This window comes from Tachypleus tridentatus, chromosome 10, assembly GCF_004210375.1.
Source record: "Tachypleus tridentatus isolate NWPU-2018 chromosome 10, ASM421037v1, whole genome shotgun sequence".
NCBI lineage: Eukaryota > Metazoa > Arthropoda > Merostomata > Xiphosura > Limulidae > Tachypleus > Tachypleus tridentatus.
Genome location: NC_134834.1, coordinates 105,657,549 through 105,945,906, shown reverse-complemented (window position 1 = coordinate 105,945,906; position 288,358 = coordinate 105,657,549). Strand labels below are relative to the sequence as shown.

Below are 288,358 nucleotides of genomic sequence, written 5' to 3'. Positions count from 1 at the left end.
GAGAGAGAATTCTTCTGATTTCTCTTATTCTAGTCCTTTGCAATTCATTTTATAGGCTTGTAAAAGGTGTATATACCATAACAGTTTTTAGAGTATCAAATAGCCTCAGTAAAGTTCTCCGACTACGACTGTATTTGTTATATCCAGGCCAGTCCGAGCTCTTGATGGAGAGAAACATGGCATCGGCGTTGAATATGACAAGTACAGAGTAGTTTAAATTATATTACTATATACGTATAACACATCCGCCCAATTGTTGAAAACCCATAACGGACTAGAATAACATCGTAGTGTTTCAAAGGGAAATAGGCCTAACTCTAATTCTTATGCAATAAATATTGTAATCATCCTTCGCTGACATGTAAAAGGCGTGAGCACACCATAACAGTAGTTTGTCTTAGGCCTAGGTGACTCATCAAGTTCTTTACGTTAAAATAACACTGCAAAAACCACGCCTATCCTTTATAATAGGCCTGGCATGGCCTAGCGCGTTAAGGCGTGCGCTTCGTAATCTGAGGGTCGCGGGTTCGCGCCCGAGTCGCGCCAAACATGCTTACCCTCTCAGCCGTGGGGGCGTTATAATGTGACGGTCAATCCCACTTTTCGTTGGCAAAGATCGGTGGGTGGTGATGACTAGCTGCCTTCCCTCTAGTCTTACACTGCTAAATTAGGGACGGCTAGCACAGATAGCCCTCGAGTAGCTTTGTGCGAAATTCCAAAAACAAACAAACAAACCTTTTATAATTCCTCTCAATTAAATAATAATTCTGATTTACGTGATTGCGTTTCCAAGACCAGAGGTCAGATGAGGCTTCTCATAGATACAAGGTAATAATTATGGACTTCATGTTTAAGAAAGAAATTACGAAGTTGAAAGGCAACACCGAGTCAATTTCATTTATTTATTTTTACTTTTTCAGCGTCAATTTAGTCAGATCATTTAAACGGCAAGACTCTAATGAAAAGCAAACACAAGTTTGCCAAGCTTTACAAGCGTCATCTACTTCTAACAAGGGCAAATTTCAAACGCCTAATTATTCAATATATAATCCTCTATACTAAACTTAATCAGTGACAGTTAGTACTCGTGCGAATGAATTATTCATATCTTACTCGGTATGCGTTTAGGATATAATACCTTTGGGAGGTATTGTTGCATTAACGTCATTCGTTGCCCCGCAATGGCAAATTGGTTAGCTGCAGTCTTATAACGCTAGAATTCGTCTTTTCGATATTGGTGGTTGATACTACGCATATAGCTTATTGTGTAGCTTTGTGCTACAAACAAACAAAACTCCATACAACCACCTGTAGTAATGAAAATAAAAACTAGCTAAGTAAATAAATAGACTTTTATTTACAGTACACAATTTAATATACCCCCTCACATACACACACCTCCCCACCAAAAAATAGGTCCTGGGTTTAAATCCTCATAACACCAAACATACTTGCCCTTTCAGCGGTGGGAGCATTATAATGTGATGGTCAGTTTTACTATTCGTTGGTAAAAGAGAATCCCGAGAATTGGCGATGGGTGGTGATGACTAGTTGCCTTCCTGCTAAATTGGGGACGCCTAGAGTAAATAGCCGTTGTGTAACTTTGTGTGAAATAAAACACAAACAAACCAATAACAGTCTTCAGTAAAAACGACTATATTACTCTAACTTCTTATTTCATTGGACGAATTATTTAAGATTAACTGGTAAAGAAAATGTGAAATCCTGTGCATAAGGAAAGGAGATCAGTTTTTTTTATTCCTTAACGCAGCTACAGGCTACTTTCAGTTGTAGTTGTAGGCTCAGGAGCACGTATAACAGAAATTCTCCAACTCGCAGTTGTACGCCTACCTGACAAATAAACTTACTTTTAAAGAAGTGTCCAATTCTCAGTGGCTCATCGGTAAGTCTTTAAGTTTGTAACGCTAAAATTCGGGTTTCAATACATGCGGTGGGTACAGCGTAAATAGTCGTTTAGGTAGCTTTGCACTGAAAAACAACCAAACAAAACTTAGAGAATTTAGTCACTTTTAGCGGTTCCCCACTGAAACAGCGGTAAGTCTTCAGACTTACAACTCTAAAATCAGGAATTCGTTTCACCTAGGTGGACATAGTAGATAGCCCGATTTGGCTTTGCTGTAAGAAAACATACACACGATTTTCGCGATAAATCTCAATGATCTGTGAACAACTTTTGTGGCTCTTAACCTCATTGAATACTCATTAAATCCACTAATGAATTAGTCGTATTGATAACTAACGCACTCTCTTTAGAGATTACACGAATTTTTTTTTGGTTATTTTACTATTATGGTTGGCATTTTCTTCTAATAAGTAACTAAATTATAACATTGAAAATATAGCTTACACCAATATCATACAATAATGGGACTCTTGCTTATATGATAATGGAAAACATTTTTTTATTACGCGATGTGTAACTCCAATTTTGCGAAATGTTTATCATGTGTGCATGCAAATTTGCAATAGGAGTCATGATTTTCCCATTTTGCCTTCTTTTCCTATCATGGATCTAATGCACTGGCGCCACCTATATAAATATAATATTACTGTCTACTTGACTTCTATGTGAAAATACTTCGCTAGTTGTGGATGCATCTTTACCAAATTTAATACAGAGGTTCCTAAGGTCCATGGTGAAATGTTTGTGTGTGTTTTTCCTATAGTAAAGCCACATTGGGCTATCTGTTGAGTCCAGCCACTGTGAAATACAAACAAACATTCAATTTTGCATTTTGTGTTTTTTAGTTTTATTTTACCACCTCTTCTCCTCTACTGATGGATCATCACCAAATCTGAAATTTGGCGTGAAGGTCTATAGGGTCCATAAGGAGATACACGTAAACTTACGGTTTCACATTTTGTGTTTTGCCGATCTTATGGACGTTTTTAGTTTTTTTACAATTATATACAAAGGAAACAACTTTTCATATCCTAAGATAACCTTTAATTAATCATAAATTTACACAACTTCTGTCGAGGTACAGGTACCTCAGCTTGTAATAATATATATTTTTACTTCACCATTTTTGCTCCTACAGCTCTTTGGCCCGGCATGTCCAGGTGTTTAGGGCGCTCGAATTGTAATTCGAGGGTTGCGGGTTCAAATCCTCGTCACACCAAACATGCTCGCCCTTTCAGCCTTGGGGACGTTATAATGTGACAGTCAATCCCACTGTTCGTTGATAAAAGAGTACCTCAAAAGTTGGCAATGGGTGGTGATAACTAGATGCCTTCTCTCTAGCATTGCACTACAAAATTATAGACGGCTAGCGCAAATAGCCTTCGAGTAGGTTTGCGCGAAATTCAAAAACACAGAATTTCAAGTGTGAAAGAGGTACCCCTATTAGCACAGCGGAATGTCTAAGGAATTATAATGCGATAAACTTGGTTTCGATACCCGCGGTGGGCAGGGAACAGCTAGTAAGTACATTGTGTAGCTTTGTTCTTAATTATAAACAAAGTGAAAACGCAAACTAACGTGGCAGGGGTTTAGTTTAGAGAGAGAGAAATCTGAAGAATTCTCTCTCCAACTGGGGTGATCAGAAACGTTGTGGTTCCTCTTCGTCCCTTTTCGTGAAAGATTATTGAAATTATCAGGAGTTTTTGTTTTTCTTTTATTTTGACTCTTTTTAGGTGAAGGAGTGAGGTTGGTCATAATACTGATGAGCGAGACAAAGGTAGCACCGGAGAAACCAGTCAGACCAGATTCCGAAAAGCAGATGTTAAAGTAAATATGAACATGAACATAAACGCAAAACGATCAGATTCAGGGGATGGCAATAATGTTGCCTTAGCTGGGATCTAAAGATCCAATGCCTAAGATTTGGCTGTGGGGAGAAATGGGAGTGCCCCGAGAAAACCCACTTTCACTGGACAGGCGCCGAAAACAAAGTGAAAGTGGCATCAATACATTTTATACTGTAATGTGTCGCCATCTAGTAATACTTTTATTCAATTTTTTGTAACTTATTTTTCCAGAGCGAGAAGCTCAACTGTGTCACAGGTATTCTGGGAAACAATAACAACAGTGATACTAATTGAGTTGAATATTCTTAAATCAAGTCATAATTTAAGCCCGATCTTAGATTTGTAACTTATATTTTCCTTCTAAGTTAAAGAGTACTATAGAATAACACGAAAATGCAAAACAAAAAATACAAACGCGAAGAAAAACCTATATATTTTTTAAATCTAACTAAAAATCTTAACAGTTCGTTTATTTGAACTTAAGCATAAAGCTACACAAGGGACTATCTGAGTTCTGCCTACCAACAAGTATCAAAACTCGCTTTTAAGGAGTGTGAGCCTGTCGACATACTGCTGTGTTATTGTGGTAGAAGGCCCGGTAAGGTGTGAACCTGTCGACATACTGCTGTGCCATTGTGGTAGAGTCTGAGAGTGCCTAGCTTCCTTCCTTCTAGTACACTGCTAAATTAGCCAGGTGGGTTAAGGCATTCGACTCGTAATCTGATGATCGAGGGTTCGAATCCCCATCGCACCAAACGTGCTCGCCCTTTCAGCCGTGGGGGGCGTATAATGTGACGGTCAATCCCCCTATTCGTTGGTAAAAGAGTAGCCCAAGAGTTGGTGGTGGGTGGTGATGACTAGCTGCCTTCCCTCTAGTCTTACACTGCTAAATTAGGGACGGCTAGCGCCGATAGCCCTCGAGTAGCTTTGTGCGAAATTCAAAAACAAATTTATCCTATTGCTTTACACAGTGCACTAAACCCTGTTTTCATGTTTATCAATATGGAATCAGAGGTGTAGGTAACAAATAAAGGTGAGGGGGCAGATAAGGTTTATTTCACCGCTTGAAGCGAGGGAATATGTGCCACACACTCAATCATAACCGAGCGCCCTTAAAGCTCATGAGTTCTGGATTAAATTTCATGCATTCTCCTGCTTATTTTCCCAATTTGTAATCATGTTTTACTGGGTTAGAATTAAAATATCGCGGAGAGGGGCACGCTCCGCTTCTTGTGCAACTGAAGATTGCTCCAAGCATACTGTATCGCTTCCAACAAGTCAGTCAAGCTCAAACAGCCCAAAGACGTATTCATATCTGACTTTGTGCAAATCGTGCACCCACTGTTATTAATGTTCCTTCGGTCTTTGTATCACCAATACGTCGTTTCACCACATTTGCTGTTTGCACTGGATCATTATCTTAATGGAAGGTAATCCAGAGAAGTCGTGTTTCTAAGGGAGTGGCATTATGGATCAGAATAACTGTGTACAGTCAGTTCGGGTGTAGACCACCAACGTCGTCGGTTGAAATTCGCCTCCACATTTGTACCGATTTCTTATCACTTATTTGTTATACCTTAATCAAGATACCGCACTTCTTCTGGAACAAACTGTCATTTGCTGTTACTTAGTAATACGAAACGTATCTCCGACACTCTGTTCAGCTGCACGTTCTTCTAGAGAATTTTTACGCTAATGTGTATCTTATTGTTTTTGCAGTAACATTCGTAGCTGTATTTATAGCATTTAAAGTTGTTTATAAGATCTGTTCTTGATTGTCATTTGTCTGTAAATAATATACGCCAAGATATTTAAGATCACTTTTGAAGAGCTCGGGTTTTCTATTTCGACCACTTCTATTATCAACAGTGTTAGTATCGCTTTCAACTAGAACAAGAAACGTTTTCATCTAGTATACTTTACCAGTTAAAATTCTGATTTCTGTGTACTTATTATGATGAATTTAAGTTCTGGGAACCATAACTGAAGTGATACTGATTTTCTGTATTTTTATGCGTTTTATGCTGATGTGGAACTTTCTGATTAGTTAGATGACAACCAATCACGCTGTACACTGTTGGCACGTGTCTGTACTATTGTGCAGTTAATTTTCATACGATAAAAGGGTGACGTTCTTGTATACTATTTTTCATTACCATAATGATTTCTAATACTTTATATATAACTTCACTGAACTGACTCAGGTGTAAATGTGAAACATTAGGTGTTGAACATATATATTCGTTTTTCAGTTGGTTGTTTTTAATGCAGACATTCTATACCAAATTATAAGCTACGAAACACGAGTTATGACTTGAGAAAGATATTACAAACTATCATCGATGAGCAACGTTAAATAACATATTGTTTACACTGGCACCAGGGTTGGTATCAAAGTGTTTAGTGTTTGTTTAGGAATCATTAATTAAAAAAACTTTAATGTGGCAAAATAAAATCATGAAACTTAATAAGATTGATTCTAATCTGATGTAAAATATTAGAGGATTACTGAGATTAATTAATAATGTAAAACTATATTTGAAGTAACGTTTTAAATACACATTTTGAAGTTTGGATGTCTTAGAATTTTTTTTATCTCTATCCGTTAGTCCGATTTCATAAAAGTTCTGTGTACTATTTCAAAACCAGTAGCATATTCTGACTTAATACAAACGCTCACTCTGCTTTGTAACATACGTATTTATCAACGTTCAGAAGTTTACTAATACTGAGAGCATTATAGGTAGTAAATGGATACCCTCTGGCTAATGAAGAATTTTTGTTATTTCCTATTGAAATTTAAAGCAATGACATCAGATTCTTAAGAAGAGATTTTTAAGTTTATCATAGGGTTTGGAAGGTGAGTAAATCTTCAGTTGATCGTTTAGTCTTAATTAAAGCTGCACAATGGGCTACCTATGATGTGCTTATTACAGGAATAGAACCTTGAATATTAGCTTTATAATTCCTCAAACTTTCGGCTAAGTCATAAGGGATAATAGTGGTGTTTTATCTTCCCGAATTACAAAACATACCTTGATATAACAATGCTTATATTGAGCAATAATGTTACTGTTATAAGCTATATTTTATACGTTTCTAGTTTAGACGTCAACTGGAAGGCACGTTACGTGAGGATCACAGTAGTTCTAAGGTCTGGCATGGCTTCATGATGAGGGCGCGTGGCTCGCAATCTGCGGATCGTGGATTCGAATCCCCGTCATCGAACACGCTAACCCTTTCGGTCGTGGAGGCATTACAGTTTTACGGTCAATCTCACTATTCTTGATAAAATGGTAGCCCAAGAATTTGCGATAGGTGGTATTAACTAGCTGCCTTCCTTCTAGTCCATATATTGGTAAATTAGGGGCAAATAGTGGTGCGGATAGCCCTCATGTAGCTTCGCGCGAAATTCAAAGCATACGAAACTAAAACAAACATTACTTCTAGAATATTCAGGAATATTGCTTAAATAAAGGCTTTACAAAATAAAAATGATATTACAAATAAGAGCGAATTATTAAATTAACTAATTGAGCTTACAGTGAAACAATGAAATATCGAGGAAATATAAAGTTCAATCGGTCAGTGTGTTTATGTTTTTATAACTGTGTCAGCTATCGCATATAATGTTCTAGTATATTGATGTGTACGTAAGCATTGGGCGGATAGCGTGACTGTTAACGTAGGCTTATAACAAGTTACGAAATGTGCAAGCTTGTAGAGAAACGTCAATTGATGAAGAAATAAAATGAATTTATTATTGCTACTTTAGTTGGACGTTGAACTATTTTCACCTAATAATTTAAAAGAACCCGCTAGCGAAACAATAACGTTACAAACATTATTGTTAGAATAATAACAGCACCCTGTCTCCGAACAGTAAACCACCATTGTCCCATACCATCAAGATGCATTATTTTTATTTAACTTTGCCTTTTTAAGATAAAGACTGACCTAATTTATATATTACTATCACTCTGTGTATAGACTTTAAAGCGTGTCATGCGTGTGCGCATATTTATTTGCACGAAATTCAAAACTAAGTCAGTCATACGAAAGCTGCTGGAGAGGCCGAGCTCTCCATTAAGGGCTTGTCCCCCTCTGCATGCCGCTGGACACGACCCTGCCACTATCTCCTATGTGAGAGAAGTCACTACAATCGAAATTAATTTTGTAGGTGATAACGGAATTTTCCTTCTCCGATATCTTTACTTTAATTTCATAAAAAAAAACAAAACAACAACATATATAACCATCGTACACCGTAGCAACCAATACATTGTACGGGGAATATTCAGAAGGAAACCAGTTTTATTTCCTTTAGACCTACAGCACCAGGATTTAAACAGACAGATATCGTTCTTTCACATAGTCAACTTTAAATGTGTTTTACTTCAATCTTTAGGTGAGTTTCATCAAACTGGTTTGGTGATGCAAATTGTACAAAGTCACAAGTTTAAGGATACTACTATCCTTGAGATGTCATTCGTTTAAGCACGTACAACGTGAGATAAAAAATTATAATGTAAGATATTTCAAAATATTTCTGTTACCACACATTCTTAGAAATTTGAACACCAAGGCCCGTTGATTTAAGTGCAAAATCTTTAATGGTACATTTGATGTGTGAAATCTGCTACATGAGAGAGCACGTGTACAATCTCCAACACTAACAATGATTCTGTGAGCAATATACGTTTTTGTATAAACTGATACATACGTCTTTGTTTCTTTAACACAGTTCTCCTTGAAATTATTGATCTATTGAAAGATTTCCTTATCTCGAATAAACTTTTCGTAAAGTCAAGTATGTTTGACTTATAAGTTTGTTTTTGTTGCCGCAAAATTGCCTTCTTACCAGACTTCGAGCTACAGAACTCAGCCTCTCTCCCTAAGCCTGCAAGAAAAGCAAAAACCAAACTTTTCACATACATCCCTGAGACTAAACTTACTTGAAAGTGAATGAATAACAAGATAAGCCTATCTGTTACCTTTTATTTTCCATGTGGACTTGCACGACCGCCACGTCGGATGCACTCGCGGTACACGTACATATTGGTTTGTTTGTTTGTAATTAGAAACAAAGCTACACATTGAGCTATCTGTGCTCTGCTCATTAGAAGTATCGAAACCCGATTTTTAGTGTTGTAAGTAGAAGATAAATAATAATTAACCTCAAGGACGTTCTACAGGCTCATAACAAACAAACAGATACTGTTCCACGCATGGACGGTAGACTTGTTAACTAAGATACCTACAGACAGTGTAAGATTGAGTCAAGTGGAATCATAATGGTTATGCTTTACTTTAGGACCTGAAATACCCCCATTAACCCTGACATTTTTTTTTTATAAAAGTAGGAGAACAAAATATTTTAGCTACTTTATAGACACATCACTAGCAGGAAAACTGAATATAATAGAAATAAGAGTTTGCAAACTGTAGAAAATCTTAGTGTGTCCCAGAAGTCTGAATCAATAAACAAAATCATATACTCGTTTTGTGTACCCCGCTGGGACAGTTGAAAACCTTCGGATTTACAGTGCTAAAACTCAGGGGTTACGAAGTTAAAAATCGGGTTTCGATATCCGTGTTGGGTATAACACAAATAGCCCATTGTGTAGTTTAGCATGAAATTCAACAAACAAACAAAGCAGGGCCGGTATGGCCAGGTGGGTTAAGGCGTTCGACTCGTAATCCGAGGGTCGCGGGTTCGAATCCCCTTCGCACCAAACATGCTCGCCCTCTCAGCCGTGAGGGCGTTATAATTTGACGGTCAATCCCACTATTCGTTAGTAAATGAGTAGCCCAAGAGTCGGAGTAGGTGGTGATGACTAGCTGCCTTCCCTCTAGTCTTACACTGCTAAATTAGGGACGGCTAGCTCAGATAGCCCTCAAAATAAACCAAAACAAACACAGCGTTAACAACACTGCTTGTGGTCCTACAAGTTTCGAAGTCCAGTTAACTTTGACAATCTGACGTATATACAACATGCCACTTTACTAATGGACCAAACAAATACCTGTTCAATGTTGTTGGTGACACCAAACATTTTCATTTGTGTTTCAGCGAAATAAGCAGCTGGTGAAACTTTATTTGATCACATGAAAAGAGCGTTTATTCTTAAAGATTGATTTCTGTAATGAATGAGTGATTAATTCTATGAAATGTTCCATAAGGCGTATAGAAAAAAAATATTGATCTAACTGCTATGTTGGCTTATTCTATGAATTAACTGACGAATATGTGTGTTAAAAAAGAAATGACAAACTGCGTATTTGCGAAAATAAAATATTATGCATACACCAGTATAAATAATACAATGTTTACAGAACACACACGTTCAATACGTTTATCACATACTGAACACATTCTCTTTCGAACATGCTTTGAGTTTTGATCTCAATCATCGTCAATGTTAAAAGCATTCTATCAAAAATCAGTTGAGAAAAAATTATTAGTTACATCCAGAGAATTGAACATATATTCAGCTCAAACATTATCGTTTAAACAAATCGTCACTATCGTATAAACATGCGCTTATAGACTTATTCTTCAAGAGACATCTAACAACTTTGTAAATACGCCAAGGTTCACTAATAAAACAAGTAATCACACACTTCCTATGATTTTAACTTCTTTCTTGAGTGACCATTTCCACACAAATCCAAAACATATAGAAATTAGGTAGAAGTGACCATTGTTGTCTTCTATTAGAGACTTGTCGACCCCTGATCTACACTGCCTCCTTTTAAAAACTACTCAGAAATGACTGTTGTTTTTTAATTACTCACAACTGATCGTTGTTTCTTCTTTATAAAAAGTATTTAGAAGTGAGCATTGTTGCCTTTTTAAAAATTATTCACAACTGATATTGTTGTTTTCTTTTTAAAAATTACTCACAACTGATATTGTTGTTTTCTTTTTATAACTGTTCAGAAGTAATAAATGTTTTCTTTAAAAAGCTATTCAGAAGAGTGATCATTGTTGTCTTCTTTTAAAAACTAGTTAGCAGTAATAATCATTGTCTTTTTAAAAATTATTCACAACTGATATTGTTGTTTTCTTTTTAAAAATTACTCATAACTGATATTGTTGTTTTCTTTTTAAAAATTATTCACAACTGATATTGTTGTTTTCTTTTTAAAAATTACTCACAACTGATATTGTTGTTTTCTTTTTAAAAATTATTCACAACTGATATTGTTGTTTTCTTTTTAAAAATTACTCACAACTGATATTGTTGTTTTCTTTTTAAAAATTACTCATAACTGATATTATTGTTTTCTTTTTAAAAATTACTCATAACTGATATTGTTGTTTTCTTTTTAAAAATTACTCACAACTGATATTGTTGTTTTCTTTTTATAACTGTTCAGAAGTAATAAATGTTTTCTTTAAAAAGCTATTCAGAAGAGTGATCATTGTTGTCTTCTTTTAAAAACTAGTCAGAAGTAATAATCATTGTCTTTTTAAAAATATTACTCACAACTGATATTGTTGTCTTCTTTTAAAAACTAGTCAGAAGTAATCACAACTGATATTGTTTTCTTCTTTTAAAAACATTCAAAGTGACCATTGTTGTCTTTTTTTAAAAAATAGTCACCACTGATATTGTTGTCATTTTAAAAACATAGTCTGAATTGACCATTGCTCATTATTTTTTGTTTATTTAAACGTTACTTGTTAAAATGAACTGTAGGAAAACCTAACTAGTTTTATTTTCTGCTTTTAAGTTATTTGATAAATAAAGTATAAAAATTAATGATAAAATAACTGATTTTTCTTATAGATCTTAATGCTCTTAAAATCGTGTATGTTTTAAATAAATATTTTTTTTTATTCAGAAGTTTTATTGAACCTGTGATGAGTGACCAATAAACCCTTTGTTTTCTGATATCGATTTAGCTCGGTTGCATTATAACGGAGCATCTTTGCATGCATACACACAAAAAACAAAACAAAAACGTAGGTTTGGAATATCGAAAAAGATATCAGTTTTTATGTTATATTTTCTTTATAATCTTTCAATTATTTTGCAAGTGTACAGATATTTTCTTAAAAAAAAGTTAAGTTAAACATTTAACAGGATGAACTTCAATATGATTTTTTAATATATATTAAGAAGGTCACTTGGCACATCCCCCCAGCGGCTCAGCGGTGTGTCTGGACTTACAACGTTAAAAACCGGGTTTCGATACCCGTGGTGGGCAGAACATAGATAGCCCATTGTGTAGCTTTTTGCTTAATTCAAAACAACAACACAACAACACATGGCAAAAACGTAAACCAAATTGTTTTTATTCTATATTTTGGCTATAACATAACCCCGTTTAGATTGAAAATTATCTTGCAGGAAACACCATTCCTTGTAAGATTAGTTTCAAGGCATTTCTTTGACATCAATTTAAGATTTACTCTGTTTAGGAAGTAATTACAGTTTTTGAAGTGTATGTTTTCATTTTGACTCAAAAGGGAGTGATCGATTGAGGAAGGTATAGCACTCGAAGATATTAACAGATACTTGAAACTGTCTGTACTTGTTGAAACTCCATGAACTGAGGTAAAACTAACACAAGTGTCCGTTTCACAGATATTTCTCACTTCATTAACGACTCTGGTTTCGCCAGTAAAGACATAATCAGGAACAGACTGAAACGATTTATAAACAGGTGTGGTTAAATATATATAAATCTGTTTATAAACCATTTCAGTCTGTATCTCATGATGCCTCTGCTGGCAAAACCAAGGTCGTTAATGAGAAACGTTTTGTGAAACGTATGAGTTAATTTTTTTTATCCAAAACAAATTTTTGAGATGATCTCTTACGTACACTGCTACCATCTGAATGTTTGCTCACCTCCGTTACTCAACCTATCACCACTTCTATTATTCAACCGCTAAACCAACGTATTGGAATAAATTTCCAATGTTTGTAGCACTTGAAGAGACCAAGAACAAAGCTTTCACAGATTTGAGCTGATGGTTATGGAAATACTTTTAAGGTGGTTTCATATGTTGAAACGTCAGGGAGTTTTACTGTTACTCTTGTATTCCTTATTAGGTTGATTTTCTGTCGCGTGAGGCTACTCCACCCTATGACATCACTAATATTTATAGTAGGTGTAAGAAGAAACTTGGAAACAGGTGTAGCAGACAAAAACTCTTCGAAAATGTTCACGCGTACCAGTTTCATTCAGACACTAAAAATTCCTTCAGTCAAGTACAAAGATAGGCCTTAAACTACACACCTTTAAAAATAACTTTTGTTTATGAAAACATTAGTAAAGGATTTACTTATAATGATGTATTCTCAGGTGAAACTGAAATCAACAGGTATTTATTAAGTCTACAGAAGTAGGAAGTTCTAAAAGCGTGAATAAATGAAGGGAGATTGGTCATTGTTTAAAGACAACGATAATAACACATACATGCACACATATTACAACTCTCACGTGTTAGAACTGCAGTGAATGACCGCCAGCGTAGTCCTGATCAAGCAGTAATTTCGCTTGCAGCTTTAATCAAATTCAATCTGTGCTAGAACATATCTGCATAATCCACGTCAAAAGTCCGTCTCAGTAATGAATAAAAGGGGAAACCAGAGTTTCTGGTGTCTCTACAAATATCTAGTAGGCTAGATATCATGCAAAAGTAGTTAATAACGTATCTAGTGTTCGAGATACTTGTAGAAACAGACACATCTGCACTGATCCTGACTGCGAGTAACTGCTTAAAGGTAGGAATGAACGTATTTTATAGCTAGGTAGGTTATCTCCGTATAGAACTTTAACTAAGCACAGGTAACCTGTACGATAAATTTGACAAAATTACCTGAATGCATCTGAATAACTGACGTTCAATTTCCATTATAAAACTGTTATAACTACAGCATTTACAGGAACATGGTAATAAAATTTCAAGTGAATATATGAAACATTAGACCACAAGATGTTTTTTTTTCTTATATAGATGAAAACCAGGATGTTGAAAGATTCCACTGTACATTTTCACCTCCCATAAGGAAGGTTTAATGTGGCGAAAACAGAACAACTGTGCTGAAGCGTAATACGGGAAAAACTGATAAAAATGAAGAAACTGGGAAATAGATAACAGAACATAATAACAAATGGTAGAAAGACTGACAAAAACACACAAAAATCTGTGGTAAATCAATAATAATAATTAGGATGGAAATTCAAAAATATTGAGATGTTTATTTTAAAAAAAAGTACTACCTTTATGTTGAAATTATAATAGAAAAATAACATATATATTATAGTTCAGAGGGTACAATAACGAGACGACGTGGGTTTAGCATGTGGGCAGAGTGACTTGAAGAACAAGAAATATACACATGTACATTTAAAATAACCCACATAAGATGAAGGAGATAAAACAGTCAAGAGTTTAGGTTTAGGCAGCCCCAGAAACTGAGGAAAAAGACACTAGGAAGTGTCTGTGAAAGGACTACTTCATAGAAGAATGTAGTAAAATCAGGAGAATAGATGTCTGAATATTAACATCTGTATATGTAGAACAGACCGGAGTTACTACATCGCTAAGATAACATAATGGAGTTGGAAGTAATGGGAACAGGGTAATCTAGCGATGACTTAAATGTAACGTTTCTGTAAAGGAACCTGAATTTTATGAATAGTGTTGAATCAGTAAAGGTTTAGACAGAGGTATCAGATAATTAGAAACAATTATTAAAAGAAGAAGCAAAACCGAAAGAATAGCAACGACATAAGGCTGATCGACGTGCAGTGCTGACACTGTAACTTAAGAACAGCAACGACATAAGGCTGATCGACGTGCAGTGCTGACACTGTAACTTAAGAACAGCAACGACATAAGGCTGATCGACGTGTAGTGCTGACGCTGTAACTTAAGAACAGCAACGACATAAGGCTGATCGACGTGTAGTGCTGACGCTGTAACTTAAGAACAGCAACAACATAAGGCTGATCGATGTGCAGTGCTGACACTGTAACTTAAAAACAGCAACGATATAAGGCTGATCGACGTGCAGTGCTGACGCTGTAACTTAAGAACAGCAACGACATAAGGCTGATCGACGTGCAGTGCTGACACTGTAACTTAAGAACAGCAACGATATAAGGCTGATCGACGTGCAGTGCTGACGCTGTAACTTAAGAACAGCAACGACATAAGGCTGATCGACGTGTAGTGCTGACACTGTAACTTAAGAACAGCAACGACATAAGGCTGATCGACGTGTAGTGCTGACGCTGTAACTTAAGAACAGCAACGACATAAGGCTGATCGACGTGTAGTGCTGACGCTGTAACTTAAGAACAGCAACAACATAAGGCTGATCGATGTGCAGTGCTGACACTGTAACTTAAGTGCTGACGCTGTAACAAGAACAACGATATAAGGCTGATCGACGTGCAGTGCTGACGCTGTAACTTAAGAACAGCAACGACATAAGGCTGATCGACGTGCAGTGCTGACACTGTAACTTAAGAACAGCAACGATATAAGGCTGATCGACGTGCAGTGCTGACGCTGTAACTTAAGAACAGCAACGACATAAGGCTGATCGACGTGTAGTGCTGACACTGTAACTTAAGAACAGCAACGACACAAGACTGATCGACTTGCAGTGCTGACACTGTAACTTAAGAACAGCAACGATATAAGGCTGATCGACGTGCAGTGCTGACACTGTAACTTAAGAACAGCAACGACATAAGGTTGATCGACGTGTAGTGCTGACACTGTAACTTACGAACCACTGACTTTTCACGTGAAACAAATTGACAGAAATTGTTTACAAACAAATTGTAGAGTGACCGATTTTATTTTAATTGACCACTACTACAGAATAGCTTCTAAGCAAGTCTTCAGAAAGCATAATTACATGAATATATGGCATTCCATTGAAACTGGATTTAATGCATTACAGGAGCGTCATTTAAAGGGGGGGGGCAGAAGAGTCACGCCTCAAACTGGGATGGATATCACAAATGGCAGTTTCGAAGATACATTTCTGTTCAATCCGGGTTAACAAATATTACATTATATCATAGGACCCACGCGAGGTCTGTCTACTTAGCTCCCCACCCTTCAAGCCTTTTAAGGAATAACGCTTATGATCTGTTATAGACTTTAGAGAAGATACTCACAAAGAAAATTACTTCCTAATCAGTAAACCACTAGATATTTATCCTACTATTCTTAAGAAAACGCTGTGAAACACGATAGTTGGTAATGCATGAGTGTCTCGGGGAACTTCTAACTCTTCAGAGGGTACCCCACCTGTCTCAAGGTACCAGAGTTTACTTTCTGGCTTCGCTTAACAGTGAAGTTTTGTACTTTTATTGTTGAAAACAAAAGTTACGAAATAATTATTGATAAAAAAATATAGTAATGAAAAATAAAACGTTCTGAATTTGACTGTATAGATAATTATTGAAAAATTAAATTCTAAGTGGCGAGGAAGTAGCCGAGGTGGGAAAATCGAAAGAGACAGTTGTAAGAAGAAGAAAGGTCTGGGAAAAGCGAAATGAAAAACAGAGATAAAAACAATAGTCAATAAAATGTATTAAAGGTTACCCTCCCAATAAATGTCTACAAATCAACTATTATATCAACACCAATTGACCTTCTAATGTGTGATATCGACTTTACACATCACAGTTAAATAAGCAATGCTCCCTAACACAAACGATGTGGAAATGTCGGAGTACGCAGGCAGTATGTAATACTTCCAGAAGGCATAAATGGATGATACGTTCTGATGTGTTGTGAAGTGTTCCAATTGCTATTTTTAATGTTGCTGTTTGTTTAGCTTTTTTAATAAATTGTATTTAAATCGGCGTTAACTGGTTTACTCTAGCGCGAAGCTTACTGTACAAATGCAGTTACTGTATTCGTAATGGCAAGTCATTAAAAACAAAATTTTTCATTTGAATATTTGTGTGCAGACTCATGAATAATTATTAAACATTTAAAATGTTATAGTAACTACCGTCCAAAAGAACTTTTACTTCACAGCGAGCTAAGCCTACATTTGTATGTTCATATCCACAATTTGTTTCCCTCCTTCCACCAATCCCAGATTTTGGAGCGTACCTCAAGTTCCTTAAATCTGTTCCATCTCTGTATAAGCATCAGAAATTCGATAAACATTAATTATTTAATGTCTTTTTTTTCTTCGTGATGTGTGTATTTTCTTATAGTAAAGCCATGTCAGGCTATCTGCTGAGACCACCGAGACGAATCGAATCCCTGATTTTAGCGTTGTAACTCCGTAGACTTACCGCTGAACCAGCGTGGGACTCTCTGACTGATGGCCAGGTGGTTAAGTTTGTTTGTTTTTAGAATTTCACGAAAAGCTACATGAGGGCTATATACGCTAGCCGTCCCTAATTAAGCAGTGTAAGACTAGAGGGAAGGCAACTAGTCATCACCACCCACCGCCAACTCTTGGGTCGCTCTTTTACCAACAAATAGTGAGATTGACCGTCACATTATAACGTCCCCAAGGATGAGAGGGCGAGCATGTTTGGTGTGACGGAGATTCGAACCCACGACATTAAGATTACGAGTCGAGCTCCTTAACTATCTGGTCAGGTGGATAGGGCGCTAGATTCGTAATCCGAGGGTCGCAGATTCAAGCGCTCTAACCATCTGGCCATTTCGGCCCAACTTAAATTGATAAATCTGAATATCTTCCATAATAAATTATAATACGTAACAAACATTAATTAGGTTTTAAGTCTTTTTTCAATCACCAATAAAGCATCTTAAAATAATTTTAGTATTGAAATTCTTTTACTTTTCACCATTGGTGTGTTTGTGTTTTTCTTATAGCAAAGCCACATCGGGCTATCTGCTCAGCCCACCGAGGGGAATCGAATCACCATTGGTGAAATTCAACATACATACGTAATTTATGTGTACTTTTTCTGATATATAACGCGAAATAATGATTGAGGTTCGAGTTCTAACATTATTCAAATACTTAAATTATTTTTCAGTTTCTTTATTGGTCGTTAAAAAGGACTTTAAAACCCCATTAATATGATATACAAATCACTGTATTTCTTTGATTTTCCAGCTCAAGCTGTGCTGTTGTGCCTTCAACAGGTGAAGGTAAAGTCCGCAGCAGAGGGCACAACCAATCAGGCAATACATTAGGCCCCTACGTCACGGATTCTCCCAATTTTACTTTGGCGAAAGAAATATGTAACATAGATTTGATTAATCAACAACAAAGTTTTGATAAATCGTTGAAAACCATTCTACACTACTCTTTACTTCGACAACGTATTAACATTTTGTTTTAACTTGCACGATAAATGTCATATTTTTAATTATATAATCAATAAAAAAGTTTTTGAACTCTTTAATTTTTGTTCTATATTTCATAGATTTTATATATATATTTAACATTTATATATTACATCTTTATGCAATTGAACTTAAAATATTATTACCCCATTATAATACAAAGACGGGCTGAGATAATCTAGATGTAGGTTTATAACTACCCACCTCAAGCTCTGTTTAGTACTTTCTACAACCTAAGTAACTCGAATAAGCCAGTTATATTTTTGCCACACTATTATTGCTTCATTAACGCCTAAACTCGTTGTTATCAGATTTATTGTCTCGCTGTCACGCCATCCAATCAGAATTTTAGGTAAAGTTGACATTGCGCGAACCTTTCTTTCCACCGGATGTTTACAAAATGGAGTACCACATTGTTAAGACTGTAAAATTTATCACAAGAAAAGCGTTGCCAAACGTGTGTTATGTGAAGTGTAAACATTACCTGTTTTAAATAACATACAGTGGAATCTTTAAAATCATTTGATAACACCACCTTCGTAATTTCGGAGAAATCCACCTACAATTCACAGGCGCGCCTAGCGTTTCCGGATTAAATCGTTTGCATGTACAGAATATTCAGAAAGTATCCGAATAGATTAATTAAGTTATTACTAAGCTCCCATAGATCGATACTGGTCAACCTCTGGTGGTCAAGAGGTCACAGAAGTTGAACGAGAAACCCACTTTTCAGAAAATGATGACATAAATTTCTCGAAACGTTGTACATCTATGTAAGTATAATTGCGCTGTCTGTTGTATTTTCTATGTGACTACGTCATAGGATGTTGATGGTTATTTACCACAACTGGTGAGAATGTTCAATAAGTTCTTACGGGAATACGTATGATCTTTCAATGCTGCATTTTACGTTTTATATGGGATTTTTTGTGTTTCTTACCACTACCCCTCCCCCTATGGATGGATATTCACCGAATTTGGTATGTAGGTTTGATGGTTCCGTGGGGAGATACACACGAAGTTCCGGCTTCACATTTTCTGTCTTGCGGTTTTTGTGGGCGTTTTTTTTTTTTCATTTACACCTAAGGGAAGCAACTTTTCATGTCCTACGATAACCCTTCATTAATCAAAATTCACACAACTTCCATTCAGGGGACGGGTACTTCAGATGATTTGTAGCAGTTTCTTCCCGCAGTCATTCAAGCATTTTCCAAACTTAGAACACAATTGTTTGTTATGTAACTGTGCTTTCATTGCTACATATCACAGTTCTAGAACTTCTTTCATTGCTACATATCACAGTTTTAGAGCTTCTTTCATTGCTACATATCACAGTTCTGAGCTTCTTTCATTGCTACATATCACAGTTCTAAAGCTTCTTTTATTGCTACATATCACAGTTCTAGCGCTTCTTTTATTGCTACATATCACAGTTCTAGAGCTTCTTTCATTGCTACATATCACAGTTCTGAGCTTCTTTCATTGCTACATATCACAGTTCTAGAGCTTCTTTCATTGCTACATATCACAGTTCTAGAGCTTCTTTCATTGCTACATATCACAGTTCTTGAGCTTCTTTTATTGCTACATATCACAGTTTTAGAGCTTCTTTTATTGCTACATATTACAGTTCTAGAGCTTCTTTCATTGCTACATATCACAGTTCTGAGCTTCTTTCATTGCTACATATCACAGTTCTAGAGCTTCTTTCATTACTACATATCACAGTTCTGAGCTTCTTTCATTGCTACATATCACAGTTCTAGAGCTTCTTTCATTGCTACATATCACAGTTCTAGAGCTTCTTTTATTGCTACATATCACAGTTCTAGAGCTTCTTTCATTGCTACATATCACAGTTCTAGCGCTTCTTTCTCGTTTGTTTGTTTGTTTCAGGATGAAGACGATTCGTTCATTAAAAGACGTTAAAAGTCAATGTTTTAAAAATAAAACAAAAAATGTAACAGCATTCCATCCAAACAAGTTTTAAACTGAATAACAATTTTTAATTAACTATTCATGAGCTTCTGACTACAGGGATTTCTGTATTGTACTGTCTATAATGGTTTTTTTCAGTAAGGAGACTTGAATATTTTACTACATCTTGAGCATAGTGTTATTCCAACCAAGCATTATAATAAAATGCTTACGTTTTAAATTACACTACAGACTCCTGATATTTTCTTCTAAATTTGAACAAAAGTGTTCAATTGACACTCTGTTATATTACAACAACATCAACAATTATATTTATAAATGTTTAATGTATGTTGGTTGGCCACATTTTTTTTTCACTCCATGTGACAGTGCTATTCCCTTATTTGGAATTATCCCTCAATATTTTTCTTGATAGTAGTTGACTTTACAAGGTATAATAACGGTATCGTGTATCACTAATCATACGGTTTGTTTATTTGTTGCTAAGCCTAAAGCTACACAATGGGATATCTATGCTCTGCCCACCCCAGATGTATTGAAATCCAATATTTAATCTTATATTCTCTTAGACTTTCAGCTGAGCCACCGGGGACAAGGAGGGACAACAATACTAAAGTGACGAGATTAATTACTTTATAAAACATTATTTAATTCATGGTGTGTCCCCTCCCTCCACACCTCATGTTCTGTACCGCACATTCTTCCGTTTGGTAGATGGTACATAACACCCACTGTCAAACAGCATGAGAAGAATTGGTTCGAGGATGGCTTAACCCTATTTCTAAAGTCATCGACGTATATAGCACCAGCTCTTTAGCTGGCAGTATGTGAAAATTTTGTATGTTACACATAGAGAGAATATATTCAAATTGGACAATTGTTGAAACTTTGAAGAATGGACGACAAGTGCCTGTTGTGGAGACACAAGTGTAGAGGACGACGTTTCGAAAGTCTTCCGCCTTTCGTCTTAAGGATAAATGTTAACTCTAGTTAATGTTCTCTTTCAAAACAGCATTAGATAAATAAGGAGAAGTGAATTATGGACTTTATGTATATATATATACATACATATATACTTATGTGTGAAGGTTTATTTACTTGTTTCGTTCCCCCAGCTGCACAGTGCACTAAGTGCACTGGGTCTCCCATAGGGATCTAATCTCGAAGTCTAGTGTTATATAATCTGAAAACACTTAGCTACTGGAAGAAAAGGGAACACAACCCGTATAATGACCGGTGCTACTTATGAATGTGCCTACAACGGATCCAACCTGTAGAGATATTTATATAAACATAAATATGCTTATAACACATTTTGAATTGATATTTACGAACAGAAGCTACGCCTATGTACAATTGTGTATTCAAATGTGGAATATATTTATTTTGGAGGCTTGAAGGCGGGGTTATTGTTTTCTCTCTTGTGTATTTGTCTATGTGAGCATGAAGAGTACAATTCAAAACATTTTCAACTGAGTTAAGCTGCTGACTTACATCAGAAAAATACAGTTGGAGTTTCTCAGACACTTTATGATAGAAGAATAAAGAATAAACTTGAAGGCTGGTTGTATCTGGAAATACTAAAAGAAGAAAAAAGAGACGCGGAAGACAGGTTGACTTCTGGATTAATTTTGTCGTCAATGGAAGCTCTTTGTGCCTCGTAGATTGATGGATTGATTGTTTGGATTTAAACACAAAGCTACACAGTTGACTATCTGTACTTTGCCATACACGGGTATCGAAACCCGATTTCTAGCGGTGTGAGTCCGTATTCACACGTATCGCTGCGCCACTGAGGAGTGGGGAGCATGCCTCATGGAAAAGAGGTCTGAGAAAGACTGTGGACATCAACACTCTGTTTTGATGTGGTGCATAGAAGGAGAGAGAGAAAAAGTTATCACAGATTCACGCAGTTGTTTCTAGGTTTGTGTTGTTGTTTTCAAAGTGAGGGTAGGTCAGATGGAAAAGGTTAATAAAAAAAAAGCAAAAGAATTAACATTTTAAGTCAGTGGGAATCCCAGTATAGTGAGAATTTAAATATCTTACAAGAGTATATTCTGATACCTTAGAATGGAGCAAGGTCTTCCATAGATGGTCGTTCTCTCTATCTTACAAGAGTAAATTCTGATACCTTAGAATGGAGCAAGGCCTTCCATAGATGGTCGTCCTCTCTATCTTACAAGAGTATATTTTGATACCTTAGAATGGAGCAAGGCCTTCCATAGATGGTTGTTCTCTCTATCTTACAAGAGTAAATTCTGATACCTTAGAATGGAGCAAGGTCTTCCATAGATGGTCGTTCTCTCTATCTTACAAGAGTAAATTCTGATACCTTAGAATGGAGCAAGGCCTTCCATAGATGGTCGTCCTCTCAATTCTGGTAGACACAACCCTGATTTCGTGATAAACCTGTATAAACTTATAACCAGCTATGGTTTAATCTGCGAGAATGCTATGGTAGATGTTATGCCACAAAACGCGATCTCCTGCAGGGAAATCACTTTGGTAAAAATTATATAAGGGTTAATTTATTTATCTCTGTATTAATTTGTATTAATAAACTTCGTATAACAAGTCTAAAATATATTTATTTTTATAAAAAGATGCAGTTTTTGTGGTTTAAAAAACACAATATAAGAGTATCAGATAATACCTATACGCTATGAGCTCCATTTTCACCATCGTACCACTAGTGTTTTCACGCGTGTTCTGGGTATTTAAGTAAATACGTGTGTGTTTTGTCATAGCAAAGCCATATTGGGCTATTTACTGAGTCCACCGAGGGAAATCGAAACCCTGATTTTAGCGTTGTAAATCCGAAGACTTCCCGCTGTACCAGCGGGGAACATTATGCAAATATCATAAGAATTATCTTCATATGTTTCGCTTTATGTCATAAAGAAGTCGTAAAACCTAGAATTAAGCATAAATGACTTAATAACGCCTGTAGTAAGTGCACAAATCTATCTTTTTATAACTTAATCAACGAGATACATAAACATAAATGTGCAGAACTCGTTTGTTTTAATCAATCAAATAACTGAAAATAAAAACTAGTACAAGGTATATATTCTCTCTCCAAACTTTCTTTATAATGAAGGTACGTAAAACTGACCCTATTCTGAGTAAATGTTCAGTATATTAAGGAATAAACACTGCCTTAAACGTAGTTAATGAATTATGATATATGCAAATCACATTCAAACATAGTTAGTGAAGTAATAAATGATATAAAGAAAAGTCAAACTACTATTTGTACATTAAGTGTATAAATATATATATATATTTATATATATGTATAAAAGACGGGCAAGTCTTCAACAGACGGAGTTTTAGTGTTAATTAAAGTGACAGAGAACTAGTTCTGTAGAACATCAAAAAACGTGTTTAATTCGCCCCTCACTAGCACAGCGGTATATTTGCGGACTAATAACGCTAGAAACTGGGTTTCGATACCCGTGGAGGGATGTGAACGTATAGCTCATTGTGTAGTCCTGTGCTTCGTTACAAACAGTCGGTTTTAGTAAAGTATTTTCTGTTGTTTCTTTTGAGCTATCTGTGCTCTGCCCACCACGGGTATCGAAACCCGGTTTTTAGTGTTGTAAGTCCGCAGGCAAACCGCTGTGCCACTGCAAGTGTTTTTTTGCTCCATCAGCTTGCTCATACACGTGTCTTACTTTGTTGATACGTACCAGGAAGTGAAAGTGTGGTTATTATTAAGCTCTAAGTCACACACTGAGATCTCCGTGCCCACCACTGGTATCAAAACCAGGTTATTTTACGTTACCTTCAGACTTACCTTTAAACCACTAGGGGAAATAAAAAGAAACAACAGAAACTCCAGCACTTAACACGTTAAAAGAATATTCATTCTTATTTTTCACTCTCTCTTATTGAGAATTTATGCGTCGACTACTAAGCGGAAGAAATATGTACAAATGTTCACGTTATATGAAGGACAAATCATAAATGGCGGCTTTTATATGCTGAGAGAAGCAATTCATGTAATATACGGGGGGGGGTTTAGTTCCAATTTTCGGAGAAGTGAACACAATAAAAACCATGAATATGTGAAATAAGTATTTACATAACAACAATGAAATAAACGGTTGATAGGAATTGTATGTCATTACACTTTAGTAAAAATTTGATGACCAGCAATACTACTTTAAATATAATATACATTTTCACGGAAAAATGGACTTTCAAGCAATATACACGTGTTTGTTAAACTTCGCGCAAAGCTATTCAAGGGCTATCTACGCTAGCCGTCCCTTATTTGTAAGTGGTAGACTAGATAGAACGCAATTAGTCAACAATACCTATCGCCAAATATTGGGCTATTCTTTATTAATGGCTAGTGGGATTGATTATAACACTATAACTCCCACACGACCGAAAGGGTGAGAATGTTTGGTGATGGGATTCGAACTGGTGACTCACAGATGGCGAGTCCAATTCCCTAATCACTAGGCCCAGAGTAATTCTGAGGTTTCGAAGCTCACAAATATTACGTTGTCCTTAACAAATACGTTTTTATTTCTATCATTCATTACTCCATAGAAACTAAATCCACCAGTGTAAACTTCTTAACTTTGTAAACCAGATGTATTCTTGTAGTCTGTTTGTGCAACCTTTCTTAACAAATCAGTATTCTTTTCGTGGAGAACTGCACTCTATACTTCAAATAAGGCCACGTCAATGTTTTACAGAAAGTAATAATATCAGTAGTTTTTCAGATTTAGATCCTGAATTCTCTGAACTCTTTACCACAGCTGAAGACTCAGTAGACATCTTTATTAATAATTACTTCTAAGTCCTTCTGTTTTTCCAAACTGTTTCTCCAATTCATGACGTAAGTACTTTTCTAACGTCAATACCTTTCATATACCTGAGTCCTTTGGAATTAAAGAAACATTTTTTTTTAACAGACTCATCTTTTCTAAATATTTTAGACTCATCACAATATCTGGAACTATCATTGGGCAAGTAGTTAATGATGTCATTGATTGACACGTGCAAAGAATAACAAAAGATTGAAAACAAATAAGCCTGAGAGATTGTGGTAGTTAAGTTGTCCAAATTTTAAAAGGTTCGTGTATCACCCAACAACATTCAATGTACTATGTTTTTTATGTCATTGTCCCTTGACATTTTGTTCCACCTTCACTGGACCGGCATGGCCAGGTGGGTTAGGGCGCTCGACTCGTAAACTGAGGGTCGCGGATTAAATCTCCATTACAACAAGCATGCTTGTCCTTTCAGCCGTGGGGACATTATAATGTGACAGTCAATCCCACTATTCGTTGGTAAAAGAGTAGCCCAAGAGTTGGCGGTGGGTGGTGATGACTAGCTGCCTTCCTTCTAGTCTTACAGTGCTAAATTAGGAACGGCTAGCGCAGATAGCCCTCGTTTAGTTTTGCGCGAAATTTAAAACAAGCAAATAAACCACCTTTGCTTTATAACTTCATAACATAATCAATCTTCATTATATTTACGAAATAAATTTCTGTTTAGTTATTCACTGCACTTGATGTTTAAAAATTATTGTATATATCACAATTCTTACCAAATTCGTCATTAGAATTCCTAGCTAAAGATACGCTATTGGATAGTTGTAATGATAATATTGCTATGTATGTATTTTTAATAAAAGTTTTGTTTTCATTCAAATTTTAATTTACGTTGATGATAAATTGGATTGAATTATTTTAGTTGCACATTTCTTTAAGTACAAAGAGTATTAAACACTTGTACATACGAAAAATTTGTCAATCAAAAAACACAATAACTCGGGAAACTAAAATTATATTACAGTTGTGAACTACACGTTTTGTTACTAAAATATCAAATGTAAATTTGCCCAATTTTTATGTGTTTTTGTCTAAAGTATAGTGGAATAGGCCTATCGTAAGTTTTCAGTTCTTGAGTTTCTTCGCCCTGATATCTCCACTTTCCAATTTCCATCACCAGTCTGATTTATATATCCATACTTTAATTTTCCACCAATTTTAAAACTATTTAATTCAACCCTTAACCTCTTGTGTGGGACTGTTTGACAAAGTTCATCACGACCACAACTTACACTGAGAATTAGCACAAGCAAGGAAGCGCTATTTTAACAGCCAAAGCGGACATTCTTTATAAAGTCCAATTATCAGAATGTTTTCTGAAACATGACGTTGTAATAAATTCTGATATTTACCAAAATCAGATGTCAAATTTACAACTTGTCATTTTTCCGACTTAGTGTTTTTTTTTTTATAACAAAGATTTAATAATGATTTATTCGCTTGTTTTATACAATGTGAAACATCAGACGCTTTGTTAGCATGCTATAGATATGGTTTCGTACTCTATGTTATGTATGTATCATTATTAAGATATGACTACTAATAGGCCGGTGGTAGAATAAAACCCTACTCAGAGGGACGTGCACGTTAATCTGAATGGACGGAAACACCGGAAACATATGGCTTTGTAAACCCGTTTATAAACATTAAACATACGCATAAGTTACTCAGTTTTTGTGACGACTTAAAAATATTTGTCAATCGCATTATCTGTTTACATTTTAAATATATATATATATATATATATATATAACAAAACTTGGATCTACTTTTCTTATCGAAAGTCACTTAAGGGCAAATAACTGAATTTGTCTCACGTGCACACAGTTTTAAATAAATAGGTAATGAACCAATCAAAAGGTTAGTTTTCGTGGAGAAAGTCATATTTACTACTTTGAGGACGTTTTCATAGAATCATAAGATCGGTGTACAAATTAGTTTAAAATACGAGGTAACTAACGATACACCTGGCGAATACACCTGAAACTATGAACATTGCTACATATATAAGTATACAGCATATGTATTCGTTACACTTAAGTTCCATTCCCACCTAAGGCAAAAGGTGAGACACATATCTTATGTAAAGTAACTGAGCACATGGGCAGTTTTTCAGCAATTCTACGAAAATCTGGAAATGCACTCACCTTCACTGATAGCATAAATGTTATGTACCAAGCAAATTCCAAGATAGAACAAGTACGTAAGTAATTCCGAGCTTTGTTTCGCTGCTACAGCCATCGTTCAGGTACCGCGTTACGTGGGCTTACAGCTACCTGTCAGCATGTCTCTGCCCCCTCACAATGACCTAATATACGCGCGCACCAGCTTGGACCCTCTTAGAAGTACAAACTTAAAATTACTAGCGTTTAGGTAGAGAGTGTTAAATAAAGTAGAACACGTCCACAGAAGGCGCCTCTGTACACTTAACCTCAGATTAATGCAGTTCACTATCACTGTTTACACACGAAATCAAAGCATTATAATTCCACCTGAAGAGAAATTCGTACTGTTTACATTGTCATACCATGCCTTATCAAGATACCAAAGGGCACGAAAATCGCAAGATAACATTTGGTTTCTAAATCTCGGCAGTGAAGCCTTTCATTACGTTTGTTTGTTTGTTTGTTTTGAATTTCGCACAAAGCTACTCGAGGGCTATCTGTGCTAGCCGTCCCTAATTTTGCAGTGTAAGACTAGAGGGAAGGCAGCTAGTCATCACCACCCACCGCCAACTCTTGGGCTACTCTTTTACCAACGAATAATTGACCGTCACATATAACGCCCCCACGGCTGAAAGGGCGAGCATGTTTGGCGTGACGGGGATGCAAAGCCGCGACCTTCGGATTACGAGTCGTATGCCTTAACAGGCTTGGCCATGCCGGGCCCTTTCATTACGTGATATATATCCACAGAAGTACATACAGAATACACTTCTTATACAGAACAAAGAGCTTCAAGTATTAGAAATTCGATGTTTCTTTAGTATCGTAGCAAGTTTACGTTGTTAATCTAATAGTTATTAGACGTGTTATTACATTGTTGGTGTAGTACTTTCTGTTCTTTAACTGTTTTCGTGTTCGTCTCTTTCAATCGTATATTTTACAGTGTTGGTGTAATATTTTATGTCGTACGCTTTACGTTGTGGTTATTGCACTTTCTCTTGTTTACATTACGTGAATGGGTGGAACACTTTCTGTTTATATTTTGGGCTGTTGGTGTTAAGCTTTCTGTCAAATGTGCTTTATATTACTGGGTTTTCAGTAGTTACATGTCATTAAATTTATAGCAGTCTAAACTTTCCTGATACAAACATCGGCAGCACTATTTTGGACTTAAATATTTCAAATAAATCCATTTATTCTCGCAAACGGAAAGATGAAAGTATTAGAAACTTATCTGAAAAATGCTTATGAGCTTAACATGCATAGTAAAACTCCCACACAGTGACGCCTAGCGGTGCATTAAAGATTGGTTTTAAGTGGAAACAGTAATTTGAGAAATTGTGAAAGGAGAAAAAAAAAAATCGTTTCCAATAATCTGAATTACATTTTGTGTAAACAAGTTAAATATTACGGAAATACCGAGTTTCAAAATGTTGGTTTGCTGTGTGTCTGTTTTAAAGACGATGCTTGAAATCACGTGAGATTTCAAAAGTAAAAAACTCAAAAACCTGACAATTTTGGAAAGAATGGTTTCCCCTTTTCAGGAGCACGAAATGGGAATGAAAAAATAAAAAAGGAGTAAAGAGAAAGGGTTTGTTTTTCATATGACCCTTTATAATAAAAGTATCTGACAAGAGCTTCTGCAGTGAAAATCACTTGAATATTGTTCGAGTTTTGTTATTATTATAACTCAAGTTCTGCCAAAGTTTTAACTCAGATCATGTTTTGTCATAGAACTCACTATTTCAAGATAAGGACCTCTCAGAAGACTTTCGGTGTCTGCTTCTAGACATTCTTTAGTGTCTAGGGTCTACACCTTCTTCAGTATCATAGAACTGGACATTTTTCAGTGTTCAGGAGCGAGACACTCTGCAATGTCCTGGATCTAACAAATCCTTAATGTTCAGGATCCAAACTCTTTTCACTGTCCGAGATCTTTCCACTCTTCAAAGTTTTAGATTTAAACATTCTTAAATATCCTACTTGGACTACTCTTTTACCAACGAATAGTGGGATTGACCGTCGAATTATAACGCCTCCACATCTGAAAGGGCGAGACATGTTTGGTGCGATTCGAACCCGCGACCCTCGGATTAGGAGTCGAACGCCTTAACACGGTTGGCCATGCCGGGCCTGCTTTTTTATTGTTACATAACAGTACTTATTTATTTATTTTATTATTGTCTTAGCTTGAATTAATTAGCTGTAATTCAGAATAACTGGAGAACCACAAAGCTAGTTTCTCTGTGACAAGTATTCCATCAAATGATAGATTGGATTTCATGTTTAATTTTGACATTTTAAACAGCTTGTTTGTTAAATAGTAGATAAGTTTGTAATACCAATGCTACATCCTCTTTAAAACCTGTGTAAGTATAGATTGAATGTGGTGAGTAAAATATGACTAAGAAATACAAAAGGGGGACTTATCTTGGGAAAACTGAAGGTGAGAGTATATTCTGGCCACACGCATTCGTATGAAAATGTATCCACTCGAGAAACATTCTGGTTCGAACTGGTCAGCCTGTTTTTCTTGTTATTATTAATAACGATATTCACGCAAATCATCGTAACATTCTCACCAAATTCGGGCAAGAAAGAAAGAAAGTGGCACGTGATAAAATTGCAACTGGTAATTTTTAATTTGAATAATAGTTTTACTTGTATTTTTTTCAGACGATTGCTTGGAAGTAAGCACAGAGCTACAGAATGGGCCATCAGTGCTCTGCCCATCATGGGTGTAGAAACCCGATTTGTAGCAGTGTGAGTCCGCAGACATGTAGATGTGCCACTGGGGGGGGGGCGTTTTTCATAAGACCTGATTCTCCGTCGATGAACAGAACGCAAGTAATAGGAGCATTACGATAGAATGACTGGAAAATAAATGTAACCAATGACAAACTACAGCATGCGTTTATTGCTCAGTAATATCTTTCCAACCTTCCTAACCTACAGAAAAGGTGATCAGCTCTAGTTAGTGCTTCACTTATTTGATGAGTACGTTCAATGTTGGTTAGGACTGCTGTCATGGGCCGAAAATAGGGACAACGCAAGCTAACAGAGTAGAGTGGAGCATGTTCCCTTCTAGTAGTCATAAAGGAGTCCCAAATTCCAGTCAAAATCGCACAAAGAAATCGTACAAAAGTCCAATTTTGTTGAGCCTAGAAGGGATGGGTACACCTTCACCCTCACAGTGTATTTTTATATTTTTGTTACAGTATCCGATGTTTTTTATCTTTGTCAGTATTTAGATTAATTTTATTTTGGTAGACCTAACGGGGTCAGGTTCAGCTGGACTTCTTCTTCCCCCTCTGCAATTGTTAGTTTACAATTGTAGAATATTGTTTTAAAAAATTGCAACATGTTAAACAGTAGAAAATGTGTTTATATATTCCCGCCTGCCGAGTCATTTCAACATCTTACACGTGAGTGTGATGCGTAGAGTATCACTGTATTCAGGATATCTTTCTGTATTTCTAGAACCTGAGTAGTAAAAACACATCACTCAGTCCGCTGACGTAAACTTGACCCTTAATTAGACATTTGATAGACCTCAAACTTTATCCATGTATTATATTACTATTAATATTATTATCATAAACTATTTACAGGTAGAGCATGATTGGTTTTCGAGAAGCATGACATAATCATGCTATTTCGGGCTATTAAATAATATTTCTGGATAGCCATGCCAGTGTGCTATTGCAGGCAATTAAAATACAGCAATAAACATCTCACGAAGCGATGTGCACCTAATGCTGAATATTTACACTTCTCCTCAATTACGCACCATGCGGTTATTGGTGTGCAGGAAAATAGCAATATTGGGTATGCCTGCTGAACACGTGATAAATAGTTCATTATGAAGTTACCAAATAATATGCAACAGATATGAAAAAGACAGATCTCATTGACAAAGAAAACTCCTGGTGATTAGGGCGCTCCCATCGCAATCTGGGGGTAACATGTTGGAATCCCTGTAGCCAAACATGCTCACCCTTTCAGCCAAGATGGCTTTATAATGTGATTGTTAATCCCATAATTCGTTAGTAAAAGGGTAGCCCAAGAGTTGGCAATGGATGATAATGACTAGCTACCTTTCCTCGTGTAACCTTGTGCGGAGTTCAAATCAAACAACAAGAAAGGTAACACTTTTTAAGGACCGTAAGGCTAACCTTTTCTAATAGGTCAGAGTGAGGTATTATGGGAGACTATGGAGGCTGTGAATTGCCTTTGGTACACATAGGGTAAAAATCCGTAAAATGTAAACATATCTTTCAGCCCTTGACAACTGGTGTTATAAATACATAAAATCTAAAACTAAACAATGATTTTGGGGATGTGTAAGTACTTAATGGCATATCACACTTATGTTTTTACTGCAAAACCTACAAGTCTGTATGTGCCATTCATTTTAAAACTGAAGTATTTTTGTTTCATAATAATTAGCAGCAAGTAAGTTGTGGAATAAGGTCTATCGTTCAGTAATATAAGGGCAGGAAGGTGAGGGCTTGATGCCACCCAGCCAGCCAGCCCTCTCTGCATTTCGCTGCAGTTACCTTACAAAAACAAAAGGAAAATAACGTTTGTCAGACATGTATTTTAGAGTACTAGTGCGCAGGGCCCAGCATGGCCAACCGTGTTAAGGCGTGCGACTCGTCATCTGAGGGTCGCGGGTTCGCATCCCCGTCGCGCCAAACATGCTCGCCCTATCAGCCGTGGGGGCGTTATAATGTGACGGGCAATCCCACTATTCGTTGGTAAAAGAGTAGCCCAAGAGTTGGCGGTGGGTGGTGATGACTAGCTGCTTTCCCTTTAGTCTTACACTGCTAAATTAGGGACGGCTAGCACAGATAGCCCTCGAGTAGCTTTGTGCGAAATTCCAAAACAAACAAACTAGTGCACAGGTAAATGTATCGATACCGATACGCTAAAATGGGGCTAGGTAAAAACCTTGTACTGTGTAGCTAGAAATGAAAAAGAGATAAGAAAGTGCGTGTATTTTCTTATAGCAAAGCCACATTGGGTTGTCTGCTGTGTTTACCGACGGGAACAGAACCCCTGATTTTGGCATTGTAAATCCGTAGACTTACCGCTATCCCAGCGGGTGACGATAAGAAAGACATAAGGAATATACCTGGATAATTAGCATAAGAACTAGCATAATAGAGATTTCTGTTTTATTAATTGGCTTAGTCTGATGCGATTAAAGATATAAATTTTGTGAGAAAGTAAGGCAGAGCTATGAGAATTTATATTTTCCAATGACTTAGTTAGTGTCATATGGAACATCCTTCATCAATATTTAATAGAAAATGGTTTGAAAGGTACCATGACAAGGCTAAAGAATTGGTAGAAAAATGATCATTTGTTCCAGAATTATTGGAATTAATGATAGTTGGAAATGTTTATGTATTAAGATGACTAGAAATTTGTTACTAACGTCATAAAGTCAGTGGTGAAAAACCAACTGTTACTAACATTATAAAGTCAGTGGTGAAAAACCAACTGTTACTAACGTTATAAAGTCAGTGGTGAAAAACCAACTGTTACTAACGTTATAAAGTCAGTGGTGAAAAACCAACTGTTACTAACATTATAAAGTCAGTGGTGAAAAACCAACTGTTACTAACGTTATAATGTCAGTGGTGAAAAACCAACTGTTACTAACGTCATAAAGTCAGTGGTGAAAAACCAACTGTTACTAACGTTATAAAGTCAGTGGTGAAAAACCAACTGTTACTAACATTATAAAGTCAGTGGTGAAAAACCAACTGCTACTAACGTTATAAAGTCAGTGGTGAAAAACCAACTGTTACTAACGTTATAAAGTCAGTGGTGAAAAACCAACTGCTACTAACGTTATAAAGTCAGTGGTGAAAAACCAAGTGTTACTAACGTTATAAAGTCAGTGGTGAAAAACCAACTGTTACTAACGTTATAAAGTCAGTGGTGAAAAACCAACTGTTACTAACGTCATAAAGTCAGTGGTGAAAAACCAACTGTTACTAACGTTATAAAGTCAGTGATGAAAAACCAACTGTTACTAACGTTATAAAGTCAGTGGTGAAAAACCAAGTGTTACTAACATTATAAAGTCAGTGGTGAAAAACCAACTGTTACTAACGTTATAAAGTCAGTGGTGAAAAACCAACTGTTACTAACGTTATAAAGTCAGTGGTGAAAAACCAACTGTTACTAACGTTATAAAGTCAGTGGTGAAAAACCAAGTGTTACTAACATTATAAAGTCAGTGGTGAAAACCAACTGTTACTAACGTTATAAAGTCAGTGGTGAAAACCAACTGTTACTAACGTTATAAAGTCAGTGGTGAAAACCAACTGTTACTAACGTTATAAAGTCAGTGGTGAAAAACCAACTGTTACTAACGTTATAAAGTCAGTGGTGAAAAACCAACTGTTACTAACGTTATAAAGTCAGTGGTGAAAAACCAAGTGTTACTAACATTATAAAGTCAGTGGTGAAAAACCAACTGTTACTAACGTTATAAAGTCAGTGGTGAAAAACCAACTGTTACTAACGTTATAAAGTCAGTGGTGAAAAACCAACTGTTACTAACGTTATAAAGTCAGTGGTGAAAAACCAACTGTTACTAACGTTATAAAGTCAGTGGTGAAAAACCAACTGCTACTAACGTTATAAAGTCAGTGATGAAAAACCAACTGTTACTAACGTTATAAAGTCAGTGGTGAAATCTAACTGTTACTAACGTTATAAAGTCAGTGGTGAAAAACCAACTGTTACTAACGTCATAAAGTCAGTGGTGAAAAACCAACTGTTACTAACGTCATAAAGTCAGTGGTGAAAAACCAACTGTTACTAACGTTATAAAGTCAGTGGTGAAAAACCAACTGTTACTAACGTTATAAAGTTAGTGGTGAAAAACCAACTGTTACTAACATTATAAATTCAGTGGTGAAAAACCAACTGCTACTAACGTTATAAAGTCAGTGGTGAAAAACCAAGTGTTACTAACGTTATAAAGTCAGTGGTGAAAAACCAACTGTTACTAACGTTATAAAGTCAGTGGTGAAAAACCAACTGTTACTAACGTCATAAAGTCAGTGGTGAAAAACCAACTGTTACTAACGTTATAAAGTCAGTGGTGAAAAACCAACTGTTACTGACGTTATAAAGTCAGTGGTGAAAAACCAACTGTTACTAACGTTATAAAGTCAGTGGTGAAAAACCAACTGTTACTAACATTATAAATTCAGTGGTGAAAAACCAACTCCTACTAACGTTATAAAGTCAGTGGTGAAAAACCAAGTGTTACTAACGTTATAAAGTCAGTGGTGAAAAACCAACTGTTACTAACGTTATAAAGTCAGTGGTGAAAAACAAACTGTTACTAACGTCATAAAGTCAGTGGTGAAAAACCAACTGTTACTAACGTCATAAAGTCAGTGGTGAAAAACCAACTGTTACTAACGTTATAAAGTCAGTGGTGAAAAACCAACTGTTACTGACATTATAAAGTCAGTGGTGAAAAACCAACTGCTACTAACGTTATAAAGTCAGTGGTGAAAAACCAACTGTTGCTAACGTTATAAAGTCAGTGGTGAAAAACCAACTGTTACTAACGTCATAAAGTCAGTGGTGAAAAACCAACTGTTACTAACGTCATAAAGTCAGTGGTGAAAAACCAACTGTTACTAACGTCATAAAGTCAGTGGTGAAAAACCAACTGTTACTAACATTATAAATTCAGTGGTGAAAAACCAACTGCTACTATCGTTATAAAGTCAGTGGTGAAAAACCAAGTGTTACTAACGTTATAAAGTCAGTGGTGAAAAACCAACTGTTACTAACGTTATAAAGTCAGTGGTGAAAAACCAACTGTTACTAACGTCATAAAGTCAGTGGTGAAAAACCAACTGTTACTAACGTTATAAAGTCAGTGGTGAAAAACCAACTGTTACTAACGTTATAAAGTCAGTGGTGAAAAACCAACTGTTACTAACGTTATAAAGTCAGTGATGAAAAACCAACTGTTACTAACGTTATAAAGTCAGTGATGAAAAACCAACTGTTACTAACGTTATAAAGTCAGTGATGAAAAACCAACTGTTACTAACGTCATAAAGTCAGTGGTGAAAAACCAACTGTTACTAACGTTATAAAGTCAGTGATGTAAAACCAACTGTTACTAACGTTATAAAGTCAGTGATGAAAAACCAACTGTTACTAACGTCATAAAGTCAGTGGTGAAAAACCAACTGTTACTAACGTTATAAAGTCAGTGATGAAAAACCAACTGTTACTAACGTTATAAAGTCAGTGATGAAAAACCAACTGTTACTAACGTCATAAAGTCAGTGGTGAAAAACCAACTGTTACTAACGTTATAAAGTCAGTGATGTAAAACCAATTGTTACTAACGTTATAAAGTCAGTGGTGAAAAACCAACTGTTACTAACGTTATAAAGTCAGTGGTGAAAAACCAACTGTTACTAACGTTATAAAGTCAGTGGTGAAAAACCAACTGTTACTAACGTTATAAAGTCAGTGGTGAAAAACAAACTGTTACTAACATTATAAAGTCAGTGGTGAAAAATGTTGTCAATAAATGTTAATTATTAATTTTTCTTTTGGTATTTTAAATTATTTATCATCTATCTGGCCATAAAACAAACATTTATCAGTAACAAGTATCTTTTATCCTTTGTTTGTAGTTAAGCACAAAGCTACACAATAGGCTATCTATCTATGCTCTGCCCACCACGGGTATCGAAACTCGGTTTTTAGTGGTGGGAGTCCGCAGACATGCCGCTGCTAAGCCACTGGGGAGGGGCTTTAACCTTTGTACAGTCGAAAAAGTCGAATATGCTATTTACTTCCTGACCTAGAATACAGCCGAAACACTCAAGAGTGCTATTCAGAGTGCGTACGTAGTTTGTTCACAATAACATTTCATTTTTCTGCGAACGTTTTACTAAAATTGTGGTGATTAAAGAAACACTTCGAAACTGATGAAATAAGTGAAGAGTACGTGGATTTTGGAAGGAAAGATAAATTTGTTTTAGCTAAATTGTATAATTTTCGTTAATCATTCAACAATGGTTTCTTGTCATTTTTGACAGCTTTTATACTAATAATTATGTGAATCACGTGGATGAGAAAATTTATCCTTTCGAACCTGATAAGACAGATTTCTCGAATTTGTGCTAAATTTACCTATAAAAAACGCCTTGCAATCATTAAGATAATACCTCGCAGTGGCCCAGAATTCTGTCGTGACACCCCTAAGAATGGCTGCCTCAGGACAGTATTTAATCAGCCAAGTTTATTTATGGTAATAGAGCTTATGCTGACCTAGTAAAAAACCCCACTAGGACTGGTTTGAACCACGTGAACCATTCTTCCACGTGAACGCTCTCTTGTAACTACGAATTACCTAACGTATAACAACTAATTAGAGTAATGATAATATATTAGGAATTATATTATGACCCAGTAAATAACTAGGTTCGTACATTTGTTGGGTCCTGATGTATACCGTGTCTGTTTCTTGAATAGTTTCAGTAACATCAGATACTTCGATGACGGGCATGACCCGGTGGTTAGGGCATTCGACTCGTAATCCGAGGGTCGCGGGTTGTAATCTCCGTTATACCAAACATGCTTGCCCTTTCAGCCGTGGAAGCGTTGTAATATTACTGTCAATCCCACTATTCGCTTGTAAAAGAGTAGCCCAAACGTTGGCGGTGGGTGGTGATGACCAGCTATCTTCCCTCTAGTCTTACACTGCTAAATTAGGGACGGCTGGCGCAAAAAGCTCTCGTGTAGCTTTGATAGAAATTCAAAAACAAACAATACTTTTTGATCTTTGAGTGAAACTGTAATATATTTCACTATAAAATTGAGAAGATAATTAAATTGATATAGTTTGTTACTGTTATTAGTGTAGGTTATTCATGGATACCAATGTAGATATAGATACAATTAGAATACGTCACAAATAAGTTTCTTGGTAACACATAAACACATGATGAAATAACTCACACTGGTATATCTTTACAAATTGAAACCTTCTACCAGATCAGTGAATCAATCACTAACGGTTTTTGTCTCTCAGAGTATCTTTCTGATGACTGAATTTAGGGGACATTCAGAGGAAAACACGTATTTTAATGCATTTTTGTTGTTACTCCTAACTATATATTTTCCAAGTGTGTAATTTTAAAAAAATGTTTATAAAGTTGTTTATTACGTTTTTATTTATTTCCTTTTTCCTGAGGACGTTTTTTGTAACAAAAGTAATCAAGAAAATAAATTATTTTGATTTCTTCCTCCAGGTTTTCTATGACAGGAACGCTTGATGTTATTTTTTCGGCTGTGATTTTTGATAAGAATCTCATGATCTTCTGTTGAGACTACAACAGAGAACAGGAGGATATGGCCATTATATAAAAAGCTTTTAGAAGCTTGGAACAGTAACCTTGGTTGGGATTTAATGTGAAGAAAAAGATTTTTATGCTTCGCTAATTTAAACATCTTATTTTCACTTTTGTTCTTAGCTGGCCGGATTTACAATGCTAATATAAGGGGGTTCGATTCCCCTCGGTGGACACAGCAGATAACCCGATGTGGCTTTGCTATAATAAAACACACACACAAACACACAGTACTCAGCTGGTTTGTGTAGCAGCTAAAATGCTGACTCATACTTATATAAAGCACTATGTTTTTTGGTGACTCATACTTGTATAAAGCACTATGTTTTTTGGTGACTCATACTTGTATAAAGCACTATGTTTTTGGTGACTCATACTTGTATAAAGCACTATGTTTTTGGTGACTCATACTTGTATAAAGCACTATGTTTTTGGTGACTCATACTTGTATAAAGCACTATGTTTTTTGGTGACTCATACTTGTATAAAGCACTATGTTTTTTGGTGACTCATACTTGTATAAAGCACTATGTTTTTGGTGACTCATACTTGTATAAAGCACTATGTTTTTTGGTGACTCATACTTATATAAAGCACTATGTTTTTTGGTGACTCATACTTGTATAAAGCACTATGTTTTTGGTGACTCATACTTATATAAAGCACTATGTTTTTTGGTGACTCATACTTGTATAAAGCACTATGTTTTTGGTGACTCATACTTGTATAAAGCACTATGTTTTTTGGTGACTCATACTTATATAAAGCACTATGTTTTTTGGTGACTCATACTTGTATAAAGCACTATGTTTTTTCTCTTCTCAGTGTTTCTGTTTTCAGTTTCCTTGGAACAACTTGAACTGTTCAGTTAAGGTCAAAGAAGGAAGTTCTGAAAATGTTACATGACAAGTATCTTAAATATTGCATTTCAAGTTTTTAAGTTACATAGTTGGTTTACAATGGTTTCCTTTCGTTCGCCAAGTTCTTTTTTATTATTCAGTGAAAATAATAATGGAAAGATCCATCAACTTAACACCAACAGGTACGTTATATTTTTTATGTTACACATTTACTGTAACCAACGTTCACTGATAAACTCAGTAATCCGTTGACGCTGTTGTAACTTGAATCGTTCAAGAAGCAATAATAAGACTAGCTTGCTGGTTGGTAGTTCTTTTGAATAGAGTAAAATTAGGTTAAATACAAATGAATAAATAATAAGTAGTTAAAATAAATGAATAGTGCTGTGTTATTAATCCTTGTACTAATTTTATTTGTGACTTGTATTCTAAGATGAAACTGACTTCTGCACAAGTATTTGGTAAATTAACCTTTTATCGGAATATCCACGAGGATAATTACAATGTAAATCTAAATTTAAACAAGTATCTTCTGCTCGTTGACTGACTTTTAAGACCAAGTATAACTGTGTTAATCCCACACTTCTGTCTTCACAGGAAAGATCATATGTATTTATAACGGGCCCGGCATGGCCAGGTGGTTAAGGCATCCGACTCGTAATCCGAGGGTCGCGGTTTTGAATCCCTGTCACACCAAACATGTTCGCCCTTTCAGCCGTGAGGGCATTATAATGTTACGGTCAATCCCACTATTCGTTGGTAAAAAATTAACCCAAGAGTTGACGATTGGTTGTGATGACTAGCTGCCTCCCCTCTAGTCTTACACTGCTAAATTTGGGACAGCTAGCGCAAATAGCCCTCGTGTAACTTTGCAAGAAATTAAAAAAAACAAACAAGTCAATTATATATAATGAATGCTATTGTCACGTGATTTCTCATTCCCATACAAGACAATTGAGGCTGTAATCCTTAATTGTAATCTCCATGGCTGTTATTAATTTCTTTGCACAATACTTGAAGTTGCAGCATAATACCTGGGGTTGAAGCAGGTATTGTCTACAAGAGAGCAACTAATGAATGGGTGATTAGAATGAAACTAATTCAGCGATTTTTGGATCACGTGTTTATGTGAGTCTGTATGAAATCAGACTACATAAAATTTTTAAATTCCTACTTTTATATAAAAAGGTAGAAAATGCATAAAATACCCATAGTACACCAGCATACCACACTTTTCCTTTCTGTTTTGCATCGAACTTGTCCACAAGCCAACGATTGAATTTAGCTTTAAAACCAATTACCTTTAAACTTGTGACATGGTCAAGTAACTCGTTAACTTTCTATCGTTTCTAAAAACAAATAATAACACGCGACATGGTCGCCATAACCTTCAAACAGGAAACTACACTAAAATACGACAAAAGAAAACCCTATAACTATAATTTTATGTTATACGTGTCACACACAATGAAATATTTTTAACCATTATCACATTAGTGACTATTAATTTATTGTCAAAAATATGAAAAGATACAAGACAACGAGAATATAATTTTTATTTAGATTGTAACTTTACATACAATGAAGAAATAAGTAAACCCTCGATCATACATTAACGGAAAATAAAACTGTTTGTTTTTTTTGTTTTTTTTAGAATTTCGCACAAAGCTATTCGAGGGCTTATGTTGTGATGGCTAGAATTGTTCACTATTCACCAACATGGTATGTTAAATATCTTCTCAATAGGTCACCAGAGCTTTACAATACGGCCCGGCATGGCCAGGTGGTTAAGGCACTCGACTCGTAATCCGAAGGTCGGAGGTTCGAATTCTCCTCACACGAAACATGCTCGCCTTTTCAGCCGTGGGAGGAGGGGTTATAATGTGACGGTCAATCCAGCTATTCGTTGGTAAAAGAGTAGCCCAAGAGTTGGCGGTGGGTGGTGACGAATAGCTACTTTCCCTCTGGTATTACACTGCTAAATTAAGGACAGCTAGCGTAGATAGTTCTCGTGTAGCTTAGCGCGAAATTCAAAAACAAACGAACTTTACAATACTATACAGTGTTTGCTTCTATAACAATATCTATGTAATGACCGAGTACAAGTGTTGGGAATGTCTGTAAATATCATAGAAAAATGTTTGAATTTCTTGTTCTTTTTTCATAAATGATAACTCAAAAACTAAAACAATGGTGTCAACCAATTACACTGAGGTGACAGTTTTAAACGAAGTATCCGCTTTTATAACTATTGTTAACAACTAGAAGTAATTTAGAAAGTAAATAGTGTTATCATTAGCTGTTGAAGTTGGCCTTATTTAAGAAATCAAGTGTTCCTTTAAAAAACTTAAATACTGAATGAAACAGAAATAACTAGCCAATAATAGATAAACAATAAATATTACAGTTGGAACTTCATTTTATTTAAAATTTTGTAACAAATTCACCCTTTCTATGTCTATTAAAACACTGCACTATAGAACAAGTAAAGAGAAACTTTTTCAAAAAAAGGAAGCAAATGTTGGGATGGCAAAAACAATGATAACAGTATAGCAGGGATGGCATTTAAACCATCCCTACGTAATAGCGGGCACACAGTATAGCAGAAGGTTAACAGACAAGAATAGGATAAGCTAAAGTGTCATTGAATGGTTTTATATGCATATATATACTGCTATATGTTAATTCTTATCTGTCTTATTGTGTAGCGAATACACTCTTTAATGGTGAATTAAGAAAGAAAAATAGTGGGCAGGAACCAGAGGCTGATGTAACTCCTTTTCTCAAAGGAAGTAATAAACTATGCACCCACTATTCTTACATTAGTTGTGGAAAAAGGTATGGAAAGTGTGTTGAAAGATTCTTTGCAAAGTCATTCAAGAAAGTTTAAAGCTTTATTGGATAGTTAACATGGTTTCATTGAGAGAAGTCTTGCTTTAGAGGACAGTTAACATGGTTTCACTGGGAGAAGTCTTGCTTTAGAGGACAGTTAACATGGTTTCACTGAGAGAAGTCTTGCTTTACAGGACAGTTAACATGGTTTCACTGGGAGAAGTCTTGCTTTACAGGACAGTTAACATGGTTTCACTGAGAGAAGTCTTGCTTTACAGGACAGTTAACATGGTTTCACTGAGAGAAGTCTTGCTTTACAGGATAATTAACATGGTTTCACTGGGAGAAGTCTTGCTTTAGAGGACAGTTAACATGGTTTTACTGAGAGAAGTCTTGCTTTACAGGACAGTTAACATGGTTTCACTGGGAGAAGTCTTGCTTTACAGGATAGTTAACATGGTTTCACTGAGAGAAGTCTTGCTTTACAGGATAATTAACATGGTTTTACTGAGAGAAGTCTTGCTTTAGAGGACAGTTAACATGGTTTCACTGAGAGAAGTCTTGCTTTACAGGACAGTTAACATGGTTTCACTGAGAGAAGTCTTGCTTTACAGGACAGTTAACATGGTTTTACTGAGAGAAGTCTTGCTTTACAGGATAGTTAACATGGTTTTACTGAGAGAAGTCTTGCTTTACAGGACAGTTAACATGGTTTCACTGAGAGAAGTCTTGCTTTACAGGATAGTTAACATGGTTTTACTGAGAGAAGTCTTGCTTTACAGGACAGTTAACATGGTTTCACTGAGAGAAGTCTTGCTTTACAGGACAGTTAACATGGTTTCACTGAGAGAAGTCTTGCTTTAGAGGATAGTTAACATGGTTTCACTGAGAGAAGTCTTGCTTTACAGGATAGTTAACATGGTTTCACTGAGAGAAGTCTTGCTTTACAGGACAGTTAACATGGTTTCACTGAGAGAAGTCTTGCTTTAGAGGACAGTTAACATGGTTTCACTGAGAGAAGTCTTGCTTTACAGGACAGTTAACATGGTTTCACTGAGAGAAGTCTTGCTTTACAGGACAGTTAACATGGTTTTACTGAGAGAAGTCTTGCTTTACAGGACAGTTAACATGGTTTCACTGAGAGAAGTCTTGCTTTAGAGGACAGTTAACATGGTTTCACTGAGAGAAGTCTTGCTTTACAGGACAGTTAACATGGTTTCACTGAGAGAAGTCTTGCTTTACAGGATAGTTAACATGGTTTCACTGAGAGAAGTCTTGCTTTACAGGACAGTTAACATGGTTTCACTGAGAGAAGTCTTGCTTTACAGGACAGTTAACATGGTTTCACTGAGAGAAGTCTTGCTTCACAAATCTTTTGACATTCTTCGAAAAGGTTACTACTTATGCTGATGAAAATAAGGGTGTATATTTGGTGTATCTGAATTTGCAGAAAGCATTTGACAGGGTGCTACATAGGAGGCTTGTGAAAAGAATTATTTCTGTAGGTATGGGGAATAAGTTATCAAATTGAATATAAGAGTGGCTGGATGGAAGGAAGCAGAGGGTTGTTACAAATGATGTTTAGTCAAACTGGATTAATGTCACAAGTGGGGTACCTAAGGGTTCAGTCTTAGAACTTTTGATGTTTTTGATTTACATCAATCACATAGATGAAGATATGGGCAGTGAATTACTTAAATATGCAGATGATATTAAAGAATTATGTATTGGTAGCTTTGAATAGGATGCTGCTGATTTACACTCAAATGAAAATTGGTTACATTGATAAAAACAAAGCATAATAAAAACTATGTATATATATATATATATATATAAAGGAAGGAAAGAACAAAACTAAACAAATAAACAAACGTAATTTACAAGGCATTTTTATACAGTTTAAACTGAGAAACAGCATAAAAATTTTGTGACGATCGATGCCCCGATTGGTTACCTACTATGACCCTACTGATACCAGTGGACTTTAAGTTTGGGGTGTGGTTTCTGTTTCAAATAAGAGAGATGCTGGCCATAAGTTGACCTACTTCAGCTGATATTTGTTTGTTTTTCCTCACTATGGTCTAAACATTGTGCTGGTGGTTTATTATGCATCATCCCGCCGCTGGTACAGCGGTAAGTCTACGGAATTACAACGCTAAAATCAGGGGTTCAATTTCTCTCGGTGGACTCACCATATAACACAATATAGCTTTGCTATAAGAAAACACACACACACATTATGTAGTAGAAAGTGTTTTGGGAAAATATTCAGCAACAAAGAAAGTGAAATCATTGGATAGTTGAAAAACGAGATAGCTTGAAGCGTCCAGGATTTTATCGTATGTGGCAAAAGCCCATGCTGAATACGTAAGAGTCATAGTGCATCGTTATGACCATTCGTGATGCCGAAAAATCCATTAGAAGTAAAAGACGGCTGGTGTGGGTATTAAAACTTTAATAAAACTACAGAACAACGTTTTGACCTTCTTAGGTCATCTTCAGGCTAACAAAGACAGTTTATAACTGTTTGCAAATTCAGGTTACGACCATGAATTTGGACTTCAGATATTTGTCAAATTACATTACTGTGGGTTTTGCATGTTCTGTAAAACATCCATATATCGAACCTCAAGCTTCATCAGTTCTATAACTGACCAACATCTGTAGCTATGCTGCCATCTGTTACTCCTGTAGGAGAAGTAAAAATCGCGTTTTACTCTCTAACCCGCCATCATTACTATCATCTACTAGTTACTACATTACAAACCATCTTTATAATGGTTTGTCTGAAGAAGGATTGAGTGACTACATTATAAAGATGGGTTGTCTGAAGAAGGATTTAGTTACTATTTTATAAAGATGGTTTGTCTGAAGAAGGATTTAGTTACTACATTATAAAGATGGGTTGTCTGAAGAAGGATTTAGTTACTACTTTATAAAGATGGTTTGTCTGAAGAAGGATTTAGTTACTACTTTATAAAGATGGTTTGTCTGAAGAAGGATTTAGTTACTACATTATAAAGATGGTCACATAGACAGCACTCAGTTCCAGTATAAAGAAATGATACTGCAACAGGTTCTTAAATACATAATGTGACACTGGGATGGCAACCATTACTTTTTATGGTTAATTCTTCACCTAAGCTGTTATTGTATTTTTAGGGACTATTTTTTTCAGTTACGAGTTTAGTACTGGTTTTAGCACAATCTACAAAGTTTTCATGACATGGATGTTATTTTCCATCTTCTTCTAGTACAATTACTCTCTTCATTTTCATGCATTAGTAATTTTCAAGTCTTTATTTATTTATTAGCCATATTCTTAACAGTAGGTGCCTGTGATTTATTAGCGATAAAATTCAACAATAAATAAACAGCACATAATCCATTTGTTTTAAAATAATATATTAAAACAAGTCAAATTCATGTACAAATGTTTATTACACAGTTGCATCGAGAGCTTTAAATAATTGTTTATTTTTCATGAAAATACATACAGATTGGTTCAGTTACTTTAAAATACAATTTATCTCGTCAAATTATTATTCTTGCTCTGTTCTTTTAATACAATCTGTGATAATTTCACTTTAAAATCACCACTGCAACTTTTGGTTACCAGAATTGTATCCACAGGTTTTAAATAATTGTCTCTTTTTCTGTTTTATCGAAGTCCGCACAAGCTCGTTCAATGACTTTAGGGCACAACTAACATGACAAATTATTTTGTTTAATGTGTTATTACCATACAATCTGTGATACTTTCACTTAAAAAAAATCACCACTTTATGGATAAACTCACAATCACGCAGTCTAGAGCTATCTATCTATCAAACTAAACTACATTTTTGGAAGTGTATTTATAACCTGACCGAAGCCTAGATCAGTCATTGCACTACAATTTATTATGATGAAATTAAAAAACGACGAGCAAAGCTTAGAAAGCCTTCGTAACATTGCGCAGCATTACGACAATCGTCAATTCACAACAGTTGAACTAAACAACATATGATTCCAAACAATTTTAAAAACAAACTTATGATAAACTATCGCTTTTAAAAATAAGTAGATTTTAGGCCAGTACTATATTTAAACCGTCTAAATCATAACACTCGCATTAACTTAACTAGTCATATATATATATATAAAACAATAAGCATCTGTTCAATAAAAATTTACAATATTTACAATATTTTTATACTAATTACAAAGACTGTTTTCAATTCATACACAAAATCTACTCGTATAGTTCACACCAACATTTGCAATCCCCTTCATGGCTTGAATGTGAACACGACAGTTCTGAAAGTACAACGCTCAGCTCATGATCCTTGCTCTGTCTGTTTTGCGCCTCTGGATGTTGTTGGGAGCTGATGGTCAGTTTGGGTGATAAGCTCCTTTTGTAGAGGTAGTTCTAAAATTTTCAGGTGACACATATGGTGGCCAGATACTCGCGTTCAATCACAGAATATATCTTACCACTCTCCTATAACATTTTACTGACGTGTATTATGGAAAATAGCAAGTCTTCGCGTTCTACCAGAAGTACTGCCTCATTTCCAATATCTGATGCATCGACCTGAATGATGATATGTTTGTTAAAGTCTGGAATTTTAAGGATTGACGAGCTTCCTAACATGTACTTCAACTTCTGGAATACCATTACGATCCACTGTAGTTGTTCACCTTGTATAATTGTCCGTTCTTGGTCTGGTCAGTGAGTGATCCAGCGACTTCAGCGTAGTTTGGTATGAACTCTCCATACCACTGAAACGGTGTTAAAAAAATTTCCTGTAAATTGTGTGCTTATGAAAAATAACTTAATCTAGGTAACCGAAAATACGCAAACACAATAAATGATACACTAGGTGTACAAATTTATACTGTTTATCATACCTATGTTATTAATATACTATCATAACAAATGATACACTGGGTGCACACATTTATGCTGTTTATCATACCTATGTTATTAATATACTATCATAACAAATGATACACCAGGTGCACACATTTATACTGTTTATCATACCTATGTTATTAATATACTATCATAACAAATGATACACCGGGTGCACACATTTATACTGTTTATCATACCTATGTTATTAATATACTATCATAACAAATGATACACCGGGTGTACAAATTTATACTGTTTATCATACCTATGTTATTAATATACTATCGCAACAAATGATACACCGGGTGTACAAATTTATACTGTTTATCATACCTATGTTATTAATATACTATCGCAACAAATGATACACTGGGTGTACAAATTTATACTGTTTATCATACCTATGTTATTAATGTACTATCATAACAAATGATACACTGGGTGTACAAATTTATACTGTTTATCATACCTATGTTATTAATGTACTATCGCAACAAATGATACACTGGGTGTACAAATTTATACTGTTTATCATACCTATGTTATTAATGTACTATCGCAACAAATGATACACTGGGTGTACAAATTTATACTGTTTATCATACCTATGTTATTAATGTAAATATCGCAACAAATGATACACTGAGGGTACAAATTTATACTGTTTATCATACCTCTGTTAAATGTACTATCGCAACAAATGACACTGTATACAAATTTATACTGTTTATCATACCTATGTTATTAATGTACTATCGCAACAAATGATACACTGGGTGTACAAATTTATACTGTTTATCATACCTCTGTTATTAATGTACTATCGCAACAAATGATACACTGGGTCCAAATTTATACTGTTTATCATACCTATGTTATTAATGTACTATCGCAACAAATGATACACTGGGTACAAATTTACATCTTCTCATACTGTGTTATTAAAATACCATATCGCATCAAATGATACACTGTGTTACAAATTTATACCGTTTATCATACCTATCTATCTGAAATTTCATTTTATTAATAATTTATTTCAACCGCTTATGTATATTTCTGTGATCTAATAAGTAAATTTTGCATATCCATCTTTTGAAACTGGGTTATAAGAAATACCATATCCATCTTCTGAAACTGTGTTATAAGAAATACCATATTCATCTTCTGAAACTGTGTTATTTCTCAGATGTCAAGCTCTTTCCTGCTGTATCTCTCTTATTAATATTCACGACCTGCTAAACACTTCAACTTCAAAACTGAAACGTTTTCTTTGATTTATGAAAATAACAGATGCACGTATTTTCAAATACCATCTTCCATACCATTTGTCAGAGTTAAAATCATACCACAAATTTTTTATCAAGATCAAACCTGTTGACTTCATGCACGTGTTGTCTACTGTTATGTTATATGTATTAGGTATTCGTTTGTGTTACATACATTCATAAATGACTTTACATAATATTCATATACATATATAAGAACACACAAATTTATACTCCATATAATTATTATCACCATAACAAATTACCAACTATTCTAGTTCTTTGCTACAGAATACCTCTGGTTCCTGAGTGAATCACTCAGGTTACCTTCCTAAACTACTTCTTATTTACAATGATTTCGTCATCGATGACTCATCAAATTCAACTTTAATTCCAGTTTCATGAAATAAACAATCGCCGGTAAAATTCAGCTTGACTAAACTTTTTAACTAAAAACCTAATCATTCAAAATTAATATTCATGTTTTCACTATTGTATCTCATTCAACACTCAGAGGAAACACAGCTCTCTTGCTGCGTGTAGTATTGACATAATTATCAGGTATATAGATGAGAATCTAGTAAGTACAGGCAGTATGCTCATAAGAACTCTTATCACTCAGATAGATGGCGGAAATGGTTTTTTTTTTTTTCCAAATAGCAGATAACATTTTGAATAAGAAATTTATTTAAATGGCTCAGAAAACACTTGACCATCATAACTTCTGAAGTTCATTAAATATGTGTCATTTCATATCCAGTGGATTTTTTTTTTGTTATAGTTTCTAATTAAGCACAAAGCTACACCACGGATATGAAAACCTGGATTCTAGCGTTGTAATTCCGCAAACATATCGCTGTGCCGCTGAAGGGCTATCCAGTGAATATTCTATTTAAATAAACTGCTTGATAGATCAGAAACCAGAGATGATTAAATCCTTTTCATGCCATTAAACGTATGATTATCAAACCATCCTCACTATATCGATTGAATGGTAACTTTACAATTTAGTTTATATATCATACTAAGAATTTAATGATAGCAAAACCCTTTCAGCCACAGATTTCTCAATCAAACGACTGTCCTAACTGTGGCAGTTGATCGTTTCCACATAAACTAAGATTGCTTTCAACACTCAAGATAATTTATACAATTTTTGTATTGTTCCATTTTTCCTGCAAGATTTCTGCGCCATTATCTGCTCTCCCAAACTGATGCACATTTTAAATGGACAAAGATTGTGGCCAGGTACTTTAGTGAAAGCTTTTACGTTGATATATCTATGAACGAACTTTGAGCTCTCATCAAATACTGATGCCAGTAATAGTATAATTGGGACATTGGTATTACACTTCCATGAGGGAATGTGTGATAGTATACTCTGGTCATGTACTCATGGCTTAAGAATTTCAATACTGCATTATAAAGAGAGAAAAGCTTTCAACTGTGGCATTCATTAAACACTACTGGTGCTATCTGTACGAAAGAAAGATTACACTTTAGGTGAGCCACAAATCACTGAAGTGGTTTATAAACTTTACAATATTGAAGAGATGATTGCACATCACATAACAATGTTGCAGTATTTCTTTGTTGTCACGCATCATTTAAATCAGTAAAAAGAACAGCCAGATTGTCTCACCACAAGGTAAGATTCTATCTAAATCTATATCCTAATCCTGGACACAGAGTAGGCACTAAAGCCGTTTCTGTCATAACAGTATTAAGCCATATGATAGTATATTATACTGGTGACTGGGTATTACATTCAAACCCTTAGGAGCGAGCTCTAGAAAGAGAAACAGAAGTATTCAAAGCTAGTATGGATACTTCTTTTCTTGTAGCAAGGTAAAACCTGGTCAGCACAGACCAAGGATAACAGCGCAGATGCTTGTATTCTGTGGAACTTATATGAACATTTATGAGTACAGGAAAGCATTTTGTAACATTGTTATCCACCACTAAGATAAAGCAGGAATCTCTTCAGACTTTTCACAGTTCAAGGGTTACCAAAGTGTTACATGCAAGTACGATAATGTGCAACAGAGGTTTTGCAATCATAAATTTTCTAAGCCCTGCTACTAGCAATAACGCATTGCTTGGATGTTTCAATAGATTGATCCACTGGAACACCACGATCCTTTTCTTCCATAACACTGTTGAAGTTATTCCTATCCAACTTATAATCCTCTGTCATTTATTTGAATAATCCATGAAATAATCCGTTCAATTAACTTATTTCTTTTTGTCAGCTTCTAACTAAAATGAGTGGATTGGCTCTTGAATGATAAACAATGTTTTGCTACTTGGGCTACTACTATTGGAAGCTCCATAGTATAGTAAATACATTTTTAGCGCAGAGTATTGTGTTTAGACTAGGCTGTATGAGTGTGTATTGACATATATCATATTGATAGCAATAGTACCAATTCTGGCTGAGAGGATCTTAGCTGAACAGTTTTAATTTAGTCGAATTCTGAAAATGATATTTATTTCGTGATATTGAGAGAACAAGTTGAGTTTAACAGCTTATACATGTAGATGATAGTACCTTATGGTACCTGTTACGTGTTATACATTTAATTCAGAGAAGTCTTCGATTTATTACGTTATGTATGTTACATATTACTGTCTCAAATACCGGGATTTTAAATTTGAGCTTAGTAGTTAATTAAATATTAATATGCATTAAATTTATGTTACTTGCCAACAAGACTGATACATAACATTTCCTTTTTTAACACAAACATTTTTTAAAATACAAATATAAAAATAATGTAATTTATAATAACAGGTTTTACTACACGGTGTTCGGAAAGTCACTGTGCACTTATATATTTATTAACAGACAAAACTGCACAGTGACTTTCCGAACACCCTCTGGTAGTTATTAATAAATGATGGTTTCTATACAATAGTTTTACAAACTTAAAAACTATACTGTGTCTTATATCCGATCTAAAAATGAATATTTTATGAATGGTCCAGGTCCACGACAAACAAATTAGTTAAGAGTTGATATTGTTACACCTCGACTAAGCTAACGCTGTCTTTTTCTTGGCTGTCTTCACACGGGATACAAGCAGACTTCTTCCAGCAGAAATATTTAACATCCTCGTAGAAATGCTAACGTCTGGAGTTATTCACTGAAGTTGAACGGTTTGTAATTTTTGAAATCTGTAACGTTTGTGGTCCACTTCTGTAGTTTTCCGAAGAACAGACGTTAATCACAATTATAGCTTCCAATGTCTATAGAACATTGACCGTAGCTGTCTCTTAGCTAACCGGATTTTATAGGAATCACGCTATTTGCTCTACACTTCAGTAATATTCTAGCGCTTCTTCGTAAACAAATATTGTTGATTCTCACTTTCACGAACGTTTCACAAGTTTGAACAGCAGGTGGGACTTGTGCAATACAAAGCTAAGAACATAAGTCACATGCAAAAAACATGGAAACTATACAAAACCAAGCGTGAGCACGAAAATAGATGTACAACAGTAAATCTGTTACACACCGTATCTGTCGAATCATGTCTGGTTGATATTTCCCATGTAGGCTACCGTGGTTCGATTTCTCAAGCCAGAGGCAGTCAATCAACTGCTACTAGTGTTTGTGATATGTGTAATTTTTGAGATATAGGTATAAGGCTCTTTGTGTGTGCAAAAAATAGAAGCATGAATGCATGTTACTCAAACCAATAATGGCTGTCATGTAACATACGAATAAAAATACAGGATTTGGTCCGGATACTAAGACACTGAGATATAAAGTTAACTATGTTTACTGGTCTGTAAGGCATTATTCAAAAACAGAGTGTATCTAACATTCTCAGTAATGCCTGTGTGAGAGTGTTTCGGTTTTGGTAATAATGGATTAAAAATAATAATAAGAGAAATGGCTAGGTGTACACAATGATACGAAGTAAACGCAGTTTGGCCTGTTGTTTCCCTAGTGGCTCATAGAGAACATGAATGGTGATAGTTTGATGATTAGTGATGATTGTCTAGTTTCTGAATGTCTTCTCACACGATGTACCACATGATTCAGTTTAACAGTTTAACCAGTTACTGCTTCTTCTGTGAAGTATGCCTGTCGTGTACAGAGGTTTAGAATGGTAACTTTGACAGAATGCAACTTTACTGTTCCTGTACAAGACTCATTTTGTGAGGAATGTTGTGCAACAACACATAATGCAAAATCCAAGTCCATTAACGTTATTTTAAGTTCTTTCTTATTTAACCTTCTCTCATCAACTGATGTATTCTTCTTGCGACTTCTTACAGTGAATTAAGTATCTAAAATACAGGGTATTCGCTCACATGTTTATTAGCACACTGGCATGTGAAGTAAAGGCTTATGGTTCACGTCTTGTTTACACAAAATTGCAGTTAATATTTGGAAATGTGGGTGCATTTCAAATGCGACAGACAAATCCTACTATCGGATTTGAATAGCCCAAGGATTGGCGGTGGGTGTATTTTATGAGTAGCGATGGGTATAGTTAACATGCTGCATTCTCCCTGATCTGTAATTCCAAACTAAACATGACTAGCACAGCCCTTGCGTAGCTTTGCATGAATATCTTGTACAAACACACATTCGATTTCTGACGTGAATGGCTCGCATCTATCTTCAGTTTGACCTACGAGCAACGTGAATCACAGCACAGAAAAGCATTCAAAATAACGCACGTATAAACTCTTTGTACATAGTAATATTGTATTCTTGTTAAGCACTATGATAACTACTACATGTAAGTACAACACATTTCACTCTCCTATAACATGTATATTTAATAGCCACAAACGCTATGAATAACTTTTCCTAGGCTCTAGTCTGGAGCATCCCAAATCTTATGCCAAATTCAAACCGATGTGTCATTTCTATAGCCTGTCTAGTCAAGAAATTTACGTTATTTCAGGAAATACTGAAATCGTATCCTACTTTACTTTTTCTATTGAGATTGTTTTTTTTTTTTTGCGACGGTCATATGGATTAGAAATACTTCCACATCCCAGTGCAGTTTTCTGACTTACAAGGAGAAGATGCTTTTTGGTTGTAATATTAACATTTTCAAGTATATTCTTTCCGAGCTCCGTAAAGAGAACATTTGCTTTTGTTTTGTACAAGTCAAAACCTGTTATAAACGTTTCGTCTACAACTTTGAGGTTTTTAATCAACTGATTGTTTTGGTTTTTCTTTCTTTTACCAGTTTTATTTGAACACTGCTTTGATTCATTAAACTATTACAGTTGAACATATTTATCCGCTTATTTTACTCGATATTATTTTACAAAGAAATAGTCATATCGCTATAGATTATCAGCGTTTCATAATTAATTAATCTTGTGGGCCGGCATCGCCAGGTGGGTTAAGAGTTCAAGTCGTAATCCGAGAGTCGTGGGTTCGAATCCCCGTCGCACCAAACATGTTCGCTCTTTCAGCCGTGTGGGGGTTATAATTGACGGTCAATCCCGGAATTGCACCACAAATACCATAATTAGCGTCCCCTTTACAATTTGTATCGGCCACGGGGACATTACTTATGGGCAATAGGATAAGTCACAGAATGTTAATATATTGATAATGCCAATGTAATATATGAATACTGCATTATTAAAAATACTTAACTGCATCACCAGCAAAAACTTTTCTTGTAAAGTATATTTTTGACAGAGTTTCACATTCCTTTTCTATTTATATATGATAGTACATGGTGAATATTATATTCATGAAATACAATTTAAAGAAGTTCAAGTTGAGTTTAGTTCATTATAAAGGTCTTAAGAGTAACAAGTTTCTTTTACTCTCTTAATTATCAAGTTCAGAAACACAAACGAAATAAAGAAAAAGTTCGGACTGCGGGCTTATTTTCCTTCCTGAATCTAACTTCTTCAAGTCCTGAAATGTCACTACTACTCCCTCTTTTATGTTTTGTTTTATTATGCATAGTACCCTTCCTCCGTAGTCTTTCACACCACATTTCGTAAGATATATCCCTCTTTGATTTTTCAATATTTCACCTCAGGGCCTTAACTCGTACTTTTAATTTTCTGTTCGTTTGTTCTAATGTTTCAGACAAAGCTAATCGAGGGATATCTAGCGCCAGCCGTCCATAATTTAGCAGTGTAAAACTAGAGAGAAGACAGCCGGTCATCACCATCCACCGTCAACTCTTGGGTTACTCCTCTTTTACCAACAAATAGTGGGATTGACCGTCACATTGTATCGTACCCAAGGCTTAAAGGGCGAGCATGTTTGGTGTGACGAGGATTCGAATCCATGACTCTCAGATTGTGAGTCGAGTGCCCTGACCACCTGGTCACACCCAGCCCTTTTTCTATTCGTAAAATCTTATTAGTGATGCCGAGAAAACCTATGTTTTTTGTCTTATTAAAGAGTTTTGATGTTTATTCCATAACATTTGGGGAAAGCTTTGGAATTTCTTTTGTCCTTCCTCGTGCATCTCCTTCACTTTCTCTTTAATCTTTAGATGTTTTCATATTTTTAAGAGTTACGTGATGGACTGTTGTTTCGTGGCGTGATCGTACCAAGAAGTTTAACATACGCTAAAATCTGGAAGAAAATGAAGACAAATTTGGTTTGTATTTAGTAAACTACTAGAGGGCACTGGAGGAGAGAACTGTAGATAGTTAATGTTTAAATGTGTTGAATGTTTTGACTTTATGTAAAAGTTAATGGTATGTACCGCACTTTTTTCAGAACAAAAATGCAGTTAGAAGAGCTTATGAATATTTATTTGTAAAAGCTTGTATCAGGTGAATATACTTATATTATGTTACAATTTTAGAAGTTGGTACCGAAAGCTCTTTCGTTACACGTAACCATACAGTTTAAATGTACATTTATCCACGTTTCCAGAATCGTCCTAATAATTCTCCTCTGAATTCTTTTGAATAAGTCAATATCCTCTCATTCCCGTAGTTAAAGAGATCAAATTGTATACGATTTCAGGCAAAGCCTAGTTAATTATTTGTGTAAAGAGATAGTAACTCTTCGTTAAGTTGTAGCCACTGCCTTTAAATACACCTAGAAATTATGTTAGCATTCCTATTAGAATCAGAGTTCAGTTTCAGTGTCGTGAATGGATCTGAGATTTTGTTTTTGGATTGAATAGCCTCAAAGGACCAAGAGACTCTTGACCTTATTGTACATTGAAATTTAAATGTTATCAACATAACATGAAATCTAAAGATCCAGTGGTTTATCTAGGTTGTGCCATTCACTAAACTAAACGTTAGAAAAACAAAACATTAAAAATCTCTGAAGACACTGAACTAGTATTAAGTTCTTAAGTGTATTTATAGATACTGACTACAAGTCGAGAGAAATAATTAAATATTTTTTCAAGCCTTCTATTAAATTAACTTCATCCACCTTATATGTAGCCAACCCATTTTGAAGGTAAACTACCCCATTACAAAATAAAAAATTCTTAGCTGAAGATGACTCCTACCCTAACATAATTTGTATTTCCTAGTTTTAACATTCCTGTTATTAAGTATGAAAAATGATTATTCATCAACACTCAGTTTCCTTAATAATCTTGCACACTTCACTGAAATCTGCTCTAACTTACTAATGTTAATTATTTATTAATGAAAATAAAATAGACTGAAACATTGACCTCTGAGGAATTGCAATACTCCTTAGGATCCACTTTTAATGGATTGCTTTCTCCCTTCCATCCATGCTATAATCCAGTTAACTAGTCTCTCTGTAATCCCTACTGATGTGATTTTCTAACCTAATCTTTTGTGTGTCACCTTATCCTAAATTTTGTAAAACTTGAGTACATCAAGTCCACGTATGTTTCATTGTCCAGATAACAAGCAACATCCTTAAAGAAGTTTTAATTCTAAAATAGCAGGTTAGTAATTCAAAACTTTGTTTTCATGAATCCATGCTGACTTAAAATGTATCTTAGAACTGCTGTTATGGGTATTAAGACTTTTATTGATAAGTAGAGAATGACGTTTCGACCTTCCTTGTTCTCTGCTTATCAGTAAAAGTGTTAATACTCATACAAGCAGTTCTGAGATACATTTTTATTTATTTCAAGAAGGCTTCTCTTTATCAAGAATTACTTCACTGTGTTGACTTACTTTTATGCTATCATATTTCACTGTAAGGCTTCTTTAGTTTTTGAGACCTTTAAGAATTTTTTGCACCACAGAAGTAAGACAAGCTGGTTTCTTAATTTCAAGTGCAAGTCTTATTTCCCCATTTATAAGTAAGGGTAATAATAGTAGTACTTGACCATTGTTATTTGTTGGTCAAACAAAATTGGAAGAAAGAAGCTTGTATATTAAATCTGTGGCTGTTTTTTAAACACTAGGAAAACAAATCTCATCTGGTTTTGATAATTTATCTATTTTCAATCTACCAGTCCTTATTTTTACCACCAAGGGATTAATGTACACATGGGTTGGACCATTCCCAATGTTTTCCATAGAGTGGCTTAGATTTGGGAATATTCTTTTTATCCTCTTATAAAAACAGAAGAAAACATATGAAAGGTCATCACAATTCATATTTACAACTTAAACATGAAGCAGGTTTTAGACGTTGAACTTGGCTTGTATGAGAAACCAATCTTGTATCATTTCTTCTTTTAGATGCAGGTACTAGTTGGCAAATAATGAGATGTATACACAACACATCATATATTATCATTTTTGCATACAGTACATGAGTTAAATTACATTGAGCACATTAGAGAATAATTTACTTACTAAGGTCACTCGTATTAGTAAAATTGTGATGTCACAACTTAATATGTGATGATTAACATACATTGAGTGTAAACTTGTACAATGCATAATATGTTCATTATTGTTATTTCTTTCCTAAGAGTTATGTAAATTATTGTAAACATGTGACATTATTTATGCTAATATGCAACATATAAACAGTAAACTAACAGAACAAATGACTAGTGAAAGTCAGACATCTGTCCACAGTACTTGTAAACTATAGTTTGTAAATCTCGGGTACAAGTTCTTAATAATGGAGTAATTGGTTTGTTATAATAATCCATAAAATGGAGTAATATTGTAAATTGTTATGTTCATTATTCAGCACAGAATTGATATTTGTGTAGTCCATATGAAATTTGTCTTTGTATGATGTGTATGTTAACAGTTTTCTAGAATCTACAAGTCTCTTTATTCTGCTGAGCTAATCCAAGCCAATGTTGATGTTCTACAGCTAATAAGACTCTGCAAATTACAAATCTTTTAAAATCAAATCATCCATAAATGTTCAAATTTAATCGGCCATGTGCATTATAGGGTATATAGGCTGAATTAAATTTTAACTCAAATAGAATATAGTTTATTTATGTGCAGTGCTTCTACACAGAATTAATAATAAATATGTAAGTAGATCTTTCTTAGAACAAAAGATATAATGTAGTTAAACATCTGGAAGAAGGATGGTATAAAAGTGTTAACAAAAGTGTTTTTACAAGAAAATAGGTTCCAGTATAGACTGAATTAAAGGCTAAAGTTTACCAGAAGTGATGTAGATTAGAAAATATTGAATGAGAGCTGCAGCTAACAAACTTCGTTGTCAGTCACTGTTCAAGATTGAACTGAATCTTGAAGTGTCACAGGGTCCTAACTGTTAACTATTGATTGTCATACTGGACATGCATTTTAGATTTTAATGGTGTTAAATAAATGAAGGTAGACTGCCAGTATTCTGGTTTCAAAGATATTTTGGTGTACATTGGAATTCCAAGCATAAACCTTATGGACAAGAGGAGCAGTTGAGGATCTCATGAAAACCAATAGCTAATATAACAATAATTTGTATTTTAATAATGTCTCTATATGTGCCACAAAATTTATATGATGGAAATATAGTATCCTAGAATAAGATGTGTTTTTGGGGTGAATTTATGCCACGGTTCAAACTATTAAGTGTAGATGTTGCTTCTGAAATAGATTAAGAAATAAGTTTATTCCTAAAGTACAATAATTCAACTGTTAGAGTTTAAAATAGAAAATCCATCAAAGTTTGTTTCATGATGATAAGTGATATAATTTATAGGTTAAAAATATTCATTAAAAATTATAATTTAGGTTGAATATCTAACATTTTTGGACGCAGTTTCAGTTATTACATTTGGTATATAAAACTTGTATATTTAAAAAATAAAGTGAAATGAGCCTCGTAGGAAACACATTCAGCTCTGTATTTGTATTAAGATGAATATTAAAGTTTTTGAAATGTAGAGCAGTTTAGATATGCCCAATTTGGAATACGCCTATCAATAGATCCTATAATCTCTACTAGTCTTGACAGTGCTTCGTAACAAGTACCGATTAGTATATTGCATTTATCTTGCTTGATTCAACAGTATATAAACCAGCCTGCTAATTTTTTAGCCATCATTTGTTTAACATTATAAACCAGTCATTAAAGTTTAGGGTTTTTCTTTTTAGTATCAACAGTATTTCTAACAATATGATCTGTTAGTGCTCGTATCAAATTTTTACAATAAAACAGTTTATTGTGTAGAGTTTGATAGTGTCAAGCCTTATTTCAACAGAATACTGCTGTTATTAAGGGTTACCTGTCTGATACTTATATAGCTGTTTAAGTTAGCAACTACAGAATACTTCCATTACTTATTGATTGAATCTGCTGTTATTAAGGGTTACCTGTCTGATACTTATATAGCTGTTTAAGTTAGCAACTACAGAATATTTCCATTACTTATTGATTGAATCTGCTGTTATTAAGGGTTACCTGTCTGATACTTATATAGCTGTTTAAGTTAGCAACTACAGAATACTTCCATTACTTATTGATTGAATCTGCTGTTATTAAGGGTTACCTGTCTGATACTTATATAGCTGTTTAAGTTAGCAACTACAGAATACTTCCATTACTTATTGATTCAGTCTGCTGTTATTAAGGGTTACCTCTCTGATACTTATATAGCTGTTTAAGTTAGCAACTACAGAATACTTCCACTACTTATTGATTCAGTCTGCTGTTATTAAGGGTTACCTCTTTGATACTTCTCAGGAAATTATTTTTGAACCAAGATATTCTACACTGCTGTGAACTCACCAATAGTTTCTGGGATTTCTGTTAGTGGTAGCAGGATTCATAATGTTTTAAATTAGTTGTTTCAACTGTCTCTTGTATTAAAATGCCTTTATAGTGTGAATGTTCATAAAACATAAATTTGTGTGGGTTTGTGTTTTAAATGTTCAACATTTATTTTAGCTTGTATATAGTCTTTTAGGAGTGTCAGATCTAAGAATGTATGCTAAAATATGTGTCATAGAATTAGCCTATTTTGTGTTTATTTTCTAGATCATAAAATGGGTAAAACAAGACACAAAAAGAAGAAACATTCTAGTCATAAAGTCATATTAAGTGATACAGAAACAAAAGTTAGAAGCAAATCTAAACATGGCTCAAGTCTTTATAAGACAGAAACACAGGATATGGAAGGTTCTGGAAGGTGTATTCAAGATAAAAACAAGGCTAAAGAAGAAGCTAATTCTTCAAGAACTAGTAATATGGAGGCTGGTGAATGTAGGAAGAGAAGTTCAGAAAATCACAGTGAAGATTTGGAGATGAGAAAAAAGAAAATCCATAGAGATGGCTACACCAGCAGTAAATATTTAGAGCAGAATGAGCCAGTAGATTTTGAGAAGCATCGTGCTGTATTAAATAAAATGTTTTTTGGGGATAAAGACACCATCAAAAGGTATATAAAAATCATTTGTTTTTCTCAAAACAAGTTTGATATATGTGATAACATCTTGTATGTTAATGACTCAGAACAAATTTTGTGGTATGTATTCTTGATGTTAATGTTAGATTGTGTTAAAAACTAGTTGATATTAGATTAAATCAGAGATATTTATTACATATAATCAGCCTTCAAAGTTCCTTTTATTTTAACCCTCTGGCTGTGGTCAGTGGTCATAGAGCATGTCATCATGTTTTTAAGACTTAAATTCAAAATTTTATGGATCTGTTATTTTATGAATGTGTGCTAATTACTTTAGCATCACATTTTAGATTATAATTCCAATTTTAGTAATATACATTTGTTAATTTCTTATTTTAAATCAAAATTCCTAAATATAAATTTTAAATGCAGCTTTGGTTCAAATTGTATGTTTGTGATGTCCAAATACAAAGTCTGTAGTTTCTCACGAACTAGAAACTCAATGTGATATTGACAAGATAGAATATAAAATGAGGACATCCTATTATTTTTATTTGTTGAGATATTGCTACCTTGAGTGAATCAAACAGAGGCCTTGCCCTTTTCTTACCATTTTTGGAAATGCTTGCATACACGTACTTCTGTCTATAATGTAAATAATCATTCAAAAGCTCAAAAAGTCACCATGGTGATTTCTCAGTCTTTAGAAGGTGGGACAATTGTTTTTTTTTTTAATTGTCAAAGGAAGTTGTCAGTGAAAATGTTGTCTGAAAACCTATTTTTTTTTTAGTCAAGTATGGTTTAGTTGGTAAGCCTGATAAATTACAGTAGAATTCTGCAATGTTAATGGAGCAACTTGTAATATTTGGTTATTTCAAGATGCATATCTAAAACCTGAAAAAGATATTTTTTTGTATCCTGTATGTGTGAAATTTGACAAGGGTTAGCAAATTAGGGTAAGTGGGCATATGAGTCTAAAGTTTTTAAGTAGAAAGAATCATTGTTTTCTATATTTCTTTATTAACTGTTTCTATATTTTAAGAAAAATAACTGAAATTTAAGTGCTTGTAAATATTTTACAAAATATTGGTTCACCAGAACAAGTCAAAGACAGGTCACCGTCAAAAGGTTGGTTTCATACTATTGTACTAGTTTAGTAAAGTTAGTTTGACAGCTGAAAGACCAATAAAATAAATATATGCAGTTCTATAATGCTATGAGATTTAAAAGTATTTAGACTAAACATTTGTGGTATATTGTTACAATTTGTAGTCATTCTGGGATTAAAAAGTGTACCTTGTATCTATTTCTTAATTTTTTAAGTTGTGTACAAGGTTTGTCAAATACATACAGTAATGAAAATAAAAGATCAAATATAATTTTTTTTTTATAAGTTTGGTAACTGGAGATTATTATGATGTTACAATGATTTTGCATGTGAAATTTTTAATTGTCTGGTACATAAAAGTAATTTAATCTTAAAGTTAAGATTACTTTGCATGTTGGATAGTCAATATTAAAAAATAAAATAATGCAGAGACAAATAATTATTTAGAACTTACTAAAAAATCTGATATTTTGTATATTATAACCTTGTAATGTTTGCTGATAATCTGTAAATTTTTGTGAAGATATACTTCCTGTATTAAAAGTTATAGCTTGAAACCTATAGCAAGCACAAAAAGGTTATGAGTTTGGTCCTTTGGACTGAGCCCATTCTAAGAGAATTAATCTCCAGGGTTAAAGTTTTCAAACTGCAACTAAAGCCTTGTGTTTCAGTGTTGAATCCAGACATTTTCACTGGGAAGGGAGGATGAATTAATATTAAAATTTGACAAAATTGAAAATACTGTACTCCAGGGAGGAGATTGGCTAAGGAGAATCCCCCTTGTACATCACCTGAATTCAACACTGCTTATGTTTTCACGTGGTATATAATGTAAAATTCTAGTCACAAATCATTCATATAAACAGAGGGTCCTGGGTTTGAGTTTGAATCATTTTAACATCTTCATTTGTTAAAGATACACAATATGATTTATTAATAGAAATGAAAAAAGATATGTACCTAGTTATCTAATTGTTTCATTGAGAACTTTGTCTATTGTATTGTGGTTGTTAGAATGTCAGTGTTATTTTGAAGGCTAGTTGTATGTTTAACTTATTTTAAGTAATTAAAATCTATAATATATTTATTTGTATTATTTTGATACTAGAGGCTCCACGACATATGATGATTTTTGGATTTTTCTTCGAAAATATCAAGCTATGCAAATAAAGGGTAAAACTGCAAAAAGTAGTTCAGTTTTAGTGGGTGAGTTTGACCTCAAATAGGTGATCCTAGACTTCATTATATTTTATTAAAGAAAATTAGTGCAAAAGGTAATTTTGGAATAACTAACTAAGCAAGTTGTTTGTAATGGAATAACTAACTAAGCAAGTTGTTTGTAATGGAATAACTAACTAAGCAAGTTGTTTGTAATGCTAGTGTAAAGCGTGAACTAAATCTTAAAAATCTAAGTTTGATATGTGAATGTTTTTAAGCAATTTACATTTGTATTTCTGTTGTCTATGAATTGAAAAATGTGGTATCAAAGTTAAAATTTACCTTTGTACATGGTTAAGGTAAATTAGAAACTTCTGTATGTATTACTAGTGAATGAGTTTTAATTAACAGGACTTAATACCTAGGAAGAGTGCTTGTGTGATTAACAGCATATTTTACCTCATGTTTTCCTGGTCATCTTGTCAGATCTAATCTGATGATTTCTCTATTGCATATCATTCAACTTCTTTTTAGGATATTCATTGTTATGAAATTCTTATTTTTGTTTCATTATTATTCCCTTTTTTGGCATGTTTTTCTTGTGTTAACATCTTCTATATTTGACTTGTTCATGAATGAAGCTTATTAGCTACAATGTAAAATACCTTAAGTTCTGAAAGTATCAATAAATACTATTGATAAAAATACTTCATAAAAAATTAATATATTTGAATGGATATTAGAGTGAATGAATTTAAGGCTCAGGAAAAAAAATACTTATAGATTTTTCTCATATTCTAAAAACACTGATTGTGTGTAATTTATAAGACATAAGAAATCTCTGATTATATGTACCTGATTGTGTGTACCGAAATCAATTATATTTGAGCATCTTCAATTTTCATGTGATGTTTGGAAAATATTATTAAAGATAATATTGACATGCAGATACTTTGTATACCATCAAGATGCATTAAAATGGGTGCTGTCATTAAAGCAGTTCAACAGGTGAATTATTTTTAAAAATTGTTTTAAGTGCCACCTTCTCAACCATTAAAAAGAAATCTGCATGCATTTTCTGGAGGGACTTGTCATAAACAGACTGAATTCTCAGATTGAATTACTGTGTCTGAATAGATCGCTCCACAAACATCAAAGAAAAGAGAAGCAGATATAATGTGGTTTTTGATGTTTCTGTGTATTGATAAATATTAGAATCTTGAAACTTTATATTGACATTCTTTTAGTTTCAGTAAAAAGTTAACTGAGTTGATATACTTACTGGAAATCTGTTGTTTTTTGAAAAGTTTGAAAAACAACTGCTTTTTCACAGTTTACTGTTACTGTTATTTATATTGGTGAAAACGTTTCTGTTTTAATTTGATAGTGTAACTTAAATATTTAGAATTATCTTTATTTTGTTATCACCATTAATTTGATTTGACAGTTACTAGCTTGATGCTTAAAATTTTAAACATTGTTTTGAAGTATGAACAAATTACTCATAAATGTACTTAGTATTATTTAAACTTATTTTAATAGATTAAATATTTCTTTTGCCATTTATAGAAAAAATGATAAATTATGGTATAACAATTAAGTGTTCTAATTTTTCATTAAAAATCTAATATTTATACCTTTGTCATTATTTAGTTTCTAAACAATCAGGTGAGAGTTCAATTGGGGTTCCAAACTTCCACAGTAAGCACCACAAGATAAATTTTAGTTTGAAAACAGATGATGTAAGAGAGCTGATGTGTCGAGGACATATTTTTAAGGAAGAGGATGAAACAGACAGGTTAACAGAAACTGATGTAATTGAATTCCAACAAATACTCCTTCTTTATATTAATTTCCTGCAAAAACAGAAATTTTTAAAGCTGAGAAAACTCAGAGAAGCACAAGCCAACTTACCAATTTCCAAATATGCTCAAGATATTGTTGATGGTGTAAAATCTCATCAGATTATAGTTGTGGCAGGAGATACTGGTTGTGGGAAGTCTACTCAAGTTCCTCAGTACCTATTAGCTGCTGGTTTCCAAAAGATAGTTTGCACACAACCACGAAGGATTGCCTGTATTTCTCTCTGCAAACGAGTTGCTTATGAAACACTTAATGAATATGGCTCTGAGGTTGCTTATCAAATTCGGTTTGAAAAAAGCAAGACACAACACACTAGAATTCTGTTTTTAACTGAAGGGTTGCTCCTCCGACAAGTTGCCTCAGATCCTTTGTTATCATCCTATGATGTTATTATTTTAGATGAAGTACATGAGCGGCACTTATCTTGTGACTTCCTTCTGGGAGTAGTGAAGTGTCTGATGATTCAACGTCCCAACTTAAAGGTTATACTGATGTCAGCAACAATCAATATCCAACTTTACACTGAATATTTTGGTAACTGTCCAGTGATACAGGTAGGTGTATGCAATATTTTATTATGTACTGTTATTAAGAATACTGTATGTATGAAATTAATGTGTTTTGTAGATTTTCAGTGTTTCTTTTCTTGCTCTTTGATTCTTTTGGAATTTGGTAGTGTCTACCTTGATAAAATATTTATATATTGAATATAATATAATAACAATCCTTTATAGCAAACAGTAACTCTCTGGCACCTCATTATGTTGTTAAAATACATCTGTAGTGACTATAAAAAATTGGAAAGTTACCCTTTTTTCTCCTTGAACACACAGCCAAGTTTAGTATGTCCTTTAAGAAATATTTCTTGTGTGGAAATTAAAATAGACGTTACATAACTTGGTCACACCCTATTGATCTGAGTGTACTTTATTCGGGATTTTTATATGCATGTATAGGGACTGTAAAAAGCAAGAACCCTCTGTCCCACTAGCTGTAAAAAGAAGTAACTCATAATGACAGAGAAAATGAATTTTTAGAGCATTGTATCCATAACATCAAGAAGATTTCCAACAAGAACACTGGAGAAGAAATAAAAATTAACAGAAGTATCTGACTTTTAATTTATGAGATTTCTCTTAATTTGTGCTATGCATAATGTTGTTATTATGCAGCAAAAGCCTTCCACCAATAGGAGGGTGACCCAACCTCCCTTTCCACTGACTCCCTCTATGTTTTTGCCCTTGTCACCTTCATTCTATTCCTTAGCACTAAACTCATCAGGCATATTTTCTTTGTCAGTGATACTTGTGATGTTGAGGGAACTTTATTTCTTTCTTTTATTCTTCAAACTATGAACACAACTTCGTGTGCTTTCTGCTAGTATGAGTGACCGATTTACCCACACAGGTTTTGTAATGATAGCTTATGAGGCACATGCCCCGGGGATGATGTGATGTACATTGTGGATGCGAGAGTGAATTCCCTTAGGCTGTCAGGTACTTCAGCTACATTCCTTCATCTGTTAATATTTTAGAAATATCTTTCCCTGTCGAGAAGAGCCTTAAACTTTCTTGCATTCTTCAATCTTTATTTATCAAGCCCCTCGGTGTGGATTCCTGTACGTGGTGAGGGGACCTCCCACGAAGGTTCTGTTCTGTCTGGTTACCTTCTCTAGGATTTAAACATCCACCCACGTGCTTGCTGTGCGTGCCGACCCATGAAGGGGAGGAGACGATTCTGGTGGTTGAGGGGTCCAACCCTAACACACCACTTTGACCTTGTATTCCTGTAGACGGGCAGCCTTTGGGTGACCCCCCCTTGGGTTAATCGGCTGGTCCACTTGGGCTAGGGTCAACCAAGTACCAGTGTTGTGGACATTGTGCCTGATGCTGGTGTTTGGGTATAGTGCTCACAAAACCCTGGCGTTGCTGCATTGTCCTTGCATGACATTGTAGTGCGTCCCCTCGTAGGGCTCCATGGTGGGTGGAGTCAGTGGGTACCGAAATTTTTCTTTTTTTCTATAGATCCTCCTTCAAAAAATTTAAATAAAATAGTGAAAAAAACAGTCAATAGGCAAACGACCACGTCTTGAAGACTCTGAGCAGCAATCTTCAACATCTGTAACACACGTATCTCATTTTATTATATTACACTCTCTTTCAGAAAAACCTTTAGGGCAAATGTCCCTTTTGTTTATTCAGAAGGGACTAGAGGGTCTTGCTGGCTCTCCAAAGTCAGTAAAGAAGCTTTGATTTGGAGACATATTAGTTGAAACATCTACAACCCAACGCAGTGAACTCCTCTTGAATTCAACAGCAATTGGGGACATATCTATTGAGGTTACCCCTCATGCTACCTTGAATTTATCACGAGGAGTTATTGTTGAGAGGGATTTGAAGAACGTCTCCGTGTCAGAGATTATCGCTGGTCTCTCCACTCAAGGAGTTTCTGCAGTGAGGCGCATCTCCACTCGCAAAGATGGAGTTACACTGCCAACAAATACCCTCATTTTGACATTTACATCATCATGTGCACCTGCCACCATCAAGGCAGGTTATCTAATTTGCAGGGTATGGCTATGCTTCCAATGTCAGAGGTTTGGCCACTCAAAGACATCATGTCGTGGTTCCCTGACATGTGCTCGTTGTGGTGGCAAGGACCACGATGCCTATGCATGTGACATGGACCCACATTGCATCAACTGCAATGGTTCTTGCCCAAAATGGTTGGAGGAAAAAGAGGTGCAGCATTTGAAAACGACTCATAACATTAGTTATTCTGAGGCTTGGAAATTGCTGCTCGCCATTCCATCCCAGACATATGTTGCTGCACTTTGTTCTATAATTACAGTGGGAGCGCAGACAGATCTCTCTGTGCCTTCAAGAGAATCGTTTTCAAAACAAATGAAAAGCCTTTTGACCTCCATGGTAAAAAAGTTGATGAATCAACTTCCTCACCCATCTCTGTTCCTCCCATACATTCCAACAAACCTCAAGTTCCACGTCCTTCAGTTCCAAATACAGGCATTTCTTCTGATACATCTTTTTTTCTCCCACCCTAAGAGGCAAAACAATCATTTGTTTGCATCCTCAGTCACTGGAACCCCCTTCCAATAACAAAGACCTGCCCAATCGGTTGATAGACCTCCTCTGACAAAGGACAGAAAGGAAAAAAAGACGTGGTCGTAAACCAAAGGGTTCTCCAGCCACTTCACCTACCCGTTCTTAAAAATGGCCACCTTGATACAATGGAACTGTCGAGGTTTACGTTCTAATCTGGATGATATCAAAACGCTGATTGCTTCCTACCATCCTGTTTGCCTTTCTTTACAAGAAACATTTCTCAAAACTGCTGATACTGTCTCCATTCGGCAGTTTTCTCTGTACAGAAATGACAGGTTGTGTGATGGTTGAGTACATGGAGGGGTGGCACTGTCGGTTGATCAACACGTGCCCACCCTGTCTTTGTCACTCAACACACCCTTGGAGGCTGTAGCCATCCGTGTTTCCTTGGGTCATACCATCACTGTTTGTTCTCTCTACCTGTCCCCTGGAGAAACATATGATCAATCAGACCTTGATGCTCTCGTTGAACAGTTGTTGTCTCCCTTTCTACACCTTTCTACTTTAATGGACATCATCCCCTCTGGGGAAGTGCTGTTATTGATGGGAAGGGTCGCTCTGTAGAGCGTATGCTCTCTGATCACAATCTTTCTCTTTTCAATACTGGTTCTTCCACTTATTTTCATGCACCTAGTCAGTCCTTTATCACTATTGATCTCTCAGTTTGCTCCCCTTCATTATTCTCCCATTTTTCATGGAGGGTTGACAGTAATCCACCTGGTAGTGATCATTTTCCTATACTTTTGAGAGAGACTGTCAGTGGTCAATGCCACCTTACCCGCGTGACCCGGTGGAAGCTGGATCAGGCAGACTGGTCCACTTTCACTGCTCTCGCAGAACTTGATCCTGCCATCGTGAATCAGCCATCAATAGACGACTGTGTGGCAGCAGAACTGGCTGTAGAATAAAAACAGCTGCTCAGTGTATTCCTAAAACCTCGACATGTTTTCCACGATATCCTCGTCCGTGGTGGAATCCTGCTTGCCACTTAGCACAGAAGGCTTAAAAATGGGCCTGGGATATTTTTCGTGGATATCTCACACTTTCTAACCACGTCGCTTTCCAATGGGCCTGTGCACATGCAAGGTAGGTAAGATGTCAAAACCAGAAGGAATCTTGGATTCAGTTCACAACTAGCATATCTTCTACCACCAGTTTCAAGGTCACATGGGATAGGATTCGAAAGGTCAGTGGGCACTACAATTCTGCCCCCTCTCAATCTTACTCTCTGATGGTCAGGAGGTGGCTGATGTCCAGGGCATCGCTGATACTTCAGGTGAAAGCTTTTGCCGGGTATCTAGCACTTCTGCTTGTTCCTCTACCTTCTTGGCCATCAAGACTCGGGCAGAGTGTTCACGTTTTTCCTTTCGAACTGACTGTCTCTTTGACTATAATTGTCCCTTTACACTGATGGAACTGAAAATGGTCCTTCATCAGTCTGTCAGTACATCTGTTGGACCTGATGATGTATACTATGACATGCTGCACCATCTATCTCCTGCTTCTCTTGATGTCCTTCTAATTGTTTTCAGCTGGATCTGGCAGGAGAATGTTTTTCCTGATGCCTGGTTCCAGGCGATTATTTTACCTTTCTCTAAGCCAGGGAAAGATCCCAAGATTCCTTCAAAGTACCTTTGACGAGCTGTCTCTGTAAGACCTTAGAAAGGATTAACCTTGGTTAATGCTCGTCTTGTTTGGTTCCTCAAATCAAACAACCTCCTCTCACCCACCCAGTGTGGGTTCCGACGATAGCACTCTACCACAGACCACTTAATTCGACTTGAAACATCAATCAGAGAAGCTTTTCTCAAACGCCAACATCTTGTATCAATATTCTTTGACATTGAGAAGGCTTATGACACAACATGGAGGTTTGGCGTTTTGCGAGACCTCCATACATATGGGTTACGTGGCCATCTACCCATTTTTTATTAACAATTGTTTACTGGGCAGGAGATTTCAAGTTCTTGTGTGTTCGACACTTTCCAGTTCTTTTGTACAGGAACTTGGAGTCCCTCAGGGCTGTGTTTTGAGTGTCACACTTTTCAGTATAAAGATAAATGCCATCACTGAACAACTCCCTCTCACTGTTGCGAATGGGCTGTATGTCGACGACTTTCACATCTTGTGTCACTCATCGAACATGAGATATATTGAGCGGCAACTAGAAACTGCCCTCAATCGTGTACTGAAGTGGACTATGGCAAATGGCTTTAATTTTTCTCTTTCTAAAACCATTTGCATGCATTTTTGCCACCAACGGGGGTATTCACTCTGATCCTGAACTTCATATCAGTGATGTTTCGCTGCCAGTGGTCCCTGAGACCAAGTTTTTGGGGCTTATCTCTGACCGCAAGCTGACCTTTATACCACACTTAAAACAGCTACGGGTCAAATGCACAAGAGCACTGAACATCCTCCATGTCTTCTCTACTGCCAGTTGGGGAGCAGATCGCTGTTCTATGTTAAAGGTATATGGTGCTCTTATTCGATCAAAACTCAACTATGGATCAATGGGTCTATGGCTCTGCCAGACTCTCAGCCTTAAAGATGCTGGACCCCATTCAACACCAAGGACTTTGACTCTGCACTGGGGCTTTCTGCACCTCTCCAGTTCAAAGCTTATACGCTGAATCTTATGAACCTCCTCTGCACCTTTGGCGTTTGCAACTATCTTTACTATTTTCTTCGAAACTTTATTCTTTACCAAAGCATTCCACCTGGGGATGTGTTTTCCTTCCTCATTGGGCTGTACTTTTTAGAACAGATGATCTGCCATTGCTCGTTTTGGCCTTGCATCCAGGCTCAATTGGATGAATTGGGTCTGTCCTTGGATAACATTGCAGAATCCACAGGTCAGCCCATCCCACCATGGCTTATTACAGCCCCCTAATGTGACCTTTCTTTCAGTCATCTGAAAGAGGCAGATACTCCAGATTGGAAGTACCGTCTTTTATTTCATGAACATCTTTCAAACAATCATTCCATTCCAATTTATACAGATGGTTCCAAATCAGGTAATTCAGTGGGTTCTGCCATGGTTTGCTGTGGTTCGGCGGTTGTGCGCAGAATCCCCTCTACAGCTTCTGTGTTCACTGCTGAACTATACGCCATATCTCTTGCCCTGGGTCATATTGCAGCTGAGCAGTACTCCAACTGCACTATTTATGCTGACTCGCTTAGTTCTATACTGGTCCTAGAATCACTACATGTTGGCTCACACCCTGTTCTCGCTGATATTCAAAACCGACTGGCCCATTTCTCATTAACTGCTACTTCTATCCAGTTTTTCTGGATACCAGGCCATGTTGGTATTCGCGGGAATGAGCTTGCAGACACGGCAGCTAAATCTATCTGCTCTGGCACTATCACCACTGTGCCTATTCTGTACATGGACTATGGTCCTGTATTCAAGGCTCTGCTCCATGCCAGCTGGCAGTCCACTTGGAGTGAGCAACGCGACAACAAGCTTTTTCAAATAAATCCCTCTATTGGGCTTTGGCCATCTAGCTTCCGTAAGGTTCGGAAGGAGGAAGTTGTTCTAACTAGACTACGCATTGGTCACAGTTTTTTAACTCATCGTTTTCTTTTATCTGGAACTGTTGCACCAGTGTGTAGTTTGTTTAACACTCAAATCACTATAAGCCACATTTTACTTTCTTGCCATCGTTACAACTCTCAACGACGGCACTATTTTAAACATGTTCTGTCCCAGGGTTTGTCTGTAACATTAGAGAGTGTTATTGGTGATGGTGACACTGTCCACCTTGATAACATTTTTAGTTTTTTAATGGACATTAATCTTTTTAATCTCATTTAAGTGTTGGATATTTATTCATTACACCTTTTTAATCGTGGTTCCCTTTTCAAAGTTTCAATCTCTCGTTCAATTTGCAATTGGAAAATGGCCAGAACATTACATAACTCGACACCAGGACTGGAAAGGCCAACTTCAGCTGACTAACTCTGCTGTTTGAACTATCCATTTGAACTACCCATTAGTCGTCCTGGCGAGTTGTGATTCCAATTTTGCTGCATGTCTTTTAAACTTTTATTACTTTACCCTTTGGTACTGACAATAATAATGACACATAACCTGTCAAGTAGAGGTAGTCTATGTATAGCTGTATCATTACTGTATTATTGTTTATATTTATTTTGGCACTGGCATCTCTACATCACTTTGCACTTACAAAATGTTTTTAGTTACTTTTACTGCTAAAAAAATGGATTTTGAAATCTATGGTAGATAGAGCGTAAATAATTCATTGTGTATCCATGTGTTTAACAATAAAACAAGCAGTCAAAGTTTATTGCTTCTATGTTCCTGTCTTCAGCTATTCTGAATGTCCAGCATTCAAAATTACAATTAACCATAGTGGTGGGGGTCAAAGTGCATAAGGCATGACCTTTAACAAGATATAGTTCAGTACTGTAGTATGTATTTGATATTAAAGTTATCAGCTATTCATTTTACCTTACACTGCTCATTCAGAAATAGTTTGTGGAAGAAGAGAATAAATGTCAGATACAGTATACAGGAATACTGAAAAATATTTGTGGATATACATTTCAGAGGTTTTAGAGGTTATTCAAATATAATATGCTAATTATATGATGGAAAAGGGTAACTTTATTCTATACATGAACATCAACTTACATAGTGACTGATGTCATTTCGTAGATGTATCTTGATTATAGATACTTTTGTTATTCATTTGATATCTTTGTACAAGAAACTTGTATATGTTACTAAGGCTTTTCTTGTTTCTTACACATACAGGTAGTACATTTGAAGTTATAGTCAATATTCCTTTCACAATACTTAGTTCAGAAGATTTAACTGGGCACATGGGGTTGAATTGATTAATGTCACAAAAATAACAAAGTAATTGGAATTAAGGCTTTTGTTAAGTACCATTTTTGATTCTTACAATGATCAAAATTATTGGAATTATGCTATTATAGGTATTTGTTGTCAAGTGCAATGCTACAAAATTGCCTGTATGTACTTTGTCCACTTCAGTTATTGATACTGGGTTTGTAGCACTATATATGTTTTAATTTGCCAACTTACTTTAGAGAAATTTATTAGTCACACTTGTTTAGTTGAATGTTGTCAGTTATTGAGCCAGATTATTAATTAATAAAGAAATTTCATTAATCGTTCAAATCTTCACACGAATGTTAACTTTATTTTGAAGTAGACTGCTGTAATGTTAATGTTTTTTGTGAAGCAACAACGTAAAGTACACATACACACGTACATATGTGTGTGTGGATAGATGAAACACAACCATGGCACTTTGCCATTTTTTACCTTGATATTCTTGAAAAATATTACTTTGTTTTGTCTTTTTTTTGCTCCAGTATGTGGATAATGCATAACTGTTACATATTGTAAGTCTTTATGAACTTAGATTTTTAAATTACGTAATTCTTTTGTAGGACTTTTCTCTGTCCATATGATATTTCTTGATATATTGGTTGGAATTGAAGCTGTTTCATGTCAGAAGTTGATTTCTATTTAATTGTACTTGTGGAAGCAGCACATTTCCCATGTCACTAATACACACACAATTATGTATGCCTTATGAAATTCTGAATTGACACTAGTCTACATTATTTTGATTTGTACTGATTTACGTTACTTGATTTTAGGTTCCTGGTCGTTTGTTTCCAATTGAAGTGGTTTATCGTCCAATACCAACAGAAGAACGTCGTACTCAGACTGGTCGGATGAACCCTAATCCTTATATTCGGATAATGCAACTAATTGACAGCAAGTACCCGTCTGAAGAGAGAGGTGATCTTCTAATATTTCTAAGTGGAATGTCTGAGATCTCAACTGTTGTAGAAGCAGCTAATGTTTATGCAGAGCAAACACAGAAATGGATAATTCTTCCTTTGCACAGTACTTTATCACTGGCTGAACAAGATAAGGTAAAGAGCATATATCTTGTATATGATGACATTATTAAATTCTGTAATTTTCTGGCAGAACAGATTTGGGAAACAAAAGTTCTTTTTTTTTTGATAAAATTAAAATTACTGAGTCTTATGTGTATACACAGTAAGAAATTATTTGTATCTAAGCTTGATGTAAAGTTATCTATGTAAAGGAAGTAATTTAAATGAATTAATTAATTTTCAAGTATTTTTGGCCATATATTGAAAACTTGATAAAAAGAACTGTTTTTGGATGCAAAAAAAAAACTAACTTGATAAAAAAATTAAATTTTATGCTACATATGGGCCTTTACATTTGCAGTAAAAACCTTTTTTGCAGAGGAAGCAGCTGTTACTTTGACACTTTCAGCTGTTCCTTAGACTTTAACAGTCATCTTCTATAGGTACCAAGCCTTATCTATTATTCTTAACAGGATACCAAATTTTATCTGTTATTCTGAACAGGATATCATGCTTAATGTTTATCCCCATCAGAATACCAAACTTTATCTCTCGTTTCAAACAGACTACCAGGCTTTACTTTTCATTCACTATGGACTATCCAATTTTACTTGTCAATTCCAACAGGATGTCAAGCTTAACGTGTTATTCTCAACAAGATGAAAAGCTTTAGCTCTCATTCTGTGCAGGTTGCCAAGCTTTCCTGTGCCATTATTTTTATTAAACTGCATGAAGTAACTTAAATTACATCAGTCACTTTACTAATAATTACAGCAAAGGAAGAAGTTGATCATACCTTGACCATATAGCTAATCTACAAGATACACACAGATATTTAAAGAGTTTCATAACTTTAATCTCAATTACACAATGTATGTTCATGGTTAAAACTTTAATCTCTTAAAAGTTATTACCAGCTTAAAAGTATTTTATATTATTAATATGTCTTTGTACACTTTGAAAACTTGTATAAACAGTTAGTAGTTATAGAAAAAATACAGTTGAGTATAAACTTAGTGTAGGCATTTCAAATAGATTAATGTATGTTTTTAGCTTCTCAGTAGAGATGATGAAAAACTCCAAATATTACCTTTATAAAAATGTTTAATTATTAGCTTCCTATAATGAAAGTTGTAGATGGATAGTTCAGAAGCATCTGTTAAATAATATCTGTAGTTTGTTACAGAACTTATAATTAACTAATCAAAGCAAATAAATTAATTATTCTGGCTTTCACTGAAATTAATTTTTATAGATTTCCATCATGAATATTTAAAAAAACCCACATAAAATCAAAGTATTTTTAACCTCAGTTTATAATTGCAAACTTTATTCAGTTTCTCTTGCAATTATCCTTTATTTTTATTTTTTAGGTATTTGATTATCCTCCTGAGGGTGTACGTAAGTGTATAATATCCACAAACATAGCTGAAACTTCAGTCACTATAGACGGAGTCAGGTTTGTGGTTGATTCTGGGAAAGTAAAAGAGATGAGTTATGATGCCACCTATCGCATGCAGAGACTTCAGGAGTTCTGTATTAGTCGAGCCAGTGCAGAACAACGGAAAGGACGTGCAGGTAAAAACTAAAAATATCAAGATGGAAGTTTGCATTTAGTGATAATTGGCTTATCTAAATAAGGATTACATTGAAACTGTAGAGCTTTATATACAACTTTTGAAACAGCTTTGTATTATTGTGTGTGAGATTTTAATGGTGAATGTAACATTATAGCTTTCTAATCACTTATGGAGGATAAATGGTTCTGTTTGTTTTTTCTTCAGTTAAATAAATTTTTAGCTGCAAGCTGCTCTATCTATCAGGCGTGACAGTAAAAAAACTCGCTATTTCTTGGAGTTATATGTTACTTTATAAAATTACATTACTCTGTCATGCACTATTCAAACTGAACTGCCAACAAATAAAATTAAAGTTGTTATTTGTTTCTGAAGACCAAATTTGAAATTTCTAAAATGTAAATGCTTAGTTCCTCTGAATACCAGTAGAATTTCACCCTGGGTGAGACTGAAATAAAGAACAAACAAAGGTTCAAAGGTCGTAAATGAAAAGAGATAATTGTTTCCTTTATTTCTTGATTTATTGTGCTATGTTTTAAGAAAAACAGATTTAATAATTTATATCTCTAATAGTAATAATCTATATACATATATATTGTATAATAATTGAAATGTGACTGTATATTAGAAAATACTAGTCCACTAAAATACAGCCAAGATGGGGAAGACTAAAGGTCAGTTTTATATTACTGGATATGTAACATGAGTGCATGTGCACCCGATAAAGGTAAGTTATGTAATGTTAGGTAGGCATGATTGGAAGATGAATATAATAAATTTTAATGTAAATATATAACGTTATGAGACTTAAGCTAATTGGACTAAACATTTGTATTTTTGTGTAATGATATTTAGTTATTCTTGCACAATAAAGTATAATTTATATTTATTTTCTAATTTTTTTTATGATGGTCATGAGATTGTTCAAGTGACAAGACCCCACATAGTTAGAGTAGAGATAATAACATAAATATAGTCTTACTAAAAACAAATGTTTGTAATGTAATTTGGAAGTTTTATGGATTACACAAATAACATTTGATATTTTTGGGATGAAGAATAGTTGTTTTTTTTAATCATAACATGAAATCATTTTGTTTTCAGACTCATAAAGAAACAAACTCAATATTTCCACAAACAAATCTTTAGTAAAAATATTTTGTTAAAAATCTGCTTTTTTGCACACAAAATACGTTAACCTTTACTAAAAGTCTACTCAATTTTGTGAAGGGACACGTACTGTATCAAAATGTACAGTGTAAATAATAGTGTGTAAAATGTGTAGAAAAAACTAGTGTGTATTATACCAACCCCTTCCCAAAAGGGTTAACATTATAAGACTTTCATATACAAAAAACTGTTGAACTATTTTTAATAAACTAAAATAAAGAATTGTCCTTGAATAGTCTGTTTGCAGTGATTGTCGTTTTAATTTTAAAAATACTTTTCTTTGTTTCAGAAATCTCAAATTTCATTTGTGTAATCCCAGAAACCTCATAATTACATTTAAAATGTTTGTTTAATATTTTATTTGTTATTTTTCTGGTCTATCTCTATACAGGATTGATCAATTGAACAGAAGACCTCATAACCACCCAAAAAAGAAAATCAAATTAAATCTAAGTTACATTGTTTATTCTTTTAAGAATGACTTTATATTGTAATATCAAACTGTTTATCCTAAGTAGCTTTAAGCTGGTAGCAATATTCATCTAGTTATAATTAAATGTTATTGTTTTATTGCCCTTTGATCCATGTCTAACTGCTATTTATGCTATTTAATCACTTGGGAAAAGTGGAGTTCACATTAAGCCATCAAATTACATTACCCATAAGCTGCTTGCAAAGGGTGCCTCATGAAACACTTTTATTATATTATTATTTATTTTATCTAATCTTATAGTAACTAATCCAGAAAGGTCTTTTTTTTACATTTCAGTTACTTTTATAATAATAAATAAAGTTACTCACCCAGTCTTCTTTTTTCTTGTTGTTGATAGTTGATAACACTTAACCCTACTTTTCTATTCTAATGGTAGTAATGCACTATTATAATTTTTACTTAATAATGTTCAAAAGGACATGGACTAATAACATGCAAAAAATAGACAATTTCCCAAACTCTCAAAATTTGTCTGACTTTCTAACTATGTGGCAAGAGCTGTTACAAATTCATCCAAATTAGTCGTTAGCTTTCCCATGGGAATGGAGCATGTACTCTGAGAGAAATTAATGAATTAATTAATTCAGAACACAGTATTGTGCAATACATCATTTGATAGATGAAAATATAATTAAACATATAAGAGAACTATTAACAAATCTTGTAAGAGAGGATGTTGTGGGTGGATGTGGCAGGAAGGATCTGATTTTTTATTTTATAGCTCTGTAACCAAATAAAATTGAAGGCTATAAAAATTATGGTGTGTCTAAACAGTGAAGATTTTAAGTTTTGGAGGGGCAAAAAGGAAGAGAAGTTGTCTGGAGGAAATGTGTTACATGTTTCACACTAGGGGGAGTTCAGGATGTTTTAAAATATTGCCATGTAGCATTAAGATCTTAAACCTTGTATGCTTTTAATATAACTATTATCAGGCAAGATTTTATGGTATAATTAATTACTATAACATAAACAGAAAATAGTTTAGTAAACTTTGGAATGTAAGATATATAAACTTTGTGTCATGCTCAGTCAAGTTGAGTGTGCGCATTTTACAAAGTTTGACTGTCAGTCATGTAAAAATGTAGTAAAATGCTTTTTTCCTACCTACAGAAGCAAAGTTAAAACAAGTTTCACAAAAATATGTTTAAAAATGCTGTTAAGTTAAAATTAGGAATTTGTATTTCATATTGTGGTTGATTGGATTAATATATCAATTTTTTTTTCTTGTCATTAATTGCAGGTTTAGTCGTTGTCAGTAACATCATTACCTACATACAATACATCAAGTGTATTTAGCATCTGATGGTTTTCTTTTTTGTGAAAATTGATATAATTTGAATCAAAATTGAAGTAAAAAGCAGTAATATTAAAAATTGTTTTTCTGATATATTTTTCTCCACTAACAAGATTAGCTGATCTCATCCAGTGCTGCTCTCTATGTGGACTGTTTTTTTTCTGGACCAGCAATTGTTATGTTTCATTTTGCCTGTTTGTGGTGCAGTCCCTGAATCTTTCTAAGTCTGACATTGGCCAATTTTCTTGCCTTTGTCTTATTCTCACAACTTCTTTATGATATCTCCTCTGTTGTGCTCTTCACAGAAATCCTGAGATGTTTTCTGGAGACATCCTTTCCCTTTTTTCATCTGTGTTGGCTTGTTTGTTGTCTTTGGTTCTGGCCTTATGTATGTAGTTTCTCTGCTGTTGGGACTTTAACTTGCATCCATTTACCATCATCTTACCTTCATGATTTACCTATAGCCTCATTTCTGTGGCAGTATGGCTTTGACATGAACCCCAAGTCTTTGGTATCCCAAATTGCATCAGTACAACAATAATCTACTCTTTACAACCTTGTTGCATGTTTATTTCAGTCAGAGCCCAATATGGCATCTATTACCACTTCCTGTACCACCTCTTCCAAACCCTTACCTGTCCCTTCTTCTTCAGTGATGCATGCCATACTACCAGAAAGATTCATGATTCCATTTTTTTCCCATTACCTGTGTCTTCTACACCCATTTCCTTCCCTATTCAGTTAGCATCTGCCAGAGAAGGTCCAGGAACTACTATCTCAGAAAGCCATCAAATCTATCCTACATCATTTAATAGGTTTTTATTCCAGACTCTTATTTTGTTTCCAAAAGCAGGGGGCTGGAGGCCTTTCATCGATTTGTCCTGCTTCAGTTGTTTTGTTCACCTGCTCCATTTTACCATGGAGTCATTTTTTTCCTACAGTGGGCATTTTCTCTGAGCTTTTGGATGACCAAGATGAACATCATCAATGCTTATCCCCACATCCCTATATCACCACAATTTTATCTGTATTTTTGGCTCATCCATCACAGAGTATTTTATCAATTTCACATCCCTTCAGGGATGTGGTGTATGGGTCAGTCACCAGGAGGCTTTGGGTTGTGGCCTGTAAATGAAAGGTCTTTACATATCAATATCCTCAAGGTTTTCATTGTTAGTCTTTTGGGTTTTGAATTACTTCCTGCATTGCCCCAGATGTTGTCTGATGATGATTCACTCTGACAGTTCTCAAGTGATAGCACATACCAATCACCTAGGAGGAACCTGGTTGAGATATCTGTTTTCGAACACTGAATCTATTATATTGGTCTGCATGCACCACATTGATCTCATTGAATGTCACATCTTGTGTGCTTTCAGTCTTGTAGAAGATTATTTTATTCCCACCCAGACCAAGTATATCCAATGGAATGGTCTTTAGATCACCTTGTTTCCCAGTGGCTTTGCAGTCAATGGGATTTTCCCCACATAGATGCATTTGCCACATACTTCAATCACAAGTTACCTTTCGTTTGGTCTATGACACCTCATCCTTGCTCTTTGGCTGTCAATGCCTTCAAGCGGGATCGGTCTCACAAACTCCTTTATGTTTATCTTCCTATCTGATTATTCCTTTGACTAATATCTCTTATTTATACCACTATGTATTGAGCTCTTCTGATTGCTCTTTATTGGCCAAGTCAAGCATGGTTTCCTTAGGTGTCAGAGTGGTTCTAGGTTTTTCCTGGTATCTTGAGCTTGAGATGAAGATGGTATGATTTTTATCCTACTCCCACATGGATGTCAATTCCTAACAGCATGGGTTTTGGATGTAGTTGACTTGCCTAGTATGGCCCATCATGTCCTAGCCACTTTACACTTCAGAGCATGTACATTGTTCTTCCCTCTTTATACTCTATGGGAGTGAGTTAATATGTATTTACATAGTTAAGACCACTATCCTGACTCTGCTGTCTCTCACTCAGATGTGCTCCCCCTGCTCTATACTACATATTTCAATTATAGGTGAGGAGTGAGTTTCATAGAGGAGTATAGAGGGAGTCACACGAGTATCTCATGCTCCTATTGGTGGAGTAGATATGAATGATGATTTATATGAGATACATGTTGGAATCATTTGAACCCGTTTGGGGGAAGTAGAAGACTTGTAGCTTGAGTAAGAAATAATTTGTATATAGAGGGCAGCACTGGATGAGAATAGTGAGCAGAAGGAAGTAGATATCAGAAATACATTTTCAGTATAGGAAAATTATATCTTCTCATAAAGGAGTATATAAATAAACATATTAACAGCTGACTTTTGGCAACTCACTGAAATTTGTATGTTATTATTTATACACGAAAGCATTGAAACTATACTACTACAAACATTTGAATATTGAAGTACCATTTTTGAAGGATTAGCATGGCCTGGTGGGTTAAGGCGTTTGACTCGTAATTCAAGGGTTGTGGGTTTGAATCCCTGTCACATCAAATGTGTTCACCTTTTCAGCTGTGGGGGTATTATAATATGACGGTCAATCCCACTATTCATTGGTAAAAGAGTAGCCCAAGAGTTGGTGGTGGGTGATGATGTCTAGCTGCCTTTCCTCTAGTCTTACACTGCTAAATTAGGGACGGCTAGTGCAGATAGCCCTCGTGTAGCTTTGCACGAAATTGAAAAACAAAATAAACCATTTTTGATACAAGAATGATAGCACATAATGTAAATGTAGGAAAAAGAAGTATGAATTCATAATTCCTTTTTATCAGTGCAGATGAATATTACATATATTCATGAATAAATAACAGCAAGTATTCCAAAATTTCTATTTATTACATAATATTAAAGTATTTAAGTTTTCCAAGTATCGTCACAAGTTATGCTCATTTGCAGATTTACTTTTCTAGTTAAATAGACATCTTATATCCTACAATTATACTTTATTACTGAAGGTATGTAGAACTTCAGATTGTGTGACATGTTCACTTGTAGAATAATAAAATGTGTATTTTTGCTTGATAGGACATTCTCATCTCTTGACATTTTTAATTTACCTTACCATGCAGGTGAGACATTGTTTTCAGAGTAAAATATTTTCTGTGCTTGTGGTTTTTTAAATGTAAACAAAAATTCGATTGCAGATTCTTTACTGAAGAATGCATTAGTTTATTTAGGCTTTTTAAGTACCAACCATTTTTACAAGACTGTAAATATGATTTTACTACTGTGATGGATTTCCATGACTTGTGTGGTTGTTCTTTAAAGTTATGTTTTTTTTGTTAAAAATTTTAATCAAATGTAACATTTGGAAATGAAAATGTCAGTTTTTCATCATTGTAAGTAGTATATATTAACTATGATAAATCCAAATAAGCATGATGGATTTTAAATATTTTCTGAGTAAAATTAAACATCATTTGGAAGGAAGTATGAACATATATTTTTTTTTATCTTGCTTACACCAAATTCATAAACTTGTCTCCATTGTAATGTTTATGGCAATTTGAAAAATGTCATTAGATATCATCTCATAGGTCTGATTAACACTCTGTTAAAATGTTTGAGTACTTTCCTTTCTATAGTTTAAATTGGAAAGTTTTACTGTTCAAGTGTTTAAACAGTGTATTCATTAACTAATCATTTCCATGTCTATGGAAGTTTCTTTACACTTTGTAAATGATGAATAAGTTTGTCATACTATTATTGAATTTTGTATTTTTCCTGACACTTTTGTATCATCTGTGTAAGAAAGGCCTTGAAGAAGTGTTTCAATGAGACCGTATTTCTTTGAAGAACACCAATTTTAGTGTTATTGCATGATTTTTTGTGAAACTTTTCTTAAACTAACTGATGCCTTTGACCTTTAAGAAGTCCAAAGACACACATTCACGTAAGCAGAAAAAGACATGCATGAGTCTATTTCAGCTACATCAGGGAATTTGAAAAGTACAGTCAAATAAAATTTCTATTTCTTAATGATCTTCCTTGTGATAATGGCTGTTGTTTTTGGGTTATGGTAGGCAGCACGTGAGCCTTTATCAGCTGAAATGTTTTTATCTTGCTAGAAGTGCATAAAAATATGGTGACATTTGTTGCAGTAGGTTATTTCTTACGTGACCATAGCTTTCACTTTCAAGGTGAGTTTGTTGATGCAGATTTGTTTAAAGTTTGATTTCAGAGTTTATTGCTTTCCTAAATGTGATTCTTTTCGAGTTCTTAGACTTTCGAAGGATAATAATGAAGACATCTTTTTGAAAAGTTCCTAAGCCTTACATTGTTGAACGTGCATGAGTATTTCTGTTTAGAAAAAGATTTTACATATCCTTCCAGTCTCTCACACAGACAGACAGACCACTTTCATACAAGACCACAGTTGCAGAGCCAATGCAACAGTATCTGGGAACTAATAGCTAATGTATATGGAGTTCCATAATATATACAGTAATCCTTTCCACATAGTATGATATACTATTTTCATATTCCAAAATATGTCTCATTAGCTTGTGTTGGCTGATAGCTTGCTAAGACTTTAACTAGGAATGTTATTCATTAAGAAATGCTCATTGTTATTAGCATCTTGCTTTGTCTTACTGTTGTATAGAGAATAAAGAATTTGTTTCTTTTCTTAACTTTATTCCCACAGTGTCAAATTTCCCCCACTATGCACTACAGACACTGAAAAACAACAAAATATATCAATATAGCTTTAAACTTTTAAACACTTTGTTGTCATATATTTCCAGGCTCTAGCATTTTAGTTTCTAAACCAACCCTAGCTGTTTTGATTTTTTTGATTCAGCATAACTCTTTGTAGGTTTTTATGTTATAAATTACACTGCACAACAATTTTTTTGAAAAGTTTTCTGCTGATTGTGACAGGTACCTGGTGGGTATGCACAAATATAATTTTGGTTTTGCTTCATCACGTAGGAACTCTGAGAAATAGACAGTTAACTGTTTACCGACAATAACGTATTTAATTGCATTTATGTTTCTAATACGCTATTAAGTTCAACAAAATTAAAAGTGTTTTGCTCCTGATCTTTGTTTGTATTCAATGTCCAATGCATCACCTTGCAGTGCCCAACAGTAGTCAGCAAGCATTGACGGATTCCTGATATTGTTTTTCCATTATAGCAATATCCTGGTGAAACTGAAGATTTCAATGAAATGGTACATGATGGGCAATTTTGGATATGATTTTTGTGATCAGCAGCCAAAAATCTATAAGGAACACCCAACAGTGTTCAAGAAGTAAAAACTTTGTTGTGCAGTGTTATTAATCCAAACTTTATGTCAATCGCTTTTTATGTATTAATAGCTTTTAGATACAGTTTAAAGTAATTTTTTTGCAGATTGGAATTTTTAAGATGTGTTAAACTTTTGTATTAGTTGTTTACTTCTTTTCCTCTTTGTGTTTTTCGAAGGAAAATAGTGTCTTTTATAAAGAAAGAAAAATGTAAAATAACAAGTCTTAATTAATCCAAGCTGATTAATTATAGTGTCCATGTTTTATCTTAATTGACCGGCTCATTCTGATTATGCTTTAATCACCTGACTATAATTTAAGAGACAGTTTTATAATGCCATGTTTTTTGCTGTAGGTCGTACTGGCCCAGGAGTTTGTTATCGTCTTTTCTCAGAGAAAGAATATGAAGCTATGTCACTGTACTCCACACCAGAAATTCAGCGAGTACCCTTAGATTCATTAATTCTACAAATGATTTCTATGGGTTTACCAGATGCTCGGAAATTCCCATTTTTGGAGGCTCCCCCTGCTGATAGCTTAGAGGAGTCAATTCAGAGCTTGAAAGACCAGGGAAGTATTTAAATCTGTTTAGCTCAAATATTTATATGTAAACTTATTGATCTACAGGGTTAACCTGTTTAGTGCCGTAGACGAGATAACTTGTTCAAGCTGAACGGTTACACAGTGCCACGTGAACGAGTTAATTCGTTCTCAATAATACCTAACTTTAACACTAGATGTCAGCATCATACATGCATTTGACCTACTTACAAATTGTTTCACTTTCGATCCAAAATGGCGTCATGAAAAAAGTTGCAAAATGAATAAGCATTAGAGTTGTATTGTAGCAGCTGAAATACTTGGCAGTCACCAGGTTAAAGGTGAAGAAAAAGACAAAAAAAAAACTAGATTATATGTACTATATACTTATACCCTGAATCAATCTAATTTTAAGGTACTGTATATGTACCATATGCTTATTAGGTGACATTTGATTGTCCATTATGACCTTGTGGAAGTACTGTATACACTCTGTGTTTATTAGTTGACACTTTTTATTCATCATGAACTGAGCCTTACATTTCTTGTGTAATATGCATGATCTTTAATATCAAAATGTTGATTGGTTTGGTTTGTTTTGAATTTTGCACAAAGCTCCCTGAGGGCTATCTGTACAACAAAACATTGAAACATTTAGTGTGTAGAACTTTATATGGCATGTGTTTTTCATTGTACTGTGAAATGTTTTATAGGTATTCAGTTTTACTGATGATTTTGACCTTCAAATTATTTTAAGTTTTATTATTAAATGTTCCTTTAAGTGGAATAACTCAATTATTAGACACAGAATATTTTACAAATAATGTGATAACTTTGTTGTCTTCAGCAGGTATAAAAGGAAAAACGTTTATATGTATTTAGAGCAAAAATATTCCTGAGTAATTAGCACTGGCCAATGAGATAAATTAAACCAATACAGTTCTACAGTTCTTTGTATTTCTTCAGATTGTACTGTTCTATAGTGTTTGTTTGCAAGATATGTCATTGCATGGTTAAGTTAGCCATCTGTTGAAAAAGCCAAACATACCAATTGCTATTTTAAATATAGAAGGGATCAGATCAATATACCATTTTTTTGTTTTAATGGTTTAAGAGACGATTCCTCAATAATGTTGCATTGAACTTATAGTTAGCAGTGTTAACTACTTATTAATAGAACCATTGTAGTGATGTGTCAGTATAAAGTATTTGGTGAATTTTTTCAGTATTTTTTAAAGATGAACATCTGCAACTACTGTTTTGTTAAAATGTAAGTAAAAAATATCACTGGAAAAAAATTGCAAATCCATCATACATTTAACATATGAAACCTATGTTCTAGACCATATATGTGTTTTTATACTGATGAGATGAATATTTCAAGTTGATTATTAAATGTATGATGCATTTGCAATTTTTTTTCCAGTGATATTTGTTACTTTTTATGCTGGTAAACTTTCTGTAATTGTTCGTACATGAAGAGCATCAGCAGTTTTTCAGATTTTGTTTGGATAACTGAACCATGGTTTTCTCAAAACCAGAGAATAACATTGGAAATCAGTTGAAACTTTACTCCCAGTAAAGTTATCACAAAGTCGGGAAGTATCTCCCTTTCTATTTGTAATTTTATTATCATAATCTTTCAAGGAAATTTTTATTAGTGTATTTGGTTAAAACATCATTGCATGTTTAAGCTCAACATTAAGAAGAGAAGTTTGAGTACAACTTAAAGTAGACAATAGTGTTGATAATATTTAAAGTAGACAATAGTGTTGATAATATTTAAAGTAGACAATAGTGTTGATAGTATTTAAAGTAGACAATAGTGTTGATAATATTTAAAGTAGACAATAGTGTTGATAATATTTAAAGTAGACAATAGTGTTGATAATATTTAAAGTAGACAATAGTGTTGATAATATTTAAAGTAGACAATAGTGTTGATAATATTTAAAGTAGACAATAGTGTTGATAATATTTAAAGTAGACAATAGTGTTGATAATATTTAAAGTAGACAATAGTGTTGATAATATTTAAAGTAGACAATAGTGTTGATAATATTTAAAGTAGACAATAGTGTTGATAATATTTAAAGTAGACAATAGTGTTGATAATATTTAAAGTAGACAATAGTGTTGATAATATTTAAAGTAGACAATAGTGTTGATAATATTTAAAGTAGACAATAGTGTTGATAATATTTAAAGTAGACAATAGTGTTGATAATATTTAAAGTAGACAATAGTGTTGATAATATTTAAAGTAGACAATAGTGTTGATAATATTTAAAGTAGACAATAGTGTTGATAATATTTAAAGTAGACAATAGTGTTGATAATATTTAAAGTAGACAATAGTGTTGATAATATTTAAAGTAGACAATAGTGTTGATAATATTTTAATGCTAGGAAACATAGAATAGAAACTAGTCATGCTCAATATAGTTAAAGTATACTAAGTTTGGGATAAGTGTTGGGAGAATTTTGTCTTTATTACCAAGCATATTATGGAAAAACTACTTAAAACCTTTGCTTGAAGTGAGTATGCAGGAAGTATATACGTAACAAGTGCTATTATGTGCTTAAATATAAAAGTGTATATACTGAATCATTTCAGTTTGATTCACTTTTCTAAAGCCTATTGGAAATCTGTATTGTAATGTTTAAGATTTTATTGTTTAAATTTTTGCAGTACATCAGTTGTGTATTTTACAGGATTTGTGCTGGGTATTCCAGTCACATGGTACATGTAACTTCTTTGTAAATCCTAAAAGTTTAAAAACTGGATGGATTTAAAGTGCTTACAGTTAAACAGTTTACAGAAACTGTCTTAACAGTGAAAATCAAAGCAAATGTCAAAATGGTTAAACACTACTGATGGAAGATCTTAGTTAACGGTAACCTTACTAATAAATGGTTCTTCTTTCTTTCTTGTTTTTTTGACAGGAGTGTTTAAACAATTATTAATATTAAAGTAGTTGTGGAGATGTGTTTTTAATATTTTTTTTAAGTCAAGCATTACATACATAAGATGGACTTGAATTATCGTGGTTGCTTTAAAATACTTGGTAAATGACTTTTGTAATTCATGTCTCAGTATTGATTTATATCGTTATTAGTGAGTTTCTTAGTGAATATCACAAGTAATATGTCTAGTATATTTTAGGCTGCCCTAACAGATGAAGAAATGCTCACTCCCATGGGCCAAATGTTAGCTCGACTTCCGGTGGATGTGACAATAGGGAAAATACTGGTCTTGGGTTCAGTGTTTCATTTAGTATATCCAGTACTCTCTCTTGCTGCTACACTTAGTGTTCAGTCACCATTTACTAATAGATCATACCGTGATCCTGATAAAATGGTGAGCTAGTGTTGATAATGGTGTTGATTTTGGAATGATGAAAGTATTACAAATTAGTAAAATGTGAAATCTAGTCCTATGATGAACCTGAGGTATTATAGAGGTTTGCTTATTCCAAAATGCTGTATATATACAATCAAGAAATGTTCTGAATGAAAACAATGATAAAGTGGAATTTAAAATATGTTGTCACCTAATCAAATGAACTTTAATATTTGTGGTTTCACACAGCCTTTCTCATGTGATATCCAAAATAGTAAGTTTATATATATATGCTAGCATAAAATAAGTGCACTCCACTACAGAGTTTAAAGAACCTCTCATGGTAACCACTCATGATACCTAAGCACATATGTCAAGTTTGGTATTCACTATCTTGTGTAAGTACAAACACAGTTTCAAAGATGATGTCAACGTGCTCATGAAGAGGTCCAGAAAACATAGTCTGATGTCTAAATTATTTGAATGTTTAATTTTTGTTTTTACTAGTTTGTCTGTTTTTAATGTCTACATTATCAGAATGTTTCATTTTTGTGTTTACTAGTTTGTCTGTTTTTTAATGTCTAAAGTATTAGGATGTTTAATTTTTGTGTTTACTAGTTTGATTTTGAATGTTTAATTTTTGTGTTTACTAGTTTGGTTTTTAATGTCTAAATTATTTGAATGTTTAATTTTTGCATTTACTAAGTTTGATTTTTAATGTCTAAATTATCAGAATGTTTAATTTTTTCTTTACTGGTTTGTCTGTTTTTAATGTTTAAATAATCAGAATGTTTAATTTTTGTGTTTACTGGTTTATCTGTTTTTAATGTTTAAATTATCGAATGTTTAATTTTTTGTTTGCTAGTTTGTCTGTTTTTAATGTCTACATTATCAGAATGTTTAATTATTTTTGTGTATGCAAGTTTAGTAAAAAAACACACATTTCTAATCAGGCTGCTAGACGACCCCTGGAATCAGACCATGGAGATCCGTTTACTCTTCTCAATGCTTACCATAAGTGGTTAGAGGTGAAGTCCAGTCACCGTGAATCCTCTAGAAAATGGTGTAACAGACATGGGCTGGAGGAGCAGAGGTTTTATGAAGTTACAAAGCTCAGACAACAGTTCAAGGATCTTCTTCAGGTACAATTGTTGAGAGTACAATTGTTATAAGTCATTCAGCTCCATGTAGAAGGTGGTGTTTTTATATATATTAGGATTTTGGAAGTAAAATCTGTTTAAGTATGATGTATTTAAAAACATGCATGACATTAAGTATGCGATGGATTATTGAAGCAGAGATTCTTTAAAAGACCAGTTTCATAGTCTGGCATAATGTGAATTCAAAGTAAGCTTCAACAACTTCATCACAGAAATTCCACCTTTCAGATAGTTTTGTTGATATCATGAGGTTAAGGTAGTAAATAACATTACTATATGTAGTTGTTTGTGAGTTTAAAACTTGTCGAAAAATTCATATATTAATCCTTTAATAAACTACTTTATTATCAACATATTTGAATAAACTTAACATCACAACGCGCAATTAGATAATTGAAGTTTTAATATCATATGATATCCTGAGTTTGACATAAATTACTCATTATGATATTGATGTTACTCAGATACTGTTTAACATTTTTATTGTTATGTGTACTTTGTTTACGGAAATATGAACCTGAAAATCAAACCCCTTTATCATTCCATTCTATCAAATCCTGTCTTTTAACAGATTGTCATTAAGTCTGTGATACTTGCTATTACATAATTTATAAATAAAATAAATTTTTAATTTCTGTTTTAGTTTAACTTATCAAATGATGCATAATAATGCTAATTTGTTTACAGTAAATATTTTTACTTGTTTTTTTTACAGATTCAAAGTTACTATCACCAAATGCTGATCGAACACCTTAGAGAATTATTTTAAAATACTTGTGCTGTATTGGGAAAGTTACTTAAGTTTTAATAGCTGTAGTGCATTGTTTGTGGAAAGTTACTTAAGTTTTAATAGCTGTAGTGCATTGTTTGTGGAAAGTTACTTAAGTTTTAATAGCTGTAGTGCATTGTTTGTGGAAAGTTACTTAAGTTTTAATAGCTGTAGTGCATTGTTTGTGGAAAGTTACTTAAGTTTTAATAGCTGTAGTGCATTGTTTGTGGAAAGTTACTTAAGTTTTAATAGCTGTAGTGCATTGTTTGTGGAAAGTTACTTACGTATTAATAGCTGTAGTGCATTGTTTGTGGAAAGTTACTTAAGTTTTAATAGCTGTAGTGCATTGTTTGTGGAAAGTTACTTAAGTTTTAATAGCTGTAGTGCATTGTTTGTGGAAAGTTACTTACGTATTAATAGCTGTAGTGCATTGTTTGTGGAAAGTTACTTAAGTTTTAATAGCTGTAGTGCATTGTTTGTGGAAAGTTACTTAAGTTTTAACAGCTGTAATGCATTGTTTGCTTATTAAGTGCATACTTTAAGTGAATTATTTCATTTACTAGTAATATTGTTACAAAGAAAATAAGAAGATAAATATAAATACTAATTTTTCCTTTCTAATGTTTATTTATTATTTTAAAAGTAACTCGTATGTATAAATTATAAACTTATCAGGTTAGATAATGAAAAATAAAAAGACCTCTTCATGGAGTATGCTTTTGAGTAGATAGTATGTTATGCCATTCAGTACCATAACTTGAACAACAAGTTTACTCTAATTTACAGTTTGTATCATGAATCTACTAGTTAGGCACAGTTCAAAGAGCAAAAATACAATACAATTAATTAAAAGACAGATGTAAACTGTTGAAAGATTTGAACTGCTTAAGATAAATAACTGTAATTCTGAGATAACAACTTTCCTCCAGACACAGTTTAGTTACCTTCATCGCATGTGCGTGGTACTTTACTTGTCTTGAGGTAACTCCCACCTAATTTTGTATAACATGAATTGTGCTGCCATATAACGGTGTTATCATGTGACAAAGCACTTCATCATAAGAAAAGCAGTGTACCTTCATGTGCAGTAGCCCACCAATGCAATTGTGGTAACTTCACTTTTCTTTTTTGCATTGTGTTGTTCAGGTGTTGTATTTTCTCATCTAAGTTCTATTTATTTATTTTTGTTGAGATTTGCATCATCAACAGAACTTTAAGTTTTGTTTCATTTGGTTGTTGTTGTCATATTTTTTAGTACAAAGCTGCACAGTGGGTTATCTACACTCTCTGTACCATATAGAATTTTGGAATTTAGCTTTGTAAGTCAGTAATCATAATGCTGGCCAGTGTGGAAATGCACATTATTTATCTTCTTTATTTCTTTGATTGTTGGAATATTGTGGAACTATAATCATACAGCAAACAAGCTCATGCTGACAAACTTCTGACTCTTAAAACTTAACTAATGGTTAATAGTGGTCACTCTTTCTGAAGGAAATATTTATACAACAAAACTGTTAAATGATGTAGAAACAAAGGATCCACTGTTTTGATGAAGGGAATATAATACATGAGAAAGGAAGCACATTATGCTAATATAACAATAATTTGGTAAACTGTGATTTATAAGCATTATAAAGGGATTTATTTTTGGGGGAACATACTGCATGAAAAAGACAGACCAATGTTCTAACAAAGTGTAGTATGTTTTTCCAAAAATAAATTAATTTATTATGTTTATAAATTATTGTTTGCCGATTATTATTAAGGAAATATAATGTTTTCTTTGGAAAATAAAAAAAAATAAAGATTTGTTTAATAGAGTGTGTGAGATAGGGGCTTTGTACTTTTTTCCTGACATTTACTTTCCTAGGACTTTAATATTATGTATAGTTAAGTTTATGTGAAATACTTGTTTATAACTAGGTGATGCAGCATTTAAAGTTATACAGTTTAAAAATATTGAAGACATCAACTGTGTTTCAAGTTTCTGTAAAGTTTGTTACTCACTGAAATATTTAGTGTTGTTAACTAAGTTTTCTTCTTGTGTCATGTAATTTAAAGCACTAACTCTGTTAGTTCCAGTAAAGTGTTTGACCCACTGAAATATTTAGGTAAGGCCTAATACTTTCAGTTAAGTTTTGTTGTATTGTCTGGTTCATTCTCTTGAGGTAAGAATCTGTATACAGTCACTTGGTAGGCCACAAAATCAGAAGACTGTTATTATGATTTTGAGAGTTTAATGAAGATCATGTTACAAACAAACACTTTAGAGATATCAGCCACCATACTAAAGTTGGCTTTCAAGGAAGGAGTAGTGATGAATTTCTGTGTGAATGTAATATAAAGGTTTGCACTTTTAATCTTTTTTTTCAAAATTAATACACAATTTTTGCATTCTTTGTTTTTGTTCTTCAAAACATAATTCTGATATTAATACCTTTTATTTAGGATTCAGGACTAATGGAACGCAAGCTTTACCAGACTAGCAGCTCCCAGAGAATTCAAAGACATGGAGAACTATGTCAACTTAGAGAAATGAAGAAACAATTTCAACAAACTCCACACCAACGTAAAATATTACGGCTTGTGTCAGATATTGAAGGAATTGTTGATGAAGGGGCTGAGGAGGATCTAGACATCAAAGATGTAGAATTTCGAATGTCAAATGATCGTAACCAGGTCAAGGTCAGTAAAAGTATGTTTTAAAACCAACCAAGATTGCATTATGAATTATTTGGTGGATACCAAGATAAGATTTCACCTTAGAATGGGGATAATACTCAGAATGTTTTTGAAATGTCTTATTCAAATATAAAGATATTTCAGTACAAGTGGGCAACTCGAAAGAACAAAGATAAGTTGTGCTATTTTTGATATCTAATAAAATATAAGTATTGCACTTTCATATTAAATTTACTACATAAGACCTACCCAGAATGTTTACTAGTTTTTGGGTAATGTGGTATTAAAGCTATAATATTTTGTTTTCAAAATGATTTTATAATCTTGATAAACAAATTGAGCATGTAGTGCATTATTATGTCATTTTTAGAATGTGTATTAGTACTTTATTTTCTATTATTTTATCAAGACTTTCATACCATGACATCCTAAACTAGTCAGAAGATGTTCCCCATGTATTTAAGTTTTTCAGGAGCCTTTAGTGAAAAGACATTTACTGCAAGGTGTGTGTGTATCTTCTGCAGAATTATTAATGTCACAATATTCATCTTCTCCTATAAGAGCTGTAACTTTCTATAAAGTTATTTACAGACAACTCATATCTGTTCTCAAGCACATGTTGTAATCTTCTATAGCTTTTGAGTGTGAAACGTGTTTTAAGCTTCTAAACTTGTTTAGTGAACAAACAACATGTTCTCTAACCTGTGTTTTAGGTTTCTTTAAGGTTATTAGTGACAAACAAGACATTCTTTAAACAGTGTTTTAGGTTTCTGTAAAGTTGTTAGTGACAAATATCCCTTTATTTAACCTGTGTTTTAAGTTTCGGTAAAGTTGTTAGAGACAAACGACCCAGTCTCCAATTGGTGTTGTAAGTTTCTATAAAGTTTTTAGTAATAAACACTTCTTCTCCAACCTGTGTTTTATGTTTTTTGTAAAGTTGTTAGTGACCCACAACACATATTTCCAAGTAAGTGTTTTAAGCTTTTATAGAGTTGTTTTGTAACAAACTCATTCTTTGTCCTGTTAGAAAAATATGCTTTGGGCTTTTATGAAATGATGTAAATAACTTGAAGCATATTTTCACACATATGCTTGAATATTCACCTAGAGTTAATGGCAAGTAAAGAAGCTTTTCACTATGTACTTTATCCATTGTGCAATATTTAGTAACATGAAAACAGTTTACTGTGAATAACATACACTTGTTTTGTTGTTTATGGTGGAAGCTTACTTCTCAGTTTGTAAAATGCAATATTAAACACATGTTATTTATACCATTAAAGCTGTTTAAGCCAAAACTACATTCCTGTCGATACATTTTTTTCTTATAACTGGATTAAGTTGTTATGTATAGCACCAGGTGCATGCAATTGTATATGAATTTTGGTCTTAGGTTTGCATGTTTTTTATGGTCTAACGTTCCAAGAATCCTTTGTGATAAGTGGTTTTAATATACTTTTGGATGTTTAGTGAACTAGAAAAAGTTAAATGAACATCAGTTTATATTTAACATGTTGCAGAACTCTGTAGTAAGTTACTATTCTTATCTCTGCTCTCTAGACTGTGAACAAGGTGTATCCATTGTTTTAAGATTATTTTGTAATAAATAGGCTTAAAATCTACCCTTAAAAGTATATTTGAGATTGAGCTCCAATAAGGCCAAGTATGTAGCCATTATATCTACTGAATAACTATCAGGACTGGATGTTTACAATTAGATATTTATTTGTTAAGTGTCAAATTTTATTGTCAAAACATAGGACAAATAAATTAATCATTTTGTATTTCAATAAAGAACACAAGCATGGTAAAAAAAATAACACTAGATAATACAACATTTACAAAAAAAATAATGTAATTCATTTGAATTGGTTGTTATTTAGTTTGATTTTAATTATTGGATCATACCTTGAAATAATTGGTTGGTGGTTTTAAAGCAGGAATGACACAGTTCTCCAATTTTTGAATATATTTATTTAAAGTAAGTAAACAATAAAATTTTTAGAACATTTCTATTACATTTTAGTACTTCATTAATGGCAAGAAAATCTAACTTTTTTTTTTATTTATTTATTTAGGCTTTACTCTCTTCTAGTAATGCTTTCACTCACAAGGACCTGGTAATGTTGAAGCTTATAGTTGCTAGTGGACTTTACCCACAAGTAGCAGTGGCAGATGAGCACAACTCCTACAAGAGTGATTCAGACCAGCTTTTTCACACCAAAGTATAAAAACTTGTGAATTAATATTAACAAGCTAAAAGTAATCTTTACACAGTCTGTGGTGATGTACAGTTATTTGTTTTATAAATTTAGTAGTTTCAGTAAATTTAGATTAATATACAAATATACATGAAGCAAATTTATTTCTGTGTGAAATGTATCACAAAGTATGATGGGATATTATAATTCTCCACATATAGAGAAATCACTTCTCAGCCGTTCCTGTTGTTAGAGAAAGATAAAGAAATGTACATTTTTTATTGCAAGTGTAGTGGACATGTTACAAAACACTAAACTAGTTAGTTATATTTTTTATAAGAAGAATGCTTGACCTTAATATATTTCAATCATACATTGTATTTTGCAAAACAGTGCTGATAACTCTTTTTCAATTATTACCAGAGCTAACTAGACCTGGTGGGTTGCAATGACCAGTACTTTAACTTATACACTACCTTTTCCAGCAGTGAATGAATTATTAGTTTATTCTTTGAAGAATTTTTAAGGTAATTGATGGATCTCTTCTGGATCATATTCATGGACTTGCTACTTCCAGACTGGTGAACATGACTATGTTTCAGCAGTCTTTTGTTTCCTTTTATCACGTTTGGTGTGTTTTGTTATAGTGTATTTACAGACATGTTTTGATTGGTTGTTGAATATGATTTTTTTTTCTAGGATGCTTGGTTGATGAATGTGGTCCTTGGAGAGAGCAGTAAGACAGGTCTAATATTTTATTTCTGTTTATCGTCGATTGTTTGTACAATAATTCTTTTACTTTCTAGTATGTTTTGTGGGATGTTAGTTTTCAGTTTTTCAAACCTATTAAGAGACCCATGTTTTATGGAGGAGCCATTTATATGCTTATTTCAGAAGTTTACATGTATCCATAGTTGTATAGGATTATATAAATAACTTCTTTATTTAGGCATATGTTGGGAAGTTGTTCTGCTTTTGTTAATAACATTTTTTTTGCAACCTGTTTTGAACTGAGTATGAAACTGTAACTATTGAAAATATTTTTGATTCTGTAGCTGACTTTGTGGGAAGAACAGGATAACTGTGATAGGTTGTGAGTGAATTTCTGGTCCATCCTTGTGTGTTGCTGATAACCTGGTCTCTTTATTGGCCATTTTATGATGGGTAGCAATTTTTGTGAAAAATGCCCTTTAGTCACTGTGTTACATCTGGTAGGGTTCTTGGCTCTGGTATGTAAACATCTGAAAATATATTGTTTTACTTTGTCTGAATGGTTTTGTTCATAGTGAAGATATTTTTTGGCATTGATAAGTTTTTATTGGTTTGTGATTACACTTGTGACATTTCTTTAGAATGTCAAGACACCTTTGTTGCATGGCTTGTCTCTCACTCCATACTTATAGGGAAGGTACGTGTATGGCAACACAGCAGTGACAAACTGATATATTTTCTCAGCATCTTTGACTTGAAGACACCTTGAAGGAAAGAGAACATGCATCTTACCTTTTTTTTTTGATGTTCTAGTCCAGGAAAATACTGCAAGCCTTACCATGTCATACCAGAAATTTGACTGTATAGCAATTGATGTTTACTGATTTGTTGTTATAGAATATTTAAATTTTCTGATGACTGTTCATTTGACTGTTCACACATATTTTCACATAGTAACTTATTTGATTGTGCCAGCTTATTCACTAATTGCCAACTAGTTAATTATGTTAGAATATCCACTAATTGTTGCTCATTTGGTTGTGTTAGAATATGCACTAATGGCTAACCAGTTGATTTTGTTAGAATGCCCTCTGATTGTCATCCATTTAGTTGTGTTAGAATATTTACTGATGGCTGCTCTGTTGGTTGTGATAGAATATTCAGTGTATGGTTACCCAGTTGGTTTTGTTAGAATATTCACTGATGACTGCCCAGTTGGTTGCGTTACAGTATTCATTGTATGATTACTTAGTTGGTTGCATTAGAATATTCACTGATGGTTGCCAAGTTGGTTATGTTAGAATATCCATTGATAGGGATCTTGATGCATTATAATATTAATTTTAGGTAAACAAATTCTAATTGTCATGCTATAATATTCACAGAGGGTTACCCAGTTCACCATGACAGATTTTAAATGGTTTGCTAACATAAATAGTCTCATCCACTGCCATGTCAAAATAAGTTTGAAAAACCATTGGCAGAATATCTCATCAGCACTATATGTAACTGATACAGTGTAGTTGATATATTATTATTCATTGTTTTATGTTCACTTGGATATTTCTATGATTTGCATTAATCTTTCTGATATGTGATACCACAGCATCAGCAAATGAGCCTAGAGGTTGAGTCTGTTATTTTAAAATGATTTTGGAGTCTAACCACTTCATCGTAGCCCATGTTGCCATGTGGTCTGTCTAACAACTGTACATTTGACAGCAACAATATGACAGTTTTCTTTCCAAAGGGATCTGTCTTTAGCCTTTTATTTCTAAACACATCACTCCTTTCTGCATGGTTTCCATGTATCATGTAGTGGATAAGGGCAACTGTTTCCCAGCATCCATTTCTATTAAGGTACTTCCCTCCTCTCACAAGTTTAGCCACTCCCATTTGGTGCTACGCTCTATATGCAAATATTTTTCACATGTTACAAGCCTTCCACACCCTCTTATTGGAACCAAATGATTCCAATATTTCTCTCGTGTAAAGCATCATGTATCACTTCCCCACCAAGAGTAGCATGTTACACTCACGTGACATGTGATCACTCCGTCATTTCTCATTTGGCAATGCTTGTACTCAATGCCTTTCTTTATTGTCTTGATTAGTGCTGTAGAAGTCCCTTCTGTGTCCTATCTAAAACCTTGTGTGTTGAGATGTCTTTCTCAACAGTCTCTGCAGTCAGACTTAACCTTCTCATCTTTGACTTCATTCTGTGGAGTTGGCATGCCCTGTCTGCTTCATCAGTTTCTGTGCATGAGGTTTTGTCCCATTTGAGGATGTTGTCTTCTATGGCAACTCTCATCTCCTCAGCTATGCACACATACATTCCCTTCAGTTGACTCTGCACAATCAATGGAACCTTGCTCAGGATCTTTTGGATGCTCCCTTTATCATTCCTCCTTTCATAGTACACAGTCTCTGTTGGTGGTTGGATAAGACACACACATCAACGGGCTTCCCACTTCCTCCTCCTTGTCTGGACTTGCATCTGTTTATGGATGCATCCCTTTAGGACTGGGGTGTATGGGTTGACCACCAGCAGAAAGCTTTGAGGCATTGGTCTGTCAACAGATGGACTTTATTTACATATTATGTCCTTGCATTCCTGGCCATTTGTTGAGCTTTGAATTGCTTTCTTCCCATTGCCAAACACTGTTTGGTGATAATCCATTCCGACACCAGTCCCTCATTCTCATCAGTGTAGGATTCCAGTTAATCTTGTGAGAAGAGGGAAGTACCATATCAGAACTTAAAATTTTCCTATACTAAAAATATATTTCCAATAAATACCTCTCTTTCTCATACTTCCCACCTTTCCTCTTACTCATTTCTTGTGCTTCTGTTACCTGCCCAAGTACAAAGTGATAGTTTGGTAGAGGTTCGTAGAGGGATTCATATGCATCATGTGAGTGTACCATGTTCCTATTGGTGTGGCAGTGATGTATGATAATTTACATAAAAGACGTGTTGGAATCATTTATTTCCAATATGGGGTGAAGAAAGTTTGTGGCATGTGTGATAAAATCATTTGCATATAAAGAGCAGCACCAAATGGGAATAGCTAATCTTGTGAGAGGAGGGAAATACCTGTTGAAAATACATTTTTAGTGTAAGAAAATTATAACTTTAAACATTTCAGTCATGCAGAAATCTATATACCATGAATATCAACAATTCTAGTCATATGCTGTCTGTTCCTAGCACACATTTTGACACTTTGATTACAAAGAAATTTGTAGGTGCTGTCTCTGGCACTTTACTGATAAGTTTTTGTATGGCTTTGCAAGAACACAGGTTTCATTCTATAATTGCTTGTGGTTTTACTACTGTTGGATTTATATGTTATGGAACTAACTTTTATACATGTAAAATGTGTACTTCTTAAACAAACATCCTTCTTTATTATGCTGTGAATTATTTTTTGAGAGTTTGGTTACTTGCCTTTTTATTTTTGGGTTCTCACCTGTCACAGCAATGCTGCACTTTCCTTACCATATCTGGGATACGAGTTGTTGCAAGTCTTTTTTTCTAGGTGATTCTGATGACTTCAAGTTGATCTGTATACCTATGTTTTTCATCACCATTAAGTACAGTTTGGGTATTCTAAATCCTCATCTTGAACACGTGTGTGTGAAGGAGCTGTTACATAACCAAAAAATGAACAGATTACAGATTTTCTTGGCATTTCAGTATCTACACAATTCCATACATCAAAATGCACTTCGTATATATATGTATGTAATGTTTTATGGGCTGTCATTATCGTGTGTCTTTCTGATTTGTGTACTTAATAATCAATCCTCTGTAGAAAGCTTACAGTGACAGTTATGGTAATAAACAACTGTTGTGCAATCTTGTTGCAGGCAAAACCATTTGTCGTTCTTCATCCAATGAGTGTTCTAGCTCTACAGCCGGATCTGCTTCAGCTTCGAGAAATGGACGTTCAACAGATGCAGGGATTTACTTCCAGGACACCACTGAGCTCAAAACATCAGCTTTTGACATACTTGTGAGTTACAGGTGACTTGTACGAAGACTTGATTACAAGTGTCATGCCATGAACTGAAAATAATTTACCATTTTGAACTTAATAAGAAATCATATTTAATCCTTAGTTTCCCTATTTGTCAAACTATATATTTTAATGATTTTGTATTTTCTGTAGCTTTTTATTGCAACTTCAAAAACGTGCTTTCACACAGATGAAAAGGTTAAGCAGTCTATACATTTATGTGCTTGTTTCTTTTTTTTGTCACTGAGATGTGCATCTTAGTGAAAAAAATATGATATAGAAGTGTCATCTATCTTTTTATTTACTACCACTACAACAGACTAGTCTTACTAGATTAACAGTTTATCATTTCTACTTGGAAGAACAAAGCAGGTAAATAAAGTAGGCTTTAAATAGTGGTTGGATATGAGCTGTTTGGAGGTCTATACATCAAAACCAAACACTGGCCAGTAATATTAGTAATGTAGATATCTGGATAGTGTGATATACCATCAGAATTAATTATCTGTTATTCTTCAATGGACTAACTGATTATTTCTTTTCGTTAATTTATTTTCTTTAGCAAAACTTGATTTTCACTGAAGAAAAAAACTGACATGAAAGCTTCTTAATGTATGTATTTATTGAGGAGCCTTTTCTGCAACATACTAATTTTACAGATCATTAGCAGCACTGATAATCTGTGAAAGAAACAAGTAAAGTAGGCCTTGTGCAATGTTTGGAACTAGACTGTTGCATCTAAATCAGTCTAGAAATTGTTATAGATGATTAGGTATTTCATGCAATAGCATCATTTCTGTTTTTTAGGTCATTACTAGAAACCACAAAACCTTATCTTGTCAACTGTTTACGGGTTCCTGCTGCCCATTCATTACTACTACTGTCTCACAGTCTGGACACAAATCAGGATTTTACCAGGTATTGTGTTTCAAATTCTGTCTGCTGTCTGTGTCTTGTTTCCAGATTTGTTTATATGACTGTGAAAATTAATAAAAATAATAAGATTTTGTTACTTGTAATAATAGGAACATTTCCAATATGGTGCTTTTCTTTAATCAAAAGATTAGATACTCTCATCCAGTGCTGCCCTATAAATGCAGGTGTTTTCTATGCATCCACAAGCTTTCTGCTACTCCCTGTTGAAATTGAATGATTCCAACATGCCTTTTATTTAAATCGTCATACATCACTTTTCCACCAATAGAATCATGGAATAATCACATGATACACATATACATCACTTTTCCACCAATAGAATCATGGAATAATCACATGATACACATGTACATCACTTTTCCACCAATAGAATCATGGAATAATCACATGATACACATGTACATCACTTTTCCACCAATAGAATCATGGAATAATCACATGATACACATATACATCACTTTTCCACCAATAGAATCATGGAATAATCACATGACTCCCTCTACCAGACTATTACTTCTCATTTGGCAGCACCTGTGCTCAGACATTTTCATTTTTATTTGTTTGAAGTTTCGTGTTCGTCTTTAGTATACTCATGAAGTGGTGTTTATTTATTTTCACTTCTGATTTCTATTAAGACTGTTTTATTTTTATATATATAATCAATATTTCATTTTCATGCACATCTAAAACAGGGATCATTTAAATAAAAAAGTGACTGGGAAAGAAAGATTACAGTTTCTTATAGGTACATATTTATGGTTGTTTTACTTACTTCAAATGGCACAAGATTTTATTTAGTGGTTGTTTAGATAATTTCCAGTAACTGTTTTTTATTATGCCTTGGTAAGGTTAAATATTTAATGATTGTATGTTTTTTTTATTGGCTGTATTACACTTTTTCTGATTCTCTAACAAAGATTGCTTTTTACAATATGTTCTGCTGTTTTGACTGGCTACAACTATAGTTTGTCACCGATTCTCTCACAGAGTTAACTGCATAATGTTTTTCTTCTTGATTGTAGGATTGTCTGTGATGGTTGGTTAGAACTAAGGTTTGTAAATGGGGAGGAAGCTCAGCAGTTTGTTTTACAAGCCATCAGGATAAGGGATCTGTGGGAAGATGTTTTAAAAAACATATTTCAGGGTAAGGTACTTATATTCCAGGTTTTTATACAAGTAAGCTGATTATTCTATAGTAATAAGTTATTACAGCAAAATATATTGCCAAGAAAGATTCAAGACCACAGTGTTTGTGATACTGTGTGTGTGTATTAAATATTACTGCTTTCACAGATTTGTCCCATGTTCAACAACGTGTCAATTTCCATGGTAACCTATATGCTCGTTTGTCATTAAAGTTGTCATGTGTGATAATTATAGTATCATCAGGGCAGTAATACCTGTTCACATGGTCATGCATCCCAGAACCACTGGCCTGAGTTGTATTTTTTTTATATCTTGCATTATATGTAATATTTTTCAGACAATTGGATTGCAATTTTTTTTACCTGAAAAATAAAAAAACAGTAATACAAAGGTATTAATACCTTGCTTAAATAAATGCTTGAACCCATGAAATCCCATTTGGATAAATTTTGGCTAATAAGTGATTTTGAAGTATTTGCTAGTATCTCATGTCTGAAAGTAAGGATGAAAAGACATGAATATCATCATCATGATGGGTAACATAAGATGAGGTATTTTAACTCTTAAAACTGTAACAAATGTATTTTAATGAGTGAGTTAAAATAATGTTTTGCAATTTTAAGAAGAGTAAGTCAGATGTCATGTACAGTGAACTGGATAAATAATATGTAAAAACACAAATAGTTGTAACCATAGCTATGTCCTCCCCCTTCTCCAAAGGAAAATTCATGTCCTTAGTGTTATATATGTAATTTAACCCTTTTACTTTGGGCTTAGTATAATGTACCCAAGTTTTTTGGGTACATGTTAAGTAATTTCACTATAACTTTTTATACAGCGTGTGTATATTCACGAAATTTGGTAGACTTTTAATAAAAATCACAAGTGTTTTGAATACAAGAAATCAGGTTTTTTAATAAAATGTTTCCACTAAATACTTGTTGGTGAAAATAGTCTGTTTTGCAACTAGTCTGAGTGCTAAGTGATTTCATGTTATGATTAAAAAAAGTATTCTTCATCCAAAAAATCTGAAATATTATTTGTATAATCTCTAAAACATATTTTCAATACATTTCAAATGTTTGTTTTCCATGAAACTTTCTATTTTATGTTATTTTCTATACTCTATGTGGAGTCTGTTAACTGACCAACCTCGTAACCATGATAAAAAAAATTAGGAAATTAATATAAATTATACATTTTTCATGCTAGAATGACTTCATAGTATAACATAAAAGTACAAATGCTTGGTCGAAGTAGCTTAAATTTCATAACACTATATATTTACATATATATACTTTTTATTATATTGGCCTTCCAGTTATGCCTACCTGACATTATCTAACTTGCACTGACACAGTGCATGTGCATTTATATTACATACCCAGTAATATATTGTTTGTTTGTTTTTTTAAGTATCTGTGCTAGCCACTCCTAATTTAGCAGTTTAAGACTAAAAGAAAGGCCATCTAGTCATCACTGCCAACTCTTGGGCTACTCTTTTGCCATCAAAAAATGGGATTGACCATCACATTATAATGCCTCCACAGTTGAAAAGCAAGCGTATTTAGTGTGATAGTAATTCGAACCTGCGATCTTCAGATCACATATTGAATGCTCGAACCACCTGGCCATGCCAGACCACCAGTAATATAAAACTGGCATTTAGTCTTCCTTGTCTTGGCTGTGTTTTAGTGGACTAGTGTTTTGTAACATGCAGTCATATCTCAGTTATGATACGTTAAATATATATATTTAATGTATGATAATATATGTAACATATATCATTATTATTTAGAAATAAATTATTAAACTTATTTTGTTTACCTGTTTAAATGGCCTAATAACAAATTAAGTTTGTTTCAATTTTGTCACTGTGTTTTATGACAGTTGAATTTTTTTTTTTTACTTTTAGAAACTATTTCCGTACATGCCAGTGATCATGAACTCAGTAGGGAAGTGAGAATAAAACAACAAACTTTACCAAAGTTGCTTGACAGATATCTTCATCTTCAGGTTTTGCATACTGTTCGCAGGCTTCTAGCAGCGGACTTGAAAGAACTTTATATTGGTTCAGAAGGTTAGTTCTAATAGACTGTTTTGTAGTGTTAAAAATTATATACAAAATCCAATTAATGATAGGCTTTTTGGTATAGAACTGTAGTTTAGTAAAATGGTTTGGATGGTTAGTTCTAATAGCTTGTATTTTTGTCTCCAAAATTATATACAATATTCAATTAATAATAGGCTCTTTGGTGGACAGCTGTATTTTAATGAAATGGTTCAGGAGGTTAGTTTCAATAGCCTGTTTTGTAGTCTTCAGAGTTATATACAACATTCAATTAATGATAGGTTCTTTGGTGGAGAATTGTAGCGTAATAAAATGAGTAAAGAAATACTTAAAAACAAAAGTGTAGGGATGGCTGATATCAATCCTTCAAAAACAATGATAACAATATAGTAGGGATGACATTTGCATCATCCATATGTAATAACACAGGTGCACAGTGTTATAGAATGTTAACAGACAGAAATAGGCTAAATTAAACTTGATTGTGATTAAATAGTTATATGTATTGCTATATGTTAATTTGAAGTGTAACAATAACATCATTTACAGTAGAATTACAATTTTTTAAATTACTACTAGTTATTAATAATACCTATAAAAGCTGATACTTTTAAAACTACATCATCTCAGTGCAGTTAGTTAACACCATTGTTTTAGTTTTCCAGTTTTCATATAATACAAAATAACGAGAAATTCAATCTTTAATATTTACAGGCATTCCCACCACTGGTGACTCAATCATTACATAGACATTTTTATAAAAGGAAACACTGTATAGTAAAGTTCTGATAAGCTAATTAAGAGATATTTTATATATCATTTTGTTGAAACCATTTTTGCATGGACAGTGCTGCAGCCTGTTTTTAATCTTATCAGATCATATTGTACATTTTTTATTGATTTGTGCATGAGTTTTATGGTAAATCTTAACATTTTGGATATTCTAATATTCTTACATTAGACACAAATAAGTGTGTTAAATAAACTGCCCCACAGCTTTGTATGTGGTCTTGTAATAGATCGAAGATATTTCTCATAAACTAACATTTTGCATAAGTTTTCTAAACATAATCGTAGTTAATAGAGGAAATAATGTTTATTAAATCTGTGTTCTTTGAAGAAAAGTAGCATTCTCCTGATATGTGTGTTCATATTATATATGATGTTTCAATTGTCTTTTATTTGTCACAGTGACCGATATTTGTACAGGTTTTCAAGTAAAATAAAAATTAATACTGGTAAGTTATTCTTTTAAATCAAGCAAACTGTTCAACATAATTAATTTTTCATCCACATACAAACTTGTAAAGTTTGGTGAGAATGAAATGTGAAGCCCATGCTGTCATGTGGTTGCCACTTCTCACTGACGTATGCTATCTTTGGGAAGCTACTTCCCTACATCCATGATCTTAAGATGGGCAAATAAAAAACAAGACAAGAATTCTTGTTGTCATGGTCTCTAAGTTGTATGTATTGTCCTTTATTCACCCCAATGAATTTATATTTATAAAGTTGTTTGAAATATAGACAGTATTAATGTCACTAATTTATTCTGAAAATTGTCTAAGTAAGTGAATAATGAAATGCATTATTTTGAAATAACTTGTAGAAAATTGGGTAGTTTAAACAAAATATAAAGTAAATATCTTTTCCCCATAGTAACTTTAATAGTATTTTTTAGTAGTAATGAAATTAACAGTCATTAAAACAAAGGAAAAGGATTCTTAAAAATCAGTGCAATTAATTTATATTTACTTACAACAAGCTTTATTTGTATATATAGTATGTTCTTTTATTACATGACTTTAAAGTTCTTCAGGTTGGAATTCTCTATCGTGGACCTTGCTAGACCAATAAAAGGTGGTAAAAAATTCATGTTTTGGTTGATCATGGTAGAGTGAGCAGTATGTTTTCCTGTTAACTATGTTGAATTTTTTTCTAGTTTTTGAAACAAAGACAACCTTATCACTCCTTTTCTCGCATCACTTTCTAACATGGGCCTTGTAACTTAGATCTAAGTAAATTGTATCACATATTTTTGACTAGATAGATTTTTATTAGATGCAAGTGTCATTTGAACTTTGTTATGAAAATTACTTATTGAATGTGGTTTCAGTTTTATGGTTTGTTTAATAAGGAGTCATTACAGTTTTATTGAAATTTTGTTTTAGACTTTTCGACTTCAGAAAGGACGTCACACATGGCTGGTGTGTTTGGTGAAGATAGTGAGTACAGGGCTCATCCAAAAAAAGGAGGTCTTGTAGTGAAACCATATCTCACATACAATTGGTAAGTTACCACATATGGCTGTTAAAGCCATTCTGTGATTCAGTTTGTTATAGAAATTCTTAAGTACCATGTTTAGAGCAAAATGACGATTAAAAACTTGTGTTTTATATTCTGATTGTACAAGTGGCATTTTACTATGTCTTATGATGGTACAAATAATTATGCAACATATTTAATGGTTATGTGTATGATCTTTTGGTATGTCCTGATATTTTAGGTATTGTCTTGAGACATATCTTCATATTGTATTTACAGTCTTGTGACGTGTTTTAATATTGTGTGTGTTGTTTTGTAATGTGTTCTAAAATTATATATATTACCTTGTGACATGTCCTAAAATTATGTAAATTACCTTGTGACGTCCTAAAATTGTGTTACCTTGTGATGTCCTAAAATTGTGCGTGTTACCTTGTGACGTTCTAAAATTACATGTTACCTTGTGACGTCCTAAAATTACGTGTGTTACCTTGTGACATGTCCTAAAATTACGTGTGTTACCTTGTGACATGTCCTAAAATTACGTGTGTTACCTTGTGACATGTCCTAAAATTACGTGTGTTACCTTGTGACATGTCCTAAAATTACGTGTGTTACCTTGTGACATGTCCTAAATTTATGTGTACTGCCATGTGACATGTTCTAAACTTGTATATATGATCTTGTGAAATGTGCTGAGATTGTGTGTATAATTTTATGTCTTAAAGTTGTGGCTTGTCCTACTATTGTATGTATGGTGTTATATCTTAATATTGTGTGTATCGTTTTGCAACATGTTCTAAGATTGCATGTATAGTCTTGTTGCATGTGTTAAGGTTATGTGTACAGTGACATGTTTCAAGGTTATGTAATTTAAGTTGTAACATATAAGATCATCTTAATTTGTTGTATGTTTGTATCTTTCCAAATGAAGCATACTTGATGTTGATCAAACCAAACTTCAGTACATTCAGAAACCTTGGTTGTGTCCTAAGTGTCATCAGGTGTTTACATTGTCAGTACTGGACCAAGTAAGACACCAGGAACAGTGCCAAGCTAATGGTAAGTTGTTGTTGTATGGAATATCCTCGGGTATATCTAAAAAACTGGGACATGTTTTGTGTGTCTTTAAGAGTATTAGTTTCATATTAAAGGAATTATGTATTATAGCACTGGTTTATGAATATATTTATTACTCATTCTTGTTTTAGGTGTTATTAATGTTTTGTCATGGCTGTGGGATGACATGTTGCAAGCATTTTTCTGGAAAGGCTGGTTTTCTCAAGTTGATCCATATTCATTTTTGTCCAATACCATTAAATACGAGGAATAACTCCAGTTTTAGAATCCATCTTTATGACCTGAACTTGGTGCTTTACTATTTTATGTTGACAAGAACTGTTAGATATACTTCCCAAAATCAGTGTATTTTTGGTGGCATCATACTATTTGCAAAATATTTGACAATATCAAAACATAGTTCTGATGCATTCCTCACCATTGTAATTATAGTGGCTGTGGTTGTCATGTGACTCGCTGATTTGCTTAGTGAAATTCATTTTATTACAATGCATTCAACCGTAAAAGTAATTTCATTTATGTTTGCTAGAAAGACTTACATTTAATAAATCCTAAAAATTTGAAATAAAAATGTATTTAATATTTTATCATAATAAAATAAATTATGAATGTGAACTAACTCTTTAGGTTATGATAAAGTAATAAGTTATACAGCTTGTGTGTTGAAAATTTGTAAAGAATACAACAAGAGTTATCTGTTGTAAATTGATCAGATGAGGAAAATTGTGAACAAGATCAACCAATATGGTTGATGAGGTTAAGGATTGAATATGTGAGCCACTTACTACTGAGTTAACTGATGTAACTCCTCTTTTCAAGGGAGGGGATAAACTATACACCCATTATTCTTATATTAGTTGTGGGAAAAGTTTTGGAAAGTCGATTGAAATATGCATTGCAAAACCATTTAAGAAAGTTTAGAATTTTATTGAACAGTCAACATGGTATCACAAATGGTTTGACATTCTTTAAAAAGGTTACTGCTAATGTTGGTAAGAATAAGGGTGTAATTTTAGTGTATCTGGATTTACAGAAAGCATTTGACAAGGTGCTATATAAAAGGCTTTTTAAAATAATTGTTTCTGTAGGCGTTTGGGGGATAAATTATCAAATTGAATATAACAGTGGATGGATGGAAGGAAGCAGAGGGTTGGTACAAATGATGTTTAGTCAAACTGAATTAATGTCACAAGTGGGGTACCTAAGGGTTCAGTCTCAGAACTTTTGATGTTTTTGATTTACATCAATGACATAGATGAAGATATGGGCAGTAAATTACTTAAATTTGCAATTGATATTAAGGTTTTGGACATTGTTAGCCATGAAGAGGATGCTGCTGATTTACAAAGGGATTTGGATATTTTATTGTGTTGCACAAAAAAATGGCAAATGTGTTTTAATTGTAATAAATGCAAGATAATGCATGTGGGTTATCATAATTTGGCTTGGATAATAAGTGTAATCTGTATGGGAATAATGTTAACAGTATAATGAAGGAAAGGGATCTTGGTATAATAGGCAATCAGTCTCTAAAGCCATCAGAGCAGTGTGCTATTGCTTGTGGTAAGGCAAATGGGATGTTATGTTGTACCTATAGAAATATTGAACACAAGTCTAAAGAGGTTATTACTTCATTGAACTGGTACTGTTTAGGTCACATTTGGAATATGATGTTGAGTCATAGGCTCTCCCCATTTTAGGAAAGACATCAAATTGTTGGAAAGAGTTTGGAGAAGGGCAACTGCAATTGTGCCCAGAATGAAAGGAGAGACTGACATCTCTCAAATTGTTTTCTCTTGAAAAAAGAAGAGTTAGGGGAGATCTGAGAGATCTGTTTATGATAGTAAATGAAACTCGACAGTATTGATGCATCGTCTTTTTTTGATACTTAATGGTGAGAACAGTAGGACTAGAGGACACACATAAATTTTGGCATGGTAGGAGTGATTTTCAGCTAAGACCATTTTATTTTTCTAACAGGGTTCTAGAAATGGGTTGCCTCCAGATGTTGTAGAGGCAGTAAATTTAAAAGAGTAAAAAAAAATGCTTGATAAGTATGTGAATGATAAGGGTTGACCTAAGGTGTTTTTCTTTGCTTCATAAGCTACTTCAGAGTGTGGAACAGCTGAGATGGACCAATAAGTCCCACGTTGTCCTGAAAACATTATGTTATATTAAAAGAAACTGCTGAAGAAAGAAAGAAATTAAAATATGTTTTTTCTTTCCAGAAATTGTGAAGTTTTGCATCATGCAAAAATATTTCTGCATTTTAACATGTTTTATGTTCATGTTATTTAGCACAGACAGCATTGTTATGTCATTGGACTCAAAAGCAAATTTCAGTCAGTTTCTCTTTACCATAGTTACATATAAGGTAATTGGCAACAAATTGTTTGTTTGTTTTTGGGACATCTTTGGAATCTTTTTTTGGAAAACTGAGTAGCAGCACAGTATAACTTCATGTAAGTATTTCTTTAGCGCCACAGTCTAATTATCCTGTATGCGGTAAGGGGACCTCCGAGAGAAGGTTCTGTACTTTCAGTTTACCTTTTCTGGGATTTAAACATCCAACTGCATGTTTGCTGTGCATGGTGACCCGTGAAAGGGAGTAGAGAATCCTGGTGGTTGAGGAGTCCACCTCCAACACACCACTTTGGTCTTGAATACCTATAGATGAATGGTCTTTGGGTGGCTCCCCCAAGATCAGTCAGCTAGTCTGTTTGGGCCAGGGTTAACTGAGTGCCAGCGTAAGATGTCCTCAGTGGGTGTAGTGAACATTATGTCTCATACTGGTGTTCAGGTACAGTGCTCACGAAACCCTAGTGTCGCTGCAGTGACCTGATATAACATTGTAGTGTGTCCCCTTGTTGGGCTCCATGGTGGGTGGGGTCAGTGAGCACTAAAATATTCTTTTGTTTAGTGTGGACCCCCTCTCAAATGAAAAAATAAACAAGCATGACAGCATAGAGAAATATCCGACAACTGGCGAATGACTGCGCATTGATGACTCTGTATGGTCAAAATCACAACTTGAATCTGTCCTACGAATTTTAATTATACATTCTTTAACTGAAAACCTTTAGGGCAGATGTCTCCATTTCTTATTTAGAAGGGCTTGCTGACTCTCCTAAGTCAGTAAAAAATTATGGTCTGGGGATATTTTAGTGGAAACAGTTTCATCATAACATTCCAAACTCCTCTTGAAATCAAAGGCCATTGGGGATATACCCATTGATGTTACTCCTCATTATACTTTGAATTCTTTCAGAGGAGTTATAGTTGAGAGGGATTTAAAGACTATTCCAGAGTCAGAGATCCTCACAGGTTTCACCGGCCAAGGTGTTAAAGCCGTGTACCAAATTTTTACTCATAGAGACGGGATTATGGAGAAAACAGATGTTCTGATATTAACATTTATAACATCGTGTCCTCCTACCACAATCAAGGCAGGATATCTGAATTGTAATGTACGACCTTATATTCCTTACCCTGTTAGATGTTTTCATTGTCAATGATTTGGTCACTAAAACATCTTGCCATGGTTCATTGACATGTGCCTGTTGTGCTGGTAAAACCCTGATGCTTTTGAATGCCAACTAGAACTGCATTGTGTTAACTGTAATGGTCCACATCCTTCCTATTTTACTTCCTGCCTTAAATGAGTAGAAGAGAAAGAAGTACAATGTCTAAAGACAGTTCACAATATTACTTTCCCAGAGGCTCGGAAATTACTATTCCCAATTTCATCTCGGACTTATGCTGCTGTAATCCATTCCACTACTACAGTAGGAGTCCAGACTGACCTTTCTGTGCCTCCTACAGAATCCTTAACAGCATCTTAATCTAACACCCTCCAAAGCCAACAAAGTTAACAAATCAGTATCTACTTCTATCTCTGTCCCTACCACATCTTCCAGTCATTGCCCAACTTCACCTTGTTCAAGCCCAGGTGTTTCCATGATCTTCCTCTCTTGACACCCTAAAAATTAAACAAGCCATTCATTCATGTCCTCAATCACTGGAGCATATGTCTACAGCAACCTGTCTACTCGATCCAGAGCAAGATCATGAGAGAATGACCAACCCACATCCAGTAAATAAAAAAAGTGTGGTCGCAAGCAGAAGGTCCCCTTGCCATATTCTCCTCCAAAGTAAATAAAAATGACCATGCTAATCAAATGGAACTGTCAAGGTTTTCAATCAAATGGGAACGACATCAAGGATTTAATTGACTTTTATCATCCCAAATGTCTTTCTTTACAGGAAACATTTTTAAAACCTACTAATACAGTCACAATTTGACAATACTTCTTATACTGAAATGACAGGTCATGTGTAGGACAAGAACATGGGGGAGAAGCACTGCTGGTTGATCAACATGTGCCCACCTGGTCCTTGTCATTGAATATGCTCTTGGAAGCTGTAGCCATCCATATCTTCTTAGGTTGTACCATCACTGTTTGCTCTCTGTACCCCTGGAAAAAATTATCATCCATCAAACCTTGATGCCCTCATTGAGCAACTGCCAACCCCATTTTTAATTTTGGGGGATCTTAATGGGCATAATCTCCTCTGGGGTGGGTCTACAGGGTGTTCAGAAAGTCACTGTGCACTTATATGTATATGATTACAAAACTGCACAGTGACTTTCCAAACACCCTGTAGTACTGATGTGAGGAGTCATGCTATAGAGCATATGCTCCTGAATCACAACCTGTCTCTCTTCAACACTGGTTCTTACACTTATTTTCATGCACCAAGTCAGTCATTTACTCCTATAGATCTTCATATCTGCTCCCATTTGATTTTCACTTTCTTTTCTTGGGAGGTTGACATCAATCCAAGGGATAGTGATTGTTTTCCTATCATATTAAGAGAGATTGGTCATGGTCATTGCCACCTGACCTGTGTGCCTCAGTGGAAGCTGGACCAGGCCATGTGGCCCTCTTTCACTGCTCTCTTTTGGAACTTGATCCTGCCATCTTATGTAAATCATTGATAGATGATTGTGCAGCAGCAGTGACTAACTATACTGTACAAGCAGCTGCTCAGTGCATCCCCAAAACGTCGACGTCTTTCCCACCACATCTTCGCCCTTGGTGTAATTCTGCTTGTTCTATAACATGAAAAGCTCAGAAACATGCTTGGGATAAATTTTGTAGATATCCCATGCTTTCAAATTGCATTGCATTTCAGCAAGCCCGTGCACAGGCTCGGCGAGTTAGATGTCAAAGCCAGAAGGAATCTTGGATTAAATACACCTCCAGCATTTCTTCAACCACCAGTTCAAAAGTCATAAAGGACAAGATCAGAAAGGTGAGTGGATGATATATTTTTACCCCACTCTCTATCTTAATATTCAATGGCCATGAAGTTGCTGATGCTCAGAGCATTGCCAATACTTTTGATGAATGTTTCTCTCATGTATCTTGCTCTTCAAACTCATCCCCTTCCTTCTTAGCTGTTAAAACGTGATTTCAACATCTGCTTCTTTCCTTTTCAACTGATCATCCCTATAACTACAATCGCCCTCTTACACTGGTGGAATTTAAACTTGCTCTTCATTGGTCTGGCAATACATCAGTTGGACCTGATGATATACATTATAAGATGCTGCACAACCTTTCCCAGAACTCTCTTACTATTCTTCTGGCTGTCTTTAACCAGATATGGCAGGAGAATGACTTTCCTGATGCTTGGCACCAATCTATTGTACTCCCTATTCTTAACCGTGGGAAGGATCAAAAGATTCCTTGAAATTACCATCCCATTGCTTTGATAAGTTGTTTCAGTAAGACCTCAGAGAGGATGATTAATTCTCGTCTTGTTTGGTTCCTTGAATCAAACAACCTTCTCTCACCCACTCATTGTGGTTTCCGAAGACAACGTTCCATGATAGACCACTTAATTCGCCTTGAAACATCAAAAAAACCTTTTTGAAGAGACAACTTGTTTCTATTTTTTTTTATTTAGAGAATGTTTATGAAATATGGCACCTTGCGAGATCTTCACTCATACGGATTCCATGGCAATTTTCCACTTTTTATTCAGCATTTTTAATGAACTGCCAATTTCAGGTCTGTGTTGGCTCAACACTTTCCCAGTTTTTTCCTACAGGAACTTGGAGTCCCTCAGGGTTGTGTTCTGATTGTCACATTTTTCATTATAAAGATTAATGCTATCAGTGAAAAGTGGGTCTGAATTTTACATATTTTTACCTTAATTTCCATATACCATTGTATTATACTACATTTTGTTTGGCACAAATAGCCAAGTAGCTTTGTGCCTACAAACATGAAATACCTACCTACCTACAGGCTAATTAATGAAAAATACCAGCTCTCAGAAAACATGAGTCACACATACAGCATTGTTTGTCTTATCTGTTGCAGCAGGTTCCATACATACTTCTTGTTTGAGAACACTAATGAACCAATTAAAAATACAGTATTTAAGAACATTCCCAGCTCTTACAGCTTGTACAATTTTCAAGGCAAGATTTTCTCTGAGAACAATTGCATGGTACAAAAACTGGTTTTATGAATGAGAAATTCTTATTAAGAACTGCCTTGAAAATGAAGTTTTTTTTAATATGGTTCTAAGTTATTGTTTTTTTCTTTATTTTATTTTTTGAGTATAGACTTTTAGGTCATATCTCATCTCTTGACTGATCTGAGATGAAATTATAATTTTGAACTCTGGAGATTGATTGATGCATTTAATCATGCCCAAGGTTTCATAAATTGATTTATTCTAATTGTGCCTAAAATAATTTCAGTTTGAGGAGAGGCTCGTAGAGATCCTTGTGAGTAATATAATCGAATGAGGTATGTACACACCCCATACTTGGTATTGCTGGTGCACACAAGTATAGCTAATAAAAAGGGAAACAAATGTCTCATAGATTAATTTACCCTAATTCTGCCTATAAGAATTTCAAGTGATGCTACTGTTAAGGACTACTTCTTGTTTAAAATAATTATTGCTAAATACTAATTTGATGTTCTTAATGGTTCCAGCAAAATTCAATTAGTTTTGTATTTCATCATTTCTTTAAAAGTTTTAATTTAAGGAATTGTAATAAACAGATTTTATAGTTAGTAATATTTTACTCTATAGAAAACGATGAAGAGGAAACACAGAAAGAACAATCTATGAATTCTTTGAAGAAAGCTTTTTTCTGCCCTGAATGCCAAGAGGAATTGTTCTTAACCTCTACAGAGATGCTGCGTCATAAAAAATCCCATGTGCAACAAGAAAAAGTGTGAACTCTTGAGTTGTGAGCTTATGTTTAAGAGTATGGTTGGTGTTTTCAGTCTAGTTGTGAAATACTTATTGACTAAGTGCACTGTGAAAAGCATTTGGCTAGTTTCTTTGTATCATCTTATTTTACATAAAGTATTGCAAGCAACTATGGCTAGAAATTTCATTCTTTATAGAAATGTCTATAATATTGAAAACAGTCATTTTGTATGTTTAGTCACTCACAAGCCACTCTTGAGATATTTTAACATTAGTGACAAGGAGAACTAGGCTCTTCTGTAGTACTGTGGTCATCATTTAATATAAATTATTTAATACAATTTTAATGAAGTTACTCTGTTATAACTTTAAAAGAAAGAAAGACCAAAAGAATGGTGGTTGGGATGTTTATTTGAGTAATATATTTAGCACTGGAAAGGCAAACAATTTTTATGTGCACTAGATTATCATGTGCTGTTTTACTTTTGAAGCTATAGTTAAGAAATATTTTTTTCTTTATTTCTAAGCTTTGATTATTTTACATAGATTGTTAAAATTTTCCACTTGTAATCTGTATTGGTTGGTGGTCCATGCCAGATGGCCTGGAATGGTTAGGTTTGGTTAGGGTGCTCAACTCACAATCTGAGGGTCAGAAAGAATAGTGGTTTGTTTGTTGTGTATTAAAGTGATTAATCTACATTTGACAGATAATTTTGTGGGCTGCTTTCCTGGGAAGACGATGTCTTAGGGCTTCAAAATAGTTGGAGTTAACCCCATCCACAATGTTTTTTGTGTCAATGTCTGAGTAGTTACTTCTGCTCTAATCATGCAGTTATTTGCATGACATTGTAAATTTATTGTGTTTTAACGTTAGATAATTTCATTCTGTCCCTGTTTGTTAGCTTGGGAGTAATCATCGTCAAGTAAAACCATAAATACTAAGTTTAAAATTCTTATTTTCATGGTAATTTGTGTATGTTTTAAAGTACTTATCATGAAATCTCAGTAGAAATGAACTAAAATGTGAACTAGAATACTATGATATCAGAGTATTACACATTAAGTGGATGCAATTTGTTGTAATTTAAGTTCATACATCATCTGCATGTGATATTAGGGCTGGCGTTAGCTTAACTGAAGAACTAGACAGCCGTTTTTGTTGCCTCTGTCTAGTGCTGGGTCTGTTTGAGTGTAGAGGACCCATTATACTTTCCTTTTTATTTAAATAATACATTAGGTTATAGAAAGGCAGACAATTTTTATGTGAGCTAGATTATCATGTGCTGTTTTATTTTTGAAGCTTTAGCTAAGAAATATTTTTTCTTTATTTCTAAGTTTTGATTATTTTATTTAGATTTTTAAAATTTTACAGTTGTAATCTGCTAGATGGCCAGGTGGTTAGGGCACAAAACTAGAAATCTGAGGGTCGAGGGTTCGAATCTCTGTCACACCAAACATGCTCGCTCTTTCACCCATGAGAGCATTATAATGTGATAGTCAATCCCATTATTTGTTAAAAAAAAGAATAGCCCAAAAGTTGGCAGTGGGTGGTGATGACTAGCTGACTTCCTTCTGGTATTACACTGCTAAATTAGGGACAGCTGGTGCAGATAGCCCTTGTGCCAGATATCTAGTATTTTAATGGTTCACTTCAAATCTGTGGTCTTACCTTTTCTGTTCTTACATTTTCCAGTCTGAAAGGCTTGGATGTTATTTCAAATTGTTTTCTGCTCTTTTGTTAACAAAAGAATAGCCCAAGAGTTGGCAGTAGGTGGTGATGACTAGCTGACTTCCTTCTGGTATTACACTGCTAAATTAGGGACAGCTGGTGCAGATAGTCATTGTGCCAGATATCTAGTATTTTAATGGTCCACTTCAAACCTATAGGCTTACCTTCTCTGTTCTTACATTTTCCAGTCCAAAAAGCTTGGATGTTATTTCAAATTGTTTTCTGCTCTGATAATTTCACTGTATTTGGCAAAAATATCTAGACTGTTCTAGTTGCCATGATCACATCATCAGCATCATACTCTTAATTAACTGAGTTGCTAGGAATGAAAATAACATTGACATTCTGATATTAAAGAAGAAAGTCAGGTCAGGCAAGAATGAAAAAAGATGGGTTGCACACAATATCCCTATCTTAGCCCAGAATTAATAGATATTTTCCAGGTAAAAATGTCCATTGACATTTATTTTAACTTATGTGTGTTTAGAAATTTAATTCAGTTCATTTTATCTCCCAGAATACTGTACACATTGAAAGTGAGATTAATTAAACCAAATGCTTTGTTTTTGTTGATACTTATGATATGTTGTTTTGGATGTTATACAAGCTGATTATTTCTCATAACAATGTGTTATTACAATGGATGTTACAACACATAATGTTTTTGGATTATATCACTTTTGAATGAAGGAAGTTAGGTATTCATATTTTGACTGCTGTTTGGCAATTCGAATAATTGTGATTTCACTTTGCTATTAGCACACTAATTTATAAATTCACCCAGTAGCTCATGACTTTCAGTTCTTGAAGATTTGTTTAGTTCATAGTATACTGAAGGGTCCCAGTACTCCTGTAGCATGGACAGGCTGGTTAAGGTTCTTATTGAGAGCTTATAAACTTTGTGGAATTTTATTCCATGACTTAGGAAAATACAGGGTTGGTAAAAGTCTGGGAGTAAGCTTAATAAATGTAGTGAATAACTGAGAATATTTCTCGTTATTATTATTATTAAGATATCTTATGTACAGGGTGCGCCAAAACTGTTGATCCACAGATAAAATAAGCATTATATTCTTAAACAGACTCATTTCTAATGTCTGTTGTACATATTTCAGGAAGGAAAATATGCTGATGGCACATTATGTCAAAAATTGATATGATAATGGCTGTTAATGCCATTCAGTTTATATAATAAATAAATTTCAGAATAAATTGTGTATTTTTCCCATTGTGTCCAGGGATACCTTGTGTGATACTTGTTTATTTAAACTCTATAGAAGTAGTTTGATAACATTTCTTCACTTTAAGTTTCATTGCAGCAGAACTGAAGTTGAGAATTAAGATTTATGACTTTATAACAATTATTATGGTTTGAACACATTTTCTGGCCTCATGAAGTATGTTTATTATTAGTAGTAATTATTACTGTTATACACTAATATTTAGCATATTATATTCTTAATTTTATAATCTTATTCAGTCCCATACTTTGATGAAGAACAAAAGTACATACAGTAGTATTTCAACCACACTCTGTCACCCATATTTATTGCTGAAAATGTTTGTAATTTTTGGAACACTTTTTTATAACAAATATAATTAATATTAATTGTGCTTTGCCGACTTAAAAAAAGACATTAGTGCTATATAAAAGATTTATATGAATGGTGGTCTGACCTTTCCCATGTTTAGTGTTTTTCTAACATCAACTGGTATTATATGTCATTCTTTTATATAGTATGAGACCAAGAGAAATATCTTTGCTTATGAGAATATTATAGATACAGTATAGAGAATATTAATACAAGTTGCTGATAAAGACTTTTATTAGTATATAGTTATTAAAAGGAGGTACGTGTGTCCTCTTAGAGCAAAGTCACAACTGGCCATCTACTAAGTCCACTGAAGGGAATGAAACTTGAGTTTAGTGTCATAAATCTATAAACTTATTGCTGTTCCAGTGGGGGATTAGAAGGATGTTTTCACTCTGAAGTGTATGTCAGTTAATTTTGAAATTAAACATGCAAAACCTGCCATACTTGCCTTAAAACATTCAGTCCTATTAGTAAGATTTACACTAACAGTTACATCTGTATCTGGTTTTTTTAGAAATCAAAGGTTTCAGAAAGAGCAGAGGATGAATGTTTTAATTTATCCTGACAATTGAAATGTGTATTGTTGAGAAACAACATAGCATGTTATGTCTATGACCATAGCTTATTGGACATTCTTGTTTAAACTTCCTGGGTGTTTAATGATCCTCTCTGTTGTTTTAAACTTCCTGGGTGGGTGTTTAATGATCCTCTCTGTTGTTTTAAACTTCCTGAATGGGTGTTTAATGATCCTCTCTGTTGTGTTAAACTTCCTGAATGGGTGTTTAGTGATCCACTTTGTTGTTTTACACTTCCTTGGTATTTAATGACCCTCTCTGTTGTTTTAAACTTTGTGGGTGGGTGTTTAATGATCCTTTTGTTTTAAACTTTGTGGGTGTTTATTGTTCCTCTCTATTTTAAACTTCCTAGGGTGGGTGTTTAGTGATCCTCTCTGTTGTTTTAAACTTTCTGGGGTGGGTGTTTAGTGATCCTCTCTGTTGTTTTAAACTTTCTGGGGTGGGTGTTTAGTGATCCTCTGTTGGTTTAAACTTTCTGATGTAAAAAACATTTATGAACACAACTGTTGTAATAGATAGATTAGTACCACACCTAAACTGCACATTTTTTAACGAAACTGTTTGTCTCAAGTCATTGCTTGAACAATGAAGTGAGAGAAAACTAAACCCAAGATTTGTCTTTTGGAAGAAACAGTAACATCCTCTTATATGGCTCTAACAAGAAAATATAACCTAGTACATATAATCTGTGTTGATCATAGTGTTTGTTAAAGGTGTAGAATAGCATTAGGTACTCAAGTGATTTGAGGTCTGGTGTTTTTTGGTGGTCAGCTGCTTCATTGAAGTATTTAGATTTTAAATTACACTGCATGCTAAATCATTGTCTTGTTTTTATGTATGATAAACATTCAGACAAATGGTTATGAATGTTTTACAGGCGTATTTATCATGAAGTGACAAAACGTAAGTTTACTGTGGTGAAGAGTATCTAAGTTGGCAAAGCAACACAAATTGAGAACTGATAAATGTCACTGAAATCAAAAGTAGTCAAAAGAGTATGTGATGTCTCATATGTTGTCTGTTATAACTTACTGACAGGAATGTCTTCCATTCAATAACCTAACTTTCAACTTGGCTTAATCTATGGCTACCAAAAATATATCAGGAATACTACTTGTATGTCAAACAAAACGTTTTATAATGTCTAAATTGCAAATGTGTATTTCTGAATAACCTATTTTCTCCAGAGTAAATTGGTAGGGCCTAAATAAAGAGGAAATCTGATAAGTATGATATCATGGACTATAGATTTGTTTCACTGAGTCAACACAATAAAAGATAATGTATGCACAAATAGACCAATCACAATCTTTAACCAAACAAACAAAGATATAGTGAAATAAAACACAAGTATTTAAAGTGTGTCTGTGTGTGGAAGTAGGTATAGAACGTCAGAACTATTCCTACAGGTTTAATGTGAGATTCTTGAAAGCTAAAACTAGAAGTTGAAGTTGAAACAAAAACATAGAATTCCTCTAAGCTGGAAAATGATTAAATAAGATCTTAAAATCTGACAAAATGTCTATAATCCAGAAAAACTAGAAAAACCTACATCAGTACCTGTTGGGGAGAGAGTGGACCTGGCCTTTTGTATATAACAAAGAAAGCCAGTCTGCTCACATCTCAATCATGGAAATGGTAAACTTATTTTTTGACACCAGGAGTGAAACTACAGCTATTTTTTTCATGTGAGAAAATATATTTAATGACCAGTAAGAGTGATCCTGACTTCTTACACAACTAAAGAGAATTCCTGTGTACTTAATTCACTTGCTGTGTTAATCAGAACTTAAGAAACTAAATGTCAAGAAATTTGCTTATTACCTAAAAGTGAAGCACACATTGTCCTTTAACACACACACAAATGTTTTATATAATTGTTTGATGTTAAGTCTATCTTGCAATGAACTAATTTACAAGAATATAAATTTTAATACCTTCAGTTAAAAATGTTTGTTCTTTTCACATTTATTTTCCTAATAAATTCTTGGTCACCCTTTCACCTAAGTTATGGGTGTTTGTAAAGTTACTTTAGAAGTATTTACATAGTTAATGATACTTTTGATACAGGTTTCATTTGTGGAAATTAAAAAAAAATATTGCTGTGGTTGTATCTAACACATAAACATTAAGCACCTTAGTGAAAGAGGTTCCAAATATTTGTTTGCAGTAATTAAAATGAACACAAACAATAAAAGTCTCAAACAAGAGTATAAGAAAACAACAAAAGCTTTTGTATTGTTTCACACATGTACATAAACGTTTCTGGGATCATACTACATTGGCTGGCCAACTTTTGTGGTTGTGGTTTGAGATAACTCTGCTTTCTGGAGCAAGGAGAAAGGACTTCTTTATTCTACAAAACATAAGATTAAAGTTGCTGGTGGAATTTGCAGAATTGGAAGATGACTGTTTGTTGGATCACAACGTTTCAGAAGGACAACCTAATTGTACAGCTCTGACAATGAAAATGTCACAAACATCCTATTGTCTTCCCAGCAGATAAGAGCATGTTTGTTTGTATAGTATCTGAAGCCTGGTTCAAAAATGCTGCTTCGTAACATAAGTCTCAACCATGGTGAAAACTGCATGTAGTGATGACTCCTCTGAGGAATAGATACAAAATACAGTGTATAAGAAGTTGCAAGAAAAATAGCTAAAGAACTCAGATCTATGTGCCTTTCAACAACATGAAGCAGAAGTATTTCAGAGAAATAGCATTTGGCATTTGTTTGATCAGTTAAAGGTATAGGAAAGAATGGTATTCCATCACTACAGTCCACACAAAAGTGGTGCTTGTCCTGTGATGCATCTTGTAGCTGCAACATTACTGAGATCCAAGATTCTCTGAACATTATATGATATATGAATAACAGAAAACTGAGTAGTGTCTTGTGGTGGAGCTAATCAATGGAGACAGTTTTTACTGGATGTATTCACACAGAGATATAAAGCAAGGGTATAAACACTTGCATTTATGGTTTAGAGAAAGAATCATCCACAAGCATCTTATAGGTTCTTCATTCTAGAGAGTAGACCTGCATACTGCTGGACCTAACATGAAAAATGACCAGTAATCAGTTACTTTATTATGTGTGCTGATGCACGTTGAGTGGTTGATAACCAGAAGAGATCCAAAATGAGAAGGAACAAACTTGTAATAGCTAACTAGTTGCTGAGTTGAGTGAGCGTGTTGTGAATGTTTTACCTTCACCTTATCTTTTGGGATAGGCAGTTCATCCTGTCTGTGAAGTGGGCGTTTTCAAAGTTTGTTAGTTTAGATCAAACTGATCAAGATGGTTTCCTGCGTTTTCTAATGATTATATATCATGCAACAGAACAAATGTCCATTGGGATATTTTCCAAACAAATCATTGTTAGGATATGAAGTTATGCTCCTGATGATTTCATTCGTGTATGGCATTCACCAGATGCAGTTTAAGTGGAAAGAAAGAATGTGTTTTTTATGCACACTGGTTCACATGTAAATAGATGAAATAAATTACCAAAAGGGTGTATGAGAAAATATCAGTATGAAAAAAGAGACTTGGTATGGCTGAGGTATATTCCAACAGTACGTGAAATCACTCATATTTGAGTTAGATCTGAGCTTGTGTTGTAATGGCTCAGCAATCAAAACATGAGATTTGGTGTTGTCATGAGGTGAAAAAGTATGGAGAACACATTGATAAACTCAAACTATGTGTTACTGATAAATATCGACTATACTTTTCATAATTGCAATGAATATGAGAAACCATTTGTAGTTGAAGGTATAATCAGATGGTAGCATGATCTTGTGGAAGAAGGCAGGAAGAAAATAACAGTGCAACTTATCTGTGTATAGCAAGGGAAAGAAGATATGCTTAGCTGTGTGGTGCACTCAAATCAATAATCACAATGGCAATATTGTCCCCTTCAAAAGTCTCTGTAGCTAAGAATGGGAAATATAAACTACAGTGATTGTGAAACCAAAGGGAGTTTAGACCATCACTTTCTGAACTCTGGTGAAGTTATATGTTGTAGACCACGTAATATTCACTGGGATTTCGTACTGAGAATGGTTATGCGTTTTGCAGTCCATACAGTTATGAAATCAACAGTTGAAAAGATGTTGCAACCCTTACTTTTCAAACTTTCAAATAAAGTTTCATGTGAAGTATCTACAGTATTATGACCATTGGAAACAGTGCATTGTGATGGCAAGAGGAACTAGAATGTTAACAACTTACAAACTGTTGATAATAATTAAAATACCTTTAAAATAGTTTCAACTATGTTCAACAACGTACTGAACATAATTTTAACATATTTACGTGATTTTTTTACCCTTTTTACCTCACCCTGTAGTAACCAAAACCAATCTAGGTGTGTAAATAATAATATGGAAATACCCCTATTCTATTACTCGATAATATACAACTGATAAACCTTTTTAATGATTATATTATAGTTTTTCTTTTCACCAACCCTTGGTGTGGATTTCTGTACGTGGTGAGGGGACCTCCCAGGGAAGGTTCTGTTCTTTCAGCTTACCTCTTCAGGGATCTACATATTCATCAAAGTGTTTGCCGTGCATGGTGACCCGCGAAGGGGAGGAGAGGATTCTGGTGGTCACTCCAACCCCCACACACCACTTTGGCCTTGAATTCCTGTAGACGGACGGCCTTGGGGTAGCCTCCTAAGGTCAATCGGCTGGTCCACTTGGGCTGTAGTCAACCAAGTACCAGTGTTGGATGTTCTCGACAGGTGTTGTGGACTTTGTATCTCATGCTGGTGTTTGAGTATTGTGCTCATGAAACCCTGACGTTGCTGCAGTTTCCTTATTTGGCATTGTGGTGCATCCCCTTGTAGAGCGCCAAAACGTTTTTTTTATGATGGATCCTCCAAATAAAAAGTTAAATGAAATAGTGAAACGATAAACGACCACGTCTTGAAGAATCTGAGCAGCAATCTTCAACATTTGTAACACCTATATCTCATTTTCTTTTATTACATTCTCTTTCAGGCAAACCTTTAAGGCAAATGTTTCTCTTTTTCATTCAGAAGGGTTTAGGGGGACTTGCTGGCTCTCCAAAGACAGTTAAAAAGCTTCGCTGTGGTGACATATTGGTGGAAACATACACATCTAAATGAAATGAACTCCTCTTACATTCAAAGGCGATTTGAGTTTATACCCCATGCTACTTTGAATTCGTCGCAAGGAGTTATTGTTGAGAGAGATTTGAAGAACATCGCCGAATCGGAGATTCTCGCTGGTTTCTCCACCCAAAAAGTTTTTGCAGTGAGGCGTATCTCCACTCACAAAGATGGAATTATGATTCCGACCAGTGCCCTTATTTTAACAGTTACATCACTGTGTCCACCTGCACCATCAAGGCAGGTTATCTGAATTGCAAGGAATAGCCATACATTCCAAACCCTCAGAATGTTTCTAGTTCAAAGTTCAAAGACATGATGCCATGGTTCCTTGATGTGTGCTCGTTGCAGTAGCAAGGACCATGATGCCTATGAGTGTGAAACGGACCCTCATTGCGTCAGTTGCAATGACTCTCACTCATCCCACTTTCGTTCTTGCTCTAAATAGTTGGAACAAAAATAGGTGCAACATTTGAAGACAATTCAAAACATCACTTACCCTGATGCTCGAAAGTTGCTGTCCACCACTTCATCTTGGACATATGCTGTAGCACTTCATTCCACTACTACAGTGGGTGTGCAGACGGATCTCACTCTACCTCCAAAAGAATCGTTCTCAAATCATATGAAAAGTCTTGACCTCCATGGTTAAAAAAAGTTGATGAATCAATGCCAACACTCATCTCTGTCCCTATCATTCATTCCAGCAAACCCACAGATCCACTTCCTTTGGTTCTGGGTATGGGCATTTCCTCGGGTACATCTTCTTCTCCCGCCCCAAGATTCAAAACGATCATTCGTTTAAGTCTTCAGTCACTGGAATCCTTTACCAGTGACTAAGACCTGCACAGTTGGCCCAGGGCAAGACCTATGGAGGTTGACAAACGTCCCTCAAGTAACGACAATAAAGAAAAAAAAAAGGCGTGGTCATAAATGGAAGGGCTATCCACCCAATTCGCCTACACATAAGTAAAATGGGCACCTTGATACAATAAAACTGTCGAGGTTTACATTGTAATCTGAATGACATCAAAGCATTGATTGCTTCCTACCATCCTGTATGTCTTTCATAACAGGAAATATTTCTGAAACCTGCCAATACAGTCACCTTTCAGCAATTTTTTTCTATAGAAATGACAAGCTGTGTGATGAACGAGTGTATGGAGGGGTGGCTTTGTTGGTTGATCAGCATGTGCTCACTCTGTCTTTGCCACTCGGCACTCCCTTGGAAGCCATAGCCATCCATGTTTCCTTTGGTCATGCCATACCTGTTTGTTCTCTCTTCTTGTCTCCTGTAGATACCTATGATCAATCAGACCTTGGTGCTATCATTGAACAGTTGTCATCTCCGTTTTAATCTTGGGAGATTTCAATGGACATAATTCCCTCTGGGGAGGTACTGACATTGATGGAAAGGGTCGCTCTATAGAGCATATTCTCTCAGAATACAACCTTTCTATTTTCAGTAGTGGTTCTTACACTTATTTTTACGCACCTAGTCAGTGCTTTATTGCTATTGATCTCTCAATTTGCCGCCCCCCAGTGGCTCAACAGTATGTCTGCGGACTTACAACGCTAAAAACTGGGTTTCGATACCCGTCGTGGGCAGATCACAAGATAGCTCATTGTGTAGCTTTGTGATTGGTTCAAAACAACAACAACTCTCAATTTGCTCCCCTTCACTATTCTTCCACTTTTCGTGGAGAGTTGACAATAACCCATGAGGCAGTGATTATTTTCCTATAATTTTGAGAAAGGTTGGCCGTGATCGATACCACCCGACCCGCATTCCCCGGTGGAAGCTGGGTCAGGCTAATTTTACTGCTCTTGGAGAACTTGATCTTGACATCGTCTTTATGCTATCAATAAAGGACTGCATGGCAGCAGTGATTGACTGTATTATACAGGCAGCTGCTCAATGTATTCCTAAAACTTCGACACGTTTTCCACGATATTCTCGTCCCTGTGCCACATGGCATGGAAAGCTCATAAACAGATTTGGGATACTTTTCGTAGGTATCTCACACCCTCGAATTGCATCGTTTTCCAGCAGGCTCGTGCACACGCTTGGCAGGTAAGACATCAAAGCCAGAAGGAATCTTGGATTATGTTCACAACCAGCATATCTTCTACCACCAGTTCCAACGTCATATGGGACAAGATTCGAAAGGTCAGTGGGCAATATAATTCTGTCCCCCTCTCGATCTTGCTCTCTAATGGCCAGGAAGTAGCTGATACCCAGAGTATAAGCAATGCTCTGGTGAAAGCTTTTGCTGGGTATCTAGCACTTCTGCTTCATCCTCCACCCTTTTAGCCATCAAGACTCGTGCCAAGAGATCACCTCTTTCCTTTCGAGCTGATTGTCTCTACAACTTTAATCAGCCCTTTACACTGGTGGAACTCAAACTGGCCTTTCATCGGTCTGGCAGTACATCAGTCAAACCTAATGATGTACACTATGACATGCTGTGCCATCTATCTTCTGCTTCTCTTGCTATTCTTCTAATTGTTTTTAACTGGATCTGGCAGAAGAATGTTTTTCCTGATACCTAGCACCAGGCTATTGTCCTACCTTTCTATAAGTCTGTAAAAAGGATCCCAAGATTCCTTCAAACTACCATCCAATTGCTTTGACGAGCTGTCTCTGTAAGACTTTAGAAAGAATTGTTAATGCTCGTCTTGTTTGGTTCCTCGAATCATACAACCTCCTCTTGCTCACCCAGTGTGGGTTCCGACGACAGTGCTTCAACATGAACTACCTTATTCGACTTGAAACGTCAATCAGAGAAGCCTATCTCAAATGACATCTTGTATCAATATTTTTTGACATTGAGAAGGCTTATGACACAGCATGGAGGTATGGTATTTTGCGAGACGTCATTTATATGCATTACGTGGTCATTTGCCCATTTTTATTACAATTCTTTTAATGGGCAGGCAATTCCAAGTTCGTGTGGGTTCGACATTTTCCAGTTCTTTTCTACAGGAACTTGGAGTCCCTCAGGGCTGTGTTTGGAGTGTTACACTTTTCAGTATAAAGATTAATGTCATCACTGAACAACGCCCTCTTTCTGTTGCAAACGGGATCTATGTCGAAGACGTTCACATCTCATGTTTGTTTTTGAATTTCGCACAAAGCTACTCGAGGGCTATCTGTGCTAGCCATCCCTAATTTAGCAGTGCAAGACTAGAGGGAAGGCAGCTAGTCATCACCACCCACCGCCAACTCTTGGGCTGCTCTTTTACCGACGAATAGTGGGATTGAACGTCACATTATAACGCCCCCACGGCTGGGAGGGTGAGCATATTTGGCGCGACCGGGATACGAACCCGCGACCCTCAGATTACGAGTCACACGCCTTAACATGCTTGGCCATGCCGGGCCTCACATCTCATGTTAGTCGGCAAACATGAGGTAAATTGAGCGGCAGCTACAGACTGCCCTCGATCGTTTATTGAAGTGGACCACAGCAAACGGTTTTAACTTCTCTCTTTCTCTAAAGCCGTTTGCATGCACTTCTGCTGCCAACGGGGTATTCACTCTGGTTCTGAACTCCATATTGGCGAAATTGTGCTACCTGTGGCCCCTTAGACAAAGTTCTTGGGGTTTATTTTTTACCATAAGCTGACCTTTGTACCACACTTCAAGTGAAGTGTACGAGAGTACTGAACATCCTCCGTTTCCTCTCTTCCACCACATGGAGATCAGATTGATGTTCTATGCTAAATATATATATTGTGCTCTTATTTGATCAAATCTAGATTATGGGTAACTGGTCTATGGCTCTGCCAGGACCTCGGCCTTGAAGATGTTCGACCCCATTCATCATCAGGCTCTGCATTGGGGTTTTGAACCTTCTTTACATTACTGCCATTTGTCTTTTCTGATCGAAACTTTGGTGTTCCTCACTGCAGCACCCCACCTGGTGTGTTTTCCTTCCTTGGTGGGCTACGCTTTTTCAGATCAGATGATTTCCCATTGTTCCTTTTGGTCTTCGTATTCAGGCGCAGTTGGAAATTGAGCCTGTCCTTGGATAACATTGCTGTATCCACTGGTCAGACCATCCCACCATGACTTATTACAATCCCCAAATGTGACCTTTCTTTAAGTCAGCTGAGAAAAGCAGATACTCCCGCTTGGAAGTACCGTCTGTTATTAACTGAACGTCTTTCGAACCATCCTTCCATTCCTATTTATACGAATGGTTGAAAATCAGGTGATTCTGTGAGCTCTGCCATGAATTGTTGTGGTTTTGTGGTTGTGTATGGAATCCCCTCTACATTTTCTGTGTTCACTGCCGAATTATACGCCATTTCTATTGCCCTGGATCATATAGAAGTGAAGCAGTACTCAAATTCCACTATTTATACTGACTCGCTTAGTTCTCGACTGACCCTGGAATCGCTTCACGTTAGTTTTCACTCTGGTTTTGCCGATATTCAAAACCGACTGACCCATTTCTCTTTAACATGTACTTCTATCCAGTTTTCCGGATACTGGCCACGTTGGTATTCGCGGAAACGGGCTCGCCGACATCGCAACTAAATATGTTTGCTCTATTAATATCACTGCTGTGCCTGTTTCATACAGTGACTATGATTCTGTATTCAAAGCTCGACTTCGTAGCAGTTGGCAGTCGACTTGGAGTGAGCAACGTTAAAACAAGCTTTTTCAAATAAAACCCTCTATCGGACGTTGGCCATATTGCTTTCGTCACGTTAATTTATGCATTTCTTTGCTTGTATAGATAAATCACATGAATGCAATAAAGGAAGAATCTGCTAAAGGAAACTTAAGCAGTTGTATAAAGTATAAATGCAAATAATGGTTTGTGTTACATCAAGGTAAAAGTGGTGAGAGAATGTATTCGTTTTTCATAAATATTTGGAGCTCGAATATTTTTATAAGATAAAGGTATTAAAGGAAAACGTTGTATTAACTGATGTTTTCATTAAAATTAGTAATGAATATTTTCAAGTTAGTTACAGTTTCAGCACATACTCATGTGACCTTTGGTTGTTTTAGCTTGAAGGTGTAAGTAATACGTGGATGTCATTGATTTCAGTTTATGTTATTCTGTGCTGGCTTTGGGAAGTGAAATGTACGGAATCTCATGATAATGAGGCAGTGTCTGGCCTGTTTTCAGCTACATGTGTAGGACACTGCAAATACCATTATTATCTTTTATTTTATCATTAGATCTGAGTGCTATTTATAACAATCATGCAATGATTGAAGACTCGTGGTATTAAAGTGGTAATAATGCTAGCTTGTAAAGTTTTTCACGAAGCAACCACCTCTAGCAGGGAACATGGCAATGTATCTATCAAATACCATAAGAGGTTTGCTGGAAAGAGAAATCAAGGTGTGTTTGTTGGGCAACATGTATGTGTGTTCCTGTTCAAATGGCGTTAGAACAGAATTATTACATTCACGTCATGTTAGTGACGGATTTAAGGTTGTATGGGCCCTACATCCCATGTAATTTTACATAAAATAAAAGTATCAATGGGTCCCCATTAAGATCATGAACCCTGGGACGAGACCCTTCTATCCCCTCCCTAAATACACCACTACACTCTGTATCTAAGGCCACACAAAATATATTTTGATTGTAGGCTTTCAGCTACGGTGTTCAAACATATATTACTAACTGAAACTCTGAACTATCACAAAACAGATCGATCATGCATTTTCCATCCTAATTTTGGCTATATACGTGTGCTTGCCTAACAGTCTTTGCAGAATGAAGAATTATCAGCCTTTCAACGTTTGGTGAAGAACATCTCACATTTCGAAGATTCTATGGTGGACCCTAATTCTAACATTGTCCACAGAGGAATCGGTGGCAAAGCATCTCCTACAAGTTAAGTAATTGATATACAAACTCTTACAAAGGCTTCCTTCTGGATCTGGAACACCCAATCTACAATACCAACCAACCTTACATAAATAAACCAACAACCGGGACACGACCGGAGTTCAGTCTACTGATGTTACAAACCATGCAGTGAAACTTATCAGTAACAACCACAACAGCAGTGATCCAGGAAGAAAGAATGAGGAATCTTGGTCACTCTGTTCCTTAACAATTCGAAAAGCACCCTAAACAGGTGACTCCATAATTTTACCTACAACCACTTCCAGTCAGAACCACAAGATCGTGAATCCCAGAAGATCGCTTGCAAGTCAATAAAAACCCACAAAACTCGAAAAGTACCACCTGTCACTGCAGGACTGACCAGTAATGGGGCATTCCAGTTACAGCAGCATTTTAAGTCTAGTAAAGGCGCTGATCAGTCCCAGCTCACTAAATCCTTTTGGAAAAAGACGTATCTGAAGGATAAGCACGAAGCTTAGGTAGCAATATAGATGGAAGTTCAGGCTGTATGTCAACAAAGGGAGAAGTAGAGGAGTCCAGACAGTGATGACCAGTCCAGAAGGGACAGAAAAATCACTGGTCTTAATATAGGTGGGAAAATCTTAATAGAACATCTTGTGCAACTTCCAAAAGGATGACGACAACCTTGAGGCACAATGTGGTATCTCAAGATGCTGCGATGCTCACTTTGGAAACAATGAACTTTTTCTTATCTACTGAAAGTTTACCAAATTTTTCAACATACGTGTGTCTCGTTGTAGGTTTTACATATAGAAAATCTGGTTATGGTTAATTTGATAATTACAACTTATTGTAGGTCGTTTTTCTTACGTGTTACTCAGTTTTGTAGTGGGTATCATCATAGAACTATAAAGGTCACTATTCTGTGTTGTCTGAACAGTGAAGTCAAATGTGTAAAATGTAGAGGTACTCAGAGCTTATTCCTCGTTACTTTTACAAACGAGATGACCCAGGGTAATTCATGCAAAAAATGCATTTTTATCTCTTCTATATAGCGGCTATCTCTTCCAGTATTTACCCACATCCAGTCTGATTCAAATGATTGACTAATAAAGATTTCTCTGTAATATCGAGAAAAGTAACGTCTACCCTTTCGTGCCTCCTCATCGTTTGTTTCTCTAATAGTTTTATGCTAAATATCTTTATATGATTCAGGTAAGAAACTCGTTTTAGTTCTGTATAACACCTTCCACCGTTTCGAATGTCAAAGAAGAAGACCGTTGCTAGACAAAGGAAAGCGGTCCTGGAATTGCAACTACAGCAGGTGTGGCTTTGGTATAAGAACACGAACACAACTGAAGCAAATTGGGTAGGTGACGTAAATAATTTGTTGATGTCTTTTGGGGAACAAAAATATACTGCAGCCCTGTATAAATTATAGGCCTACTTCAAGTAAACAGACTACGGATCTATGATGCACGTAAATATGGACGTTTTGTATAGTTATTTCTTCTACTTTTTCCTATGTATATGGGCCTTTAATATTCGATTTACATATGCTTACCATGTTTACTTTTACATTTCTGTGACTTTTGCACACTGTACGGTTGTATTTTATGATACTTTACCCAGAACATTTCATTCCTTTACGTATCTTTATTTTTTTTCGCAGTGATGTTTTTTACGCATATATTTGTGGTAAAGTCATTTCTGGTCATGCAAAGCTGGGATTCTAGTTATGTATATGCAATGGATTCCTCTTTCCTCTAACGTTACTCGAGTCGTAATCTGAGCGTCGCGGGTTCGAATTCCCGTCACATCAAACATGCTCGCCATTTCAGCAGTGTGGAAGTTATTATGGCACGGCCAATCCCACAATTCGTTAGTAAAAGAGTTGATGTTGTAAATGGTTTTCATTTAAACATCCGTATCTTATGTTTGATTTACACAGGTTGTGATCAGATGATTTTAGTTTAGTTTTCTTCACGTATAACACAGTCAGAGTGTGAGTGTCCACTCCAACTGTTTTATGTCTCTTGTCCTCTTATGCCCTCTGAGTCATATCGTTGTCACTGTTTTTATTATCATTTTTTCTCATGTGTCTCAATCGTTTTTTAGTTGTGTGTTTGCTTCCCCTTATTAGTAACAATCGCTAGACAGATTATTGTCAAACATGAACCTACACACACGTTTCTAGCAGTTGTTTTGGAATAACGTTAAAATTTATGAGATAAAATTAACCCCTCGAAGACTAAACAGTTTTCCTTCACCCTGCTCGTGGTAAAAGGTTTGAATATTAGTTAAGTGGTTATCTTCCATATTGGGCCAAATGGGCTGATATATTTAACAAAAATATGGTAGACGAGGGTCCGGTAGCGAAGACGAAGGTAGAAGAAGCAAGTTAACGGCAAATTAGACGAAACATCAACTCAAACAGCATGATTCAGGGCCGGGCAATAGTGCTACCTTGGCTGGGATCTAGCGATCCAATGCCTCGGATTTAGATGTGAGGGGAAAACGGTAGTACCCCGAGAAAACCCACTTTCACGGTCAGGGCGCCGAATAATCTACCAGACCGTGCCCGGAAATAGCTAAAAAGAGAATCAAGGTTAGTAAAGCAAACAGAAATAAAACACTTAAGACTTTAGGCAGAAATGTAGGAATGGGTAGTTGGTTGGTGGCGAGGAAAACGACTTGTTCCGTTCTTGTATAGCAGCGAGGAAATTCAGTTTGGACTTGCGTTCAAAGATGTTCAGAGGTGGTGAGGACAATGAGTTCTCTGGCTGTTCGTGTCGTCTTGCATCTGTCTGTAAATGGCGAACTAGATCGATTGTCAGTAAACCTGGCAGGTACCCTTTGAATGATATACGTGGTTTGGTGTTCGGATGTGATCCACCCATGTCACCTCGGGGACCCATACGTCTTACGAGTATGTTGAATGGAAACGTTAGTTCGTATGTCATTTTAAAGAAATTTTTAACGTCTTGGCTGGATTTCAATCTTGTAATTTTAAAGGTTTTTTACGTGTATGTATTAAGTGTAAGTTATAGTATTTCACGTCGTGTTTAAAAGGCTTAATGATTATTGTTTTGTAGTCTGTTTAGGTTCAATTTAAATTTCGCGCCAAGCTACACGAGGGTTATCCGCGCTAGCCGTCCCTTATTTAGCAGTGTAAGGCTAAAGAGAAAGCAGCTAGTGATCACCACTCACCGCCAACTCTTGGGCTACTCGTTTACCAATGAACAGTAGGACTGACCATCATTATAACGCCCCCAGCGCTAAAATGGCGATGTAAGTGCCATGGGATTTAATTTTAACATTAGTATTAAACTTAAGTTCGACGTAAGTTAGGGAGGGGTGAGTTACGTTATTCAAATGCAATGTATCTCACACAGCATTGTATCAGTTTTATAGTTCCAAAGATTATTCATATTTCTTATTGCGGTCAAGGTCGTATAATAATTAAACCGTAGATATCAACATCTGCTGCAAGACTTTGTCAGAAAAACCGTTTACTGTGTCGTAAGATAAACTGTATTGTGGTACTGGTGTACAAGACTCAGTGAAGCACAGGTATTGTTGTTTTCTTTCCATATAACTCATTACATCCGTCCTTTAACCTGTAACGATTACAGAACTTCTTGTTTTGTGTGCGTGTTTAAAAATCAGGTAACTTTGTACCTTGTTTAAACCCAGGAACAATCTACATCAGATTATTTTCAGAATATTTTTAAATTTTCGGTTTTAATGAAAGTTTACGAAAGTCGGACAACTTAATTTATTTTTCTTTGGAAAATTTTGACCCTCGTTCAAATAATCTTCTGAAAGAAATATTTGAAAACAACAATTGAAACGAATATATATATATATATACATAGTGCTAGTCAGTATAGCCTAAATGTTAAAGATTTTTCTTTTTCTTCTTAAAATGTTCATACGTTGATCGTTGTTAAAATACGCTAATTGACAAGCCACTCATTAATTTGTATCATTATTCTGTATAGGTTAGTCTTCTGTATAATAATAAGATAAAACAATAGGCCATGAGACTTGCGACTGTTTTGTGAATTTAAAGCTACTAATTCCAAGGAATTCAATAGTTATTAGAGGCACTAACAAACTACCTTCTTTATTTGTAAATAAAAACAACTTAATACTTAATAGGTCGCCTCCCGCTAGTACAGCGGTATGTCTCCGGATTTACAACGCTAAAATCATGGGTTCGATTCCCCTCGGTGGACTGAGTAGATTTTGTGGCTTTGCTATACAAAAAAAAAAAAAAAAAACACCCACACACGCTTAATAGGCTACCTGTGAAAAATGTGAATAAAACAACAACTATTTTTCCAAAGTCCATATTTATTTACATATTCGGAAATGAATCAAGTAGCGTGTGACGTAGAAATAATGGGGTAAAATATAACAGTCATACAAATTGGCATTAAGAAAATTTATATGCATATTTATATACACATGCATATATGTACGTATACACACACACTCACTTATTTTAATAATAACTTATCAATAGACAGAGGGAACGTTTCGGATGCAGCTTGACCTTTAAAAAAAATCTAGAAATTACCAACTTTGTCATAGAACTTGAATTCAGAAACAAAACGAAAGTGGTTTCAACCTTCTTTGAAAGACAAAAATTTATAATCAAAGTTGGATTCATCCCAATCACGTAACTTGAGCCATAATTTTTTCCAGTGACGTCTAAGATAGATCTGAACTGCTGCCTCGAGGTGAAGTCAAATCAGCTAACTATTACCTTTTGCACGAATCTACTGAAAGCCTCTAAAAATCGTTTTGATTTTACATGGTTCTCATGGTGAACCATTATTAGATGACATATAGAGAATTTGATGCAGCTAACTTAGCAGTTGCGGCTGTGATAACTGTCTCTGGAGCCCGTACAGATAACTAGTTGCGAGACCCTTGAGTTTTAGTGGATGGAAGGTTATTTATCACTCGACCTAGTGGTATTTCGAGACCACAGTCACACGACATGTAAAGGGAATGCCCTTAAGAATGAACTTGTTACACGTACATAGGATGCAGGATATGGTCTAACCAGATAAGCTTCCCTAATCTTACTGGTCTCGTTCAAAAGTACTCGGCTGGAATATATGCTGAACTCATTTTAGTGCAATTCATAACAGCATTGTACTTTGTACCTTAGTGGATGCTGGCAACATCTTGTACCTTTTTTATTATGAATATGGTTAAAAAACATCACCTTCTAGTATTAACTCTAAAATACTACTTTCTAGTATTAATTAAAATATTACTTTATAGTATTAACTAAAATACTGATTTCCAGTATCAACAAAACACATTACAAACCATTATTAACTAAAAACCACTACTTTCTGGTATTAAGAAAAAAAACACTCTTTATAGTATTAACTAAAAAAATACTTCCTGGTATTAACTGAAAAGCACTACTCTCTAATATTAACTAAAAACAGATTCTAGGATTAACTAAAAACACTACTCTCTAGTATCAACTAAAAACATTACTTTATAGCATTAACTAAAAACATTACTTTATAGCATTAACTAAAACACTACTTTCTAATGTTAACTAAAACATTATTTTATAGCATTAACTAAAAACATTACTTTATAGCATTAACTAAAACACTACTTTCTAATGTTAACTAAAAACATTATTTTATAGCATTAACTAAAAATATTACTTTATAACATTAACTAAAACACTACTTTCTAATGTTAACTAAAAACATTACTTTATAGCATTAACTAAAACATTACTTTATAGCATTATCTAAAACACTACTTTCTAATGTTAACTAAAAACATTATTTTATAGCATTAACTAAAAACATTACTTTATAGCATTAACTAAAACACTACTTTCTAATGTTAACTAAAAACATTACTTTATAGCATTAACTAAAAACATTACTTTATAACATTAACTAAAACACTACTTTCTAGTGTTAACTAAAAACATTATTTTATAGCATTAACTAAAAACATTACTTTATAGCATTAACTAAAACACTACTTTCTAATGTTAACTAAAAACATTATTTTATAGCATTAACTAAAACACTACTTTCTAATGTTAACTAAAAACATTATTTTATAGCATTAACTAAAAACATTACTTTATAGCATTAACTAAAACACTACTTTCTAATGTTAACTAAAAAACATTATTTTATAGTATTAACTAAAACATTACTTTACTTTAGAGTATTAACTAAAACACTACTTTCTAATATTAACTAAAAAACATTATTTTATAGCATTAACTAAAAACATTACTTTATAACATTAACTAAAACACTACTTTCTAGTGTTAACTAAAAGCATTACTTTATAGCATTAACTAAAACTTTACTTTATAGCATTAACTAAAACACTACTTTCTAATGTTAACTAAAAACATTATTTTATAGCATTAACTAAAAACATTACTTTATAGCATTAACTAAAACACTACTTTCTAATGTTAACTAAAACATTACTTTATAGCATTAACTAAAACATTACTTTATAGTATTAACTAAAACACTGCTTTCTAGTATTACCTAAAACATTATTTTATAGCATTAACTAAAAACATTACTTTATAGCATTAACTAAAACACTACTTTCTAGTGTTAACTAAAACATTATTTTATAGCATTAACTAAAACACTACTTTCTAATGTTAACTAAAAACATTATTTTTATAGCATTAACTAAAAACATTACTTTATAGCATTAACTAAAACACTACTTTCTAATGTTAACTAAAAACATTACTTTATAGCATTAACTAAAAACATTACTTTCTAATGTTAACTAAAAACATTATTTTATAGCATTAACTAAAAACATTACTTTATAGCATTAACTAAAACACTACTTTCTAATGTTAACTAAAAACATTATTTTATAGCATTAACTAAAACACTACTTTCTAATGTTAACTAAAAACATTATTTTATAGCATTAACTAAAACACTACTTTCTAATGTTAACTAAAAACATTATTTTATAGCATTAACTAAAAGCATTACTTTATAACATTAACTAAAACACTACTTTCTAATGTTAACTAAAAACATTACTTTATAGCATTAACTAAAACACTACTTTCTAATGTTAACTAAAAACATTACTTTATAGCATTAACTAAAACACTACTTTCTAATGTTAACTAAAAACATTACTTTATAACATTAACTAAAACACTACTTTCTAATGTTAACTAAAACATTACTTTATAGCATTAACTAAAACACTACTTTCTAATGTTAACTAAAAACATTACTTTATAGCATTAACTAAAACACTACTTTCTAATGTTAACTAAAAACATTATTTTATAGCATTAACTAAAAGCATTACTTTATAACATTAACTAAAACACTACTTTCTAATGTTAACTAAAACATTACTTTATAGCATTAACTAAAACACTACTTTCTAATGTTAACTAAAAACATTACTTTATAGCATTAACTAAAAACATTACTTTATAACATTAACTAAAACACTACTTTCTAATGTTACCTAAAAACATTACTTTATAACATTAACTAAAACACTACTTTCTAGTGTTAACTAAAAGCATTACTTTATAGCATTAACTAAAACTTTACTTTGTAGCATTAACTAAAACACAACTTTGTAGTGTTAACTGAAAACATTACTTTCTAGTATTGACTAAAACATTACTTTCTAGTATTAACTAAAACACCGCTTTCTAGTATTAACTAAAACACTGCTTTCTAGTATTGACTAAAACACTGCTTTCTAGTATTGACTAAAACACTGCTTTCTAGTATTGACTAAAACACTACTTTCTAGTATTGATTAAAAACACTGCTTTCTAGTATTAACTAAAACATTACTTTCTAGTATTAACTAAAACACTACTTTCTAGTATTAACTAAAACACTGCTTTCTAGTATTAACTAAAACACTACTTTCTAGTATTAACTAAAACACTGCTTTCTAGTATTGACTAAAACACTGCTTTCTAGTATTGACTAAAACACTGCTTTCTAGTATTGACTAAAACACTACTTTCTAGTATTGACTAAAACACTGCTTTCTAGTATTGACTAAAACACTGCTTTCTAGTATTGACTAAAACACTACTTTCTAGTATTGATTAAAAACACTGCTTTCTAGTATTAACTAAAACACTGCTTTCTAGTATTAACTAAAACACTACTTTCTAGTATTAACTAAAACACTACTTTCTAGTATTGACTAAAACACTGCTTTCTAGTATTAACTAAAACACTGCTTTCTAGTATTAACTAAAACACAACTTTCTAGTATTGACTAAAACACTGCTTTCTAGTTTTAACTAAAACACTGCTTTCTACTATTAACTAAAACACTGCTTTCTAGTATTAACTAAAACACTGCTTTCTAGTATTAACTAAAACACTGCTTTCTAGTATTAACTAAAACACTGCTTTCTAGTATTAACTAAAACACTGCTTTCTAGTATTGACTAAAACACTACTTTCTAGTATTAACTAAAAACACTGCTTTCTAGTATTGATTAAAACACTGCTTTCTAGTATTAACTAAAACATTACTTTCTAGTATTAACTAAAACACTACTTTCTAGTTAACTAAAACACTGCTTTCTAGTATTGATTAAAAACACTGCTTTCTAGTATTAACTAAAACATTACTTTATAATATTAACTAAAACATTACTTTATAGCATTAACTAAAACATTACTTTCTAGTATTGATTAAAAACACTGCTTTCTAGTATTAACTAAATCACTACTTTATAGTATTAACTAAAACATTACTTTATAGGATTAACTAAAACACTACTTTCTAGTTAACTAAAACACTACTTTTTAGTGTTAACTAAACACATTACTTTATAGCATTAACTAAAAACATTACTTTATAGTATTAACTCAAATTGTATTAAATTTCTGTTAAGGTGAGATTTTTACTTTCTCTCTCCCTCTTTGAATAGAATACGTTTTGAACACAAGACTTTGAACGGCTTAAGTATCTATACACATTCATAACTATAATTATTTATTATGAAACAGGTTTATACATAGTACACGAATCAAGAAACATTTACACAATTTTGTGCGATTCTCAACAATAATCATTGTATTATTTGTACGGAGGCCTGCAAGTAATACTTTGACGATTAGTTCCCCGGAAAGGTGTAGTTCTTACTTCTCAGTTAATGATAACTTTCTTCCCCGTTAGGGTGAAGACATTTATATTTATTTTTAAACGACATTTGAATTTTGTCCCTAATTCACGCGAAAATGTAATTTAAATCAGACATAAGTAGTTTAAAGGCCGCCTCCTGCCCGTCACGTGTCGAAAAGACAAGTAAATTAACTGTAGTACTTGAAGGCTTCCGTAGTGTTGTGGACACTTCCTCCTAACGAAAATATGAACTGTAAAACCTTTCTCCTGCACTTCAGGACGCTTTCACTTGAGTAGATTCTTATTGCTCACCAAGAGGTTGTTTTAACATTCTCATATAAATGTATGACTAGCACTCTTAGTAAATATAAAACATCTCACATCTCACCAATTCTACAAAAATTATTTTTTCAATTTTTGTACGTTTTTTCTTTTCCCAAAATAACAATTTGTTTTTGCTGCATAGGTTTCCAAATGACCCAAGTGACTGTCCTTATATGTAAAACTTATTACAACGATGTAATAACAAGTTAAAATAATAAACTTCAAGTGCACAAAAGGCACCAGTCAGGTCAGATAATATCATCGAGCCAGTCAGTATCAAAACTTGCAATTTAATATAGCTGTTTCTTGTTTTACTATTACCAACTAAAATCCAATAAAAATTATCTCATAATTTATATCTATATAAATAACTTACATCGTCCTGTCAGTGGCCGGAAGTTTCTAGAATAATCCTGCTAAAATCGAGATAAAAATGAAAACTGTGTTGTAACGTATGGTGCTTGAAACAAGCTGATACAGGAGAATAAGAAACAAGCTGATACAGGAGAATAAGAAACAAGCTGATACAGGAGAATAAGAAACAAGCTGATACAGGAAAATAAGAAACAAGGTGATACAGGAGAATAAGAAACAAGCTGATACAGGAGAGAAACAAGCTGAAGAAAATAAGAAACAAGCTGATACAGGAGAATAAGAAACAAGATACAGGAGAATAAGAAACAAGCTGATACAGGAGAATAAGAAACAAGATGATACAGGAAAATGATGATACAGGAGAATGATACAGGAGAAAAGAAACAAGCTGATACAGGAGAATAAGAAACAAGGAGAATAAGAAACAAGCTGATACAGGAATAAGAAACAAGCTAACAGGAAATAAGAAAACAAGCTGATACCGGAAAATAAGAAACAAGCTGATACAGGAGAATAAGAAACAAGCTGATACAGGAGAATAAGAAACAAGCTGATACAGGAGAATAAGAAACAAGATGATACAGGAAAATAAGAAACAAGCTGATACAGGAGAATAAGAAACAAGCTGATACAGGAGAATAAGAAACAAGCTGATACAGGAGAATAAGAAACAAGCTGATACAGGAGAATAAGAAACAAGCTGATACAGGAGAATAAGAAACAAGGTGATACAGGAGAATAAGAAACAAGCTGATACAGGAGAATAAAAAACAAGCTGATACAGGAGAATAAGAAACAAGCTGATACAGGAGAACAAGAAACAAGCTGATACAGGAAATAAGAAACAAGCTGATAAGAAACAAGTTGATACAGGAGAATAAGAAACAAGCTGAGAATACAGGAGAGAATAAAACAAGCTGAAACAAGCTGATACAGGAGAATAAGAAACAAGCTGATACAGGAGAATAAGAAACAAGCTGATACAGGAGAATAAGAAACAAGCTGATACAGGAGAATAAGAAACAAGCTGATACAGGAGAATAAGAAACAAGCTGATACAGGAGAATAAGAAACAAGCTGATACAGGAGAAAAGATTGTCAGTATGCTATCATAACAAAAAAAAAACAACCAATATGAACAAATAGTGTTTCTAACGTAATCAAGTTTAAGTGCGCATGGTTACTAACTCACCAACATAAGTAAATTCACAACAGGTTACTGACACGTCACCATAAGCAAGTCACGTTCTCTTTCCGATACAACATAAGAAGCTTCACACTATTTTATTGATATAACAGTGTAATACGTCACCTCACACCTGATTCACATGCTATTATTTATATAATAACATACGTACAACCACATAAGCAGATATACATAATACCATTAGGACAACCACATAAGCAGATATACATAATACCATTAGGACAACCACATAAGCAGATGCACATCATCTCACTGGAACAATCACATAAACAAATATACATCACTCACTAGGACAACCACATAAACAGGTATCCATTACTCACTAAGACAACCACATAAACAGATATACATCACAGACTAGAACAATCACACAAACAGATATACATCACAGACTAGAACAATCACACAAACAGATATACATCATCTTACTAGAACAATCACACAAACAGATATACATCACAGACTAGAACAATCACACAAACAGATATACATCACAGACTAGAACAATCACACAAACAGATATACATCATCTTACTAGAACAATCACACAGACAGATATACATCATCTCACTAGAACAGTCACATAAACAAATATACATCACAGACTAGAACAATCACACAAACAGATATACATCACAGACTAGAACAATCACACAAACAGATATACATCACAGACTAAAACAATCACACAAACAGATATACATCACAGACTAGAACAATCACACAAACAGATATACATCATCTTACTAGAACAATCACACAAACAGATATACATCACAGATATACATCAGAACAATCACACAAACAGATATACATCACAGACTAGAACAATCACACAAACAGATATACATCACAGACTAGAACAATCACACAAACAGATATACATCACAGACTAGAACAATCACACAAACAGATATACATCACAGACTAGAACAACCACACAAACAGATATACATCACCTCACTAGAACAATCACACAAACAGATATACATCACAGACTAGAACAATCACACAAACAGATATACATCACAGACTAGAACAATCACACAAACAGATATACATCACAGACTAGAACAATCACACAAACAGATATACATCACAGACTAGAACAATCACACAAACAGATATACATCACCTAATCACACAAACAGATATACATCACTTACTACAAATCACACAAACAGATATACATCATCTACTAGAACAATCACACAAACAGATATACATCATCTTACTAGAACAATCACACAAACAGATATACATCACAGACTAGAACAATCACACAAACAGATATACATCATCTTACTAGAACAATCACACAAACAGATATACATCATCTTACTAGAACAATCACACAAACAGATATACATCATCTTACTAGAACAATCACACAAACAGATATACATCATCTTACTAGAACAATCACACAAACAGATATACATCATCTTACTAGAACAATCACACAAACAGATATACATCATCTCACAATCACAATCACACAAAGAACAGATATACATCATCTTACTAGAACAATCACACAAACAGATATACATCATCTTACTAGAACAATCACACAAACAGATATACATCACAGACTAGAACAATCACACAAACAGATATACATCATCTCACTAGAACAATCACACAAACAGATATACATCATCTCACTAGAACAATCACACAAACAGATATACATCATCTCACTAGAACAATCACACAAACAGATATACATCATCTCACTAGAACAATCACACAAACAGATATACATCATCTTACTAGAACAATCACACAAACAGATATACATCACAGACATCAGAACTAGAACAATCACACAAACAGATATACATCATCTCACTAGAACAATCACACAAACAGATATACATCATCTTACTAGAACAATCACACAAACAGATATACATCATCTTACTAGAACAATCACACAAACAGATATACATCATCTTACTAGAACAATCACACAAACAGATATACATCACAGACTAGAACAATCACACAAACAGATATACATCATCTTACTAGAACAATCACACAAACAGATATACATCACAGACTAGAACAATCACACAAACAGATATACATCATCTCACTAGAACAATCACACAAACAGATATACATCATCTTACTAGAACAATCACACAAACAGATATACATCACAGACTAGAACAATCACACAAACAGATATACATCATCTCACTAGAACAATCACACAAACAGATATACATCATCTTACTAGAACAATCACACAAACAGATATACATCACAGACTAGAACAATCACACAAACAGATATACATCATCTCACTAGAACAATCACACAAACAGATATACATCATCTTACTAGAACAATCACACAAACAGATATACATCACAGACTAGAACAATCACACAAACAGATATACATCACTCACAATCAGATATACAATAGAACACACACAACAGATATACATCATCTCACTAGAACAATCACACAAACAGATATAGATCATCTCACTAGAACAATCACACAAACAGATATACATCATCTTACTAGAACAATCACACAAACAGATATACATCATCAGAACTAGAACAATCACACAAACAGATATACATCATCTCACTAGAACAATACACAAACAATCACACAAACAGATATACATCATCTTACTAGAACAATCACACAAACAGATATACATCATCTCACTAGAACAATCACACAAACAGATATACATCATCTTACTAGAACAATCACACAAACAGATATACATCATCTTACTAGAACAATCACACAAACAGATATACATCATCTTACTAGAACAATAGATATACATCATCTCAATCACACAAACAGATATACATCATCTCACTAGAACAATCACACAAACAGATATACATCATCTTACTAGAACAATCACACAAACAGATATACATCACAGACTAGAACAATCACACAAACAGATATACATCATCTTACTAGAACAATCACACAAACAGATATACATCATCTTACTAGAACAATCACACAAACAGATATACATCATCTTACTAGAACAATCACACAAACAGATATACATCATCTTACTAGAACAATCACACAAACAGATATACATCATCTTACTAGAACAATCACACAAACAGATATACATCATCAATCACACAAACAGATATACATCAGAAGAACAATCACACAAACAGATATACATCATCTTACTAGAACAATCACACAAACAGATATACATCACAGACTAGAACAATCACACAAACAGATATACATCATCTCACTAGAACAATCACACAAACAGATATACATCATCTCACTAGAACAATCACACAAACAGATATACATCACAGACTAGAACAATCACACAAACAGATATACATCACAGACTAGAACAATCACACAAACAGATATACATCATCTTACTAGAACAATCACACAAACAGATATACATCACAGACTAGAACAATCACACAAACAGATATACATCACAGACTAGAACAATCACACAAACAGATATACATCACAGACTAGAACAATCACACAAACAGATATACATCACAGACTAGAACAATCACACAAACAGATATACATCACAGACTAGAACAATCACACAAACAGATATACATCACAGACTAGAACAATCACACAAACAGATATACATCACAGACTAGAACAATCACACAAACAGATATACATCATCTTACTAGAACAATCACACAAACAGATATACATCACAGATATAACAATCACACAAACAGATATACATCACAGACTAGAACAATCACACAAACAGATATACATCATCTCACTAGAACAATCACACAAACAGATATACATCATATACATCACTAGAACAATCACACAAACAGATATACATCACAGACTAGAACAATCACACAAACAGATATACATCACAGACTAGAACAATCACACAAACAGATATACATCAGATCTAGACAATCACACAAACAGATATACATCACAGACTAGAACAATCACACAAACAGATATACATCACACAAACAGACATCAGAACAATCACACAAACAGATATACATCACAGACTAGAACAATCACACAAACAGATATACATCACAGACTAGAACAATCACACAAACAGATATACATCACAGACTAGAACAATCACACAAACAGATATACATCATCTCACTAGAACAATCACACAAACAGATATACATCATCTCACAGAACAATCACACAAACAGATATACATCATCTTACTAGAACAATCACACAAACAGATATACATCATCAGACTAGAACAATCACACAAACAGATATACATCATCTCACTAGAACAATCACACAAACAGATATACATCATCACAGACTAGAACAATCACACAAACAGATATACATCATCTTACTAGAACAATCACACAAACAGATATACATCACAGACTAGAACAATCACACAAACAGATATACATCACAGACTAGAACAATCACACAAACAGATATACATCATCTTACTAGAACAATCACACAAACAGATATACATCACAGACTAGAACAATCACACAAACAGATATACATCATCAGACTAGAACAATCACACAAACAGATATACATCATCTCACTAGAACAATCACACAAACAGATATACATCATCTCACTAGAACAATCACACAAACAGATATACATCATCTCACTAGAACAATCACACAAACAGATATACATCATCTCACTAGAACAATCACACAAACAGATATACATCACAGACTAGAACAATCACACAAACAGATATACATCACTGACTAGAACAATCACACAAACAGATATACATCATCTTACTAGAACAATCACACAAACAGATATACATCACAGACTAGAACAATCACACAAACAGATATACATCATCTTACTAGAACAATCACACAAACAGATATACATCATCAATCACACAAACAGAAGACTAGAACAATCACACAAACAGATATACATCATCTTACTAGACAATCAGAACAATCACACAAACAGATATACATCACAGACTAGAACAATCACACAAACAGATATACATCACAGACTAGAACAATCACACAAACAGATATACATCACAGACTAGAACAATCACACAAACAGATATACATCACAGACTAGAACAATCACACAAACAGATATACATCATCTTACTAGACTAGAACAATCACACAAACATGATAACATACATCACAGAACAATCACACAAACAGATATACATCATCTTACTAGAACAATCACACAAACAGATATACATCATCTTACTAGAACAATCACACAAACAGATATACATCATCTCACTAGAACAATCACACAAACAGATATACATCACAGACTAGAACAATCACACAAACAGATATACAGATATACACACAAACAGATATACATCAGAACAATCACACAAACAGATATACATCATCAGACTAGAACAATCACACAAACAGATATACATCACAGACTAGAACAATCACACAAACAGATATACATCACTAGAACAATCACACAAACAGATATACAATCACACAAACAGATATACATCATCTTACTAGAACAATCACACAAACAGATATACATCATCTTACTAGAACAATCACACAAACAGATATACATCATCTTACTAGAACAATCACACAAACAGATATACATCATCTACTAGAACAATCACTAGAACAATCACACAAACAGATATACATCATCTCACTAGAACAATCACACAAACAGATATACATCATCTCACTAGAACAATCACACAGACAGATATAGATCATCTCACTAGAACAATCACACAAACAGATATACATCATCTTACTAGAACAATCACACAAACAGATATACATCATCAGACTAGAACAATCACACAGAACAATCACAGATATACATCATCTTACTAGAACAATCACACAAACAGATATACATCATCTTACTAGAACAATCACACAAACAGATATACATCATCAGACTAGAACAATCACACAAACAGATATACATCATCAGACTAGAACAATCACACAAACAGATATACATCATCTTACTAGAACAATCACACAAACAGATATACATCAATCACACTACAGAACAATCACACAAACAGATATACATCATCTCACTAGAACAATCACACAAACAGATATACATCATCAGACTAGAACAATCACACAAACAGATATACATCATCTCACTAGAACAATCACACAAACAGATATACATCATCAGACTAGAACAATCACACAAACAGATATACATCACAGACATAGAACAATCACACAAACAACAGATATACATCACACAAACAGACTAGAACAATCACACAAACAGATATACATCATCTCACTAGAACAATCACACAAACAGATATACATCATCTTACTAGAACAATCACACAAACAGATATACATCACAGACTAGAACAATCACACAAGACAGATATACATCATCTTACTAGAACAATCACACAAACAGATATACATCATCAGACTAGAACAATCACACAAACAGATATACATCATCAGACTAGAACAATCACACAAACAGATATACATCACAGACTAGAACAATCACACAAACAGATATACATCACAGACTAGAACAATCACACAAACAGATATACATCATCTCACTAGAACAATCACACAAACAGATATACATCATCTTACTAGAACAATCACACAAACAGATATACATCATCTTACTAGAACAATCACACAAACAGATATACATCATCTCACTAGAACAATCACACAAACAGATATACATCATCTCACTAGAACAATCACACAAACAGATATACATCATCTCACTAGAACAATCACACAAACAGATATACATCATCTTACTAGAACAATCACACAAACAGATATACATCATCTCACTAGAACAATCACACAAACAGATATACATCATCTTACAATCACACAAACAGATATATGAACAATCACACAAACAGATATACATCATCTCACTAGAACAATCACACAAACAGATATACATCATCTTACTAGAACAATCACACAAACAGATATACATCATCTCACTAGAACAATCACACAGACAGATATACATCATCTTACTAGAACAATCACACAAACAGATATACATCATCTTACTAGAACAATCACACAAACAGATATACATCATCTCACTAGAACAATCACACAAACAGATATAATTTCAGTAGGATAATTGTGGCCCGGCATGGTCAGGTGGTTAGGTGCGCTCGACTCGTAATAGGAGTGTTACTGGTTCGAATTCCCATCACATCAAACATGCTCGCTCTTTCAACCGTGAGTTATTTATGAATATCAACCCACAGTTCGTTTTTAAAAGCGTAACCAAAGAGTCGGTGGGTGGTGATGACTGGCTTTCCTCCGTCTAGTGTTACACTGCTAAATTAATGACGGAAGTGCAGATAGTCTTCGTGTAGCTGTGCACAAAACTTAAAACAAACATACGTCATGTCAGTTGTACAACCACAGAAGCAGATACAGATTATCTTATTAGGACAATCATTTAAGAAGATATACGTTCTTTCACCGACAAAACACCCAGAATAGATTCATGTTCTGTTATTTATGTAAGAAACAATAACAGATTCGTCTCGTCTAACATCCACATTCACAGCTTCACATGCTTTCAGTGCCGCATTACATAAATAGGTTCAAGTTTACATCTGATTACTCATATGCAAAGAAAGACACATTCATAAGCATACGTATTGGGTTGAGGAATAATTCGTGAGCGTTTTTTCAAGTTAACAAAATATATTCATAAATGAAACGCTTTCGCAAAATATTTCATGTCATTTGGTAGATAATTTTTTGCTCTAATAGATGGTGTGTTTGATTTTCATATGTCTTTAGTTTTTGCTTTCATTTTCAGCTCATTAAATGGAATGTCAAGTGGACAAAATCGAGCATTTTCGACACCATCTGCTTTTCGCATTTAATTTCTTGCAATTTCGTTTACAACAATGCATACTATATACCTAGGTATTACATGAAATAAAGTATCATAATAAATGTTTTGGGTGTAATGTGTTCATGTATTGAAGTATTGTATAGTCTTGTGTGTAATGCTTGAATGAAATTATTTAAAAACGCTCACGAATTATTCCTCAGCCTAATACATTTACACCCGTTCATCAACATAATGGGCCTGATGACTAACATAAAGACGTAACCAGAGAGTGATATATTAACGTTTGTATCCCATTGTTACGTCCATTAATACACCAGCGAAAAAGACAGACTGGATCTCGTTAATTATGTTCTGGAATAAATAAATACATTGACATCAGCAGTAACATTGAAATATATGAACATCCAAGTTACTTCAGATATATATTGAATAATATCAAGATAATTTTCAGACAACGTCAATGCAATCTTCAGGCCACGTCAGGTCAACACGGCTATTTCATTAGCAAGCTAACATTCAAACCACGGGATTAGTGTTTCTATTTCATTAGCAAGCTAATATTCAACCCTCGTGTTTCTGTTTCACTAACAAGCTGATATTAAACCCACGTTTTCAGCGTGTCTATTTTACCACTAAGCTAACATCCATTTCCTATGGTTAGTGTATCTGTTTCATCAGTAAGCTATTATCCAATCCAAGTAACTGACACAGAGACAATTTTTTGAGTCACGAGACGGACAGGAGGATTAGGCACGTGTCTGATTCGATTTTCACATTTTCGCGTGAAAAACACGGTAAGAAACAGTAGAACTACACCTTGCGGGGGGACCACACCAAAAGTGACAATAGAAGGGTCGAAAGCCATGCAGTAGGAGCGAAGTCCTGCTGCACCATTAATGATTCTTCTTCTCTCTAAACACTTCAGCTTGGAAGACGTAAATCGAGTTAAAACGAAAGTAATACCGAAAGACCAGGGTAATTTGAGAAACAGTTTTACACAGAATGATTATAAATGAATTCAAAATGTTTCTCTCAAAGAATTAACCAAACAGTGTCACGTCAACACTTAAGTACGCACGAAAACGGGCCTAGAAGTTGTTATAAGGCTGTTTGTTTACCTTAGAGTAAAGCCACCATGGACTGTCTCTTGTGTCCGCTGTGGGGAATCGAACTGTGGATTATAGCGTTGTGAATCAGTAAACATACCACTGTGTCACCAGAGAACTACAGGGTAACGACAACGCCTGGCTTGATTAATTTTAACTAAGTTTAAGAACAACAATTACAAGTTTAAACATAAAACTCAATATTCCAAGTCAGTCTAGCTCAAATACTATATGTTCATCTCATATTAAAATCAAAATAATTAACTTTTAAAGTAAAATTTGTGTAGTGCATTGCTTTTAAAACTAGGTTTAAGATTTATCTGAGTTTTTTAAAAATAAAATTAATTTATACAATTTCAGTAAATGAAGAAAAAGATTTATTGTTCGGCTTGACACAAGTAGAAAGCGACTGTTGTCTGTTTGTAATTAAAAACAAAGCTACACGCTGGGCTAGCTGTGCTCTGCTCATTACTAGTGCTGAGACAAGGTTTCAGGCGTTGTAAGTCCGCAGACATACGATTGTGTCACTAGGAGCACGTGACTGATGTAACGTGCTTGTTCGGTATCTTAAGGTATATTGTTAATGGATTGGTTAACAATATGTTTAGTGTGTTAATATACGCTAACTCTTAAGACTTGGGCCTGACATGGCTTGGTAGTTAGGGCGCTCGACTCACAAGTTGAGGATTGCGTGTTCGAATTCCCCATTAGCAAATATGCTCATCCTATATCGTTGCTGGCTTGGCTTACAAAAAATACTGGGATACCCCAATCTAGGTAGGACTAATATCGATAAGGAAAAAAACCAAGAACAAATTAACGATTTATCTTTGAAAACGAAGATAATATTACCGATTGAATGTTAAAATGAGAAACCGAGTGTGGTGATTTAATGACTCAACATTCATCGAGCCTTATAGTTCATTCTTGTAATTTATCATTACACGACCTGATGTGGCCTGGACATATTGACCACAACACAAAAATAGATTTTACGTTTTACAGGCCAACGAAGCTTGACATAATAAATACTGAAAGTTTGATGAGAAAAAAATATTTAAGAGTATAGACAAAGACAAATAAATTAGATTATAAACGTAGCTATTTCTATTTCCAGTCACAATGAAACATTAATGTGAAAAAACAAAACTCATTAAAATTTGCTACGAAACACTTTAAAAAGTTGTTTCTTGTAAAACTTATTCATATAAATTAAAGAAATCAAATAAACCATCAAACTCTTGGAATCTTTAGATGTATATCCCTAAAAAATATGTCCTCCAAAAATTAGTAGAATAAATGTGGCTCCACTTATAACCGTAACAAACCTAATTGAAACCCGAGAACAATTTCAACATCAAATTTTAGCATCATTGATGAGTATGTTGTATCAGCGAGGAAGGGTCCACAACATTATTAACGTAAACGTCTCATCTCAAACGATGAACTGTTCACATTTTGAAACAATCTTGCAAAAACAACTAATTAAAAACACTTTTTGCAACCCTTTAAATCACTCTATATTTGTAGGTTTAATCTTTTAGCAGCATGCACGAGGTACTCTCTCGAGTCTTGGTTGAACGGTGCACCTTATCTAAAAAATAAACTTGAAGAGCTGACGTCATCTTATCAAATTGTGCACCCTATTGTTCAAAATGTTCAGCACAGTTTCAAGGTTCTATCTTTCCAGAGCTGTAAACACTTCGTGAAAGTAATCACGAGATATAAACTTGCTCCTAGGTCTTGTCTCTTTGTGTAGAACCACCATATAAAAAACGAATATCTAAATTTACACGGACGTTTAATTTTGTTTTATGAAATCAAAAACTGTTACGTTTTCACGACTCGAAAGCAACTCACAATTGAAAGAAAGAACTAAAAAGGAAATTCCTGAATTCAACAACGAAATCTGTTGTGTGTTTCTTCTTCGGAAAAATAAATAGTTCAATTTGGAACGATGAAGCACGAACTGCCTGCCTCGACATTTCACATTCATAATATTCTTTGGAAGATCGAAAGCGATGTAAGTCAGGTCCACTAATGATCCTCTGAGACTGTATTCACAATTTATATACAAACTGAGATTCTGAGGCTAAAATGATTAATTAACTTAAACCGTTTTTTTTAAGTTCGTTAAAAAAACACGCACGTTATGATTAGCCCTAAGTTTTCGATTGTAAATGTTGATGTTTGATATTAGTTTTACTAAGTTGCGATTAAGTTCGCGAATTAATTAGCATTACAACAACAAACAACAACGAAACAAAGACAATGCACGTAAATGTTACTTCATTTTTTTATCTATCTTTAAACCTTGCTATGTCACTGGTCATTGAAGGAACAGTTACAATGCTAGTAGTGATTAGGATATTAACGGAAGCGTTGATAATTATTATAGAAACGTTCGGAATGACTTGCAGGACATTTCGAGCAACACTATCACATTAATTGTGAACTGGAGGAAAATTATAAGTTCCATAATGGTCGAAAGAATATTTGTAAAAGTTCACTGGAATTGACGGAAAGAGTTTGCTACGTTGAAGAAATGAACTAATTATCCCAACAACGTCGATATAAGAATGCCAGGCGATGACCTATGTCTGATGTGTCTTAAATAGCAGAAGGTCATTACGTCTGTGGAACGCCAGAAGTTTGTAGTTCTTTTAACATTCGCCGAAACATATCTAGTAAAAAATGTGTGTTAATATATATTGGAAAACAATATGCGGTAACTGTTGTCCATATTAAAAAAAAATAACAAATTTGACAATTTTGCAATTTTTGATAAAATACATTGGAAACGGTTTATATTAACTGTTGGTGAACAGAGCAAGTATCTTAAAAACTTAAAGTAGAGACCTGCAGGAAGACACTCGCTGAAGCTGGAACGTCGGTGTGATGTGAAGGAACTATTATTTTGATGCTAGTCCTAAAAAGCCTTTGATACTCTGAAATAATGACAGTAATTGGAGTCATTTATCTGACCATCTTCTTCCGGCAGTGATTGGTCATTCTTCACATGAACACCCAAACGCCAAAACTCTTTGGCGAGCAAATAAAACGTGATAAACTATCTCAGTGGGTGGAGTTTCCTGTTGGAGATAATTTCATCTGCTTTCATCATAAATGTAATAAGTAGAAAATGCCGTGTTGTTGTACCAGCACATGAGTCTGAACTAGCATGCTATACTTTATAATTGTTACAATTTATGTAATTTATTATGTCGGATCTAGGTCGAATCTCTACTTTGATATTACAATGTTATGATATAGTGTTGTTAGAAACTAATTAAACTGCAGACAGATAATGTATCATGGGAGCTAAGAATACTGTAATTTGAAGGACTTAATATATTTAAGTAATTGGTGATCGATGAATTTTTCTTAGACTGGTAAATGTTAATATAAAAGTAGAACGTAATAGCTGCTGTCTTAACTTACGGGGTTTAAAATATTAATGTCGAAATAAGGTATTTTTGGATAATTAATGTTATGTAAATTTTGGTTTGATGTGCACAGATGGCGTAAAATGTCGCGTGACAAGCGGCAATTAACATCGCAGAGTTCAAATCCATTTTAACTTTGCAAAACCAGTACTTTTAGCATACACGAAGAAACAATGTTGATTTGTAGATTTCTTCCCAAACTTCGACTGATAAAGAGTTGTCAGACGTCGCTACAAAGGAGAAAATAATAATTGAAATGAAGAAACCAAAACAACAAGTACTTTATTGAAAAATATCTTATTTTCTTCTACCTAGAAATACATCATGTAATAATTCCACTTAAAAGTTACTATGCCATTGACCGTTCACATTATCCTATATTATTACAACAAAAATTTAAACCTAAAAAGTAAGTCGTCCATTGGAATCTTACTGTAATTACTTCATTACTTGCTGTATCACAGTTTTTGAGATAGTAATTTTATTAGATATAATCAAAGTTGCTCGTAGGCCTATGTTTAACTTAACCGTTTTCAATTTTCGTTCCTTTGGGTGGTTGTAATCTAATGAATATTCAGATTCATATACGTTTAATTCTTTTTTTACCAGATGCTAAACATAGTGAGCAAATATCTTTGAAAGGGTTAATTTGATCTACGTTTAACCCTATCTCCATCAGAAGATAAACTTAAAATGGCTAAAGAAAATAGAAGTGTCGCGGATGTTGAAGATTCTCTCTTGTTTCCAGTGGCGTATTTAAGTAGGGGCTAGAGGGGTCTCAGCTCCAGGACCCATGGTCTTAATGGGGGCCCATTGATACTTTTATTCTATGTAACATTATATGAGGTGTAGGGCCCACACAGCCTTAAATCCGTCACTGTTTGAATGAAAGAAAGTTGTATGTAAAAAAACAACTTCGTCCTTCTTTCGTAGTGCGCACTTACACTTACAATTTGTATGTTCAAGTAATGATACAATATGTAGAATACTGTATATATATATATATAAATATAGAATATTATAACAAAAGACATTAAGTGTTTTTTGCATGTTTTTCTTCATTTAACTCGTTCTTGTTCCAAAAAGTTATACTGGGCCTGATATGAGATTTATGCAGACACGGGCCCGGCATGGCCAAGTGTGTTAAGTCGTTCGACTCGTAATCCGAAGATCGCGGGTTCGAATCCCGGTCGCACCAAACATGCTCACCCTTTCAGCCGTGGAGGCGTTATAATGTCACTGTCAAGCTCACTATTCGTTGGTAAAAGAGTAGCCCAAGAGTTGGCGGTGGGTGGTGATGACTAGCTGCCTTCCCTCTAGTCTTACACTGCTAAATTAGGGACGCTAGCCCAGATAGCCCTCGAGTAGCTTTGCGCGAAATTCAAAACAAAAAAATATTATGCAGACACACAAGTGAGAAAAAACACGCACGTTTAAAGATGGGACCGGCATGGTCATGTGTGTTAAGGCGTTCGACTCGTAATTTGAAGGTCGTGGGTTCGAATCCCGGTCGCTCCAAACATGCTCATCCTTTCAGCCGTGGGGGTGTTATAATGTGACAGTCAATCCCACTATTCGTTGGCAGTAATGACTAGCTGCCTTCCCTCTAGTCTTACACTGCTAAATTAGGGACGGCTAGCGCAGATATACCTCGAATAACTTTGCGCAAAATTCCAAAAAACAAACAAACGTTTAAAAACATCGACCAGATCGAGAATGTTGGAATAATTCCTAGTTAAGCGTGACGTACAGCCTAGCCAATCGTTTATTGAAACTGGTTTAATGCTCAGCTGGTAGTGTCAGAATGACAAACAACGACAAACAATTACAACAGTAACAAACAGAACTGTAACAACACCTGTGCTTTATCCAACATTCAAGGACTGATTGAGGTATAGAAAATGATGGATAGAGGGCAGAACCAGCTGAGTTGTAATTTTGACTTGAAAAATTGACCTGATAATTCTGACCTCATCCCACCAGTTAAAGGTCAAGATCTTAACAGATATGTTGGGTTAAAGAGAAGTTGTTTATTCATAAGCAAAGACCGCAATTTAACAAGTTTAGCATATGATATCTGTTATTTGACTTTCATCATGAAAGTCACAGGATATTCTTCTATTCCGTTTAGAGAACCAGATACAGCCTCTGTGATGCTGCTGACTATCAGAGAACGTCAGGATAATACTGGTATCTAATAATATAACGTTTATTTGTTTCGTTTTTAATTTTGCGCAAAACTACACGAGGGCTATCAGCGTTAGTAGCCATCCCTAATTTAGCAGTCTTGGGCTACTCTTTTTACCAATAAATCGTTGGATTGACCGTCACATTATAACGTTCTCATGGCTGAAAGTGGCGAGCATGTTTGGTGCGAAGGGGGATTCGAACCCGCGACCCTTAAATTAAGAGTCGAGCGCCTTAACCACCTGCTAATGTCGGACGGTGCTATAATCAATATGTTAGTGTTAAAAACCTTACCATAATTCTTATTTTAGTGACGTAAAGAGAAATCGTAAAAAATATACACCTTACCTACCACTTTAATTTAACTCACACCGAAACAGTTGTTGTTTGAGGAAAAAAAGAATATAACTAGTATTTCCACCACTGTTGTATGTGTTTAAAACCAGCCAGCCTGAAGAGCCCTGGTATTGAGCGAAAGACCTCGTCAGCACCGGGTGTAGTTGTTATTGTCTGGCTAACATATTGTTCTACACATTTTCTTACTTCCACTTCGAAGTGCTTATAAACAATACATACAGGGCATACTAACATGTGCCTCAACAATGACGAAAGACACCAGTGAATAAAGTAGACATAATAAACCTAAACTGGGAAACAAAAACGGTATGAATATATTAAAGAGAATAATAATTATCAACCTAAACTGAGACACGTGGTGGAGCTGTGAGGCCTTATTTTGAACTGTAGGTGCTTAGAAAATACGTTGTCCCCCCGCACCCAACAAAATGGTGCTACTGATTTTGCGTAGGTTTATGTAGCCAGTATCGTCACACACCTGGTGTTAAAAGTTCTCCTTAAAAGATTATGCAGTTGTTTGTCAGGTAATCTGACTGTTGACTGATTATTTTCACACGCATCTTTTGTGGCTATTATTTCAATAATATTTACCTAATCTGTACTCTAGATCACTGAAAATAAATGAAATGCACGATTTTTAAGTTTTAAAAATAACTAAAAATGTTTTACTTTAAACTTTAAATAACGCGCACAGTTGTTTAAAGGATCCAGAATTATTACATGTTTCGTGTAACAAGATAAGTTATATTTATTTCAGTGAAACGTAGGGGGCAAAACATTAGAGTATTTAGCTAGTTTATCAATCATTGGCAATACTTAGATTCTTGTAGCAATGAATGGTTTTCATTTTAACTGCATGAAACGTATCTTTCTGAGTGTATAAAATGACAAATCCGTGACATTTTCGATTAACCTATTCCAAAGATATTTGTAATAGAATATGTTTTAATAACAAGTCTAGTACTTTCCTCAGTGGAAACACGAAATAACAAGATATACAATTTCTTTACACATCATAAATATTACATTGAAGGTTTGAGGTCTGAATCGAGATGAATTTAAAGTAAAACAAAACGAACAACTGAAAATGATACATTAAAAGGAGTTTTGTCATATTACTAGTCATTGCCACTATGGAACTAGTAAACTTAGAGTAGCGGTTCTCAAACGTTTTCGTCTGCGTGATGAAAACTTCGCAAAACACCTATGGGTTCTACTCGACCCGTGTTCGTTTGATATCAGGAAACTACAACAACTCATCAGGACTAGTATGATGAATGGAGTTGCTTTTGATGTAACTAAAATTTTGAACAAGGCCTCGTATAACATGAAGGACCCTCTAGGACCACCAGTGGTTCGAGACCACGCTTTGACAACCACTTAATCGCTACAATTGACTGTGTATAGGGAGAGGAGTCTTCTTCGAAATCCAATAGCCTATAAAAGTCCATCTAGTGCAAGTGTCTAACCTATAACACAGTAGTCACTAATCGTACAGAGGGGAAGGGGATGGAATTCACTGTATCCCCCACGATCATCTACTCACTTTAGAAATCCCACATATCGATAGCGTCATGTGTCGTGATACTATAACCCTCTGTTTCTTACAGTAAATAAAGAAAACGCAAAGAAAATATTAAAACAATCAATAATCAAAATATATAAAAATAAACAAAACCTGTACTTCACATGATATAATATTATTATGAATATATAACAATAATAATACAATCTAAGAACGTTCCGTTCATTTTCAAACACTGGTGATTGAGTGATACTTGCCTCTAGCAACAAAACTTATTACTTATAGGATATTTAAAGTATTGTGCAGTCAATGTATTTTCATGAAGTGACATTGCTTGGGTTAGCTTAGATTAGCTCTTTCGTGACTTTAGTATTATCTACTGAAACATTTTTTTTTCTTTTGTTATGGTCCCCGGATGGAAGAGCAGTAAGTTTAAGTATTTACAACGCTAACATCAGGAGTCCGATTCCTGGACACAGCAGATAGCCCAGTGTGTATTTATTCTCAAATATCCAATCAAGGTTTCTTATGTTGTCATTCCAGTGTAATGGTGAGTCACCTTCAACACATAAAAAGAGAAACGGTGTTCAAGCCATGAAAATTTTCATTTGACCAGTCAAAACTGCTGTATTTTTGTAGAATGACCACATTCAAGGATGCTGAGAAAGAGCAACAAGAGTCATTATCAATAATCTAAGATTCAAATAACAATCCAGTTAACTTCTGCAACCAGACGTTAGTGTTCGTAGTGTGGTCACGTCATCTTTTCAAGCACAATGATCTGATTAACTTCTGCAAACATACGTAAGTGTTCGTGGTGTGGTCACGCCATCTTTTCAAACACAATGATTTGATTAACTTCTGCAAACAGACGTAAGTGTTTGTGGTGTGGTCAACTTCTGCAAACAGACGTCAGTGTTCGTGGTGTGGTCACGCCATCTTTTCAAACACAATGATCTGATTAACTTCTGCAAACAGACGTCAGTGTTCGTGGTGTGGTCACGCCATCTTTTCAAACACAATGATCTGATTAATTTCTGCAAACAGATGTCAGTGTTCGTGGTGTGGTCACGTCATCTTTTCAAACACAATGATCTGATTAACTTCTGCAAACAGACGTCAGTGTTCGTGGTGTGATTCTTTCAAATGGAAGACATTATCCGGTGGGAAACCAAGTAGAAGGTGTACATCACAACTAAAAATTTAATTTTATACTAAAGTTCTTCTAAATGGATAATTAAATTCATTTTCATTGAAATATTTTCCCGAGGTTACGAATGAGTGGTTATCTCCATTAACTCGTGAACTTTGGTGACGATTCATTTCACTTAAAGACATAGCAAAATTTGTTTTTATTTGTACTAACGTTTAATTATTCTTCTAATAAGAAAGTTACTTGCGATGTACTTTTTATTGTTTAAACTTAATTTAGTTTTTGCTTTATGTCAGAGCGGTTATTCGGTTTGTTCTGAATTTCGCGCAAAGCTGTACGAGGGCTATCTGCGTTAGCCGTCCCTAATTTAGCAGTGTAAGACTAGAAGGATGGCAGCTAGTCATCACCACCCTCCGCCAACTCTTGGGCTACTATTTCACCAACAAATAGTGGGATTGACCTTTTCACATCATAACGCTCCCACAGCTGAGAGGACGAGCATGTTTGGTATGACGGGGATTCAAACCCGTGACCCTCGGATTACGAGTCGAGTGCCTTAACCACCTGGCCATGTTGGGCCCGCAGTTGTAAGGAATGATGTTGATTGTAACTGCGTTAAGTATGATTTTTTTTTAATTTGCATATTTAATACTGATTACAATTGTATGATTTTTAATTTATATATGTGATGTTGATTATAATTGTGAGCATGAGTTTTTAACTTGCGTGTTTAATGTTGATTATAATTGTACGATTTTTTTTTAAACTTGGATATTAATGTTGATTATAATTGGGTTAAGTGTGTTTTTAAATTTGGATATGTAATGTTGATTTCATATTTATGTTAAGTATAAAGAAAACTTTTCACAAGTCTATGACATTTCAAAACACAATTCAGGTTGAGAAAGTAGTTTATTAAATAATGTGATTATTATTTGTTTTAATCACCACATCTACCCCGTATTTAGTTTCTCTTGAAACACCCACGTTTGGATAAAGTTTTGTTTTAATTTATTTTTCTATAGGTTTCTGCTTCTCGGAATTTCGCACAGAACTATACGAAGGCTACCTGCGATAACCGTCCCTAATTTAGTCAGGAAAGGCAGCTAGTCATTACCACCCACTACCTACTCTTGGGCTACTCTTTTATTAACGAATAGTGGAATTGACCACCCTTATAACGCTCCCATGGTTGAAAGGATGAGTCAAGTGCCCTAACCATCTGACATTGCCGGGCCTGTGAGTTATGACAAAATCAACAGTAGTTAAAAATGCATAGTTTTATAAATACATTTATCAGTTATTGCAACACGAACCGTCGTTAAAAGTTCACGTGTCCGAATAAGATTGTAAATGGTATAAGTTAGCTGCTACTTGATGAATTGACCCTTAAAGCGTAGAGGTCAGTAACTGTTGTCCAAACATTAGTTTGTGTTTGTGCATCAACAGTCGGAAAGTGATATAACTAGATAACTCTTCTTACTTCTACTGTTGTTGTTGTTTTCAAATATTAACAATGTGAGCTCGTGTGAGCACTGGAGCATACACGAGAATGAATTTATTATGAGAACACAGAACCAATCCGATTCAGGCAGTAAAAAACACGTGAAGTATAATTCTGACAAGACTTATTCAAATTACTTCGGCTTCGTGGATACGTCCATGGTGACCTTTTAAAAGTCTTTGACTATAAGTACCTTCAAAAAATTTGGTAGACTTCTAGTACCTTTACTAAAGATTTGTTTGTGAAAACATCGAGTCTGTTTCTTTACTAGCCTGAGTGTGATGTGATTTTCTTGTTATGATTAAAAACTGTTCTTTATCCCCAAAATCGCAAACCCTTAAAACCTCCTAACTACATTTCAAGCGTTTGTTTTCAGTGAGCTTTTATATTTTCCTGTGAATATCTGTGTCCTAACTATATGGAGTCTGTAATCTTGACTGGCCTCGTAACCACCATAAAAACAATTAGGAAATAAATATAAATTTTGTATTTTTCTTTCTAGGATGACTACAGATTATAACACAAATATTTAGTCTAAATTTAGCCGAAATTTCATAACACTGTATATTTATATGTATTTATTATATTTATTTTACTGATCTAGTCATGCCTTGCTAACATTATAGAAGTTGCGCTGACGCGACGCACGTGCACTTATGTTACCTTATACAATAATATAAAACTGACCTTTACTCTTTACAAAGTGACCTATATTTATGTAAAAACGGCTCGTTTGGGTAGAGAAAATTTTTTTACGTGGAGGAGCGAACAACGTTTCGACCTTCTTTGATCGGAAACTAACCACGTGTTTGAGAGGGGTTGTGTAATTGAATGTCGGAATGTAGAGGGCGGGCTTAGATGTTTGAATATTTAATTTTATATTATTTATTTTATTATTATTATTTATTACCTCTTTCTTTCTTTGTGACGATGACCGAAGAAGGTCGAAAGGTTGTTTGCTCCTCTACATAAAAAATTTTCTCAGCCAAAACGAGCCGTTTTTACATAAATATTTTTCTCTAGAAGTGGGTTTTCTCGACATCACTGATTAAAGTGACCTATATCTTGGCTGTGCTTTAATGGATTAGTATTTGGTAAAATACAGTTACATTTGAATAATTATACATTTTATATGTATACGCATTATTATTATTATTTACAAATAAAATCTTAATTTTAAAAAAAAATTTAGAACAGTAAATAAATAAGTACAGCAAATAATTATATCTTTAAATTTCGACGAACTTTACTGTTTGCTGTAGGTGGCTAAGCCTTTTCAATTTCAGACGTGGAGGATGTAAATCGAAATAATTTTTTACGCTTTATATATGCATTCTAAATAACCAAAAATAATACATAACTGTATTGATATCTTACAATTCAAAGCTTAGTAACTAATCTGTATTTGATTTTTCAAATAAGAAATTTTGAGCAGACTAAAGACGAAAACTACCTGAGTGAAATTTTGGTTACAAAAACGAGGTGGCTTCCTAACATTTTAAAATGGCTGGGAAAGCGAATTGGGGGACATTCTGAGCTTTTGATTAGTTATTTGCATGTCATATATTGAAGTAAGTGTGTATAAGCCATATCTCAACAAATAGAAAAGATAGTAGGTTGTTATTTTATATTCTAGCTTTTTCAATATTAGTAGTCTGAATTCCTACTCTAATTGATTTACCTTTATATGTTTAATTTAATACCTACGCTTATTTCAGTGTATTTTTTATTTTTACATACGACGTATATTCTTGACTGTGTATTGCGCAAGTCCTGCCTATTCTCGAAATCTGTAGAATATTTTTGAGAGCAGAAATCAACAGCATTTGTTTTATGAAAATGCGCTAGAACATTGTTGAAACTTCGAGAGACTTGCGTGATTCGTAAAAAGCCGAGAGATAGTACTAGAAGATTATTATTGGACAGCTATAGTCAGTGTACTGTAGGCCTCAGAAGCTATAATCGTGATTAACGCCTGTTAATAGGGAAACTACAGAATTTGACTAGGAACGATTATAGATTTCGAACATTAAAAACCGTTGAACTTCAGTGAATTAACTTCGGACATTATTGTTTTTACGAAAAAGATTAAATATCCTCGCCAGAAGAAGTAAGCTTACGTATAACCAGTGTGAGACCAACCAAGCTAGCCAGCTGAAGCGAAGTGTGCCAATATCAGCTCAGAATTAATCTGCTCGTAGTGGCCTTGGATCATCGATGAACTATTCAGTTCTAGACCGGATAGAAAAATCACAATTGTTTGTAAGTTTGTAAAACTACTGTATATAAACCATCATCTACGATAACTACTGGTAGTAGCCGTTATTATAAACTGTTTTCTTTTGTTTATTAAAATATATTTGTGTTAAAAAAAGGAAACTGTGTGTATTAGTCTCGTTGGCAAATACCATAAATTTAATACGTGTTAATATTTAATTGAATTCTAAATTAATATTAAAATTTCTAATTATTTGAAATAGTAATACGTTAACATAGGTAACATAATAAATCGGAGACTCGTCCAAAATAAATTATAATACGTAACACTACTTGCTATGAAACAACAGACTTATTGTTTTGACATCACAAAACATTCAATGTGAATCTATACTACATTCAACATATCCCGTGACACACAAAAATCGATATTTAAGCGTGTTCTTTCAATATTTACTCTTAAATTAAGAAATTACCTAATATACAATACTAAATATGAATTGTAATATACATTTGATACCAAATACTGACACAAATTAATCAAATAGTACCTCAATAATATTTTGAATGCAAGCCCTAAAACGCGTTGACATGGCTTTTGACCCATCGCGATAGCGATATATAGATATATAAAACTCCGTAGTTAATATATATATTATGATATATATATATCGATTTATCGCAGCTCCTACAAAAACGTCAGCATTTATTTTAAATGCTAATAAACCCATCCAAAGGTTTTCAGAAATCTCACAAAAGTGAAGTTTTTGTGATATGACTGGGTTCGAGCAAAACCTGGTATCGAAGTGTCCTTCAAGTGACATAATTAAGTGTCCTTCAAGTGACATAATTAAAATCCTACGAAACAACCTCAGTGAGACACTTTAAAATCACAAAATTCTCTACTATCAAGATCTCAGAGGAAACTAAGTACACTGGACTAAAATTATGTCAAGAAGTATGAAAACAAGAACAACACTATTTTTCAGGTCAAATCGTCTGTAATCATTAACGATATCCCGATTCTCCTAAGTGATTTAGGGCTATGTTGCTCCTATTCGTTCGTTTTAGTGTATAGTACATAAAAACGTTCGTCTCAAGCCTTCCTGTGTAGAACAGTTACGAATAAATCACAATACGGAGGAACACAAATGGCTTTTATAAAATATAACCATACTTTATACTGAAGTTCATTCATATAAAAATTACCGACATATAGAAAGAACTATGGAATGACAGCTGTATCTAACTTATTTTAAACTAGAAGTAATTTTAGTCAACTATCAAATTAAGGAACAACTGTAAATCAAATGAATTTGTGGGAGAAAAAACAGCACATTAAAATCATTTCCTGTTTACTATTTTTTCTCTCTGTCTAAGAAACGACAGGAGTTGTCAAGTTAACATGTAGATGCGTTGATTCAGATATGTACAGTGTCCATATGGAGATGTTAACAGTGCTACACTGGTCAATAGTATACTCTACTCACTAATATAAGATATATGTACTTTGGTGTGACGGGAATTCGAACCCGCAACCCTCGGATTACGAGTCAAGTGCCTCAACCACTTGGCCATGCTGGGCCCGCGTTTCTTTTAATTTCATGCATAAGTTATTTACTATACTTTATATTTTTAAACTTGTAATAAATTGCGCAATTGTTTACGTTGGATTTTTATTTATGATATTCAACCGTAACGAATACGTTTAAATTACGCTTCCTGAACTCTTTCATATTTTATTTTACGTTGCAAATTTTCACTTCATTACACATCTTTACAACGCTTGTAAAATCACGAGTAAACGAAAACAAAAATGGTAGTATCATATGGTACTTCTTTTAAGGTATGAACAGGAAGGACAGGAATTGCTAGATGATTTTCAAGATTTATAAGAGAAAATCATCATAATATTATCGTACTTTACTAAAATATTTTAATGTCAGTTTGCTTGAAAAATAGTCTTACCTAAAATGTTACGAGTAAACTGCGTACTCTTTAGAAAGCGTTGTTTTCTGATACCCTTCACTTCCCACGACCTCTCTTTCTTCTAAAGACAAATCAAGTAATTTGAAGGACGTAGAAGAACCATCTGGGGGATCTGTCATAAATCCAAGCTGGTCACGATTCATGTCTACAATAGGTGGAGATGAGGCCAAAGGAGCCACCTGGTGGCCACATATGCATACAGTAGGTGGAGGTGAAGATTGTCCCAAGGGATTGTAAGAATATATACACAAAGTATTGCTACAGTACATTTCAGTAGTATTTGGTGTAGATTGTACAGAAGTGTTACTGGACAGTGACAGCACATTTTCGGCCACCACATGGGGTTCTGCTATATTACTACTGTTAGAGTCACTCACGTGGGATTGTCTGACCAGTGTTCGGTTTAAATTTCCAACAGGAAAGTGACAGTTATCTTCAGATAGATTTCTCCTATGCTGGGGTGTGGGACTTATAAGACGAGGAACAGTTTCAATTGGACTAAGAGAACCTTTGTTCAACAATAATTTGTTGTCTTCAAGAACACCCAGAAACTTGATTGGTTGAGCGTGAGGTTTAGTTCCTGTTTTTGGACCAATTGCCTTCAGAGAATGTTTCACCAAGGAGCCACATTGAATATGAGTAAAAGTTTCCTCATTGTTCTCTTCTTCAGAGTTTTGTATAGATATCCTTTGTGTTGGTTCGGCTAGCAGTTTTTCCATTTCTTCTTTATGGACGCTGTCTCCTTTCTTCAAGATGGACTTTTTCTTAATTACCTCCGGGCTTGATTGATTGTTTCGAGAGACTGAGTTGATGTCCTTATTTCCGAAGAAATAACTTCTCCCAAAGGACCTCGCTGAATAAATTGGAAAACCGATAAAAACAGATACGTTATTTACTACAAATAATTATAGACGTTCTGTAAAACAATTCTAAAGTGTAAAAGTGCGAAATACAAATAATCTGCAGCTATAATGATTTTTCTTATGGATACGTGTGGAAAAATTACCACTCTTGTAAAGATTTAACAGACAGCGGACAGAGATCGGCCTTTTATATCGATTCGTGTTCCGTGTGAATTTGTTTGTGAACCAAAGGTTTAGAGATAGAAAGAAAGTGAAAGGGTAAAACGTGATCGTGGACGAGATTTTTAGGGTCGCTAAACATAAATTGTCATTGTATTTTACGTTACTAGTCCCAGTACCCCCTCTGGTACCACAGACGAGTGTCATAACATTTCTTTTTGAGATCAGACCCTCTTGGGAAGCCTTAGGAGTAACTGGAGTAAGTGGAGAAGCCAGATCGATAGATTGGATCTGTAAAACACGAGAAGGCTGAGAAATATCGGTATGTTATGCTTGACCTGGACATGAAAAATAGAAAGAAGTTCATGCGATATATACGAAAGTTTATTTCAAAGTTGTGTATGTAATTAGACACAAAACTGACATCAGCGTTTCAAGTGATTATCGTTGAACAACAAAATATATTGAAAAATAAAACTTCTCAGTTGTCAGAATTTCTATAGCAAAAATACGATTGAAAAATTGGGAAATGTTTCACATTTTGGTATAAAGTACTCAACTATTAATGAGCAGTGTTTGATACTAAATTTATTTTTCAACCAATGACACAGCAGAAATAAGAGATGCATATATAGTTAGTTTGTTAAAGGCTATCTGCTCTATTTACTCCGGGAAATCTAACCCTGGATATCAGTGTTGTAGGTTCATAGACTTGTCGCTCTCCCACCAGAGATGATTCAAGAGCAATATTCATTAAAGGAATACAGTCAATACATTAGTCTGGTCAACTAATGTGAAAGACGTTCAGCCTTAAATTCAATAGAGACGTAGTTAGAGTGTGATTGGACCAATTTAGTTGAAAACGTCATATATACTTTGTTTGTTTTAGAACTTTTGCGTAAAGTTACACAATAACCATGCGCGCATAGCCGTCATATAAATTTAAAATGATATGACAGAGGGAAGATAACTACTTAGCAGCAACCACTGCCAACTCTTGTGCTAATATTTTCTGGCTGAGTAGTGGATTTTTCCTCGCACTCTTGGCTCGGCCTAGACAGGTGTTTAGGGCATTGTACTTGCAATCTTAGGGTCACGGGATCGAATCCCCATCATTCCAAACATGCTCACCCTTTCAACAGTGGATGCATTATGTCTCGTTCAACCCCAAAAAGTTTTTATTTTCAATTTTTCCCTTTTCTTATTTTCATCTTTCGAGGCTCAGTTTGAATTGTGTTTTGAATTTCGCGCAAAGCTACTCGAGGGCTATCTGCGCTAGCCGTCCCTAATTTAACAGTGTAAGACTAGAGGGAAGGCAGCTAGTCATCACCACCCACCGCTAACTCTTGGGCTACTTTTTTACCAAGGAATAGTGGGATTGACCGTTACATTAGAACGCTTCCATGGCTGGGAAGGCGAGCATGTTTGGTGCGACCGGGATTCGAACCCGCGACCCTTGGATTACGAGTCGAACGCCTTAACGCACTTGGCCATGCCGGGCCATATTATGTTATAGGAAATTTTCATGCATTAGATGCATATGAGTCCAAAAATTTCATCAGTGGGTTGTGGAAGAGTAAAATATGTAATTTGTTATTGTAATAAAATCACTATTGTAATAAAATCACTATATCTATTGTAATAAAATCACTATATCTATTGTAATAAAATCACTATATCCATTATAATAAAATCTTTATACCTATTGTAATAAAATCACTATATCCATTATAATAAAATCTTTATACCTATTGTAATAAAATCACTATATCCATTATAATAAAATCTTTATACCTATTGTAATAAAATCACTATATACATTATAATAAAATCTTTATACCTATTGTAATAAAATCACTATATCCATTATAATAAAATCTTTATACCTATTATAATAAAATCACTATATCTATTATAATAAAATCTTTATACCTATTGTAATAAAATCACTATATCCATTATAATAAAATCTTTATACCTATTGTAATAAAATCACTATATCCATTATAATAAAATCTTTATACCTATTGTAATAAAATCACTATATCCATTATAATAAAATCTTTATACCTATTGTAATAAAATCACTATATCCATTATAATAAAATCTTTATACCTATTGTAATAAAATCACTATATCCATTATAATAAAATCTTTATACCTATCCAAGCTTACCCTTACCACACTGAAACACTCATATTTATCAGTGTTGTACTAATTACTTTATTTATTTCTGGCTCTAAAGACACAAGTTGGTAATACTGCCAGTTCTGGCGATCTGATTTAAAAAAAAAAAAAAGTTCAAATGACCCAATGCGTCCACTATGAGATTGAAATAGGTCTTCCCAAATTTAGTTTAGACTCAATCACGAAATCGGTCCTTACGTAAAATACATATTGTTTGGCAGTCCTTAGGTACAATACACATTGTTTCACAGTTCCTATGGCTATGTTATGCGAAATGCAGTTATTAAGTGGCATATATTGTCCTTTCTCAGGCTTAATGGTGTCAATAACCAGCACTTGGAACCACCGAAAGGAAATACTATTTATCCGCTTTCCGACGTTTAAATCATTTTTGGAGTTTGTACTTTTATCTCTTACCTTTACCAGAGGGTAACATTAACACACATATACACCCCTAATCACAAAACAGAAAATTCAGCAAATGGTCAAATCTGAAGAGAAAATGCTGATGTAGTCTTTCTGGACATGTGCAAAATGCATCCAAACAGCCTTACGTTTTTCAAAAGGTCACGTGAAACATGCGTATAGCTTATGACACCATAATATTGAAAGTAAAATCAGGTATATGTCTTAAGACCGGATGATGTTAGTTTATTTGGTTTCATTTATGATCTATAATTATGTTATATACCAAAAAAAACAAAAGACATCGGCACTGAAATATGGAGGCGTTTTCAACAACAATGTAAAGCTTGCATATTTTAAATACTTACATCAGTTTTTGTTATAACAGAAGTTAAATATAACAGAAACGGAAATGATATATAAACTTATAGAATTACAATATAAATAGCAGTGCGAAGGTTCGTGCCATTGAAAAAATAAATCAAAATTTGTTTTCAATCCAAACTACACCATTATCTGGAGTTCGTGAGAATGATAGTTCATAAGTTCCACTAGATAGATCTAGTGTTGGTGATGTATAGCGTCATTAAAACCCACGAACTTTAAAGTTAAAAAACGTACATCGATTTTTCCAAACTTTCAAGTACAATTGCTTTCTACTGGTTAAAACATGTTTAACTTTATGAATTTTTAAGTGTTTTCATTTTATTCAGCTCCACAATACTTGAAATTCGCTACTATGCTAAAAACATGACACAAGCATGACAACAGATAGCGTCAAGTTGTTCTGGTGTGTTTAACATAAAAACGGTAGTAGTCCTGATATAAAATCTGTTGCATAACCTGAACATTTGGCCTTGTTTATATTACCTTACCTCGGGAAGATAAAGGTGCTTTGATGCCAACTTTTGGTCTGTTACCAGCTGAAAGAAGCGAGTCCGTGGAGGACTGGAAACTTCGTTGTGGAGAATCCATTTCATCAAAACGAGTTCTAGATTTCAGACCTTGCAGGAAACGTGGCTTCTTTATAGGTGATATGGCACTGAAGGCATTTTGTGTGCCGTTTTGGGGCTGTTCAATAATCGTCCTTCCTGAAGATTCGTCGTAGCTTCCACTATCTTCAGACGAGTTGCTTTGGGTGAAGGCGACAGGGGTGTGAGATCCCGGAGGTTGATCTGGAACTTTCGGTGACTTTCGAGTCACAGGGGCTGACCCTATCTGCGAGGGGTATTCAAGAGGATTTACATACAAGTTGCTTCGTGCGAGAGTGGGGTCTTCAACAGTAAGGTTTGTCTTGCAATCAAAGGGTTGAGCATTACAGCTTTCATAGGTGTCTGAGCTCTCGAAGCTTCCCATATCCCATTTATTAATTGTCTTCATTTCAATGCTTATTTGAAAACCTTTAATACAGCAAAAATCCTGAGCAATAAATTCTTGAAGCTCCTGCAGAAATGTTCAGAATTTCAAAAAAAAAAAGATGTCACTTTATAAACTTATTACAATCATCTGTAATATTCAAAGAAACAATTTATTACAAAATGTTTTAGATAGTATTACTTAATAAAAACTTTTCTCTCAGTTTCATAACCTTTTATTAATCTTTGAGTGAAATGTTTTATTTTATTTTGCTTGAGGTTCAAGATACTATGTGGAATTTCTCTTTCGTTACAACCTTAGAGTAAAATACTATTGCTATTTGTATGTTTTGATAGAATTCAACAACAACTAAAATAACACAGTCGAATTCCATACTTCAGTAACTTAAGTCATTTTCGTTCCAGTTTTTTTTATCTTGCTGATCGTTGATTTACAAAACGTATCAGTTTCCCTATCCTGTTGAACACTGGATATGTTTTATAATACTTTTACTGTAATAGAAAGACAAAAGGAGCTGTAAGTCTACTTCTATGCGTTTTCTATTTTGATTATTTTGAAAAATAAAACCATTAACCACAAGCCAGCTAAAAAATAAGTTAAATGTTACAAAGAATTAGGTGCTTATCTTGAAAAATAAAACCATTAACCACAAGCCAGCAGAAAAATAAGTTAATGTTAAAAAGAATTAGGTGATTATTTTAAAAAATAAAACCATTAACCACAAGCCAGCTAAAAATAAGTTAAATGTTACAAAGAATTAGGTGCTTATCTTGAAAAATAAAACCATTAACCACAAGCCAGCAGAAAAATAAGTTAATGTTAAAAAGAATTAGGTGATTATTTTAAAAAATAAAACCATTAACCACAAGCCAGCTAAAAAATAAGTTAAATGTTACAAAGAATTAGGTGCTTATCTTGAAAAATAAAACCATTAACCACAAGCCAGCTAAAAATAAGTTAATGTTACAAAGAATTAGGTGATTATCTTGAAAAATAAAACCATTAACCACAAGCCAGCTAAAAAATAAGTTAATGTTACAAAGAATTAGGTGATTGTCTTGAAAAATAAAACCATTAACCACAAGCCAGCTAAAATATAAGTTAATGTTAGAAAGAATTAGGTGATTGTCTTGAAAAATAAAACCATTAACCACAAGCTAGCTAAAAATAAGTTAATGTTACAACGAATTAGGTGATTATCTTGAAAAATTCCTGGTTTGGTTGGAACAGACATGAATGAAAACAGTGAAAACAGACATTTGGATCTTCAGTAATATTTCCTTTCGTTTCATACCGAAACGGATTTCATTGTTTTTCCTATGATCGTACACAAACCCCTTATTCGTAATGCTTACATAGATTTCGCTCAACTCAGTTGAATTTAATGTCGTTACATGTTTCTTATTGCAGGAAGGGTCCAATTTCCCTATGAAAAGTGTTCGATATCTGCTCGATAAAATCTTCCTTTCTCATCTGGCTATTCAATTCCACTTATTGCCAAGTAAAAAAATATACAAAGTCTTCAAATGTTTCTCTAACAGCATATTTTAATTAATCAGCTGATATTTGAAGCCCACAATCTTATGGTCGACTCCTCGTTGTTAATTAATTAGCCAGAACTCTCTTTCTCTAAACACGTTTAACATCCCTTGACTTATTATACAAGATATGCATTCAATTGTATATATAATCAATGTTAACAAAACATATGCAAAGGTCTAACCAAAACATTCAACAAAACTTTGGTCTGAATTAAATAATGTTTATCTTACATGATAATGTTAAGTGGTTCCTGCAGAAGGAGCTAAGGAAGAGATTCTCATGATGGGCATTTTGTAGGAAGAAGGTATGAAAGAGAGATATGAATAGATTACTTTTAGTTTTATTTTACCTTTCTTAGTTATTTCAAGGCTATATTGTGGGTTGTAGTTGTTAGAGAGCGAGTGGAATCCTTCCATAGACTGAAACTTCAAATGTAACACTATTATAGTATGCGTCAACACAATATTGACAGTTATGAGCCTTAAACTGTTAGTTGGGTAACCTACTCATTGCCAATCTTTAAGGAACCACACACCCATATTTGTTGGTGGAGAGGAAGAGGCTGCTTTTAGGCTCCAGGAAAGAAAAACAGATACTTGTGGCACTGGTAATGAATGAAATGGTTTCATTTACGCATGAAACATGACAAACGTAAGAAAGTGAGACAGCAGTAACCACAGACTTACAACTCTAAAATACAGACTCCAATTCCTCGCGGTTGACAGAGCAGATAGTCTAATATGGCGTTGCTCTAACACAACCAACTAACCAATTAAAGTGAAACAACTACATTATCTGTTATGCTGTCACAACCTTTAAATAAACCTTTCAAGTGTTTTTAACTTCTCTGCCATTGTCCTTCGCCTCTGAAAGGCATGTTAGGTATTATGAGTGAAGCAGTTTGTTTGTCAAACAAAATGAATAATAATCACTCTTTCTAAACATTTACAACATATAACATTCAGACTTATGATCTGTTTTCAGACCAGTGTGTAAAGAATATAGTTATGTCCCCTCCCATTACTTGTTAAATCATTCCTGACCAGCAAATCAAAAACTTAAAACTTAGGGAAGCTCTCGGCCTATGTCTCAATGACTAAATTTTCGGGAAAACAATTAGCGTAACTACAAACGTGAGAAAAACGTGGATGGTAGTAATTCAATGTAAATTAGTTACTACCTGATAATCATGGTGTAAAACTGAAAGGATATGATCTGACAGCTAAAAAAAGAAAATACGAAAATGAGTCCAATCTATCAGTTCAGCTTGATACTTCCATCTGATACACTTTTCAATATACAATGATATTGGAACAACTTGAAGCGCCGATGGATATCCTCCGAGCCATATTCTAAAAGAAATGGAATTACTGACACAGAGCAATCCACCATTATCAATGATAAAGTTGATAATACGTTGAGGTTTTTCGTATAGTTGTTAAATCTGAATGAACAGTGTAGTTAATTAATACCACAACAGACGTTGTTTAATAAGGATAAGACGAATTTCCAAACCAATGTTAAAGACACGGATTGAAGTCAAGGTTATTGGCAAAATTCAATATCACTGATTAACATAAGCCGATAAACTATTTATTACCTATTTTCAACTGTTCGAAAAAAGATTTTAAAAAAAAATTTTCATCTTGAAAAAACAACAACAAAAGATTTTATCCAAACGTACTAATAATATCTACTTTCCAAAGGCCAAGGTTCAGAGGTCAACATAAGTATAAGTTCACAGTTGCGGCAACTTCATCCTTGTTTCACAGCTACACAAGGACTTTCTGCACTAGTCCTTCATGAGTTTGAACTGATAGAGACAAGGAAGGATAGCTACTGAGCACCACCGTCAACTCTTGGGTTATTCTTGTCTGATCAAATACTAGGATATTTGTGGCAACTGATTGCGGCCTGAAATCTCGGATTTTTATGGAAGTACATTAACCAGTAAGCAACGTCTAGTCCACGAATGTAGTTAATTATTTAGAAGTTATTATAATTTTGTTGTTACACAAGCTATCATCAACTTATTCGAACAGAATTTAATTATTCAAGATGTATTTGTGTGTGTGTGTGTGAAAAATATTATTGTTCGTAAGTCAAACGCTTATTAATATAAACTATTAGTATTAGATTTGAAACCCTCCTACAAATAATACTCAGTTTGCAAATTTCGTTTATAAATTTAACATACAAATAAAACAAGATACAATCAACTAAAAGTTAAAATGTATTCTATATAAAGAAAGAAGCAGTGTTCATACAAGAGTGGGGAGTCCTTTATCAAACGTAACCTCTATTTTCAAGTTTCAACTAAGAAATGACTTAGAGTTTGTGAAACTGAACTCCAAAATAATTAGAACCAAATAAAGGTACTTAAGCCCAAACCACATCTAAAAGTCTCATACAATTTATTAGTTGTGGTAGAGGGAGACAGAGAGATAAAAATACTATCATAGAAGAATCTACTTGTTTTTTTAATTACGCACAAAGCTACCTGCACTAGATGTCCCTAATTTAGCAGTAAAAGATTAGAGCGAAGACAGATACTTACCACCACCCGCCGTTAGCTCTTTGGATACTCTTTTAATAACGCATAGTGGAATTAACTGTAAATTATAACGCTGAAAGGGCGACCATATTCGGTGACGAGGATTCGAACCTGCGACCCACAGATTGCGAGTCGAGCACTCTAACCACCAGGATCGTGCTAGGCCTCCCTCATAAGGAACACTTTTGTTTCCTGGATTTCGTAAAGAGTTACGCGATGACTGTCTGCGCTAGCCGTTCCTAATTTTAGAGTGGTAAATTACAGGAAAGGCTGTTATACCACTCCACCCACAGCCAACCCTTGTACCTTTCTTTACCAATGAATAATGTGATTAACTGTTATATTATAATGTCCCTACGAAAGAATGGTCAAGTATTTTCAGTAACTAGATTCGATCCCTCGGCTTTCAGATTGTACGTCGGCTGTTCTATCCATCAGGTCGTACCCACAAGTATAGCATAAAATGTTTTCTAGAATGCAAGACTTTCCTATTTGTTATTATGAGCGTTTCATCCACATTTCCGCAGCAATGTATCAGTTTGTTTGTTTGTTTTTGAATTTCGCGCAAAGCTACACGAGGGCTATCTGCGCTAGCCGTCCATAATTTAGCAGTGTAAGACTAGAGGGAAGGCAGTTAGTCATCACCACCCACCGCCAACTCTTGGGCTACTCTTTTATCATCGAATAGTGGGATTGACCGTCATATTATAACGCCCCCACGGCTGAAAGGACGAGCATGTTTGGTGCGACGGAGATTTGATCACGCGACCCTCAGATTAGGAGTCGAACGCCTTAACGCGCTTGGCCATGCTGGGCTTAGCAATGTATCAGAGATACTGAATAATAAAACTTAAAAACAATCATTTATTAGGGATTTTGGAACATATGCCTGTAAATAGTGATAAAAGCATTTTTCTACGTTTCGGTAACCTTCAAAAATTGAAATTAAACATTATTCAAAATATATATTTATAACAAACCACTGGGAAAAAAAAAACGAGTTGTAGGAAATTGATAAGACTTGAAATTAAAATTGAACATTTTTAGGTATTCATTCAGTTACTTTATTTTTAATTTAGGTCGTCGCAAGTTTTTGTTTTATATTTTCTCTCACTCTTATATTACAAAGATTTGTTACAAATGGAGCTGAGAACAACAGTATGTACGTTTTCAAATCTTGAATTTAAGATGTCACAGATACAATGTTTTTAGTATTAGCTTAAAATTATACATTTCATTTGAGGTTCATAAGTTTAGGTCATTTTTCTTGTTTTGTTTTTAATTTCGCGCAAAGCTACTCGAGATCTATCTGCACTAGCCGTCCCTAATTTAATAGTGTAAGACTAGAGGGAAGGCACCTAGTCATCACCACCCACCGCTAACTTTTGAGCTACTCTTTCACCAACGAATAGTGGGATTGACCGTCACATTACAACGCCCCCACGGCTGAAAGGGCAAACAACTTTGGTGCGACCTTCACATTAGTGGTCGAACGTCTTAACCCACCTGGCCATGCCCGGCCTCATTTTTGTTCTTTTGGCTCTATAATATTATGGTTAGGCTTAGTTATTAATGTTGGACTTATATTGTTAGGCTTAATATTTTCCGTAACAATGTATTCATTTATTTATTCTCAGAACTGTACACCCATAGAATGGTCTAAATAAGAACAGTGAATGAAGCGTGTCTATCAAACACATACAAGAGTTTATGGAGGTTATTTGAATTTAGCGCCGAAACCAACATCGATTATTACACTAAAACAGTTAATTAAAAGTTGATTAAAATTAAAACACTTGTTAGTGATAATTGAAAGGATTGCATTAAACATGGTTGGTTTGTTAAAAAAATCTTGGATTTTATTTAAAATTATATATCTAAGGAATTTTAGGTGAGCCTGTTTCTTACAAACATTTGAACTTTAAGATGAATCATAGAGGGCGTTTTGATAAAAAATAAAGCATTTTACTTCAAAATGAGTAAAGTTTGAAAATAGTAGTTGCTTTTAAAAAGTCACATTCTATAAAAGAAATTTTTGTCATAAAACAAAAAGCACTTAGTTTTAATATATCACTTGCAATATGAGAGTTTGAATGTACACAAAATAGCTGGCGTATTTTTGAAAAGTAAATAAATTTTAAAATAAAAGTGATTGTTTCCAATCATTTTTACGCAGTTTCAAATCAGTTTTTTAACGTAATAATGAAATATTATCTTTGCTCATATTACATTAATAATAATTCAACGCTTTAATAAGTTAAAGTTGAAAATTATATTGATAATATCTACCGGCTACATAGCCAAGCGTGTTAAGGCGTTCCACTCGTAATCGGAAGGTCGCGGGTTCGAATACCAATCGCACCAAACATGCTCGCCCTTTCAGCCGTGGAGGCGTTATAATGTCACGATCAATCCCACTATTCGTTGGTAAAAGAGTAGTCCAAGCGTTGGCGGTGAGTGGTGATGACTAGCTGCCTCCCCTCTATTCTTACACTTCTAAATTAAGGACTAGCGCAGATAGCCCTCGAGTAGACTTGCGCGAAATTCATAACAAACAAATATGATGTCTACCGAAACTGGATAAGATGAAATCTGACAATTTTCCGACATTTCTCTTTCGTTTCATTAAGTCAAGTGAAAGACAGTGAAAAAAATGTTGTAGGGTCTGAAACATTTCCTTAAACTTTAGTAATACCGAAAATCACAGGCTACTTTATTTAGGAAGTTAGATAGTATCAATAATAATAAAGAATAATAATAATCGATTTACTCAGCTTTGGACCTTAATGCTTTAAGGTTGATAATAGAATAAAACTAGTTCTCTGAAAAATAGCGAACGAAATAAGTTGATACACTCTAAAACGAATACTCTGATGCAAGACTGAAACATATGCAGCATAACTCCTTTATAACACTTGTGAACTTAAAAAGACAGCTACCACCAATTGCGGACTTAAAATATTGAGATTACCATCTTCTTGTTGTTGAGACACAATGGATTTAACATTAATAATTCCTATGTTTAATGTCGGAAGTGAAGGGCCAAAGGATACACTAAGAGAAACTGTTTATTCATGCAAGTTTTATACAGTTTACATTTGCCATGCCCTTTGCTCCAATATGAGAAATCTGCGGTTGTAATAAAGGTGTGAAGTTAGAGTAAAAAGAAGATGTCAACCCTAGGAGAAAGCAGAGAGTTGTAGTGCATGTGCAAAGCATGCGATAATATGAAGGTCCTAGAATGGGAAGCTAGATGGCGACACTGTAGTCAGTGCAAGAAGTGAAGAGAAGAGAGAAACCAAGTGAAAATGGCAGGTTGAAAAAGTACCTTAATATTTGGTATGTTCGCCACCCTCTTCTGGTGTCCCGAGAGGGAGTGCACAACGAGCTCGAGCAACCTAAAAGACGACATCAAGATATTTAACACGTGACACGCTGAAAACAACATGGCGTTATCATAAATTCGTTCTTGACTGTATAGATAATAAGGATAACTGGTAATGTATTTTTTTCACACAAAAATAAACAGATTGAATCCTATAAATATTTTCTTTGTAATTTCGGCATATCTTTTTTTGGGAAAAGGGAATAATATAAAATGTTTTTAAATTTTATTAATTAATGACAATATAATAATTGGCAAACTGACTTCTAAGGAATAATATTTAAAGTTCAGTACCAGCAACTGTCTAAAAATAAAAATCACTTCACACATCCAAATTTAAAGCTATAATCAAAGATGAATTCCGAATGAAACATTTTGGAAATATGTATTTATGTACCATAAATATTAGTAGAAATTCCTATAATGGCCTTTTTTTTTCACTTGCACGTGGTGTATGTCGCATCGTTATCCGTAACTCTCGTGCTTTATTTCTTCCTATAATTTAATAGATATTGTAGTTTATTGTTAGAAATGCCACCAGGTAGACTTTCCAAACTACTGTCCTTGACACAAACGACATACCACAAACAACTTCACAGGAATGTTTTTGTTGTTCTTGAAAATACTACACGCTGCAGACGACAGCAGACTTCCAGTTCGATCAATAGCAGTGATTGGTTATGCCGTAAAATTTTAAAGATTGAACATCCAATAGCTGTTTTTCTCTGTAAAAACTGAATTACTATCTTGACAGTTCTCTTTCACTCGTCTTATCCTAGGCGTCGGTATCAAAACACAATCTTAATTAGTGAAAAGATACGTGTGTAATTTTAACTTTTTAAAAATACATTTTGATCAGTTTTTGTGTGGTTTACTTTTCTGATGCTAAACTGTAATCAAGATAAGGAACACCAGAGTTCAGTAATCGAATACTAATACTTCATATTTTTATGAATACGAAAACGAATACAGAAAGAAATGTTAGTTATTAATATAGGTTTATAGAGGAATCTATTCGTGAATACTTTATTGGGTAATATACAAAAATAATAAAACAGTAGACAGATACTATTTCTATAATTTTATTTTACGAAGAAAAAAATTTGAACAAATAATAACGTTTCATTACTTTTATATATCAACAACAAAGGGTTAGAACAATAATATATTTTTAAAAGAGGCTTATAGATGTTATAACTGTCCACTGTTCTTTATGAACAGTAGTCTATCAAATTTGTAGTCAGTGAAGAGATCAGATCTGAGAATTTTTCTCTGACGCAAAACAAACGGAGCAGAGGATGCTGGAACACTCAGCGTTTGATTAGTTGACATATTGCAGGAAGGTTTTTAAAAAATGGATCTTCCAATAATCTAAATGGTTATTTTCTTTAGGAGTACAAGGACCATGGAGGCAGATGTTGATATCTGTATTCTCTGAAGATAAGGTGGCTGGTTTCTTGGAGACAGCAAAGAAACTGGAGTTCACTTCTTTTGTGAGAGATTAGATTTAGAGTCCTCTTTTGGCTCCATGGCTGTAGGATTATTTGTTGAAGAAACTTTCTTGACTTCTTGCTGCTGGAGAATTTGATTGTATTCACAGAATATTGGTCTAGTTAAACACCAGTCCAGTTTAAGTCTGAGATCCAACACCATAACTAAACAGAATCCACTTCCTTGGTGATACTGAGTCAGTCGTATGTGAACAAGTTTCTTGGATGTAGAGACAAGACTGAAATTATATTTGGCCTTTATGCTGTCGATGTCACTCATTAGGCCAACAAAACCTGGCACTACATAATTGGTATAATCTGTGGCCCCTTCCAAAGGTGTCGGTATTGTCATGGAAACACAGTTTGATCGTGAAAAGTAAGTTTCGTTGTAGCAGTATCTAGATTGTCAAACTTCTCCTGAAGAATATTTAACAAAGACGTAATCAATATAATTTGTGAGTCACATCGTGTTGGTATTACCGACAACACGAGGACTATTAGCGCTAGCAAACCTTAATTTAGCAGTGTGAGATAAGAAGGAAGCTAGTCATCACCACTCACCGCTAACCCTTGGGCTACTCTTTTACCAACAAATAGTGAGATTGATCGTCACATTATAACGTCCCCACGACTGAAAGGGCGAGCATGTTTGGTGTGATGGGGATTCGAACCCGCGACCCTCGAATTGCAAGTCGAGTGCCTTAACCACCCGGCCATGCTGTGCCCTTTGGAAATTACTTTCATTAGTGGCCCAGCTTCTTTCATGCTCTTTTTAGCCACAAGCTGTAGTATGTGGGTAAAGTAAGGTTCATGTTCAGGAAGAAATTTGCATAAATGTTCTACTGATGTAAATTCATCCTAAAAGTTCATCTTGTGAGCCATTAGTTGTAGATGTCCTATCACTATCTCTCACATTAGGTTGTGTTTGCGGTTCAAGTTCAAGCAAGCAGAAAGCCTTGATTATGTCGGATTATTATTAGATGTCACATATGATACTTTGTTGTTGGTGTTAAAAGAGATTTATTATTTCTTCACATGCCGTCATGACTGACGATCTGCATTTTCCACTTAAGTGTAAAATAATCATCAACTCCAAGAAAGCTATGACATTAATGTTAGATACAATTTGGAGTAGAAAAATGACTTTTTGTTGGATTTCATCGAAATTGCTCGACTAACATTGTGGATAGATGCTTACAACTGGGAAGAACATACCATCTGTAAAACTTTTTACTCCACCAATGAGAAGTGTTGCATGTGCCGGCAGTAATATTAAAGTATGTCTTAGTGATGTATACCTGTATTTAGTTTACTCTGTACTGTACGCTGCTATTATACAGACTACTGCACCTGGGTGGAAGAACCAGAAATAGACTTCTGTAGCTCTGCTTCATGACGACACTAGAAGTACAAAACTGTATCACAGTTTATAATAAAAATAATAAAACACATAATAATAAATAAAGATGAAGAAATTAGTTTGAAACATTAGAAATTTAGTTTCACTATATAATATGGTTTATAATAATAAAAATTATACCATAGTACTAAATAAATAAAAATATATAGTTCAACACGCTTAAGAAATTTATTTTATCTATATTATGTTGTACAATGTTCATGTAATATAACAGTTCACATTAACAATAGTAATAATAATAAAAAGGCTTACCTCCAAATGCGTCAGTAGGTCAGAGGTGGTTTTCTTGAAATATCAGTGGTCAGTCTACTTGTAGTATTTACACTTTACCTTGATGTAACGAGATCTAACATTAGGAGTGCACGTACCACTGAACAGTAGGCATCTCAGATTCTATCAGGTGACTTTATTGGATTAATAACCATGTAATACAATAAATTTTAAAGTGGTTGGAGAGCACTGACATGATTTAACCCTCTCAAAACGGGCATCCTTTAGTCTCCCTGTCCTGATAGTTTTAGTAAGTTACATTCAAAATTTAGTTAAACTAGTTTTTGCTATAATAATCCATAGTTTAGTGGTACATAAGTTTAAGTTCTTAAATTATAAAAAGCAATATTTTAAAATAATCCTGAATTTCTCCTAGTGTGAGAAATGTGAAGTTTCTATCTATACATCTCCTCTTCTTTAATTCATTGGTCAACCTTCCAAGAAGTACGTTAAACGTAAGTTACTCATTATAATATTACTATCACTCAGGCAAAGCATAATTTCCATAGCCTTCAATTTTATTTTGTTACATGGCCATCAAACAGAAAATGAAGTCCCTCTTGCCATATCCACCTGTCACACCATTTCTTTCATGATTTGTCAATAGTTCTGTTACGTTCAATATTATTTATAATCAATAGAAAACCAGTATTGTTATCTATCAAATGCCGTACAATATTCTGTGGTTTTCTGTACAAAAAAGGGTAAATCTTCCCTTCCAATGCAAGCTTCGTTTCAACGATTAAGTTTTCGGTTGGAACGAGCTTGTACTTAAAGAGAAATTAATATGCTATTAATATAGTAACGATAATATAGAAATTTCACGAATACAAACGTTAACATTAAATATTAAAATATTCAATCATTCAGCGAATGCAAATTGTATGCTATTGAATTCGAAGAATACTTTTAATTTTCCCTACCAAACTATTCAAATACAAGTACAATACTCCCGAAACTGTATTGGAATACAAATACCCCATTTCTATTTAATATCGCGTCTGATTTCAGAGAAGACAAAATAAAAAGAAAATAAAATACTGTGCAAATGTTAGCACACTCCCATCTGCTTTATAAGGACATTTTCCCAAATTACTGTGCATCAAATTGCTTGTATTTATAAAGTTTTGTTACGTACAAAATCCCTGTTAATATGAGAGCCACACACACACATACAGATGTGAATAAATATACAGTCAGTGTTTCAATTAATCCTTGATTCCAGCTGGGATCCCTTGTGTATTTTATATAAAACAACAACAATAGTGACTTCCCTCAATTGTGTGTTGTCAGTTCACTGTATATCAAATGCTGACAGTAACGAGCACAGACCTACAAATATTAAATATGATACATGAACCCATCAGAAATGAATAGTATACAAACGAGTTAATAATTTATTTATCACAACTACAAGGATTATTCGTAAGAATTCCTGAGAAACTAGGTTATTATTCGACTCCCTTAAGAATAAAGTCTTTCACATCAGAAACTGAAAACGTAACTTTTATTTAGAAGGTCTGAAACAATCACAGTTTTCGTATTGCATGTGAGATAAATACATGGTTCCCGTTAAAATATTATAAACCAATTAAAATACCATGGCTTTAATAAAATTTGTCTTTTTTGTTCGATTATTATTGAAATCTAACCGTATTTTAGTGATTACGTTAATATATTTATTACTTAACGGTGTGTTAATTCCAATAATGTATGTAATGTTCAGCTTCTGTGTTTTCCAATGATTTTTATGTGGAGTTTTTTTTTTATTCTGTAATTTCAATGGCATCTATCATTTTAATTCGTTTCTAATTTCAGTGAATGTATTTTGATATTCATTAAGGTTTCGAACGTTGATGAATTATTTGGATGATTAACAAAGTCTTTCATTTGTACCAATTTCATATAATATACCATTATTATATTTTATTATTCTCTAAATGTGCCAATATTTACTGCAGTTTACTTGAACCAGGTGGACATAAAGACGTGGTATGCTCAGGTTAAGTGGTTTCTGCAAGAAGTGTTAGACAGGCCTATTTTATAACAGGAAGATTAGCAGAATAAGTTATTAAGCCACTATGAGTTTTACTAAATTCATTTTGAATAAGGAAGAGACTGAACGCAAGTATACAAATATAAGATGAAAAATCTTCATTTCAACCTAAAAATACAAGCAGAATAACATGTGTATAGGGCAAAGGACAGCACCTTCACTAAAATATTCTCTCTCGAAATTATTCTAAAAACGTATTAGATTGTTTATCAAGAATTAGTTAGATATATTTATTAAATTTTAGGAGAGTACTCCTCTTTACAACAAAAATAACTTTACTGACCAAACACATGACTTGAACTTGAGAGAAAGCCAAGTAAGAGATCATAATATTATATACCAAATTATATGAGCCACTGAAATATAATGAAGGTCGTAACCTTGACATACCACATGTCAAAGTTCTTACAAAAAGTGTACTTTTACAGCTATATTCCACCCCAGACAGATGAGATATTATCTCCGAGAGTATAACAAAGAAGAAAATCAGCTAGAAAACAACCAACAATATTGGTTTTCTGTACCGCATGGTATGCAAAAACGGCTTAGACTCAGAATAAACTGAAACTTTGAAAAATATCTGAGTTACAATGGGAAGATATCTGCATTCCCCACTTTTCACTTCTCCTTTGTTTTGGACATGTCTTCAAGCCAGTAATTAAACTAACTTTAGATTAACTTTAGATTCGCAACGTGATCAAGAAGTGTATTACCTTCGCTAACCCATGTAAAAACACATAATACACACGACACGCTCCTTTAACAACGATAATCAAGAAACCCCCTTGAATTGAAAATCAAACTCAACAATAGTTAAAAGACATAAAATTCCCTTTGAATGAACGTAAAGAATGTGCAATACTATATCAATCATATGATAAATAAGTTGTAAACACAAAAATCTGTGTGTCTATATGTTTGTCTAATTGTTCATTATCTAACTACTCCCAGGTCGCTAGACCAATACTTAAACAAAAATTATGGAATGGTAGTTTGGAACAAGGAAGATGTTAAAGGTGTACATGTTGCTTAAGCCAAAGTTGGTAAACTTGTTGTGGCGTAAACCATAAACAGACACAAAATATGTGAGTTAACTCTGATATTTGTGTCAAAATGTTTCTGTTGTAGTATATGAAGCTCGTTCTTATACGAGCAATGAAGATTTATCTTTCTTGCAAGTTAACTAAATTCATAGATGGCGCCACGTCATAAGAGCAAAAACAAAACAAAAAATATTAAATAATGGGGTGGAAAGGGTTTTAAACCCCCATCAACATGCCCTTTGTTATAAACTATCATTCCATAAGCTTTTGTTGAGATTGGTCCAAACGAGTTAGAAGTAACTTAATAAGGAACAGACACACAAATTTTTTGTACTTGATATAAAACAGATAAAACACGTTTTAACATATACCACCTGGCATCAAGATAATAGAAAACTAAAATAATATAACCTTTCGAAAGAAAATAAGTACAATTTGTTTGGAGTTGATAACAAAGTTACACAACTGGCTATCTGTGCTTTGCCCACCACGGGTATAGAAAGCCGATTTATAACAATGCAAGTCCGCAGACGATCCGCTGTGCCACTCACTGGGAAGCATAAAATAATACCATACAAAATCTTATTTTATAGCATAAAATATTTCAGATTTTATAAGTACTAGACATAAGAAAAGAAAACATACAAAAATTTATAACGGTAAAACAAAAGGAAACATTATGTTAGATATAAAATAGCTCTTTAATAATATCTGACAAAAATGCTCATACAAAAGAAACTCAATGACTGCAAGATATACATCATTTCAAAACAGTTCCTTTTACAATAAGTGTAAGTATACCTGTACAAATCATGGCGATTTGAAAAGAAGAAAATAGGTTTTACATAAGTAAATACGATGAATTATTTACACGACTAGAATTTTAATCTAATAAAGATAAAAAAATAAATGTTTTCGTGAACGCTTAAGTGGTAATGTACTTGTATAGAGCAGTTGGTAAGAATTACACCATTATAAAAAAAGAAAAACCTTCTAAAATTTAATACAATGATAAAAGTTGCGTTATGTGCATATTTACACAACCAAAATACAAAACAAAACAACTTTTTAACACAAATCTTGATCAAAATGAAGGAAATAAAAAATAAAAATACGTCTGAACACTCACAATAACTGTAGAACTCCTGTGTGGGGGTCAAATTAGAATTCATGGTTTGATATCTCGATGGTAAATTCCTGAAGAATATGTGGCTAAGCTATGAAACAGTTAATACATTTACAGATGAACAAATTATATTGGTATAGATTGTCTGATTCACTGTAACGTTTTGCTACTCTATACACAAGTTAAAAAGTAGTTCCATCACCAAATTTAAATACACTCATTTGATCTTTATTTTCACCATTTATGTAAAAAGGTACTTAATTCGGGCAATATTGTATTCATCCAATCATCTCATAATACGTGACTATTTATTCGTAAACATCTTGTGTTGCAAACATTCTTAAATGCCACCAGTTCCCCAGTATTTACAAGTTAAGCCTAGTAAACCACACCACAAAAGTCATTTCTTCTAAATCAGGGTAAGACTATTTCTGTAGTTAGCATCGCCAAGGGCCATCAAGGGCGCTGAAAAAGAATTGGAACATGCTCTCCTCGAATAGTTTTTGGAATGATGCTGTGTACATATATAAGTGATTGAAGGGACAGTTAACGTTTGATTAAGTATTCCAATGTGATTTGATACGTTTCATAGACATTTTTATCACTCTCATGGGCCCCTTGGTGGGCCTGCCTGTGGTTTGTTAGCTCCCTAGAGTTACGAATACTGTAATCACCACACCGTTACTACTCATGACATATTGCGGCTTTCAAACCTGGAGGTTTAAGCATACATACTAAGAGACTGGAAACGTAACTCAAAATAGCCAAAAGGTTTTAAGAATTTTATCTTAAATAGTAAAACGAAGGTTTATAATTTTGAGGTTGGATGAATTCCAACTTGCCAGAAGTTCAATTCAATATGAACGTAATTTGTAAGATGTAACTGCCTAGCTACAACCACGTGTTTCTACAAACTACCTTTACAAACAGAATACTAAAATTCATGACTTTCATAAGTCACATATATATATGGGCCTCACATAAACCCATAACTTATTTCACCCACAAAAATATATCCCAGTATTTCTCTGTCCTCCAGGTTTCATTGGGTATCTAATTTTTCAATAGCAGTAATCATGTTACCCTGTACCATTCCTGCTGGACGACAACCAACATGGCTTCCCTTCCAACCTAGCCTCATACCCTTCCCAACCATTTGATTATCACATGGATGAAGCCTGATTCCGATTAAAAGAAATGAGGATGAAGCTTGTAAAACTGGTTCACATGAGCTGACTTGGTTTAGCTGATGCCAATTTAAGCCCATTAATATTTATACTCTCTCTCTCCTAAGGGGTCCTCCGCTGGTACGGCGGTAATTCTACGGATTTACAACGCTGAAATCAGGGGCTCGATTCCCCTTGGTGGAAATCAGCAGATAGCCTGTTGTGGCTTTGCTGTAAGAAAAACACACACAAAAAAATCTCTTCAAACAGAGTTTTTCTAGTTACAAGATTTTGGTGCAACTTTTAAAGCTTTTACCACGCACGTGTTACTTTCCATCTCTCTATAGTACATTGATAACTTGTATTTTGATGACTTACTACCAAAACAACATTAAGATAATATTCATTTGTGTGCTTTTCAAAATATTTCAATTAGCATGACTGAAAATACTACGTTACAATGAAGTGGAACACTGACTTCACCATCTTTAAATTTGTTATAATATCAAAGTTCCTGTTCATTCATTTAACTCACTACTGAGAATTTAACTCCCATGAATATTTCAATTTGTTATAATTGAAATATCTTGCAGTACTTTGTATGGAAGACATAAGTTAAAACTGTGTTCTTATCTGCAGTACTTTGTACGGAAGACATAAGTTAAAACTGTGTTCTTATCTGCAGTACTTTGTACGGAAGACATAAGTTAAAACTGTGTTCTTATCTGCAGTACTTTGTATGGAAGACATAAGTTAAAACTGTGTTCTCTCTTGCTGTGACATGAGAGTATTTTCTGCTCTTGACTCCACCATGAAATTTCATTATCCACTAAATATTTTATTGTAAAAATTGAAATATTCTCTTAGAAGCAGTAATGAAAATAACAAGTATTTTGAAATATCTTTCAGTAACTACATTTATCTTTAAATCATAAGAGCTTAATATTTCATATCAATTTTGTCTCCATGGACATGTTGTGTTATTTGTGTAACTGGACCATTTGAGTTATAAAACACTCATGAATTACGTTATTTGATGTGTATGCATGTAAGGCCACATACATATATATTTATAATTTGAAGAGAATATTAATACTATTATTTCAGTAAAATACAACAAAATCAAAAGGTAGGAATATAAACATCTGGATAATGTTAGTTTATTGTAACCACAAACAAGCCGAAATAAAAAATACAAAACGCTGCATCAGTTGAAAGGATCCCAAGGTACGGGCTAAAATGTGTGATATAGAATGAACCCTAGGTTTTGGAGGTGACTGTGGAAGTAGGACCCACACTGCGGTGGGGATACACTGCCTATCAGTCTTAACCTTTATTCGCTAGTCTCACAAAAACTAAATTGATGAAATAAAATAATTTAAAATTAAAGGAATAGAAATTAGGAACAGGAGAGTGAGATGCGGGTGTTCACAACGTCCCACATCTATATCACTCTTCACTGTCTGCAGACAGTTGTGGGAAGGTGAATCCTCTCCAAAGTAAAGAAGAAGAAGAAAAAATAAAAATAGGGTACTACCAAATGGTAACCAAATTACGAGGGTAATTAAGTTAAATAAACTTACCTATTGAAGCTAGCATTCCAGCCCCCATTATGGTAGAAAGTCAATAATTTGTAGCCCAGTAAACAAATTACACTGGTCTGAAGGATTCCGACTTCCATACATTAAGTCTACTGTAATTATCAATTTCATACTCTAAACAAATCTTTATATGCGGTAGGATGTACATCCGCATAAAGTAGTGTCGAGTTGTTTAATGATCTTATTTACAACTAAAAATAGTTGTTAGAAATTTTTAGTAAAATTTAGTGAATATTTATTTCTTTATATTTATTTAACACCTTCTTATATTTATTACAGAATATCTTAATAATTTTATTTAAAGTTTCTTTATTAACTCCATTTAATGTTAATTTTTGTATCACTATTTCATCATTACTAACAAAATTTATTATAATTTATTATAAATATTACAAAATCTGAATAATTTGAAGTTATAATGCTTATAACATATAAGGGTATGGTACATTACTGTTAAAAAAGGGTAAACCATATATAGAAAGGCAAAATATTTTCTTTTATCAAGAATATTAATATTAATATCCTTACCAATTATTTTAATTTATAAATCTAAATAATGTGCTTCTATATTGGATATAGAAGCATTTTCAATTTCTAAATCTGCCGTGCCAACATGGTTTTGTTAACAACACTTGATAACCTAAAATTTGTAGGGAATTGGTATAGGCCTTTCACGGCTGTAGCCTTTAAATCATAGGAGATAAATATGTTTAGCCTCACTCAAAGAGACCTACGAGGACACCAGTACACTTTATGCCCCGAGACTCTTGCTCAATGCCTGGTTGAAATGTCCTAAATGTTGGGGTGTAATGTTGTAGGCATACTCAGGAACTTCAATCTATGGAAAAGTAGACAATTCCAGGTCCATAGCAGCATGACCCTATGTGTCTTCATAATCCATAGTTGCATTAGCAAGATACCTCTCAGATGAAAGAGGTTTATGACGTCCCATGTTTCACTGTTTTCATCAGTTAACGGTTCTTGCTGGTATGATAGCTCATCTTGGCAGGCTTTATCCTCTAGTCTTTCTTCCTCCATTATCATTGCTTTCCTCACACTGAGATAAATCATCAGGGTGAATGTGATAAGCTATTCCTGGTGCAGTTTGTTTCCTGAGTATGTAGCAGCAACGAGAAGCCATTGAACTTTGTATCACAAGCAAAAGACTAATATCCAAGATGCAGCTTCTTCAGGACCCAACACTTGATACCATCTGGCCTAATGTCCAAGAGGCAGCTTCTTCAAGACCCAACACTTGATACCATCTGGCCTAATGTCCAAGATGCAGCTTCTTCAAGATTCAACACTTGATACCATCTGCCTTAAACGACCAAATCTTCCTCTTAATCATGAGTACTTCAACTTGTATAAAAATAGAATCCTCTTAAAATTCAACGACACTAGGATGGGAGTATTGTTTGTTTTTTTAATTTCGTACAAAGCTACTCGAGGGCTATCTGCGCTAGCCGTTCCTAATTTAGCAGTGTAAGACTAGAGGGAAGGCAGCTAGTCATCACCACCCACCGCCAACTATTGGGCTACTCTTTTACCAACGAAAAGTGGGATTGACCGTCACATTATAACGCTCCCACGGCTGAAAGGGCGAGCACGTTTGGTGCGACCGGGATTCGAACCCGCGACCCTCGGATTACAAGTCGAACGCCTAAACACACTGGGCCATGCTGGTCCGGGATAATGTATACTTTAGAAGAAAACTCAATAATAATATCCTGCACTCATGGCACCATATTTCTTCCTCCTACCTACTCAGTAGTATTCTGAGATCAACTGATTTCCACAAAAAGAGTTAAGTAGGCCTGCGTTACAACTGAAGAAATCAGGAAGATAAATCACGAAATGGTATTGAATGTATTTGAAGCTTACTGTATTTGAGAAAGAAAGAAACTGGAAACAAACGTATTTGTGCAAAAACACGATAAACAATACTGAAATTCAAACTCAAATTTTGTACAGGACAGAGGGTAGAAGTTATTAAAATATATATTAAGATTTAGTGAATTTTATTTATAAAATTTAGTAAGTGATCTCCATTTCGAGAAAGGATTCTAATCTCATTAGATGGCTTGAGCTAACAAATCTTACTACCATATACTAAATTACATATTTTTAGGAAGCATGCACTACCTATGTAACTGTTGGTCAAGCCCACTGAAACATAAGGAAGGTCATAAACTCCACATATCACCTGACCTTCCATTGGAAAACCTTATTGTCGGACTTCATGGAAATGGTGCAGCTTTAAAGTTATGACATCCCAACTACCCATGAATAGACGAGGTGCGTTTTTTTTTCATGGATAAAACAAAAAACAAAGGTGTCTACAATGAACTCAACAGTTTTCTGAACCTTGTGCTGTGTAAAAAAGTACTTAGACTTAGCATAAACGAAAGTTTTTTTTTTTGAAAATGTCTACATTTGAATGAGAAAGTAGAAAATCCATGGCCTGACTGAATACCATAAATGGTGATTTAAAGGTCCACTGACAAATATCCAAAAAATGAGAGATATAGAAAAATAATTGTTAGTGGTATAGAATGGTGTTACGGAAACATTCTATGACATCAATATATTGATTCAAAGTACTTTTCAAGGTCACATTCTTGAAACGTTTATTATACTCAGAATGTCAATTACAAAGTGTATTGATTAACAAAAATACGTTTATACTGAAAATGACAAAATTAGCTGATGAAAAGCAACAGTTAATGTTAGAAGTCCATTTCTTTCAAACATGTGGAGTTGTGCCACATCAAAGTCCAGTCATAAAACAGCTTCTTATACAAACTGTAATTTAAGTTGTAAGATCAGAATTTTGCATAAGTAGGTTGAACATTTGAACGACTCAAAGATTTTTTTAAAAGTTGAAATAAATTCAACTCTATATAATGTAGCAAAAAAAACATTACCGTTTAGCTATTTCAAAGTCGTTAAAACAATGATACAATAACCACCTGTACAATATTTTAATATGGTTCAATTGTATGAATAATTTTACCAAAATGAGTAGGTTAATTGTTATCAAAGGCTCGCTCATATGTAATAAATGCTGTGTTGAAAGTCTAGGAAAAAACAATATAATGGTAATAATACTATATTATTGTTTGTCACATTTTGAACACATCTGTTGCTTGTTTGTCACCATTTTAAGACTATTAACATGTTTATCTAATCTGTTTTTATAAAAAACTTATAACTGTTCTTGTTATCGTAAAGTTATTTAGAAATTTTATGGTTTCAAATGCTTCATTTGTTATAGTCCATACCTTTACAATTGATATTTCAGTGTATTATGTGTATTAATAAAAGTTTAATAGTATACGGTCTTAATTGTATTCAATGATATGGTCATTTGGTAGAGCCATCACATCTAAGCCCACATAACTAACAATTATCTTCTTATATTTACATTTCTGAATGATTTGTTTGACAATAGATTGTTAGATCATCCAGTATAGGGGGACTATAGAGGGTTGAGTAGCATAAATTAAAACGATTTTGAATATTAAATCAAAACGTCATGTAAACACCGCTGATTTAAAACCTTGGTGGAATAGCATGTATCAGAACTACATTTTGATATTGTTTCGTATTTTGTATGATGTCATCTACAAATTATCACTTCTAGAAAGGGGATGAAAAAGCTCTTTCTGATTCAAGATACTCATAGACTTCGATTACCGAGGTTTATTCAAATTGGGGATTTAGGATTTCCATGACTGTAATGTTCTTGTACATATTTTTAAATCGCACTGTTAGTAATTTTAGGTTTGTATTTTGTACAGTTTGACTTCAAGTTCAACATGAAAATTACGGTACTCTACAGAGTTAATTCTCTGCTGTTTAAAGTTTATGTTTTTCTGTGTGTGTGTGAAAGCCAATATTTTCAATTGTCTTGAGAACGTAACCCCTATGCTAATCTTACAGTTACCACGAACCTTACTTTAAAAAAAAATCCACTATTTATAATCCAAATATCTTGTTGGGCTCTGACTTTGTTGGTTAAAGGGCAAGGCGTTTGGCAACGTGTAAATCACATAAAAGACTATAAATAAATAAGTATGGCAATTAATTACACTAATTATTGCTAGCGTCTCCTGTGTATTTTACACATAAAATGAGTTATTTCACATAACTTGTTTGACCAATTCTGAACAACGCGTGTTTTAACAGTAAAAAGGGAAATAAATAAAATGGAAAACAACTAACTTGGTGCAATTTGTGGACCTCGCAGGTAATGAATGTTACAGAAACAAATCCATACTTAGTTTTTATGGTTGTTCTGATAGGTTGTGGTAGTATAAGATATCTGCCCGATTTTTCTTACGATTACATCATCATTTAAGAAGCCATGAATCATGAAGAGTGAAGCACAAAACTTCGACATTTTATACCAGTATTCCAGACCTGTGTTCATAATGATGGTATATTTCTTTGTTTTCACTGCCAGTGTAACATAACACGAAACTTGTAAGCTTTCTAAACTGAACGTGCCACCTAATACCATTTCCATTTATTATGAACGTTTCTTTTAAAAATGCGGTTTTTAGAATATTGAGACCTCACCCTGAGCTTTGTTGCATATTTATCAGACGTATTCTAATAATTTTTTCAAGTAATAGTAGTGTTATTTGAAACGGGGGAAAAACCATCAAATGTGCCTGTATTAAATTTCATTTAAAATAAATATTCATTATAATATAAGACAAAATGGTTTCAGAGAGAAGTTTGTTTCGTTTGTTTGTTTGTTTTTTTGAATTTCGCGCAAAGCTACTCGAGGGCTATCTGCGTTAGCCGTTCTTAATTTAACAGTGTAAGACTAGAGGGAAGGCAGCTAGTCATCACCACCCACCGCCAACTCTTGGGCTACTCTTTTACCAACGAATAGTGGGATTGACTGTTACATTATAACACCCCCACGGCTGAAAGGGCGATCATAGTTGGTGCGACTGGGATTCGAACCCGCGACCCTCGGATTACGAGTCGAAAGCCTTAACACACTTCGTCATGCCGGGCCAGAGAGAGAGAGAGAAGTATTCAGTTGAAAACAAGATGAAACTTGTTTGTATTCTATGTGACATTGGAAGAAAAATAAAGACATGGTGGACATTATTTCCCCAACAAACACAGCTGTGGAATATTTGTTTATAGCTTGTCTTCATCCCTCATTATTACCGATGTGAATGTTAGAGACACGTTTTATACTGAGTTCAAGTAATAAACATTTTCAACCAAAAACAAATTATGCTCATTTGATCAACTGATTTCAAAACTGCCACTCCCCATTTGGGTGACTACAGAGGTAGACAGGAAAACATATTTTTTTACCTAAATGTTATTTTTATTTTTCATATAGTGTGTAAGCGCTTTATATCGTGGAAACTTTTTCTATTGTTGATTAGGTTCTTTTGGATTATTAAGTAAAAGTAATGCAAAGTATATTCAAGATAATGATAAAGAATTATCTTATTTCTTTAATAGGCCTGGCATGGCCTAGCGCGTAAGGCGTGCGGCTCGTAATCCGAGGGTCGCAGGTTCCCGCCCGCGTCGCGCTAAACATGCTCGCCCTCTCAGCCGTGGGGGTGTATAATGTGACGGTCAATCCCACTATTCGTTAGTAAAAGAGTAGCCCAAGAGTTGGCGGTGGGTGGTGATGACTAGCTGCCTTCCTTCTAGTCTTACACTGCTAAATTAGGGATGGCTAGCACAGATAGCCCTCGAGTAGCTTTGTGCGAAATTCCAAAACAAACAAACAAACAAATATTTCTTTAATAATGTTTTATATTCACTGGTAAGCCTAACCACAAAGTTATTAACTTTCATTAACTGTAACTATTCACTCTAGCATTTTTAATACTGTGGTAGGTTTTAAAGTACCACAGGACACGAAGACACTGAAAAAAAAGACAGCCACTTTCTTAGATTGTGAGGTCCATTTGAACAATTGTGATACACAAATAAAAAGTATACTAAACTTTAAATTACGTAATTAGCAAAAAGTAAATATTTCAATTAATAATAATCAATGTTCCCAATTACACATTACAAATACTAAATTATCTACTAAAGCCGTTGAGCAAAATATAACAAAAATTCCTATTAATAAAACAAAACATTTAATGTCATGCTTTATTGTGTTTAAACTGTCTATTAACCAAGCCTTTTTGGTGGTTTTCTTTTCTGAGGCTTATGATATGCAAATGAGATGACTCCTTGTTCTTTCTGATCTGTCAGTGGGTGGAAATCTCTCTAGATGTGTGTTTGAGTGGCTCTGTGATCTGAGGAGAAATTCTAGGCTCTTCAACAGGTTGACTTTCTGCCTGAAAATTAGTTTTTAAAGCTACCTAGTTGGCTATTTTACCACAGACGTACTTCCAAAGATTATTAGAAGGAAGGAGGTTTTCCTTCAACTACCTGTCGTTCAGAATTCTATAAAAGACATCATGGATGTTTTCAGTAAAACATATGGTGCTACCCAACATCTGCTGTTTAACAGCCATACTATGTTGTGTCAATGAAACCCAGTTATATAATAGCAGCTTTTCATTTTATCACTAGTCTGTGTAATATCAGTGGTGTTAATTTGTTGCTTTGCATATTTTGTTTATAAATGTGTTGAGTGATTATCAGGATGGTTCCCTGGTATGTTAGTTTCAAGTCTGAAAACTTATAAAACTGAAAACTTGGTTTCTTTACCTGCATTTAGCAGAGAACAGATAGCCTATTGTGTAGCTTTGTGTTTAGTAACAGATAACAAACAAACTTTCCAGAACGTTAACACAATAACACTGTACATTATTATATTTTCCCAAAGTTAGTGATACTGATGTATTACCTAAAACGTTTCGTAGTCCCATTCAGTAACTCGTAATTAGCAGTGGAAGATCTTGATCGCACATTTACTGGTGTTCATCCAGATGAATGAAAATTGATTTGAAAGCGTGCAGTAATATCTCTCCATTCAAATTGAATATGGATAAACGGCAGTTGTTCGGTCTTTCTTATTTCAATGGTTAGATACATTTGTGTAAATAAATTTAATTTGAAATTTTGTTTCTAATCTGGGTGAAGTTCCATATGCATCCTAAATTTTAAAATGAGCTCATTAATGGGTTTCTTTGCTAAAGGTTTTGCTTCTCAGACAGGAACAACATATGCTTCTGTTTTCTCCTGAGGAAGAAGCGTCCACCTTTCGAATTCGCTTGGGTTATAAGGTTTTTATCCATTTCTAACAAGATGTATTGAACCTACGTGTTTTTCTAACATCATCAATATTTCTGACGTTTTGGTGAAAGAGTTCATCACAACTATGATGCATTTATTAACGCTGTTACTCTATGGAAGAGGGTCAGCAACTCTACCATGTGATGCTCCAGCAAAATGTTGTTATAATGGCCAGTACAGCTTCTTTTAAGGACCTTTTCTCTCACAAAAAATTTCCCTGACTTTATATCAATTGTCAACAGATTCCCAACTCAAAATAACTGTTCCTTTACTCTACCCAGTACGTCATTAATACTTAAGTATCCAACTGTTGAAAAGTAGTGGAGTTGACGAAGACTATGGAAGAGCCAACTGTAGTCGTTGTTTGTGTCCACTAGTTTATCCAAATTTCCAACATAACAAGCCCTCTTTGAGACATAACGACTTCAACTGTACTTAATAAATCTTTGTCTTTGAGTATAAACAGTTCTTCTGCTCTATTCTGAATTCACTCAGTAATTGGTTTCAAAGTCTTATCTTTTGCCTGAGCATTTTTATCAACATTTTTTAGTTGTTCGACTTTAGACTGTTTGTATTTACATTCACATGTTTTTCTCTTTTAAAAATCTTTACTCTTCTCATTAAAATTTGTACTTCCGGATAATGCATTAATAATTCGATGATTCCACCCAGCATAAAGCATTAAAGTTGTACTACTGAAGTTTCTGGAACCGTCTCGATATATAGCTCTCTGGATTATCCAAAATTCACAACCCACTTGAATTATGCATGATCTGTCCAGAATGTAAAATTTTGTCCATATAAGTGATGATGAAGATGATTTTGGACTTAAGAGACACTTAGTGGGTTTTACCGCGTTGTATAGTTTCTTCTTTGCAGTATTATTTGCCCTGTCTGATCTCGTACCTACTTTAAAAAAACTACTAAACTACTAGAATGAATTATGTTACCAGTAGTGTTTGAATTCTTGTAAACAGTAGTTCTTTCTTTCAATGTTGCTATCTTTATGTATTATATTGCACTTTTAATGTTTATTATGTTAATAAAAAATACAATGACAATTTCCTATCCTCTGATACACGAGTTTTTATTTCATACATCCAACGGATGAATACTCCAGCTAGTATTTGCAAATTTGTTTGTCTTGGTCCCAAGTTCACCACACTAGATCCGTCAGGCTGCTTTTTGTAAATATGGTGTAATATTACTCCCGTAATGCCCCTATAACTCAGCTCTGCATATCACGGCGAATGTTTTAGTTTGCGATTTTCCTTCCTATCAAAATATACCTCAACAAGGATTCACATATATCGATCTCTCGAAGACGACACTGCTACAGCCTGGCAGTTTCACATCAATTTGTTGTATCTTTACGCAACAGGATGTTAAGCTGGCAACGACTCAAAAAGTAGTTCTATTTAAAGGGATTAAACTATATTTTCTGTCATTAATTACTACATTTGGAAAACTCTAGAATTGTGTTGTATTTTGTTTATTTAAATACGTTCATACTTAAATATGTATATTTATAATCAAAATTTCATGTATTCTATTGACTGTCCCGTTCTTATCTTTATAAACAAAACCCCGCGACACTGAGACTGCGAGTCGAGCTCCATTACAACGAGGCCTATATCCCAAGGATTATCACATCACACATAGAACGTTCGAAATTAACATCATGCACCAGATCTAAACTAACATACCTTTACGTAAATACATGTGTTTACGATACGATATAAGTAAATATATATATTATTATAAATAAAATACTATTCAAATACTATTTTTAGCTTTGTTTAACGCAAACTGGAGTTTATTATGAGAAAATTTGATAAACAAATAAAATCATAATCTATATCTCCGATTTGTAATTTTATTGGTCAATAATTAGCTGTAATAACGAAATATTGATCTAATAAAGTAACATTCTGGAGATATATAACCTGATATCACTTAAGTTTGAATTATATTTTAACTTATTTAGAAAAATGCCAAGGATGTAAACAGGTAACTTAGTATTTTACAACGTTTTTGGTCAACAATGTCACATTACTGAAGTTAGAAAAATAACTGGCCCTCTGGCGTCAAAAATAAACAACAGAAAAATAATACTAATAAAAATAAATAAATTAATTAATTAATCAGAGTTACATTTGAAACACACATTGTGGTGAGCTATGCTTTTCTCCATGCTGTGTACCTAGTTGTTTATTTCTAGATTATCATCAGACGGGGAGTTGGTATATCAATATAACCTGATATCCTGTTTCCATAACTTTTAGATGGCGCCTTTAGTTATTTATCTGTAACTAGAGAGTTTCCTTCCAGTAAGTATACCAACTTGCTTCATCATAACTGATTTTGCGTATCATCATCTTTTAAAACATCCATGAATTGATCGCATGCTAAAGCATCTGGATAAGATAACTTACCAAGTACTTGTAAGTCTTCTAAAGTTCCTTATATTTTTTCCCAAAGTCTGTTCCTAAGCTTTGCTATGGATACTTTGTTCTCGTATATTACTCCAAATCTGTTGGATAACGAAGCTAGAGACGTGTGATAGCTGTTTATGACTATCAGCTGGAAGGTTACTTAATGTTATTAAAGTTAGTCCTTTCATATTGAAGACAAGATTAGTGACATATTATTTACTATTACAACCATTCACTTCAAAAATTATTTTAAACTGAGCCTCTAACGGTCACCTCACATCATAGTTCATGAATTTTGTGACTGCTCAAAGTTCTTGAATTAGTCAGCTAAGTTCTAAAACTCATTTTGATAACATCATGGCTTGAATAATTTTGGAAGGTCTTTCAGTCATAGATGGTGCAACAGTAGTGGTAACAGGTGTAGACCTTTTTTATTCCATATTTTATGGCAAGTAGTATTTTACGTTGGCGTTTTGGGGCAGATGTAGAAAGAAGTGTGTCGCGTTTGATCTTTGAATTTACCAATTCATTTTCCATATGTTTTATTCTGTCTCTAATTTTACTGTTATACGTTTTTCACTTCTTCAGTTCTGTCATCACAACCGTCGTGTATCTCTATTTGTGTCTTTACTTAATCATTTTCTAAACATTATATATTTTTATTTAAATTCTTGTTTTAAGTTTTTATAAACGTTTTCTTGGTATTCGTGATTACGAAAAACCTACTTAAAGTAAAAATGTATTCTCAAGACAGCTGGTATAGGTATTAAAACTTTAAGTAAAATAAAGTACAGAACAACGTTTCGACCTTCTTAGGTAATCTTCAGGTTAACACAGAGAACCTACAAGTTTTGAGAGTGAATTTCTCTTGTTTGTTTTACCTTTTCTTCCAACTTTATGTCTCTTTTTATCTTATTTAATATTCTCTCCCTTATATTTTTATTTCTGTTGTTCTTTTTTCCGCTGTTTCATCATCTCCAGAAAAAAATTTGATGTCGTTTCATCTTGGTGTTGTTATCTTCAAGTCTGGTTAGTTCGATTCTATTTTTGTCAAAACAATATACTTTCTGAAACAAGTATTGTAACATGTTCTGTTGTTGGCGTAGGTTCTTTTGGATTATTCGGTAAAAGTAATAAAAGATTTAGTTTATGTGACGATAATAAATTAATTTGTTTCGACGGTGATGTTTTATATAAGCCTACAGGCTATGTTTACTGGTAGGCCAAACTTCCCAAACAACATTTCAATAAAAAGTTAATGTACGCTCAACTCAAAAATAAACTTCAAGACATTTACTTGCAACAAATTTTCATCAAAACAAGCTTACGAAATGAATCAAAACTCACAGACTCACTAACTCGTACTTAACTGGTTAACTAACTTTAATTCGCTCAGTTTGATAGTTTTATATTGTAGTAAGTTTTCACACAGTAAATAAAATTTCCATGATATTTCTAGACTGCACCAATCATTAATCGTGTAAATACCATAACAAACACGCCCTCTACGAAACAGAAATAAAATACAAATACAGCCCATAATGGGACGTTCGTTAGAGTTACTAATTATTGTCAACCGTAACAAATGCAGGACAAAAAAAAATTAGTACGTGCATATAATAAACGTGCAAAACGTTAAGCCATAAATAAACTTACATCATCAAGAAATATACAATTACAGTAATACATTAAGGGTATCTTACGATCGTGTGTAATCGGGGTTGTCATTTTTTTAGGGAACGTACGTTGCTTTTTTTTAAGAAAAAGTACTTTCATCTAACAGTTATCAGCAGTTATTACATATATTAAAACACACGTTGCCAGGAGTAATTACACATCTGTAGAAAGATGCTCTCTTAGGAATAATAATATACTTGTAAATAAATGTTGTTAGCAGTGATTATATGTCCGAAATTAATTTTTTTTAGCAATTATTACACGCCTGTAAATGAATGTAATTAGCTATAATTACACGTTTGGAAAATTAGAGTTTACAGCAGCGATTAAACACTAGGGAAACAAAAGGCGTGTTTTTTGTTTCCACGAAACAAAATTATCTCATTATCCACGAATGAGTATGTAAAACGAATAAAGTCCTCAAATCAGCTGAGGTAGAATATATGTATCTCAATTTCTGTTCAGTATATTATTATTATACTACTAACGCTCAAAATGCATGAACGTTTTAAAATGACCGAAAACTGTGAACATTGCGTAGACCTACAGTCTTACTCCGGCAACTGATTCCATTTTAACTTTGTGTAGCAACCACAAAATACAAACTTATTTAGATAATTCAAAAACATTAACCATGAGCAAGGTAAAACTTCTACCAGTTCTTTATTTAACAATGACCGTTAGTTTAATTGTTTAACTTATTCAAAAGAATCAATCGTTCATTTGCAATGTGTACTTCCTGTTCTACTGAGACTAAGTTAATTACCAAATTATTAATAAAATACAAATTTCGGGGTACTAACTGCTTGAACACGCAAAATGAAATTACTTTTTTATAAAGCACAGGAAGTGAACTAACTCACCGATGAAGTGTAGTCTGGATGATGACTGTTGATAGTTGTCTTGAGGGGATAGATTTCTGTGCCCTCAAGAGCCCCATCACGGTCCTCATCTGTACCTCCATCATTCTTGGTAGTCGAAAAGTCGACTAGATCGTTAGCAGTAGGGCTTATAACCTCAAGAGGTATGGCCTGGGAATCTTTTTGACGTCCTAATATTCCCCCATGCATGAAACGATCAAAGTTTTTATAACAGCCAGTTCCTGTGTGAATCCGACCTGATTCTTCCAAACTTGTGGCATCCACCTATTGACGAGAAATCAAAACAATTTATGACGGTTTATGTGTTAGTTTTCTGAATTTAGCGCAAAGCAATATGAGGGTTATCTGTGCTAGCCGTCCCTAATTTAACAGTGTAAGACTAGAGGGAGGGAGATAGTTGTCACCCCCACTGCCTACTCTTGGGCTACTGTTTAACCAACAAATAGCAGGATGGGTCGTTATATTATAACGCTCCCACCGTTAAACGGGTGAACATGTTTGGTGTGAAGGGGAGTCGAAACCGCGACTATTATTCACGGTGTTCGGAAATTCACTGTGCAGTTTTGTAATCATATACATATATAAGTACACAGCGACTTTCCGAACACCGTGTATTATGAGTAAAGCGCCCTAATCATCTGGCCATGCCAGACTCTAAAATAATGAAATTAGATACAACTGTTTTGAAAGACGTGGGGACAGATTGGTTTGTTTGTTTTTAAATTTTGCACAAATTTACTTGAGGAGTTATCTGCGCCAGACGTCCCGAATTTAGAAGTGGTAGACGAGAGGGAAGGAAACTAGGCATCACCTCCCGAGTAGCAAAATCTTGGGCTACTCTTTTACCAATAAATAGTGGGATTGAACTTCATATAATAACACCACCACGACTGGAAGGGTGATCATGTTTTGTTTGGGTTTCGAGCCCACGCCTTTCAATGGGAACTAAGCGATGTATTTTTTGAAGAAAAAAATAGCTTTTGTATTCGTTGTGTATAGTAAGAGTATAATAAGGCCGTGTTTTTTTAACATTTTTGCCATTTCAGTAACGAAATCGCATGTTAGCATTTAACTTCCTAAAGCAGATAAGTGCTTTTATCCAAGGAAGTGTGTGTGTGTACTGTCGTCCACTAATGGTTCGAGTATGGATTACAATGCTTTCTGAGATCATTGATTATTTTTGTATAATTTATCTGGTGAAGCAAGAACATCTGACATCTAGGTTGTATATATATGTTTAGAGCACGAATCACCCATTTGACCTCATTATCTGAAGGTGAACATTATGCTTTCATAAATAATATTGTTACGTTTATTGGTGTCAGAGATAAGACCCGTATTTAAGCATTACAACTCCGTAGACATATCGTTAAGCCACGTGGGACATTATAATTGTTATAATGTAACCAAAGTGTAGACTTATCGTTAAGCCACGTGGGACATTATAATTGTTATAATGTAACCAAAGTGTAGACGTATTGTTAAGCCACGTGGGACATTATAATTGTTATAATGTAACCAAAGTGTAGACGTATTGTTAAGCCACGTGGGACATTATAATTGTTATAATGTAACCAAAGTGTAGACGTATTGTTAAGCCACGTGGGACATTATAATTGTTATAATGTAACCAAAGTGTAGACGTATTGTTAAGCCACGTGGGACATTATAATTGTCATAATGTAACCAAAGTGTAGACGTATTGTTAAGCCACGTGGGACATTATAATTGTTATAATGTAACCAAAGTGTAGACGTATTGTTAAGCCACGTGGGACATTATAATTGTTATAATGTAACCAAAGTGTAGACGTATTGTTAAGCCACGTGGGACATTATAATTGTTTATTATGTAACCAAAGATTCGTAACATTTTCGCGCGAAACTACAGAAAGGCTATCTGCAGAAATCTTCTCCTAATTTTGAACTGACAGAATAGAATGAATGCAGCTAGTAAACAGTACGCACCGTCAACGTCTGGCTACTCTTTACTGATCTAAACTGGAATTTAACTGTTATTGTTATAACGCACCCGCGGTCTTGGAGTATGGAATGCATAATTTTTGCGACAACTGTATGTAAACGAAGTACCTTTAGAAAGATGTATTACAGTAAGAATTATAATCCTTAAGTAACGATAACTGTGTTCATAAGAAAAACGTTGCATAATATAAAACTTTTTTTCCATTTTACTGTGAACTGCTTTTCGTACACTTTAGTCGTAGGTTAAAGTTCGTTAAATGTCTCTAAAAGTTGTAAAGATAAGTTGGTCTCTGTTGCAAGGACTAAAACTGTAAGGTGTTTTAGCATTTACTATATAAAGACAAACAGTCGTCTGTCACGTTAAGATCTCGGTCGTTCGGTACCGATCAACTTACATGAAACGTTGGTGCTAGGTCAGGCATGGCCACGTGGGTTAAGGTGTTCGACTCGTAATCTGAGGGTCTCGGGTTCGAATCCCGGTCTCACTAAACATGTTCGTCCTTTCACTCGTGGGGGGCGTTATAATGTGACGGTCAATCCCACTATTCGTTGGGAAAACGGTCGCCCAAGAGTTGGCGGTGGGTGGTGATGACTAGCTGCCTTCCCTCTAGTCTTACACTGCTAAATTAGGGACGGCTAGCACAGATAACCCTCGAGTAGCTTTGCGCGAAATACAAAAATAAACAAACAAACAAACGATGGTGCTTTCTGCTACAACAGCAAGTTTGTATTTTTAAAATTCCTCCAGTCATATATACATTTAAAAGGAATGCTCTACTTTAGATTAGAGGGAAGTTAGCTAGTCCTCCCCGCCAACTCGTGGGCTACTCTTTTACCAACGAATAGTGGGATTTATCGTAACATCGTAACGCCCCACGGCTGAAAGGGCGAGCATGTTTCGTTGCGACGGGGATTCGAACCCGTGACCCTCAGATTATGAGTAAAACGCCTTAACCCACGCGTAAAGCTACACGAGGGCTATCTCCGCAAGCCGTTCCTAATTTAGCAGAGTAAGACTAGAGGGAAGCAGCTAGTCATCACTACCCACCGCCAACTCTTGGGTTACTCTTTTACCAACGAATAGTGGGATTGACCGTCACACTATAACGCCCCCCAACTGAAATGGCAAGCATGTTTAGTGTGACTGGGATTCGAACCAGCGACCCTCAGATTACGAGTCGAGTGCCTTAACCACCTGGCCATGCCTGGCCGTATGTGTATGTAAATACGAGTAATGGCCTGTAGTGTTGCCAACTGAAATTTCGAAATCTTGCCTGACGGTTACAATAGGTAGCCACCGCAACACGTAGAGAGACAGTATATATTGTTGGTTTGCTGCATTAGGTACATTATAAACCTCGGAGCTACAACTGTGATTAACTCTTCTTAACCGGCAAATTACAGATATTTGACCAGGCACATTTATAGATTTCGAACATTATAAACCATTTAAATTCAGCTGAGAACTATTGGATGTTAGTATTTCTACGAAGAATTAGATAATTTCAGCGGTGAAAAACACGCGTGATCAGTAAAGAGCTTGCTAGCTACTCGTGAAGTGAACTGTATCGATATCAACTCGAAATTAAAATTTGAAAACTTTTGTATATAAATTATTATTTGTAATAACCATTATTGTTTTGTTTGTTTTTGAATTTCGCACAAAGCTACACGAGGGCTATCTGTGCTAGCCGTCCCTAATTTAGCAGTGTAAGACTAGAGGGAAGGCAGATAGTCATCACCACCCACCGCCAACTCTTGGGCTACTCTTTTACCAACGAATAGTGGGATTGACCGTCACATTATAACGCCCCCATGGCTGAAAGGGCGAGCATGTTTGGCGCGAAGGGGATGCGAACCTGCAACCCTCGGATTACGAGTCGCACGCCTTAACACGCTTGGCCATGCCGAGCCAATAACCATTGTTATTAATTGTATTATTGTTTGTAAATTAAAATATATTTGTATTAAGAAAGAAAACTGTGTGAATTAATTTTGTTGGCAAACATCATAAATTTGATACACCTCTATACGTAATTAACTTCTAAGTTTAAATTACAATTTAAGTCAATTTCAGGTTATTTGAAATTGTAATACGTAGCTTAATAAATTGTAGGCTTGTCCGAGATAAATTATAACACAACACATTCCTAAAAATGCGGATTTACAAAACTCGTTAATAATTACACTAGTCATAAGAAATTAGTGTTAAGACATATTACAGTTTTTCAAATGCTGCTGTTTTTATCTACTCTAGGTCAGCTTATATAAGATGTACACAATATAGCAATTATCATTATATGAAATGGTTTGTATACATTGTATTCCGACCACTATTGTGGCATGAAGAGCTCTGGATCGAGCAAAACGCGCCGGATATTATGTATATGACAAATATAGTGTGGATGAAATACTACTGTTATACACTCTTCTAATTTTTGAAAATTCTTAATGGACTATATAAATAAAGTGTTGTATAAGAGTGTAATAAGCCTAGCACTAATGACTTATGGCAAGCATAATTGTAATCATTTGTCGACAACTTATAAAAGGCGTACACACCATAACAATTGTTGTTACTTGTTACTAAATATACGATCCAGTTGCATTCTTATTTATTCTTTAATAATTTGGAAACTTTGCAAAATAAAAGATTTTATCATTACAATTAATGTGCAAAGTTCAGGCGCCAAAAAGAGTGCGTCGAACATTAAAATCGAGACTTGCGGAAATTCTTTTGCAGTTCGTTCTTCATGTAACGTTAATAAGATGATACAATAGGCTCGGTATGGCCAGGTGGGTTAAGGCGTCCGACTCATAATCCGAGGGTCGTGGGTTCAAATCTTAGTCGCAACAAATATGATCGTCCTTTCAGCCGTGGAGACATTATATAGTGATGGTTAATCCCACTATTTGTTGGTAAAAGAGTAGTCTAAGAGTTGGCGGTGGGTGGTGATGACTAGCTGCCTTCCCTCTAGTTTACATTGCTAAACTAGGGACGGCTAGCGCAGATAGCTCTCGAGTAGCTTTGAGCGAAATTCAATCAAACATGAGACAAATTCACTGCATTAGAGTTCTCAGGTTGTTTTATATTATCAAGATGTTTTGTATTAAAAAAAATATTGTCAGGCCAATACCAAAATTACGAACAGAATACTGTTTATCTTATTTTTACTTATTACGATGTGGGTGATAATCGTAAAATTCATATTAAGAATACAAACCAAACTGGGTCCGGCATGGCCACGTGGTTAAGGCACTCGACTCGTAATCCGAGAGTCGCGGGTTCGAATCCCCGTCACACCAAACATGATTGGTCTTTCAGCCATGGGGACGTTATAATGTGACGGTCAATCCCACTATTTGTTGGTAAAAGAGTAGTCTAAGAGTTGGCGGTGGGTGCTGATGACTATTTGCCTTCCCTCTAGTCTTACATTGAAAAGTTAGGGACGGCCAGCGCAGATAGCCCTTGTGCCTGATATCTAGTGCGTAAAATTCACAAAAAAACAAACGAAACTTACTTAAAGACTGCCAAGATTATATGAGGCTTCATAAGGAGATTAACTTACCCCGAGAATCTCAGATTACTTTATAACGTTTAAAAAAAACAGTCAGGCCTAGCACACATTAAGCTTAATTAAATCTACTTGAGACCTTTATTAAAATTGGATGGAAAATAGTGGGTGAGAAGGCCAAAGAGTGTTTCGACACTTTCGCATCAATAATGAGCCAATATTATACACGTCATTCTGATTCATCAACGTGCGAGAAAAACTTGATTGAGTAGATAGTTTTAACGGTATTGTACGAACTATAAGAACAAATAAAAGAATAATAAAGAAGAACTCACCTGACTGATATTGTGGCCAGTGTCCACAAGCACATCAATGAGGTCCATTGACTTGGCGAAGGCATCCCTCAGGTTCACGTGGTGGAAGGACACTATACTGCCTTCTCGCTTGGCCCTCTCCAGCGCCTCATTTCGCTTGAGTGCCTTTTCTCTCTGCATCTGGTTCTTGTAGAATTCGGCAAAGTTGTTAACGATAATGGGTATGGGCAGTGCAATGACAAGCACTCCGCAGATGCAGCAGACACTTCCTATCATCTTCCCGAAAGGTGTGGTCGGGTAGATATCACCATAGCCGACGGTTGTCATGGTGATACTTGCCCACCAAAACGTCTCTGGAATGCTGAGGTATTTGGTGTCTGGCTCATCCTTCTCGGCAAAGTATGCTAAACTCGAGAATATCATTATCCCTACGGCCAGAAATAGCATGAGCAACCCGAGTTCCTTGTAACTGTTTCTCAGTGTGAACCCAAGACTCTGTAAGCCCGTGCTGTGACGGGCTAGTTTTAAGATTCGCAGAATTCTCATAATACGGAAAATTTGCACGATCCGTCTGACGTCCTGAAATTGGTCGGTGTGTTTGTTGGATTCAATGAGAAACAGAGAGACAAAGTACGGTAGAATAGCCAGCAAGTCTATTATGTTCAGTGCACCTTTAAAGAACTTCCATTTATTTGGCGCCGAAATGAACCGTAAGACGTACTCCAGAGTAAACCACGTGATGCATACAGCTTCCACCATGGCCAGCTTAGGATTGTCTCCACTTTGCTGACCATCCTTGTCTTCCACTTGCATCTGAGGCAACGTGTTGAGGGTCAGAGCGATCGTTGACAGAACTATAAACAGAACAGAAACCACACCGACGACCTAGAAGACAAGCAGGCAACCATTTCAGTCAACCCTTTTAAACCATGGATAACAAATGATCAAGGAACAACATCCGATGTGATGCCTAATGCTTATTATATAAATATATACATCGAATTTATTAATACCAACTATCGACAGCGTTTCAAGAACTGTTTAACTTAGTTTATAAAATATTCAATTAAAATAATTGCTGTAAGAAAATAAGTTAAAAGTTAAGTTATTGAAATAAACACAACAACAACTCATAGCCTAGTTTGAAAGTTCAAGTACTTAAATTAAAAGTGCTCTCTTGTTTATATCGAGCATTAGATTTTTTTCAAGTAAATAAATATAATATTCATGTAGTTAGCACCATATGCTTTATCGGAAAAATTAGGAAACTATAGATACTGATTAGTTACTTTAGGTTATATATATAATTTATATGTGTAAAATAATATTGTCCTTTAATTCCTGCGTCAACTCTTGGTTCTGTAATTTAAAACAAGAGCATTTCGTTAGAAAGTCAGATTAAGATATGTTTATTTCAAATATAGGACAACGTAGTAATATTACATAAGAGTAAACGAAGGCTACATTAAATGTTTTTAATATTTTTCTCCATTAAGCAACATACGTTACGATACAGAAGGAATGTACAATCAATACACATTCTATACATGGATGTATGTATTTATAATATACCAAGCAGAAAACATAACGTAAAACAGCTCATAGAAATTAATTTGCACAGTTCAGATGGTTAGGGGCTCGACTCGTAATTTAAGGCTTGCGGGTTCGACTCCACGTCATACCAGGCATGCTAAGCCTTTCAGTCGTGGTGGCGTTATAATGTGACGGTCAATCCCACAATTCGTTGGTAAAAGAATAGTCCAAGAGTTGGTGGTGGGTGGTGATGACTAGCTGCTTTCTCTTTAGTCTTACACTGCTAAATCAGAAATGGCTAGCTTTGTGCGAAGTTCGAAAACAAACAAACAAGGAAACATATCAAGCGTGGAAACTAATTCATAAAGCAAGGTAGCTGAGCAAATATTAAGTTCTGGTAGATGTCGTTACGACAGGTGTTGCCACATATTTCATATGTAGCAGCTTCGTTTGTTGTGAAGCGCAAAGCTACGGAATGAGCCATCTTTGATCTTTTCAGTGCAGATATTAAACGTTATAAGCCTTTAGACACTGCCGCTGAACCATGTAAGGTTACAGAGACTGATTGATTGACTTTGAATTTCGCGCAAAACTACACGAGAATATTGGTGATGTATGCATGTTTTCTACCTTCCTATAGTGGTACAGAGTTTTAAAACATTTTTCGTTCATTCTATGTATGTGCAGTTTCCAAATAATACGTTGGCCAAGAAATTCGTTAGATTGTGCTATAAAATAATACTGTTTTGAAGTAACAGCTGTTTCTCTCGCGAATAATATTGATATAATGTTGTAGTTAGCGCATGGAAGTGGTCAGTTGTTCCTCAGCTGGTCAACAAGTGATGTCTCAAGATAAAAACTTTCTTTATTTTCTAATAGCAAATGACTAGTCATGTGGGTGGTATAAATACTTCTGGTTTTCTAATAGCAATGACTAGTCATGTGGGTGGTATAAATACTTCTGGTTTTCTAATAGCAATGACTAGTCATGTGGGTGACATAAATACTTCTGGTTTTCTAATAGCAATGACTAGTCATGTGGGTGACATAAATATTTCTGGTTTTCTAATAGCAATGACTAGTCATGTGGGTAACATAAGTACTTCTGGTTTTATAATAGCTATAACTAGTCATGTGGGTGGTATAAATAATCATGGTTTTCTAACAGCAATGACTAGTCATGTGGGGGTATAAATAATTCTGGTTTTCTAATAGCAATGACTAGTCATGTGGGTGACATAAGTACTTCTGGTTTTCTAATAGCAATGACTAGTCATGTGGGTGACATAAATACTTCTGGTTTTCTTATAGCAATGACTATCATGCCGGTGACATAAGTACTTCTGGTTTTCTTATAGCAATGACTAGTCATGTGGGTGGTATAAATAATTATGGTTTTCTAATAGCAATGACTAGTCATGTGGATGACATAAATACTTCTGGTTTTCTAATAGCAATGACTAGTCATGTGGGTGGTATAAATAATTCTGGTTTTCTAATAGCAATGACTATTCATGTGGGTGACATAAATACTTCTGGTTTTCTAATAGCAATGACTAGTCATGTGGGTGACCTAAATACTTCTGGTTTTCTAATAGCAATGACTAGTCATGTGGGTGACATAAATACTTCTGGTTTTCTAATAGCTATGACTAGTCATGTGGGTTGAATAAATACTTCTGGTTTTCTAATAGCAATGACTAGTCATGTGGGGGTATAAATAATTCTGGTTTTCTAATAGCAATGACTAGTCATATAAGTGACATAAATACTTCTGGTTTTTTAATAGCAATGACTAGCCATGTGGGTTGAATAAATAATTCTGGTTTTCTAATAGCTATGATTAGTCATGTGGGTGACATAAATACTTCGGGTTTTTTAATAGCAATGACTAATCATGTGGGTGACATAAGTACTTCTGGTTTTCTAATAGCTATGACTAGTCATGTGGGTGGTATAAATAATTATAGCTTTCTAATAGCAATGACTAGTCATGTGGGGTATAAATAATTCTGTTTTTCTAATAGCAATTACTCGTCATGTGGGTGATATAAATACTTCTGGTTTTCTAATAGCAATGACTAGTCATGTGGGTGACATAAATACTTCTGGTTTTCTAATAGCAATGACTAGTCATGTGGGTGACCTAAATACTTCTGGTTTTCTAATAGCAATGACTAGTCATGTGGGTAACATAAGTACTTCTGGTTTTTTAATAGCTATGACTAGTCATGTGGGTGGTATAAATAATTATGGTTTTCTAACAGCAATGACTAGTCATGTGGGTGACATAAATACTTCTGGTTTTCTAATAGCAATGACTAGTCATGTGGGTGACATAAATACTTCTGGTTTCCTAATAGCAATGACTAGTCATGTGGGTGACATAAATACTTCTGGTTTTCTAATAGCAATGACTAGTCATGTGGGTGACACAAATACTTCTGGTTTCCTAATAGCAATGACTAGTCATGTGTGTGACATAAATACTTTGGGTTTTCTAATAGCAATGACTAATCATGTGGGTGACATAAGTACTTCTGGTTTTCTAATAGCTATGACTAGTCATGTGGGTGGTATAAAAAATTATAGCTTTCTAATAGCAATGACTAGTCATGTGGGGTATAAATAATTCTGTTTCTCTAATAGCAATTACTAGTCATGTGGGTGGTATAAATACTTCTGGTTTTCTAATAGCAATGACTAGTCATGTGGGTGACATAAATACTTCTGGTTTTCTAATAGCAATGACTAGTCATGTGGGTGACCTAAATACTTCTGGTTTTCTAATAGCAATGACTAGTCATGTGGGTAACATAAGTACTTCTGGTTTTTTAATAGCTATGACTAGTCATGTGGGTGGTATAAATAATTATGGTTTTCTAATAGCAATGACTAGTCATGTGGGGGTATAAATAATTCTGGTTTTCTAATAGCAATGACTAGTCATATAAGTGACATAAATACTTCTGGTTTTTTAATAGCAATGACTAGCCATGTGGGTTGAATACATAGTTCTGGTTTTCTAATAGCAATGACTAGCCATGTGGGTTGAATAAATAGTTCTGGTTTTCTAATAGCTATGATTAGTCATGTGGGTGACATAACTACTTCTGGTTTTCTAATAGCAATGACTAGTCATATGGGTGACATAAATACTTCTGGTTTTCTAATAGCAATGTCTAGTCATGTGGGTGGTATAAATAATTCTGGTTTTCTAATAGAAATGTCTAGTCATGTGGGTGGTATAAATAATTCTGGTTTTCTAATAGCTATGATTAGTCATGTGGGTGACATAACTACTTCTGGTTTTCTAATAGCAATGACTAGTCATGTGGGTGGTATAAATAATTCAGGTTTCCTAATAGCAATGTCTAGTCATGTGGGTGGTATAAATAATTCTGGTTTTCTAATAGCAATGTCTAGTCATGTGGGTGGTATAAATAATTCAGGTTTCCTAATAGCAATGTCTAGTCATGTGGGTGGTATAAATATTTCTGGTTTCCTAATAGCAATGTCTAGTCATGTGGGTGGTATAAACAATTCTGGTTTTCCTAATAGCAATGTCTAGTCATGTGGGTGGTATAAATAATTCAGGTTTCTAATAGCAATGTCTAGTCATGTGGGTGGTATAAATAATTCAGGTTTCCTAATAGCAATGTCTAGTCATGTGGGTGGTATAAACATTTCTGGTTTCCTAATAGCAATGTCTAGTCATGTGGGTGGTATAAATAATTCTGGTTTCCTAATAGCAATGTCTAGTCATGTGGGTGGTATAAATAATTCTGGTTTTCTAATAGCAATGTCTAGTCATGTGGGTGGTATAAATAATTCTGGTTTTCTAACAGCAATGACTAGTCATGTGGGGGTATAAATACTTCTGGTTTTCTAATAGCAATGACTAGTCATGTGGGTGGTATAAATAATTCAGGTTTCCTAATAGCAATGTCTAGTCATGTGGGTGGTATAAATAATTCTGGTTTCCTAATAGCAATGTCTAGTCATGTGGGTGGTATAAACAATTCTGGTTTCCTAATAGCAATGTCTAGTCATGTGGGTGGTATAAATAATTCAGGTTTCCTAATAGCAATGTCTAGTCATGTGGGTGGTATAAATAATTCTGGTTTCCTAATAGCAATGTCTAGTCATGTGGGTGGTATAAATATTTCTGGTTTTCTAATAGCAATGTCTAGTCATGTGGGTGGTATAAACATTTCTGGTTTCCTAATAGCAATGTCTAGTCATGTGGGTGGTATAAATAGTTCTGGTTTCTTAATAGCAATGTCTAGTCATGTGGGTGGTATAAATAATTCTGGTTTCCTAATAGCAATGTCTAGTCATGTGGGTGGTATAAATAATTCTGGTTTTCTAATAGCAATGACTAGTCATGTGGGTGGTATAAATAATTCAGGTTTCCTAATAGCAATGTCTAGTCATGTGGGTGGTATAAATAATTCTGGTTTTCTAATAGCAATGTCTAGTCATGTGGGTGGTATAAATAATTCTGGTTTTTTAATAGCAATGACTAGTCATGTGGGTGGTATAAATACTTCTGGTTTTCTAATAGCAATGTCTAGTCATGTGGGTGGTATAAATAATTCTGGTTTTCTAATAGCAATGTCTAGTCATGTGGGTGGTATAAATAATTCTGGTTTTCTAATAGCTATGATTAGTCATGTGGGTGACATAACTACTTCTGGTTTTCTAATAGCAATGACTAGCCATGTGGGTGGTATAAATAATCCAGGTTTCCTAATAGCAATGTCTAGTCATGTGGGTGGTATAAATAATTCTGGTTTTCTAATAGCAATGTCTAGTCATGTGGGTGGTATAAACATTTCTGGTTTCCTAATAGCAATGTCTAGTCATGTGGGTGGTATAAATAATTCTGGTTTCCTAATAGCAATGTCTAGTCATGTGGGTGGTATAAATAATTCAGGTTTCCTAATAGCAATGTCTAGTCATGTGGGTGGTATAAATAATTCAGGTTTCCTAATAGCAATGTCTAGTCATGTGGGTGGTATAAACATTTCTGGTTTCCTAATAGCAATGTCTAGTCATGTGGGTGGTATAAACAATTCTGGTTTCCTAATAGCAATGTCTAGTCATGTGGGTGGTATAAATAATTCTGGTTTCCTAATAGCAATGTCTAGTCATGTGGGTGGTATAAATAATTCTGGTTTCCTAATAGCAATGTCTAGTCATGTGGGTGGTATAAATAATTCTGGTTTCCTAATATCAATGACTAGTGATGTGGGTGACATAACTACTTCTGGTTTTATAATAGCAATGTGTAGTCATGTGGGTGGTATAAATAATTCTGGTTTCCTAATAGCAATGTCTAGTCATGTGGGTGGTATAAATAATTCAGGTTTCCTAATAGCAATGTCTAGTCATGTGGGTGGTATAAATAATTCAGGTTTCCTAATAGCAATGTCTAGTCATGTGGGTGGTATAAATAATTCTGGTTTCCTAATAGCAATGTCTAGTCATGTGGGTGGTATAAATAATTCAGGTTTCCTAATAGTAATGACTAGTCATGTGGGTGGTATAAATAATTCTGGTTTTCTAATAGCAATGTCTAGTCATGTGGTGGTATAAATAATTCAGGTTTTCTAATAGCAATGACTAGTCATGTGGGTGGTATAAACATTTCTGGTTTCCTAATAGCAATGACTAGTCATGTGGGTGACATAAGTACTTCTGGTTTTCTAATAGCAATGACTAGTCATGTGGGTGACATAAGTACTTCTGGTTTTCTTATAGCAATGACTATCATGCGGATGACATAAGTACTTCTGGTTTTCTAATAGCTATGACTAGTCATGTGGGTGGTATAAATAATTATGGCTTTCTAATAGCAATGTCTAGTCATGTGGGTGGTATAAATAATTCTGGTTTTCTAATAGCAATGACTAGCCATGTGGGTGGTATAAATAATTCAGGTTTCCTAATAGCAATGTCTAGTCATGTGGGTGGTGTAAATAATTCTGGGAAATCATGGCTTTAGATATAACGTAACATTTTTACAGTTTAGAATACAATTTCAAACTAGATAGTTCAGGTTTAGCTCTTCAATGAAGGTGATCGTCTTTTGAACTGAAGTCAAAACACAAACCTTTTTATTTACGTTTTAATAAAGATTGGTTAGAAAAGCATTTTTGTCCAATCTATTTATTTCTCAGTCAGACGCAGAGCTTTCAAAATTACTGAATTACAATAAATATATAGTCGTTCACATACAGATCTATTTTGGGAATTCAGTTTTACTTGTGAATACCAAATTATCGAACCTTAGTTACTGAAAAAATATATTAAAATTGGAATGTTATATGTTAGCCTTAAATATTTTATCATGTAGGCTTACAGTAATAATGATAGTATTCGGTTTAGGTAAAATCTTACAATAGTAAGTACACCTGCTTTACTTGTCACTAGAAAAAGAACCTAGGGACAATACGTGCATTTTGAAATATGTAAAAGAAAACATTAAAAAATTATTTGACACCTGTTTGAGAACGGGAGATATGAAGGAAGTTTGACTGAATGACCTTAGGGTATGTTATGTTGAAGTTAATGTGACCTCAACTGGACGATTTAAAGAAAATGAATAACTATTTATATGATTGTCTTAAAATGAAGTTATTTTATGCTTCAAATCTCATGGGTAAGAATAGACTATTGAAAAAATGTCTTTTTGTAAGAAAGATTTTATAGGAGACTGCTTTAAATAGTGAAACTTTGAACGGACGCCATTTAAATGAGGCTTACCTGCCTCGCATTTCAGCTTAGCTAAAATATACGTAATAGATGTGAGGAACAACAAACATATACCCATATAAGTGTTGTCGTCGGCTCATTTTCAATAATACTAAATACAACTAGCAAACTTACAAGCCTAAGGCTCACATTTACAGAAACGCTATGATACAAAATAAATATTTGAACTACAATGTTGAACATGTTCAATTTAATGGTCATTGCTGCTATAAGGCAAATTTAATTTATTTAACAAAGTCACAAACGATAATTAGTAGGCCTAATTATTTACGTCCTCTAAAGTAAATCATTGCCAGATTTGGGGTCCGCTTTCGAGGAATCTCCAAAAGGAGCTTTGTGAATAATTTTACCTATGTGCAAACCTAGGAATCGAGACTGTTCGTTTGGTATCAGTTAGAAGTCAATGACACCAGCGGTTTAGTAGAGAACGTTACACTCGTACTTTGGATCTTAATTTGTAGATATGTATTAATAAATGGTTGAGAAAGCTTTGTTTGTCTGCTTGTAGGTGCAAAGGTATACAATTAGCCTCCCATGTGCCCACCAGGGGTATTGAAATTCGATGTTTAAAGAAAACGCCCTCTGAATCACAGCTATGTTATCGGACTGGGGGAGGGGTAGAGTGATTACAAAAGTAAAACAATCATGCTAAATTACATAAGGCACAACATCTATCGCAACAATATACTATACGTCACGGTTACCCTCCCCGCCTCAGTGGCACAACGATATGTCTGCGGACTCACAGTGCTAAAATAGGATTTCGATACCTGTGGTTGGCAGAGCACGGATAGTCCATTGTGTAGCCTTGTGTTTAATTCCAAAACAAACAATCATGTCAATGTTATCCTTTTCATAGAGAATGTTGCAATAAAATTATGAAAACTTACCAAATGAAAAAAAAATCTTAAAAAGTATATACTAGTATAAGAATGAAAATCATAACACTATTTTTTTAATATACAATGTACAATGTTTCACGTATGACGTGAATAACGACGTATATCTTAACCTAGGTCACATGGTTTTGTCTCATTTTAAATTATTTTACTGTAAATTTCAAACACGATTTTTAGCTTGTTACAACAGTATGTTTGTTTTGGTACACAGGGTCCCAGCTATCAGCAGGTCACTATACTCGATTTACCTGTGACAGTTCTTCAATATCTTGCTTAAAACCTTAGTTAGTTAGTTAGTTAGTTATCACCATTAGATTTCATCAAGGAACATGGAGCCGCAATCGCTTGCGGATTGTTCAACAGGTGTTTAAGTGAGTAGGTTGTTAGCCCACTGCACCGAGCCGTCCCTAATTTAGTAGTGTAAGACTAGAGGGAAGGCAGCTAGTCATCACCACCCACCGTCAACTCTTGGGCTACTCTTTCACCAAAGAATAGTGGGATTGACCGTCACGTTATAACGCCATCACTAAAACCTTAGTAGGACCCACAAAAGTATTAAAAACAAGTACTGTTTATTGAAAATATGATAAATAAAAGGTTGAAATATGTATTTTAACCATTACAGTATGCATTATGTCTTCTATAAGTTGTGATTCCTAAATAATTAATCCTTCATTTTATACAAAAGAAATCTCATAAGTTTGAACACTGGTGCATTATTAAACGATACTTCCGGGTTTAGATTCTTACAGCTAAATAATGTATCTGGATCTAACAAAATAAAATAATATAATTTTTAATTTACGTGGGCAGAAAACTCAACGATACTGATAGTTTATTACAAGAAGATATTCGTGAATAGTGGAATTTGTTACTCAGTTTATCTGTTGTAATGTTATAAATCATCATTGATATTCGTAAATAGTGGAATTTGTTACTCAGTTTATCTGTTATAATGTTATTAATCATCATTGATATTCGTGAATAGTGGGATTTGTTACTCAGTTTATCTGTTATAATGTTATTAATCATCATTGATATTCGTGAATAGTGGGATTTGTTACTCAGTTTATCTGTTATAATGTTATTAATCATCATTAATATTCGTGAATAGTGGGATGTGTTACTCAGTTTATCTGTTGTAATGTTATTAATCATCATTGATATTCGTGAATAGTGGAATTTGTTACTCAGTTTATCTGTTATAATGTTATTAATCATCATCGTGGTTAGATTTTACTTTATTATCTACTTACTTGTTTATTATATTGTTAATTCGAATTGACACCATTAGTTAGTGTTACAGCATCGTGTTCTTCACAACAATTAAAACCTTTAACTGTGTGAGTTTTTGTAACATACTTAAGGTGTTTCTCCATATTATACTCAAATAACCTTGGTACCAAAGAATAATCAATATATGACAAAGAACTGCCTCCTACTAAACTATTGTATTATCTAATTAAAATACGTTTAAATGTGATCCAGGGTAACTCTTTAAATGTAGTCCACGCGAAGTCCTTTCATCCAGAGGAGTTGCTCTTGGTGAAAATTAAAGGGTTTTATCATCCTTAGCTCTTGAGAAGTTAATACGGAACTCACCAAGAAAAGTACCAGGGAGCAATACCTTGATACGAGATAGGTAGTGGTGTTAATGTTTATTCTGTGGATCCCGTTGAGATAGTAATGTATTATTCTTTCGACAGCAAAAAAAAAAAAATCTAAAAGACATAAACGTGGAACAGTATCTTATCTTCCGAAACAGTGGAATCTTTGATGAATCTTCATCAATCGAAGGAGATTAGGAAGTAATGTTATCTCGTAATTTCTCTCTTTCTTTTTACATGGTCTGGATAAGATGTTTGCAGTTCCAGGAGGTTTATTTTACATTATTTTAACACCTCTTTTATTTCTTACTTCTCCAGTTTCTAACGTTCCCAATAACGTGGTTACTTGTTAATATGATAAATGTGTCCCAATAGATGCGTTTGTTTTCTTGAACATTTACTTTTCAGTAAAATATCTTCGTAAGATGGCTTGTTCTATATAAAGATAGCTTGTTCTATATAAAAGGTTCTGCTTGAAAATTTACACGTTATTAAAGCTTTCACACCTGCTCTTTAATAATATTTATTTATCTCTGCATATATATTTGTTTTAAAACAAATGTTATAAGTGTACAGAGACGTAATTGTTTTCTTGTCTTCGTTATGCAAAGAAGCGCTAACAGTGAGAAATAAAATTAAAAAAATTGTGTAAACCTCCAGGGAAGGTAGATAGTCATCACCACCCACCACCAGCTTGTGGGCTACTCTTTTACCAACGAATAGTGGGATTGAGTGTCACATTATAACGTCCTCACGGCTGAAAGGATGAGAATATTTGGTTTGACCGGGATTCAAACCCGCGACCCACGGATTACGAGTCGAACGCCTTAACACACTTGGCCATTCCGGGCCAATAAACCCTTACTTTGAAGTTGAAAATGCTTATTTTCGATGGCGTTAGGCTTAGCCTGCATCATAATTGTACATAAAATTACACGTCAAACAAACTTATTAGTTACTGAAAAATGTAGAGATGATCCTTTTGTATTACGGCGCTTATTACACTTCACTTGTTCAACAGTAAAAAGCGATTTTATTAATCACAGAATAAAGCATGTAAAATGTGATGTTTCTAAGCCTAAATTTATATTACACAGGTATGTGTTAGTGATTGTTCTGTCAAAAAGTAATAAAATGTCGTAATAATAACTCTTACAAAACATGTTTTGACCACGACTGTAAATGTAATAATACCTGGAACGTGTTATGTGTTGGTCATCCTTGTTGACTCATTACACCAGCATCTTAATCAACGTTGGTAAATGAATTTAAAATAAAAGTCAGAACTAGAATGTTCACCACTTGAACTAACAGAATAAGATCTCATCTCCACCTAAAATGTTCCTCAAATATTGCGCGCCGAAACAGACAAATATTTCAAATGTACCCAACCGAGTTTGTTTATCAGTTTACAATTACCGTTGCTCTGTTATATGATTTTAAAACGTGGAAAGCGATGAACTGGCATAACTAAAATGCCACAAACATTGTAAAATATCCTTAAGGTTGGAGCAGCACAGCTGTCAGCAGAATAACTAACATACATATGATTATATATATAATGTATACATATTTCATATGTTATGGATATGGTAAAGCCAGATTTTTGACCTGGATTACTCACATCTTTAAGCTGGCAGTTGTCCCATAACGGTAAATGTACACCATAGTTGTCCCATAACGGTAAATGTGCACCACAGTTGTCCTATAATGGTAAATGTGCACCACAGTTGTCCTATAATGGTAATTCTACACCGCAGTTGTCCTATAATGGTAATTGTACACCACAGTTGTCCTATAACGGTAATTGTACACCACAGTTGTCCTATAACGGTAATTGTACACCGCAGTTGTCCTATAATGGTAATTGTACACCATAGTTGTCCTATAATGGTAATTGTACACCATAGTTGTCCTATAACGGTAATTGTACACCACAGTTGTCCTATAATGGTAATTGTACACCACTGTTGTCCTATAATGGTAATTGTACACCGCAGTTGTCCTATAATGGTAATTGTACACCGCAGTTGTCCTATAATGGTAATTGTACACCGCAGTTGTCCTATAATGGTAATTTAACACCGCAGTTGTCCTATAATCGTAATTGTACACCACAGTTGTCCTATAATGGTAATTTAACACCACAGTTGTCCTATAATGGTAATTTAACACCGCAGTTGTCCTATAATGGTAATTATACACCACAGTTGTCCTATAATGGTAATTTAACACCACAGTTGTCCTAGACTCTCTTAAAATACATAAATAAGATATTAGATATTCAAAATGGTCCTTCGTATGAGGTAATGAATATGAACATAAAATACACAAATCACAACCGTTTGTGAAAACACATTTCCACCACAAATTTCATCTGTCTGCACGTCGTGTTACACATACAAGTCTCCGAGAAACAACGTCACAAAACTCTCTATGTTTACATAATCCACTACACTATAGATGTTGATTACTTGGATGTTAGATACAAGATCTTTCAACGTGACTTACAAATAATCTGGAAATAGATATTATGAGTTTAAGATAAAGCGCTTTTCTTCTACAATAAAATCATACTCTTATCTGAGTGAATAGCGAATTTTAACCATAACTCTTCTAGTGCACCCATAGTGCACTTTCTTTCTCTTTGGTTTTTAAGGTAAGAAGACGATAGCTGTCAGATTTAAAAAGTGGCCACTCCACCAATTTGTTTTAAATAACTGTAATGTTCTCATTCATAACTTACACGGATCTTTTTAAACTAGCATATGGTCAATAAGAAACATCCAAAACACGTGATGCGGTTGTCCAAAAGATTTAAAATGTTAAATTATCTTGGAATGTTCATTTAGGTTGAATTCCTTTTTTTTATTTTCGCGCAAAGATTCACGAGAAATGTCTGTGCTAGTCGTCTCTAATTTAACAGTGTGAACTTCAAACAAAATTAGAAGCAAATAAAGGTACTTAAGCGTGGAATATCCTACATCTAAAACTCCCATTGAATTTCTTCAACTGGTAGAGAGAGATATAAAAAGACTATCATAGAAAGAGTTACTTGTTCTTACATTTTGCACAGAGATACACAAGGACTATCTGCATTAGATATCCCTAATTTAGCAGCGTAAGACTAGAGGGAAGGCAGCTAGTCATCATTACCCACCGCCAACTCTTGAACTACTATTTTACCAACGAATAGTACGACCGACTATTAATTATAACGATTGAAGACACCAGCATATTTTGTGTGATGGAGACAGAACCCACGACCCTCAGATTACGGGTCAAGTAGCTAATGTAGTGTGTGTTTCTTATAGTAAAGCCACATAGGGCTATATGCTGAGTCCATCGATGGGAAATCGAACCCCTCAGTTTAGCGTTGTAAATCCATAGACTTACCACGGTACCAGTGGGGGATTTAATAAAGTGGGAAAGATGGATGAAGGAACGTATTTGATGTAACGGTAAACTTTTTCCACCAACAACCCACATTGTTAGAGTTTAAATTGTTTATATCTTTACTAATACGCATAATAATCAAATCGTTATTGTTCGTACATTTCGTCTGAAGTTTCAAAATATTCATAAAGCAAGAATTCAATAACTCAAGAAGAGGGCATTTCACTGATACTTGACACTTGGTAAGAAAACAAGTGAACAAATATATGTATATTTTAACGCATAATATGACATTCAATTTTAATGTTTCATGACGTAAGAGATAATTTCAATACCATGACATAAAGAAGAACTTTCAACATTTTATGAGGTAAAAAAAGTTCAACATTCATGACGTAAATATTTCGGTCTGGAACAAATTAATGAATTTTCATAAATACTTTTCGTAAACTTGGCCTGAAGTCCGATATTTAAATGGCAAAAAACAAAGGTTTAGAACAAAATATCGTAATAAAAATACATGTTAGTTTCATACGATGCACAGCCTGGTAGCTAAAACGCTCAACTCGCAATTTGCGGATTGAGAGTTCGAATCTCACCACCAGACTTGCTTATCCTTTCAGATCTAGGAGCGTTATAACGTGAAGGGCAAATTCACTTTTCTTTGGAAAAGAAGTAATCCAAAAGTCGGCTGTGGTTGGTACTGACTTTCCTTCAGCCTATCACTCCTAAATCGGGACTGGTTAAAGCAAATGGCTTTGGAATAGGTTTACGCGAAATTCAATAAACAAAAAACTATTTGATTTGAATTTAATTACGATATAACAAAAACAAACAAAGCATAAGAATGAATATTTACACTGCCACAAGCTGAAATTTCGGTCATAAGTTACAGTGGAGTCTAGTTGTCTGTTTGAAATAACAATGAATGTATAATGAAAACCCAGCAGTTAAAGCAATCTTTCGGTGTATCCGGTTTTTACGACTTTAAAGATACTTTTCTGTTAAATTTCAAGTTCACACATACAAACTTCCCTGTGGTGGTTCAGGTCAGTAAACTTATAACGCAAAAAAACGCGTTTCGATATTCACGATGGGCAGAGCACAGATAGCCCATTACGTGGTTTTGTGCTTTGCAACAAATAAACAAATATAGATATTATGATAAAGTAAGAAGATGAACCTCAAACCGAAAGGTGAATATAAACTCAAAATTCACGAAATAGATTATGTGTGTGTGTTTTCTTATAGCAAAGCCACTGCTATCTGCTGAGTCCACCGAGAGGAATCAAACCCCTGATTTTAGCGTTGTAAGTCCGTAGACCTTACCGCTGTACAAGCGGGGAACTCGAGATAGCAAAAACATAAGGTCAACTACCGCTATAAGAAATCACAGGGGATCTTAGCAAACAAAGTCCAAAACGAAAACTGCAATTATTTCTATAAAATTAGGCATCTCAAATAGTGGTTTTCTTAAATTGCAAACTGACATAAAAGTAACTCGCTTAACAGAAGTAAGATTTGGAAAACATAATTTATTCTTAAAAGAACAACCAAAAATCGCTATGGTGCTGCCCTCTACAATTAAAACTTCAGTGAATATTTACTTAACATTAATGATTCAAAGAGGAATTTTTTCCAATGCGTATTTACACAATGGGAACATGTTTTAACTTTTCATACTTAATATGTATCCTTGTCTTTAGGTGCCAATACTTTAGAATTAATTATCGTTGCAAGAGTTTGTTAATTTTGAATCCTAATTGTAAAGGAATTTTTTGGCACGGGACAGTTCAGTGAAGAAGGTCTTCATCTAGTAGGTATGGAGTATGTATGTTTCATTTGGAACTTTCCATAAAGCTACATGTGGCAGTGATAGATTAGAACGAAGACAGCTATTACCACCCACCTGCAACTCTTGGAATATTCTTCTACCAACGAGTAGTGGGATTGACTGTCATATTATAATGCCCTCACGTCTGAGAGAGCGAACATGTTCGAACCCATGACTCCAAACGCCATAACCAACAGTTCGATCCATGCCTTAACAGAAACCGCAGAAATAAATGATAAGAAAAATAAATAAATAATTAACTAGTGAGCACACTCAACTGTATTCGTGTGAATAGAAACCAATATACATATATATATATATATATACTAGTGAGTACACTCAGTTGAATTCATGTGAATAGAACCAATACATATATATATGCAAAATGTTTTTGAAGTACCAACATGAACTGCCATTTCTGAATTGAAATCAAAAGTTTACTTCGTAATGGAAAACGGCAATTTGGTATTCTTATTACAGCAAATACACATTTCAAACCCTTCAGTAAGTGTTTATCAGTGAGCAATAATTTCTGCCTTCGAAAAAGTTTTCTTGGACGGAGATTACATTTCATACTACGAAGGGCCCGACATGGCCAGATGGTTAAGGTGCTCGACTCGTAATCCGAGGGTCGCGAGTTCGAATCCCCATCGTACCAAATATGTTCGCCCCTTCAGCCGTGGGGGCGTTATAATGTAACGTTTAATGCCACTATTCGTTGGTAAAAGAGTAGCCCAAGAGTTGGCGGTGGGTGGTGATGACTAGCTTCCTTCTCTCTAGTCTTACATTACTAAATTAGGGGCTAGCGCAGATAGCCCTCGAGTAGCTTTGCGCGAAAATCAAAACAAACAAACAAATATACTACAAAGTGTTTTCTCCAGCTATCCATTCGAATATTCAAGTAATAATATCAGCATGCCACAAGGTCGATGACGTGGAATACACGAGTGAGGACATGACCTGTTTACCAACCTGGTGAAACAGTTAACATGTTATCACTCTTGGCAAACAATTAAAATAAATCAATTAAAAAAGAAAGATAATTTTCCAACTCTGCTTAGCTCTGCTCTCTCCATTATTCAGGTAAATATTGTTTAGCTGAATAAAACAAGTATCTAAAGTTCTGAAGGTTAGAAAATTATCACCTTTCAACAAACTTATTAACATAAAGTAAACATTTCTAAACATTTTATTTTTCGTTTGTTTTTCCAGGGGTAATGTAAAGGCTTACGTTTCTTCAAAGCTAAATAACTAAATCGTATTCAGTTAAATAATGGTTGTATTACCTACTATTGTAATTGAATATTAAGCTTCATACGTAGAGATCTTCAAAAACACAATGACAACCTACAATAAAGACGGCTTCATATCACTGATGCTGAAACGAAGGTGTTTGTTTATTTGGCTTACAAAATTAACGCAAAACCTTTAAACAACACATTGTTTTTATTTTTAAAACATTTTTATTGGCTTAAAACTTTTAGCAGGCACTCAACGTAATTACGTTATATGATATTTCACAGAGGGTTGAGTGTGGTATATCAAACGATTTAAATGTGTAAATCAGTAGGTATACTGTGACCTGGAGTTTAGGGCAAAGGTTCACAATCTGATTATTGTAGGTTCGAATCTCGCCAACAACCATGCTCGCCATTTAAACCATGTAGATGATAAAATATGACAATCAGTACCACTATTTACTGGTATTGGTGTAGCCCAAGATTTTGCGGTGGGTCATGTTAGCTACGTGTCTTCTTTCTAGTATATCATTTTGAAATTATGGCCGCTTAACGCAGGTAGCCCTATGGTAGCCTTGCGCGAAATTCAAAAACAAGAAAACCAGCTTGGCAACTGACAATCACAGCCGATATAAAGTGATGGTGGAACGGAATGTAACCAAAGTAAAATTATCCCATTATTTACCATTTAGTAGATAGAACTAGACAGTTGAAAAGTATCTGGTTTTTGGAAGTTAGGTAACATCCGCCTCTGCCGCAAAATAGTAATACACTCAGATAGATCAAAAGGATGTGTTTATAGAGGGGATTTAGAACTTCTAGAATGTAGACGTTTCTTGTACGTAATGAAACTGGATAATAAAATCAAAACGTATAAAATTGGGGCAACAGGACCATCCAGAGAAACTCCTAGCCATAGTAAGTATACTGTAGCATTTTGTGAAAGTTTGATAACTTATGATTACAAAGATCAGGGGCAAATGCTGTCCACGCAACAATACGCAACATAAACATGGAGGAATTTCATCTGAAAATGAAGCTAACAGAATATGATGTCATCAAGATATGACTTCTAGTCATACCTCCTGTTTAGTCATCGCATACCTAAAACAGCTAAAGAATGAAACAGGTATTAAACGTATTGTGAGACACATTATTGTGTCGTTTCATTCCGGTGAAAAGGACACTACTTATTCTGTGCTGACTTAAGAAGCGAAAACCTCAGAAACAAATATATAGTCGTACATTGTACATTATCTGTTTGCATAATCACTGGGGCACTTTAAGTTTATATAACATAAACACACTAGATGGGCAAGAACTCTTGTTTAATTCAAAGATAAATTTAGAACGTGTTTGATTATTTTTCAAGGTATTTTACCCTAAATATCAGGAATAAGTGATTTTATATTTTTATTTAATATCTCAATAGTTTCTCTGATATATTTTAATATTTTGAGCTGTATTTTGAAATTATGGTAATAAAAACTTTAGCTGGTTTGAGCCAAAATTAATCAACAACTTGGGAATTTTTGATGCATTGTGACAAGATAAAATTGTAGAACGTTTCATTGGGAGTTTTTGACAAATCATTTGTAGGAATATTGGCAAGGAAACTAATTTTATAGTCACATATTTCACTTCAATATATGACCAAGTATTCATGTTTTTCCGTATGGAGACATACCAGTCAAGATCCTTATAGATTTCCATGTGATTTGGACTGTTGAAATGCTTGCTGGGAAACGTCGACCTCGATGGATTATCGAAAACAATCAGAGATAATTCGTATGCTTTGGACATGAAGGCCTTATGATGAAGACTTTTGCATTGCAAACTACATTGTAGAGCTATTGTCAAGATTCACAGTCATCAGACAGAGTATGACCAAATATGGCAACATGGACTGCAAAGACGTGGTGAGAATTCACAATTATTTTACATTGTGTTTTTAATCGCTGTAGTGAAAAAATAAGGCACGTATTATGAGGTAGTAAAATATTTTCATAGTGCTGTAAGACTCACGAAGATGAAAATGATGAAAAATTATTATTTTTATACTAATAACTACAATGTTCCAACTTAGGACTTTCAAATGTTTTACTACATAGAAGTTTGTTTAATCTCTTATCAGAACAAATATTCATGATTGTAACAGCAGTTTTCAAGATCACCTGTCAGAGGGATATCTAAAGTTGTAGCATGATGTAAAACAGATTTTTATACACTTTGATAAAACAGAAAATCGGGAAGTCAGATCAATCGATACATGGCTTAATATAGGTGACATGCAGATTTAGTTGTAATTTCCAAGCACCTTCTATCTAGCTAACCCTTGTGCATATTGAATGTATTGTAATCTATGAAAAATTACAAAAAAAAAAAAAATACTGAGACTTCCCTGAAGAGAAAGACAAAAGCTGTTCGATTAATATACGACTAGAGAAATAAATTTACACATTATAAAACTATACAAAAATTAATTACAATTTTCTCGAGGTGTTGATATGACTATATAACTGCGTCATGTGATCGATTGTCTATTTGTAGTTACGTTTCTAGGGTTATAATTCCGCAGACTTACTGCCGTACCACTGGAAGGCACGTCATGTGATAGACCCGGATGTGAAAGCAAAGTATACTGATAATTTGACTTGTAGAAATCCATCTATATTTGATGTATGCTGAAGGAGGCATATTCATAGAGTGAAAATGTTAATGTACAACGAAAAGACTAACACTCAACACTTCTAAGAAGAGGATCTTCAGCGTCATCCATGGAAACTAATAGCATCCATAACCAGTTAAAAGCAAGATAATTATTTGCAAAGTTAATGCAACAAGTAAGGACTTTCGAATCCACAGAGTTATTGCGAGGAAACTTGGCATGTTTTATGGTACTGTAAATCAAAGTTCTCAAGATGACAAAATCCGCAAGCTGCCAATCATAGGTATAAACAAATAAGAGAGGTTTTTCAGAAAAGAAGGTGAAAGAAACTGAAATCACAGGAATCTTGTTTGACCAGTTATGTTTCCAACTGCCAATAGGAGGCTTTTTAATTGGCTAAGCATACACTTGGAGGCCACAGTTGTTGTTGTTGTTGTTGATTTGAATTAAGCACAAAGCTACACAATGGGCTATCTGTGCTATGCCCACCACGGGTATCGAAACCCGGTTTTTAGCGTTGTAAGTCCGCGGACATACCGCTGAGCCACTGGGGGCAGAGGCCACAGTCATAATATATTAACTCACATATTAGAGAATTACAGAAAAAGAATTGTACAGCATGGATAAGAATGTTCTTTCAGGAAGACTGATTCTGAGGATTATTTGTCGAATTTCTCGCAACCTGCTACACGAGGGCTATCTGCGCTAGCCGCTCCTAATTTTTAAAGTGATAGGCTAAAGGGAAAGAGGTTAATAAACATTATCCACAAAGAAATCTTGGGCTACTCTTACCAACGAATAGTGAGATTGATTACATTGTTACAACACCTTCATAGCTGAAAAGGTGAGCATGCAGGAAGCGAGTCGAGTGACATAACCATCATGCTATGGCAGCCATCTTACTTCATAATTACATCATCGTTGGGTTGAAGAGTAAAAGAATCTCATTATGGAGAACTTGGTTTTCAGTCCAACTTTGTTAGGAAACGATGTGTTCTTCTGCATAGTAGCACTGAAGACTTCCATATATATAACATTTAGTTTAAACTCAACACACAGAATGAACTGACAAAACCTGCCATAAAAGGATGAAAATAGGTTGTTGGTTAAAGTGTGTTTCTAATGTTTAAATAAATGATACAAAAGCTGTCATCTTGATTGTTGTTCTTAGCTCTCAGTTATTTGTTTCTCTACTCTTTGTTGTTGGTTAATCTCACATCTCACGGTTGTTACTGGTTAACACAAACATACATATGGGGATTTTGCTTTCTGTTCAAAGACGCACAAGGGGTCGTTTACTTCCTGTTCAATGCGAACCTACAAATGCCAGATTTTAGTGCTGTAAATTCGTAATATTATCGTCAGCCTACCGAGAAATGACATATTACATCAGTTTCCGTAGCTTTTGGACCATTTAGGACATTCAGTGTAATAAACTGATTGAGAAAGAAAAAGAAAAAAATTACATTTTTCATCTGCAAACTACAAAGGGTTGATGTTGTTTGCTATTCAGCACAATGCTACAGAATGAGTTATCTGTGCGCTATTCACCACGGGTATCGAAACAGTTTCTAGCAGTATAAGTTTGCAGACATAGCGTTGTGTCATTGGGACATTTGTATATGTTACTTAATGGTATTAATTACCGTATTCATTGTATTTTAGTACGTTTAGCTTCTATTACTCATTTATTATTAGAAACTCTCTAACCAACAAATCTGTGGACCCAATTTATTAATTTATTGCACAAATAGTTTGGAAAGAATATATTTAGACAGTAAATGTGGTACAAGTAATTCTAGGGTAAACAATTCTGGAGATAACAGAAGATGCCAGAAGTTTTGTATATCGAGATAAGTTCATACTGCAGGCATTCAAGTCAATATACTGCTGGGTAACATAAAACGAGACAAGCTTATGATCTCATAAATTTGTCTCTACCTGTCAGAAAACGTTGTTGTGCTGAGAAAGATATTTAAATATTCATATACCGTGACTGGTTGAAATCAGTCGATAAGGCGTTAACATTTAGCTGGATATTGGTTGGGATTTTCATTGGATTTCATCATCACATTCATCGATTCCAGTCATTCAGACAACAGCTGTCTCCATCCACTTATTGTGATAATCGTGAGACATAAAGAAACTTGATAACATATGATGAACATATACCAGGATGTGGTATTATATTTGACTCATCAAGACATCTGAACACTCACTATTTCTTTTTAACGCTGTTGTGAGGCTTGTGCCGTATATTACATTATTGTATATTGTATATTGTTCAACTTGTTCATACTTTTGTGGATTTCTACTACATTCAGGTCACACAGTACATTATTCAGAATGATGCAGATAGATAAATATACAGATTATACGTTTTCAGTATGAGGTCTTTGAAAATAAACGTGTCATATACTATACGAGCTATTTAATATCTAACTTGTTCACATCTGATCTTACCATAAAGTCATGAAATTATTAACAGTTTTACAATAAAGCCGTGAAATTTAAAAAAGGTTAAAACAAAGTCGTGAAATCATTAACAGTTTTATGAAGAAACCTTGAGAAATCGTTAACACTTTTAGAATAAAGCCATTAATTAGTTGAGTTTTACTTTTGTCTCTTTCTTATTAAGTACAAAGCTTTACAATTAACTATCTGTGTTTTGCTCACTATCCTAATTTTAGTGTTTTAAGTTTTAAAACAAAGTAATGAAATCTTTAGCCGTTTTCAAACGTGACTAAAACCACTACATCGTGTGTTTTTCTGTGTGTCAAATGTAAACTGTTAAACTGTTAGGTAGTAGTGACACTTTCAAAGTGATTGTTCTCTACGTGATCTTCAACAATCAATTCGGCATGGTCTGGTGGTATCCATGGGTTCGCATCCCCTTCACTAAACATGCTCAGTGTGGGAGTTATAACGTGACACACAATCCCACTATTCGTTGGTAAAAGAGTAGCCCAAGAGTGGTGGGTGGTGATGACTAGCTGCCTTCCCTCTAGTCTGTTACTGCTAAATTAGGGACGGTTAGCACAGATAGCTATCATGTAGTATATTGTGCAATTCAAAGTAAACCAACAATCAACTTCACTGTACGATGGTTGTCCTATGTTTTATTCTAGTAATATATTAAAAAATTGTACAACAACGGGTTACAAACATAAAACTTTTCATGATCGCAGGTATGATAATACTGATAATATACAGATATAAAACCACCTGACTTTCTCCCAACATGGTATCTAAAAATGAGTAAGATTTTAGTTAAAACTCGTTAATTTTTGTTTAAAAGCATAGAACGAGCTATGGTGATTCTTTCTTGAAATGACCCACACACAAACACGTGTAAAATTGTTACCAAGATATTTCCTGAAACGCAGTCAGGCGATACGAAAATAATTTGTGTTTTGGGTAAAAATATAAAGCTGTGTGTGATAAAGTGGACTGATTGTTTCCAAATAAAACAACGCATGAATTTAATAGCAAAGTAAACGTAAATATCAGTAACATTAAATATCTTTTCAAATATTAAACTATATTGGAAAGTGTCAGATGGTTCACTTCTCTTGGTCCACAAAACTTACATAAGGCGTTGCTCTGTACCTCAGCACCTACACATTTACACCTCCCTCTGCACCCATTTTCTACTTTATAGCCACATTTCAGAAGCTCGAGATAAGATCTGCCTGGGAGGGTTGTCTAAAATGCTTCTCAAGTGTGAATGTTTATGTGTTCCAAGCTCCAACTGCTCTGACATGTCGTTTCTGGTTTTTTGATTAAGAACTGGCTTCTACAGTGTCGAACTTGAAATGTCACTAGCAGGAGAAATAAACTAAACTAACGTTCCTTTCTGAATGAAATAACAAATTCAGATCTTATGGTGGAAATATTGTCATCTTTTATACAAAGAACTTTAAAGTTCAATAGCTAAATTCATCTATTGACGAGCAGACCAAGATCCCCGTGTAGTTTTCTTATTATTGTCATTTTATCACTAGTAAAATCATTGGTACCTCTTTCACAGATCTGGTTATTTGAATATTAAATTTCGCCTGGATATCCTAAATGTGAAATATCTCTGAAAATGTCAAACCGTTTAACTTCTTCGGGACATTTCTCATAAGTTTCTAGATTTCTTTTTTCTTAAACTAAGACACATAGAATGATAAACGTAAAACCATCTCGCCCACCTCAAATTAATTTTGCGCGTATTTTCTCAGTCGAATCTAGAATATAGAAGCTTGAAGAGCTTTATCTGATGTATCATGAAGGAAAAAGATTTTGTTTTTTTTTAGGATATGACAGAAATATCTCTTGAGGAATACCTACAAGTCTTACTTTTGAGGATATGCCAGAAGTTTTACTAGAGGAATACTTAGAAGTTTTACTTTTGAGGATAAGACAGAAATATCTCTTGAGAAATACTTAGAAGTTTTACTTTTGAGGATAAGACAGAAATATCTCTTGAGGAATACCTAGAAGTTTTACTTTTGAGGATAAGACAGAAATATCTCTTGAGGAATACCTAGAAGTCTTACTTTTGAGGATAAGACAGAAATATCTCTTGAGGAATACCTAGAAGTCTTACTTTTGAGGATATGACAGTAATATCTCTTGAGGAATACCTAGAAGTCTTACTTTTGAGGATAAGACAGAAATATCTCTTGAGGAATACCTAGAAGTCTTACTTTTGAGGATATGACAGTAATATCTCTTGAGGAATACCTAGAAGTCTTACTTTTGAGGATGTGACAGAAGTTTCACTTGAGGAATACCTAGAAGTTTTACTTTTGAGGATAAGACAGAAATATCTCTTGAGGAATACCAAGAAGTCTTACTTTTGAGGATGTGACAGAAGTTTCACTAGAGGAATACCTAGAAGTTTTACTTTTGAGGATATGACAGAAGTTTCACTAGAAGTCTTACCTGGCGTCATCTTTTATTAAACTTCTTCTATTCTTTGTTTTGTTTTCTATTCTTTGAAACTTAAGACTGTTAAATTTTATCCCCCAAACCTTTAGTGATACTTAGCCTTTATGTGTCGACAGACACAAGGAAGAATATTAACTGTATATATATTACAGGCAAACATTTCATATTCAGCTCTATTATTTGTCCTCTAAGATTCACCAGAACATATAAAATAGTTTGTTGTTTTATTTCTTAACACAAAACACAAATATCCTAACCTACAGCCCCCCGCCAGTACATCGGTAAGTATACGGATTTACACTGCTAAAATCAAGGGTTCGATTCCCCATAGTGGGCTCAGCTGATAACCCGATGATATAAAAAAGATACACTTAACCTACATCTACTACTTCTTTAGAAGTTCCCAGTGGAGTTCCAGGCTGAGTATGTGGTGTTCGTATTGGATGTTGTGTATCTAAAATAACAAGTAACTGACTAATACCATGCAATGTTTCATGCTTTAAATCTATTGTACGAAGTATTCCCAATATTTTCATCATGTTTCTGAATTACATGGTCCAAAACAGAATACTTTAGTAAGAATTGTGTGCTTAAGAGGCTTGAAAAGGCTAAGCCCTCCCAAGTGAACTGTCCCTCACAGAGTACTACTCTCACCAACTCAAGTACATCATCAAGAATGTGGAGTGAGAGAGAGCAAGAGAAAGATAATATAAGTGCCTGAGAAGAGTCTTTGCGAGTGCGAACTGGTTAGAGTTACCGAATTTCCAGATTGAAAAACTTGGACTATTTTGCCATATAGAGTGACACTATAGCTGGAGCAGTTTACATTCACTGCATAATTCCACATTTATTGGATCACATGTTAAAATCGTGACCAATTTTTACTAAAAGCTTACATAGTTAGAGAACACAGATTGAATAAAAGTTTATCTTGAACATAATCAAAAGAAACATTTTGTTTTTTGTTTTCTTTTTAGCAACTGGTCAGTTGATCAAATTTCAATTATTGCAGCTACCCAGTAACAGATTGGGTTAAAGAAATGTATCATAGAGGGAGAGAACACTGTACTGTGTAATATGTCTTAGCTAAGATATACTGGCAGTAACATTTAAGGGAACTGTATACACAACAACGAACTATAAATATTAAATTACACTGTAGTATAGAGACACTGAGGCATTTTAGGTCCGCCATGACCAAGTGGTTAAGGCACTCGACTCGTAATCTTAGAGTCGAGGGTTCAGCCGTGGGGACGTTATAATGTGATGGTCAATCTCATTATTCGTTGGTAAAAGAATAGCCCAAAAGTTGGCGGTGGGTGGTGATGACTAGCTGTCTTTCCTCTAATCTTACACTGCTAAATTAGTGACGGCTAGCGCAGATTGCCCTCGTGAAGCTTTGAATGAAATTCGAAAGAAACCAAACAAACTGTTCCTTATCGGGACAAAGAATAGAAACTGGGGCGTCTGAAAATTATGAAACTGATTCTTTTCAGCTGAAAATAGACAAGAACGTGGCACTTAGTGTCAACTTTGTTATCTAGTTGATATTAGTAAAACCAATATTACACTATGTAACAAAATTTTTACTTTTTCTTGTTCCTGGGCAGAAAGTGTTATTTCCCAATTGCTTATGCCTAAAGTAAATGAAAAAAAAAATTTCCCTTCAATAACGAAAACATGATGGGAGGCAATATTTGGGGGCTGATACGTGAAAGTGATTTACATTACAGTCGTAAATCTCAAAAAGTAACTCACTTCTAAACATTTTGGAATAACTTCAGTATAAATACATGTAAATCTTGATTCATATGTTGTTTTATTATGTAAATGAAAATGTGTAAATTTGCCCGTTTTTACATAGAAAATAGGTTAATTTCTAAATTTCATTATCCAGGTCACAAAAGCAAAATTTGAAGGGAATAACGACCATTTTCTGTACTTTTACAACATAAGCAATTAAGAAATAACACATACTATCCAGGAACAAAATTTGTGTTTCACTGTGTTATTAGAAATATAGATAAAAACGCATTGTTTAAAATCAAAATATCTTTTTCTTGCAAGAACATTTCTTCCATGTTGGCCTTGTGATAGTCAACAAAAAGTATTATTATACTAAAGTTATTTCATAAAAAAAAATAATTAAAGTCATTGGAATTCTACATTAATAACTTGTGAATTTCTTAAGTATTTAGTTATGTTTAATTTACATGTTATTTTACTGATATTACATAATATATAATAATATATACTTACTTTATTTATAAGGTTACACTGTTTATAGATTTGAAATAACATAAAATTCATTAATATTTTTGTTAAAATATTTTTACTGGGGTGTATTTTTTGCATAAGTATTTAATTAAGCTGGCTGAAAAGCTGTGCAAGTTGAGTAGGCGCTTCAAATTAATTAAATATATAAAAAAAAATAAAACATTTCGAACCTGGTGGTCGTTTTATGTATTATTATTCTCAAGAAAACCACTCCTCTAATATATGCACGCATACTTCATATTTTGTATATATATGTGGAGAAAGAGTTAGAAGACGGATAGATAGAAACTAACGAAATGCATACACATCGATGCATAAATGCAAAGGCGAAAATCGACACTTAGAGAGATAGATCAATAGATTGAAGAACGAATGACAAGAAGAGAAATATACAAGTTGAAACGAACCTGCTTCTTCAGCACAATATTCCTAAGCAATCAACTGAGTACAGCGCAGATGGCCATTACTCTTGTCCTGAGCTATGAAGAAGTGTCAAAGCTACTTTCATTTTTTCAAAAACATTAGAACTTGTGTGTGTGTGTGTGTGTGTATGGAACATTAGGACTAAACAGATATATACGTAGATAGAAATACTAAATCATTTCTGAGAACCTCCTGGCGTGTATATTAAACAATACCAACTCTTTAATGCTTGGTTTTGGACCAATCATTGATTTTTCATTAGATGAGCGACAACAACAACAAAAAACAAACATCACATGGTTGTAACTTTCATTACCTGATTATAACTTAAGCAATGAGACATAAAATTTGACGTACCAATTGCAACTAGTACTCCGGACTACTGATTTAGATAACATTTTCATGTACAACGATGCATAATATGTGTAATATAAACTACAAACGTATAAAGAAATACTGTATCGAAATACTGCTCTGAATCTAAAAATGAAAAAATAGTTGACTGAATAAACAATGCTAGGAGGCTTCAAATCGAGTACTAAAATCACCAAACTTTTAAATATACGTGATCTGTTTTTGTTTTGAATTTGAATTTCGTGCAAAGCTACTCGAGGGCTATCTGCGCTAGACGTCCCTAATTTAGCAGTGTAAGACTAGAGGGAAGGCAGCTAGTCATCACCACCCACCGCCAACTCTTGGGCTACTCTTTTACCAACGAATAGTGGGATTGACCTCACATTATAACCCCCACGGTTGAAAGGGCAAGCATGTTGGGATTCGAACCCGCGAACCTCGGATTAGGAGTCGAACGCCTTAACACGCTTAGCCATGCCGGGCCACGTGATCTGTCCGTTCGACACGAAAAACAACTGATCACTCACATCCAAGTGACAATTTGTTAATTCCTGCAAAATAATCAAACTAAAAATACTATAGGGTGCGCTATATGTCAGTCGCACTTTCAGTTGGAGTGTGTTTTTCTTATAGCAAAACCATATCGGGCTATCTGCTCAGCCCACCGAGGGGAATCGAACCACTGATTTTAGCGTTGTAAATCATGAGACATACCACTGTACTAGCGGGGACGCCTTTAGTTGGAAGATTGTACTATTATTTAAAATAGACCGTTTACAATTTAAGTATTTACGATTCTGTGTAATGAAGCTAAACAGATTATAGGGGACTTTCACTTTAAGAAATCAATAAACTAAAATAAATAAGCTAAAAATAATCATCACTGCCACAATAACCCACTGAAGATTTTAGGGTTAAGCTTGGCCATAACTGGTAAAAAGACGCGTCACAGTTTGAATGCTGTAAAAATGCAGATGTGAAAGAAAACAAATAACAGACATCACAATTCATCTAACATTATTTAAACTAAAGCTACTTTGTATTTAGAAAAAGAAAAGTTGTAAGATTTAGTTATTTTTAAGTATTCTAACCATAAATTCATTATCTAATTGAAATAAATATTGTTAGTTTTTATTTGTTTCTCTGTCTGGACAACATATTCAGACATTTAGAAATAAAATATATCCAATATAAACGTGAAACGACATTAAATATCCTACACATCATTGTACACTTATTATAACTCTATTATAACTCTATTTATCGCAATTGAGAACACAATAAATTAGACAAATTATGTAATGTTTTACGTAGAAAGTTAGTTCTATGTGTTTGTGTTTTTTCTTATAGCAAAGCCACATCGGGCTATCTACTGAGCAGATCGAAGGGACTCGAACCCCTCATTTTAGGGTAATAAATCCGTAAACTTAACGCTGTATTAGTTTTAACTGTATTTTTATAGCTACAATGTTTCCTTTCTGATTTTCCCTAGTCACCGTTATTGACTCTGTAAACAGTGATCATATCAGTCGATTAAACTTTAACAAAATAGCGGATTGTTAAAATGGTTTCTGCTATTGAATTATTCGACTTGACAAAAACATAGCATTACGTCCATTTCAGTTAACTATAAGAAACAAACAAACAAACCATCTTTTACTTCTTCAGGTTCCACAATTGTTGTGACTAACGTTGACTGATAGCCTTAACTTCACAAAGAACTCGTCCGAGTAAATATTTTATTTGTTTATCTAATCTGGTACTTCTGTTTGTTCGTCGTAGCACATTCACAATACTCAACTGACTGACTGACAGAAAAAAACTGACTGGATTATGCATTGATTACCCATTAACGTACTTAACGTATACGACTCCAACTGTTTGTTAAACTTTGATGAAAATTCCAGACGCTAAGATCACGCCTATCTGAATGACAACGCTAAATCGTATCCTAGGTTAAAACGATAGCCTTCAACAAAATATTAAGTTAGTAAAATAAATTTCAAATAAAACTACGTGGTCAAGTCATCTATAAATAACATGTTAATCCTGTTGGCCATTTGTCGTGTGGGGTGTCCAAATGTTCCAACCAGATTAGTTTCTTGCGTGATCTGAACTTACAGTAATTTAGTAAAAGGTTCGTCCAATCAAAACAAAATATGAGTAACGGGTAGAACACATAATAACTGCAATAGAGAATTATTTGCACTTAAATTTTCTACAAAACTGTATTTTATTTTTATCTGAAGTGTGGCCTAATAATAAAAAAAAACGTCAACTGAAAACAAATCATGACGTTTAAATCTATGCATACAAATAACATTACGTTATTTGTACATTCATGTGTCACTTTGCAAAATCGCTTACAAGTCTTTCATTTCAATGTCATTAGGAGCATAGAATAATATGCCATTAGACTTAAAAAATTAAATATTTGATTAACTTGTGTTTATCAAACCTAATGATATATATCACAAGCAAGCGAAACTATGTAGCATTAAGAATGGTCCTAAACACGGCCACAACTGTTAACTTGGCATCTTCCCAAATTTTGGAAGGTGGCACAGTATTTAATTGGTTGTAATTTTTTATATAATAACAATAATAATAAAAAGCAGCATCTACAACGCATATTATTGTGGCGAAGTACGTATAAAAACCTGAATTAACATATAACATTATTGATGAAATTGAGGCATATAGAAGCAAGATGAATGAGCTACTTACACTACACGTTTCAATTGCATGCTAATAAACTGAAGTACCAAGTGTTGTTCAAAAATTAAAACTGTTATTTACGCCTAAAGATGGCTGCAAACCTGACATGTAAAAACTTCTTATACACTGCTGGCCAAAATCTTAAGGCCAATGAGCGTAAAGAAAAACATATGCATTTTGCGTTGTTAGACTTATTTGAGTAGAACTTCGAAAATGAAAATAAGAAAAGGGAAAATAAAAAAAAAACTTTGTTAGCATTTAATAGGTAATATGTGAACCCTATGAAATTAGCTTAAATACGAGCTGGTCAAAATTTTTAGACCATACTGAAATGAAGCGTTAATCGGTAAACACGTAACGAAATTTAGTCATTTGTGTTCAAGCATTAGCGTTGTCAACACCTCCTACTGACATCTCCTGTGTTACATTGGGTGAAAACATGGCAAAAGCTAAAAAGTTGACAGAGTTTGAATGTGGCAGAATTGCCGAGCTGCAAAAGTAAGGTCTCTCTCAACGTGCCATCACTGGTGAGATTGGGCGTAGTAAAACTGCTGTTGCAAATTTCTTAAAAGACCCTGATGGATACACAATGAGAATTGCAAGTGGTCGGCCCAAGAAAATTTCGCCAGCGTTGAGCAGGAGGATTTGAATGGTTGTCCGGCAAGACACCAACCGATCGTCGAACCAGATTAAGGCCCTTATGGACGCAGAATGCAGCTCAAGAACAATAAGACGGCATTTACGAAAGAAAGGCTTTAAAAACCGTAAAGATCTTCAAAGGCCACGCCTCTTTCCACACCACGAAACAGCTTAATTAAACTTTGCTGAGAAGCACCAAACATAGAACGTAGAAAAGTGGACGAAGGTATTTAATATTTAACCTGGATGGTCCAGATGGCTTTCAATGTAATTGGCACGATAATGATATCCCATCAGAGGCATTTTCTACACGACACAGTGGAGGAGGTTCCATCATGATCTGGGGTGCTTTCTCCTTCCATGAAACAATGGAGCTTCAGGTTATACAGGGACGTCAAACAGCAGCTGGCTACATTGGCATGCTGGAGAGAGCATCCTTATTGACTGAAAGCCCTTGTTTGTGTGGAAATGACTGGATCTTTCAGCAGAACAACGCTGCAATCCACAATGGCCGCAGGACAAAGGACTTTTTCATGGCGAATAACGTGATTCTTTTGAATTATCCAGCGTGTTCGCCCAAACTGAACTCTATTGAAAATGTTTGGGAGTGGATGGCAAGGGAAGTCTATAGAAATGGACGTCAATTCCAAACAGTGCATGATCTTTGTAAAGCCATCTTCACCACTTGTAATAACATTCCAGCCAGTCTTCTGCAAACGCTTATATCGACCATGCCAAAGCGAATGTTTGAAGTTATTCGCAATGACTCACTACTGAGACCTCTTGTTGGGCATTTCCTACCCTGTTTAGGACTTCTTTTTGGCATGGTCTTGAACTTTCGACCAGCTAGTATTTAGGCTAATTTCATAGTGTTTACATTTTCCCTATTAAATGCTAAAAAGTTTTTTATTTTTATTTTCCTTTTTCTTATTTTCATCTTTCGAAGCTCAACTCAAATAAGTAGTTGAGTCTAACAACGCAAAATGCATATTTTTCCTTTATGTTCATTAGCCTTAAGATTTTGGCCAGCAGTGTATATATATATTTTGTATTTCTTACGTCCATATTATGAATTTGGAAAAATATTGAATTTCTCATTGCTATATTGAGTTTTTAAAACACATTACAGGTAATACATATTAATGCATACACTTGTATACACTAGAGCTCTTGGATAAATAGAGGTAACGATTGAAACCTTTTGTTCATACTTCATGTTAACAATGTTCCTGGAAATATTACCAATTTGTTTCTGAGGGAAAGTGCTCAGGCTATAAATTGTGGTATCTTCGTCTTAAATTAATTTATTGATTATATGCGTTTTTCTAACATCATGAATCACATTAACTAGCTGTACTGAAGTTCTAATGCTCAATGCAGACTAGTTAAAACACTATTTGTTCTTGCATACCTTTCTGACTTCCAACTCAAAATAAGTAGTTACTAGACCGCATGATGGAGGAAAAGTAAACACATATAACTTTCCTAATTCTATATATGCTCTGGTCCTAGTTTTCTAATTGGCAATTAACCATGTTTTCTTGCAGGAAAGATATCTCGCTATATCTCATTATTACTGTCCTTTCCTCCTATTTACTTCGTATGTCCTGATGGTTAGGATGCTCGACTCGTAATCTGAGAGTCGCATCTTTGAATCCTTTTAACCGAAAATTCTTGCTCATTCATCCGCAAAGGCGTTATTATGTGATGGTCAATCCTACTATCTGTCGGTAGAAGATCAGTCAAAGAGTTGGCGATGAATGCTATCTTCCCTCTATTATATCATTGCTAAATAGGAGATGGGTATCACAAATAGCCCTTAAGAAGCTTTGTGCGAAATTCAAAACAAACCAAACCCGTTTAATTTACCTACTCTGCAGTCTTCAAATATGCCATAGTGGCAGTATAACTATTTTAATATGTATATAAAACTGTACAACTTGTACACAAAATCAATATTTTATGTGTTTAACATCGAAAGACTGTGAAAGGCGGGCTAAAAATGTAAAAAACCTGTTAATTTGTACAATTTCCCTGAATCACTGGTTCTCAAGTGGTGGTTCGCGGGCTAGCTTCAGGTGGTCAGCAGAAAGCTTGCATAGTTACGGAAAATGAGAGACAGCATAGTCTAATGTGATCCGGCGAGATAAAAAACAACAACAACAAATCCAGTGGTCCGCCAACAAAATGGTTTGAATAACCACTGTCTGGAGTTAAATATATACTTCCTAAAGCACAAACGTCCAGCTTTAACAGTGACCTACTAACAATAAACGCCCCCCAATGGCACAGCGGTATGTCTGTAGACTTACACTGCTAGAAACCGGGTTTCGATACCCGTGGTTGGCAGAGCAAAGCTAGCCCATTGTGTAGGTTTGTACTAAATTAAAAAAAACTAACAATAAAGTGGAGAGAAGTGTACTTACGTAGTTTGGAGTGCTGTATACGTTTCTGAACTAAAGTAGTTTTATTATGAATTTATTAAAGATAATAAAGGTAAAAAAAGTTTCATTGTAGCTTCTCGTTGTTTAATGCTAAAATCTCTACAAAACACAGAATACACAACATGTACTGATTTAAAAAATAACTCCGACTATAAGTTGAAATATGTTAAATTCTCTGATCACCTACTCATCCACTATGGGCAGACAATAAAACTACAAAAGTATATGTTTCCTTCGAACTCATTTACGTTTTGGTCATCATGGAATATATAGCAGTTTAGGATAAAAATTTCTTTACAATAGTTACATCGCCCAATAGTTGTGGACATTTTTAAAGAGTAATGTTGGTGTGGTTTTATTTTATTTTAAAAACATTTCATAAGGTCAGTTTTAAACTATATATTTCTTTACTGTTTTGTTAATGTGTTTAAACTGATAAAGAAATCCTTATTGGACGTATAGTGAATGAGAATCAACCTTTTAAGGCTTTATGTGAAAATGGCTGATTAAATACAGCAGGAGGATATAGAGTTCTTACGATGCACGTTTTTTGAACCAGTTATTCAATATGGCAGCTGGAGAACAGTGAGTTTAAAACTTGAATTGGAAACAAATCTGAATATTAATTTCAGAATGGTTTCTTGTGAATTTCGCGCACAGCTACACGAAGACTAACTGCATTAGCCGTCTCTAATTTAGCAGTGTAAGACTAGAGGGAAGGCAGCTAGTCATCACCACCCACCGCCAACTCTTGGGCTGCTCTCGTACCAACAAAAAGTGATATTGACCGCTACATTATAACGCTTCGACTGCTGAAAGAGGGAGCATGTTTGGAGTGATGGGAATTTGAACCCGTGATCCTCAGATTAGCAGTAAAACGCCTTAACCACCTGACCATGTCGGGCCTGTTTCAGAATGTGAGTTTGTTCTATTTGCCTCTTTCCGACTTTTCACGTAAAGCTACACAATTGCTATCTGCGCGCAAGCGTCCCTCATTATGATTTGATATATTACAGGGAAAGTAACTGAAATAGTGGGATTTGGCCGTCGCTGTCTTTGGGCACTCAAGACCTCAACATGCAAAGAAAGGTTTTAACGTCAACAAGTCGCGAACCACGGATCCTTTGATTCAAATCCGTGCATCTAACTACCAAACCACGCTTGTTTCTCAGAATGTAGTAATAGTTTGGTAACGCACAAGGGATGCGATCTACATATTAAAATGAAGATTTACTTGTTAAACTTTTATCACAAAGGGACGCAATTACCCATAGACACAAACCAGGTCGATACACAAAACTGCTTTAAAGTTCTGACCAGATTCTTGAAAATTAATTAATAAATTTGCTGGATTAAGTTTAGAATTGTTATAGGCAAAAGAGTTGAAAGTACATATCTTCATTTGTCTTATATTCAAGGTTTGCTCGATATCTCCTCTAAGTTAATCTAACACAATAACTGTAAGTATAGATCAAAATATTCCAAAAATGTACGTATTGTTTTATTGCTTTTCATTGGTTCATTACCGTCACGTACTGCTTGCTTATCGTAATGAGCTACTACTTCCTCACTGGCCCGGCATGGCCAGATTGTTAAGGCACTTAACTTACTTGTAATCTGAGAATCATGAGTTCGAGTCCACGTCACACCAAACATGCTTGCCATTTCAGCCATGGAGGGGTTATATTGTAACGGTCAATCGCACTATTCGTTAGTAATAGAGTAGCCAAGGAGTTGGTAATGGGTGGTGATGACTAGCTGCCTTCCCTTTAGTCTTACACAGTTAAATTAGGGACGGCTAGTCCTCATTTAGCTTTGCACGAAATTCACAAGAAACCAATACTTCCTCACTATCACATGTTGATCCAGAAAATCCTATGTACTGCTTTCTTACTGTTCTGTTACTTTCCTTGTATCAACTGTCATCTCTTACTTCTTTAATACCTTTCATCCTTGCTGTCATACATCACTTCCTTACTGTAATATTATCGTCGTCATACATCACTTCTGTCATACATCACTTCCTTACTGTAATATTATTTCCTTGTTGTCATACATCACTTCCTTACTGTTATTACTTTATCGTCATACATCACTTCTTTACTGTAATATTACTTCATCGTCCGGCATGCACTGTAATATTACTTTCTTATCATCATCACATTATTTCCTTGTTGTTAATGTAATATTACTCATACATCACTTCCTTACTGTAATATTACTTCCTTGCTGTCATACATCACTTCCTTACTGTAATATTACTTTATCGTCATCATACATCACTTCCTTACTGTAATATTACTTTATCGTCATCATACATCACTTCCTCACTGTAATATTACTTTATCGTCATCATACATCACTTCCTTACTGTAATATTACTTTATCGTCATCATACATCACTTCCTTACTGTAATATTACTTTATCGTCATCATACATCACTTCCTTACTGTAATATTACTTTATCGTCATCATACATCACTTTCTTACTGTAATATTATTTCCTTGCTGTCATACATCACTTCCTCACTGTAATATTACTTTATCGTCATCATACATCACTTCCTTACTGTAATATTACTTTATTGTCGTCATACATCACTTCCTTACTGTAATATTACTTCTTTGCAGTCATACATCACTTCCTTACTGTAATATTACTTCATAACCGGCATGCACTACTTTCTTATCGTCACGGATTACTTCCTTGCTGTCATACATCACTTCCTTACTGTAGTATTACTTCCTTGCTGTCATACATCACTTCCTTATTGTAATATTACTTCCTTGCTGTCATACATTACTTCCTTACTGTAGTATTACTTCCTTGCTGTCGTACATCACTTCCTTACTGTAGTATTACTTCCTTGCTGTCATACATCACTTCCTTATTGTAATATTACTTCCTTGCTGTCATACATCACTTCCTTACTGTAGTATTACTTCCTTCCTGTCATACATCACTTCCTTATTGTAATATTACTCCCTTGCTGTCATACATCACTTCCTTACTGTAGTATTACTTCCTTGCTGTCATACATCACTTCCTTACTGTAGTATTACTTCCTTGTTGTCATACATCACTTCCTTACTGTAGTATTACTTCCTTGTTGTCATACATCACTTCCTTACTGTAGTATTATTTCCTTGTTGTCATACATCACTTCCTTACTGTAATATTACTTCCTTGTTGTCATACATCACTTCCTTACTGCAATATTATTTCTTGTTGTCAAACAGCTACACGCTTTTCCATTGAATAAATTTCTATTCCTATACTGAATATTAAGCAGCCACAAAGATAAAACCATTAACCTTATTAGTAGAGTGACAGTTTTAATCCGTTTGCGGATGTAAACAACAGATGTGTAGGAGATGCTTCATCTGTTTCATTCTCGACGCATAAAATAAGCTTCTTATTCTAAACATTTAAACAAATAAAAGGCGCTTAATAGATACACTGGATGATGTTCGTACTTTGTGTTATGTTGGTAATGTAAGGTAGAGTCAAACAAGTGTAGCTCGTTACAACTGGACTCTCCCTCACGATAGTTCTAGAATGTTGAAAAGTTTATGTTTTTCACAAACAATATAAGGATCTGAGAATTTAAATTTCAGGTTTGTGTAAACTTGAACCCATAATTCCCCAGAAAGATGGGTCAAAGGTCGCCGAAAGGAGTCACCTATTTTAAGCACTCATAGTACTATACAGTTGTCTATCAGTCAGTCAGTAGATACTAAAATGACGTCGCGTAAGGGACACTTTAGGTTACAATTAGTACTATCGTGACGTCAGTTGCACGCGCGCATGATATGAATCACAATAAGAATTATGTTCGTATGACATGGTATGTGGTAGCCTACAGAGTGCGCTCTTTCACCCTGTAGGCTACCACATAGCGTGTCATAAGAGCTTCCAAAGCAAAAAATGAAAAAAATATATATTTGTTACTCATAATTTTAATGTATCTGGAAGCATGATTTTTTGGTACCCCGTATAATTATACGTAGTTTACACTTTTTTTATTAGTCTATCTATAATTTCTTGTCATTGAACTTTGAACCCTGCATGCTATTTGAGATATATCGATTGAATATTCAGAAAACGTGATGCTGTTCATAAATAAAAAATGAGTAAAATATAACGGTTATGTACCAGTGTTGTACTCCATTTTTTATCGTAAATTTACTGATAGGTTTTAGCCAAACTCGGTGAAACATTTATTTCTAAAAATAGTATTACTGTTATTCGTATACGATCGTTATCTCGTTTTTCCGACCATTAACGAAGCTAGCCGGCTGGCTCAAAACATTTCGATAAGAAAGTTATATTTGGAATTTAAGCTCTGAATCGTGAGACAAACTTAATAAAATCAGATTTCAGAGCCTAAAGTTTGAGCTCATATGAAAACGAAAGTAAAATATGTAACTATATTATCTTCAATCTGTATATTTAACATTGAACATCTTATTAACTTTAGACTGAATGTCTAAGATATTGTGTTTTGTTTGTTTGTATTCTTTCTTACAGCAAAGCCACAGTGGGTTATCTGCTGTCTCTACCAAAGAAACCCAATCATTCATTTTAGAATTGTAAATCCGAAGACTTTACCGCTGACTCATCTGTGTGGTCTTAACAGATATCCAACAGTTGTGTTTCATTATTTCTTTACTATATGTATTGTAGTTATATTACATTTATACAGACGACATTGTATTGAAAAGTTGGTTTCAGGGTGTTGAAAAGTACATAGCTGAATTTACTTATTTATTTAATTACTAAATAAATTAATTACTAATAAATAAGTACATTTAACTATGTAGTTTTCAAATTTTAAAAAAAAAAAAATAATTTAGATCCACCATGTAGTTTATTTTCACCGCAATTATTTTACTTGTATACCTTTAGAATGCGGTATTAAGAAAACGTAATAAGAAAAGTTAAACAACTGTTTTGTTTTTTTAACACTTCGTTTAACGCTTTAAATCCAAGAGACCATTTGCAAAAAACAACAACAAAAACATCCGCGTTATAAAAAAGTTTCAACTTAACCGCATATCATTTTTCGTATGCATAATTCACATCAGTTTCCTTTGTTTGTTGTTAAGCGCAAAGCTACACAATGGATTATCTGTGCTTTGCTCACCACACGGGGATTGAAACAAGATGTTTAGCATCGTAAGCCTACAGACTTACCACTGAACAATTGGAGGGCTGCGTACATGAAATTCAAATAAGTTAACCAAAATTATGCGTGTGTTTTTAACTTTTTCTCTTAGATCATGGTCATATCATCAATATAACTTGCACAATATAACTTTTTCAAATAGTAATATTAGAGCAAACGTTGAGAATAACTTATGCACTATAATTGTAGCATCTCATTCATCCTGTGAACGATAGATGTCTGGATAGACCAGCTGGAAACTGGAACATGACTTAATTTCATACGCTCTGCAAAAATGGATGATTTAAATCCACAAATTAAACTCACTCTTGCAGAGATGTTCCACCCACTGTTGCCGAGTTTGACCGGTTCACCGGTCTCAAAATGTTGCATTTGTAACATTTTCAAACATTTCGAAGAATGTACATGATTTGTCAGTTGTAAACAAATTCGTTTGTAACTAAAGTCTTGATCATGCACAGTTAAACGTAGAGAAGAGTATAAAAAGTGATTCCATATGGCTGGATATTGTCTATTGGTTAGTGTGCTGGGCTGTGTACCGAAAGGTTCCACATTCGAATTGTGACGTGTTGCTGAACACTGCCCACACTTCAGCCGTTATGCTATTCAGGTCGGCCCGGCATGGCCAAGCGTGTTAAGGTGTGCAACTCGTAATCTGAGGGTCGCGGATTCGTATCCCCGTCGCGCCAAACATGCTCGCTCTCCCAGCCGTGGGGGCGTTATAATGTGACGGTCACTCACACTATTCGTTGGTAAAAGAGTAGCCCAAGAGTTAGCGGTGGGTGGTGATGACTAGCTGCCTTCCCTCTAGTCTTAAACTACTAAATTAGGGACAGCTAGCACAGATAGCCCTCGAGTAGCTTTGTGCGAAATTCAAAGGACAAACAAGAACAAACAAGCTATTCAGGTCACTCTCGTGATTTGGTAGAGAGCAGCTGCTGCTCTCTGGTTGTCTTTCCTTTGAACCACAGTTTTAAATTACAAGGTGGTTGTGTCTGAATCGTTAGAGCTGGTTGTTCCACCTGTCTTCTTATTGGTTGAAAATACCGATAACTGTCACACACTCTATCAACTGTGGTATTACAGAAATTCTACAGTTTTAAATTAATCCTGAAGATTTTGTTTTGATAATGATAATCATAACACCACGTGTTCCGCAATTCTCAGTTTCACGTTTCCTATCTCACAAATTCTCTGTTGTCGTTGTCATTACAACTTCTAGTGTAGTAGCAGTAGTGTTTTAAGACAGCGCTTCTTCAAAAGACTTTGATTAAATTATAAGTTATGTCATAAAATCATCTATTTCTTGTTGTTGTTTTTAATTTCGCGCAAAGCTATCTGCACTAGCCGTTCCTAATTTAACAACGTAAGACTGCAGGGAAGGCAACTAGTCATCACCACCCACCGCCAACTCTTGAACTACTCTTTTACCAACGAATAATGGGATTGACTTTCACATTATAACACCCCCATGGCTGAAAGGGCGAGCATGTTTGGTGTGACGGGAATTCGAACTCACGACCCTCGGATCATGAGTTGAATGCCTTAACCACCTGGTCACATCGGGCCACGTCATAAAATATATTTTTAAAACAGAATGCTTGATATAACACTTCGAATTGGAATGAATGTGTCTTAACACGTCCTCAAAACGGCAAAAACGAGTCTTAACGAGATGCAAAGTCTGCATCTCAAAGTATTCTAAATGAGGCAAAATTTTCTGAAAATACCCTCAGAAACATTATTAACGTGTCTCGAAATATTCCCAACTGTTGTTGTAGCTCAAAGCCACACAATAGATTATCTGAGTTCTGTCCACAGCGGGAATAAAACCCAGGAACTAACCGCTGCTCCACCCGAAGATGCAGAGAATCAAATCACGGACTTGAGCATCGTATGTCAGTAAACTTAATACTTACTCACCAGAGGGCTCTCAAATGAGTTAAATGTTTACAAACAACTAGATGAACACGAGATATTTCGTGATTACTTCACAGTACTGGCGAACCAGTTTTCGTTCATTCTTTATATTTATTTATGAACCAACATAAATAATTTATGGTTAAAATAATAACGTATATATCAATATGAAAACATTTTATAACTTACATTTGAATATTTTAATTTCTTTGTTCACTGTTAAATGCAAAGCTACGCAATGTGCTATCTGAGTTGTGCCCATCACAGATTTTGAAACTCAGCGTTGCCGCCGAGTAGCTTGAAGCTTAAGATTAAATATAAGTTTCTCAGAAAAATCATAAAATGGCCGCTTTTAATTATTGGATCACACTTAAGATCAGGAAAACTCTGTGTCAAAAACCGACGCCCTATCAGCCCAACTTGAAATACATAATTAAAAAACAAATTGTTAAAGAACGGTTACATAACAATCTGATATACTATAATGTAACAAAATAATGACAGTTTTTAAAACTTTTCAAATTCTTCCCGGTAGATATAAATAATCGAAATACTTTCTTCATCTTGTACTTTACTAACGTTATCTTCATTCATGCTTATGGAACAACAAACATTCACACCATCAAGTACAGTATTCTAATATTTTAACGTGTTAAAATTATAACAAGATATCCTGGAACACAGAGATATGCCGTAAATGTTTGTCAACTGCATATAAAAATGTCCGAGAGTATTTTCATTTCTACGAGGATATTAAAATTGGCGTATTTAACACTTGGTGGTACATTCGGTAAAGAAAAAACGGAAAGAGTAAGGATCAACAACAGATGTTGCTTGTTGAGCTGTATTTACACGTGAAATAAAACTCCTAAACACGTGGACAGACACCACAGGCCTTCATGTAAAGTGTGGATTAGATTGATATTTCTAGAATCTCGAACTATGGACTCAGTAACCTTAAATAATAATGGTTACCCAAAAACATTTCTTTTAATTTTATTGTACAATAAGTAAAAACAGAAAGAGGTTTACCCTTCTTGACATTTCATTAATAATCAAGAATTATCAAACACATAGAAGTTTATTTACACAAAATCATGTGAAAACATTTTACCTAATGAGTGAACTAAAGAAAATATACTGAAATTAATCTACACAAAACTTCGCTTATAAAATTGTTGTTGTTTTTTTATTTCGCGCAAAGCTACACGAGGGCTATCTGTGCTAGCCGTTCCTAATTTAGCAGTGTGAGACTAGAGGGAAGACAGCTATTCATAACCACCCACCGCCAACTCTTGGGCTACTTTTGTACTACCGAATAGTGAGATTGATAGTCACATTATAAGGTTAAAAAGGCAAGCATTTTTGGTACCACAGGGATTTGAACCCGCGATCCTCAGATTACGAGTTGAGCACCCTAACCACGTGGCCATGCCAGGCCCACTTATAAAATAGACACCCAAAGCGAAACATCTACAACATATTTAAAACGCATGCAAACACAATCAAAACTGTAATTATAACTATATTGTAAATATCATTGAGCAGTGACACAGTCACAGACAAATATCACACAGCCAGTTACAAAAAAAAAAAAAAAATCCAGGCAAGAGAAGTTTATTGCCTATTGTCTGTTTATGTGTGATAAACAAAATGTCGGACGGTGTTTCACTGCACTCAATAACTGGCATCTGAAAGTTACCATACAAGTTCGTGTTTCTTCTATCTAGCTTGGCTCGGATTTTAAAGACACATTGGAATCAAAACATTTAAGACCAATATTTGGTTTTAAGTCTTATCAAGAGAGGTATATACTCTTGGAATCTACAGTCGCTCTCGTGAAAACATTATTTAATTAAGTAATCCAAAGGAAGCTTACACTCGCCTCTAAATTTTGTTGGATCGCAATTCTGATTCTCTCGGAAAATTGGCTTGTCTACAAATCACCAAGACTGGAGCCCCGACATTACTTCAGGATAAAATATGTAAAGAGAACGTCTTAAAATACTTTTCTCCATGTGATTGTTTGTGATTCGCTGTTTCTTTCATAGTTTCAGATCACTGAGTTTATGTCATCGAAAGAAACATCTTGTATGAACGGAACTGCGTCTCTATATACCGACATCTCTGTTTTGTTTGTCTTTTATTAAAATTACTTATAAGTAAACTTCCCATTTGTTGATCCAAGTGTTTAGCAGAAAAATGTCTATAAAATAACTAGAAATGCATGATGGCGGTCATACTTCACTCAGTGGTATTAATAGTGTGCGAAGAAGGCCCGCTAAAGACACCAAGGTATTCATGTTATATCAGAGTGCGCTAATTGCACACTGAAGATGCAAAAGTACTTCTATCATATCAGTATGCATAAAAAGCTCGCAGAAGACGCAGAGGTAGTCACATCATATCAAAGTGCGTAAAATACCAGCAGAAGTTACAAGGTACTTCTATCTTATTAGTATGCGTAGGAAAGGTACGAAAGCTTGTTATTTATGGAATTTCCATAGCGAACTTATTTACTGAGCTCAACACGATTAGGGTAAGTATTCCTGAATGATTTCGTAATGTCCTTATGTCCTAACTCTTTTAACAGGCTTCACGGGGCACAGTATTTTAAGCACCCTTAATGTGAGGATTGTTGAAAGGAAGTGAATGTCAGTCATGGTTAGAAACGTCAGTATAGAACAAGATAATTATGAAGCACAGACGAAGATGGAACAGTTAAAAAACAAGACAAAAACAGCAAACAAACACTGCTGAAAATGTCAGCTCAGATACTCTTGAACGAGTTGCCTGCGTACGTTCAACGTTTATCTAGAACTAAACACTGCGCATGCCTTTTTACACACAAGCAGTAATACATACCTGACGGCCTGGCATGGCCAGGTTGGTTAAGGCGTTCGACTCGTAATCCGAGGGTCGCGGGTTCGAATCCCGGTCGCACCAAACATGCTCGCCCTTTCAGCCGTGGGGGCGTTATAATGTGACTGTCAATCCCACTATTCGTTGGTAAAATAGTCCAAGAGTTGGCGGCGGGTCTTGATGACAAGCTGCCTTTCCTCTAGTCTTATACTGTTAAATTAGAGACTGCTAGCGCAGATAGCCCTCGTGTAGCTTTGCACGAAATACAAACAAACAAACAAATATACCTGATTATTCTGCGGGTTTTAACTTTTAAAAGTCGCTTTCTCTTATTCTCATAGCCACAAAGAGGCAACTTAATAATAATAACAAAAATTAACCATACGCTTAAATTCAGTGTTATGACTTGTATTAAACGTAAGAAATAATATAGCATAGGCCTAAGACACACAATGGAAAAACACTTAAAGTAACCGTATTAATTTTTATGCAGAAAATGTTCTAATTCTGTATACTATAACTTATCAATTAATATCAGTTACAATACTATAAAAATCAGTATCTGTAACAACACGTTAACAATTAGGATATATATAATTGCTCTAATCATCCGATTAGATGCCTAAGATCCATCAACACCTTGCAAAGTATTTACACGATTTACACAGACATACAACAGACAGTGTTATTATATTTATATAGATGGCGCCAGTGCATTAGTTCTACGTGTGATGTATTTATGACGTCAATCTGCACCCTCAGAATAGAGAAAATTAAAGTCCCCCGTGACAGGAAACGGAGGCGAAACGGGGAAATCGTTACATCTATTGCAAATCTAGATGTAAACAGGATAAAAATTTCGCAAACTTAAGGGTTTTACGTTGTGTAATAAAAAGGTTTTTCCAATATCATTCAAGCAAGAGTTCCACTATAGTCTAACAGTCAGTATCTTTCACATTACTCTAACGAGCAATGTCTGACAGAATACTCTATACATCAGTGTTATTTACAATACTCTAACAGTAAGTAGTAATTACAGTACTCTATCAATTAGTATCATTCACAATATTCTAACGAACATTATCAGTCACAAAACACTAATAATCACTGTAAGATACGATGCTCTAACAGAATAATCTAAATATCATTATTAAGAAAAGTAATTTATCAACAATTTAATCAAAATATTCTAAAAGTTATTATAAAGCAAAGTACTCTAACAATCAGTAATTGTCAAAATACTCTTTTAATCATTACCAGTCACAACACTCTAACAATCGATAACAGTCCCAATACTCTAACAATTAGTACTTCTCACAATGTTCTAGCAATCATTGTCAGTTATTATCTTCTAACAAATTGTCACAGTCATAATATTTTAATACTCTGACAATCGATAGAAATCACAATACTCCAACAAGTAGTGTTACTAAGAATACTTCAACGATCGTTATTTGCCTTACCTCTTACAGTCGGCATCAAAAACAATACTCTAGCAACTAGTATCAGTCATAATACTCTAACAATCATTGTCAATCAAAATGAACAATAATAATCAGTCACAATATTCTCACAATCGGTATCAGTCAAAATACTTTCCCATTCATTATCATTCATAATACTCTAACAATTATTATACATCAAAATACTCTAACAGTCCTTACCTCTCACCAATACTCTAGCAGTCATTACCAATCACAGCACTATCAATCATCAAGCAAAATACGCTAACAATCAGCATCTGCAATAATACTCTAACAATCGATAACAGTCACAATACTCTAGAAATTAGTATTATTAACAATCGATAACAGTCACAATCGATAACAGTCACAATACTCTAGAAATTAGTATTATTAACAATCTTCAACAATCGTTATTAGTCACAATGGTCTAACAACCATTATCAATTACATATTCTAAAAATCATTATAATGCAAAATACTTTAAAAATAAGTATCAGTCATATTAACCTAAAATTCAGCATATATCACATTATTCTATTAATCAGTATTTGTCACAGTGCTTTAACAATCAGTATCAGTAACAATATTCAAAAAATCAGTGTAAGTCACAACACATTAATAACTAATATGGATGACAGTATTCTAACAATCAGTATCAGTCATAATATTCTAACAATTATTGTCAATCACGACACTAACAGTCGTTATCATTCACAATATTCTAAATAATCACTATCAGTGACAATACTTTAAGAATAATTATCTATCAAAATAACCTAACAGACATTATCTATTAGCAATACTCTAACAATCATTGTCATTGACAAACGTAACAATCATTATAAAACAAAAATATTCTAGTATTCATTTCAAGTCACAACATACTAACAAAGGGTGACAGTTGCAATACTCAAACAATATATATCACTGTCAATACTTTGACAGTGTTGTATTAATCATTATCAATCACAACATTCAAGCAACCATTATCTGTCATTGTACTCTAACAATCAGTACCAGTTACAAAAATCTAACCATCAGTATCAGGCACATTATATTAATAATTAGTATCAATAAGAGTACACTAACAATCAATATTAGCTACTATATTCTAAAAATCGTTTTGAATAAAAAAAACTCTAAGAATCAGTCTGTCACAGTACTCTAATAATCAACAACAATCACAATACTCTAAAAATCAGTATGAGACACAATAAACTATAATCCGGTAATCGTCACTATACATTCATTATCAATCAGTAACAGTCAGAATGCTCTAACAATCATTATCAGTCACAATAACTTAACAATGATTATTAGTCAGAGAACTCTGACAATCATTATCAGTCACAATACTCTAACAAACGTCTTTACCTTGAGAAGAGTGAATGCCACTTTTTAATGTATATTATTGTCACATTGTTCGCAGTTATATTTGTAAAAATAAAAGGAAACCATGTAAAATCATTACGTAAATCTTTTTACTATTTGTCAATCGAAGTCGTTTACGAAATGCTTGGTTCCATATTTATATGAAACATTTTATGTAAAAATCTAAAAGAGTGATGACATGAACACATAATAAGAAAATTGACCAAAGTGCAGATTTCATATTTAATTTCTTTATGATAGTAGAAGCCAAAAATCGATTTTTTTACTCATACGCATGATTCCTAGTTGTTTTTCGGTGGAACCGCTACATCACAACAACAAAAGGAGTTTTAGTTAACTCGGGAACACTCGATAAACGAGGCACTCTCTAACCGTGAACTCGCCGACGGTATCCAGTTCCCATCGGCTTTCAAACACATTTACCGAATTAATGCACCAAACTGTGTGTGAGTTTCTAATAGTATATTAGTATGACAAAACAAAACAACTAACACTAATATTACAACTCACACCTCTAATTACAGCGGTGGTTGCATATTTACTTTACGTAGAAAATGAGTAACTGATATTGTGGTCAGTCTTATGTATTGTGACAGGCATAATCATAAAATTCCTAAATGATTCAGTATGTAGACCTCACTGGTAGTTAATACACTGTAGTGCGAGCATTAGTGAGCGCGAAACCCCATACAGCGAATAATCAGATAACATCAGCCATTAATATGTTGAGATTAGGGCTCGTGCGATGCGCCTAACTGTTGCATCGCAAGTTAGAACAACTGAAGTAACAACTCTGTTGTTCATTTGTTACTGCAGTTAAGACACAACTGAGCAGACTATGTATCAGTTTTTAAACTTTGCATAACGTAGACTCTTGTGGACTACATGACTCGTGTAGTGTTAAAAAATATATGAAATGTACCCAGTGTGAAGATAAATACGCAGCCGAACACTTTCTAACGAAACGTGTTACACTTGATAAAACTACATTTAATATTAAACATTTAGCAAAGTATAATGGCTTCCTTGATAGAAAAATCAGTCTCTCATAATTCAATTTTATAAACCTAAAATAAACATAAGTAATTCTTGTACTTTGCACTTAGTTTTGCTTTCAGCTGCGGCTTTGAGTTTTTATTATTTTGTTTATTTTTTCAAGTACACACTTTTAGCTCATAACTCTGTCATCTCTTGGTCGATTTTAGATATAATTTCAGTTTTCGACTCACGAAGGCTAACCTTTTTAACTGATGTATTCGATCACTCCCCAAGTCTGATGGATTAATTTACTCTAATTCTGCCTAAAATAATTCCAATTGCCGCGGCTATTGATGATTCCCCAGTTGTTTATTTTCACATTCATTCGATAGTTTCCGATTTGGATTTCAATTACAGTTAAATCAGGAGGTTAACAGAAACTCACAAAAACATCCGCTATATATTCAAAGCAATGGCTGAGTATGAAAAATTCTGTCACGAAAATAAAGCAAATAAGCCCATACGCAAGGGTAAAACTAAAATATGGGTTTCTTCGTCAGTAACACTTCCACGAGTAAGTTTGGATATAAAAACTGAAACTCTTGCAGAGAATTTGGTCGGTTAAACTTAATGATGTCGTATTGTTTTGAGAAATTTTGGACAGTTTTAATTTAAAATGTCTGCGCTCAAACTTTTTAATCAAGAAATTTTTAATTAAATATTTCATTTATAAAATCATTTTCAGTTTGTTTGTTTCATTTCTTGACATAGAATGAGCACTTTGAATTAGCCATTCTTGAACGCGTTGAATGAAATATTCGGCATAATTATAACAATTAATAATCGACATAAAACAGTGCGATGGGAACTGATTAAAACGAGGTGTGTTACTCACCCTTGCTGCTAAAGATGATGTTGGTTTCTCAAGAAGATCCCACAGGAATTTCTGATACTTAATAAAACGCCCCTCCCCAAAATCTTCGTCCTCCCCTTTCCTCAATAATTCAGTCTCCTTGCGCATCTCCTCGTGCACATTCTCTTTACGCTGATGATATTTGTGCTGGCAGCAAGATTCCAGATACAATTCATCGATACCCCAGTATTCTAAATCGTCACTGAAGGCCAACACGCACATTTCCTCCACCAGGTGGAGTTTACCTGTCCGATAGAAATTGAGCACTGAGCTAAAGGACCGAGGATGCCGGTCGAAAAAATATTCGTTGTCCACTAGGCTATAGTCATCACACAGTTTTATGATGGCCTCGTGCGTGTTGCACTCTCTCAGACGACCAAGTCGAGTGTGTGGAAGCCTTTCAAGAGTGCGCCACAGCACCTCGTGCTTTACACCCCCAACGTTGATGGTAACCCTTCGATTTAAGGCTTTGTTTCGCATGATCATGAAGGGCTCAGGGGAAGAGATGACATGGATCTAGTGCGTGCTCGATGCATGTTATCTTGAGCGAGCATGGCTCCACCTGTAGACATTGCATCGCTGACGATGTTCTGAAACAGTGAACGGGGAACTTTGTATCCATCTTGAAAGGGCGGTAACTGTTGAGTCTGGTGAGTGGGAGAAATGGCACTGTGCGAGGGCGCAACTGGAGGTGTTCCAGCTCTTGATTTATCTGTCTTCTCCAAGCCTGTCATACCCACGGCTTCAAAAGGCACCACAGTGAAAATAAGTGCCCTGGTGATAAATTAGCTGTGCACAAACGTTTATAGTTGTCGCACGTATGATATTCGACAGAGGGCGTAACATGACGACTGCAGTCAAAGTTTAATATTTTTCATACTTAGTCTTCTACGTCACCATTAGGGACTATGAACAATACAACACACTGAGGAAACAATTGTGAAATAATTGTTGATCAACAATATGGAAGCAGTATCACCGAGAACCACCTGGTAGTCAGTAGAGAAATGGCGATCAGCGACCAAATATCTGGCATATAGCCACAGCTGACCTCTCGTGTACCTAAAAATTATAACAATAATAACAATAAAAACATGTTCAAAGTGACGCTCCTGGTTTTAATAAATCCAGTTAAATCTCAAACATAATTTTTAATAACATAAAATTAAACATGGATCATTTTTCACGTTTTGTTTTCATTTAAACGCATGTAATAATCTATTTGGCTCGAGGCGAAGAATTTTTAAACTATTTAAAATAAAAATATAATTATTACCCCTCTCGATGACGGAGTTATTTCTTTCATGTTGGTGAACACTAGAAATCGAAAAGTGTTCATCTAATTTTGATCAAATTTCGTAGCAAAGACCGAGCATTCCCAAAGGATCAACATATTAATGTTTAGGGCCTGGCATGGCCAGGAGATTGGGGCGCTCCACTAGTAATCTGAGGATCACGGGTTGGAATCCCCGTCACACCGAACATTTTCGCCGTCTTAGCTGTTGGGTATTATATTGTTAATATAAATCATTGGTGAAAGAGTAGCCCAAGAGTTGGCGGTGGGTGTTGATAACTAGCTGTCTTCCCTCTAGTTTTCACTGCTAAATTAGGGAGGATTAACGCAGATAGCCCTCGTGCAGCTTTGCAAGAAATCCAAAAACAAACAAACAAAACTAATACTTAGTGAGTATTACATAAAAGTCTACATCACAATATTGTTCAACAGCTTAATTTATAATGGCATCAAACTGGCATTTTGAAAAAGTCAAATCTCGAGAACAAATTAAGGTAAAGGTTATGATTCATTTTTACTTCCTGCAAGGTTATGAATTAATATGAACCGAGGATTTTACTTCTTTTCTGCAAAATTGTTTTAGTCACTAAGCAAATTTTACCCAAGATCAAAGTATTTCAAAACTCATACTAAGCTGTCTTTAATTATTTGAAACTGTAATTTCTAAAATCATGTTATAAATCAGGATTCATATTCTATTCTGATAAATCATTATAACCTGTTTAAGCACAAATAAACATTCTTTGATGTCAGATACTTTCTTCTTGTCAATAACAATCATCAGGTGGGACAAAGATAAGTCTCGGGATTTACAACGCGACACAGATAGCTCTGTCTGGTTTTGCAATAAAACAACTCACTTATTGCCACCAAACAGAAACTTGTTATAATACTAAAAAACAAATATGTAAATCAAAATTAAAAAAGATGAAGTCCTACTCCTTTCAGTAGGTGGACCTGTGTTATCCACCAAAAGAGGTGTAGTGTTTAAAAAATATCACGTAGTGTGTGTGTGTGTTTTTAACATGTACATGTGGGGAGGTTAGTAGCATTTAGTGTATTGAGAGATAGGTTTTAGAATGTGACCAACTGGCTGTTTTGTTCTTGTAACCCCTTTTCATAGATCGACCCTCTGTCGTTTTTGTGAATTTTTCCACAGACGCCAGTCTGTTTGTTTTGGTTCTTTAATTTCGCGCAAAGCAACACCAGGGCTATCTGCGCTAGCCGTCCATAATTTAGCAGCTAGTCATCACCACCCACTCTTGGGCTTCTCTTCTACCAACGAATAGTGGGATTGACCGTCACATTATATAATCCCAACGGCTGAAAGGTTTTGGTGTTACAGGGATTCGAATCCGCGACTCTCGGATTACGAGTCGAGTGTCGTAACCACCTGGCTATGCCGGGCCATTGAAGAAGTACATGATTTGGTACCATGTGTGGCCTAGTAAAATTAACTGTGTAGATGTTTAGAAATATCTGGCACTATGTTCTTCCTGTTTTAGACAGTGGAATAACCAAGTGGTTAATCCACGCTGGTAAAGATGACCTTATTGTGATTAGTGGTTATTAGCTCTTTCAGCCATACCACATCTGTCCCACAGTTATTGTTGTTTGTTGTTATATGCACTTGCACTTACCGTTCGACACATGTCTCTTACACAATAAAGAATTGTTTGTTTTCTGTGAGGTTGCTAGTGTGCCTTAGAATATTACAAAAGCAGGTCCACTTGTCGAAAATCCTGCAACAGAAATTATCTTAACTGTTGCAAGACATATGCAAATATTTATAGACTGTCTTGACTTTGTGTTTACTGGAATTTTATGATTTATTATTATTAGTTTAGTGAAAAAGATAACTCAATGATTTTATATCTGTAACAGCTCTTCTTTAATCCAATTTTATATCTGTAACAGGTTTCTTTAATCCAATATTTCCATTTTTATGGATAATTTTTTGTGGTTAACCTTTTAATAAAGTATGGGAAATACAAGCATATTTGATGTCTAGAAACTGAACACAAGCATCTAATAGAACTTACATGTGATTAGGTGTTATTCGTGTTTCATAACTTCGCGCAAAATTACATAAGTTGCAGCAATGGATACACAGTCAGAAAATGCTCTAACCACTAGAACAGGACAGGGTAGGGGATACACATTTTGCCTTGTAACACAATTAGTTAGTCTAATGACACTTATGACTAACCTTTATTAAATTGACAAGATTTTGTTTGGCTGTACTGGTAACATTTGTTTGTTTGTTGGATTTCGTGCCATGCCACTAGATGGCTATCTTTATTAGCCGTTCCTGATCTTGCAATGATAAACAAAAGAGAATGCATCTTGTTACCACCACCCACCGCCAAACATTGGGCTACTCTTTGTTGATCATATAGTGGATTTGACCATCAATTTTATGGCGCAAACATAGCTGAAAGTAAAAAAAAGGGTTTTGATCCCATGGCCCAAAGCATCCTAATCACCAGTTCATGGTAACTAGATGCTGTGTAAGGACCTAAGTAGAGTGTTCAATTTTAAATGGTCAGAGTGAACATGTTTCTATATTTTAACTTCATTAGCTATACTGGTGACCGTTCTCTTCCTATAAGCAAGGAAAATGACTTGAAAAGAATTGGGGAAAGTCATAAATATATTGCCAATACCAATTCTGCACTACCAAACAACGTTTTCTATTACTATGCTGTGGATAAGAAAATATTCAATCAGTAATTTCTATCAAATGTCTTGTGAATAATTTGTTAACATCATTTATCGCTTCCACTTACCGAAACTAAAACAGCCTTTTCTCTTAATTAACTAACGATTGGTTAAAACTTGGCAGGACAGTATGTCACATTATAACGCCCCCACGGCTAAAAGGGCGAGCATGTTTGGTGCGACGGAGATTCGAACCCACAACCCCTCGGATTACGAGTCGAACGCCTTAACAAACCTGGCTATCACATGTGGAATTATTGTTTTTGTTCGTTTGTTTGTTTCTAAATTTCGCGCAAAGCTACATGAGGGCTATCTGCGCTAGCCGCCCCTAATTTAGCAGTGTAAGACTAGAGAGAAGGCAGCTTGTTATCACCACCTACTGCCAACTCTTGGGCTATTCTTTTATTAACAAATAGTGGGATTATATATATAAAAATGGCTCGTTTGGGTTGAGAAAAAATTTTACGTGGAGAAGCGAACAACATTTCGACCTTCTTCACCGAAGAAGGTCGAAATGTTGTTCGCTCCTCTACGTAAAAAAAATTTTCTCAACCCAAACGAGCCCCTTTTACATATATATTCTTCTCTACAAATGAGTTTTCTCGACATCACGAAATATTGGGATTGACCGTCACTTTATAACACCCCATGGCTGAAAAGGCGAGCATGTTTTGTGTGATGAAGATTCAAATCCGCGATCCTCGGATAACGAGTCAAGCGCTACAATCACCACTCCATGCCTGGTCCAGGATTATTGTTAATAATGTTGCATAATGTAAACAAACAATTTTTTCACATTTTTAAAGTTTATTATGTGGAGGTTTATTATTATGTTACCTAATTTAGCCTAACGATTTTCTAATTTTTTACAGTTTACTTACCTTTACTAAATATTAAATAAATACATTTAACAAAGATAAGATTGTTTGTTTAACTAGAAACAAACAAACAATAAATATTTTTACTTATTTCAAGAATACAGCTAAAAACATAGAATAATAACAAGCACAAAGCAATGTCCTATAACTATTATAATTTAACTAATTTTCTAACCATGAGCCTTAAAAAAAATAATAATAAATCTTTGGGCCCGGCATGACTAAGCGTGTTAAGGTGTGCGACTCGTAATCTGAGGGTCGCGGGTTCGCATCCCCGTCGCGCCAAACATGCCCGCCCTTTCAGCCGTGGGGACGTTATAATGTAACGGTCAATCCCACTATTAGTTGGTAAAAGATTAGCCCAAGAGTTGGCGGTGGGTGGTGATGACTAGCTGCCTTCCCTCTAGTCTTACACTGCTAAATTAGGGACGGCTAGCACAGATAGCCCTCGAGTAGCTTTGTGCGAAATTCAAAAACAAACGAGCAAACAAATAAATCTCTAAGATATTCGACCTGAACACAGCGAGATAAACTTTCAAACTTAAGACGAAATTGGCAATGCTGTTCCCGACTTTGCTAGGTGGTTAGGGGCATTCAACTCCTAATATGTGGGGTCGCGAGTTCATATCCCCGTCACATTAAATATTCTAGCCCTTTTAGTGTTATAATGTCACGGGCAATCCCACTATTCGTTGGTAAAAGAGTAGCCCAAGAGTTGGCGGTGGGTGGTGATGACTAGCTGCCTTCCTTCTAGTCTTACACTGCTAAATTAGAGACGGCTAGCAGAGATAGCCCTCGAGTAGCTTTGTGCGAAATTAAAACAAAATGAAACAAATAAACAAAATCGTTGGTAAAAGAGTAGCCCAAGAGTTGGCGTTGGGTGGTGATGACTAGCTGCCTTCCCTCTAGTCTTAGCTAAATTAGGTCTAGAGCAGATATGTTTGTGTTAAATTCAAAACAAACAAACCATGACAACGATTCTCATAGAAGAGAATATGAATGATTTATTTAAATATTTCCTTCCTTCCTAAAGAGGGCTGTCTGCGCTAGCCGTCTCTAATTTAGCAGTGTAAGACTAGAGGGAAGGCAGCTAGTCATCAACACCCACTGCCAACTCTTGGGCTACTCTTTTACCAACGAATAGTGGGATTACCCGTAACTTTATAACGCCCCACGGCTGAAAGGGCGAGCATGTTTGGTGTGACGGGGACGCGAACCCGCGATCCCCAGATTACGAGTCAAACGCCTTAACCCACTTGGCCGGGCCCGAATGGAGGAAACTGATCATTTATTTCAACAACTTTACCTCTGAAACTATATTTATATTAAATTTCACCTGAAGATGAGCCCTGACCATTACCAGCGTATAAACAAAGTCACGTCTTTTTCGTATCATCACGACTTTTACTGATGGATACATAATCAATTGGAGCTGTATTTGTTGAAAACAATACACCATCACAATCACTGCGGAATAAATCAACGGTTTTTTACCTTTAATTTAACTAATATCTCGTTATTATTTATCACACTAGGTGTCAGTAAAACTTTAGCTTTTTTTTTTTGCCGAAAGCTGCACAAGTCTTTATCAGGGATCGAGCCCTGAGGTCTTAAGAAAGTCCAAATAAAAGTGATAAAAAAGTTTTGATTATTGAAAGCAGAACTACAAGGCAAATTTCGATTATGTAATTTTCATATTCAATTACAAAACTACAAGAAAGTAATTCACACGTTTGATACAATTGTTTGATGTAGCAGATAATTTCAACATAACTCCCACTTTACTTACCAACTATTCATTACTCGAGTTAGTACTTCTATTAGAAGTTCAGCATGATATTCTTTCATGCCACTTAGTGGTATAATGGTATATTCGCGGACTTACAACCCTAGAATTCGGGTTTCGATGACCGTAGTGGGCAGAACACTGGTAGCTGATTGCGTTGTTTTGTGTTTAAAATTAAAATTTTTTCTTCTTTCATAAAGCGTCCTGCTGTGCATGGCCAGGTGGTTAGGGCGCTCGACTAGCTATCTAGGAGTTACGGGTTCGAATCCCCTTCACGCTAAACATACTTGCTCTTTCAGCCGTGGCGGCGTATAATATGATGGTCAAACCCACTATTCGTTGGTGAAAGAGTAGCTTCAGAGTTGGCGGTGGGTGTTTGATGAACAGCTACTTTCCTTCTTGTTTTACACTGAAAAGTTAGGAACTGCTAGCGCAGATAGCCCTGATGTAGCTTTGAGCGAAATTCAAAACTAAAGCAAAACGCGTTCCAGCTATCAATTGATGGACTTACAATGCTGTAAACCGAATTTCGATGTGTGTGGTGGCAGAGCACAAATAACTCATTGTTTAGCTTGGCGCTTAATTACAAAGAAACAAACAAATACAATGCTAAAATCCATGGTTCAATTCCTCGTGATATACACAGAGCTGATAGTCATCATGGTCCTCAAGAAGAACAGTCAACTACTGGAAAGCGCTCGAGTTCTGGTTTTTTTTTCCTCTGTGTGTTATCATCTGTGTTACCTTTATATCTTAATAGCCCTTTTGTAGCTTTACTTTAAAACAGTTTTTAATGCATCTACAAAGGTAAAAAGGGGGAAAATGAATGATGCACTATTGAAAATGTGTGAAGCTCTACCAAACAATGGTGTCAGGAGTTACCTCAACTCCTAGCATTTTTTTCTCATTTAAAAACTCGTTGCCAATTGTAAAAAAGTGCGATTGTTTGTTTGTTTTGTTTTTCTTATAGCAAAGCCACATCGGGCTATCTGCTGAGCCCACCGAGGGGAATCAAACCCCTGATTTTAGTGTTGTAAATCCGGAGACATACCGCTGTACTAGCGGGGGGTAAAAAAGTGCGAGCCCGACCGACTATTTTAACATGTTAACAGGCTCTTGACGAAAGGTAATCTTATTTACAGTTTTTCAGTTGAATCAAGAGAACTTCAGTACGTAAGTTAACACCAACATAAATTACTCAGTTGAGGAAGTTGATGGTTTAGGTGTAGGTTATCGAAAGGAATGTCAAAAGAAAACCGAGTTTGGGGCTAATTGTCATTTGATACATAACACATAAAATTTAAAGACGACAAACATGACTCTTACAACGATGACAACGAATAGCATTATCGTTAATAAACGACAGAAAATTTCGAATGACGTCTCTTATTAATTCAGTAGAATACAACCAGTCGGATCTGCTTCAGTATGCATAGTCACAGAAGACGACGTTACAGCTCTGACAGTGCCATTGGAACGAAATCGATCAAAAAAGCTTTGGGTTATTTATTTTACAGGTATGGTGTCGGTTCTCGACATAGCTGGCGCGATAAGCAATAATTTTCATCATGATGTTTCATCTGGTACTTGTAAAAACTATATACGAAGCTTGTAACAAAGCAAGTCATAAGAGCACCTGAATGTTACCATTGAGCTCAAACCTTTAACACGATTATGTGAAATCCCATGCACAGCTTCATAAACATGTTGTTACATTGGATTGCAACGTGCAAACTTATCTACATACAAAGCAGTTCAACAATAGCTTCACCATCAGTGTCTTAAGTCAATACGCTCCAAGTAGCAAATAATTTCTGAGCTACAATAATAGTGGGGAATATTGAGTAATGATATAGTGTTGAGCTTAGAGTATCGTATTAGCTCGACTCAGGCGTAACAACCACACGACAATAAAGCAGCTCGACTCAGACGTAACAACCACACGACAATAAAGCAGCTCGACTCAGGCGTAACAACCACACGACAATAAAGCAGCTCGACTCAGGCGTAACAACCACACGACAATAAAGCAGCTCGACTCAGACGTAACAACCACACGACAATAAAGCAGCTCGACTCAGGCGTAACAACCACACGACAATAAAGCAGCTCGACTCAGGCGTAACAACCGCACGACAATAAAGCAGCTCGACTCAGGCGTAACAACCACACGACAATAAAGCAACATTAAACACGAACACCAGTGAGAGATTAATGTTTGTTTTCCGATTATTCTTAATTAATTGAAATTTACATACATTTACATACAAAAATACATACTAGTATTTTATTTCACTTTCAACCTTCCTTTGGCTGGAATATTATCCTGTTTGTGTAGTATTTTATTTCACTTTCAACCTTTCTTTGGCTGGAATATTATCCTGTTTGTGTAATATTTTATTTCACTTTCAACCTTCCTTTGGCTGGAATATTATCCTGTTTGTGTAGTATTTTATTTCACTTCAACCTTCCTTTGGCTGGAGTATTATCCTGTTTGTGTAGTATTTTATTTCACTTTCAACCTTCCTTTGGCTGGAATATTATCCTGTTTGTCAACCTTTCTTTGGTTGGAATATTATCCTGTTTGTCAACCTTTCTTTGGTTGGAATATTATCCTGTTTGTCAACTTTCCTTTGGCTGGAATATCATCCTGTTTGTCAACCTTCCTTTGGCTGGAATATTATCCTGTTTGTCAACCTTTCTTTGGTTGGAATATTATCCTGTTTGTCAACCTTTCTTTGGTTGGAATATTATCCTGTTTGTCAACTTTCCTTTGGCTGGAATATCATCCTGTTTGTCAACCTTCCTTTGGCTGGAATATTATCCTGTTTGTCAACCTTCCTTTGGCTGGAATATTATCCTGTTTGTATCAATCCATCTTCATTCTTTATCTTTGGAAGTAATTTCTTACCCTTAATTACCAAATCAAGTTAAACAATTGTAGCTAGAAATCCAGCGTTGATCAACATATTGTAAATATTCTCGTCAATAAAGTCATGGATAAATAAACAGATGAAGTTACGTAATAAAGTTACTTTATTGAGTTAGGGCAGATGGAGTATTTGCTGTTGACCTTTGTCCAATTAATCCAGCTAATTCATGTTTTTCCAACTTCTTGTTACCTTTTTGTTTCTCTTTTGTTCGTGGAGTATTATCTACTTGATTTATTATCAGCTTTTGCTTCTTCCTAGACTTGGCTTTAATTTCTATGTTTCCCATAATTATAAGGTTTCCCTTTTACTGTTCCCTTGATGGTCTTAGCCGATAGCCCTATGTGGCTTTGCTATAAGAAAACACCTACACACCTCCTTTCACTGTCATCTTCTGGCTGTTTCTATTCCATACAGGTTTTTATGTCTACTTTCTAGAAATATGCTGTTTCAAGTGATACCTACTTTCTTGTGGTCTGTTCCTTCCACTTCATGTAACTAGTCTAACAAATTATTTCAGTTTTTCTAGACTGTCATTGGGGGAGGAATGTTCAATACTTCTTGACTGACGATCTTGTACTTTGTAGATGATGTCTTTACTTGTTTGTATCCATAATAGATACATCAACAACTGGAAATCTTTTAAGGATGTACATTTACTTTGACTAAGCCTAATTTGCATATCTATACCTGTTGTGGCAGATATAAATTCGTCATGTGCCAATGAATCCATTATTTCATGTTGATAATCTGGATGAGATCATTAGACAAGTATTTTGAAATCTGGGCAAGGATATTTTTCCATCTGTACTCTGCTTATGAAGTTTTCTTTCAGTACTACCTTCTAGTATATTACAAAAGATGAGACAGCTCCCAGTGCTTTACTGTTGTTACTGTTGTTTGAAGTTTGCTTTCAGTACTACCTTCTAGTATATTACAAAAGATGAGACAGCTCCCAGTGCTTTACTGTTGTTACTGTTGTTTGAAGTTTGCTTTCAGTACTACCTTCTAGTATATTACAAAAGATGAGACAGCTCCCAGTGCCTTACTGTTGTTACTGTTGTTTATTGTACTACCTTTCAGTTCTACCTTCTAGAATATTACAAAAGATGAGACAGCTCCCAGTGCCTTACTGTTGTTACTGTTGTTTGAAGTTTGCTTTCAGTACTACCTTCTGGTATATTACAAAAGATGAGACAGCTCCCAGTGCTTTACTGTTGTTACTGTTGTTTATTGTACCACCTTTCAGTTCTACCTTCTAGAATATTACAAAAGATGAGACAGCTCCCAGTGCCTTACTGTTGTTACTGTTGTTTGAAGTTTGCTTTCAGTACTACCTTCTGGTATATTACAAAAGATGAGACAGCTCCCAGTGCTTTACTGTTGTTACTGTTGTTTATTGTACTACCTTTCAGTTCTACCTTCTAGAATATTACAAAAGATGAGACAGCTCCCAGTGCCTTACTGTTGTTACTGTTGTTTATTGTACTACCTTTCAGTTCTACCTTCTAGAATATTACAAAAGATGAGACAGCTCCCAGTGCCTTACTGTTGTTACTGTTGTTTGAAGTTTGCTTTCAGTACTACCTTCTGGTATATTACAAAAGATGAGACAGCTCCCAGTGCTTTATTGTTGTTACTGTTGTTTATAGTACTACCTTTCAGTACTACCTTCTGGTATATTACAAAAGATGAGACAGCTCCCAGTGCTTTATTGTTGTTACTGTTGTTTATAGTACTACCTTTCAGTTCTACCTTCTAGTATATTACAAAAGATGAGACAGCTCCCAGTGCTTTACTGTTGTTACTGTTGTTTATAGTACTACCTTTCAGTTCTACCTTCTAGTATATTACAAAAGATGAGACAGCTCCCAGTGCTTTACTGTTGTTACTGTTGTTTGAAGTTTGCTTTCAGTACTACCTTCTGGTATATTACAAAAGATGAGACAGCTCCCAGTGCTTTACTGTTGTTACTGTTGTTTATAGCTTGTTATTCCACCTGTTCACAAAAAATATCTTTCAGCTGAACATTGTTTGTTCCTCATATCCATCAATAGTCCCTTGTATTCTCAACTGAACGTTGTTATTGAGCTGTCCAGCTAAATTATGGAACTGAACCTGGTAGTGAGTGTAATCCGGGAACATCCTGAAGTCACGGAGGGCACAGCTATAGTAGTAATATGTGTAAACCAAATCGTTTTTATTTCATCTTTCATAGCAAATGGTGTTACAGATTGTAAATCTCAGGCGGATGTACAAAGAGATGTTGTTAGTTTAATGTTTACATTTTTTACTAAGTCATAATTCACAATGGGTTCTTTCAAACAAACTCTCTCACTGCGGTTCGTTTACTCTGGTAAATGTGTTAACTGTTCACACTTGCCCTATGTAAAAACATGACGACTTCTTTGGAAATAAAGTTCGTTTTCATGAATAACTTCCACGTTTTGTCAGATGTCGTGTTCATATTGCAATAACTAAGCGGACACAGTTCGTTTTACGATGGGATATTTAGATTGTCCAACATTTATCTTGGAATATTTTAAAGATAGAAGAGTTTACGTGTATTGAACGCTGAACAGCGAAACGCCTAAAGATGTCTATGTTGTCACTGTTATCTATATTGTTCTTGTGGGCACATTTAGTAGTAGAATACGGTCGCTTTTGGAACTGTGTAAATTTAGTAATTTAGTGGTACAATACGGTCACTTAGGGAACTATGTAAATTTAGTAACTTAGTGGAACAGTACGATCGCTTAAGATAATATGTAGATTTAATAACTTAGTGGTACAGTACGGCCGCTTAAGGTACTATGTAAATTCAGTAGTTTAGTGGTACAGTACGGTCACTTTAGGTACTATCTAAATTCAGTAGTTTAGTGGTACAGTACGGTCACTTAAGGTACTATCTAAATTCAGTAGTTTAATGGTACAGTACGGTCACTTAAGGTACTATCTAAATTCAGTAGTTTAGTGGTACAGTATGGCCGCTTAAGGTACTATGTAAATTCAGTAGTTTAGTGGTACAGTACGATCACTTAAGGTACTATCTAAATTCAGTAGTTTAGTGGTACAGTACGGCCGCTTAAGGTACTATGTAAATTCAATAGTTTAGTGGTACAGTACGGCCGCTTAAGGTACTATGTAAATTCAGTAGTTTAGTGGTACAGTACGGTCACTTTAGGTACTATCTAAATTCAGTAGTTTAGTGGTACAGTACGGTCACTTAAGGTACTATCTAAATTCAGTAGTTTAATGGTACAGTACGGTCACTTAAGGTACTATCTAAATTCAGTAGTTTAGTGGTACAGTACGGCCGCTTAAGGTACTATGTAAATTCAGTAGTTTAGTGGTACAGTACGATCACTTAAGGTACTATCTAAATTCAGTAGTTTAGTGGTACAGTACGGCCGCTTAAGGTACTATGTAAATTCAATAGTTTAGTGGTACAGTACGGCCGTTTAAGGTACTATGTAAATTCAGTAGTTTAGTGGTACAGTACAGCCGCTTGAGGTACTATGTAAATTCAGTAATTCCCTCAATCATTCAACGAGTTGCGAATATAGAGAAACATACAGCATCAGAAATGTTTCTATTTGTACAGAGAAACATACAGCATCAAAAATGTTTCTATTTGTACAGAGAAACATACAGCATCAGAAATGTTTCTATACTCTTCAAAACAAGAAACGCAAAAGGGATATTTTTTTTTTATTTTAAAGAGAAATATATGTAATAACGTTACAAGCTCAGAGTTAAGGCACTGATTGTCAGACCAAAATGACAATAAAATATGTGCACTTTGAAAACGGAGGAAGACATCGGATTTTTCGCCAAAACGCATTCGTGTCCAATAAATTTGTTTGAGAGATCTGCATGTTCTGCAAGTGCAACATGTGCAAAATCCTTATAAAAGTGACGGGTTCTCGGTTTCCATAGCTCAGTGTTAAGCCACCGACACGCAATATAGTTACGCCAAGACTGACTGAAGCACAACGCAACAACGCCATTGGTCGAATGGAAGCAGGCGAATCTCGATCAGATGTTGCCAGAGCTGTGAATGTCCACCCAAGCACCATCACAAGGCTATGGATTTGTCACCAACAACATGGATCAACTCGTGACCGTCCACGATCTGGCAGACCTCGTGTGACCACGCCCGCACAAGATCGTTACATCCGGTTACGTCACCTTCCGGATAGGACCACCACTGCGACGTCTACTGCCTTAACCATACCAGGGCTGCGTAGGATTTCCGATCAGACCGTACGCAACTGTCTACGAGATGCAGGAATCCGACCTCAACGTCCAGTCAGAGGCATCATCCTCACCCAGCAACATCGTCAAACACGGCTGCAGTGGACTCGGGCACATCGGGTATGGCCTCATCGACGATGGAGGCATGATTGGTTCAGCAATGAATCACGTTTTATGCTTCGTAGGCAGGATGGAAGGACCCGTGTTTACCGTCGCCGAGGTGAACGTTTTGCAGCAAACCGTGTGCAGGAAGTTGAGAGATTTGGTAGTGGCAGCGTCATGATGTGGGCTGCCATCGCCTACAATGCCAGAACAGACCTTTTTCACATTCGAGGGAATCTTACGGCTCAACGATACGTCGACGAGATTCTTAGGCCCCATGTGCAACCCATCATGGTGAACGTCAACGACGTTTTTCAACATGACAACGCCCGTCCTCACACAGCCCGACTCACCACTGTCTTCTTGAGACACCACAACATAAACGTTCTTCCCTGGCCCTCCAGATCACCAGATTTAAACCCCATCAAACATCTTTGGGACGAGTTGGACCGACGTCTGTGACGGCGACAACCTCAACCGCAGACTCTACCTCAGCTTGCAGCAGCTTTGCAGGCTAAGTGGATAGCCATTCCACAGGATGTGATTCGTCATCTTATCGCTTCCATGGGCAGGAGATGCCAAGCAGTTATTGATGCTCACGGGGGGCATAATCGTTATTGATGTTAAGTGACGTTAAACTTCAACTAGTGAGCGTGGACTTCGCCTTTGCAGACTTTGGATGTTCAGCAGTGAATGTGCAAAGTTTCACACATGTCATACAGAACTACCCGGAATAAACTTGTTAACAATTTGTCTCAAATTTTTCCTTTTGCGTTTCTTTTTTTGAAGAATATATTTGTACAGAGAAACATACAGCATCAGAAATGTTTCCATTTGTACAGAGAAACATTCAGCATCAGAAATGTTTCCATTTGTACAAAGAAACATTCAGCATCACAAATGTTTTTACTTGTACTGAGAAACATACAGCATCAGAAATGTTTTTATTTGTAGAGATAAACATGTAGCATCAGAAATGTTTCTATTTGTACAAAGAAACATACAGCATCAGAAATGTTTCTATTTGTACAGAGAAACATACAGCATCAGAAATGTTTCTATTTGTACAGAGAAACATACAGCATCAGAAATGTTTCTACTTGTACAGAGTAACATACAGCATCAGAAATGTTTCTATTTGTACAGAGTAACATACAGCATCAGAAATGTTTCTATTTGTACAGAGAAACATACAGCATCAGAAATGTTTCTATTTGTACAGAGTAACATACAACATCAGAAATGTTTCTATTTGTACAGAGTAACATACAGCGTCAGAAATGTTTCTATTTGTACAGAGTAACATACAGCATCAGAAATGTTTCTATTTGTACAGAGAAACATGTAGCATCAGAAATGTTTCTATTTGTACAGAGTAACATACAGCATCAGAAATGTTTCTATTTGTACAGAGAAACATACAGCATCAGAAATGTTTCTATTTGTACAGAGTAACATACAGCATCAGAAATGTTTCTATTTATACAGAGAAACATGTAGCATCAGAAATGTTTCTATTTGTACAGAGAAACATACAGCATCAGAAATGTTTCTATTTGTACAGAGTAACATACAGCATCAGAAATGTTTCTATTTGTACAGAGAAACATGTAGCATCAGAAATGTTTCTATTTGTACAGAGTAACATACAGCATCAGAAATGTTTCTATTTATACAGAGAAACATGTAGCATCAGAAATGTTTCTATTTGTACAGAGAAACATGTAGCATCAGAAATGTTTCTATTTGTACAGAGTAACATGTAGCATCAGAAATGTTTCTATTTGTATAGAGAAACATACAGCATCAGAAATGTTTCTATTTGTACAGAGAAACATTCAGCATCACAAATGTTTCTATTTGTACAGAGTAACATACAGCATCAGAAATGTTTTTACTTGTACAGAGAAACATACAGCATCAGAAATGTTTCTATTTGTACAGAGAAACATGTAGCATCAGAAATGTTTCTATTTTTTAGCAAATTATTTTTGTCAAGTATGTTCAGTGTTTGTTATCTTAGGATTTATAAAAAAAACATTAATATAGTTGAAGCAAAAATATAGAATAAACAATAGAAAGTACAGTATAACTTACACTGAGTAAGTTTTGATTGCTAGGTCACCAATGAGCTATTATTGTATTTTGAATTTTCGCTCAAAGCAAGCTACACCTGGGCTGTCAGTGCTAGCAGATCCTAACTTAACAGGATAAGGCAGCTAGTTATCACCATCTACCGCCAACTCTTGGGACACTTTTTTAACTAACGAATAATAGGATTGGCTGATATGTTAAAATTTCCCCATTGCTGAATGTGTTTTGAATTTCGCGCAAAGCTACACGAGGGTTATCTGCGCTAGCCGTCCCTAATGTAGCTGTGTAAGACTAGAGGGAAGGCAGTTGGTCATAACCACCCTCCGCCAACTTTGGGCTACTCTTTACCAACGAATAGTGGGATTGGCCGTCACATTATAACGCCCCCACGGCTAAAAGGGCGAAGATGTTTGGTGCTACTGGGATTCGAACCCGCGACGCTCGGATTACGAGTCGAACGCCTTAACACACTTGGCCATGCCGGGCATTAGTGAATGAGCGAGCATGTTTGGTAAGACGGGTACTCAAACCCGCGACCCTAATATTGCGAGTCGAGCCCCTAACCACACGGCCTTCCGGAGACAAAGGAATTTCTTATGTTATCTGAGACTGTAGTTTACTTCTTGTCTCGTTGTTACAAATGTACCTTTCTACGGGAAGGAAAGAGAGCAGTAGTATAATACCTCGGGGATTCCGTGCTAAAAATGGATCTGAATCAGCTGGAATCGTAACTAAAATTATTGGGAAATAAATGTAGGTAGCCCACTTACGTTTTTGCGGAGAGTCCCATCTTTGGTATTTACGCCACTGGGAGGTAGTAATGTCAGTAATTATAACAGCTCCAGTTAAGAACGTCACATTAAGTAAAATGAAAGAAATCTATATATGTACCATTTAGAATAAGAACTACAGTATCAAGAATAAAGTCTATTTCAAGCAGAACCTAGAAATATGCATTTTGTATAACGTTAAATATTACTGTTGTGCGTTGTTCTTCATACAAAATGTGCAAATGTAAATTTGTGATGACAACACTGTCGTAAACATCAGTCATTTCTGGGCCATGAATATAAAAAAAAGTTAGATAAAATGCGTAGACAGATTTTCTCCGGAAAAGAAACAGCTCCCCATTGGCTCAGCATTAACTCTGAGGGCCTATAACATTAAAAACCTGGTTTCTATGCCAGCGGTGAGAAAAGCGCAGATAGTTTATTGTGAAGCTTTGAGGTTAACAACAAAAACTAATATAAAAGCAAAACAATTAAAATAAATGACGTCAGACGTGAGACACATTAAACAGAATACAAGAAGGTATAAGAACCTCTTATATTGTTGTTGAAAAGACAGAAAATTGTGAATTTTGTAAAAAATATAAATAAAGTTTTGTATGACATCATTACATTAACCCTCTCGATTCCATGAAGAAACATAGGGCCGCCATCGCTTGCGGATTCATTAACAAGCTGGTTTTTTAAGTGAGTAAATTGTTAGCCTACTGCTCAACCCCCAACCAGAAGGAGAAACCTGAGCCGTCCCTATTTTTGCAGTGTAAGACTAGAGAGAAGGCAGCTAGTCATCACCACCCGCCGCCAACTCTTGGGCTACTCTTTTACCAACGTATAGTGGGATTGACCGTAACATTATAACGCCCCCACGGCTGAAAGGGCGAGCATGTTTGGCGCGACTGGGATGCGAACCCGCGACCCTCGGATTACGAGTCGCACGCCTAACGCGCTCGGCCATGCCGGGCGCAAAGGTTTGTATAGGTTCCAGAAAATGATTATAAAATGGTACAATTAATGAAAGGCCTCCAGAAGGTAACATACGATTTTCCATCATTTTTAATGAACAGAATCAACGTAATTTGAATATTGAATATTTTACGAATTCAAACGGATGTCATTCAGCTATACTTACTTTCAGTTTTATTTGTTAGTCCTAAGGTAAGAAGGTGAACAAACATTTAACACAAAGAAATTTAATCCGTATTTAATGTGAATTGGACTTTTACGAGATTAACACATCAGATGATGCGAGAATATAACACAAGGAACTTTAGATGTAAAATATTTATTTTTATTCAGCTAGTTCGTGCTAGACCAGAACCAAGACATATGATAATATTAAGATATGCACATATTTGTAGATGAAGTCGCCACAAGAAGAGAACACGAAACAAGTGACAGTAGTACAATGCCCCCAGTGGCTCAGCGGTATGTCTGCGGACTTACAACGCTAAAAACCGGCTTTCGATACCCGTGGTGGGCATCCACTGATAGCCCATGGTGTAGCTTTGTGCTTACTTTAAGACAACAACAGTAATACAAAATATCGGTACGATAGAGTTCTCATTTTGTACTTTTAAAAAGGCAACAGATTTTTATATTGTACACATTACTCAACTTTACGATCACGCAGACGTTATGATAATAAAACTTATGTACGCTTTAAAACTCTGCAAAATCGACAGCCCCCCTGGTAGTTCAGTGGGAAATCATCACTCTTATTACGACGCTATAAATTGGGTTTAGATACTCCTTAATGGTAAAGGGCGGATAGTCCATTATGCACAATAAAAAAAACAAACCAAATTCTGGAATATTTTCGAGGGAAAAAAACTGATATGTAACAAACAACAGAAATACTTTGTACAAAAACAGTAATTAAGACATTCTATTAGAATAATGAAGAGTTATATTAGGCTTAAGAACGTTTAAATATGTTAACACATTTTTTTCTCTTAGCTGTGATTTTTGTTTGTTTGTTGTTAAGCGCAAATCTATAGGAATGGGTTGTCTATGCTCTGACCATCGCGGTGGCCCGGCATGGCCAAGCGCGTTAAGGTGTGCGACTCGTAATCTGAAGGTCGCGGGATAGTGGGAATAGTGGGATTGACCGTAACATTATAACGCCCCCACGGCTGAAAGGGCGAGCATGTTTGGCACGATGGGGATGCGAACCCGCGACCCTCAAATTACGAGTCGCACGCCTTAACACGCTTGGCCATGCCGGGCCCTACTCTGCTTTCTTAATTCAAGCGTAATTCAGAGAACACGAACTCAGAAGGTGAAATATCTCTGACTTGGTGTATATGTTATTAAAATATATCAAAGGTACGTGAAAAACTGTTTCCAGGAACAAAGTTTTCTCAATCATACCCTAATTGCACACAAATTTCTTTCATAAAGTTTCTTAGTAAAAACCGGTGATTTTGAAGTGATGTCCTTTATTTGTGTTTTGTAAGTACTTAAACCACGATGTGGTGACGAAAAAATGCAACTTACAACAGAAAACAAAAGATGTTCTAATCCTTGATGTAATTAGATGTAGCCTAGATTAGTTCTACTTTGGCTTGTGTATTTATATAATAGTGAGATGACATTCCTTATACAATTTAAATAAGAAAGAATCCTCAATAGCCGCGGCACTTGAAATTCGTTTAGGCAGGATTAGAGTAAATTAATCTATGAGGCTTTTTTTCCCTTTTTATTATCTATATATTGTACGCCAGCACTACCAAACGTAGGGTTTGTTACTCATCGGGATCTATGCCAGCCTATCCTCAAATTAAAATTATTTTAAACAGGATTAGAGTAAATTAATCTATGAGGCTTTTTTTTTTCTTTTTTATTATCTATATTTTGTACGCCAGCACTACCAAACGTAAGGTTTGTTACTCATCAGGATCTATGCTAGCCTATCCTCAAATTAAAATTATTTTAAACAGGATTAGAGTAATTTAAGCTACGAGACCTGAGATAAGGTCAATTATATCAATGGAAATGGTCTGATTTCCTGAGTCCAAAACTGCAATGAGATCTCAAATCGGTCGAGAAAACTACTTGGCAAAATCAATAATGACAAAAAAAACTCACAGCCTTTCTATGAGCCGTTATGCCGCGGCTGAACAGTAAGGTTTCTTAGTCGTTAAATAAAATATTATTTCTTTCATTGTAAAATAATGCAAGAAACTGGAGCCTACGAGGTGAAACTTTTTAGGCTTTTGGCTTGTATACAGAGTACAGTGAGGTTTGTTGTTAAGTTTGATTGGTTTGTTTGAATTTCGCGCAAAGATACACGAGAGCTATCTGCGTTAGCTGTCCCTAATTTAGCAGTGTAGGAATCGAGGGAAGGCCACTAGTCATCAGAACCAACTCTTAGGCCACTCTTTTACCAACAAATAGTGGGGTTGACTCTCACAGTATGAACGCCCCATCATGTTTGGTGGGAGAAGGATTCGAACTCGCAACATTCAGATTGTGAATCAAACGTTCTAACCACCTGGCCATGCTAGATCTTTTGTGGTTTGAGTTGTTATCCGTTCTATACCAAACACAGGTATTGAACTATAATTTTAGCGTTATAAACCCTATACTTACTCCTCAATTACGGGCGGCGGAGAATGGGACAAAGATCAGAGCCTGAGATATTTTAAATAAAAAAAAACACTTTTTATTTTAGTTTTCATTACAGTGAGTGTAATAGTCGGAAGTAAAAGGGCTAAGTCAGTAAACACCTGGCCCGGCATGGCCAAGCGTGTTAAGGCGTGCGATTCATAATCCGAGGGTCGTGGGTTCGCATCCCCGTCGCGCCAAACATGCTCGCCCTTTCAGCCGTGGGGACGTTATAATGTGACGATCAATCCCACTATTCGTTGGTAAAAGAGTAGCCCAAGAGTTGGCGGTGGGTGGTGATGACTAGCTGCCTTCCCTCTAGTCTTACACTGCTAAATTAGGGACGGCTAGCACAGATAGCCCTCGAGTAGCTTTGTGCGAAATTAAAAAAAAACAAACAAACAGTAAGCACCTTCCTTTTGCCAGTGCACATTCTGCGTTTAGAAAACACAAAATAACCCAAAGAAATTATAGTTTGAAGCAAAATATACATATGTGGATTTTGTCAGATGTTATCAGATGTATATATATAATTATTTCTTACATTAAAAATTAATTTTGATTACAAATAAACAAGTGTGTTGGTGAGACGTCTCTTACTCTTGAACGGAAGCTGTTAATAACTGTGAAAGTAAAAGTCTTACACAGAGTGCCAGGATTATGCTGGACATGTGGTTCGTTGTTTTGCAATACTGCAGAAACAAACATAAATATTTCATTAAAACCAGTACTCTAAAAGTGACAATTTTAGAACTGTTACAATGTACAATATTATTTGTTTCATTCTTATCCAAGCGCTATTGACTGGATATCGGATTGTGCACTGTAAATGTGCATAATTTTCACAATTCTAGAACTGTCGGTTTCGATCGATGTATCACTCAATGAATTATTCATAGTACATTCACTGTATATCCAAAACAAGTATTGTAAGCCTAACATTTAGCAATCTTTTTCAATATTTCTTTAATAAAGATGGTTCTCACGAATTAAGTATATTTTAAAGAAATCGTTTGCGTAATTAACACTGTCTGCATCCAATGGAATTTTAGTTATATATGAGAGTAAAGATAAGCTCACCAAGAATATGTCATTATATTTAGAAACTACTCTATAACGAAATTAAATTAAAACAAAATTTCGCTTTCTAGGAGTTTCTAGGTGGCGCTCAAGCTGTTCGGAAAAATCGTATTCACAGCTTGTACGTTCATACATAGAGTTAAGTAAGTTAAAATGATTTTGGTTACGGAAGTCAGCAAGATGCAGCGGATATCAATTAGCGGCGGAAATCTATGTATTGTAACTATGTTTTGGAATTATTTGGGGTTTCGTAGGTAGTGAGTCACCAAAAAGCATTAATCGCTTTCGGGAAGGGTATTTTATACCCATATCCCCTTCCAACAGAAAATGTTTGTACACTCGGATCATAAACATGTCTTGTATGTAACTGCATTGAAAACTTCTTAGAGGAATATGAATTAACTTGGGGTACGGAAACCATCCAAAAGGAGACTTAAAATAAGGTGTGGTAACCATACTACATTAGGCAACATAATCAACAAGAAAATTCATTTGAAAAGCAACAGAAATCATGCGTACGTAAGTTGATTCCACAACATATTCGTTTAACCATCGTATCCCTCAAACAGCAGGAGAAATAATCGGTTCTTCTTTCAATCAGACAATTAAAACTAGCACTTCGAAACAGTTTTCTGTCTCCAGAGATAGATTATAGAATACAGCGAAAAGAAGGGTTGTCTTTGAACATGATCAACATACGATAGAACTACAATGTAAGGCTATTGACAACACACACGATCCGCACACAGATAACGATAAGAAATGATGATACAGACAAACATCTATATTAATGTTAGAAAGAGGTTGATAGATACTTGAAGAGTATAAAGAAATGGTTACAAAAGCGTATTTTAATGTTAGCAACTGGTTACAATAGTCTCTTATAGTGCAAAGAAATGGTTAGGAAAGTCTATATTAATTAAAGCAAGTGGTTACAATAATCAGTTGTAGTGTAAAGAAATGGTTACAAGAGTCTATATTATTGTAAGAAATGGTTAAAATAGTCTGTAAGAGTATGAATAAATGGTTAAAAGAGTCTATATTACTGTACCCAAGTGGTTAAAATAGTCTGTACTAGTGTAAAAAAAATGGTGAGAAAAGTGTGTAAGCAAGCGGTTACAATAGTCTATACTACTGTAAAGAGGTGGTTAAGAGAGCCTAGATTAAAGTAAAAAAATTGTTACAATAGTTTGCAATAGTGTAAAGAAATGTTTACAATACTCTATATTAATGTAAAAAAAGTTAGAATAGTCTGTACTAATACAAAGAAATGGTTACAAAAGTCTGTATACATGTAAGCAAGTGGTTGTTAGAATAGTCTGTACTAATACAAAGAAATGGTTACAAAAGTCTGTATACATGTAAGCAAGTGGTTGTTACAATAGTCTGTACTAATACAAAGAAATGGTTACAAAAGTATATATACATGTAAGCAAGTGGTTGTTACAATAGTCTGTACTAATACAAAGAAATGGTTAACAGAATCTATATTAATGTAGCAAGTGGTTGTTACAATAGTCTGTACTAATACAAAAAAATGGTTACAAAAGTCTATATACATGTAAGCAAGTGGTTGTTACAATAGTCTGTACTAATACAAAAAAATGGTTACAAAAGTCTATATACATGTAAGCAAGTGGTTGTAACAATAGTCTGTACTAATACAAAGAAATGGTTACAAAAGTCTATATACATGTAAGCAAGTGGTTGTTACAATAGTCTGTACTAATACAAAAAAATGGTTAACAGAGTCTATATTAATGTAGCATTTGGTTGTTACAATAATCTGTATTAGTGTAAAGAAATGGCTAAAAGAATCTTGATTAATGTAGACAAGTGGTGACAATAGTCTGTGCTAGTACAATAAAATTGTCAGAAAAGTCTAAATTAATGTAAAAAGGTAGTTCAGATAGTGAGTACTGGTATAAAGAAATTGTTATAAAAGTCTACATTAATCTTAGAATGTTGTAACAATAGTCTCTACTACTGTAAAGATATGGTTAAAATGTATATTAAGGTAAGCAAGTGGTTACAATAGTCATTACCAGTGCAAAGAAACGTTTACAAGAGTATATATTAATGTAAGAAAGAAGTTACAATAGTCTGTACTAGTGTTAAGAAGTGGTTATAAAAGTCTATATTAATGTAAGAAAGAAGTTACAATAGTCTGTACTAGTGTTAAGAAGTGGTTATAAAAGTCTATATTAATGTAAGAAAGAAGTTTCCATAGTATGTACTAGTGTTAAAAAATGATTATAAAAGTCTATATTAATGTAAGAAAGAAGTTACAATAGTCTGTACTAGTGTTAACAAGTGGTTATAAAAGTATATTAATGTAAGAAAGAAGTTACAATAGTCTGTACTAGTGTTAAGAAGTGGTTATAAAAGTCTATATTAATGTAAGCAAGTCCTTAGAATAGTCTGTACTAGTGTTAAAAAGTGGTTATAAAAGTCTATATTAATGTAAGCAAGTCCTTAGAATAGTCTGTACTAGTGTTAAAAAGTGGTTATAAAAGTGTATATTAATGTAAGCAAGTCTTTAGAATAGTCTGTGCTAGTTTAAAGAAGAGATTACAATAATCTAAATTAATGTACGTAAGTTGTTTCAATAGTCTGTACTAATGTAAAGAAATTGTTACAAGACTATATTATTGAAAATAAGTGGTTACAATATACTGTACTAATGTAAAGAAATGGTGACAAGAGTTTACATTATTGAAAGTAAGTGGTTACAACAGTCTGTACTAATGTAAAGAAATGGTTACCAAAGTCTCTATTAATGTAAGCCAGTGGTTACAATAGTCTATACTAGTGTAAAGTGGTTACAAGAGTCTAAATTAATGTAAGAAAGTGGTTACAATAGTCTTTAATAGTGTGAAAAAGTGGTTACAACAGTGTATATTAATTTAAGCAAAGTAGTTACAATAGTGTGTACCAGTGTAAAGAGATTGTTACAAAAGTCTCTAGTAATGTAAGCCAGTGGTGACAATAGTCTGTACCAATGTAAAGAAGTAGTTACAAGTGTATAAATTAATGTAAAAAAGTGGTTACAATAGTCTGTAATAATGTACAGAAATGGTTAGAAGAGTCTATATTAATGTACGCAAGTGGTTACAATAGTCTGTACTAGCGTAAACAAAGGGTTAGAAAAGTCTATATTAATTTAAGAAAGTGGTTCCAATAGTCTCTACTAAATAACGGAAAGAGTTAGGAGAGGTAACTAAGAAAGTCTCTGTGTTAATGTGATTATAAAGATGTCACAAGCTTAAGGTTAAGAGATATATGAAATAATAAAGAAAATTCTACATCACAAAATGGCGCAACAGATGCAAAATATTTATTTGAATTGAGTCGTGGGGCCTAAATGAAGTTTAAAGAGTTATACTGCACCTGCGCCAGACCATAAATATAGACGAAAATATCTATCGAAAAGAAGTAGCAAATAATTACTGTAGCCATATAATGAAGACGTCAAGAATATACGTTGTTCAAAAAGTTTATTATTACTACATCTCCATATTTAAATTAAAAGGACACCATTATTACAGCTCGCTCTTGGACGAGTTAAAAAGTTTTACTATTATTAAGTGCAGACTGCTGTTACAACGTTTTATTGAGAAAAATGTAGACGATTATTGTAACATTTTGTTTCAAAAGTTAGCAAGTAAACCGTTAGTTGGATAAGATAGAAAATAAACGATTATTCTAATTTTATGTTGGGGGAAGCTGTAAAAGTTTATTAAAGTTTACTGTTGGGAAATTTATAAAATTAATAGCTGTTTAGCTTCTACCTGGAAAGGCAGGTGATTTTCGTTGAATGTTAGAAAAGTAAACATATTGTGTTTTTGTTGGACAGTCTTAAAAGTAGAAAATTGAAACAAACTGATTTTTTACAAGTAATGTATGAAAACCAAAACCCACAGTTTTGTTGGAATCAAATAAAGCACTAACCGTTCTAAATATTTCAGAAAAAAAATATTTAAAATTATGTAAATGAAATTAGGAAAATTGTTCACCACTTTGGTAAGAATAAATAAAGACGATTAACGCGATATTTTATATGCTAAGCTCAAAGAGAGAACGTGGAAGTAATAAAATAATTTTAAATATATTCCTTCCCTCTTGAAGTACGACCACACATTGTTTACTCTCAACACTAGATTTAAGATGTACTGATTTAAGTATCAAGCTACATTTTTAACTAATAACTAGGTCACTTTCTGGGTCTTCCATAAAACGCAAATGTCTCAGATTACCCTTAAAATGTAGACTAGAATGTTACAGAACCTTATCATGCGTAAAACACAAGTGCCATAACATGTAAGGAAACGGGTAAGACAAACTAGTGAACTTAGGCTTAACTTGGAAACCAAGGAAGAATCATTGTGGTCGTGTATTAACTGTAGAAATTTCGATAAAAATAGTTTCTCACTTACTTTCGAGCACGGCTCCACTGTGATCAGGCCTAACGTCCATCTTCCGTTACCAGCAGATCGTTGTTTGACCACGAAATGAAGCTAATAAGAAACAGATGTAAAGAGAACTGACTGTTGTAGTAGTTATCTGCTTCTACACGGTGAAACTCCAGGTAAGCTGTTGGCGTTTTGTCAAAAGCCGCATTAAAAATGATCGTTCGATTACGCACACAACTCACACGCTTGGCTTCAAGAGAGCAAGTCACCCTCCATTGCAGGAAAGTGTATCTGAGCAACAGATAGCGAAACGCGGCGCGCGCAACCTACAGCCGCAGAGCTTGTTATCTTACAACCTGGGTTTATCCATACTCATGAGATGAGTGCATACGTGACGTCAAGAGAATCGAACGTCCAGTGAGCAGCTGAGAGACTGTTTACGGCCCAAGGCATTCATCTCTAATTTCTGGAGGTTGTATTCCGCGTTTGCAATGAGGAAACACGCTTGATAATTGCACTTCGTTGATTGTTTCGTGGAGCTTTCTGGCAGCTCTTCGAACGTATAATCGCGTGAATAATGGAGCTGAAGTTAAGTGAAAGGTAAAATAAAGTTTTCCTTCCTTGAGGTTCATGTTTACTTAAATGGAAACCGTGCATACCCAGAATGTTTGGTCGTTGTTGTTGTTGTTTTTTGGAATTTCGCACAAAGCTACTCGAGGGCTATCTGTGCTAGCCGTCCCTAATTTAGCAGTGTAAGACTAGAGGGAAGGCAGCTAGTCATCACCACCCACCGCCAACTCTTGGGCTACTCTTTTACCAACGAATAGTGGGATTGACCGTCACATTATAACGCCCCCACGGCTGGGAGGGCGAGCATGTTTAGCGCGACGCGGGCGCGAACCCGCGACCCTCGGATTACGAGTCGCACGCCTTACGCGCTAGGCCATGCCGGGCCCCGTTTGGTCGTAAGCAATGTTTTCTTGTGAGTGCAAAATAATGAAACAATTGGCTACTTACAAATTGCGGACTTTCAATGTTGGTTATAAACGGTTATTAAAACAAATTTTAAACTGCCATCTATCAAGAAAAATCGTGAATGAAAGCAAAGTATTTGAAAAACAATATTTAGGTAACGAATCGACAGTTCTGAATTCAGCAAGTTTAACCAATGTTTACGTCTCACTGTCACAGTTCTAACGAAGCTGAAACAAATTTCTACGGCTTGAACCTTGGTCTTTCCGATTCGCAGCCCAGCCCAAATTTAACTAATGCTTTCGTCATTCTGTCTAGTCCTTCTGTGGGTCAGCAATAAGTTTACAGACCCGCGTTTAACAGAGTGGATAACTTACATATTTTGTGTAGTTATAAGTATTCAATTAATAATTATAAAACATTAAGAGACAATCTCTATTATGATAAGAATACACGTTAATACAATTATGAAAGAAGGGTATTAATTAATTCAAATTAATTACACTGCACAACAATTTGTTTGAAAAGTTTAGCTTCCTGAAAAGTTTTTGCTGATTGTGACAGGTACCTGGTGGGTATGCACAAATATAGTTTTATTTTTGCTTCATCATGTAGGAACTCTGAGAAATAGACAGTTATGTGTTTACCGGCAATAACGTACTTAATTGCGTTTATGTTTCTAATACGCTATTAAGTTCAACATAATTAAACGTGTTTTGCTCCTGATTATTGTTTGTATTCAATGTCCGGTGCATCACGTTGCAGTGTTCAACAGTAGTCAGCAAGCATTGATGGATTCCAGTTGCCCTGATATCGTTTTTCCATTGTAACAATGTCCTGGTGAAACTGAAGATTTCGATGAAACGGTACGTGATGGGCAAATTTGGATGTGATTTTCGTAATCAGCAGCCAAAAATCTATAAGGAACATCCAACAGTGTTCAAGAAGTTGTTGTTGTTTTGAATTAAGCACAAAGCTAGACAACGGGCTATCTGTGCTCTGCCCACCACGGATATCGAAACCCGGTTTTAGCGTTGTAAGTCCGCAGACATACCGCTGAGCCACTGGGGCTGTTCAGGAAACAAAACTTTGTTGTGCAGTGTAGCGGAATATGACGCTGACGTCATTTAAAACCATTGTTATGAACGCTTAAAATGTAACGTAAATTTTATACTTAGAAACTTTCTTCGTCAATAAGGGACATATTGAGTTCTATATCTGTTGTATGTCATTTTTTAGGCTACTTTTTGATGTTGTAAGTGTTAGGTCTTGTTAGGTCAGCTGATATTAATGTGATAAGTTTTCTTTTCATAATTATAATGTATCTATATGTGGACTCGTTCTAATCTTTAATAATCAATCCTATGCAAGTTTTCCTAATAAACACTTGTTACTTTGTGGAATAGTATGCAAATAACATTTTCTTTATTTCTAAAATGTAGTTTTTACAAAACATATAACATTATTTTGTAACTAGAGTTCCCACTTGACATGTGCGTACTTATGTTAGTGCAGTGACCACACACACACATAAAAACAACACAGAAGCAATTGTCTTTGTCACAGCACACATGTGGAAAGCTGCAGATAAAATCATGTGAGAAACAACTACACGTTATTTTGTCTCACGCCTGTTTACACACTAGCAGCTATACTTGAAGTTTCTCAGCAGTGTTTACCGACGTGTGTAGTGGTAAGACGTAGTTGACGTATAGCTTTCGTTACGGCAACGCCAGTTTACGTCGTCAGTGAGCTTCTGTACATTATAGTGGACATTTGCAGGAAGAACATCTGCACGTGCTTTCCGTTTGTTTCTGTGAGGAGTTCGATACCCACTGTGGAATAAGAACAGAGAGCCTATTTGTGTAACTTTGTGCTTTAGAACAAACATGGAAAAAAAAATTATACTGCAAAAATGATCTTCTACGACTACACCGCTGTGTCATAACACAAGTGTTTATGTACACCATTCTATACGAAACACACATTTTTTTTTTAGCTGCACCTGTTAAATTTTCTTTATGGAATGCTTATCTATGAGAGTCCATAAGCATACTTTCGTAAGGTTATTGTTTACCACTATTTAACCCATATCAAAGTCAATAGGGATTTAGGCTTAACACAGCTGCTTCTCAACGAACAGGTGTGAGTTGACATTTCTGCTTTGGCTTTCAGTTCTACAGTCGCTTATATCACATACAAACCTCTATACTATTAATCAAGTTGACATTTAGAATTAACGATGACTGAATACGATGTGTTTGAAAGAAATAAGATCGCAGTAGAAAGACAGGTAACAAAACTACACATTTGCCTTTTTCCAGTTTCTAGATATTTTATCTTCGTAGTGGTGTTATTCTTATTGTTCAACTCCTTCCGTGAGTCTCTAGTGGCTTTTTGATAACTGGTGTGGTTTTATACTTTGATTTTTTTTAACTTCGTGGATTTCCTTTATATTTGTTGTTTTATTTCACTGTTGTATCATTGTACATTGGCTATTGTTTTCAGGATCTTGTATTCATTAAAATTTTAGCTGCGGCATAACGGCTCATATAATGGTTCGGAGTTTGTTTATTTTTTCAAGTACATCTCTTCACGGAGTTCAAATCTAATTACAGTTTCGGACTCATGAGGTCAAACCCTTTTGATGGATATATTGGATATATTTGATCATGTCCAGTGTCTCATAGGTTAATGTATGCTAATCCTACCTAAAATAATTTCAGTTTGAGGATTGGATGGTAGAGAACCTGATGTATAATAAAATCGAATCTGATATACGCATGCTCCATGCTTGGTATCGCTGGCAGACAAAAACATAATTTACAGAAAAGGTGAAAAAAAAATGACTCATAGCTTAATTTAGATTTAGCCTAAGCTTACATTAAATAATTTCAAGTGCCGTGGCTACTGATGTTTCCCTTGTTTATTAGTGATATTTTTTATATTCTTGTATCTTCCAATTTCGTCACTTCGCTATTCTTCTTTTGTATTATTTTATTCTTTTCTTATAATGTCGAACTGTGGAAAAATTATTTGTGCTTAAAATACACAAAGAATTTTGTATTTTGTGACGTGTGTGCGCTAAAATGAGGTGGTTAGATTTCGCTATTCGACCAAACAATAGTGCATGAATTTACGTGTAAGAGTTCAAAATTAGAAACGACTAGTGCAGATGGCCCTTGAACAGCTTTGCAAGAATGTATCTAGAACAAACAAATTTACCATTTCTATTCAGTTTTCAAACTCGCTTCGGGCATATATAGTCATCTTAAAGTCCAATCTGGATTCTACTTTATTTTTATCAAAATACATCCAGTGTCAAACAATTTGCACTCGGCGAGAAAAGAACGTATTGTGATTGGTTAAATGATTTATACTCAATACTCTATCGCTTCAACCAATCAAAGCGAATATATCAATCGTTTTAGTAAATATCTTGCTATTGAGAACCTGGAGATTGGATATTTATTTTGTTTCATGTAGGGCCCGGCATGGCCAAGTTTGTTAAGGCGTGCGACTCGTAATCTGATGGCCAAGCGTGTTCGCATCCCCGTCGCGCCAAACATGCTCACCCTTTCAGCCGTGGGGGCGTTTTAATGTGACTGTCAATCCCACTATTCGTTGGTAAAAGAGTAGTTCAAGAGTTGGCGGTGGGTGGTGATGACTAGCTGCCTTCCCTCTAGTCTTACATTGCTAAATTAGGGACGGCTAGCACAGATAGCCCTCGAGTAGCTTTGTGTGAAATTCAAAACAAACAAACAAAACAAGTTTCATGTGGTACGTATTTATTCTCGGCAGTCTCCAAACATGGCGGGGTCAAACTCGCTTAATGATAGAGAGTAATGATTTTATCATCCACTTCTCCACTCTAGGAAGCTCTGTTTTAAACACAACTTCTTTCCCTTTTGGGAAACTGTAGAAATATAGTGTTTATATTACAATAGTACTTGGAGACCACAACTTGGACAGTTCAAATCTCACTGTTTTTTCATGGAACGATGAAAGTAAGACCGTTTCAGTCTTTTTCTATTTACGTTTTACGTCTTACAAAAATGGTGCTCAAGATAGCAAGTAGTGGGCGTGACATCCACATCGACGATTTGTTTTCTTTCTTTGTTCAATTTCGTGCAAAACCACTCGAGGACTATCTGCGCTAGCCGTGCCTAATTTTGAAATGATAGTTCATTGTGAAGGTAACAAGTCAACACCACCCATCGCCAACTTTTGGGACACTCATTATCAAGGAATGGTGGTATTGAACATCGTATAATGCCTTCAAGTCTGAAAGGACGAGAAAATTATGACAGGTGAGAAATTATTCGGAAAAAATGCCGATTAGAAATCACAAAACCTACAGCTGAAATATTTTCTTGAATCTTAAAAAATATTTTATAAATTAAAAAACTGTAAATTTTTGCGATTTTATACTTGTCAACACTGAGAAACCAATGGCTGAACAAAATACAAAACAAAAAACTATTCAAAGTCTATAAGAAAATACTCAAACTTTTAAATTTAAATTTATTTTATATTGAGTGTCAATAGTCTGTTAATTAATATGTTGCTTTCTTTACTATCCTAAAGGATCTTTAAACTCAGTTTGAAAGGAAATTATTTCAGATTATCTTGTTTTATTTCTCTCTTATCTTTAACTGTTTCTGGTAATCTAAAAATATGAGTTGTTGTAGATACTAGACTTCAGATGCCAACTGGCCTGTTTAATACACAATATATACCTGACAAGTTGTTGTAGATACTAGATTTCAGATGCCAACTGGCCTGTTTAATACACAATATATACCTGATAAGTTGTTGTAGATACTAGACTTCAGATGCCAACTGGCCTGTTTAATACACAATATATACCTGACAAGTTGTTGTAGATACTAGATTTCAGATGCCAACTGGCCTGTTTAATACACAATATATACCTGATAAGTTGTTGTAGATACTAGACTTCAGATGCCAACTGGCCTGTTTAATACACAATATATACCTGACAAGTTGTTGTAGATACTAGATTTCAGATGCCAACTGGCCTGTTTAATACACAATATATACCTGATAAGTTGTTGTAGATACTAGACTTTAGATGCCAACTGGCCTGTCTAATACACAATATATACCTGACAAGTTGTTGTAAATACTACATTTTAGATGCCAACTGGCCTGTCTAATACACAATATATACCTGACAAGTTGTTGTAGATACTAGACTTTAGATGCCAACTGGCCTGTCTAATACACAATATATACCTGACAAGTTGTTGTGGATACTAGACTTTAGATGCCAACTGGCCTGTCTAATACACAATATATACTTGACAAGTTGTTGTAGATACTAGACTTTAGATGCCAACTGGCCTGTCTAATACACAATATATACTTGACAAGTTGTTGTAGATACTAGACTTTAGATGCCAACTGACCAATCTAATGCACAATATATACCTGACAAGTTGGTACGTGCTTGTGGTCATTCGAAAATCGTGTTATTTTCCACTTAGACACTAGTTGTAGAAATTAATATGTCATTGACAAACAATCTAGGTTCCGTCCATTATTTGTTATAACTCTACACATGCACTGAAGATGCCTTCCTAAAACTAACAATAACGAAATTGTCATCTATTTCTTTGAATTTACTATTGGACCAAAAGAAACTGAAATGCTTATGAAACTATTCTACTTGTGATTTTTTGTTTGTTAAAAATTAAAAAAACAACAGTTTCTTGTTTGGGCTAAACTATGCTATGACATGTTATTTGTCACTATCATTTTTGGTAAACAAGTACATTACAAGGTCCGAGTATCATGTTAGACCATTTTGAAGTCCCACCAAGTCATTACAGTTCATGTCTCCACATCTGATTATTCCCTCTCTGATAATTGTGCATCTTCACAATACATTTGCAGTATACTTTCCATTACCAAAGGCTCAGTCATAGGGCTGTCATGTCTAAAGCATATCCTTCCTTTATGGTGGCTTTCTGTAAGTATTTTATTTTAAAGAATTTACAGAACTCATTTCATAACTTTTTATAAAACCTTTGTTTTTCTTTCTCAATGTAATATTATCCTTACATTAAAAACAAAACAAGTAGCAGTTATTAAATCTTTCAAAAGGTTTCCCATGTATTCATACTGAACTTGGAGAGTACGTTTTAACTAAAACTTCTAGAGACAAAACTAATACCGTAAAAAAAAAAAGAGATAATACTCATCCCTACCTTAGAAGAAAACAGCTAATGAACCAAGCGTCACAATAACAATACCATATAAAATATTCTAACCAAACTGAAACTAAGAAGATAGTGGAACAAAACTGTGTGTACGTTATTATTAATCAAATTGAACTTTGTTTACTCTTTCTACAACATGCAACAATACAACATGCAACAACGGTTCGTGTAAGGGGTGTCACAACTGTACTCTTTCTACAACATGCAACAACGGTTCGTGTAAGGGGTGTCACAACTGTACTCTTTCTACAACATGCAACAACGGTTCGTGTAAGGGGTGTCACAACTGTACTCTTTCTACAACATGCAACAACGGTTCGTGAAAGGGGTGTCACAACTGTACTTTTCAGAGCTGTAGATAGCTCAACAGATGCTATTATAGTTTGTAACGTACAGATAATAAAGAATTATTTCATTGTTTGTAACCCCAAATTAAAAAGTAGAATCTTCCATTGAAACTCAGACAACTCTCACATGCAGAGAACGTGAGCCTTATAAAGTGTGGGCTACAGTAATGCCTCAGCGATTGTCCCAATACCTTCATAAATGTTGTAAACCATAAGTAATGTCAAGTACAATGGAAAGCTGTCTTTCACTGTACTTCCTTTCAAGAAAAAACATTAAGTGGTGTTAAACACAAAAAAAGACTGCAACCAACGTCTTATGATCATGTTTTTATTCAGTAACATTTACAGATCTGCCATTACGGAACGACAAGTTTGTTTGGTGTCTGAATTTTGTGCAAAGCTAGGTGTCTCTGATTTAGCAGTGTAAGAATAGAAGGAAGGCAGCTGGTCAGCTCCACCCATCGTCAACTATTGGGTTACTCTTTTACCAACGCACAGTAGGACTGACCGCCACTTTATAACGTACTCACGGCTGAAAGTGCGAGCATGTTTGATGTAACGAGGATTCGAGCCTGCGACCCTAAAATTGCGAGTTTAACGAGTGTTGTTTTCAGTGGTAAAGTGCTAACGAAGTATTTAGTTAAGAGTGGAATATTTAGGTCACTATTAGTTGTCGCGCATGTTCAGTTACTCGATCCGTTGACTATGAAAATATACCAGTTAATTCCAGATTTATAATATTCGGAATAATATAATGAAATATTTCTGTTTGATCAGTGGCGTAGTTAGGGGGAAGGGGACAAGGGGGTACATCTGTCCCCGGGCGCAGCATCGGGGTTGGGAGGAGGCGCCAAATTGATGTTATATAATTAGGAATTATGGCTTACATTTTGTCACGAGGGGGCGCGAAAACTGACTTTGTCCCCGGGCGCTAAAACCCTAGTTACGCCTCTGTGTTTGATTACCATTTGTAATCGTATCATCCAGTCTTTTAAGCATAATTGAAACTCTTAGCAATAAATTAATTCAAAATAAGTCATGTGACACTACAAAAATTCAGAAAAAAAAAGCATATTTCATAACTTAATTACTGCTGTATTTAAAAATTATTATATTGAAGGTAATATGTTTGAATATTATTTCTTCTAACAACGTTCCCCGCTAGTACAGCGGTAAGTCTACAGATTTTCAACCCTAAAAACGGGGATTCGATTCTCCTCGGTAGACTCAGCAGATAGCCCGAGGTGGCTTTGCTATAAGAAAACACACAAACACACATTCTTCTAACAATGTCTTACTGTTTATATTTCATGACACTATTTAAAGTAATATTGTGGTAGGCATTAATTAAGAACAAATTTATTTAGAAGGTTCAAACCTGCAGGGTAAGAGATGGATTGTGGTTAACTTCAGCCTGTGTATTAACAAATCAAACTGTGACACATATATTCTAGTATCATTTCAGTCTCCCAGTACATGGAATAGCTTATGAAAAACTTACACAAGTATAATAATCAGGTAGAGTTACATTATTTGTGTGTAACACAGTTAAAAATGCTGCAAATATGAGGTAACAACTAGTGCATCGGGCTATCTATTGTGTCCACCGAGGGGAATCGAACCCCTGATTTAAGCGTTGTAGATATGTAGACTTACCGCTGTATTACTCTGAGACAACAGTTAGCGAGGTGCAGTATTTATTTCAAACATGTCCTTGTCTCATACCGGATGACATTTTAGCAGTTACTCCAGAATTTATTTTAATAAAACTGGACATGTTAAACACAAAATAAATTTCAAGTCCCCAATGTTAGGTGGGATATCAGAAGAAAATTATTGGTATGATGCGATCCCAGAATTAAGAGTCGAGTGCTTTAATCACTTGGCCGTTTGTCCAATATGAGATCTGACTTACATTTTAAAACAAAATTTTTTAATACTTATACTGACCTCGTCCTTGTATTATATATATAACTGTTCTAATAAACAACTGAAAGAAACAAAACAGAAACTTGACGAAAGTACGCGAAGAATATATGTGAATAAAGATCTTTCACTTTAATAACAACATCAAAGCGCAGATAGTCCTTGAGTAGCTTTGCGCGAAATTCAAAAACAAACAAACAAACAACATCAATATCATTAAAGTTGTTTTATCCATGCTTAAAACTTCACTGATAAGTTCATATTTTCTTCTCAGGTTGTTTCATGATACTCTCGGCGTTATAATGAACTTATAATAAACTCTTTGTTCTGAATTTCACGCAAAGCTACACGAGGGTTATCTGCACTAGTCGTCCTAATTTAGCAGTGTAAGACTAGAAGGAAGGCATCTAGTCATCACCAGAAAGCAAACATCTTTGGTGGGACGGGAGCTGGAACATACGACTCGCAGATGACGAGTCAAGTGTTTTGTTTTTGTTTGTTTTGAATTTCGCACAAAGCTACTCGAGAGCTATCTGTGCTAGCCGTCCCTAATTTAGGAGTGTAAGACTAGATGGAAGGAAGCTAGTCATCACCACCCACCGCCAACTCTTGGGCTACTCTTTACCAATGAATAGTGGGATTAACCGTCACATTATAACGCCCCCACGGCTGGGAGGGCGAGCATGTTTGGCGCGACGAAGATGCGAACCCACGACCCTCAGATTACGAGTCGCACGCCTTAACACTCTTAACCATGCCGGACCACGAGTCAAGTGCTCTGACCACTTGTTCATGTCGAGCCGTGAAAAACTTAGAAGTCTGGAGTTTCGATCATGGACAAAATCTGTGTTATGCTTTTACACTTGTTTTACAAATCTCAACAGTATATGTTTAGGATCGTATCTTACATCACTTAGAATGATTTATTTGTTATTGTTATTTATAAATTCAAGAGAAGATGAAACTTTATCGTTATATTTTCAGAGATAATTTATCATAAGTTGATTGTATGGTCTTTATTTGCATCATAAAAAAAAGTAAGAGAAAACTAAACAATTTTGGTAAAATGGAAGATTACAACTAAATATGATACGGTAAACTAAAGATAGAAAATAATTATAAGGAAAGTTTGTAGAAATTAAATGCTGGTTCAGTTCACTGTTACATCAGAACTAACTGTTTAAAATTCAGCTTCCTGACATTATAGTTGCAATGCATTTAATGTAGTTTCTATTATGGTAATTGGGTGATCTTCCATATTCTCCAATTCTACAGGGAAATCTGCACAGAAACGTTCTTAAAACATTGTACGTATTATATTTAGATATATACTTAAAAAATTGCATGTAGACCTTGTAATCATAATTGTGGGTGAAATATATTGCAATGCTAAATTTTTAGCAACATTAACTTACATTAAAATGTCAAAAAGTGATTGTATAATTCACAACAAGTACGTTGTGCAACGTTTTAATAAATAAAAAGGAAACCTTCTGACATTAAACTACAATTATAATAAAACAATACGTATGATACAATAAAAGTATGTTTTGCATCTATAATTGACAGAATAGTTTACTAATCATGAAAAGCTGTCTATGACACTTCTGTTAGGTATAGCTATAAAGTTCCACTTTGAAATTAGTGTTAGGCATAATTACAAAGTTCCATTTTGAAACGTCTGTTAGACAAAGTTACAAAGACCTGACCCTAATTCGCATTAAAATTTTTGATATAAAATTTAATTTTCATTTAATGTAAACCCTAAATCAATTTAAAAATCATTGTGACACCATCTAGTATAAATTATTACTCAAAAGTAATTAGGCTTAACTACATTTAAGATAAAACTAATTATTAAATAACTTTTCGAAGCTCACTTGTCCATTGTTAAAGTGAAGATCAGGTTTGATTGCACTTAATTCTGGTATTCGTTTTCTGAGACGTAACACTGACTTAAAACAAAAAAGAAAAAACACATAAAACATTTTATATTACACGTAAGCTAAGAAATATGAAACTATGAAAAATTATCTAAAATGGTATTTTTAAATTATCATTACACGTAAACTTGCAAAGTTTTCTTTTGTTTTTTCCTATCAGATTGTACAAGTTAAGCCTTAATGGTGCCAAATTGAAGAGCTGACGTTAAATGTTTTTCTTTAAAATAAGTTTTCCTACTCATAACATTCACAGAGTTTAATGCTGTATTAAAAAAGCTCCAA

The 288,358-nt window shown here is 34.7% G+C and overlaps 1 protein-coding gene and 1 pseudogene across 2 annotated transcripts; one reads left to right on the top strand and one right to left on the bottom strand.

The window, feature by feature from the left end:
- The first annotated feature begins 18,513 nt into the window (after positions 1-18,513).
- Positions 18,514-114,478, top strand: LOC143230032 (putative ATP-dependent RNA helicase DHX34). Its single transcript, XM_076462979.1, has 19 exons — positions 18,514-18,873; positions 38,300-38,516; positions 58,694-59,093; positions 61,277-61,374; positions 62,980-63,743; positions 71,973-72,254; positions 73,595-73,799; positions 82,362-82,577; positions 85,714-85,907; positions 86,843-87,031; positions 90,270-90,506; positions 92,582-92,728; positions 97,288-97,433; positions 98,244-98,354; positions 99,395-99,516; positions 101,434-101,598; positions 103,761-103,878; positions 104,789-104,916; positions 112,054-114,478. Exons 2-19 carry the CDS (start codon positions 38,486-38,488, stop codon positions 112,200-112,202), a joined length of 3,702 nt encoding a protein of 1,233 aa, XP_076319094.1. The 5' UTR covers positions 18,514-18,873; positions 38,300-38,485; the 3' UTR covers positions 112,203-114,478.
- Positions 114,479-145,118: 30,640 nt separating this feature from the next.
- Positions 145,119-276,964, bottom strand: LOC143230031 (uncharacterized; annotated as a pseudogene). The gene is made up of 8 exons (XR_013016196.1): positions 276,668-276,964; positions 250,678-251,757; positions 202,248-203,111; positions 196,398-196,679; positions 173,952-174,021; positions 166,026-166,593; positions 161,515-162,388; positions 145,119-150,833 (listed from the first exon to the last, which is right to left on the bottom strand). The product of XR_013016196.1 is annotated as an uncharacterized LOC143230031 (transcript).
- Between the last annotated feature and the right edge of the window lie 11,394 nt (positions 276,965-288,358).

Coding starts and splice junctions, on each gene's coding strand:
- LOC143230032 (XM_076462979.1), top strand. CDS start 38,486: ATGGAAAGATCCATCAACTTAACACCAACAG. Junction 72,255..73,594: donor CACTGGCTGAACAAGATAAG/GTAAAGAGCATA, acceptor TTTATTTTTTAG/GTATTTGATTATCCTCCTGA. Junction 90,507..92,581: donor ATGATCGTAACCAGGTCAAG/GTCAGTAAAAGT, acceptor TTATTTATTTAG/GCTTTACTCTCTTCTAGTAA.